A 265,634-nucleotide genomic window follows, 5' to 3' on the forward strand; every position below is an offset into this window, starting at 1 on the left:
TTGACCCTCTTATCTTCCTAGGCTCCTCCTTTTTTCTACTTTTACTGCTACTGGTCTCACGTTCTTGCCCACGTATCTGAACTTCGTTACACTTTTAGGACAGTGTGGAAAGAGTGAATTTCCCCCAAGTTCAGTTCCAATTTTTTCTTCCATTGATGTGTAACTTTCCAGAGATTTGTGCATCCCGCTGCAATTACTGCCTCTTGAAATGAACTGGCCGCATTGGAATTGTGACAGCAAAATACACATTGCTAATACATATAGACCCTTAAAAATCTCTCCATAAACCACTTGTAATTCTTGATCTTCTACTTGATCATAAGTAGACCAAGACCGAACATACCAAATTCATAATCACAGCTAATTCCTCCTAAAACCATAAGAATTTGTGCTCTTATCCAAAAATTAATGTAAGTTGAACAAGTTACTAAACTTTTGCCCTACAACTTAACCATCAATATGTACTGGCTCTCCTAATTCTTTCCTAATCCCTTTGGCTAATTCTTATGCCCTCAAGTTGCCACGGTATTTTATAATAGTACAATATATAAACTATTTTTTTCCTTTGCATGGAATATTCGATATCCTAAACCTACCTCACTTTGAGGCAAGGAATTTAACGAGGGCCTAGATTAATCTAAATTGATCCAAGATAGGACCCTTTTGGATGTGAACTTTATCATCTACATTGTAATATTTTGAGGACTCAAATTCAAAAACTCTAGTTAAGTTAATGTAACCCTTTTATTTGTTGAACCAAATGTCTAGTGGTATGCTGTGTAAATTATTAAATTGTAATTGTAAGGAAGTACAGCTTGATAGCCCATGATGTTAAGAACGTATTTTATCACTTGACACTACTATATATAGCAATCTACAGTAGGAGTACCAAGCAGACAGAGTTATAGCAGATGTGTAATCAAGAATAGATAGCAATCTGTAGCAGTGATATGCATGCAGAGTAAGTAGCATGATAGATCCAACAATGCACCTATTACAGAACTAATTATATACATAAGCTTCACTAGCCTAGTAATAGAAAACCGTAACAAAGCACCCTTAAAATTATTTACCATCAGTATGCAATGCAATTAAGGTTTAAACCAACGATTCTACCCCACATATAATTCGACCTCTGTAAATCTTGTAATATCCATCCTCTCCCCAATTGTGCCCCCATGAATTCTTTATTATCGAGTAAGGTTTTTCCTTAAACCGAATGGGATCATAGCCACCAGAGGCATATCATACTAGAAGACCCCCATGATCTAAATGTTTTATGCAGATGAATGGGCATGAAATGCCACCAATATTTGTTTGCATAAAAACTGCATTGATACCAACTGTGCCAAGCAAAGCAAAGTCACACTTTTTCCAAGTCTCCTTGGACCTTATTCTCATTGTCAGAATGAGTTGCTGTAAGAGGACCGTTCTTCACCAGATTTACAGCAATTTGATCTTCATCAGTGGAAACTACACTGACATTACAAACAGAAGCAGCAATTTTGCTTTTACCAAACTTGCAGGGTCCACGATCTGATCTAGTATGAGGATAGTTCTCCTCTCGTTCCAGTCCACCTACCTTAAGTGTGTACTCAAATGCAATAGTTATCAACTCGCCATTGCAGCCTGAGTCGCTTGCGCTATATTGTTTTAGATCACACTAAGATGATTGCAGATGTTAGTTCAATATTTCTGCCTTTTAACATGACAGTCGTCTTTTGTAATGCCTTCCTACAAAACTTAGAATTCAACTTATCAAAAATAAATAAATAAATAAATAAATACACCAATTCAATTAATCACATCTTCAATGCATCATACAGACTATGATCACGACCTAATCGTGCGACTTGCCTTAGTAGAAAAAATACAATATTTCTTCGATCACCATATGTATACAACTACAATCTTCAACAAGTATCTATCTGTCTTAGCGAAAAAACAAAGCATTATAAACATACTCAAAATATACAATTTGAATTTTGAACTTTTGAAGCTATTTAAAAAAAAATTCAAAGAATAGATATAGCAAAGCAAGTGGAAAAGGCAAGGCCAATATCCAGGAGAGGCGAAAGAATATATGAACCTCGTAGTTGTAATCTACGAGCTGTCATTCACCAAGGCTCGCTAGCTCTCCAGTGCTTACAAAATGAACCTCGTCTAGTGCTCTTGTGGTGCTAAATGATCCACACACGCCCTGATCACCAAACTATTTTGATGGTTTTATTTTAAGAAACTATCAATTTTGATGTTTAAATAGAAAAATATAATTTTTAGTTAGTTTTATTTCAAACTATTTTGATGGTTTTGATTTTAATGAGTTTTTCATCAATTTATTTAATGGAACAATGACATGATATTTTCTAAATATACAATTATTATTGTCATCGTGATTTTTGTCTACTTTCTCTTCTCTCATTTTTCTCTCTCCGTCCAAACTCAAAAGGTGATAATATCTTTAGTTTGGTTTCTTTCCCTCCCCCAATTCTCCATTTATCCAATGTATGCAGCGCTAAACTGCTCAAAGCTCTTGTTCAACTTACCTAGTAATAGAGAACGATGCGTTGGCCCCCTATTGATACGAGTTCGTGCCAGTGGCCACCTTCTTGGAGGTAACTTTATTCGCTCGCCGACTCGCCATTTAGCAGAGTTAAACCCAATAGCAGAGGGTAAATATCAAATTTCCATTACTTCTAATGGCCCGCCGTTCATTCTTGGGTCTTGTCCTCTTTTCCCTTGTATTTATATCAGTGGTGACGGCCAAGTTCATCAACGAAGGCAATAACTTTCTAATCTGTCAAGTCATTTTAGACTGCAAAGGTCACTTGCTCAATGCCTGGCGCCACTTTTCTAACTTTAAGGTGAAGTTCGGCAAGGCCTACACTGCCAGGGAGGAGCGCAACTATCGCTTTAATGTCTTCAAGGCCAACTTACGACGAGCCAAGATATACTAAAAATTTAAAATGCACAAACCAGCCCTAAAAAACAAAAGGAGAAGACAAAAGGGAACGAAAAGGGAAGCTTATGGCTCTGCGGTAATACTTGGGTGACATTTTGCAGAGATTTGGAGCTTCAAATCACGGCAATCATTTCCTCACATTCCTCTTCCCTACTACATGTTTTTGAAGTTATGTTTGGAAAAAGGGTTGATAATTTTTGGATCATTTCTAGGATTGAATCCATTGTTCTAAATAAAACTAATTGGACTTGTTTAATTCTTTTAACATCAGGCTGGATGATTCTATATGCCACGTGTACGGTCTTTGATTTTGGATGAGCCCTGTATTATAAAGTGCTAATTTTAAGATAGTGAGAGTAGTAAATGTTGCCATTTAACTAAATAAATTTTGGCCTAAAAAAATCAAAGAAAAGCTAAATAAAATTGTTGAAAAAATATAAAGGTTTGGGTTACGTATTTATGATAAGTTAGGACTCTAATGATGGGTTTAAAGTAAATTCTAAAGCTAAACAAGTGAATTAATGTTGGGATGAGAGTTTGATACTGCTTATTAGAATAATAAGAGTCTAACAAAACTAATAAAATTGAGAAATGAGTTTAACTGTAGCTAGTAACCACAATGAGTTTGGGATTGAGATTTTGAGTTGAAAAAATTGTTGATAAATAGTGATTGATAGTTATAATTATGTTGGTTGTAGATTGACCTCATATTGGCCATATTGAGTGTGTTGAAAGCTTAACTGGATTAATTTGGATAATCTTGGCTTGGTAAAACCAAGGATTGAGATATCTTAGGAACTATCCTTTCTCTAGGCTTGTATGGTATGTTTGTGAGATCAGTGAAACTAATAAATTGTATATTTTGTGTGAAAAAAGTGTTATGCTTTTGAAATTTTATGTAAAATAGGGCTTGATTGGAATGTGTATTTGTATAGAAATTGATGTATGACATTTCACCTAAATAGTTTGTGAAACTCAAGCATGTGTTTTGAAATCATCTTTTAATTGTTGAGCATAATTGTGATTTTGAGCATAATAATATGTTTGTAGTAATGGCAGAGGAGATTGTATGTAATAGCAATTTAGATGAATTTGCCACCACCTAGACAAAATTGTTGTTTGGCACATAATGTGAATCACCTTCGTCGAAAAAGGATTTGGTGTGGAGTCCGATATATATTTAGATAGCCATGCACCATTGTCTCTTGTGGAAGTAGTAGTGTGGAGTCTAATGAGAGCTATGCATTAGCATTTTTGATGAATAAGAGATGGCATAACATCCTAATTCTTTTCTCTTTGAGTTAATTAAGTTAATGATATTTTAAGAGAGTTTAAGAATATTTATATACATTGAAAAATGATTTTATAATCAATTAGGGCTTGTAACAAGATAAAAAGAAAAAAAGAAATGAACTGCCTTTGTAATCAAAAATTTTCAAAGAAAAAATGATAATATTTTCGAGTACTTTTTTTGCATTAAAAATAAACACATCAAGCTTTTTATGGATTCCTAATTCACAATTTTTAGAGATATGTAGAATTAAATATAAATTTTTGAAATTGAGTTAACAAAACTATGCTATTGGCCATAGTGGATGGCACATTCTCATATTTAAATTTTCTATCATAAAACAAAACTACAAGGTGATATTTTAAGAGGGTTGAGGCGATTTTGAATAGCTCAACTAGGGTTTCATGAAGGGTATATATTGAGCAAGTTTTTGGGCTTTTAATCACTAAGGTAACCTTGGGTCCAAATTATAAGGTTTGTTTGATATTAAATAAGCGTTATTTATTTTGTTTTAATGATATTTATCATAAAAGGTGCTTAAATATGAAACCCTGAAGTTGTTTTGGGTTAGATTAAGCTAACGAGGTTAGCTAGCAGTATTTATTAAGTTTAATTAATGTTAAATAAGTTATTGAAAGTGAGTTTTAGGGTTGTTTGTGCTTACCCATGCTTAATTAGGGTTCAATACCTTAAATGTTATTAAGGTTAATTGTCATTAATGATGTCTGTTAATTATTAATTGTAGATTGATAGCTTTAGAGCTCTTTAGGCTTGTTGGGAAGCTCCTTTTCAATCCAAATTATCCTTTCGAAGTGGTAACCCAAAGGTGAAGGTAACTAAGAATTAAATTTTTGTAGATAATTATTGTTTGTAATTATGAGTTGTATATTATTGGTTATGATGAAAATGATGATATGGATATACAAGTATGTGGTTAATGATTATTGAGCATTATGTGATATGCGGCTATAAGTTTGTTGGTGATAAAATAGGATGATTGATTTGGTTTGGGTTGTATGGTTATTAAGCATGATGTGATGATGACATTGTGATTATTGAATCTTAATAAGTATTGATTATGGCATGTGAATTAATGAGCATGCTTATAAGGATGTGTATATGTGATTAAGTGATTGAATGTTTATAGCACAATTTTAAGAATTGAGTATAAATACATGTCTTGATAAGCTGATATTATGCATGAATAAAGTTATTAAAGTATATATTATTAAAGTATATATTGATGATATGGCAATGAACATGGACATGATATTGGTATGAAATTTAAATATTGGTTATTTATTTTTGGCTTAATAGTATGTGCTTGATTATAAGATAGGTTAATTAAAATTGCAATTATGATATATCATTAAGTAACATGAGCATATTGCATGATCATGGATATGTGATAGTGTACTCAAGTGAGTAAGGGCATTATAGAAAATCCATGTGGTGTAATAATGATCAATTTGTGCATGGTGATTGGCATATTTGATTACAATACATTTATGTCTATTATTCCTTAAGGATGACATATGTGAGTGGAATCATCGATTTCCTATGAGGGATGGTGTAGGTTATGGCAATTATGATACCCCTCATATTTGAGAAGAGAAAATGCATAATTTGAGAATAGGGATGGTTACCTTAATTGAGCGATCCCCTGATAATTGGAGAGTGGGTATGATTTGATAACTCATAAATTTAGTCAAAAGATATAAAGATAAAGATAAAGATGGAATGCATATGACCATAGATAATTATCATCATTGCATTATACGCCTTATGATTAATGATTAATAGTTTTATGATATATACTAGATATTGAAAGATTGTTAATTGTGCTTTCTTGCCTTACATGCTTATATTTGACATGCTTTAATGTACTTGAATTTATGTGCCTTAGTTATTGAGATTGTATAATCTCACTCCCATCTGTTAACATATTTTCAGGGGATGTCAAGGCCAAAGGAAAAGGAGAAGCCTTTGAGGTCAAGAATTAGAGCTTGTTATTGTAAAGTATCTAGTCTTCTTGTAATGTAACTAAATGCATATTTTTCCAACTTAGAGATTTATTGTAATATATGTAATATCTACCTTGACATTACCATTTAATCACCACAAACAATCACACATAGATAATTAAGAGTAATTAAACCCCTAAGCTTACCATAAATAAAGAAGGATAAAATATAGAAAAATAAAACTTTAAAAACATTTGCAATCTCAAGTACCCTTCAAAAATATATTTAAACTCATAAAATTATAAGTATATAAGCAATATGGAAGCAAGAAAGATCATAAAATCATATCCAATAAAAAAAAATAAGGGCAAAAAATTTTTTTGTTCAAAATGGCACATATGACGCTACTTGTGCACTATATGCTATGGCATATGGTATAGAGAAGTAAGTTCTCACTCTGTGACATACGTCATGGCACACGTGATAGCAAATGATAACTTGTTAGGGATAAACTTCTGACATGTGTCATTTCCACAAATGATGTCTAATTGGAGTGATTCAAGTGTCAATACGTAGCTTATTCGATAATCTAACTAATGACATAGTTTCATTTTAATATAATATTTCATTTGAAAGTGAGACGCGTAAATGCCAAATGGTTACTTAATACTATTTTCTCGCATCCAAGTGCCCCAAATCATAACCATATGTCATTAACCACAATTAATGCCTCAACCATATCTAATTGACTATTACACACTTGATGAAACAATTATGTCATCAAACATGCATTTCAATTCACATTTAGTTGCTCAAATGCCCTGATTTCTCATAAATAGGGCCACATTGTATTTATACACAATCAATTACCTTGGCCTCATTCAATACATCTCATCTAATCAAAATATATAAACATGTATTTGTACTAATATCTCATCCCTCTAACCACATTTATCACAAATATCAATCTTAGGGCTAAAATATTACACAGATCCTCTTATACAAATGCACTCAAAATGCATGTTTTTCTATTAGATAGCATATAAGTGTAAACTTTATATATATTCATTACAAAATATAAAATAAAGCCATACGATAGTAGTCTCACTACTCTTGGCTTGAATCTTTTCCCTTACTCCTATTCGCTTTTGAACTTGTAAAATAGTAACCATGAGGTGAGATAGAGTCCCAGTAATCAAAATAATTCAAACTATCTATTAACAGATAAAAGCATAAACAAGTACATAAAACATGAATATAAACCACATGTTAATATATATATATATATATATATCCAATATCACGTGCATGATGATACTATCCATCTGAACCTCCATATCTACCTCAAACCGAATTCATAGGCTTCATTGGACTAACCCCAAATAAGTTGATTTGAGCTCACCTTAAGAGAACTACCTAACCAAAGATGTTCTATTCCATTTTTGGACTATGAACTCCCCCTATTATGTATATTAATCAAGTGATGTATATTCCAGTGCCATACCTTTTTGGGTATTAAGGAGTTCATAACCATGTCATGACTACCCAAATGTTCTATGGTAACAGTCCATCACATGTTGCTATATCGAATGTCTCATGATGTTAGTTCGACCATATAGATTTCAGATACTACTCCACTTAAAGTGAACTCCTACCTTCATTATCGTGATTATAGTTTTCGCACATGATATAGTTCACACAATTTATCATATTCATATTTCTTATCAATCAACACTTAGTTAACAACACAATTAATAAATGCATATTAGTTTCTCAAAATCATTTTCTTTCCCCACTTTACAAGTTCTAAATTATACAAATGTTTACTATATTTACTTTTACAATTTACTTATAAATAGTTAAATAAGTTAATAAGTAGTATAAATTATCTAGTTATTCCAACCCTCTAGATAGTTAAGGGTTACCCATCGTACTTTTCATCCTTTGCATTATCAACTGCTCAAAATACTCGTAAGCTATATCAATATACAAGATTAGCAATATATGTCAATTCCAAATTGAACATAAGTATTTATTAATATAATTAAACTACCTTAAGCTTTTAATCTCTTCCATTAGGTAATTTTAAATCCTATCCACCTTTCAAAAACTCCCTACCACTTTTACTAACCCCATTAACCTCAATACAAGATTTTTCACAATTTAAACATTTCCTTTTGAGGCTAAAATTGAACCAAAGCCTTAAAACTCTGTCATCAACTATTAAATTAGTCATAAATTCTCAATTCAACTTTACTGGTCCCTATAAAAACCCCTCCCTATCTTAGAACACAATTTCTAAAATATCTCAAACTAAAAGAAAGTATGGTAAATAGAAAAGGAATAAAGTGTAAAGCTTACTCGGTAAACAACAAGTTGAAATCAACTTTCAATTGCCCGAGATCTTATGCCTTAACAGAGCAAACTTCTTCCTCCCTTTTTTTTCATTCTTTTCCTTTTTCTCCTCTCAAAATCATAAGCTGACCCTTTAATTTAAAGTTAAATTTTTGATCCCTACGTTGTGGCACATTGTGACATGCCATGGTACATGGCACAGTGAGATATTTGTCACTCTAACTCTTTTACTTGATCTCGATTAGCTCTGCTTCTATTAAATTTTGATTATACAACTACTAAGGACCCAAAATGTCAATTTATGATTCAAAACCATGATTAAACTAGTTAATCTACTAATTTATCCTTAATTAGTAATTAGTTTTCAGATTAAAATTCAAGATGTTACTATATGTTAACTATTTATCATTTGTATATGGCTGTTATTGTTAGACTTGGACATTTTGAGGTGTGGCTATCATGTTTAATGAGGAAGGCCTACCAAGAAAAGATATTTTAATCATTGTCATGATATATGGTGTGATTTATACATGGATGATAATAGCATAAGAGGGGAGAAACTTGATCTTGGTGCTTGTAACATAAACACTTGTTTTGACACCAAATTTTCAAGATCTTCATTTGATGTTGATAAATCTAGAACCATTAAATAGATATTTTTATTACTTGTGCATAGACCCTTAGATTATCTTAATTGGAGGTCCAAGTAGTTAATTAGGTACTTTAGGAGTTTTAGAATTATGTGTTGTTTGGCAAAGCATCTTGTTGGCCACAGTGGAACTAGCTATTAGCTGCAGTGAGTGATTATGCCCAAGCCATAGTGGACGTGCATTTAGCCATGACGAATGTACCAGAATCCTCAGAATGTTTATTTTGTCCTTCTTTGACTTGTTTCCAAATGCTCTTTCCTTATACAATATTTTCACAATATTTTCTACTCTGATTTTAGGTATTTTCAAGTGTTTATATTTTATTGCTCAATTTTAAATAAATTTTAAAATCTTATTGTTTTTAATGTTTCCAAAGTCAATTGTTAAAATAACTTTAACTAAGGTTGATTCGTAGTTTTAATGTTTCGTTTAATTATTGTGCATTTAAGAATGATTAATGAAGGAGGTCATTTTAAATGGTATGGAGTCCCTTTTAAGACATCTTATTAGTTAAAGGACAGGGGAGCTATGGTCTAAGAATGAGTAAGGTTGCTCTTGGTTGAATTACCCTTCATGATTAAAGAGCTTAGGCTACGTCAATCACACGACCTAGCCCTATTTATATTGATAATGCATGGTCTTGGTTAATAGTACATATCAGTAGGTATAAGGCGATCACATCCATATTCATATTTGTGTTTGCATGTTTGAGTAAGTAGAACATGGTTATTTTATATATGCCCTCTTTTGCATGCTCATGAATATGGCTCCTTATATGTGATTGAATTGGTTATTTGGTTTATATTTTGGTTAAATATAAATCTCGTTTCACTCATTAGAGCTATTAAATAACAATAATTTCCTTGAGTCATCATTAATATCAAAATTCCTATAAAAATCACTAAAATTCACATTCAATCACAAACCTCAAAACCAATTCATTTAATCATCAATATAACCTCCATTCAACCAAAATAAACTATTAATTTTTTGTGTCGCATAATATGCCCCTATTGGAGGCCCACAAAATTTTTGCTATATTTTTTAGATATTCCTCACTAATTCAACCTCTTTTCCTCTGTCTCTTTACTAATGCCTTATTGGTTAGTTGATTCTCAAACCCCTTCCCTTGGTGAAGTCAAGTGACTTTCGATCCTTACCTGGGTGGGGATCGATCACATCCTTCTTTCCCTTGTCTTTGATTATGGAGATTTAATTTCACAGCCCTACTTTCAAGCTTTATCTTTATGGCATACCTAACTTTGTTTTCTTTAATACTTTCACTTACAATCATAAATTTAAATTTTCTCACTAAACTCTAACTTCAATTCCTTGTATAAACTATTTGGGCAAATCCAAATCATAGAAATTCTCATTTTTATATCATTAGTTCCATTAAGATCCAAATAGTCAATAAAAACACCAAAAAATTCAAAATCTATCAAACGCTAAATTTTTCCTATTAATAAATCAAAACCAGAAGATGATAGGTAATTAAGAAAAAAATTTAAAACACTTACATAATATTGAAAAGTTTAAAATCATATTCAAAATATTCTATTATAGAGTCAAGATTGCCAGATTCCTCTCACCGTCACTTGAGCAACCCTCGCTCTATTTCCTTCTAAATATTTTTTCAACAGAATTGGATAACTTCATTCATACGAATGCTAAAAAACAAAGAGATGACAAGCCTATAAATATAAGAAAAGACACCAAACATAGACCTAACTAGAAAACCACATAAGAGCAACTACTTATATGGTGGCAAGTCAAATAATAAGAAGTCAGAATTTAAACTATAAGCAAATTAGCAAGATAGCCAGCCATACTATTATGCTCCTTCTAAATAAAATTAAAATTAATAATTTATTGTCTATTCAATAAATGCCTCGCAGCTTTAATGATATCCAAGAAAAGGTGATAATTATGGTTGCTTCTTGTGATTGTTGAGATAGCACATGCACAACCACAAAAGACTTTCATGGTCCTAAACCCTTTTCTCTAACAAAGCTCTAGACCTTTGTAAATCTTATAAATCTCTGCAATGATAGCTAAAACACCATCTAATTTTCAACTGAAGCCCTGTAACCATATCACATTAGTGTTCAATAGAATACTGCCACAAGCACTTTTCCTTCTTTTTTAATATAAGGCCACAGAAGATCCCTACAAAAAGAAACAGAAATCAAGTCATGTCAGATTCCATGAGGAATCTATAGCTTGAAGGTGGATGATTAAAAATAACAATATCTAAATTTTCTTGAGAGGCCTGGTGAGCAAGCATGTTAGTGTATTTGTTTGCTTCCTTGAACATGTGATCGAAGGTAATGATCCAATCTTTCATAACAAAATCTCTGACTCTCTTGGTAGTTCTTGAAAAAGGGTGATTATCAGAGATATTACACTGAATAAGTGAAAAAGCTTCCATAGAATTGGAATGAATATTGATTGTAGTAAATTTTTAAATGCCTTTGGAAGGGACTCCAAAGTGAATTCAAATGGAAGAGAGGAGGGGTTTATTAAACCATTAATGAGACCTACCATGTGATTGACATGCCTCCTCTCATTTTTTTAACTCCTTTCTTTCTATTTTTCTATTCTTTTCTAATATTTCATTTAATTTTTTAAAAATTAATCGTTTAGTTCTTTAACTTTTAACTCATTTATAATTTAATCCCTGAATTATGACTTGTTGCAACTCAATTTCTTAACTATAACTCACTTATGACTCAATCCCTCAATTTTGATTCACATATGATCCAGTCCCTCAACTTTTGTTATTTCTCCTTTTTCATGTTAGTTTAGATCCCAAATCATAAAGCAAGAGGAGGGTAATTTAGAGCAATATATGAGCATTTCTTTTATCCCTTTAATTTGATAAGGATAGTTTTTTTAAACAAATGAAAAATCAGGACTAGTTATAAGTGAATCAAAAGTTGAAGAATTGAGTTACAATGAGTCATAATTGATGGATTAAGTTCTGACGAGTCATAATTGAGAGACTTAATTACATGTAAATTAAAAGTTGAAGGACTAAAGGATTAATTCCTTCCCTTTTTTTACTTTTTTCACTTTTATAATCTAGTATTTTTACCTTTCAAAATCCTCTTTGATTATTTTTATAATGACTTAAATTTTAAAAATTTAAAAATTTTTCAATAAATTATTTATACTTAAATAATTACATAATGAATGTTAACTATCACGAAATCATTCAATTAAATTCAAATTCAATGCTCGTAAAAATTTACTACTTGTAATTTTGTACTTCTTTGTAAAATAATAATTTAATACTTTAAGAATATATTTAAAGTTAATTTATCTTGATTAATATTTTCTCCGATTTCTTATTCCACTTCATTAAACCACAATCATGTGTGCCTTTATACCTCACACAGCATAAATTAAGTGACTTTAAACATTAATTTACTTAATAAATCATATCTTAATATTATTTAAATTTTAGGAGTAAAAAATGGGATGTTACAGTCACTTGGCAAATAAGGTCAAAAGTAACAGTCAACAAACAGTCATTCTAACAGCTAGTGCTAGTAATTTGAGTCAAACCCGAATAAGCCTGAATAAATTTAGGGCTGAGCTTGATAAAATTATTTTTTTAATGGTCGAGCCTATTTGGGCTCAAAAAAATTCAGGCCAAGCTCAATCAGGTTTGGACTTAACTCAAATACCTAAGTACAAAAAGTTCATTTTTAAACAAATATATTAAATATTAATGAATTTTTTAAGTTTTATATTACTTTATATTAAAATATCATTTATTTGAGTATAGTATTATATATTTTTTAAAAAAATTAAAAAATTTTAATTTATCATGTTTTTATTATTTTTAATCTTTAAAATATCTCAAAATAATATTTTTAATGTATTTAAACATTAATTTTTAAATTTTAAGACCCACAAATTTTTTTTTAAATTTTTTTAGTCTTCTACATCATTTAAGAATTCCAAAAATTATATTTTATATTTTTTATAAAATAAAAAAATTTTAAATTTAAAACTAAATTAAAATTGATTTACAAATAAAAAAATTGATAATTCAGGTATTTGGGTTAGCTCGAAGCCTGAAGAGGTTAAGCTAGAGCTTAATCAATTAGGCTATTTAAGAAGTTTGGGCTTATTTGATAAGCTTGCCTCATCCAAATTATCAGCTTTACTAATGATACGGTGAAATTGCACTCTTTTAAAAGTTTTAGGATAATATTGCTTCACAAAAAAATTCAAATACAATATGTTTCTCATAAAAAAATTTAAGGTATTTTTATCTTTTGACCCTTAGATCTATTCGGCTCATTTATTATGTGTCAGAATTTTTACCTCCTAAATATATTCCAAAGTGTTTCATGAATGTGTGCACACCTTGAACTCCTCCCATCTATGAGGACTTGACTTCTCTCCTTTGAGAAAAGCCTCCTTTGCCTCTCGAGGTAGAGGCTTAATTTTGATCTTTTAAATTTAATTTGGATGGTCCATATTTAATATTTAATATTTTTATTTTTAAAATAAAAAATATATAAAAATTATAATTTTTTAATAAATGTACTTATCAATATGACAGTTTAAATTTAATATAGGTAGTTTAAATTTAATATTAAATTTTTTTAATAAATTTACAGTTCTGTTCAGAATATATTTGCACTGTCTATAATATATCTAAAAAGTTAATTTAAATTTTTTATATTAAATTTAGATCATCTACATTAAATTTGGACTATTATATTGATAGGTATATTTATTAAGAATTTTTATATATTTTTTGTTTTAAAAATATAAATAAAAATAGAAAAATAAAACTATTAAATTTAAACCATTCAAATTTTAGATTTTTCTTTGCCTCAAAATGAGAGGCAAAGGAGGCTTCCCTCAAGGGAGAGAAGCCGACTCTCATCTATGAAGCCTCTATTTATACATGGGATCTTGGTCTTGGTATAAGGAGAGGCTTCATAAATGATTCTTTTATTTTTAAAATGATTTTAAATATAATTTTTATAATTAATCATATAGATGTTAAATACTTTTCATGTTCTCTTTATAAATTATTTATGCCAATATCATCAGTATCAATGCAAATGAAGTATAAGAAATTAGTGTGTAGAATTTTAAATATACTCTTATATAATAAATCTAAAAAGTGATGTTATGTTATTTTTTTTCTCATAAAGATTAATTTTAAAAATATCTTTTAAATATTATCTAAAAAATTATACCGGACTTATAAATAAAATTGAAGGAAATATTATATAAATATTAGCTAGATTACTATTATATATATTTTATTTGTTAAATAAATAATTCAAGTCATGTTAGTGCACAAAAGGTGCAAACAAGTGATGAGATTTAAAAAATTAAAATGCTCATATTATTGATAGAGACCTTGTAAGCCAATCAACCAGTACAATTATTTGCCTTTTTAAAGACATACTCAAAAGTGATCATTAATCTTTCATAATAAACCCTCTAATTTGCTATTAGTTCAATGAGTTCATGATTAACAAAGAATTAGTTATACATGAGAGCAAGTATTTCAATAGTAACAATACGATAGGTGCCTGTTCCTCCGGAAAAACTGATAGGTGTATGAATTTTGCAAATAACTCTCTCTCTCTCTCTCTCTCTCTGTCTCTCACTGTGTCTGCGCGCGTGTGTTTATTTACATATATATCTCTCGTTCACACGTATAGAAAATAGACATGCACATATAAAATGTTATTATTAAATATTGACACATTTATACTTATATTTCTAATATTTCAACTTTTCAAGTGAGCCAATAATGAAAATTTCACACCCAAAGCTGACACTTTCAGTCTGGTTTTAAATGTTCAAAATTTCCAGTAAAAGACTCGTTGGTGATGTAAACAATATAATTCTCTATTTAAAAATATAAAATATCTTTTAAAAAATTAAATATTTAAAAATATAAAGTATTTTAAAGTCTTTTGAGGTGTAATTATTGTCTTTTTTTTAAAGTATCTATATTGTTAATGACTTTATATTAATTGTAAGGTATTTAATAGTGATAAATATAAAAAAATAGAATTAGTTTGAAAGTAACTAACTATATTATTAATGAATGATATTTGGTTACCTGAAAGAAGGATATATTAATTTTCTTATTAAATTGGATCCATGTTATTTAACTTAAATTGCGTGACTATCACCAGTCGCCGCTCTTCTTAATATGATTGTCATGTACTTCTTCATATGATCCAGTTTATTATAAAATTAATTTAGCTATCGGAATATAATTTAACTAAAAAAGTATAGATTTAAATATATATGCTTGAAAATAAAAAACTACGCATACGCAATTTTAATAAAAATAAAAAATAAAAAATCTAAAAAATGTAGATTGTGACTTGTAAATGAAACTCAGCATCAATATAATTGACCGGTGACTGGGGTCTAGATGTGTAGCAGAGTTCGACTGGGTTACCGTTTCTCTTTCTAGTTTTTACTTCCAACAACAGGTCGGAGCGGGGGAGAAAAACCAGAGACGAGGGGGAATACAGAGAGCTCCGAGTCGTGGGAGCGACATGGAAGAAGATCACAATTACAGTGGCAGTGGCGGCAATCACTTGGAGACTTCCAAGGCTGAGAGATCCGTTTGGCTGATGAAGTGTCCTCTCGTTGTCGCCAAGTCATGGCAGAATCATCCTCCCTCTCATGCTCAACCTCTCGCCAAGGTCGTCCTCTCCCTTGATCCTCTTCATGCCGACGATCCCTCCGCTCTCCAGGTACTTCTCAATTCTTTTCAAATTTTATCTTTTATGCGCTATTTCAACCACTATTTTTGCCCTGCTCTGTTATGTTTTGCCTCGCTTTGCTTTCATATTCTTGTTGACAGGAGAGAGTGATGCGATTTGGTGACTTTATCGGAGAGATGCGTTGATGAGGATGTAAATCATCCTATAAAGTTGGGATTTTCCTGTGAAGTTGTTATCAATCCTCACTAACTTTTTTCAAAACCCTACTTTGTGCACTTGAGCACAATTTGTAATTTCAAATGGTGGTGTATTGTTTTAGCTGTAAACTATGCTTATTCTGAATTTCACACAAACCATAAGTACTTTCAAGATTATTAGTTGCTTAAATACAGTTAGATATACATTTTGAAGACATGGCGAACTCAAAGCTCGTAATAGCCGTTTTCTATTCTTATCTTATTGATATTTGTAAGTTGTCGTCGGGGAAAAAAAAACTGATGGGTAAGAGTGTTGATTTATTATTGATGTGAGATGTTCGTCCATTTTCTAACTTGTATCATGATTATGTCAGTTCACAATGGAGATGGCTGGCACCGATGCAGTGAATATGCCAAAAACTTATTCTTTAAATATGTTTAAGGATTTTGTTCCCATGTGTGTATTCTCTGAGTCAAACCAAGGTAAGAATTGTGATTTCAGCTTGCTGCAAAACATAGTTTCAACTTTTCATTCATTGGTGGCAATTTTATAATCCTGCTCCACTGGAGCTGCATCATTGTTCATGTATATCATAAATCTAACCTCTTGGATATGATATGATATCAACTCATGTCACAGCTTTGAATGATGATATTTATTATGTTTCATTTCATGCCTGATGATTCTTTAACAGAGCAGTGTATAACTTCCCTCAATTGATGTTAGGATTATTTAGTAAAGATACTACCCTGGTTGTAGATTGTTTTAAAAGACCAAAGCTCTGATTTCACCTTGATTCTTAGCCCTGCCATGTTGCAGATTATATATTTTTTTTTAATTACCATTTTTGAAAAGAATATTTTTTTTTTCCTCCTAAAATTGAGAGGGTGGCAATGATGAAATATTTATTACTTTTACGTGTGGAGTTTGATAAGGCTAGTGGGATAAGGCTTGTTATTGTTACGTGTGGAGTTTGATATCTGTGTTGAGAGGGGCTACATGGAATTTGGAAGATTTCAAATAATTCTGTGTTGGTACTTTGGGAGTTAGTTCATTTAGTTTAAGCAATACAGGACAAAGCCATCCATTACAGTTGAAGGGAGCAGTAGCTCCATTTGTCTGGTGTGGCTAAGATGTAAACAAGCATGGTAGGATACTGTCATAAAAGGTTTTCGTTTTGACTCTTCTAGATCATGTGCAATGTTAATAATAGCTGTAGTAAACTGAAGTTACATTTTGCAACTTTTGTGTGGTAGTTAGAAGTCTAATTTGAAGGTTTAACAGCTTTGTTGAGAGACTTCGAGAAAGCAAAGTGAACGTAACTTCAAACTTTATGGGCCATAAACACTTTTATTATGATGTGAAAAAAATATCATAATCAGGAACTGACTATTAGGACAATTATATAATTTAAAATAGATGAAAAGGACTTGCATACAAGTGTTTTTAGTTATATCAGTTGTCATAATTAGGCTTGGCACCTTGAATAAGGTAACAGCCAGTAGGTTCTTGTTAGGCAAGGTTGCGATGGAAGGGAAAGTGGAGCATAAATTTGACATGAAGCCCCATGGTGAAAATATTGAAGAGTATGGCAAATTGTGTCGTGAGAGGACAAACAAATCTATGATTAAAAATCGACAAATACAGGTAATATTTCTTAATTAATATTTGACTACCCCTTAGGTAGTTTTTGGCTTATTGCATATACGTGTGATGGAAAATATTGATTATCTTGTTTGCTTGATTTTGTTGTTAGGTTATTGATAATGATCGTGGAGTTCTAATGAGGCCCATGCCTGGAATGGTTGGTCTAGTTTCTTCTAATTCAAAGGTACCCTTTTCTATACGGCATTATAATTATACGTTGAATGAAATGCTGATAATTGGCTTTAGATCAGGTTCTTGCATTGCATAAAATTTGGGGTGCATGGTATGGAAAACTAACGCTAATTATTAGGAGTTCATATGAAGTGTTATCAATTTATTATAATTCAACTATCGCAGGATAAGAAGAAGACCCAACCAGTGAAACAGTCAGATACAAAGAGAACAAGAAGAGATCGTGGAGAGTTGGAGGACATAATGTTCAAGCTATTTGAAAGACAGCCCAATTGGGCCTTGAAGCAGCTTGTCCAAGAGACTGACCAACCAGCTGTATGTCTTTCTGCTCTTTTTTTGCTGGCCTTTTTTTGTGGCGAGGGGTGGGGTTAAAAACACTTGGTTTGCCTTGACGTTCTTTCTCTAGAATTTATTATTTACGGTGTTGTAAGTTGTTATATGGTAAATTTGAAGATTGAATTTATTATTTGATCAGCTGCATTGCATCTGTTTGTTGTATAAGATATTTGGGATGCACAAATATCCAACGATCAACCATTTGAATGTGCCCTCGGTCACAATTCAACATGGTTCTTAAATATTCATGTATTGGAGCTTCAAAGTCAAATTTACATAAATCTGCATGTATTTAGCATGATTTTAGGATCAATAGACGGATTATTTAATTTCTGAATTTATACTTGAACGGTTTGACTTGATTTCGTTTTTTAACATTTGGGGGCGTGGATTTTCCGCTCTGTTTTGCAGCAATTCTTGAAGGAGATCCTGAACGAATTGTGCATTTACAATAAAAGGGGTGCCAATCAAGGAACTTATGAGCTGAAGCCCGAATACAAGAAATCTGTTGTTGAAGAAGATACAGGTGCTGAATAAGTATACTTCGCTCCCAAGTGCCCCAACTACCCCTCCATCCAAAAATAAAATATAAAGTCAAGAGTAAGCACATTTATGTTTAGTATATTTGGGAATGGGGTCATCGGGTCATCCGAGTAACTGGTAAATTATGTATCTTTAGTATACTCAGCTTACGATGTATTTTTTTCCCCCTAAACTTCTTTCGAACTTGAAGAAGGTGCGCAACAGCGCAAGTGAGTTGTATACGTTCTAAAAAGGATTTTAAGGTAGCGAAATTTTTTTACGGGTAATTGTTGCTTGGTTGCACTTTCGTGCGAACTGGCTATTTCAAGGCAGAGACAATTTCTTAGTGTTATACAAGGTGTTGCTATCAAGAGAATGATACAGGTTAGGAGTGAATGAATGGCCTGGTTAGAAGCGAATCAAACAAACAGAAATCAAGATACAAAAGTTGTCTATGATAAAGGAGGCAATATAAAAGATTATTCTTTAATGCGCTATTATGCGTTTCTTCCCGAGGCTCCAACGTTCTTATGACTCTGCTTCTTTTTGTTAAATTGATGCTGGTTTGAATGATCTATGGCTTCGGTGAGAGTTTACGATTATCGTTTGCTGGTTGCTGGGTATCGATCCCTTCTTCGAAGGCAATGAAGAACAAGAAGGGGAGGAGGGTGAAGGATAACAACGGACAAACAAAAAGAGGAGAAGTTATATATAGATTTTGTGAAATAGATTTATTTATAAATGAGTTTTATAAAATTTAAAAATTATAGTCAAGTCTCTTGAAATGAAACTTGAGTATACTGAGATCAAATCACAATAATGCTCTTATTAAAAATATATTATATCAACTAAATAATTTATAATTTTTTATCAGTAATTTATAATTATTCCTTCAATTTTTTACAGTTATAATTTCATATATTTAATAATTAAATTGATTATGCATTATTAAAAAGCTTGACACTAATTGTTTATAATTATTTCATCATTAATTTATGATTATTACTTTAACTTTTTACAATTACTACAACCAAACTAGTATTTTAGCACAGATTTATTTGTTTAGTAGCCACGTTTTCAAAATGTGGCAAAGCTTCCCACCAATGGCTGTAAAAAAATATGGCTATATTAATCGTGGAAAGAATTTAGCCACAGTTTTAAGGAAAATGAAAACATGGCTCAAAACTACACTTTCTGTAGAAACTGTGTATATTTTTCACCTGACAACTTGTTAGACTTCATCTGTAATCACATTTTTCGTGGCTCAAAGCTATGTTTCTGTAAAAAACGTGACCACTGACTTATATTTAAAAAAAAAATTGGCAAATTTTTTCCAGTAATTTAAATATTACATATTATTATATTAAAGCCATGTTTTTCCAAGAAAACGTGACTACTGGCTTCTTTTAATAAATAAAATTTAGTAAATTTTTCTCAGAAAATTAAATATTTCCAAAACCTTTTGATTTATTTAAATATTACCAATTATTGTATTATATTATTATTTTTCTACAATATTTCACACAATTTAATTTTAAAAATATTTTTGATAATTAAGTTTTATTTATTTTATCATCAGATTATTAATACAAATTATTTAGATTATTTTTGTTATTGATTTATATAGATATTTTTATTTCTAATTATAAAATATTTTTAGTCAATATTTTAATATCCTATTAATATGAAACATTTCCTAACCTGTAAAACAAAAATAAAATTATAATTAGAAATTTTAAAACAAACGAACAAATAAGAAACACGAATAGACTAAAAAATAGGGATAGAATAAGAAATGAGAAAAGAAGAAAAGGAAAGAAATTGTAAAGAACTTATATGAAAAAATGATGCCGGAGGAGAGAGCTCGAGAAGAGATAGAAAGAAATGAAAAGAAAAGCAGCAAATGAAGGCAGAGGTGGGTCAATATATATAAAAACTAAGATTAAGTCACGTTTATTTAAAAACGTAGCTTAATCAATCACATTTTTATCCAAAAACATGGCTGATGGCATTATTCTAATAAAAACCAAGCCACGTTTCTAGTAAAAAAACGTGGCTTGGCTCCAGCAGTCAGCCACAAAAGCGTGGCTTGGAGCCACATTTTTGTACAAAAATTGTCTTAGATCCACTAGCATTATGCTATTATTTTAATAAAAAGGACATCCTTTTATTAATTTCTAAAAATAATTAAATTTAATTGCTTTATTTTTTACCAACAAAATGATATACTTTTATTAATGATTGAGAATAATTCAATTGTCCTAACAACAAAATTATTACATAATTAACTATTGTTATGCAATTTAATTGTAAATTTAAGTAAATAAAATTTATAGTATTAATTTTAACCCATTAATTAATTTTTTTAAAATTAAATTATTTGTCTTAATAATTTAATAAAAAATTTTATTTTATACTGTATAACAATAAAAATGACATATTTCTATTAATGATTGTGAATAAATTATTCTAATAACATAATTATTATATAATTAACTATATTTTATTATGAAAATTTATTATTAAATAAAATTTAAGTTAATAAAATTTATAGTATTAATTTTAACCAAAAACTATTTATATAATACTCTCTTCGTTCAAAAATATGAAGCATTTTTAATCAAATTTCATCCCTAATAAAGTAGTTACCTACTTTTTAACTAATCCTATCTTTTCATATTTACTCTTATTAAACACCCAATAATAAATATAAAGTCATTATCAATAGGAATACTTTAAAAAAAGGGACAATAATTATACCTCAAAAGACTAAAAATGACTTATATTTTTGAACATCCAACTCCTCAAAAAATGCCTTACATTTTTTAATAGAAGGAATAATAATAAATATATTATATTTCTAATGAATTTTTTTTAAATAAAACTTAAGTTTAAGTTAATGAAAGTTATGTTGTTAATGTTAATAGAAATAATTTATATATTATTGATAAGCTATCAACCCATAAGGAAAATATTATTAACTAAAAAACAACTTGATATGAAATTGTTCATCAAAATTTTAACAAAGTTATACATAAAGGAAACAAAAGAAATAAATATTCATTAGTCCATTACAAATAATAATTTGAAGCATAAAAATCATCCATGAAAAAAGCCTGAAGAATTATTCAAATTCATATTTGTTATACTGTCTGGACTAGCATTGGAAGTTAAATCCTGCAAATAAGAACAAATATATAGCATTAGAAAATATAGGATGAAAAAAGTATAAATAAAATAAGTTGAGCGTATTTATTAAATTAAAATGTTGTATTTTCCATTTTATTTCTTTCATCGACCGCATGAATCTTTCTTCCATTTCCTTTTGGATGGTTAGAAATTATTTCTCCCTTTCTCTTTTACTTTCTCTTTTCAGAGCCATCCTCTCTCTCTCTCTCTCTCTCTCTCCCCCCCCAGAGCCATCATTTCTTTTTCTAGAGCCAACTCTTCTTGCAATCTCTTCTTTTGCTCTTTCACTTATAACATCCTTCCTCTCATTTGATCAATTTCATTTTCTATAAAAAGGCCTGATCTACCTTAACTTAAACGAGAACGTCCGAATACTTGTGTCATTGTTTGACCTAATCCTAATCCCTTCGCACGTCCATAGTGATTTGGGCCTAAAGTTTGTACTAAAAAATCATTATCAACACTAGAATTTGATGAATGTTGACTTTCATATTCTTTGAGTTTTTCCTAATTAAAAAAATAGAAATTAGAAAAATTTTGAATTGTTAACTTAATTTTTAAACAAATAATTATTATCTTATAATAACTGCAGCTGTTTCTTTATTGGAATAATTTCCTCCTTTATTTAAATGAGTTTCTTCATAAAGCTCCACAAAGTTCACTTTTGGTCCATCTTCTTCTTTCTATAAAAAAATATCTTTGTTATTGAATAAAAAATATATAAAAATATTTAACATGATAAATTAAAAAAATGATATAACTCCTTCTGCTCGCGAAATTGAGAGTTTCACTCGTGAATCTTCAAATGACCTCTACTTACAGTATTTTTACGTGACATTATCTATAAAAGATAGTTATTATTAATAAATGAATTTTATTTTGAGAAAAAATTATTTCAAGATGAAATCTTACTTTTGTGTTAGGATTTGCATAGCAATCAACAATTATTGCCCAATCTTCTCTAGAGACACCATCAGACACAACATTCTTCAATTCTTCCACTGATTTAGTACTATCTTGATTGTTTTTGTACGAATCATATTTTGATTTTTTTTTCACTTTTCCCCCATTGCTTTTAAAATATTTTTTTCATGGCTAAAATCATCAATTAAAAAATGAGCATGCATAAGATATTATTATACAAAATATTAATTATATTTTTTGATTTACCTTATTGGTCAAATAACACCCTTCACCATTGTCTTGATGTGATACATATTGAAAAGAATGTTTGTAATAATATCCTTTTCACATTATTGAATGAGTCTAGTAAATTAAAAGATCGTTTACAAGCACAAAAATATTTGAAAGAAATGGGCATTAGGCCATATGGCTAGATGATAATGAAAAATTTCATCTAGCTAAGTTTACATTGAGCAAGTCTAATAAAAATGTCTTTCCTAAGACATTAAAAAATATCATTGTTCTATATGGATATTTGAGTAACATTTCTAGATATGTTGATTCGAGACAATAGAAGATTGGGAGGCTAAAAAGTCACGACTCGTATGTTTTGATGCAGTAATTGCTTCCATTAGCAATGAAAAATACTCTTTCAAAAGAAGTATCAACTGTGCTGATTGACTTTGTGTTTATTTTTGAGAAAATTGTATGAAAAGGTTGCGAATGTGAGTGATCTTGATGAGCTTCAAAGCTGAGTTGTCATCACTTTATGCCATCTAGAAATAATTTTTTTACCTTTTTTCTTCACTATCAGGGTCCATTTAATTGTGTACCCTATTAAAGAAGTCAAACTTGGAGGTCTTATGTAATATCGATGGATGTATCCTATAGAGAGGTAAGTGGAAAATATGTTTTTTTTATATCTAAAAAATATGTTTCTCTCCAGAATACAACTATACATTTATATTAAAGTTATAAATTGTTTGTAGGTTATTGAAAAAATTTAAATCATATGTTCAAAATAAAGCTTGGCCAGAAGGTTATATGGGTGAAGAAATATTATTATTTGTTCTAGATATTTAAATGGAGTTGAGACAGTTTTCCATCGCCCTCATCGAGTCGATGACAAACCCGTTGTCTGTATTTTTGCTCCTACTACATTCCCTCCGGTTGGAAAATATGTGAGTGGCTTTGAATATTATAGTCTCGAAGAGAGATTACGAGCACATCGGCACGTGCTTACAAATTGTTGAGAAGTACATCTGTTCATTGAGTAAGTATTTGATGATAATGTTATTTTTAGTGAGTTTATTGTTTTGGAAAACAATATTAAGTCATTTTTAATACATGGAATTTCGAAGAGTTGTAAAAGGACAACTACGAAATAGAACTCGATCATCTCTTGAAGTTGATAAGAAAGTTCATAGAGAATTTGTTGATTGATTTTCTTATAGAGTAAGTTTATATATGGGTTGTTTTATTTAAATTTTCTTTAACTTCATATATCAACTAAGTAGATGTTTATGTTATTAGATACAGAACAATTTGTTTGGTTCATACTCCATTGATTTAAAATTTCTTACTGCTGGGCCCCTTGATTCTACATGAAGATTTACGACTTATAATGTAAGTGGATTTAAATTTCGTACGCTTGAATGTGAATAAGGGCTTACAACACAAAATTGTGGCGTGTTTGGTACTTTGGCCCAATAAGTTATCCAAGTAACAGTGATGGTGGTATGTGCTTTGGTGGTATGGATTATTATGGAAAGTTAATTGATATAATTGAACTCAATTATTAAGGAAGATTCATAGTAACATTATTCAAATGCAAGTGGGCTAACACTTCCAATCATCATGAGATCATTTTGGGGATCACATTAATTATTTTTTCTTGATTATACACACGAGTGATCATGAGGATGATGAGCCATATATTTTAGCATTGGAGGCTCAACAAATTTATTATGTTGAAGATGAGCCAAATAAAAACTAGAATATAGTTGTACATTTGAAATCAAGAGATATATGACATGGGAGATGATGAAAATAATTGTTATGATTTTAAGCCTTTTTATCTCCAAAACTTAAAATAGTTATTTCCTTGTAATGAAGTTCATATGAATTTCTCTAGGTATATTTAAATAATTTACAGTTATCACTTCAACTTTTTACATCAAATATTCAAACATTTTAACTGTCAGATGTGTAAAGTTATATACTACAAAAAATATTGCAATAGCAACAGACAATTGCCACATTTTTTCTTAAACCGTGGTTAATTTTTACAAAAAAACTGTCGCTATTTTGTTCCCTTCAGAAATTAATTAAAGCCACAGATTTTTTGTTTAAAAAAAAGTGGCTTAGTGAGCCACGGTTTAAGAAATCATGGCTCACCATGTTTTGTCATAGATTGTGGCTCTGTTTCCTGTTATGTAAACCCCCTCCTTCATGTAATTTTCACTTTCGCACGATCTGCAAGATCAGGTACGCATGCTCCATATCTTTCCTTCTTTTTTTTCTGTTTATTTTATGTATGTTTTTTTATTTAATATGTTTTATTATATATTTTCAGAAGTTAAAAAATTCTCTAAGCCATTATAAATTTAGCATTTCACTGCACATTTGAGGTAATTTATTTTTTATTTCATGTTTTATTTCATTTTTTAATTATATAAAATATTATGTATGACATTTATTAGTTTTTTTTAATATGGATTTGATATGTATGAATAGGATAAGTTAATTAATTTTTTAGGGTGAAATATGACATGAATTTATGTAGTTGTATTTTATTGGGTTTAAATTTTTTACGAAAAGTTTTTATTTTCTACATAGAATAAGTTATATGTTACATTAATGTTTAAATTAAATTTATTTGTTGTGCTTAAATTCATGATATGCATGTTGAGATTTTTTTAGTTACATTGTTTATATTTATTTAAATAATAAAAAAATATGTTGAAATTTTATGCTTAGATATAATAAATTGTAAATATTGTTTTATTTTATACAAAAATGAATAAATCTTAAATATCTAAACTTCACAACACAAGAGAATATATGAATGGTTTGGAAGGACTTTTAAATTTTGCTTTTACAAATAGTGGCGTGGAAGGCAAAATAATTTGTCCCTACCCTGAGTGTAATTTTAGAAAATGAAATATTTGAGAGGAGGTTCGAAACCATTTAATTGCTAAACTATTTCCTCCTAGATATATATGTTGGGTTTTACATGGTGAAAAATGTGAATTCAAAGTAATTTCTTCCATTGGCCCAGTTAACGTAGGAAATAGAGCACAAGGCAATGAGGCTAGTGATCACATTCATAAATTAATTTGTAATGCTTTTGGGGTGCAAGAAGAAAATGAAACTTCAATTCAAATTGAGGATTCATTACAAAATCAAAACCAGAGGATAAATGAAGAGACCAATTTTTTTTAAATTGGTGTAAGATGGGCAAGAGTAATTATATGATGGGTATGATAAATATTCAAAATTATCATTCTTAATTAGATTGTAGCATATTAAATGTTTGTATGGTATAAGCAACAAAGCTTTATCTATGATTCTGAAATTATTAGTAAATGCCTTTCCATTGGCTAAAATTTTCTTTTCATTTTATGAAGCAAAAAATATTATTACTAAGTTAGGATTGAAATATAAAAAATTTGATGTTTTCCTAAATGATTATATGTTATATTGGGGGGAAGATGACAAAAGAAAAACTTGCAAAACATGCAATAAATCAAGGTGGTAATTGATATCCAAAAAAAAAAACTAATGAAAAAACCTACAAAATTTTTAAGATACTTTCCATTAAAGCTACGATTGCAATGACTATTGTCATCTAAAATTGCAAAGCATATGAGGTGGCATGCTGATGAAAAGAACGTGGATGATTTGATGAGGCATCTGAGGGATTTTGAAGTATGAAAAAATTTTGGCATAACTTATTCAAATTTTGCTTTAGAGCCTTGTAATGTGCGATTGACATTAGCCATTGATGGTTTCAATCCTTTTGGAACTTTAAATAGTACTTATAGTATCTGGCCAATGGTTCTTATGTCTTGTAATCTTCCCCCACGGATGTATATGAAATAGGATTCATTCATACTTTCAATGATAATTTTTGAATGAAAAGCTTTAAGAAATGACATTGATGTGTATTAACAGCCCTTAATTCAAGAAGTTTTAGATTTGTAGAATGTTGGAGTGGAAACATATGATTGTTATTCCAATGAAATATTTTGAATGCGTGCAACACTATTATGGATAATTAGTGATTTTTCTGATCTTGGGACATTTTCTGATGGAATGTTCATATAAGATTAGCATGTTCAACTTATAATTTTGATTGCTCATCGTTTTGACTATCTAATGTAACACACCAAAATTTTTTTTTAAATAATTTAACTCAACCATAGTTGGGTTACAGACACCCAACACATTTTTATATCAAAAATTTCGATATAAAATATTTTATAATTGGCTTCAACTCACACACTATAACATTTCAGATAAATTTTTACCTCCCACATGCCATTAGGCTAAATCACATTTGTCCATCCTTATACTCCCAACAAGTAAACTAAATCACATTTGTCCATCCTTATACTCCCAACAAGTAAAATAAGCAATTTAGTCAATTTTCAACACAAGCCAGTTATTTGACCTTATAATCATGCCCTTTTAACCAATCCAAAGTAAACCAAATATTAAAATTACAGTCATCCAAATTGTACTAAAAATAGAAATAGTTTGAAAGGCATGATTACATTTATATATTCATATAATTGACAATAAACAAAAAAGCCCTAATATTGGCAATATAACACATTATAAATCATAAATTAAATACCCAAAAGAGACAGTGGATCTATACCACTAAGCCTCTGGGACTCCTCCACGTGTCACTCGTGGCTCTTCTCCTGAAAATTGTTAACCACATAATGAGACTCAAAAGTCCCAGTAACCAAAGCCAATTTATGATAGTGTATACAAACAGTTAAGTGTGTGCTTACTAAGTGAGAATTAAAAATAATATAATTCCAACAAATATAAGAAATATTATAATAAACACAAACAACCATCCTTATATCCCTCCATTAACCTTGAGCCGTAGCCCTCACTCGGTGCTAAATTACCCGGCCAAAGGTAGATTAGCCCGAGCCCTTACAAGCCACCTATTGAGCTCCAATAGGGGCGTACCACGTGGCACATAAGTACAACAATAATAGTAAGTCTCCCAACACCTCCCACAATAATTAAACAAATTCATAATAATATTGCACAATTATACAATATTACAAAAATTCATAATTTTCTCAATAATCACCCAATTAACATGAAGTAACACTAATCACAAATTAAAAGCATGGTTACCTTGTGGCTTTTTCAATAAATTATTCCTTAAAATTTCTCTCTCACCACAATCTTCACCAGTAATACAATCTACAAATAACATATTATTTATAAATATTAGTTTCAATTTTTGAAACTAATAAAATAATTCTAATAATAGAATTAAAAATATAACATAATTTCTAATCTCAATCTTAATACAAATCTATAGTTAATACTATTAAGTAAAATTTTTAACTCCTCTTTTAATTATCAATAAACATTAATAATCTAAAAATCAACTTCTAAACTAATTTCTATTATCAAAATTTTCTTTTTATTTCATAAATCCGTACCTAAAATACCCAAAAATTAAAAATTGAGTCTCTAGCTTAGAATCATAATCCTATAACCATAATAATTCATTTCTCGTCCCAAATAATCATCTAAACCTCAATAAATCAACATATATTTTCAGATCTAGTTTAGAATTTGATCCATAAGCCACAAATTTAAAGATCACCAATAAATTTATACTCTAGAATATTTATTATACTACTAACAACCTCAAAAACCATATTTATTCAACATAAATTCATCCCTCTTCCAGATCTTAAATTTTCTACCACTACAAACTTAGAAACCAAAGAAGAAGGATAACTAAGAAAAAATTTTAGAACACTTACTTAGTCTTGAAAAGCTTAAAATCACACCCTAAATATTCTATTAAAAATTCTTACCTTAAAACCCAGCACCGGTGAACTTGGCTCACAGATGCTCTCTCTGCCTCAGCTCACGCACGAAAGAAAGAATGAAGAAATGAAGGAACAGGTGAGTTTTTATAAAAATTCAGTGGGTCCCACATTTTTTTTAATTATTTCCTCTCTCTTCTTCTTCTTTTTTTTATTATTATTATTTTATTTTACTATTGAGGCGGCGGACGAAGCAAACTTCTCTTTTTCTTCTTCTCTCTCTTTTTTTTTTGCATACCTTTTTTTTATAATAATAATTTAATAATATATTTTTTTAATTAATTAATAATAATTTTTTTAAAAAAAATTTAATTTAGAATTATATCCTAAGTTAGATTTAATGATCATTTTCTACTAATTTATTTACCTCTAAATATTTTTTTTTAAAATTTTATTAACCCAAATTAACTATTAAAATTTAAATTGGGATGTTACATCTAATAGTAAAAAAATGATGTTTTTTGAGTCATTGATGCTTTTTAAATAGTACACACAAGTTTAGGTTGGCTGGCACTCGATTTGATGAAAATCAGAGTTGGGAATGTAACTTGAGGTTTGGTTAAGGTGAGAAATTTTGAATCAAGTTGAAATTGTTAATGTGATTTTTGATAAGGACAATGATGAAAGATTTAAAATAGTTATAAATTATTTGATTGATGTAATGTATTTTTAACAAGGGTATTATTGTCTCTGTACCATAACTTCAAATTATATTCGGATTTCAAAGGACTTGGCTGTAGTTTCTAAATTTCATGAAATTTTTTTACAAATTAGTTTACTTCACAGGACATATACGTAAATTTTTCTAAAAAGAGTATTGTGCATGGGTATTATTTCTTTTCAATTTTTTTATTTAATTAAATATAAAAATATAATTTTCTCGCTATCTTTGATATCATATCAAATGGATTTATGATACTCAACATTCTCTCTCTCTCTCTCTACAATCATTATCCTTTATGGGAGCCAAATGTACCCTTGATCTAAATGAGGATGTTGCTGGGTGTCATGCGTTATTGAGGACAAACCAGACGCATGGTAGCAACATTGAAATGATCATGTTGAAAGAGGCGTCGGAGAATTTTAATCATGCTCTCCTTAACGCCCCCAAAACCCAATCTTCCACGCCTCTTTCCATTAGATAGATGTGTTTAATTTCCCATTAGAAACTATTAAAATCACATTTTGGTGGAAACAAGCTCAAAAACTGCTTCCACTAAAGCGTGGTTTTGGTTTAGGTGATTTATAACAGTTTTTTTTTTTTAAAAAAAAAGCCAACCATGCATTTAAATGATGTGTTGCCTTGTGTCATTTGTCCCCATTGGCCATTAGTGTGACACGTAGTAGCTACATCATCCACATCATCAAATCTATCAGCTGTTTTACACCATACAGGCACAGGACTGCTGGGAATGGGATTCAAACTTCTCAAAATCTGAACAGTGATTTTGCAACTTCAACAAAAAACAGTAAGGGGCACAACAACTTCTGAGCTACTATAGCTGGGGATTTTGAGAATCGAGGCAAACTATAGGATCTGTTTTCCCTACTTCAAGTCTAACAAAGCTATCTAAATGATTCTAGAATTTTACCTATCGCATCTCTCCTCATTAATTCAATTTACATGAACGAAGAGTTTTTTTTTTTTTTTTGGGTGTTGTTTCCTCTGATGTTTGACAACTACTAAGAAAGCAATCTAAGGGGGGTCCGGGCTAAGAAAAGCACGCATAGTGAAGTGTCTAATCGAAGGGGAAAAGGAAAGCGCCCTCCAATCTTCACATTCAATAATGTAATTATCTATGCATATTGACTAAGAAACTGGCGTAGAATATCAAGTACGTAAATGTAGCTAGCTAGCAGCAGCTAAAATATCAAAGCAATAGGGATGACATCTCTCTCTGATTAACAGAAAAGGTATGGCCCCATAGTCATAGACCATGAATGATTATATTTAATTTTTCTCTGCATGGGCTTATCCTGCCACCATATATATCAACAATGTGTGCTGTGTAATTATATACTGTGTTCCCTTGTCTTTCTCCAGTATGATCATTTTGCGCACTCGCGTCAGTCAAATTACTATATCATTACTATCATTCATCTAATTAAGAGGATTGCACGAATGTCGTTATTACGCACTACGAAGTTATTTATATCATAGAAAATATACATGACTAAATAATTATAGCATATATGCATGCGTGCAAACTTGCATGCATCACTGATTGGAGGCATTATAAGCATTTATACACAGTCGGCATGCATAATATGTTATGCCATTGTCTCCTTTCAATTTAAAAGTTTTTTCTTTTTTATAATCTTGTATAAATATCTTTTTTATTAAAAGCAATCATATTTAAGTGACAGTTAGAAACTAAATGTAAAAATTTCTTCTAATATAAATTCAAACATGATGAGAGATTAGTTACTCACGTTAGATTCAATTATCGTTAGTCAGAACTTAGTTATATATAATTCTACAAATGCACAATCTTTTTTTCATACATTACTTTCACTAATAATCTCAAACATGATTTGATTTTTGGACCCCCTGAAGATCCCAGCAGTAATATTTTATAAGATCCTTCTCTTTTAAATAGTATAACATTGTTTTATTATTCGATTCATGGCATGTAGATGGAAGATTCTGTTATGTAGCTAGGTTGTTACAGGGTTATTCCGCCATGACAAAGACTAGGCTAGAGCTAGTGGAAGGAATGGGATAGTCTGGCTCGTATATTGGGCGGTTACGTTTGATATGATCGCCAAATGCGTATTGCTAAAAAAGCAGACGACAAGATCCATCAAGTGCATATTTGAATGTGAACACTAATCTGGTAGTACTGGAGTTAGTCACAGGCCTTGGGAGCCCGAGTTGTCTCATGCGTCATATCCATAAGGAATCTTGTTTGTCAGCTTTGGAAAACTTTTGATCAATCACCACCATTTTTCTTTTTCATGCTTAAAGATCATTCCAATACCATCGATCCAGTTACTAATTCTCATCGAGTAGGGCTTAATTAACGTAGACCTTATGGTGGGTGTGGTGTGTCCCCAGTTTGGGTTTGTGACCCTTGGGCTTATTCCACCCAAAGTAGGAGCCGGTGATTCCGATGAACGTGGAGATCAGAAAACATTACTATTAACGAAAGGGAGAAGCCTAATCAACGAAGAGAGAGAGATATTGAATGAACGTTCCGATCTGAGAAGGTGGAATATGACAGGACTCCTGCCATGTTCCGCTGGGATATAACCTCCGCGTCAACCACACGAGCCATTGATCCATGATCATTGTACCACACGCCACTTTACACCACCTATTATGCGTCCTTTCTGTTCTCTCCAACAAATAATAATAGAGTCAATTTACAAGTTCAAATTCCTTGAATCCTTTCTGGTTAATTTACATACCCGGCCCTCTGTCTTTGCTTTACCTAATTACACATGTGGTCCGCGGGCCGCAGTATTTGGAATTACGCGTTTTCTTTTTGAACCAAATTAATTAAAATGATTCGATATCTAATTATTAGCGCATGGTGGATTTATGATTAGCTTTGCGGAATGCCGGTGTGAGGCGAGTCGTGAATATATAAGTCAATTCATATACGAGCATATACACAGAAGGCCGATAGACTTAGCGGAAGAGCATGAAGATAGTGCTACAGGTACGCATTAATTCAATTGATTCAATCGTGTCCCCAACTGTCCTTTGGGGCTGGGGCTCCATTGTCTACCCGCTTCAATTCGCATCCTCAAAGTCTTGTCTGCCTCTTACATCCCAGTGTTTACTAAGTTACAGTGCCAAGCTTCATCCATCAGGCCCTTGCAGTTTTACTCTACTCAATATGGAAAGATTCAAAAATTGTTGGCGGTGGGTAGGAAACTAAAGCTTGAGTCATACTTAAACACATTGTCTTTAAAAACTATTCCGGCACACCGATATGTTAGATCGGCAATTCTTGATGATTAAACAAGCTCATGCTGCAAGTAAGTAAGGCAACAAAACAAAAAACACTAACAAGAAAGGCCCGAAAACTTGAGAGCCAAGCGAAGAGTTTTGCCCTCATGCAAGCCTATATATAAGCCGTGACATGACTCATGCAAGCCTATATATAAGCCGTGACATGAACGTTGGGACTAAATGCCAGATTAAGCCACCATTAAGCACCAGTTACAAGTGTGTAGTTGTGTAGTTAGCTAAAATTATAAACAATTTTTAATAAATAATTATTCATTTTTTGCAAAAAATAATCCAATAAAAAAAATGTCCCAATGCCTCTTTAACTCTCGCACAGGGGAGGCAAATCAACTGTTTTCAACTGCAATTACTCTATGTAAACCTGTCTCATATGCACAAGCTCACTCTTTCTTTAAATTCATTTTACAAGCCCATTTCATTCCTTAGTACATATATACTAGGAGCTAGTTCTCTTCTCTTAGGCAATGTGAGACTTGTCATTTTTACACACCGCTTCAAATATCACAACAAAAACTGCATACAACTTTGTAAGAATACATAGTGAAATTAATGCATTCATGATGTATATTTATTGATCTGTGGGGGAAAAATCATAAATATATGAAAGTTTTCACTCACGGTTGTCATTTGCCTATTTAATTTGTGCATGGTTCTTTTGATATCTAGTGATCTACTTGTAACAATTGGGAGTCCTTCAGGCAAGTTCTTATATTGAACTGATTAAAGTCTTGGCTTTCTATTAATTTTGCATTTCATTAACAATCAGTGACACACATCAATTTCCGATGTATCTGATCACAAATTATTTTACATTTACTTTTTATACAAGGATAATATAAATAGGTTTCTAGGCTTTTAGCCATGCATGATACATATGAACGAGTGATACTGATATTAAGACTTGGTTTTTTGTTTTTTGTTTTTTGTTTCCAGATAAGATCGGCAAAATCACAGCAGATCTTTATATTTAAAAGCATTTCGGTATCATTACATAACAACTTCTCTCATGTGTTATGATCTATTCACTGCACACAAAACAACAGGTTTGTACCAGATTGCAGAGAAACACACGCATTGTATCATTGGTTACGTTCCAGTCCCACATAGACCGATCTTACGACATCCATGTCCGCTTATACTGTTGTTAAAACATTAGCATGAAAGTGAAAGTAACTTATTGAAGAATGAATAGGACTCACTAATTAGATGTTAAGAGATTTCCTTAAAACACATTTTAGCCTCATAAAATGAACTTCTGACGTTAAGATAATTTGAACTCATTAACTGAATATCTACTGGTGAAACTGAGAATCCTTTTAAAAGGTTAGACATCACTGTTCATAATCTCTGATATATCAGTAAACAAAATAGTTTGAAGTATACATGTGTGTACTATGATAGATATCAATCAATATACATACACGTAAATATGAATTAATTAATTAATTGTTACTTGGGCTATAATATAAAATGTCGCTCGATAGGTCACAAAGCTGTTTGGGTTAAGAAATCGAAGAGTCAAGCCGAATATAAGTAAAGGGGCCGGCCTCGAGCTCAATAGAAGTAGAATGAACATGCTGAAATCCCGCTAGTTGCAAATATTAGACTGTTGGCACATAAAGACATAATCCCAGGTGATTCCAGAATCTACGGACATCATGCTCACGTATTTCGATAAGACGGGCCGATTGCCAAAAATGGAAAATATTGAATAAAGACCGTGCCATGAGTCTCACAGGATCCCTGATTTTTTGACAGAATGTTATAAGTTTTAAGGAAAAGACTATCATCATTCTGACACTATAAATAGGATATAAAAATATAGAAGAAAGACAGTTAACACTCAACAAAGACTCGCATTCTGCACTCTTAGTTTTTAATTTTAGCAATTAGTTTGTAACTTCAATTTAGACTTGTAATTCTTCACATGTCAATAAACATAAAAAACACTTGTTTTATTAAGTTTTGCGTATTTTTTACATTCTAATGAATTGTAATAAGGAAGTTCAGGATCCTTTGATTATTAATTGAGACTCAACATCTCTAACTTATTTGGTTATTTATTGTTCACCGGCGAATAATTATATATGTGGCTGATGCTAACATTGATAGTATATAACAGCAGTAGAGAATTGTGAAAGCTAAGGAGAACAATAGTACGCCTACAGAGAGGGTGACTTGGAAAGAAGATTTGTCGCGAGATGGACGTCCGAGAAGATAACCCCAGAACCGAAATCATGACGAAATATCAAACGGTCAAAAAGGTGCAGTTGAAAACGAACAATCAAGGATCAACTTAATTTACACATCGGCCAAGGTTTTTCTTTTCAAACTCAGATCACGACAGACGCAACTTGGTTAGCGATATTTTCATGAACCCATCTAATCCAATGTTGAATCCTTAATAATGAAAGCATGAAAACTAATTTTACCAAAGAGATATATACGAGTTAATTAATTAAAGCAGTTTTGCATAGCGACGGGCAAGTCTTTTTGGGTTGGTGCGAGTGGTGCGCTCACCTTTACGTGCTTAAAGCGCCAAAATGAAAAAGCAATAAAGAATCAGAAAGGTACGTTATAGTGGATTTTATCTCGCAGCTGCTGGCTATGATCGTAAAAAATTAATGTGCCACGAACCATATCACGCAAAGGAAAAGGAATCTTTCCAAAGGATGGGAACTAAGTTTCGCACGGTCACATTATAAACACAAACGCCCTCTTATCTTCAAGAAAAGGACACGCCATTTAGATTTGATACTGTAGGAGTTTGGACTCAGCGATAATGAACAAAACTCACTCTAGCCTCACCGACAACGGTCATGGAGAGGACCATGTTAGGGCAATCTTACGAAAGTTTAACTCGTTGAGAGGTCGGCATTCTCGAGATATTAACAGTAAAATTTTAGCATTTATTTAAGAGAAAATTACACTATATACCTACACGCGTGTATATTTGTTGTGAAGAACCACCAAAGTTGATTATACATTGTAATGATATTAGGGGATCAAAAGGATAATAAATTGACCATCACACCCACACTTATGTATATCCCCATAAAAACAAGTAACCCTAATATTGAGTCCATGAATAATCGAATATATATATATATATATATATTCAGCAAAAATAATTGAAAAATCAATTAATCCAAACACCACGTGACCATTATTTGGGGCGGTCGTTATCATTTCAAGGGTGGGTGCGGGAGGAAGAAGCGGAAGAGGCTAGCATTTGGAGCATTTCATAATTTAATTCCAATTAAAAAAAAATATGGGTAGTGTCGATGACGGTAATTAAGGAAATGACCGATTTCGGGGTCCGTAATGGTCTTTCCTTGAAAAAAGAAAAAAGGAAATCGATAAAAATATGGTAATTAATTTTAATTTTTGTCTGTATCTGCCAAGGAAGGTTTCATGGTGGCTGGTGAATTCGGAAGACCTGAGCGAAGATCTCGATCTTATTGTGGGGGTTTTTTTTTGGGGGGGGGGGGGTTTGAAGCGTCTTTGACTTCAAGGGAGAAAATTAATTGTTAATTAAAAAATAACGTACCTTGGTAATTTGGCATTATGATGACGATGGGCGTCTATCAGAAAAACAAGAGGAAGATGGAAGAAGAATTATTTTGTACGAGGACATAATGATAACAATCAGTCATCTCTCGATTTTTTAATATAGCTATGATTTTCATGATCTTTTAAAATAATGAATAATAAATATATGAGAAGCTTGTATCTGCAAGTCCTTTAAAGTAACTTTCTCTTTATTGAAGTAATGGAGTGATGAGCCGAATTCAATCCGAAAGTAAAAAAGGTTCGCGAGGGAATATCTTGGGGAGCCTCCCTGCCACCCGTGCCAGAGATTCGTATTGGGAAAAAAGAATAAATAAACAAAGCATAGTGTTTTGTATCCGCAGAGTTGCGTTTGTTCATTAATTTCCAAATAGACGGTTTTGCGGTGGATGATGAGTTAAATGTGCAATTTATGAAAACAATCATAGTACATAGTAGTCGATGAACCCAAGCTAATAGCGTATATGACTGCTGACAAATGATAACTCTTGGCTTCATGGCTTGCACGCGTTCCCTTTCAAATCTCTTTCTCACTCTCACATGAAGATCGAAAAATAAGTTAAACTTATATGTTAATCCATTTAACCTGTCAAATTTAATGAGTTAAATTAAAAAATTGATTCATTTTTAAAATAAATTGGACTAGTCTAACCAACAAAATTAGCATACTAAACACACTGGCTCTCCTGATGCCATTTTTTAGAAAAAAATATATTTTTTTATTTTTTAATCACAATATATCTTTTTATAAATATATAATAATGATAATATTTTTAAACTATAATTTATAATTCACAAATTCGTTCTTTACATTTAACATATAATGTAAATCAATAATTTATTAGTTTTTATGGAAGTATTTTGAATATATATTATTTATTAATTTCATAAAATCTATTCATTGAAATCACAAATATAAATTTATTAAGAAAAATAACATGTGTTTATATTCAAGTTTTCTTTCTCAATGAGACAGATAACACACCTAAGTGAGAAAGTGATTAATAGTAAAAATTTAGCAAAATGAGCTTACCTTTTTTTTTATTCAATTTGAAAAATTTAATTTTTCTAACACCTATCTAAACCTAACTCATAGTTTAGCCCGCCAACTCATTTTTTATTTTTTTAAAAGAAATTTGGAGTGGTGGGTGGCCAAACTCATCTTTTCTCAAACATATATATAATAAACAGGTTTGCATTGTAGTGGGGGGAGATGATAAACTTTCTGTCTTTTTACACAATTGTATTATGAAATTATTGTTAGCTTCATTGTTGCTTAATTTGTTTTATATGGTTCACGTTTTGAGAGTTTCACAACTAATAGCATTAGTTAAATTGTTAACATGTTCTTTACCAAAAAAAATAAATTGTTAATATATTTGTCTGTGATTCATGATTTTTGAGTTTGACAACCAATAAGATTAGTTAAATTGTAAATATGAGGTTAATAAAGGGAAGGTGAAGATACCTTTGTATATACAAGTTTTATCTCTTACGCGTTGAAGAAAAAAAAGGCAGGGACTTAATAGCAGTATTTTGAGCATTGTATTCATTTAAAAGCTAAACTATTGTTAATTTAGAGTTTGAGTGGATTTTGAACTCAAATAGTGTACTGTTAAACAATTTAAATCATAGTGGTTGTATTTAGATGCTTGTTAATTGTTAATTTTCCATGAAATGTGGACTAAAATTTGCTTAATAGAATTCTATGTTTATTTTAGTTATTTACAAATTTTTAATTGTTAATTTGTTTTAAAATGTTAACTATATATATATATATATATATTTATATTATATAAATTTTAAATTATTAAAAAATCTGGTAAATTATTGAGGGCCAGCCTGTGGGCTAGTAAGCTCGTCAGAAAATGGGTTAGGTTGGGATTTTTAACCCATTAACTCTAGCTTACGCAGGCGGACCTGTAGTCCGTTCGCCTAGTGTCACTCCCACACACGTTCTTTTTTGTTTTTAGGGATCGGATGTCTTCCATGTACATGTATCATGTATCTGTCCGAACGTCTTTGATTATACGCTGACCTTGGTTAAGGAGCATTCCATTAATTTCGTTACTTTCTTTTTATAAAAGAGAACATCCCTATATCATAATTTTCATCCCTTGGTGTGGCAAATCTTTCAACTGCCTAAACAAGAGGTAAAGCGTACTAGTCTGTGAGAGTGTAGTATCCGAGAGTCATAGTCTCCAAGAGCCTCGACATTAGAATGGATTAATGGAATTTGCATGCGGCGGGCCCACGCGTTGGTAGATCATGCGTATCAATTACACCCAATTTATAGATCTTGTTCAACCTGATATGATCCCTACCAAAATTGATAATCCCCCCAATATTGAAAATGACTGAACATGAACCACCAATATGACCAACCTAAAATAAAGTCATCCCCTGTTGATTAGCGGGCGCGAGGCCATGGATGTGATCATGAAAATGTCAAAAGAGCATTACGTTCTCCTTGTTCCATAGTGCAACTTCAACATCATGCGGGCCTGGGAGGACCAGTTATAATTAGCGCCTCTAGATCATTCAAATGTCCGTCCATTTGTTTGATTTTCCATCCTTCAATTTCCATTTCTAACATGTTAAATTATGTTTGGTTTCACATTGAAAATTTGTCAAAATATTTTTCAACATGTTTGGTTTCGTGTTAATAAGTTTAGTGCTTGTAAAACTAAACATACATTTTATCATCGTGGCTTAAGAGCTGTGTATTGGACTGACCACCATATATGACATTATAATTACGTGACAATGACTTGCTTTAAAATGTACCCCATGCATGCGGTGCATCATGAACATACCAATTTTAATTTTTCAGTTATATAGAAGTACGTTAACAGAGACAAAATTTAATTATGTAAAATTTATATTTATCAAGTCCGTCGCAGCTATTTTTTAAATATTTTTTAATTTTTAATATATAAACGTATAACAAGCATACTACTACAATTTTTATTGCTTAACAGCGTGTTATTGTGAGCACGTCTTAAATACTCCACTTCTTTTCATTTAAAGGTTGAATCAGCTTTCCATAATTATGACTGGCATTCATTGACAAAATTGAAACTCAACAGGTATGGATGACGATTAATTCACGCCAAATTATACAGAGACATCCTTAGGGGTTAATTAAGCCCTGTACTCACCATCAACGACAAGGTGCTTTATAGACAGGCATCAAAATCAGTATTAAGCGCTCGATTAACCGTGGGAGGAAAAAAATCATGATTTTCTAGCCGGCGAAAAGATAGCTTAGCTTCTAATCATGCAAGGACCAACCCTGGTGTTGGCCTTGGCCTACAGGATACACAGAATCCCACCCTAGTGCGAATTCGGACCACAACCTCGCTGTTCATCTTCCACGTGTGCTCTGTGCCGTGCACATGGAATGTTGGTGCCTGTCTCACTCTATCGATGGATCCTTGCAACTACATCTAGATGCACTCTTTATTCCGGTAATTATTGTAATATTTACAGGGGAAAAAGAACTGGAAATTGAATCAAAAAGAAACAATACGTTAAACAAGGGTATATTCCGTAATATGCAAATAAATGTTGGATTCACTGTATCCGCGCTTGGCCAGAAAATATACAATACAAAAGCAAAGCAAACAAAAACTGATTATCTTTATTCATCTTGCCCTCTATGTTCGGGACGCCTTTGGGCCGGGTATCAGCATATTCAGCCGCAGCTAGCGGTTCAGAATGGTCAGTATGAGTGTCTTCAGATTTCAAAGAAGCTTTTAAATCGACCAAGTTTATTTTTTGGTCAAAAAAAAAAAAACCTCGACCAAGTATATGATGCTATCAATTTTTAAAAAGTGGAAAATGCAGATGAAGTGAAAAAATGAATTAAACAGGAATCCACTATTACGAGTCTCACATTAGGGAGTTTCACAAATAGTGTGAGGTTTATAAATTCAAGGGGCTCTCCTTTTTAATAGGTTAATTTTTTAAGATGAGCTCTCCTTTTGAATTTGTACTACTCATCACATTGATACTTTTATTGAGAGATTGATGTCACGAAAAAGGGTTATAAAAAGTCGAATAAAGTGCCATGGAGTAAAATCGTTAGGAATGTCGACTCTTGACGAGATAACATTGTCACAAGTCACATGTCTGGATGCCTCGTAAATGATATGAGGTTTATAAGTTCAAAAAACTCTCCCTAACTAATTTTTTGGTGGGTTCTTCCTTTAGATTTGTGTTCGTCACGTTCACATGGAGGAGCAAGCAGAGAGAGAGAGAGAGAGAGGGGAAGAAAGGAGTCAAAAGAAGAGAAAGGAGGGGTGGGGAAACAGATCAGATGGATGAGAGAGAGACACACATACAAAATCTAGAAATAGCTGTCAGGAGGGTACTCATGCGACCCAAAAGAGGGTGAGAGATGTGAAAACGCAATTAAGAGTGCAACTGGGTTGGTCAGTGAGGTGTGAGACCTCCGGTTCACGCAGGCCGGTCAGACCAAGAGGTAGTGTGGCTATGGCTTTTGTCTCGCAAGGCCATATGATAAAGCAAGGGGTGTCAGATAAGGAGGAGTTTCAAAAGTGCAGTTTATTCTATTCTTCTCTGCTTTGGAGTTTTTTATATTTTAGAATGATGGCGGTCTCCATGGATGGGGGGCAGCATGTCTGCTAAAGCCAGGGGCCCCGTATCAGCATCACTGTCAACCTCACTGGACTTGATTCGTTTCTTTTCTTTAATCACCTGCCCATACTCCACTACTTTGTCCCCCAATCTGCTCCTAACTACACTTCTGCGTCAATTAATTATCATCACCACTTTATATATATATATATATATATATATATTTATACAACATTGTATTCAACATGTAGCTGCATTTTTTATATAATTTTGTTTTATTTTTATATAGGGAACAGATTGAAATACTTCTCTGGCTAGTTTTTCATTTAATTTCCACGTGACGGAGGATCTTCGTGCTAATATTAAAGAGATTCTCGTTAACAAGATTTTATATATCCATCATACAGGATAGGGTTTACGAGGATTCGCCTGCCTGAGAACTAAGGTCGATGCTTTTAGCCAGAGCAGCGCTAGCCTAATTATTCGCGTGAAATTGTACGTGGATATTCAAAATCAAAATTGGCGAATGTGGTCTCGCGCTTTCTATTCTACATATATGTCTTTCTTTATGATGCATGTGCGTATAATGCATTTGTGTACGTATATAATTTAATATGCGCAGTACTACACGATAAATTTTTACACAGATCTATTGCGTTATCTCATTTGTACACTGACCAGCCAAAAGACAACACCTCGGAAAATTTTAATCTGCAATGGCACTTACAATTTGATTTATACTTCATTTATTTAATTTATATTACATGAATTATTTGAATCCTTTTTTCATTCATCGTCTTCTACCCAGGAACCCCAGCTGCCAACACCCTTTCCGCTGAAAAATAGTGTTTGGCTTCCTATTGCCCTGTTCACTTAGTGTGGGGATATATTTACTGCTCCCTTAGTCTCCCATTTCACGACTCGCTTAGGTTGTCTGCAGCTTCTCCTCTTGAACCGCAACTTTGCGACCTCCACCTGATTCAGAATCGCAAGTCCGCCTGACCGCCCAGATGCCCAAACCAAAAAATGGAGATGTGATGGAGCCATTCCGAACAGCAATAGTCGCCGGATGTTCACCACTCCTGGTTGTTGCTGTAGAGTACAATGAAAAGGCAAATATCAAAAACCAATTCCAAGAACCCGCCAACAGCAGATAAGGGGGTTATGGAAGTACTGGAACATGACAAGTTAAAAGAAGTAGAGGATGAGTTTGTCCAGCGGCGGACAACCACAGGCGAAGAAGGGTGCTAGCGGCTGGAGCTTTTGTGAAGAAGAAAGAACTATGAATAAAAAAGGGGATAAAATAATTTAACAATATAAATTAAATAAAATAAATATAAAGCCAAACAAGTGCCAGCTCAGATTAAAATTCTGCGAGTTGTCATATTTTAATTCGTCAGTGCACAAATGAGGCAGCGCATTGAGTTTACCTTAAAATTTCTCCATACTACATTCCTAACAGGAAGCCCCACAATCCATGTAAGGTCCTCCTTGGCGATTTCCCGCGCGGGTAATAAATCCATCAACAAATAAACGAGTGTCACTCCTTTCCACATCTAAAAACCTCACCCAAACTAAGGTTCCGTTTGGGTTAACAACGTAAAGTGAATGTACGTCTTCAAAGTACATCTCAAATATAATTGAACGTGGATTTTGAAAACGTCATTATTTGTAGCTTTTGGAACTTACATTTAACATGAGTTAATAGATAAGAGAGTTAAAATGTATACCCAGTTTTTTATTTTACCTTGCTACCCTTCTACCTCTGCTCCTTTTTTTTGGTCTGCCTCTCCTCTTCTATGTGTCATTATATCATGAGGCCATGATCAGGAGCTCCATCACAACATAGTATTATTGTTAATTTTTAAATTAAACATTTAATCATGTTAATTTTTCTTTTAAATTACAACCAATCATATTATTTTTTAATTAGTATTAATGTACATTAATATAAATTTTTTCCAATATATAAAATATCATATTTTTATAAACATATATGAAACATTTTGATAATTGTATATTCAAGAGAACATTTTATTAACTTTTTCAATGTATGATTAAATTTTAATATGAAACATGTTTGCAACAAAAATTACAAATCATAAAAATCAATATTCTTTTTAATAATTGTATATTCAAATTAATTTTTTAAAAAATATATTTAAATATAAATTTTGTTACAACAACTGATTTTTACTGAATTAACTTTTGTTAAATAAACTTTTAATAAACTAATTTTTGACCAATAGAAAACTAATTAAACACGCACTAAGTAAAGTTAGCTAAGTAATGGATATCTTTTGCAAATTGAGAATTTTTTAATTTTTTTTATTAAACATATTATTTTTAAAAATATTTTTCTCAAATATAATCTTCTACATTGTTCACCTAATAACTCGAAAAAATGAAATGGTAGATTTAAAAAAATAATATATATTTATACGTGACTTATGAAAAAGAACTAGTATCAATTTTTTCTACGATTGGGATGGAATATATCATGAAGTCAATTTTTTGAAAAAGAAATTGACCCAAAAAATAAAAAATAAAAAGGCTACTAAACAAAGGCACACTAGTTTGTAGTTGTACAGAGTACAGAATACAGAGTGGAGTCTAGATGCATGGCCATGTTGAGTGAGAGAGTATTTTAATAAATAAAAGGAAGGGGTTGGAGGGAGGGTGGGGTAGAGGTTTTGGTGGAGGGAAGACCCACCATCACCCCTCGTGCGCGCTATCTATGGATGGCGGCTCGGCCCTTTGCTTCTCAAATTTTCATCATAAAAGGCATGCTTCCAAGCCACAAGCTGTTCCGTTTGCCTCGTCCCCCACGCGCTCTCCAGTCTCCAGTTCTACCTTCAATAATCCTATGCCCACCAGCTACATGTCGTATATCTTACATGTGATATTTCCATTCACTTTCAGAATGTATGTAACCCAAGTGCGGTGGGGGGTTATTGTGCTGTCAATAACGCAGAATGTGGGAGACAACCAGAAACTTTTGAAGGCTACCAACAGTTGACATTACGTCTTTTTAGACTCCCTGTGGGATTCTTCTATATTTATATCCCTCCTCTTCGCTCCTTCTCCTTATCATCTCTTCAACTGCTTCTTCTTCGTTATCTTTCCTTTCGCCCTGTGTTACCATGGCTGAATCGGCCTCCGCCGCCCCCCGCAGAATGTGGTGCTCAGTCCCGGAGCGTCTCCAACTGCACGCCGCCATGTTGGCCTTGCAGTTCGGTTACGCCGGCTTCCATGTCGTCTCCAGAGCTGCCCTTAACATGGGCATTAGCAAGCTTGTTTTCCCTGTCTACCGCAACATCATTGCTCTGCTTCTCCTTCTTCCCTTCGCTTACTTCATGGAAAAGTCAGTACCTCGCTCTCTTTACCTCACTGCCCACCTATCTATAGTTTATACTTTATATCTCTTTGTGTGTGTTATATTTCCAACTATAGATACACTGGTCTGTTAGCAATATTAATGACTTCCTCTTTTGTTCAGGAAGGATAGGCCTGGGCTTACCCTTAACTTTCTCCTACAGTTTTTTCTTCTGGCTCTCGTCGGGTATAAATCCTCCCAGTACATTAAAAATAATAATAATCAAGCCAGTTAAATAAAGGTTGTTAAAGTATGGAAATATAATTTTGGTTACACAGGATTACAGCCAACCAAGGGTTCTACTTGCTTGGGTTGGACAACACGTCGCCAACCTTTGCATCGGCTATACAGAACTCTGTCCCGGCCATCACTTTTCTGATGGCAGCCGTACTGAGGCAAGCTCTGATTCCTTGACCTTGTTCATTGGAGTCTGAAAGGATCGCATAAATGTGAACCTTAACAATTAGACGTGTACGTTACTTTCTTCAGGATAGAGCAGGTGAGGCTTAACCGAAAAGATGGGGTGGCCAAGGTGATCGGAACCTTGTTCTGTGTTGTCGGTGCCACCGTGATTACCCTATACAAGGGTCCTACCATATACAGCCCGTCTCCCCCGCTGCACAGTACCTCCACGTCCGCATTCAAGCCCCTATTTCCCTCGCTCGGGGATGCAAAGGCAAAAAACTGGACCCTCGGCTGCATCTTCCTCATCGGACACTGCTTGTCCTGGTCTGGCTGGCTAGTCTTGCAAGCACCAGTTCTCAAGAAGTACCCCGCTCGCCTTTCCGTCACATCTTTCACTTGTTTCTTTGGACTCATCCAGTTTCTGGTTATTGCCCTCATCTTCGAGAGAGACTCGCAGGCTTGGGTTTTTCACTCTGGCGGAGAAGTTTTCACAATCGTATACGCGGTTAGTAATTAATTCAGTATATACATGCTAATCTTTCACAGCTCGTGCTCGTCGGGAACAAAGCCGGTCACTAGCTTTTTTAAAAAAATTTATGCATGATAGTAGGCTCTCGAATTGGTGTGTGTGAGTATTCAACATTTATACAATAATATTTATGATGTTTTGGATACACACACACACACACATATATATAGCGGTGTGTGTGGATTGTAAGGGTGAAATAAGAAATGAAGTGTGTGTATACATATAATCTAGGGAGTGGTGGCATCAGGAATAGCCTTCGCTGTACAGATATGGTGCATTGACAGGGGTGGCCCTGTGTTCGTAGCAGTGTATCAACCGGTTCAAACTCTCGTTGTCGCTATCATGGCTTCCGTCGCTTTAGGCGAAGAGTTCTACTTGGGCGGGTTTGTCTTCCTCCCTTTCATCTAATTTTCTACTTTATTCTTCAATCTCCACCATCCCCGCACTTTCCCTTTAATTTTCTCTGCACAGCTTTGACTTTCTATATTTTCATCTTTTTTTTTTTTTAATCCACTTATCGTTCAGCTACGAGGGGTAATTTTGGTTGTTGGAACTTTAAGAATTCTTGCAACAACGACAAATGAAATCTCTTGGACGACAAGTAGGCACAGCTAGGGAACTTTCGGCGAGAACTGAGAAGGGCTTCACGATGAAACAGCCTTCAATGATTTCGGAGTGTTAAAGGCTAATGCTAAACCTTTAAATGAAAAGGACAAGGCACATTAATAATTAAAGATTTTGGAGGGGATGCACAATCTACATCTGCATGTCGTGTTTCTTTTCTGCTCATTTTACTTAATTATTTTAATTTTAATCCTTTGCTGTTACAGGATCATAGGGGCCATAATGATCGTAGCGGGATTATACTTGGTGCTGTGGGGTAAAAGCGAAGAAAAGAAGTTCGCGAAGGAACTTCTCGCGAACGCGTCCTCGGCAGAGCACGGCGGCACCGCCAGGCCGGCAAGCCACTCCAAGACCTCCCTCACTCAGCCACTTCTTCCTTCGTCTACGGATAATGTCTGAGCCCCAGACTGCCCTGACTTTTAACTGCAGTCTCAATTTAATAGCTTTAATATGGGGAAAGAAAAAAGAAAAGAGGAAGAAAAAGAAGAAGAAGAAGAAGAAGAAGGGTGGATAGTAGTAAAACTACTTCCCTGTGTCGGGAAGCTAAGCTTGCTCGTGTATTAAGGGAACTTGCTTGCCTACGAATATGTTTCCTTTTGGTTATTAATGCAGATGATTTTGTTGTTGAACCTTTAGGTAACATGATTGAATATAATTGATGTCACTCGAGTGGGGCACACAATATGCATAAAATCACCTAATCAAATCCCCCTCAAGCTTTTTTAATCGTGTGTTAATTTGTGGCTTGATTTACGAAAACTGCTGGGTTAATTAAATGCGGTACTGTGTGAAGGCAGTGATAATTAATACTCCTTCCACCCCAAATTATTAGATGTTTTTAAAAAAAATTTATCATTTTAAAATATAAGGCAATTTTAAAAAATTAAAATTTTATTAAATAAACTTGTTTCAATATTATTATTTTTCTCTCTATTTAATGTTAATTTAAGTGTAAATTTAATATTAGTAAGTTAAATTAAATAAAAGATATTTTTAAAAGTTTATATTTTTTTAAAAAAATAGTTATTAAATATATTTAATGAAATTTATTAATATATAAACTTTTATTTAAAAATTCTTAAATTGTTGATAGAGTACAACGGAGACCATTGGGGGCAAATATATAAATTGTTGGGCGGGGCGGATCTTCACTGCTCATGTGGGAAGGGAATTTCTTGCGCCAATGTGTGGGGTTTATTCTGCACTCACCACTTTCCATTTCATCAGTGATAGGAGGGGAATCCTAGGAGTCAAACAAGTAGTCATTCCAGTGACCCACGAGCAAACTGGAAAACTATATTGGAGACTCGTTCTTGGAATTATCAATGAGCTTCAGAAGACTAAAATGCCATCGAAAAATCAAAACATCTTTCCAATTCGTGCCATATCCAACCTAAATTAAGAGCCAACCGAGGGTCTCAGTTTTGTAAAGATGGCCAAACACGATAGGCAGCTTGATTGGGAATCACTTCAGGTCAGTGATCAGCGCCTACTCTTTCTTTCTTATTTGATGTGCATTTTTTTTATTTTAATTTTATATAAAATTTTAATTTAATAAAATCTTCTTTCAATCCTCTAACTTCAAACAAGTTCATTTTTAAATGAGATTATTTTTATCTCAATAATTATTATTTTTAAAAAAAATTAATTTAATATGTTAACATTTGAGCATGTTTTATCAATAATATTTAAAAGTTCAATGAATGTTTTTTTTTGGCAGTGAAACTAATTATTAAAAGATTAAAAATATATTTTATAAAATTAAGGAATCAAAATGAAACATTAGGTAAAGTTAAACAATTAAAGATATAATTCAACCTTCTTTCTTTTCTTTTCTTTTCTTTTTTTTATATGAAAGACAAAAATAAATTACTAGTTGATATTAATTTCTGAAATAAGGCCTGTTATTTTATTTGTAATAGATCAAGAAGGACAATTGAATAAATTGGCTTTTAAAAAGAAGAACATCTAACGGCATGCTTAACTGCAATGTTATCTTAATTTAAAAAACTAATAAAGGAGCATTTGGCAATAAATGGAACATATAATGTCAGAGGAAAATAACACATTGAAAAAACATCAGAGGTAGTTATACACTGCCCCTGGAAGTTGGTTAATTGAACAGTGCTTACAAATGATCCCCTAACAAGATGTTTAACTATCAACAATTCAAAGACATGTTTTGATAAAGGATGAACCGTGCGTGATTTAGCACGAATTTCAAGCAAATTTAGTCACACGCTTGACGTTTTAAATTAATATTCCGGGCGATAATATATATGTGGAAGTGCAACTGCTAATTTGTTTTGGGTCAGTTTGATGTGAGATGGCAGAATCAGCCCTGCACTGTCCATGTGCGTCGTTGCTCCCTCGGCTCCATCAAACCCGCCATCCACGTCCCTTCCCTATTTCTGATAACGACGCCCGCAAGTTGCCAATTACATTTAATCAAGTGTTGCTGCTGCTGCTTTTATTATTATGATTCAATTAACACGTCCCGATATCATATCATCATTAAAGGCCATGCATTAATCCTCAATTAGCTTCATCCGTCCATCCATGCTTCTTTTTTACCTTTTATCCTTCTTCATCATTCTTCTCTAGCCATTGCAACTTGATGCCTCGAAATATCTGTCTTTAATTATTTGACGACATAACTCTCTGCATATCCCTTCGAGTCTTTTACAGCTCATCATCATCATCTCTCTCTCTCTCTCTCTCTCTCTCTCTCTCTCTCTATAAACTTCTTTCACTCCTCAAAAATAATAATAGAACTGGAGAATAGTCTATTCCATGAAAAATTCAAACGCTAAAGTGTCAAGGCAAATTAGAACAGAGCAATGTCGGGAGGATGGGACTTAAAAAACGCTCCATACAAATTCTCCCGGCGCACGAAACAAGCGAAATTTTATAAAAGCGTCACGTTGAAAATCAGCGCTATGCAAGTTCATCCTGCAGTCTAGCAGCATTTGTTACTAACCCCTCTTTTATATCTATCAACCCTACTTGTCGATGGATGGATGATTTTGTGCGTGTTAGTTCATTATTCGGAGAAAGCTTTTTTCATAAAAACAATATATATATATATATATATATATATATATAATATTATTTCTCGTCAATGGATGTAAATGTCCTTATTTGATTTTTCTCTTTACTTCGATCATATAAAAGATTATATTATTTTCACGTATATCGCGCATAAATTAATAGCTAAATTTCTAGTTATGATGAATTGATGATCGCTGAAAATTGTATTATTTCTCCAAATTATAAATACGCTTAAATTTCATAACAGTATTATTATATATTATAATTATAATATATAATAAAAAAGGGGCTCGGATCCAACAAGGAAAAAGCGAGTTGCGCTGGTTCACATTTGGTTTTGTTTTGCATGGGTCCATTTTCAAAAGTAATCTGTTTTTTCTGGGCTCTTGTCCTCCTTGTCTAGGCCTGGCCTTTCGAGTGAAGAAGAAGCTTTTCGACTTGTGCACCTTGCTCCATCTCTTGTATAAAGTATAAACTAAGGTGTTTTGTGAATATCTAAAATGCCTTAGATATTTTTAAAAAATAAAATTAAAAGATTTTATATGATCGATGGGGTAAATTAAAATGTCGAAAAATATACAAAGGTGAAAAAAGAACAGAGGGAATTCATTTATAAGAGACATGTTCGAAGACTTTTATGTTTTGCACCGATCATATTCATTTAATTCAATTTCTTTTATATGTTTAAGCGTTTTATCAATATCGAAAGTATTTTAGATAAAATTTTCAAGTGATTTAAAGAAACGAGGAATTTCTTCAATATAACTAATTGAGCAACTGGTGTGATAAGGCTTCACTAGATATTTGGTGTGAGAGAGATGTCTAATCGATCTAAGTTTTGAATTAATTGGGCCCATTTGACTAGTTCAACACACTAATTCACACTTTGTACAAGTTAATTATTTTAGTTACCTTGCATATACTAAAAAAAAAATAGTCAGAAAAATTAAACCAATTTAAAAGGTTACCCTTGTTGATGATGTGGGCACCTCTTCAACGCCCAAGAGACATGTATAACGGAAAAAAAAATAGTTAATGCTCGATATCCACTAATACATAAGGTGATAATTAAAATAAAAGCACATTTTAAAAGGAGTCTTGCATTTATAGGTACTGCTGTACTAGAGCAGTAAGTGAGAGAGATTCGCTTTTATATGTGCCTTGCCATGCGAGTTGGACTTCCTATATGTAACGAATTGTTTTCGACGATATATATAGCTACAAAAATTTTTTGATAATTTTATTTTAGGGAATCGAATATAATCAAATCAGATCTCACATGTTTTTGAGGCAACGTATCGAGGCGGGGATAAAAAGACATGGGGATTTTTTTAAAAAGAAAAATTGTTTATGACTCAGATTTTAGACTGATCATGTATAAAGTTGTTTGATTGCATGGAACAAGAATATACGAGTACTCATTCAAATGGTTGATTATTTATATTGTCAAATTGATTAAAACCCATTTGACTAGCACAACAATAAAACGCACAAAACATTTATTCCGCTCCACATAGAATTTATCACCTTGGAGTACAATCCTCACAAATGTTCGATTAAATGTTACTGGGATAATGGGACAATCACAAAAAACCTCGTTTAGCGTTGTTTCTTTTAACAAACATCAAATGAGAAAATCACCGGGCGGCTTACAGCCTTCGACTGCTTAATTTCTTACATCATTAAAATGTCTTGTTAAATGACTTCAGATACATTGGAGTTAAAAGAGTTTGTGTGACCAAAATTTGAGGTAAAGTGTCATAAAAGAAGCCTCCAATATAGTTATAACAATGTGTTAAGGTTCATTCAACTTAATTAATGGAGATTTAAACTATAATTTGTAGAGAATAGTTTATCTATTATAAATTGAATACCGGTAGGCACGTCACGTTGACTTACACACATATATTCTGTTAGCATGTCAAATGATTTGATAAAATTTTTCAAACTATCAATACTTCAACTTATATTTGATGGAATTAAAAGAGCTTACACGATGAAAAATTGATATGGACTGTCAATAAGAGATTATATAATGGATAAAATAAAACAAATGTGTGTAGCTTATTCAACTATATAGAATTTATTTTGGTAAAAAAAAAACTATATAGAATTTATCACAAAAACTCATAAATAAATTAAATATTAGATTCAATGCTTTAATTTAAAACCATCTATATTCATTAATTACATAAATAAATTAAATATTTGATTAAATACTTTTAAAATAATCAATTCATTTGCGACATTTAAGATAATCATATAATCTTTTGAGGTTACGTGTCGTGCTCAATTTTCAATATATGAAGTGCAGGTTTGGAGTAGCGTTTATATCACGTCAAACTTTATAGTTGATGTATTAAAACTGAATGAAGTCGGTGCATCTTAACTTTTTTTTATAATCAAAAATTTAAATGAGTTGGATCATAAAAAATGAGGACAAGAGCATGCCTCTAGACTTAAAATGTGATTACAAAGATACTTACAAAACGTTTACTAATAAAGTCTTTACATTAATAAGGGGATTTACATCTTAACTATTTTTGTCAACAAATTTGATTTGAATTAGAAGAATTTATATGGTGGGAACTTTGAGAATAGAATATTATTTAAAATGACAATATATAGGCGTCAAAATAAATATTGGGGAAATTTCGGACGGAAATGTGATTCCTCCAACACAGATTATTTAACAGTGTAACTGCAAGAGTGTGGAATGTGAACTATAAGCAAGAGAACTAGAGAAGCACTAAAGATAGAAAAAATCGAACAAGGTTCTAAGAGCGGGGACGAAGACAAACAGGCGGTTTTCTGAACAGTGTTTGTGTGCGTATTTTAAAAAATGGTGACGTACGTCCCAACCCAATGTACATTGAACATGCCTTCCATCATTACGAGCCTTCCGCTGTCCTTTTCTTCAAATTTTCACCAAAATAATAACCTACGTCCTTCTGCGGCTCTGCTGGAAATTCATTCATTACATTTGTATTTAATTAATTTCAGCGGCAGATTTCTCATTTATTACATTCATATTCATATTTATTTTCGAAAAAACATAACTTTTAATTTTTGTAATTTATGTCTTTACACTTTTTTTATATTTTAATTAAATTTTTATACTTTTATTTTTTTAATATTTTAGGTCCCTAAATAAATAAAATTTAAACATCTTAAAGAATTTAAAATATTAAAAAATAAAAATGTAAGAATTTAAAATATAAAAAAAATACAAAGATTTAGAACAAAACATAAAGTGTAAGGATCAAATTTTATATATTTATTTTTATTTTTAAAGCTCGCTCACCAATTCAATTCACATCAGAATTAACTGGACGCGCCTCTCCTGTGCATTAGCATTTCCGAAACCAAATTGTGATGCGAAAGATCGATAAACGTTTTCGTTTATTATTATCTTTTTCCCGAAACAAACAAAAGGCCCGACTCGATCGAGATCAAAAGCCGAAACAAAAAAAGAATCTTCTGACTTGAAATGGTGGCTTAGAATCTCACACATGTACGACGGAATCTTTAACATCGGAAAATAAAAATAAAACAAGCCATGGCTGCTCAAAATACATTAGAGCATCATCCGCACTCCGCAGCACAAGACGAACCTGATTTCATAAGTGCATGTACGCATTCTTGTTCACTTACGAAACACAGAACACATATAATATATATTATATATAGATAGAAAAGGGCCCACACGGCCAAGGCACGTGACTGATTTATATAACTGATACAACCACGAACCCGTCTTCTTCATCACCATCTCTCCATACACTAGACTAGCTCCCATATATATATATATATATATATAACCCCTTGAAGTAAAAGTAACTACATGACTCAATATTAAAGAAAGAAAAAGAAAGAGAACCTAAAAAACCTATTTACATATATATGATAAAAATATATAATAAGAAAAAAGGCCAACGGCGGCGTGCAGAAATAACCACGGCGTCGCGACCCCGAGAGGACTGAGATATAAGACATATACATATACTGATGCTTCTAGGCTGTAACTAGCCAGGAGTAGCTAGCTAGAGTGATCATGTGTATATGTATTTACAGAGCGTCCTATATGTGTGTATGAACCATGCTGGTATATATGGCGGTATGTGATGGTATAGACAGTGATGAAGTCTGTAAATGCGATCGAAGGGCGATCACATGCACCAGGGGGTCTGCAGAGAGTCCCACGGAGCCACATCTCCCAGATTGCCAGTCGCATATATGCCCGCATCAGACATCACGGGAAAATCCAGAGACATGGCAGCTTCGGCCCAGATGGAATCGTCGAACTCGGGGACAGGAAGGCCGTTGACGGTCCCCCAGAATTGACCGAAATCCTCCTCCTTCTCAATGGCCTTCACGCTCTCCCCGGCACTGAAGGGAACGGACATGGTGGAGCCGGAGCTGGAGCTAGAGTTAGGGCTGTACACCGGTGCAACTTGCTGAGAAGCCACTGAGATCATCGGAGCATCGTTGGGGACGGCGTTGAAAGACCAGGGAGGAATATGGCCGGCCGGGTGGTGGAGCAGCTGATGATCCGGCACAGGCCGGTGATTGGGCACCATTTGAGGAATCTGCAGGGAGGGAGCAGAGGAATGGGGCGGATCGGGCTGGTGAGAATTGAGGGAGAGGTCGGGGAGGTTAAGCTTGGCCTCGGATCCGTAGAGCTTGCGAGCAGCGGCGTCGTAGGCGAGAGCAGCTTCATGGGAGGTCTCGAAAGTGCCGAGCCAGAGACGAGCACCGCGATTGGGCTCGCGGATTTCGGCGACCCATTTGCCCCAAGTCCGCTGGCGAACGCCTTTGTAGGTGCAGCTGGCGTTCTCGGGGCCTCCCTTGCCACGCATACAGCCCTTTCTGGAGCTGGCCTGGGCAGGCCGTTTCACCTGCTTTCGTTCCTCGATTCCCATCCCTGATTTCAGCATTCTCGCGGAAGAGGAGTGGGGCTTGCGAGCAGCTGTAGAATTATAAGCGCTCGGCTTTAAAGGGAAGCACACGGGCGACGGCGAGTGCTTATATAGCGGGCAGAGGAAGAGAGATGATAATGTGAAAGCAGAGACTAGTGTACGCAAGTACCTGAAACGTGGCCTCAGCTGAGGTGGGCTTGGGTTGCTACTTGGCACGATGAAGCAGTCAGATCGTGTCCACTGACAGCCTCATTGTTGATTTCTCTATTACACACTTGGCCACCCCTTTTGTTTTCGTGTGAGCTCAGCTGGCCAAAAATCTTTTTTGCCAAATAATAATCGTGATGATGATGATGGTGTTAAAATAAAGGGGCGAGGGGGAGGAGGCGGTTGTTCGGATAATGGAAGTAATTTTTTTTTTTATTGATTTATTTCGGCCAAAACGAAAAGTGGATAATGAGCATTTAAGCGAGCGGAGGAGCGGTGTGATTTGGAAGAAACGGTTGAAGATAAGTACGTGCGGGGGTTCCAAAAGCTCGCACATGACAATTAGGGACGCAGTGGGTGGGACGTGGTTGAATCGCAGGGCTTGGGCTTCTGTGCGCGCAAGAGCGGATTCCAGATCCAATGGACTCAGGCGCACACTACCACATGCGACATAACTGTGAGTTTACCGAAAATGATCGGCGCATGTACTTCCCCACCCCTCTTATTATGCACGTTCACTGTATTTGTTCCTCCCTCTCATTTCCATTATCATTACTATTATTATGTAGTGTCCTCAATATTTTCTCTGACCTCCTTGCATATACTGATAAAAGAACCTCCAGGAACATGCTCCAAAGGCAAAATCCCCCTTGTCCTCGATGCAGAACAGCTCTAATTCTTAGCCAGAAACTTCGTGCATCGGTGGACGGCAAGGAGAGATTGGATAGACACCAACATAGATAGCACGCTATGACACACACACACACACAAGGCGAACATACGCATGGACGACCCCTTTTTTGTTATTTATATAGATAGATTGCATACCATATTTTTTGTGTCGCGTTTACACCGCTCCTAATAGTAGACAAAACATGTGAAACAGCTCCAACATCTCCCAAACAGGGATCAGAGGTAATCAACGAGTCATAGTTGCAACATATATTGTAGGCTCTAAGTGCACAAGTTCTTGTAGTTCCGCTTATAATGTCTCTCATTTTATTTATGGGTATATTTGTGCAGAGAAGATGTAAACTCCAACCTTGAACCATTTACATCCTCACCCGTCTTTTAACAGTTATTTAAGTTTCATCCAAATGCTCTAGGCTAGCCTAAATTGAGTGATAGAAGATGAAAGGACCACTCTCTTTAGTCCGTCCACAATCGGACATCATGTGGTTTCACTATCATCTTCTATGTCTCCAGATAATTGAAAAAAAATGATGTCAGTTGAAAAGCAATAGACATTAAAGCAGAAGACAGATTAATAACAGTAGCCTGTGAGATGGATGTAGATCCCAATAAATGGCATTGGTTGTCCTCACAATTGATCAAGAAGTTCAGAATTACATTAAAAGGGCGCACCCATGTACGCTTCCATCACGGCATCATGTTTTGCATATTTACAGCCACAACTCGGAAGTAACAAGCTGATCACTATATTAACTTGGATGTCACAGTAATTACAGAACACCGTTTATTATAAAGGTATCATCAATTCATTTTCATGGCTCCTAATAATTACTCTGCCATGTTGCTCCCAACCATCCGCGGATGAGGATCTGGGTCCACAAGCAATGCTTCCTCAGTCTTTGAGGTCTGTTCGCCAGAATCAATTTGCAATTTTTTCATCTTGCTCTGTGGTAGTCACTTCCAGATTTGCGACCAATGCGGTTTCGACAAAACATCACTTCCCAATTTCCAAGGGCAATTCAAAGCCGATGATACTTCAGTGGAATCCATGCACTCCCTTAAAGCTTTCCTTATCTCCTTTAACATGTCATCTATCATGATTCCCTTCCTGCAAGAAACAACATCAAACATATTTTGACCTAAGCTACCCTGCAAAGAATCCTCTAGCTTTTCAGCACAACCGCTACTCGTGTGTACGCGTTAAGGGCAAATATTACACAATGTGTTTGGCACAATCCCCGGAGAACTTCTATCATTTATAGATGAAGTAACCTCAATTTGTGCACGGATTAAAACGTGAGTAACAGAATACATTTTCTGAAATGACAGGGGTTCTGAGAAGATTGTGTTGTTTCTTTATCCCTAAGGAACTACGGAAGCTAAAATGTTCATCCCATATTGCATAATTTTGAATGAAACCATCAAGAACTTACAGAACACTAACGCCCACAACGGACAGGGGTGGTGAATAATCCTCTAGTTTCTTTTCCTTTACAACAAGTTCGTTGGATAATGATTGAACTGGAGCTTCAGAGGTTAGTTCTGGCCCCGGTGTACAAATGCTCCCAATTCTCAGTATTTCTTCAGCCAATGATGGAAGTCTGTCCTTTGCCTGAAACATTAGTCAACTTAAACGTTTAGGTTAAATTATGATTATAGATTTCAAATAGTCCATGCCAGGATATAAAATCAGCCCACACAAAATGGTAGGAAGCTACATACCTCTGGAAGGTCAATCTTATTCAGAACCACAATGTACGGGCGGTCAAGGTATTCAGGGTTATACATGCGCAACTCCTGCAGAAATAATTCCGATGGGGACCAAAGCATAAACAATTAAACTCAAGAATGGGACAGGAGAAAGCACTTTGCATTATATGAAAAAAGCAAAAACGCTGGCTAAGAAAAGCAAAATTATGCAGGGAAAGCACATATAGAAGTGATACATACTTCCCTCACAGTTCTATAATCACTGATGGGGTTCTCAGTGGCTGCATCAACAACATGGACCAGAAGCCGCGTCCTCCTGAGGTGCCTCAGGAAATTTCGACCAAGACCCTTGCAACAAAAATTTTTCAATTTCATGATCAGCATCCCCATGGTAAATAGTTGGTACAGAGGAGAAGATTATAAACACTCGTACATAATACCTTTCCCAAGTGAGCGCCTTCTATAAGACCGGGCAAATCTGCTAATGTAGCTTCAGATGAATACATCCCAGCTCCCAAGTTGGGGTCACCACCTAGGCGTCCAAGGTTTGGCATTAATGTTGTAAAAGGATAATCAGCAATATCCGGTTTTGCTAGTGTAATGGCTGCCAGTAGTGTTGATTTCCCAGCATTCGGAAGTCCCTATATCAAAATTTTCTTAATCTCCTGAAAAAATGAATGGAAACACTTGGACATTTATGAAGATGGAAAAGTCTTTGCGATAGTCCTCTTATTTTATTTATTCATTAATTTTATTCAGTGTCATCTAGTTTATAATATTAAGACATAAGTTTTATGTAAGACTCAATAGAATCACGTTGTTCAAAGGTCTTATCCTTAAATGCGTTGTTTTGACAACTTAGGTTAACAAACAGAAGTAGATGTGGACCTGGTCACTGAGGCAAACCTATTGAGAAACATAACAAGTTTGTTGCTGAAACAGCCAACAAATTGCAATGGGTGCATTAGGATGGAATAATTTATTGGATTATACAGATTACATTTCTCGAATTGAAAATGAAAGGAGCAAAAACAAGCATAAAAATTTGCAGGCCAAAAAAGCATCAATGTTTTAGTTCCCCAGAAATTGCACAATTAGTCAATCACCCTTATCAATGTACATCAGTACATGCAAGAAAGCCACTGATAAATATCCAAATAATAATTATTATAAAGATAAAAAGGGGACATTTCACATGGATGCAGTGCTTACAACTAGACCAACATCGGCAACAACTCGTAGGATCAACTCCAAGCTAACTTCCTCACCTGGCTGACCATGAACTAAAACCTGTAATAAATATTTCACTTAAAATGTTTTATCTGACAATAAATTTGAAGCACAAACTATAACAGATTTGCTAAAGTTTCATTCATATTTAAAAAGGCAAATTAATCAATTGGTCCTATACTTAACAGTTATTTTCAAGTAGGTCCCTATATTTTAAAAGTTTGTAAAGAACTCAGATAGAGTACCGAGTAGTATTGGATAATGGGTGACGTGGGTGAGTTAGAGAGATATTAGGAACAATTATTATTTTCAAGGTATTTTAGATACTATCTGTTTAATAATATTTTTTTAGATTATTTTCCTATTTTATTGAGTGGTCTTTAAGTTTAGCAGCAGCAGGTCATGGTACTTAGAGATTAAGTTAGAATTTATATTTATTTATTTATTTATTTTTCAGGTGGTTATTCCCGATTATCTTAGTTATGGATTAATGGGAGTATTTTTAGTAATTATTAGTTATTTTTCTGTTTATAAATATTGAGGCACATATCATGCAGAAAGCATCTGGAAATAAAATCATTATTTTGTTATGGAGATTCTCCTTGGGTTTTATTAGCTGTATGAGTTTAAGATTTTTGCTCATCTTCCATGAAACCTTTCATTTTATCTTTATTAATGTATGAAGTTAGATTCTAATTTCATCTGTTAATAAAGATTTCTCTTCCTTATTTAACTCTACCTATCTTAAGTCCTACCACTTGATATCAGAGCCGTTTGATCTAGAGATGGTACTCACACATTCTACTACCCTTCCTAGTTCCTAACAAATCTACATCTTCCTCCTTCCTTCCATACACTTCTTTTATATATCATTACAACTATTTTATATCATATCTCGTCTTGACATTTTTAATGCTAAACTTGGCTTGAAAACCCAAGTTAGTAATTCCCAACCTTAACAACACAGCAAGGTTTCCACTGCAAACCCAAAGCAAACCACATTGGTTTAGGAGTTAGAAGAGATGCCAGAATCCAGAAGTACAAAACCAAGATACCCAGGGCCTCTTCAGCCAAAGACGCACGTAAGCACAAGAGTTCATCAATGCAATCTGCGATTTCTTTCTCAAAATCCTCATCATCGGCTGTAGCACACATCCCAGAATGTAGAAAGGCCCAAACAATATTGATAGAGTACTGAGCAGTGTAGGATAGTGGATGATTTGGGGAGTTAGAGATATATTAGGCATAAATATTATTTTATTTTATATATTTTCTATTTAATATCATTATTTAGGTTATTTTATTTATTTATTTATTGCAGTTGGTTATGCATCTTAGTTATGGATTAGTGGGAGTATTTTTAGAAATTATTTGTTATTTTTCTATTTATAAATATTGAGGCACATATCATGAAGAAAGCATCTAGAAAAAAAATCATTATTTTGCTATAGAGATTCTCCTTTGACTTTATTAGTTGTATGAGTTTAAAATTCTTGCTCATCTTCCATTAAAGATTTCGTTTTATCTTTATTAATGTTTAGAGTTAGATTTTGATTTCATGTGTTAATAAAGATTTCTCTTGCTCATTTAACTCTACCAATCTTAGATCCTACCATTTGGCATTAGAGCCGTTGGATCCAAAGATGGTACTCACATTCTGCTACCATTCCTGACAAACCCACATCTTCCTCCTTCCCTCCATATACTTCTTCTACCAGTTATATATCATTACAACTATCTCATATCATATCTCATTTTGAAATGTTTAATGCTAAACCTGGCTTGAAAACCCAAGTTAGTAATTCCCAACCCCAACAGCCCAATAATGTTCCCACTGTCAAAGGCAAAGCTAGCCACAATGAGTTAGGAGGTAAAAATACATAAATTTGGAATCAAGAAACCTAGCTTAGTTTATAAAGCCATGAATTTGGTTTTAGAATTTGAAGGGAAGGTACAACACATTTGCAGGCCCAATTCATTGACCCAATCCAACTAGAATAGAGCTCCTTTGACTAGGTCATTAGTAGCCGCACGTGATAGCAGAGGCCGTCAAAGCTTTGAGCATCTATTACAAAACCCAGCTTCTGTTTTAGAGCTTGAACATCAGCGTTGTCATGATAAAGGTCTCTACTTTCCATCTAGAGGTACCTATAAACCTCGACAACATTGCAAGTCATCTTTTTCCCTCTCTGAAATTATTAAAGACAGCGTGCAACTCATCTCTGCTCTAGAAGAGAATGCCGAAGCTGGAATAGAGCTAGAAAGTGCTGAAAATTCCATCGTTGTAGTTTTGAGGAGGACTGCTACAGCAATGATGAAGCTTCAGGGGACCTTATTCCAGATTCTGCACTTGGTGAATATTGGGTCTATACAAGAAAGTTATTGCCTTTCATTGAGAACAAGGCGGATTCCCAAAGGGGTGAGTACTGATGGAGTACTGAGTAGTATGGAATAATTGGTGATGCGGGGGAGTTAGATATTAGGAACAATTATTATTTTTCAAGTTAGTTTAGATATTATCTATTTAATAATATTTTTCAGATTATTTTTCTGTTTTGTTAGGTGGTCCTTAAGTTTAGTAGAAGCAGGTTATGGTACTTAGAGATTAAGTTATAATTTTTATTTATTTATTTATTTATTTTTCAGGTAGTTATTTCCCACTATCTTAGTGATGGATTAATAGGAGCATTTTTAAGAATTATTAGTTATTTTTCTGTTTATGAATATGGAGGCACATATCATGTAAAAAGCATCTGGAAATAAAACCATTATTTTGTTATGGAGATTCTCCTATAGCTTTATTAGTTGTATGAGTTTAAGATTCTTGCTCATTTTATCTTTATTAATGTATGAAGTTAGATTCTAATTTCATGTGTTAATCAAGATTTCTCTTCCTTATTTAACTCTACCTATCTTAGATCCTACCAAAATCCCTATACATTTCATCATTAGCAAAGTTAGTCCCCAACATTAAATTCATTACAAAACTATCCCTATGCTGCACAAGCGGCATTAACACTGTTCGGTTAATCATGATTCAGGGAAAAAAAAAATGACATGTGGCAATTAGATTCTAGAGATGAGTCATTACATCCATCAAATGTGTTACTTGTGGCTACACCACCATGAACACAAGGAGCCCATGTCCACCAAAACCCACATCACCATTGGCACAGAAACCGAATGAACAACAAGCAATTCTTATTCTTTCAAGTCTCCCTCTTTCACAGCCACAAGGGTCCTATTTATAGTCCTAGAATTCGTGAAACTGAACCATACAAATTTAAAAAGGGGTTACAGAAATTAAGGGGCGGTTACAAAGAGTTTATGATGCTCCATTATGTGTGTCTCCCGTTTTCTGCTTCATTATGTGTGTGCCTTCCGTTTCAGCTCGTTTCTGCTCTTTCCGTTTCATTCTGCTCTTTCCGTTTCATCCTCCTCGGGTTGGGAAGAACTCGCCCTCGAGTCAAATTCATCATCTTCATCAACATATGGAGATAAATCAGCGACATTAAGGTGGCAGATACACCATAAGAACCAGGTAATTCCACCTTGTAAGCATTGTTGTTGATCCTTTGCACTATCTTGAACGGACCATCAGCTCTTGGAGACAACTTGGTGTTTGGCTGTTTAGGAAATCGTTCCTTTCGTAGATGTATCCAAACCAAATCTCCTACCTTAAAAGTCTGCTGTCTTCGATGCTTGTCACGTTGAGCTTTGTATCTCAAATTCTGCTTTTGGATTCGCTCGCGGACTTGCTCATGCAACTTCTTAATTTCCTTAGCCCTTTGGTCAGCATCAAAGCTGTATTGCTGCTTATCAAGTGAAGGGCTCAAGTCTAGTGGACTAAGGGGACGAGTGCCATAAACAACTTCAAACAGACACTTCCCAGTTGCTTGATTGACAGAGTTATTATAAGCAAACTCAACTTGAGCAAGAATAAGATCCCACTGCTTCAAATTCTTCCCCACGAAACTGCGAAGAAGATTACCAAGAATTCTATTTATAGCTTCAGTTTGACCATCTGTCTGGGGATGACTAGCGCTGCTAAATTGGAGCTTAGTTCCCATCTTCTTCCATAGCGTTCGCCAAAAGTGGCTAAGAAACTTCACATCACGGTCAGAAGTGATAGTTTTAGGAATGCCATGAAGACGCACAATCTCCTTAAAGTACAAGTCTGTTACTTGAACAGCATCATTGGTCTTTTGGCATGGGATGAAATGGGCCATTTTTGAGAAACGATCCACAACTACCATGATAGAATCTTTTTGCCTTTGAGTCCGTGGTAAACCTAGAACAAAATCCATAGTTACATCTTCCCACGGTGCTTCTGGAATTGGCAGAGGCATGTATAGTCCGGTATTCTGACCCTTGGATTTAGCCAAGTGACAAATTCTGCATCTTTGTATATGCCTGTTGACATCCCGTTCAAGTCGAGGCCAGTAAAAGTTCTCCTTCACCAGATCAGCTGTTTTATCCCGTTTAAAATGTCCAGCTAATCCACCGTCATGTGCTTCCTAAATTATGGCTTCTCTTAAGGAACCCTGTGGAATACAGAGGGTTTTACCTCGAAATAAAAAACCATCATGCCTGTAAAACTGGTGGAAAGGTTGATTTACGGTTGCTTCCCACACTCCTTGGAAATCAGGATCATCCTTATACAACTCTTTGATAAGGTCAAATCCAACAACCTTGGTTTGCAGTGTTGTAAGTAGCACATGGCGACGACTAAGGGCATCAGCTACGGAGTTCAGAGTTCCAGCCTTATGTTTGATAAGGAATGGATAAGACTGTAAGAGTTCACTCCAACGAGCTTGTCTGCAGCTGATCTTCTGCTGGGAATTCAAATGCTTGAGAGCCTCATGATCCGAAAAAAGTATGAACTCTTTATTTAGGAGATAATGACTCCAATATTGAAGAGCTCGGACAATGGCATAGAATTCCTTGTCATAAGTAGAATATCTAGGCTTGGCATCATTGAGCTTCTCACTAAAAAAGGCAATGGGATGGCCCTCCTGGCTTAAGACAGCACCAATGCCGGTGTTAGAAGCATCACAGCTAACTTCAAATACTTGGTCAAAATTAGGAAGAGCTAGGACTGGAGCTTCGGTCAACTTCTTCTTAAGCTCCTCAAAGCTTTTCTGAGCTTGCTCTGTCCACTGAAACTTCTCTCCTTTGGTGCAGTCTGTAAGTGGTGCGGCAATTGAGCTAAAATTACGGATGAACCTCCTGTAGAAAGAAGCTAATCCGTGGAAGCTTCGAACCTCCTGGATAGATTTTGGAATTGGCCAGCTGTCAATGGCTGCAACTTTGCTTGGATCAACGCGAACACCTTCCACGGTAATGATGTAACCCAAGAACACAACTTCGTTGGTGAGGAAGGTGCACTTCTTGAGATTTGCATAAAGCTTCTGCACACGCAAGGCTTGCAAAACTTGCCGCAAGTGATCTAAATGATACTCTTGATTCTTACTGTAAATAAGAATATCGTCAAAGTACACAACAACAAATTTACCAATGAAGGGTCTTAATACCTGATTCATCAGGCGCATAAATGTGCTAGGGGCATTTGTTAACCCAAAGGCATCACATTCCACTCGTACAAGCCATCTCTGGTCTTGAAAGCGGTCTTCCACTCATCTCCTGGCCGAATTCTAATTTGATGGTACCCACTACGAAGGTCAATTTTAGAGAAAGTAGTGGCACCATGCAATTGGTCCAGCATATCATCAAGCCGAGGTATCGGAAACCGATACTTAATAGTGATCTTGTTGACAGCTCGACAGTCAATGCACATTCTCCAACTTCCATCCTTCTTAGGTACTAGAAGAACAGGTACAGCACAAAGGCTGATACTTTCTCGAACTAACCCTTTCTTCAACAACTCTTCAACTTGCCGTTGGACTTCGGCATGTTCCTGGGGACTCATCCTATAAGCAGGCTTATTAGGAATGACTGCTCCTGGAACAAAGTCAATGGCATGCTGTATGTCTCGCATTGGAGGCAACCCTGGTGGTATCTCATCGGATATTACATCTAAAAATTCTGACAATAACGGAATGACTCCAGGTGGATTGGCCGTCTCGTCGTTCACCTCAAGCACTAGAATAATGCTCATCATTTGGGCTTCGGATTTTGACACCTTGAATTCCTCCTTAGTCAACAAAGACACTAACGGCTTAGAAACACTAGATTCCCTTGAAGATTGGCTAATCTCATTGGGTGGTAGAGGCGCTAGTGTGAACTTGACACCATCTTTCGTAAAAGAATAACTGTTCGCTCGCCCGTTGTGCATAGCATGTCGGTCATATTGCCATGGCCTCCCCAAGAGAAGGTGGCATGCATCCATGGGAACAACATCACATAAAACTTCATCACAATATCGATTCCCAATAGAAAAGGTCACAAGGCATTATTTAGAAACTTTTACCTCATTCCCTTTATTGAGCCAGTGAAGCTTGTAAGGTTGCGGATGATCTTGTGTTGGCAACTTCAATTTCTCCACCATGTAGTCAGATACTACATTTTCACAGCTTCCACTGTCAATGATAACATTACAAACTTTTCCTTGGGCCGTGCAACGAGTGTGAAAAATGTTACGTCGTAGCCAAGGTTCTTCTTTGACTATTGTTGTATGCAGGCTTCGTCTAAGCACCAATGCTTCTCCTTGATCAGCAGGTGTGACCTCCTCGTCATATACGGGATCAGTGCCGTAGAACTCATCGTCCTCCTCATCTTCTTCAAGTGCTTCATGCCCTGATCCTTCTCAAATGGTGACAACCCTTTGTGTAGGACAGTCCGCAGCAATGTGGCCAAATCCTTGGCATTTAAAGCATTTGATTGCTTTAGAACCAGATTCCTTGGCAGTATTGGATGGTGGTTTGCGCATAGCAGTAGGTGGTGGCTTGCTTGAGGAGTTGGTCTGCTGAAATTCTGCTTTACGGCCTTCTGGATAACTCCTAGAGGATGAAGGTTGGAAAGTGGATCTCTTGAGCATCTGCTTCTCAACACGCACGGCCAGACGGATGACATCATCCAAGGTCCAATATTGTTGAAGCTGGACTGGACGACTGATATCTGTGTTTAAGCCTGCAAGGTACCAGGCTATTGTTTGCTCCTCCTTCTCCTGAATATCACACTTCATCATGAGTTGTTCAAACTCTCTAGTATATTCTTCTACAGATAAAGATCTCTGTCGAAGATTTTGCAACTAGATAAAATTATCCTGGTGGTAATGATCTGGTAAAAATTTCCTAGTGAGCTGACGTTTCATTTTCTCCCAGGTTTCAATCTTGCGCTTTCCCTCACGTTCTCGCTTTCGTCTGAGGTTTTCCCACCAAATAGAAGCATGTTTCTTGAGTTTGAGGGCGACAATTTTGACTTTCTGTGCATCTGAAATCTCCTTGTATTCAAATACTCGTTCAATAGTTTGCAGCCAATCTACAAACTCGTCTGGCTGGAGCCTTCCCTCGAATTCAGGAATGTCAACCTTGATGTCATTAGGGCGGAATTGTTGTTGTCGTGGGCGGCGACGGTTGTCAATAGATGACGAACTACTGCTTCCCGAATCTCTCTCTAAGTTTTCTCTGTTGTTTAACAGAGTTTGCTGCAATTCCACAGTGGCTTCCAATTCTCGTATCCTACGTCTCAACTCTTCCATCTCAACCTCGTGCACATGTCTACGTCTTGGAGGCATTTTGGATAAGTGTCAAGGCTAGGGATAAAGATTGGGGTGCGATTGGAAACGTTGAAGGATATAGGGGTAAAGTGAGATTTTTTTCAAAAGGCTAAGGCAAAATGGGGATTTTGGATTGTCTAGGGGGTAAAATAGCGATTCTAGAAGAATGATGGGTCAAATTGAAATTTATGAAAAATATAAGGGTTAAAATGGAATTCAAGTAAAATCAAGGGGCCAAAGTGTAATTTTAGGAAAGTTTAGGGGTTAAAATGGAATTTCGAAAAAATTAGGGGTCAATATGAAATTTCATAAAAAAATAAGGGCAAATTTGGAATTACTGAAAGATTTGGGGCGAAAATGTAATTTCTGAAAAGTTGGCTGACTGGGTACAGTGACATGGCGACCGTGACACGTGGCAGAAAACTACTGAGCTGACCTGTCGTTGACCGGTCAAAATGCTGACGTGGCAGCTGACGTCAGCGTCTTCAACCTTCAAATGGCGCGTGAAGGTGCGTGGTCTTACGACGGTGGCGCATAGCGGCGCGTGCGGTGGTTTCCGGTGACAAGGAACCTCTTGTTCTACGTTTTCAGACCTCCTGAGCACGATGGTGATGTTAGTTTTCTGAGAAAATGCCTGGTTTGTAAAACGCGAAGACGTCAGGGACTCCTCCTCTGAATCTTTCTTCTTTCCGGCGTACTTTCTCAACTGTAACTCACTCTCTCGCTCTCTGGACCAGCTCTGATACCAAAATGGCACAGAAACCGAATGAACAACAAGCAATTCTTATTCTTTCAAGTCTCCCTCTTTCACAGCCACAAGGGTCCTATTTATAGTCCTAGAATTCGTGAAACTGAACCATACAAATTTAAAAGGGGGTTACAGAAATTAAGGGGCGGTTACAAAGAGTTTATGATGCTCCATTATGTGTGTCTCCCGTTTTCTGCTTCATTATGTGTGTGCCTTCCGTTTCAACTCGTTTCTGCTCTTTCCGTTTCAACCATCCTTCACCACCTCCACTGTGTCAAGCTTTGAATTGGAGCCCATGTCCACCAAAACCCACACCACCAGCCTCCACCACCTCCACTGTGTCAAGCTTTGAATTGGAGCCCATTACATTAACACAGTGTTAATGCCACTTGTGCACCATAGGGTTGTTTAGTAAACAACTCTAACTTTGGGGACTAGCTTTGCTCGATGAGAAAATTATAAGTTGTCCGCAAACTTTCAAAGTATACGGACCTATTTGAAAATGAGAGCGCAGGGACTGATTGATTAGCTGTCTTAATTAAAAAACTGACTCAGAAAAATATACTTAACCAACAGCAGGCATAACCATACATCTCTGACAAACTAATTGATTATCGATTGCTCAAAGTAATGCAAAATTCTAACCAAATCTGGTCCAAGCGTGACAGCAACAGAATCCTATTGCTTCAATTCCCTAATACAAGGTGTTCAATTTACAGTACAAGAGTTGGATTATGAGCGGTCACGATCTTCTCTGGGACATATCTCTCCATGGAAAAACAGTGCAAAATATTTTATACAATAGATTTTTAAATTATAAAAGAAGATATTTTACCTTATCAGTATCATCTCTCAACACATTTGTTGTCAATGCCATCATCTTTTTCCTTTTATGCCGTGGCAGATCTAACAAGCTAATCTGCAAAGGCAAAAATAAAATGAGAAGCAAGTTATAAATTCAACTATATTTAAGAACATGCGCCGGAGAAGTAGTATCATATGTTTCAGGCATATTTACTTCTCAGGGGGGAAAAGAACGGTCTGTACCATAATATACATTAATCCATAAACACCATACCCAAAAACATACACATGAGAGTGCGTGGGAGTGAGATAGAGCGAGGGAGGGAGAGTGAATGAATGAACACCATTAATCCAGATATTCAACTTATCACCAAGATGACACAATATCAATCACCTCAAAGCAATAAATTATGCAATAGCTTTACTTACAAATCAAAGGAGTCTGGCGCATCATTCAATCATAAAAAGCAGCAGATTCCAAAAGAATTTCAAAGGAGATAAAAAAAAAAAAAAGGAAAGAAAGACATATTACCCCTCCCTGTCCGCCCCTCGCAACAAGAACTTCATCACCTGGTTGTGCCAGATCGGCCAGCAATTTCCCTCTCTTGTGTTTTACAACGGTACCTGTCACATCAGAAAATTCAATGAGGGAAAGCAGATTTAGTTCTTCACCTTTGCTAAATTTGAAAGTATAGCAAATTATGCCAATTAACTCCTTGCCATTCTTTGAGGTTTAAACAGTCAATAATGAATATGGAGAAGATTGGGAAACCAGAACATTTCCCATCCAGTCCAGTCTTTGCATAAAACACAAAAAGATCTCTTCAATAAAAAAGACGTATGTTATACATACAAACCTACAGGCACAGGAATACGGAGAGTTGGAGCAGCAAGTCCATCATGCAATTGTGAGGTCAAAATACCCATTGCATCAACATTGCCACCACGCTTTGCATTATAGCGGCTTTTGCTGTGGAATTCCAATAATGAATCTTTTTCCTCATCCGCATAAATCACCACATCCCCTCCATGCCCACCCAAAGGTAGGATAAGCGATCCATCGAAATCTCTTCTATAAGAGTTTTTTTTCCTTGTCTTTTCTTTTTCATGTCTTCCTTGCGAACTATTGATTCTCTGGTATGGCATGTTAAGTATAGTTCCATGGCCTCCATCACCCGAACGAACTGTGATGATTGCTTGATCAAAATACTTGTGAGGTTCCTTGATCATTGTCGGAAGATTTGAGGAAGGAGGGACATTGACGCTGAGAAGTCTGCACTTAACTGAGCGCCATCCATAATTATCAGAACTGCATCTCTGTTGAAGATTTCTGTATATACAAGCAGGCCCCAGATTATCATTATAGAGCGAGCGAGCAATAGCAAAATGAAAAAGATGATGGCAAGGAGGTTATTTATCATTCCCTTATAAATCTTCAAGCATCATGTTCACGAAACAAGCTAGGAGCTTGAATTGCAAAGTTTACTGGCATGAGGGAATATTATTTAATGCCGAACAAGAAAACTGATCCCAAAGTTGGCAATCATAAGAGTGGAAACGAGGTTTGAATAGACAACACGCGGATTATTTTACCAACATGGACCACTCCATAAATTTGAACGGAAGAACTTAAAAAATGCAATTGAAACTTCTGACAGAAGTACCTTGCAGGAAGCAAGCGAGTGGAAAACACAGAAGTTTGACGGAAACGAACGATAGAAAATGAAGCTGACAACGGGGAAGAAATTAGAGACGCCATTGTCGGAGTACGGTCACCGGTTACAGATGGCTATGGATAGGTTGATTGGGGCATCTGTAGAACACTAGTGTCCTTGTGAGACCGCATGGGCTATGTCATACAATCCCGAGATCCAAGCCCATTATATTTTCCGACCGGAACCGGAACATGCAATCATCCCCAGCCCCGCCAACCAAAAAAAAAAAAAACACAAAAAGTCCAAACATTGTGATTGTTTTCGGCCGAAAGACAAACATGTCGATTTTCGAACCAGAAAATTTTAACACTTGGAAATCCTTGCTCATTCTGGAACACCATAAATACATTTGTTTAAAAATTGATAATTGGAAAATAATACATCATGTTCTGTACCAATTAAAATAAGAAAAATATTACAAAATGCAATAGAAAAATTCAACCGGACTAATTTTAATATTAAAGATTCAACATCGAATCAAGAAGACAAATTCTGCTTCGATGGAGCATCTCAACTCACCTAAGCCTAGAGCTGGTAATTCGGGCCAAATCCGACGAGTTAGCCTAAATTGGTCCGAAAAATTTTAAGACCGAACTTAAAAAAAGAATGTTTTTTATGTTCGGGCCAAGCCCGATCGGGTTCGGGCTTGGCCCGAATACCCAAATAAAACAATTATATTTTTAAAAAATACATAAAATATAATAATTATTAATTAATTCTTTAAGTTTTAGATCATTTTATACTAAAATACCATATATTTGAATCCTAGACATCATTTAAGTATTAAAAAAATATATTTTATATTTTTTATAAAATAAAATAATTAATTTCAAAGTAAAAAAATAATTAAAAATAATTTTAAAAATTAAATTCAAGTATTCAGGCCGTCCGAAGCCCGAAAGAATTCTAGCCGAACTTGACTATTCAGGCTTTTCAAAAAGTCAGGCCTGTTCGGGTTCGGGCCTATTCAGGCCGAGCCCGAATAAGCCCGACCCGTCCGAATTCCCGACTCTACCTAAACCCCCAAAACTCTGCAAAGCTAATACTTCGTCCTTGGTGCAAGTTAGGGTTTGGACATTAATTGTTTTTATTTAAAGAAAAAAGAAAAAAATCTAATAATGAGATTGACGAAAGAGAATTTGAAAGTTGGCGTGTGTGAGTGCCGTATCGAACTGAACTCATGAATTAACTAGTGATAGCTTCACACTCTCACCAGCAAGACACGAGACCAATTGGCTCTAATAAGGAGATGAGAATCGTGCCTTTCTAAATTTTATAATACTTCATATATTCTATTTACAAGGTAGAAAAAATATATATATTTTAATCATACTTGCAAAATAACTGCATCCATCTTTACTCTTTTATCTCTATATCTCTATTAAATGACAGGAAGGTTATTAAATATTAAAATATTTCATTTCTAAGGTAGGTATATTTATTAAAGATAAAGTTAAAAAATTGTTAAATTTTTTAAATAGTGTTAATGAATTTTAAAATTCTTTAATTTCAGTGAAAATGTTAAGAATAATATATAAATAAAACCAAATGGAATATTTATCAACAGCACAAAAAAAAGGTCAAAGCCATATTTATGCAATTTTATTAATCAAACCAACTTTCTTTAAGGTTCTCGTGAGACACTTGAAGCAGCTTTTATTAGTAACCGATATTTTTAGAGAAACTCCACGAGAGCTTGTCCCAGTGCCATCAAACAATATTACTAATATATATATATATATATATATATTGGGGTTCGGGGGAGGTTTGGGGGTGTTCTAATTTGACCACAAAAGAGACTAGAAACGTATGTACGACATGGTGGACAATAAAAGTGGAGCCGAAGAATGAGGTACCATACGTGCTAGTTTTCCGCGCGCTCTACCGCTAAAATATAAGCCAAAAGATGCATATGCATTTTACATATCAGAACCTCAGAACAAGAGGAAAAAGAAGGTTTGGTCGAGGTTGGGCGACACGTTAGATCAACTGCCCCATACCGAATCCTCAATCAGGAAATCATTGCAAATCTGTCCATGGCCGGCCATTCAAGGAACTTGACGAAGACCAAACAATCATCACAGCCTGCCTATTAGATTATATAGATGAACAGGCATTCAGACAACTTTCCACCCACGGTCAAACCACACGAATCCCCTATGCGGCAACAAGAGCTTAAGGTAACCGAGCGTCACTCCCCAACGGTGCCCTTTGTTCATGTTTCAACTTTTGAGAAAATCTTTCAATGTAAAAGGTGGATGCCCATCCTGAAATGTGTAAATCGGGGAAGGAAAAGGGAGGGGGGGTCAGATTATCCTCCAGAGATGCGGTACTAACACCACCCTTACATCTCTCCTGTTGAGTGATGTGCTCAAATAGATATAAAAGAGTTTCACAGTTTGATAGAAATATGGATCGAAGCTAACTGCCACGAGAAATTAGCCAGCATATACGGCCACTTAAAAAACTCAAACCAGAGAAACAGAAATTAAATTATACACTACCTTTCCAGCCTCTTGACTTAAGCACTGCCTAACTACAGTAGCTTGCTGTATAAGCCTCTCCATTGCTGTGTAGCTGGGAAGGTTTGAGTGTTCTGGCAAATACCATTATCCACAAAAAAGAAAAAAGCGAGAAATTTACATGACACATCATATATTTGGAAGGGCAGAAATGAAATATTGAATGTTGAAGTTAAATGTACTTGTACATGTTATACCCATGGAATAAAAGAACTACCAAGCAAATGAGAAATCAAGTAACCAACCAAGAATAGCTCGATTTAAACTATCTGCAACCTGCTGCCGGTACTCTAAGCTGAGCAGATGAAACATTGGGGACTTCTCTGGCTCTTTATAAGCAAGAAGGGCCATAAAGTCCTGCATAATAGGCAGCCAAATGGTTAGGTATTCAAATAAAATCTAAAGTCCGCAAACTATCAACTAGATTAGTTTGGATCAAAGATCTAGAATACCGGAGCAAAAGCCAAAAAAAAAATGTAAATTAGTGAGTAGTCTATAAAAGAATGAGCCTCCTTTCAATTTGATCCTCAGAATATAAAATCTCAATTTAGAAACCACCCCCACCCCCCGGCCTGAGAAAGAAAAGAAAATTTCAATCAAAATGATCCCTCCTTAAGGTAGAAGCAGGATTGCACACGACTATTGACTAATAAGCTTGATCATGTGTCCTCAATCCTCAAACCAACGTTGCCTGTGTATCAAAGACTTTAGTACATCAAAGACCCATAAATGCTTCTCAGTCCCACATATGTAGACTTAATCTCCAAGGGACCAAAAAAAAATTTTTTTTTTTTTTTTGAGGTGGGGGTGGGTGTGGTGCAGGGGGGAGATCAAAGGATCAAAGACTATTCATTCACATACCTCAAGCTTTTCCATGTATTTCTGCTCCTTCCCAAAAGGGCTCAACTGGCTCTGAGCAAATTCCAAAGCTTCTGTGCTGCCAATGAAATGAGATTGAATGAAAGCAGAAAGTATGTAATATGTTCTTCTTGGGGCAAAATTAGACTCAGCTCACCATTTCCTAGACCTGACAAGCTCAACAAAGTGAAGGCTTAAAAGATCAAACCGTAAGTCCTTATTCTTCTCAAGAATATCCTGTGCCAGCTGTTCAGTCAGCTCAATGGCCTTTAGTGCATTTCCCTCTAATGCAAAGTGAAAAATTCCTGAAGAAAATTATTAAAATCACCATAAAAGGTCCTCACAGTCTACATTAGACTGCAATTGTAAAAATAACTAAATTCATCAAATATTATGCATATTGCCTAGCAACATGTGACTGGAAGGTAGGAAAGTAAAATGGTCAAGATAAACCCATTTGATTAAAAAAAGAGAGAGAGAGCAAAAGAAGTATAATCACCACTCAAAAGCTTAAGACAAAAATCAGCCATGATTTTAGTGGTGTAGATGTTTCAAGATGAGTTAAAAGAGAAAACAATAGTCCAGCATCCTTCCTATTGAAGTCAAGCAATCCAATGGATATGTTGTAGATGGCAAAAAGGAAATAAGCCACCAAGCAATTCAGAAGTCATTAATCAACCTTCACCACAGAAAGACAACAATGGACCTACTTTTCCTTTTTTCCATGTCTTCTAAATAGTCTGCCGGTTGCTTCATTCCTGTGCAAGCAATAAATGACTCCACTGATTCTTTGTAGCAATTATGAATAAGATATGACAGAACTATGTTTTGGACGTCGTTATCATTTATAGCCTGTCAATCCATGTAACCACAACAATGAAATAAGAACTTGGCGAGATAAGTTATGACAAGGAAATCAATAATCCACAAAATCATACTAGTAGATAGTATCTGGTAGAAGGCACAAAAGCAAGCTTGTAAACAGCAAATCGTTGAGAGTATTTTTTGCTGAATGGGATCCTTTTCAGCCTAATTAATAATAACTATAAAAATATGATAACATAAAGTCAAACACCAATATAGAAAGACAATACTAGTAATAACAACGGCGTCCCCAGTAAAAACGAAGAATGAGACCTAATGAAAGACAACCACCTAGAACTATCCAAAAAATATTCAGAGAATAACATGCCACTCAAATAAAACATCTTCCAAACAAAACAATTCTGCAATACATGCAATGGTCTTTGAAGCAGACTCTAATCAGCAAAACTAAATCAACACACAAATCCTAAAGTTGACCTTATGTTTAGGAAAAAATCCAGAACACTCCCTCGCCCAATTTCGGTTGCAGTATTTTATGGCATTCTCATAGCAATATTTACAGCTCAATAGATGAGGTAAAACTTAAAGTTATCGTCTATTGCCCATGTAATCTTCAATGTTTTACTCTAAGTCTAATCTTCATGTCAAACACAGATGCCTTACCGCCAATAATGATAATACCTCAAAGTTAAAAGCGAGCAGCAACCATAAAAAGGAAATTGACATTGATTCCATACATATAAAACCGGCAAAACACATATTATTAAGTACAAATAAACAGTCCACAGTATGGAGGCGTTTCAAGATTCTGCATCTAAAAGTAGCGTCGGAAATAGGCTTTGATGGTAACAAAAAAGAGACTACGGAACAAACAATATTGGTTCGAATAACACATCAAAATGTAAAACCGGAAACTCAATGATAAAAAAACATATGGAGTAACAAGTTTAAAGATGAGACAGGAGTAATGGAAGCGCAATAAGTAAATAGAAGCGTACGAGGTTTTCGTATTGGCGGGGATCGAAGTCCATGATTAATAGTGAGCAGTTTCCGGGCGTCGATGACTCGATGGGGCTGGGCTCAGGATAATCCAGCGCAGCAGAGAAACAACGAATCCTTCGTACGTTTCGTGTCCAGTGAAGATGAAAAGCGTGTAAGCAGGAGGCGGTTGGGTTTAGAGTAACCCGACCTGCGAGGCGACCCGATCCGTCCAGCGAAGGGACTGGTCTCCGGCTGAAACTGCCAGTTGTTAATCCCCCTGTTACCCACGAGTTATACCGAAATCTGGATAGAGGCCGCGCGACGGGGTGTTTCCTGGGATCAGATCAGTTTAATATCTTATAATAATTAATTTACTTATGTGCTTCAACATAATTTTCCCTAATGTAATGATACAGAAAAAATAATTTTTTGCTCTCTTTTTGTAACAATGTTGAATTCCTGCGCCTACTCCCTCTCTACAAGAGGATCTTGATATTTTTTATTTCTGTTGATGACTTTTTTCATTTTGCTTGAATTTATATGATAAAATATCAATCTGAATTACCTAAACTTTATATCAAATTTGCTACTATAATTTACATTTAGTATTCTAAACTTATCAAAAAATTTTATTGTGATGATGCTTTGGAATATCATGTCTCTAGATTACTCACCTTTCATTTATTCTCAGAGTATTGTTTTTCAATATTCTTGTTCCTATATTTCTCAACAAAATGGTCGTGCAGAGCGTAAACACCGTCATATTCTTGGTTCAGTTAAGGCATTGCTCATTTTCTCTTTTTGTCTTAAATAGTTTTAGGGTGAAGTAGCCTTAACCTTTGTCTTTTGCATCAATCGACTACTGTCTCTTGTTATCGGTAACATTTCTCCTTTTAAACATCTTTATAGTTATTCTCTTAATTATAGTCTTTTGAAAATCTCTACTTATGTCTATTTTGTTCTTCTTCTATCTCATGAGATGAACAAACTTTAAACTCATTCTCGTGTTTCTTGGTTATGATTTTGAGCATAAGAGTTATTAGTTATTATTGTTAGGATCTTCTCTCTCATCGTACTCGTATTGCTCGACATGTTGTCTTTTGAAAAAATATCAAGTTTTTATCTCAAATCGATCTCTCATCATTCTCATCTTCTTTACCTCCCATTTTTATAAATATTTATACCGATCTTTTTTCTAATGGTTCAAGTACAAATTCTTCTACTGAGCTCATTTCCATAACCAAAACTACAGCTGCTCCAACCTCCAAATGTGCCTCCTATCACACTTATTGCTCTTCTAACACAAGTTGTAAAATCTCTATCACTATTACTTGATTAACCCAAATCTCAAGTAATTAAAAGATTGTCTAAAAGTAAGAATGGCAAATTTGTCAAATCATACAATAAGATCTCAAATTTTTCAATATTTAAAATACTCACACACACTTTCTATATTCCCTAATCAGAGTTTAAAATAGGTACAAAAGCCCAGGAATTGAATAAAGAATCAAAACATTTATATATAACTCAAAACAGTGAACTGTGTAGAAAACAGTACATGCTCGCGGCTACAAAGCCATGCACGTTGCGGCATATTGCACGAATTTGACAACACCTAAGACAAACTTTCGAAGCGTCCCATTTTTTCGTTCGATGTCCAATTAAGGTAATTTAAGTATTTACATAAACTTTTTTTCTAACTTTAGCCAATGGCACAAATTTTACAACTAAATTATTTTTATATCAAAAGACACTATTTTACAAAACTCACTCCTTTTCCACATAAGCTCACAACTAGGGTATCCAAATTCTCACCCATGTGTCAAAAGCTTACACCAATTCTTAGATCACACTCAATGAATCACTTAGAACTCGTACAACACATCACAACCATTTTAATTACACCATAAATTCAACCCTCAACCCTTCAATTCACAAAAACATAAGAGGGAGATAATTTTGCATAAAATAATCAATATACATTCAAAACAACCAACATACACTTTACTCTATTTGTACTAGTATTTCAGTCCTATATAAGTCTTACAACCACATGCTAGTAACTTAGGGCACGAAATACACAGTACTATCATTTATAATACAAGTAGCTCAAAATAATGGTATGAGTCCTAGTTGGCAAATTAACAATCAAAATATGCATAAATAAAGCCAAGAGGCCCATAAATAGGATTTACTCATAATCCTATGTCTCTAGTTATTTTTCCCGATCCTGATCCAATGAATTAAGCCTTAAAAATATTGAAGAATAAAGAGTAGGTACAACCACTCAATAACTAAGGACAACCTAGCACATATAGTTGCATGTTAATTAAAAATGGATGCAAATGACAATAAATTCAAATATTATACACATATAGAAAATATAATCTTAATCACAACAATAACAATCATGTGACTAGGCATGTAACACATATCATTTAATTTATCATAAATATATACATTTTGGGATCACAAAAATAACAACTATGCGTCCCTAAAACAAGTTGAACTATAATAATAACAATCATGTGGCCGGAACTAAATATGTGATTAATACCAGTCTTATACCATCCTATTAACTCCGACATGAAACCAATGGCTATTAGTGGCTACGTCTATAATTTAGACTAACTTAATCTTTCACTTGTGAGGAGCTACTAGACCAGGGTTAACTCACTCACTTATATAGCAAGATTTCCTTTAATGCTAACAACCATGGGGTGTTATACCCCTAATTTATCTTTCTCATGAACCGGTAAAAACTAGTTAGATTTGAGTCCCTCAAAGAACAAGTGAAATAGTCCTGAATCAATCATGAGATAATAGCTACCTCTTTACTCTAATGGTCGGTGTCAAGGCAAGCTTTTAATTTCAACGATAAGCTACTGCTATGACGTGAATTTATTAATCTACTCTTCTCTCTAGGTGAAACTCCCACCAATGATCATGCCATGCATAATGATCATTACGCCTTTTATGTGTATTAGAACTTACCTATATTTTTAATATTAGTTAAGTTTCTTAAAATTTTAGGTCATTTTCTATAATTTTTTTAATCAACTAGCGATCTTGCTCCAAAATATTACACGACCTAAATTTATTATTATCTGTATATTATAGTATTAGGAGTAAAATTAAAAACATGACAAATCAAGACCAACAATATGTCAATAAAAAATGTTTATTTGAAATATATCATTTATTCCATTAATGTACTACAAAAAAGTTACTTAATCAGAGAAACATGGAGAGATGAGAAAAAGAAATTTCTTTATTAATTTAGAGGTTCATTCCCTTATTTTTAATACAAAATTATAAAATATCAAAAATATTAAAAATACTTAATATTTTAAAAATATTTATTAAAGCTTATTTTAACAAGAGTTCAAAATGCCTAGCACTCATAGAAAAAAGAATTCAAGAAAAAATTAACACCAAAAGACATTGTTAAAGCCTTATATGTCATTATGCGTGAGCCCCACACACATGCCATGTAAAAGGGTGCCTTAAATTAAGATTTAAATCATCATACTAACCATGATTAATCAAGAACTAACATAAAAAGATTATCCTATAAGTGGTTAACCTAAACAAATCATTAACATGTATTTTCATAAACTATTCAAAACAAAAGGATCCCAAATCTTTAAAATATTTCAAGAACTCATATCATTTAATTAAACATATGCAAAAGCTTGATTAAGAAATATATTTCAAGATGGAAGAAAAACTTCCCCCTTTATTTTCTCCCTGTGCCCTACACCATATAATGTATATATTTACCAGTATAACACTTGATCACTCAAACCTTTCCATAACTGACAGTGTGAGGTTAAGGTCTCAATCACATTTATCACTATGACTATCACCTAATTATCGTACTCTATATATCATCTAGTCATCAATAGCCTATTATGTGTATGAATTTTCCTTTTTCATTCATATATGATTAATATCAACTACTCACCCCTGGACAACAAAACATAAAGGGAGATCATAACAATATTTTAGTTTTCAAATCATGCATAGAATAACTATTTTCACTTGCACAAATATTTTGATCACTCATATAAACACAAGCACTAAATCACATTCTCAAAGGCTCAAAATACATTTCCAGCTAACACAAAAACCATAATGTAAGTGAATTAATAATATATTATCCTAATTGATAATATTATAAACTAAATACACATATCAAAATAAAAAAAGAAAGACATATAGAAGTGATTATTATCACTTGACTTAATGCTCATTTCCTTTGTTCTTCCTAAATAAGTTAGCTCCTGTAATATGTTAAAAAAAGGGAATAAGTATAACTATTCAATAACTAAAGTATATCTAAGTTATACAAATGCATGATAATTAATTATAAATGTAAATGGCTAATAAATTCATCAAAATGACCATGTAAACAATCATATCAAGATCATGCTAATTACATTAACATCTAACTCATGTGAATAATCTCAAGAATAAAATCAAGTACAAAATTGATATGACTATACACAAATATTGAATATTCGTACAAAATTGGCATGAATGACCATATATGCATTATTCACATATTTACCACATGTTTTTATTTTCATAGTTACAATCATAATCTCAAACATAGCTATCAATCACTTAAATGGCATAATAATAATATATATGATCAATCTCTTCCTTATATCTCCTTTATTTTCTCTGATATGAAATCTGTGGGCTAATAACCGGAGACCGTCCATGTGGTGAGACTACTTAAGGACTTAATCATATCATGAGGGGCTACTAGGCCATAATTATTTTACTCACTTATGAACATAGTTTCTCCTAAATCACACACTATAGGACGTCACACCTAAGACTAGTTCTATCTAAAACTTTAGATGGGCTAGTAATGTTGAGTTTCGTAATAAGAACAATGCTATAGTATTTTACAAGGTAAGTAACAGCTATAACCTTTAGGATTATCGATTAATAATCAAGGACCATATGAATTTTTCACAATCGCTAGCTCCTTTGCTAAAGTAAACTACTGCCATATAATTATGCTCATGAGAAAATACATTTCAATAATTTATATGTGTAATTCACAATTACCCACATGTTCCTCAATTTTTATGCTCAACAAGTATTAAGAATCATCGTATCTTAATCATGTCTCATGCATCGAGTTTTCATGTTACCACATAAATCACATTGGGATCATATAAAAACTCAACATGCTTATACACAATTCATCACCATGTACAATTCATAATTTATAATTAAGAGTGCGTACATCATCATCAACCCTCAATTTCGTTACTCAAATCATGTCACAATTAATTTAGTCACAAATTATAGGATCTCAACAAAGCCACATATGTATTACAAATAACAATTTCAAGATTTAGATGTATATATGTATACAGATATTCATTTATTTCACAAATATAAATAATTAATTAACACACAAATATAAAATAGATTTTTTTGGGTTACCTTAACCTTTGAGAGATCAAAAGTTATCTTTCAAATTACAATATTTTTAAAGCTTTCAAAGCTTGATTGATGCTGACTTACAATTAATCTCTATTTAAATCACATTACAATGTATCAATAATATTATTAATACAATTTTTACTCATATTCCAACACTTAGGTATTTATTCTATTTTATTTTATTTTTTTAAGACCTTAGTCTTAGTCTATTGAGTCTTAAAATTTAATTTCATATATTTGAACCTATCTTGTTAGTTCAATAGCTTTATTCACAATAATCTCATTGAAGTTTAGCTAAAATCATCATTCAAATAATTTCTACTATCAAAATTTCTCTTTTTATTTCAAAAATTCACACCTAAAAATACTCAAAAATTATAAACTTATTCTCAAGCCTAAAATTATTATTCTATAGTCATAATAATTTATTTCTCACCTCAAATAATTATTTAAATATTAATAAATTAATTTATATTTTCATATTTAACCAACAATCTACCCATAGAGTTAGAGGGTTTAACCAAAAAGCCTCAAATTTAATTTTATTAATAAAATAATACTTTAAAATATTTATTATACTACTAACAACCTCATAACTAGATTTATTTATAACAAAATTTATTCCTATTTCAAACTTTAAATTTTTCATAATCTGAAAATCTAAAAACAAAAAGAAAATATAACTAAAAAAATATTCAAAACATTTATATAATTTTAAAATATTTAAAATCTTATCTGAAATATCTCACTATGAAATCCTATTTTTTACTTTAGCTTTGGTCATCGACATTGCGCTCGCTGTTTTTGTTCGCTCTGAGAAAGAGGAAATGAAATGAAAAGGCAGGAAAAAAAAAAGGAAAGAGAGGGATATTATTTTTAATTGGTTGCCAGTCTTACAATCCTATTCCTTCTTTTCCCACTTTTTTTTATGTCAAACACACAAACTCGGATATTAATTTGCCCCCTTCTTATTTTTATTTATTTATTCCTTTTTCTTTTCCTTTCTTTTCTTTCATATAATAATAAATGTTGTTGTTATTATTTTTATTTTTTAAAAAATCATAATTTAGGATTTAGATTTTATTCTAAATTAAATTTAATAATAATCCCCTAACTAAAATTATTTATCTCTAAATATTTCTTCAAAATTGCTCATTCACCCTTAATTGACTTAATTAATCTTAAGTTAATTTTTAAAATGTTACTTGCCACGTTAGCGAAAAATAAAAAAGAAACTAACAGTTGACTAATAAGGAATTTTTTGCTCATCAAAAAAATAATTTAAGGGTAAAATTATCCCACTTAAAAATATATGACGCCCAACGCTTCTAAAAAATAAGTATAGGGATAAAATTAAACTTTAACACAAATTTTAAATAACATAAAATTTGACAAGTTGAAGAATAAATTAAAGAAAAATATAGAGTTTGACATATTTGGACAAAAAATTATATACATAATCAAATAAACGTGAATTAAACCTGAAAATTTACGCAAAACGTGCAGCTTTAAACATTGATAGTGGTGAAGTGTTATTCACGCAGATTCCTGTTTTTATTTCGAGCTTTATTGCTAAGGATTTAGAATCCTTGGACACTGGTGGGTAGTTTCATCTGGAATATTTTGCCATTAAAAAAATGGAGAAAGTTAATATTAGGCCTGGTTTGTTTTCAGGCATTTAGGCCTTCTTGTTTTTGTTTTCTGATTCGGATATATAAATAGTTAGGAGAGTCATATTGTACAGAAAGTTAATATTGGGGCCTAGTTTCTAAAGGCCTTCTCGTTTTCCTTTCCCAATTTGGATTGTACGTACATTGGTTAGAAGAGTCATATTGTAAGGTATTATGCTGCCACATTTGTTCAGGCTCAAGTGCCAGATAATGAATTGTTCGTTTTAGTCACATTCTCCTTTATGATATTTGAACAAGGTTCAAGCTTCCGCAACCCGATCCATTCTGAGTTATCATCCCCAAAAGTGTCTCATTCGTCCGTTTGAAGAAAACCCTAAACACACACACACACACACAAAACAAGAAGGCCTAAAAACAAATTAGCCCAATATTAACTTTCCACAAAAAAACTTTAAATTTACTTGATTAGTTATTTAGTTTATAATACACAACATGATTTTAAATTAAGTTACGTGATTATTTATCTCTTTTTAGGAAACTAGAAGTGAAAGTGAGAATAGAGATACACACTAGCATTATTATCAATATAGGAAAATTATGTCATATTTTTTAAAAAAGTAAAATTATTTAACTAAAAAAAACTCTATATTATTTAATTAAAAATAAAATTATATGTCATATTTTTTTTAAAAAAATTACAATATAGGATTTAAAAAATTGCCATAAACAAATTTTTTCCCCAAAGACACATTTGAAAACCTTCAAATTTTTCTATTGGGTGAAAGCACATTCAAGCTTGTTTGAGAAGGACTTTCACAATGTACTCTGATCCTATATTTTTTACCCAAACAACTTTTCACTTTTAAAATAATACCAAAAAAATTTTAAAAAATTAAAAGTGAATTACCCATGCACGCCTTGAAGAAGCTGGAAGCTCACTACTTTGAATTGGAATTTGGCTCAACCAAACTAACGGCGACTTCTCCCACATGTAGTGATTAAAGTCGCTTCTTGTCTGTCATAAGTAGCTCCTTTTCCCTCCTCGTATTTTCCCTCTGTTCGTTGAAGTGAATGCTCGCTGCTGTTAACTCTGTTATCTTCTTCAGACTTTCTTGTAATATGCTCTATGCATTTCTACATCACCTCCTCGTTTTCATCGCCACCTCTATATAAGCAGGTAAATCTCGTTCCTGTTTTCTCCATTACATACTTGCTCACATTTTCCTATCGGGTCTTCGTTCTTGTTCTTTTTCTTGCTTTAACTCCCTTGCGGTACGATGTTGCCTTTAATATTGATTAATTTCGACTCAAGACGTGATCAAAGAGCGAGTATTCATTGTTTCATGTATTTATACACTATCTGTCCCTGTTCATCTTGATTTATCCTGTTCGTTTCATATGGATCTGCGGTTTCTTTTCCTCCTCTACATTGTTTGAGTAATTTCAAGTTATATGTAAATCGCGGGCCAGGTTTAAATATGCCAGCAACCATATACCGGATCGCATGATCTTTGATTCTTTGTTTTGGGCATTTGAATGGTTTTCCAAGAGCGCACGAGTTTGTTATGTTATTCCATCCGTGATTTGAACTTTTAAGGGTATATCTTGAGACTCTAGACAAATTAAATAAATCTAGGATGACACATGAATGCCCTTCGTCAGAATTCAAGCGCTAATTGGCATTGCCTTGTTTTTCCAATCTTCGGGGGATGGCTGCTAATGTCTATCACCAGGCTATTGGTACTTTTCAGTCTGAGTCGCTTCTCAACAATTCCAAAAATCGCAAAAATTTTCAGAAGAACTCTATAAGATTGTTAGCAAAGGATTTGAGCAGCTAAATAGTTTGTCAAGGAGAGCTGTCCGGAGGGATTGTTGCATTATTCGATCTTCTGGTTCAGCTTCTCAAACGTCAGTGGTTGATCCAGTGTTATCCCCTTCAAGAAGCACCACCAGCGACAGTTCCACGAAATCAATAAAAGAAAATCTACTGTGAATTGACATTTTTTGCTTAAAGAGTTTTTTGTATTTGTTTATATTGTTTTCATCCTTCTGTATGAAAACCATTCATGCTGGTTGGATCATGAAGTCGGATTCACTTGTAAGCTTCACGTGATTATGATGGTCAAGGAGTTGAAGTTATCCTTGTTGGATCTTTTTAACTGATGTTCAGTTTGCTTCATGTCAGATGAAGCAGCATTGATCCTCATTCGGCATGGTGAATCATTATGGAATAAAAAGAATTTATTCACAAGTTGTGTAGATGCCCCCCTAAGCGAAAACGGAACAGATTAGGCAATTGAAGCTGTAAAAAGAATCAGTCTGCTCTGATTCGTGCACAAATGACGGCCATGCTCGCCATGACTCAATCGGCACCGTCGAAGGAAGGTAAAAGGGATGCATAACCATCTTTAGCCCTTTTGTGAGAATGTGCCCCACTAATTTTAACATTGAAAGCTTAGGGTTCGTTAGGAAGCATGGCAGGCTCCCTAATGTTTGCCTGTGAATTAGTCTTGTTAATCATTACTGGAGTAACTTAGGACTGGACAATTTATACTGCCTCCACAGAAAACTGGGGAATAAGAAATTGCCAGGTTATTGCGGTATGCTATAATATAATATTATAATTGCTACTCGTGGCGTGAAAAGCAATATCTTGTTTACTCTATTTTAAGAATTATATCCTTTGCTGTATTATACTTTTCAATGTTTTTTTCCTGACCTTCAGCCATCAACTTTTATGCAGGTGCCTATCATGTAGACAATGAGAGTGAACAAGCAAGAGCACGGAGCCAAATTTTTTAGTGAGAGACAAAAAGCAATCCATTCCCGTCACAGCAGCATTGCAACTAAATGAAAGAATGTGTAATATTGCATTAATTTGTAATGAAATAATATTACATTGATTTGTAATGAAGTTATATATTTGATATGATGTGTTTGAAGAATTAATTAATAATATGTATGGTTGCTTTGTTAAACTTATTTAGGAGCAAAGTTAATTGATTATGCATATATGCAAATATGTTAACCAAAATTAGTTTGAATCACACGAATTAACCTTAAAGAGACTATTTATTTATGAAAATATATGTTTATCAAGATTGCTTTGTTACTTCCATGAAATGTATGACAAGTGAAAAATGTATTTATATTTGGAAGATATATATATATAGAGAAGACATGTCAAAATATCATATGAGGGTAATGATTCTTGTTTCGTTCAATCGTGATACAAAATTAACTCGCAAATGCAAAGGTGTTTGCAATAATAATATTCAAGAATTAACACATGCATGAGTTAATGGTACAAGAACTTAAGAAGATTTAAGAACAATTAATGATATCGTCATCAAGAGAAGTAAAAATTATATCGCACTCTCTCTCTCTCACACAACTAAAGTCTTGTCTCACTAGGTTTTCTTGATAAAATTTGTAATGAAGCAGCTTTTATAAATATAAAGATATTGTATATGTTTTGTCATTGAGTTTTTTGTCCTATTGAATTTCTTTTAGCAGGGTTTTTATGAGGCACAATATCTAGACATTTATAAGAGAGCATTATGAATATTAGGATATTATATAAATACCCATTATCTCATCATATCTTTCAATTACCATAATATCTATGAATTATTATTATCTTATATATTTTATTTAATCAATAAATTTGTATATATAAATAGAAGGCATATTAGTTGTATTTTATGATGAAAACTACTTCTTCTATCACTCTGAATATTCTCCTTCTAATATTTTCTCTTCCCTTCTTCTAAATCTTTACTTATTTCATAACAGATATTTTTTGTAAATTTTATATCGTGTATAAATATATAATAATATATACACTGACTGTTTGAACGTTCGTGGAACTAACTTCGCTACATCTTGCGGTCTTGCATTTTTTCCTCAGGAAAGGTGTCATCTGAGTCCAGACAAAAATCTGAGTCCAGACAATTTCTGCCGTGACCTGCCTAAATGTTAGAGGCCTGTATCAGTCCATTCTCACTAATAACTCGCAGCTTTATAACCCCCCTAATAGTTTCGCTTGGCGTGTTTCCAGTCCATAGTAGCCAATTCTGCCTGGCCTTTGTTCCGTTGCCTAACTAAATATTAGTTCATCCATATGTCAATCAACACATTGTCCTTAATTTGTCAGTTCAAATAACATCATGCTTCATTGATCATGCAGCTTTCGTCAGCAGAATCAGAGCATTATCCACATACACCATTTTCATTTCAAGAGCATGCTGTCAATGAACTGCACTCGATTTCATTACAGTCCAAAAAGTTCAGGCAATACCCAAACCAGTGAAACTAAAATATGTGTTTGAATTAAAAAATTTATAACTGATGTTAAGATTAATATTTTAAAAATCAGATTGGACATTGAATCAGAAAAGTCAGCAGTTCATGATTCGTATGGTTCAATCGGATTGGATCAATGGTCCAATCGGTGACGTAATAATTAAATTAAAAAAAAATTATATATATATATATATATAATAATCTAAATATAAGAAATACATATGAAATTGTTATTTAACTTTAAAAAATTAAATATTTTAAGTTTATCATGACTTAACAAGCCACATGATACAACATAATATCAAATGATTAAAAAAATTAATCATTTTTTTAAAAATTTGATAAAAAATAAAAAAAGTTTTTTTTGAACAATCTTATTTTTGAAAACTGAATCCAGTTCCCAACTTGATTTCGGTTCCCGATCCGATCACCGGTTCAAAACGGCTCAACCCCTAAAATGACTTTTTTCTATGAACTAGACTGATCGATGGTTGGACTGGTCTGACTGTTCGGTCTGATTTGATTTTAAAAACACTAGTTAAAACTTTATTGAGACTAACAAATTGAGGTTAGAAGAAAAGTAAAGTTGATAATTCAGGTAAGTCAGGCTTATTCAGATCAAACTTAAAATATTATATTCTTTCTAAAAAATTCATATAATCAAACCCGGCCCTAATACCTTCGGGCTTCAAGCTTATTCGGGTCGGCTTGAATACTAGAAATTTTTGAAAAATATTTCTTTTCTTTTCTTTTTGAAACAATTTTAATTTTTAAATAATTCTATTAAGTATAAAATATTATTTTAATTTTAAAAGAATAAAATATTAAATAATAACTTAACAACTTTATACTTAAGTAGTTCTATTATTTTGTTGTTGTAATATATGTAATTTATTTATGAATGTTTTCTTTACTTGTAAATTAATATTGTAGTTGTTTAAATATTATTCTTATCATGATTATATATAAATATTTTATATATTTTAATTAAATTATATTTTTTAATTATGATCAAGTTAATTGTAATTTAATCACGGTTAAACTACTAACTTAAAATCACCACCTTAATTAGTTCAAAATTTTTAATAACTTTTAGGTAAATTATAATTTTCATTTTTAAGAATATGAAAAAAATAGTCATCATTATGTTATATAAAATAAAATCATTTAATTATTAATAAAATATTATTTTTTTAGAATTATTTTATTTTTTACCTTTTTATATTGTTTAACCCCTACATGCAAGAGGCATTTGCTCTAGTTTTTTTTTTAATTTTTAACTAAATCTATTGTGGATAATAACTAAATAATTATTTAAAAATATTATTCTATTTATTATGTTTATTTAGTAGTAGAGCTAAAAATTTGTACATGTCTTAATTTTTTAAAAATTTATTTTTAATTTTATTTTCACTTTAGAATTAATCATCTTATTTTACAAAAAATATAAAATATACTCCATCCGTTTAATAATATAAGGCATTTTTAACTGAATCTCATTTTTAAATAAAGTAGTTACCTATTTTCAAAACTAACCATATCTTTTCACATTTATTCTTATTAAACACCCTACAATAAATATAAAGTTATTATTAATATGAGTACTTTTGAAAAAAAAGTAATAATTACCTCGAAAGATTAAAAATGTCTTATATTTTCGAACATCCAACCCTTTAAAAAATGCCTTACCTTTTTCAATGGAAGGAATAATTTTTTGGATACAAAAATCATGTATAGGACTCAACTTTTTTTAAAAAATAGGTCTTAAAATATAAAAAATTAATATTAAAATATATTTGAAACATTATTTTAAGATATTTTATTGATTAAAAATAATAAAAATATGAAAATGTAAATATTTTTAATTTTTTTTAAAAAATAAATAAAGTAATGCACTCAAATATATGATATTCTAATATAAAGTGATATAAAACTTAAATAATTAATTAACATTTATTATATTTTATATATTTTAAAAAAATTATTTTTTATTTGAGTATTTTCAAATTTTCTCAAGCCTATATAGCCCACGAATAAGCCTAAACATTAAAGAGTTATTTTTGAGTTTGGTTTTAGATTTTTTAAATGAGTTCAAATTGACCTATCAAGTTTGATACAAATTACCGACTATAAAAAAGTATGTAAATATATATTAATTTGCATTTGTATATTTTTTTTAACAAATCAATTAAACAAATTAAAATTCATTTAAATGATTTAATGCAAAAATTAATTGAAAAATATAATGGTAAAAATGCACGTGAATTTTCTTGTATATATTTTTGTGATAAATTTGATATTTTTTTTAAAAAAATATCTCACTTAAAATTATAATTTTTTAAAATAGCAGATTACAAATATAAAATACATTGATAAATAAAAAAAATTATTAGAATTTTTTTAATTTTAAAAAATAACTAGAAAATTATAATCAATCAAAGCAAACGTTTCGCTTTTGTTTCCCAATTGTTTAACTCAGGGAAAGCAATGAATAACGACATGTGACTAATTATAATTATAATATAATATAAAATTTTATCATTGAATATTTTGGTTTGGCCTTGTTTCAGCGACTAAGCTTCCCCAATCCTTCCGCCAATGGCTCACCTTCTCAATACTTCCTTTCTGCATTCTTTCTCAACCCCTCACCGGAAAATCATTTGTTGCCTTCATTCCATGCCGCTATTAGTAACCGAAGAAGAGCCTAGATTTAGGCCAACGTCCGGAAGATATTTATGCCGGCATTGTGCTCAACAACGATGCAAGAAGAAAGAAGGGACGAGGTGAGCAAACTAAGACACGCTAGGCACCGACGAGACACTGAGACACAGTTGACAAAAGATCGGATGGCAACAACGACGATGAGCATAACCTTCGATCAAATCTGGGTCGACAAGGAGGTGAAGAGCTCAGACTCGTGAACATCTAAAGGCAGAGCAACAGATCGGGCACTCGAGGAAGACAAATGAAGAGAGAGAAGTATGATAAAAAATTTAAGCCATATCTATACGCTCGATAAAAAGTTCCCTCAAGTGGCTTCACTGAAAATGCTCTTCTACCCCTGAACGCGAGTTCACTTCTCTTTTTTTAATATTCAAACAAGATCAAATAAGCTCTTAACATCCCAACCATGTTAACCAAACATACCCTAAACTGTTGAGAAGCAAACCACCCTCAACAGAACTTCGACCATACTCCTCTCGTTGGCCCAAAAAAAAAAGACCACACTCCTATTAACACGACTTCTAGTGCCTATCAAACTCAAGAAGCTGTGCACTTTGATACTCTAAGATCATGGGCACAACAAGAAACTAGTCCAGAATCTGGCCCAAAAAAAAAGAAACTAGTCCAGAACATGAAAACGGCCACTGAGCGATTATTATTATTTTTTTAAAAAAGGACAACCGCTGAGCAAGATTTTACCAATAGCGAAACTTCTAATTAACCTGTGAACTTAAGCAAAATACACTCTTTCTCGTACTCGATGGATTTACCACAGTAGCTCAAGCTGCACTACTAAATTCTTCATTTCATAAACGTGATTCATTACACATTCCTCGAAAATGAAAAGCAATTAATTTCACTTTGATTTTAGCAGCCTTGCAAAATGATAAGCCATCGACTAAACATTATCTCAATACTCCAAAACTAACAAGTTTTGTTAAATTCACAAGTTAACTGGGCATGATACATGCCTAAGTCAGGCAAACTGGTTACCTCGGTGACAAATTTGGAATCATATGGATTTGCAGCAAACTTGGGTAAACTAGCACGCTCTAAGCAAATTTGCTCCTGACTTCAGTTTGTTGGAAGTCTGAAAACGTCCTGATTCTCTGACCTTTTATTCTTATGAGATCTTTATCTTCACTTACCTAAGGATTTCACCCCTTGTCAATAGTTTGCTTGAACTCCAAATTTGACAACCTTGCTAACAAAGCAACAAAATATTTTGAAAAAATTGGTAAAAAAAAAAACCTAGTTGAAAAAAAAAAATTATGCTCAAGGACCAAGTTGAAAATTTTATTTATTAAACAATTTTAAACAAATGACTGAAACCAATGAAATTGAAAGGAAAAAAAAAAAAAAAGACTACCTATTCAACACGTGCACCCCAAGCCAAAGGCCTTGCATCCCAAACCAGAAGCTTTGCACCTTAGGTAGAAGTCATGCATCCCATGACAAAAGCTAAAAAAGTAAGTTGTAAATTTTATTATCATGAGTGTAAGGTTTCTAACTCGAGATGTAAAGCATCTGGTTTGAGGTGCATGTGTTGAACAAGCAACCCCTTTTTTTTTCAATTTTGTTGGCTTAAACAAAGGGGCATTTTGGTCATTTGTTTAAATTGTTTAATGAATAAAATATTTAGTTTGGCCCTTGAAATCATCGTGATCCTTAGACACAATTTCTTTTTCAACTAGGTCATTTTCACCAATTTTTTCAAATATTTTCCACCAAAAAATATAAGCTACAAAATATTTTAAAAAGGCCGTCCAGGCAACCATACTTCAAGGCGAATCATATTCATTAACAGCAACTAAAGGTAATGTTAGCATAAAAAAATACAAGTTGTTCAACAACAGCAAAGGAAATGGTCAGCTGAAGAAATCAGTCAAGGAAAGCGAGCCACAACATATCAAATAATGTGAAGGGCCTGTCTAGGCCACAACCACCAGTTGTTGATCCAACAGTCACGTAACAAATAACAATAAAATAGGAGAATGTGGATCCATACGACATGTGACCTCGAAGGCTAGTTAAATAAGAACACAATCTTCAGAGCTAAGATATGACATAAATGTCAACAACTCAACATGAAGGGATAAAGAAAGTAACTTGGTGGAGAAAGTGTACCGCTACTGGGAAAGCTATAAAATGGGACATGGTCGGCTTTGTTCACAATCTTAAAGATTTTACTCTGTTTCAATTCAGCATTTGTACATTTTATTGAATTTAACAAGCGCCTCCCATTACAAACCGTGTCCTCGTTATTTATACGCGCTCAAACTTCTAATTTATGTCTAACTTTGTCCAAGACATAATGCGATCATTCTTCAGGAAGAGTTGTTATTCATCTCTTTGTAAGCTTCTGAAGATCAACATGGCTAGGAACACTAGACTAGCCGAGAAATTTTTACAAAAACACACTAGCAAGTAGAAATATTAACTAGGTCTACGTCTTTGTCTTATCCTATTCAAATATATATATATTTTGGGGGGGGGGGGGGAGTAATTAATAACAAGGTGGTAAAGAAAGAGAATCTCAACTTTCACGTCTGATCGTCTTATAAAGAATATGCAGAAATCTGTGTGGTTCGGGAGCAACAAAAACATCCAGTCAATGCATTCAGCAAGTAGACTTCAAAAAGGCAGGAACAAAAATGACGGTAATACCCTGGGCAATCGATGAACAAATGCAACTGCATATAAGCGAAAAAGCCACTACATAGGTTAAAAAATTCAAATGTATTAACTTGAGTCCATTCTTAATCACTTTTTTTTTTTTTTTTTGTTTCGTTTTAAGGAAAGCTACCCTATTACACAATGCTTCCGGTTCCGGCTCTCACAAAGGAATCACAAGTCAGAAACAGACAGGAATATGTTACAGTGGTCATCCTACAAGTCTGATCAACAAGCTCAACTGGCATTTCAAATAATGCAATTATTCATTGATAACTTATGAGTTACTTCTTAATTCTTATTTATCATTCCTTGAGTTTAAAAACATGAAATGTGTACCAATAACCACCGACCATGCCAATTGAATAATGCAAAACCACCCTAGGTATCACTTCGTTTTCAAGCCAGAAGGATCAGTACAGTAGTCACAAAACCAAAATAAAGACCCCCCTGGCAACGTTCAATACTTCTTTTTCCCAAATCGAATCGTGTATACAGACTGCATTATCACAAAATCAAATAATAGGCAACTTCAGGCTACAATTAAGATTTAGCATGTCCAATCATACACCAAAATTTACAACTTCCCCAAACCCTGCCAGGGTAATTACAAAAGAGCAAGAGTATGGAAAAGTACCTCCTCGTTGCCCTTAAATATGCTTCATTTAGCAAATTTACTATCCACTTTCCTCTTCTATTTTGAAATTTCAACCTCTACTAAGAAGAAGGAAAGACATCTTTAACAGCTGAGGCAGCAGTCAAGTAGTTAAGCGTGTTTCTTAAAGTTTCCTTCTCCCTCTTCAATCTTGTGGCAGTGTCCTCTAATTCAAGCAAAGCTTGTTGCTCTCTAGGCGCGCCCTCGAATGTGCTGCCAACAAAGAATGAAAAGGGCGTGGGAAAGAGGTTCCTTCTCAAATCCCCCACGTCCTTCTCCGGTTTTCCTCCCAATCGATTGGATAACCGAATGACATCCTTCATATAGGCCTCCACCTCATTGGCCAAACCGCCAAGGTCCTCTTCGCCATTCGCTGAGGGCCTATCCTCGAGCCAAGTCACTTGAGCGACCAGGTAGGGCTTGGTGCGGACGAGGTTGGCGACGCGGAACCGCTCCTGGCCTTTACAAATCAAGAAGAAACGGTCATCGACGAGGCACTCGTGCTTGACAACTTCACCGACGCAGCCAACATCGGCTGCGCCGGAAAGAGCGTCAGAGTAGATAACCCCGAAACGGAGATCGGTCTGAAGGAGAGTGTGCATCATTATGCGGTAGCGAAACTCAAAGATTTGCAAAGGAAGGATAGCGCCGGGAAAGAGGACAAGGGGAAGAGGGAAAAGAGGGAGTTCGACTAGGTCGTCGGATTTGGGGGAGTTGGTGTGGTGCTTCTCGGAGAAAGACGAGGCAGAGCACCGAAGGGAATCATGCCTCCGGCGGCGACGGAAGAGGGGGAGGCGGCAGCAAAGAAGTGGCTGCGAAGGGAAATTAAGATTAGGATTGGAAGAGTAGGGAAATTTATTTGGGTTCAAGGACGAGGAAGAAGAAGCAGAGGGGATGAGTTGGGGGAATGCCATTTGCGTCATTCCAAGTAAAGTGAGAAGGCGCTTCCGGGTTTGTTTCTTTATCGGGGGAAAGAAGAAAAGATTATGAGGAAGACATGAACGAGCGAATGTGTTAGCTGTGTACGGAGTCGGAAACTGCGATTTCCCACTGACTCCAATTTCTGGTTTTCAATTATCCTTCAGATTTTCCACAATCTCGTGGCTTGGCGCCCTAGCCCATGCTCTGTGGACGATAAGGTAAGAAGGAGTGCAACGAGTGTGCTTACATGTGGTCTTGGGCTTTCCACGTGCCATCAAATTCTAAGTCACTGGCTAATCTTTTCCTTTAAATTTCCAAGGCAATTTGAAAATAAAATCAATAATAAACAATAATGTGGTGGCAGAGGGGCGACAATGACCCCTTTAATCATTGTCATGGACGGAAAAGATCTCAAGCAGATATTTTTCATACCATAGTTGTCGTGGAAAGACGAAAAAGAAAGGAGAGCTAGAGGGTGAACATTTTTCAGGCCACCTTTCAAGTTTCAAGAAGCGAGCTTCCTTGCTTTTGTAAATACCTAGGAATAGGAATTACTAGGAATCCGAATTAGGAATTAGCGGGAAGAAGGCCACGCATGATGTGCTCGTATAGCAAAAGTTGTAAGGTGGAATGGAATAAACCGAACGTGTATGTTGAGCTAGTAATGGATGGACCTAGTTTGAACATAAAGAAGCAAGCATTGGTCTCCCACGCCTCATCTTGTCGGAAATTGGGATGCCATAGAACCTAAAGCACACGGCCAGTAAATACTAAATAGCCCAACCTTTTTGCGTGAGGTTTGATTTTGAATCTCGAAATTCCTATAGTGTTCATGCCTTTCCATTTTATGCCACGCTCCCCACGTGACTTGAGCATCAATACTCTCTGACGAGCAGACAGCAGACCCGCCCGATCGTTATCATAGATATATATACTGCATAGATTCTTGTTTATCATCAACTAAAGTGAGTTCATTAGAACGTCCAGACTAATCTAAATCAAATCGCTGAACAACCAATCGCTATCAGTTTAGAGTTCGAGTAGTCCTGGTCAATTTACATGATTTCAATGTCGTTATGAACTCTTCTTAACGACATTAGTTGAAAGTAAAACATGGCATTCCCCCAGAGAAGGTAACTCTTCCAGACGGCGAATGCTCTTCATTCTTGGAAGAATAAAACTCATAAAGCGATTTTGTAGATTTAGCCATCTCATACAACATCGCAGATTTAGCCATTTAGGGACCATTTCAAATTTCACTGAATCTTGTTGGTAACAACTGCCAAGTCATGACTCAAATTTTGCTGCATGTATACTGAAAAGCAAAAACCATTCTTTTACCACGAATCAGTCACAATGAACCAAGAATTTTCACAAGGAGACAATGCAATTCTGCTTACCCATGCTTCATTTTTTTTTTTTTTCAATTCTTTGATTTGGGTTCAGAAACTGCAGGTGTATTCAAGGTTCTCTTTACAAGAGATATTTTCCAAGGATCCCCACCTAATTCTTCAAAAATAACAATCAAGTTGTTGGTTGGCTTTAACCAAGATCTGGGGACGTGATACCTGCAAAATTGCATCCCCTCACAGAATTAAACGGGAAATATCTCTACTCATCTGATATCAAGCATCCATAGAAAGAGGATAGATTCAAACAAGAGGAGATATGGGAGTAATGGAGAAAATTAACACTCAGAGAACAGAATAGTAAAAGTACCATCGCTGGGTGGGTAGTCCACAGCCAAGTTGGCAATTACTGGGCCGGAAGGTGCCAGAATGGGAGCAAGAGTTGCAATCACCTATTGCATAAGCCAGCCAATACCTTCCTATGCTCTCGCCGTTGATCCATACTTGACCCTTTCCCATGCTCCCCATGTCCAAGGCCAATGCTTCATCTCCTTCAGGTGCGTCAAAATAAGCCTGCAACGCTTCAACTTTGCTGTTAGTCACTGTTGGTGTTCTTGTTGTAGCCCAATAACTGTTCTTACCTTATGCCATTTAAGTTGCTGCTGGCTTTGGGCAGCTAGTGACTGTCGTACCCAGTCAACAGATGAGACCCCATTAGGAGACACCAAATTCATAGCCTCTCCTTTTAGCCCAATCTGTTCGACAAATTACCATGATTATGTTAAACAAAATAAAGAATAATTTGTTAATTGAAGGCTGGATGATCAATATTTATGTGCATATGGGACCTGGTAAGACCATTGCTGCCACGTTAAATCTTTGGTTCCCTGGTCAAGACCCTGAAGCAAAACTGGACCATTGATCCCTGTCTTCCATGTTTCGAAATGAAGGCCGACATTCTTTCAATGGAGACAGAAAAAGAAAAAGGGAAGCAATCAGTGACTGACATTGCGAATGTCGATTCCACCATGATTCTCACAAAAGCAGCGCATTGCGATGTACTGATTAACTAACCGGTAATCCAACAGCCACGCTGAGAAGGGCAATTTTATTAGTTCCAACACGTAAATTGACCGGACCATTAAATTTGCAACTAGTTTGTTCCCTCGTCCCAAAAGCAGACCCTGCAAAAGACATTGTCTAACATCTTTGTTTTTTTTTTTATTGATTTATTTGATGTACGAAGATCAGAACTGCTGAGTTCAACTTAAACTAATTACCTGAAAATTGCCATTAACGAAAACATGCACGGCATGGCCTGATGACTGTACGATGATACTGGGTTTCTGCCCTCCTTGTAGAAACGATTCCGATGAGCTGATTTCAATACTGTGGCAAGAAAACCAGAAAACAATTAAGTTTACGATGGCTCGTGAGGCATAGGAACGTTCTGTCTGACAACTAAATTCATTAAAAAAAATCCGATACGAAAATGTCAAGGCAGTCCCTCCTAGGATTAAGCAATGCATTTAACATCGAGCTAGCATTTATGTTATGAAGTGCAAATATATGTATCACAGAACGTGACAATTCCAAATTCCATATGATGCTTCATATTTTGTCACATCTATCATCATGTCTCGTGCCGGGTCCCGGGTCCATGCTTCCTAGCTTTCCTATCCTCAACAAAATTACTAATACTTGAGTAATTAACGTTTATGCAGATTATAGGGCTCCTCACCTTGTAATGTACCATAGATAGTCACTGGTATCTCTGGTGACGTTTATTTGTTCCAAGAGCCCAGCCGCAGTAATCCCCGAACTTTCAGCCAGAGAAGATAGATCTTCATCGTAGGTCTCCCATGAGAACAACTTTGACTTCGTAGGCACTATTTGCGTTTGTGATGTTTGAACTCTCACCTTCATGAAAAACATGACGGTCTACTCAACAACTTGACATAATAATAGGTATACTGATAAAAACTTGTTTTGCGAGATCAGGATTGCACAAGAAGACCCTTGAAATACACTTACATTAGCCGTATTAAATACGGCATTTACGCAATCAGGGAGTATACTTATGGACCAAGGAGGCAAATCATAGTGATTGTTATTGAATGTCACTCTAGCAGAAGACTTTGAATGATAGTTTGCAAGAAAAGCTGCACATGCTCCGGTCCCTGAAGAGAATACATGAGCCTGAAATTTCCAAGACCCGTACAGTTACAAGTAAGGTTGGTTTGCCACTTATTTTTGTAACTAGAAAAAGGTAATGTAGTGCTTCACGTCACAAACAACTGACCTGCTGATACGTTCCTAGTGATGATGTGGTAGGATCCGAAGACACCAAAGCAGATTCGCATTGCTTGATAGCTTTATGAAGCTCTTTCAGATGACTATATTTGGGTTCCCTGATTAAACCTGTCACACAGAAATTGCTCAACTCTTACTGGTTAAAGTAAACTGCTAGAGAAATAAAAATAATCAAAGAATCTTTCGGTGATGAAAAACAATATTCAAGAATAGCTATCTCACCATATTCATCAATTGGAGCATCATAGTCATAACTTGTAGTAATGAATGGGCCTCCAGCAGAGCGTCCAAAGTTAGTTCCTCCATGGTACTGTATTTCGTCATTAATTACATAGGTCAAACGCAAATTTTTCATCATAACCATTGAGTTTAGAATACTAATACATTAAGAGCACCCATTGAGTTTTCATTACCAAGGCACGTCGCACGTTATTTTGATAAATAGCATATCAGACTAACCATGTAATAATTGACATATGAGCCACCCTTTTGTATGAATCGAGCAACCGCAAAAGCTAGATCTTCAACTGGTCGCTGATGATTTGGGCCACCAAATTCTGAGAACCTAATGAACAAGGGGAAAGCGGGAAGGAGAAAAGAAGAATCGAAGTTGAGGATGCAAAGAGCCGAACTTACAGTTATTTAAGTAGCTTTCAGGTGTGACATTAAGCTTACCAGCCACTCCAAGATCAGTCCATAGGGTAGGCTTGTACGGTTTATTAGGAGAGAAATAATCACAGTAAAAGCCATTACATGCATTTATCTGTCATGAAGAATTAAACGGATAATATGAAGCACCCGGTGAAAATACATATTTGAAGGTGGGTGAGAGGTAAATGAGATGACTCACCACGGGATCCGGGGCGTCATCTTCCTTGCACATCACCCATGGAACTCCAGTACCCAATCCAACTGCCATATTTGCTGCCCATTTTATGTATGCACGCCCAGCAGCTCCCAGTTCCCTGCTTTCTGGTCCATACTCGTTCTCAATCTATGAAGCAATATAAAAAAATCCATAAGAAAAAAAAAAGATATTTCAATTAGGAATTGGTGTGTTGCAGACGATAGTTGAACAAAGACTTGAGTTGCGCAGTATATTACAGGAGCCGCCTATACCTGAGAAAGAATGATTGGACCCCCCTGAGTTTGATACAGCTTTTCATTTTTCATCATCTGGACAATTTTCTGGGTGAAGCCACGCATTGCCGACTAAAAGATGAAGACAGAGTGAGACAATTGAAGGGTCAGTTAAGTGAAGAGAAGTGAGAAACAGGATGTGAATGAGACTCGATTTCAACCTTGAAGGGCCCGTTGTCTGTTCTGAAGCTGATGCCGGGAACATACTTCAACCATACAGGAAATCCACTACACCATACGAACAATGAGGATCGCTAAAACCATTCATACCAAAGGACTAAACAAGAATTAAAAACTTGGAAGTGCGTGTACCCATAGTTCCACTCTGCGCAAACATAAGGCCCAATGCGAAGATGAACATAAAGCCCCATATTCTGCACTGTCTTAATGAACTGCACCAGATCGTATCTCCCTTCAAAGTTGTACTGCAAACCGACAGCAGAAAAATAAGAAACAACTCAAAAGTACATGGGAGAAATGTCTGGTTTGATTTAATTCGAGAAAATGAATTGAAAACGTATGCAGAGGAGTACTTTGCCAGGAGATGGTTCGTGGACATTCCAGAAGACATAAGTGTCAATGACATCTAGGCCTCCATCTTTAGCCTTCTGGATAAGACCCTCCCACATCTGCAGCACCGCGCATTACAGACGCAAAAAGCTCATCGACGCCAATTATCAGTAAATGATAACACAAATTAGAAGAAAGCAGGCAAAAAGAAGGCATACTTGTGGAGTGCTTCTGGGATAGTGGATGGAACCAGATATGAGAATTTTCCTCTGGCCATTGATGACGATGGCCTTTCTATCGTAAGTTACGCTACACTGGGTAAGCTCGAGACACAAAAGCAAGGTTGTGAAGAATAATGTCAGCAGCTTTGAAGTTAAGATGCTTTGAATGCCTTCCATGTCTCTGAGCTGAGTGGAGGGAACTTTGAAAAGATAACTCAGGGAGGCGACCTCTGCTCTAATCTTCTGCAGACATAACCTCTGTATTGTCTGTTGTGGGTGCGATTCTTCTTCGGCTAACCACTCTGCTTTTAGCATCTATATTTATTTAGTTTTTTTTTTATGTGGGTAATAATGTGTTTCGGTTTGTTGATAATTCTTTTAGTAAAATGGCAACATTGTCAGATAAGGGAGAGGCATTCTGTGGCAACGAACCCTTTCGTAAGTTTGAGAAGTACAAAGTAAAGATTGCTCGTCCAATGAAACTGTATTTATTGCTTGAATTAATTTTGAAAATATCTGAAGCAGCAGCCGCAAGTCTGGTCCCCCATCTTATAAGGCAAAAAAGAAGCAAAATATGCTGTCTGGTGACAAAAATTGATGACAAGAGCATCAATCTGAAGAAAATTATCAGCACTAACAGTTTGCTTTCCAATGAAAAATGGATAGTTTGAAATCTCAAACACTTGTTACTTTGTAATAGTTAAAGCGCCTGAAGGAAATGATAGAAAAGATTACAAAGAAACTTTAGTTCTTTTTTAATAATTGGGGGTAGGGACTAATTTTCACATATGTTGAGCAATGATACCAACTGGACCCGCTTTGCACCTTACTTTGTTGCGACGTGCCACAGGACCGTTGCTTCAGGATCACAATGCCATCATTAAAGCTTAAACTTATTATTCCCGACTATGGCAAATTTTTTTTTTTTTTTTTGCCGGGCTCTATGAGAGGCTGCTCATATATGGCATCGTCTTGTTACCCCTTTAAGGTTGCTCTACATGTATAATTAGATGAACCTATTGGTGGATATATGTTTCTGGAAAAAGAAAATGCTTGTAGTGACAGATAATCAGAAAGGATTGGGGAGCAGAAGCCGTGTATGGTAAAGGCTCGCTCATAAATAATATGCTTTGTAGGGACGACTCCAAGACAAATTAAAATTGAAGAAAGCCCTCCATTCCACTTGTCTTTTGTTACCAGCTGTGAAGGAATCCAACCTAATGTTTCCGTTTCTTCTCTTCTCTGTTGTTTTCTTCTTCCAATCACAATATGCTCCCTGCCTTTCTTTTTATTTATTTATAAATAAATCAATAAAGGAGGATCCTCCTCGCTGCCAAATTCTCCCCAGCATCTTTGCATCTTCATATTTTTTTCGAGGTTTTGGTGCTACCAATCAATTCAATGGATGTATAAAATCCATAAATAAACATGTCGTTCATATATAAATTTGAATATTTTATTCATTTGGTGTGTTTAAGTCTTACAAAAGTTAATCAAACTTGTAAAATAAAAAAGGTTAACAAGCAGTCATTATTTATAATTTTATACAGCATGCTGCATGAGCATGGAGGTGGAGCGGGAGAGCTGAGCGGATAAGCGTTGACTTACTTCGGGTCCGTTTGAATTTTAATTATGTATAATTGATTATAAAATAATTTATTAATATAATTAATTTTAATTATAATTTAATTATATTATAACGTAATATGTTTGAATACTGAAATCAATTTTAATTGTGCAAATTACCATAAAGATATTACTTTTTAAAATTAAATTATTAGTAAAATTATATTTAATATTATTAAATTTTATTTAAGAAGTAAAATATATTATTTAACAGTAAAATGAAATTTATAAACAATCTTTCAGAGTTTATTTCAAAATATAATTTTAGTTCAATAATTAATTATTAAATAAATTTGCTGTTTGAATAATTTTTGTTAAAATCAGTTATTTTGACTCAAATAATCGTGGGTGATTGGTATTTTATTAATGCACTGTCTAATTTATCTCCACTCGTACTTGATTACAATCAAATCTTTGATGGCTGGATTGTTCTCTCTTTATTAAGTACAGTGTGGTTACGGGTTAGTTTTTCTATGTACATGTACTTTAAAATATTTAATTTCGAGACTCCGTGACGTAACCGTTTGTCGGTGAGGAGTGCTCCAAGGCTGTTTGCTCGGCTCCGTTTGTGTCGGTGGGATTACGTTACGTGAGGGCCTCCGCATCTTCATCCCTGCTGTCGCGCCTTGCCATCCACCAATGTGTTTCTGACCTGACATCCATGGAAATGTCTTATTATCTGATCTAAATTACTCGCATCATTTAAATCCACGACAAAATATTCAAAACAAGACAATTATAAAATGATTAAAATGTATAAATTTTTTTTAAATTTTAAAACAGTTACATGCAATTCCCTTGTTTTTAAGAATTTAAAATTAACTTCCTAACTTTTAATTTTATTTTTCAAAATTTCATATTATTAATTATATTTTTTTTATAAAAATTTAAATGTATTTAACTAAAAAGTATTATTAAACAAAAATATTACATTATATAACTATTTATAATAAATTTTTATATTTTTTTGATAATAATAAAATTATTATTATTGTATAAAATTTAAATATTTATGTTTATATTAGTTTTATCTATGTTTTTTTTATCAATGATGCATGATTTTATTCTTTTAAAATATAAATTTTTATTTATATTTTCATGTTAGATTAATGTAATGTACATGACTAAAATATTTAAAATTTTAAATATTATCATGTTAGATTAATTTGTCTTTTAATGTTAGAAAACTATACACCGTTGATAACCAAAAAATATAAAAAACTAATATAAAAGTAATATTTAAAATTTTATATGATAATAATATTATTTTTTTGGCTATTATCAATACTTCAACCATCCAAAAGTATAAAAAATTTATTATAAATAGTTATACAGTATAATATTTTTGTTTAGTAATATTTTTTAGTTGAATGACATTTTAATCCTTATAAAAAAATAATATAATTAATAATAGGGTGTTTTAAAAAATAAAATTAAAGATTATAAGGGTTAATTTTAAATTTTTAAATATGAGAGAAATTATATATAACTGTTTTAAAATTTAAGGGAGTTTTGTATTTTAATTTATAAAATTGTGAATGTGCGTGTCTTTTGATGATAGAAACGAGTAACACTTCCGTACAGGGAATCGCATGTTTCCATGAACTAATTCTTTGAAGCTTCAAACAGGTAGAGCCATTATGGATTCATCAATGAATAATAAATAGAGTATCAAGCACAAGAGACGAATTAAATGACAGCGGCGAGACTTGAGTTTCCAGAGTATATAGGCTTCCACTTGACAAGCAGACTCGTTTGAATTCCGTCACTTCCTCCGAGCAAGACGTGGTTAAATTTGGTTGATAATTTTGATGTTACTAACAACTAAATGTAATTATAATATTTCGAAAGTACTTTTCAGTAAAATTGGTTGATAATTCCCTCACTCGTCAAATAGTATGCTTCTTGTAAACAACAAAATTAAACTATAACCATCCATCGACTTATTTTTTTTAGACAATTACATTGAAATTCACATAAAAAAATTAATTACTATAAAGTTTATTGATAATCGAATTAAACTATATTAATATACAAATAGTTATCAATGTAATTTAGTTTAGTTGTCAATGAATTTTGTAATAAATAATTTCTTATATGGGAGTTAACTGAAATTATCTTTTTTTAAACAAAAAAATTAATATACGTACAAGAGGCGGGGGCCAAGAGGAAGTACAAACGATCACCGCCCCTTTAGTATCTTATTAATGCAAGCCAAGCCAAGGCCAACCAGAAATCAATCCATTAAACGACATGATTAAAAAAACAGAGAACACAGCTAACATCCATTCTTTCCGGTGATGGTATGTAATTTGAGGCTGACAGGTTCGACTTTTACAAAAGGCAGGAAACAAGCTAATGAATTACATTTAATATTTTTTAAACCAAAATAAATGTGTTGGGGTCTTGGGGATGCAGCATGCGAGAGGTACGGGGATCGATAGCCCGCATCTCCACGGTTTTTGGTTATTTTAAGAAACAACAATAACAATTTGTTATACATCCCATAATTCCCATCCTTCTAGGCTGAAAGATAATGCCTAGTTTTGTAATGAAAGGCCCAAACTTATGGGTTTGTGTTTTTCCACTTCGGACCCTACAGAGATGCGGGTTGGACCAAAACAAAAACCCAGATCTGTCGGCTTACCCATTCCCTGATCCTAGCTTTGGATCCGAATGAGAGGTTGCATGGGAGAGGAGGGAGAGATTAAAGAAAGTGGGGCCTACAGAGTCTGGGACCATGTGGGTTCCACTTCCTTCATTCCCTCTTTTATATAAACATTTCGAGTAATTTCACTTTTCAGTTGTTTATTTTTAGTTTGTTACGCCGCGTTCAGTGTTGTTGACGCCAAGCCGATAGTGAGAAAGTTCGCAGTTAGCTGCATAGATGCAATAACCTCTTGCGGTAATTTTGATCAGCTTGATTGTTGAATGCTCAATGAGAAATTTTTGTTCTGCTGACTCTCAATTCAAATTCAATTAGAGTAAATGAATAAATTTTTCTTTAAACTTTAGGTTTAGTAACACTATAAATCTTAAACTCAATTATCATGTAAATTGTTCTTTCAACTTTTAAAAATGATACAATTTAATGTTTATCATTAACAAAAACTAATTTTAACTATTACTTGATCAAAAATGATGGAAAATAACTTTAAATTACTGAAAATGAATAAAAAAAATTACAGAAAAATGTCCAAAAAATTTTGAATCCTTTTCTGTATTGTCTAGGTCTTTTTTCGTTATTTTTCAATCAACTAATTGTCACAGTTACATTGATTAAATTTTGTTAATGGCAGTAATGAAATTGTATCATTTTTCACATGTTGAGAAAATTTGTACTATACACAAGTTTAAAATTTATGATACTATTGGACATAAAGTTTAATGGGTAATTTGCTCATTTACCCATTCAATTAATTACTAATGTTTCATTTGGCTTGGATGTTTTCCAATGCAATTACATACTCCCTCCAATCCCATATATAAATTATTTTCAAAAAAAATTGATAATCATTTTTATAAATTACTATGAATAAAAAGTGGACTATAAATTATTTCCTTCACATTTTATCATTTCACAATCTTTTATAACTAGAGTAGAATGTTACATATAAGAGAGAAAATATTTTAAAAGAAGATGTATTTAATAATAATAAACTGGAAAAATTATTTTTCAAATGACATTAATTATTTAATTACGTCTCTTTATATTGTAAAATTTGTCGGATTACTGTTGAACAATATTTACAATTTTACCCTCCAAAAAACTTTTAAATTTTCGCTCTACTTGCTTGGCCACCTTCATTTTCTAGAATTTTTTCCATTCCTCCCCTATTCTATACATTGGCTTTTCCTTTCTTCAATGTCTCCCTGATCTTCTTCATTACTCTTTCTTTTCTTTTCTTTTTTTAGTTCTTTGTCTTCTTATCTTTTTCTCCAATTTCATTCTAAAAACCCCTCTTGCTCTCTCTGTTTTTTTTTGTCCATTGATGTTGACATTTCTAAGTTTAATGAGGATGATTTTAGATTTTAGAAGGCAGACGTGGAAGAGGATAGTGCCATTGAAGCAAGGAATGATAAAAAGAAATGGACATGCCATCAGTGGTCATAATCGTTTTGTGATTTTAAACCTCAAGTTTCACTGCCACTCCCTTTTATTTTCTAAATGTTGTTCTATTACTACTGCTCTCTTTCTCCCCTTCTCATCACTATTGTTGTTCTTGATTTCACAAGTGTTGTTCTTTGCAAGCTCGGACTGTTCACGAGCAGGTAAGGTGGGGCATAAGTAGACTCTTAACTCAATTCCATGTGTAACATCTTAGAAATTTAAACTTGATTAACTAAACTTAACAAGGGTAATTAAGTTTACTGATGTGGTGTGTGATCAGAGAGGTTTAATTTCTATAATTGATTATGATTTTAGCCCTAAATGTGAGTCTAAAGTGAAGTCGAGTCCTCCGAGCATCAAAAAGTGAAAAAAGAATTGAAGAAAGGTCCTCTGTACCACATGCCTTGGCATAAGGAACATTCACTGCAGCGCACAGTGGTAACCAACAAAGGGTGGGCTTCTCTATGCCATGCGCTGCAGTGTTGTTGCATGTGTCGCCGCACATGGCCAATTTTTTACTTAAACTAGTCTATGCTTTATTTGAAAATTAGAAAAGAGGAGAAAGGGAAAATGGAGAGCACACCACCACCTTTGCTAGGGCATGAACTTAGAAACTGTTGGAGATATTTTGAAGCTTTCTAATGTAAAATCTCACTCTACTAAGCACAATTAACCACTATAGCTCATAGTAATTAAAGATTTAACTCAAAAGGGAGATTACCAAGTTTTAGTTAAAATTTAAGGGATCTCAAGTTTTCTAAATAAAAATGAGTTTAAATAAATTGAAATCTTTTATATCAGAGTAAAAATAAGTCACGGAAGTATGTGATACCTCAGAGGAGTGAAAGAATTTGAGGACAGTTGAAAAATAAAACATATACTGTGATAGAGGGCAATGCGTCGCGGCTCGTGCACACTATGCCACGCGCGTATTGCTCTTTGTGCCATGCACCATGACTTAAGCACTATGCGCTACAGCGTGTTGCATAAAAAAACTAGCAAATTCTGCTGTCATTTAATGTGACTCGGTTTCTTGTAATAATTGCATAACCCCTTAAAGGGTTTCTTCCTCGGTTTTTCATTCTTATCACTATCCTTCTTAAAAGTTAGATTATTAGGCTTTGGAGTCTCATGCTTCTTCCCCTTTTTCTTATACGACCCTCCAAATTTGCTGCTAAAGTTATGAGAAACATAGTTTATTGAGTGAGAGAAATTCTTCTTTATAGCTTCCTCTTCTTGAGTGACTATTGATATCATCTAGTCAACAAACCATTCAGCTTCTTGTGAGTTGCATGAAGTCCTCAAGAATGCATACTCCGATGGCAGTAATTGAAGAACATGGTAAACTAAGGTACTTTTATCTAAGTCAATTCCATATGATTTAAGCTTGTTATAGTAATGAACAAGCTTTAAAATGTGCTCCCTGACACCAAAACTCCGTCATATGGAGTATTGTTAAAAAGTGACAAATAGTAGTTCTTTTAAGTCTTGTTAAGCTTCTTGTATTTGTTACTAACAGCTTTCAAGTATTCCACTGTAGTATCCTTTTTAGGAATGCTATCTTTAATTCCCTTTTCAATTGTGTACTTGATAGTCGCTAGACAAATTCGGTTAAACTCACTCCATTATTTATGGAAGGCCATTTTAGAAGCATTGGACTCGAAAGAGAGATCCGCAGGCTTAGGTTCTCTCAGAGCTAAATCTTTTCCAGAAATAGTCAGATACATATTCAAGGACTCTTTCTAGTCATTATAGTTAGTCCCATTGAGAGCCTTCACAAAGGATAGTTACATAAAAGCAGAAACTGAAATCGCAAAACAGAAAATGAAAAATAATAATCATGCGTGTACAACATAATTATAAAACAGAATTTTCCAACAAGTGATTATCAATTATGCAACTATAATCATGCACCAAGAAGGCTCAAATACCATAAAGATTTAGCTTATACAAAAGTCCATACAAAATAATGCATTAAACATTTTCATACCTACAGGGTACAAAAAATATCTGACACATTAAAGGAGCGTTGTTAGCCTATCTTTAAAACTAACCATTAGAATCACATTAATATGTCAGACCTATTGGGTATGTCCATTATCAATGCTACAAGATCCTAAACATCATCAATAATTCACAAAGTCATAAATTTTTATAACCTTAGGACAAAATAAAATTATTTTAAAAGTCTTTGGGGTCTTTTAGGAATTAGAGAATAAATTTGAGACTTAAGTGAAATTTTGAAAAGGTATCCAATGGTAAATAGGTAATTATGGAAGAGATTTAGGTCAAAATTGTAATTTTGAAAGTTAAGGGACCAAAATATAATTTCAAAAATTTATTGGGGTCACGGCAAAAATTCTATAAATTATTGGCCGAAGGAGGTAATTGTATCCTGAGATCAAAAAATAATTAACAGAATTTTTTTAATCAGGCTGTACTGTTCTAGGCCCATACGATTTGGGCCCAGTACCAGTTTCATAAACTGTGCGGACTCAACCCACAAAAAATTACCTCCATTTTTATTATATTTTTTTAATCAAGCTCAGATTTCATCTGGGCCTGACATAATGAAACTGAATCCCTAAGACCTGGTTTTTGACCCATTTTGTGCCTCCAGCTTCTTCCCCCTCGTTTTTTAATGCCTAGAAGAAATCTAGATCCATGGGATCCAGTTTCTGATCCAAGCCTCCATTCTTTAATGCCATGAGCTGCAACGCAGATGAAAGATGTTGCCGGTTCCACGAACCAGAACCATAGGAGATGTCGTCACCTGGACAGCCATAACGCCAACGTGAACCTACAGCCCAATGGCCAAGCCGTCCGTTTAGGGAGGAGTGACGCCGTGAACCAGGGGCAGGATGCCGCCGGGAACTTGAAGCAAAACCACTGCCGTCACAACACCGATGATCGTATAATGACAGACCATGATGCCGGGACATTTTCCAGCAACTCCAACAAACAAAACCTCTGAAGTCGGTGACGACAAGAATAAAATGGAAGGAGAGGGGGAAAAAAGAAAGAAGGGAAGCGGCATACAGTAAACGATTTACATGGCTTAAATAATATGAGGGGTCAAATATAGTGATCGCTCTCGCAAATGTATGAGATCATAGTAATAAATTACCCGGAGTATTTCAAGTGTCGAACCCACAGGAAAATTACACTTTTACTAATTTAAGTAATTAATAGTTCAAGAAAAATAGACAAAATGGATAATTTTGATGAAAATATAAAGAATAAAAATAAATAAATAAAATAATGATGATGAAAATATAATCATTTGAAGCATTGGGATTTAGGATTCACCTTATAAGTTGCTAGTTTCTATCCTTTGAATTGATTTGAATTAATTATAATGACAACTATTCCTAAAGTGTCCTAATATCCTCCCAAATTATTAGTCCCTTTTTAATTAGTATTGAATTTGTTCCCACAATACCCAAACAACTAACTAAATCATGAAGCTATAGTTTAAATCACTACAAATTTCTAAAACTATCCCTAGCCTAGTTATTTATGTTTAGTTCTCTATATTTAGGTTCTCTTTTCACTTTCCAGTCCATCAAGATTACCCATAGATTTGATTAAATGGTGGCTAGTCATTAAATCAATATGAAGAATAAGAGAAATAAATATAATTGCAAAAAGTAAAAATATTCATAAATATAAATGCAAAGAGTCAAAACAAAAAAAATTAGAAAACTAGTTTCCCAATTAGGCAACATCTTTATCCCAACTGGGTAATTTAAAAACACATAATAAAATCAAATAACACTATTTTAAAATCTCCAATCATGAAAATTGATCACAGAGAAAATTAAGGAGTAGAAAAGAAATAATCATAATTTGTAAAACTCCTCAATGATCTCGCTTTCAATCTTCCGAATGTTTCTACGAGTTTCAAATATCTCAGAGAGAATTCTTAAGATACTCAAATAAGTAATTGAATGCCTTTCCTCTTGATGGAGGAGTATTTATAATTAAAGTAGAGGCTCCTTTTTTTATTCCTTGTTGATGTGGGACTCTAATATATATATATATATATATATATTCTCTTTTTCTTTCTTTTAGTTTATTCTTTTTCTCTACAAAATATAAAGATAAAAAGATATGAGTGGATTTTGTATTAAAATTTTTTTATCTTATAATTAAGTGATGAGAAAAAATATATAAATATCAATTAAATAGATATGAAATCTTAATAAATATAATCAAATTCAAACTAAAATCTATACCTATTTAATTATAAAATATGTACTTATCATATAGCTTTATTCAACCAGAATTTCAATCAAATCTCATTCACTTTCAATAATATCAATATGTGAAAATTATCATCTTCACGTTCATCAATACAAATATATGATAATGAATTGAGATATATAAATTAATGTTTGTGACGAGGCTCTAATGTCAAATGTTGTATTTGGATAATCTCAATTTATATGAATAAGTAAGGTGATGTATGTGTACCTGAAGAATTCAATGATCACTTAAGAAAGCTCGATTACCTCGAGTGTAGACAGACATACAACCCACTGGTCTCTAGAGTTTTCAGAGAGTGCAGAAATAATGGAGCAGAAGAAAATGAGTCGTATGTTTGCAGTTAACAACTAATCGACTTATAAAGATCAGATCAGTAACCGCTTTTATTAAATAATTAAATAATTAATTTTATTATTTTGACTCAATCAGTTAAGAGATAGGAAATAACTGACAACTACTGGATTGTAAATTGAGCCTTTATTCATTGGACTCACTTGTGTGGTCCACCTATTACGGTCCACACAAAATCATAAAAACCAATTTGTTTGGGTTTATTAATTAATGTTAATCTATAAATAAATAAATAAATATTTTAACAGAATCTAGTTCCATCATTTTTTGTGGAACTCAGTTCATAGATAAGTCTTTTGGTGCAAACCAAACGGGCCAAAATTTAAGTTTCACTTTCACTTTTGCTCCTCTCCCTTCAATTCCCTGCTACCAAATGAATCATTAATTTTTTATAACTAATTCAGCAAAGGAGATTCGGTCATTATATTGCATCCTACTAAAGAGTATGATTCTTTTACGAGTTCAGCGTCAATCATAGACTAAATGTTGGACAAGACGACGAGAGACGCACGTTAATTGTTATCTTTGTGGTTAAAAAATTTAAAGAAAGAAGCCAACAATTAATTAAGACAAGAAACCATGCTTTAATACCTGCTGTAAATTTCATAAAAAAGCATAAAAAGGATGATTTCTTATGCTCTCTATATATTCGGGTATCACTTTGTGTTTTTTCTGTAGCCCGGGTAGTCAGATCTCGAATCTCTTTCTACTGTAACCTGTCGTGTAGAGGGAAAAAGACGAGGTATGTGATATAGGCAAACCATAATAAACAATAGGAAAGGCTAGAAGTGGAAGAATCTAATCTCAGTACTTATGAGAGGAGAGATCAATATGATTCTGCCTCTTCGACTTTATTATCTTCAAAGTGACGCTGTACCGGCCTGGTCCTGCTTTGCACGAAGAGAAAACAAAGGTGGAGTTATTAGAAAAGATACAGGATTCAATCCAAAAGAGGGTCCCTCTGAATGCAAAGAATAGGTTCTAACCAGAAAGAAAGGCATTGAAAAGGAGCATGATGGTGATGGGAATGGAAAAGATGCGCCAGTCCATTAACCTAAATAATTAGTAGTACCACCTTTAAAGCATACACAAATATTGTACCGCTCAGAGAGAGAACAACAAAACCCATTCAAATCTCGTTCTCGTGCAACTCGCCCAATGTCCCTCCTACACCGCACCAAATAAACAAACAGCGAGCGCGCACATTCTCTCTCGCTTTTGAGCTAATGTGCTCGATTGATTAATATAGATGCGATATAAATAAAACAAGATTTTGATCTTGAAACTCCATCGATTTGAATTCTGCTAGCTGTTTAGGGTACACGTACCTGATGAAGAAGGAACCAGACTCTCCAATCGCACTTGCGCATAAAGAATATCACATTCCAACAAGCACATAGCTGATAGAATAGAACCTGTGCCACTTGGATAATCATTATGATGGTATTATATATTTACCCAGCAGGCCGATGCTTCTTTAATTTCTCCTGTCTAATTCATCACTATATATACATTTTATATCCCATTCAAGTATTTCTGACGCGCAGCTGAGATTTTTGTTTGGTACGTACATACAGAGTTTTATGTCGATCGGATGCTTCTATCTCTCTTTATATATAAACATGAAGGAATATTAATATGTATCTCACGTTAAAAAGTGTTTTCCGATCCATTTTCTCAATTAAAGGAGTGTAAGTCTCCAATATAAAAACATGTCGATGTACAATAAACATTAGCTTTGCTGTGTACTAACGGCCTGAAATGTGCTAATACAAAGATCAATATCGATAAATTACTGTTATAAACATGGATCTAAATCCTCTGCAATTAAAATAGGAAAATTTGTGTGAAGTTTTCTTTTTTAAGAAAGAAAGAGAAGATTTTATATTTTATAAAAATAATAAAATGAACAAAAATGCTAGAAAAAGGAAATATTCATCTAAACTAATCCTAACTTCAGAGGATTTAAATCTTATAAATAGTACATGCACCTCCATAAATCATTATATGAATATATTTATAAATATAAAAAATAGAGTCAGTCCTCACACAGCATGAACATTAACCGAGTCCGCCTCTTTTCTTGCACTGATTTATGTAATTACTGGTACCTTAAATAATTATTTACTACTAATCAATAACACACCAAGTAAATGTAATTTACCACGCTTTCAATAATATTACCCTATAATGCTTAGAATACTCCAGCAGGTTGTATACTAGTACTAGCTAGTATAAACACGGGCTGACAGCTGGCTATTTCAGCTGCATATCATTATCATCAGTGTAATCAGCTGTTATACATGGTATATAGTATTGTTATGCATTAATGATACATATATAAAATCTATCGTGGAATAAACGGGACAAAGAAGAAAGACGCGAGTACGGGAACAGAGGAATGAGAAGGGACTAGAACCGGAGGGATACGGGCAAAATAGTAATTAATCTGGTGTAGAAAATGGGCGACTGATCACTTGCGAAAAAACTAATAAGATCCTATTTTTATGGCCAGACTAATAAGATGCTATTCATCTTTCTCTTTGCTAAAAGATCACAAAATCTTCTACATGAGATTCCACGATAGATTTTTACCCTTCTTTATCTCTGACCGAAAGATAAGGTAAAAGAGAGCAAGTTGGCCTTTCTGCAAATTGAGAAAGTAGCCACTACTCTAGGAGAATCTGCAGTGAATAAAGTTGGTAATCAGATATAGGTGCAGGCGACCTAATGAAATGATCTTCTTCGTAATTAAGAATGATTCGATACTCACGGGTATCCTTTCCCTGACGACTTAGCTTTCTTAGAAACTGTTTAATCACCATGCATATGTGCATATATTGGTGTTGGTGAGAGACAAGGCTCGTGAATTCGTGTTGCCAGGGGAAGGGAAAAAGAAGGCTAATCTTTTATACATGCCCACTGTTTTCCAGACAAAGGCCGTAAGGGCAGTCCTATAATTTAAACTATAATAGTAATACGTTACATAATTGACCCTAAATGCTGCCTCGCAGATGATTGTCCGCTGTCCTTGATTGACACTGACTCTGCCGTCAACCTTCACTTGCTTAATTTACACGCGAATGACCACGTGAAGGAGAATGGAGATAGATGTTATGGTCTTGCCCGTTATTAATTACGTTAAATATGTGTTTTGATGGTATTTTGCCCCCCCTCCAAATGAGTTTGCGATGCAGATCAGTCAAAGATGGGCATTGGATAAAGTTTGATCTGTGTGAGAGAGAGAATTTGTGTGGGATAAACTGATTAATTTATGCCAAAGTTATCGTGGGGAGGAGTGCAAAACTAATTAATTTAGTTGTTTAATAATCAGCATCCAAACCCACACCCACTTGGCTCGGAGCTTTGCGTTTTCGCGGCCAAATTAAAGTGCAGCTTTGAGTATTAACTATTAAAGTAAGACGTGAGAGCTAAAGGGAATTGAAGCTTTTCATATACTTGATTAGAGGTGGGAATACGGAGGCCTGACCCTTTAAGGTCTAAGCTCTAAAGCCCGATTTCTCATTTTGATCCTTATTTTTCAAGTTTGACGCATATACTCAAGGCTCAGGGCCAGGCCCGTAAGCCTTTTTTTAAAAAAATAAAAAAATTAAAATAAAATTAAACATTATAAATAAATTAAAATATTTTAAAATTAAAAAAATTAAAATCATCATAATTTTTTAGAAATTAAATAACATACATTAGAAGTCTAGTAATAAAATTTGAATCTTCATTTAAAAAATAGTTCATTTTTTTTATAAATATACAAACATAATAATTATAAAAAATAAAAAATATCATAAATTTTATACTATACACTGATATTTATTAAATTATATTAAATTAATTTTAGAATAAATTAAAATTAATAATAATATAATGTATGTAGGATTAGGTGAGCAGGTCATTGATTTCAAACACGTGTTTTACTAAAAAAAATAATAATAAAAATAATATAACAGGGCTTGAAGGGCAGCCCAGGTCCGAGCCCTATTTTACAGGGCTTATCAGGGCCAAGTCCTCAAGCCCGATTACTTTAAAAAAATTATTTTTAAAGCCCGAACCCTTATTTAAATAGGGCTTTCAGGCCCGGCCCTCCAGGCTCGGCTCTATACTTGATATTGAAATTAGCAATTGAAGTCTATAACGGCCTCTTGCAATTCTAGACCCTTTGGGTATTAATCTAACTTCACGTTGGCGATCTCGGGCTTTCCAAATTGATAGTGGGAACATATAATTAAGCTGACTGGGACTCTGTCATTAAGTGGATGTGAAGATGGGTGTTAGGGCTATAATCACGAAAGAAAAAGAAACAGAAGTAGGAATCATGAAATCAATGAAACTGATCGAAGAAGAGAGAAAAAGAAAAGTTAAGCTTCTATACCGGTAGAACCACCTCCGCATCTACGCATGCATCTACTAATTATATAAATGAGTGAGAGATAAATGAATTTTAATTTTAATAAATATAAAATGAGGCTTATAAAAGAAAGGAAAACAAAAACAGAGGGAAAACAATTACGGGGAGGTGGGAGTCTAAGAGGGGAGGAGGCTAGATTGGTATTAGTTTGCATGGATGCAGTGGCTACACCAACCACGTGAACCTCCCCTGCCTGTGGCCCCCACACAGATCCTCCGTATCTGTACCCCACCTTACGAACCCAACCTCTTCTCAGGTTCTCATCACTCCCGGGGCGCAATGTTGCTCTCCTCATCTTGGATGCTGTCAAAGTGTCAATCCTCGAATCATCTGCCCTCTCCATGTAATTAATAAATGTCTTGCCCTTCAAAGTTCAAATATAATAAAATATTAAAATCAGAAACAGGGTGCCCGTCTCTTCTCACGTGCCTACGAGACCCTCCTTTACTCTGCGTGTCCTATAAATAGCGAACCTGCGTCATATATCCTGGACATGCCAGAGACACGCAGTGTAATGACTCAGACTCCCACTGATTCTCCTCAGTTTCACTCCCCTCTTTGCAAAAAAAGCCAGGGCCGAGCATGGAACCGCAGACAAAACCCTGTAAAGTGCCCTAGATTCCTTCCTGGTTTTGAATTGGGAACAGCCTCCTCATTTTTTTGAAGGCAGAAACCCTATCATGAAAAAGCTGAGGGTGAGAGCAGCAGGGGGAGGGAATCTTTGTGCATGTTTGCGCATAAAATCTTTAAAGAGCAATCCAGGCTTACGTTAGCCCACGCCAACCCAAGCCGCTGCTCCAAGATTTTGTTCTCTGCGCAATTCCCGACCCTCGATCGCATCCCCCCTTTCACCGTTTCTTATTCTTCACATCCATCGCCGCCTTACGTGCCCTAACTCTCAAAAATGGCCGCGACCAAGTTCGTGCTGGCATTCGCTATATGCCGGCTAATGGCTACGGTGGGATTCACGACGGTGGCTCCCGTAGATCTCCTTCGTCTTGGAATCGAAGGACGGGTGAGCATGGAGAGGTCCGACGTGAAAAAGGCATCCGCTGATTTTGGAAAGCTGACGAGAGAGGAGCCTGTGGCCGTCATGGAGCCGGGTTCGGCGGAGGACGTGGCGCGTCTGGTGGCGGCAGCTTACGAGTCGGCGCAGGGGTTCACGGTGTCGGCGCGGGGGCACGGGCACTCGATAAACGGGCAGGCTCAGGCGAGGAAGGGAGTGGTGATAGAGATGAGCAGTAGGAAGAGAGAGGTGAGAGTGTGGAAGAAGGGAAGGTACGTGGATGTGTGGGGAGGGGAGTTGTGGATAGAGGTGTTGACGGCGACGCTGGAGTATGGACTGGCACCCAAGTCGTGGACTGACTATTTGTATCTCTCTGTGGGCGGAACCCTATCCAACGCCGGCATTAGCGGCCAGACCTTCAATCAGGGGCCTCAGATTAGCAATGTCTACGAGCTCGACGTCGTTACCGGTTAGGCTTCCCGCTTAATTACCTTCTCAACTCTCATCTTTACTTCAAATTATCAGCTATAGACGGGTGTGTTACATTATTTGTGATTGTATAAATTAGAATAGAGCACCCAAGTTATCTAAATAAAATCTCATACTCCCTCTAATCTTATTTACAGGATAGAAAGAAGAATTTTTTTTTTTATCATATTTATAAGTCATTTTATTAAGCCATGTTTGACATCATTGAATTGGCAAGGTAAAAAATAAAATAAGAGAAAGAATCTTAATTTAAGCATGTTTGGTATGTAGAGTTGCATATCTTAATTCTATCAAAAATGTTAGAATCCAATTTCATTATAATGATCATGAAATTGTTTCAATTTCTTGAATTCATTTTGTGGATCACACTACCTTCATCTTTTTTATCTACTTATGATAAGGGAAGTCTTTTTAGTTTTGAAAAAAAAGGCAATTTGGTCTTTTTTTTATTTTAAGTACATATACTAATTAAAAGGATATTAGGGTTCCATCTTCATATTAAAAATACTTTCCATCACATCAAATGGGACCTCAATTTTCATAACAAATTTTCTCATTCGCCCTTCATTAAATGTTGGAACAAAAAAATGTTTGTTAAAGTATCTATTTAATAGAGGTATAGTTGAAAATTATTAAATTTTTAGATAGAGTTAATGAGTTTTAAAATTTTACTTGATTACGGCAAAATATATTGAAAGTGATTTATAAATAGAATTAGAGTAGTATGATATTATTTATATTAAAAGTTTTACTCAATTTATATTTAACGTCATCTAAATGTTATTTTTTTAATTGAACAAACTATAAATTATATGATACACTTGGTTTACTTAAGAATTTCTAAACTAATTCATCGTGGGTACTTAAATAAAGTGACTTTTAGTTTTTATGCCATCATGTTAGTCATTATTGTACATGCCAATATATAGGGACAAGGAGAACCATTACTTAACATCATCGCACGTTATTTTGTTTCTTCTTTATTAGCTACGCTTAATTTCAAATTAAATTCTCGTAACTATACCAATCATGGTTAATAAAATCCAATTATTTCAGTTCAGGATCATTGACGAATTTGCCTTGCTTTCCCTCTCCCAATGGAACAGGTAAAGGTGAGCTGTTGACATGTTCGGAAGAGCGTAATACGGAGTTGTTTCATGCCGTTCTCGGAGGTCTTGGACAATTTGGAATCATCATGAGAGCTAGAATTGCTCTTGAACCGGCTCCTCACAGGGTACTTACATGATCACAAAATCTCTTCTGCTTTCTGTTGTTTAATTGCTAAAATTGAATTTAAAGCCTGAATTTTAATTTGCAGCCTAATTTAGCCGTGTCTTCTATCCGGCTTCTCTATAGATCATTAGCACGTCAAGCCAAAAGGTTTTTTTTATTATTATATATTTAAAATGAGAATATGAGACGACCTTCTCCCTTTATATATATAGAGAGAGATGACTATTTACAAAATGATCTGCTTCACGGAAAAACAATCACATGTTCTACGTATCTATCTTTCGAGGAACTTGTTGAATTGAAGGTGTGTTTTCGTTGTTCCTAGGAGAGTAGGAGGGACACATGACACGTGGTTTCTCGCAATTTTTTCTTTGCCTCAGACAAAACCTTAAAAAAATCGTTTTCAAGGGTTGTAGAGTGGTCTATTTGAGTAGCCCCGGATCTCTTCTAGCTGGCAAATTCTGTCGATGTGTCGCTCTCTTAATTCTTTTGAACGTCTACGTTAAATGGATTATCTTAGTTAAATTACAATACTGCTTCGAACGTATGCACAGGTTCGTTGGATACGAGTACTGTACTCCAATTTCTCGGCCTTCACCGAGGACCAAGAGTTTCTGATCTCTCTGCATGGGAGACCCGCAAAAGAGAGATTCGATTACGTGGAGGGATTTGTGATCGTGGATGAAGGACTGATCAATAACTGGAGGTCCTCTTTCTTTTCACCAAGTAACCCAGTTAAAATAGAATCCCTCAAATCTGACGAGGGTGTCTTGTACTGCCTGGAGATTACCAAAAATTACCATCAAGACAACGCAGATACTATCGATCAGGTACGCTCATTTAATACATCTAGACTTTTCCACTTTTATATTGTTCCCACTTCCCATTGTGAGACATCACTTCAAAGTGCCTCCTAAGAGTGGACACGTAATATGGCAATTTGGCATAAGGAGAGTAGGTGCCTTTTATTTTGCTCTGCTGGACTCTATTAATTTGGTAATTTTCTGTCTACTACTATGTATGCTAGTCTTCTAAATTATCACACTTGCAAGCTGTTCCTGGACAACTTGTTCCAATCAATTCAATCTAATAAAACATTTAGTTAATGGGGCTTCTTTGTCCATTTTTGTCACTTTGAAGTTAATTTGAACATTTATAAATGTTTGATCCCGGATAGAGGCACCAATAAGAATAATAGGAAAAAAAAAGGAATTATTAACTCGCATGAATTATTTGTTTAACCCGTGGAAAGTTGTTTTAAAAGATTTGTGTGAGGTTGATTAAGTATTCGATAAATCTCTGCGTCTTATCCTCTGGTATTCTAGACAGCAGAATATATAGTTTTTCATGGTTGGTTCTGTCTAAGAACTTTGGCAGAAACCACTTCCAAAAGTACTTGCATGTGTATAATTGATTGGCAAGATGCAAAAGTGATATAACCTTTTTGCGAACTTGCCTAACTCGATCTAGAATTTGCGTAACATGGCGAGATAGCCTTCTGTTGCACTGCCGAAGGAATAATAAAGACATTTCGTATTGAATACTAGAATCATCGAGCTTCAAACATTAATTTTTAATCATTCACCCTCATATATAGATGATGTTCTTTCCAGACACGACCAATTTATACAGACAAAATGAGAATAATATAAAAGACACGAGACAACATACCAGATTTTCTGAAATCTATTATCCTCGATTGAATCACAAGGGTAAGGCAAGCATTAGATTTGTTTATTGACATTCATATATAATATATATCAGTTAATACTTAAACTATGCCGCCCACTGACCTGATTATTGGCATGTTACAATTCGTATTTGTATTTCGCATACTCCCAACTAGAAACTAGATCATAAATGATTGTTATGATGGAGATCATTCTGATAAAAGCATCTGCTCACCCTGTTTTGTTTGTACACGAACGGGTGGAATTTAAAATGTTGGTTCGTTTCGGTGCGACTCATGGTTGTGGATTGGACGTAAATGCAGGAAATAGAGGGGATGTTGGAAAAGTTAGATTTCATACCAAAAACAGTGTTCACAACAGATCTGACATACGTGGAATTTCTGGACCGAGTACACACGGCGGAGGTGAAGATGAGATCCAAGGGTTTATGGGAAGTCCCGCATCCGTGGCTGAACCTTTTTGTGCCGAGATCTAGGGTGGCGGATTTCGACAAGGGCGTGTTCAAGGGCATTCTGGGAAACAAGACAAGCGGGCCCATCCTCATCTACCCTATGAACAAGAACAAGTAAGTTGGTATCGTTCATTGAGGGACGACCAAAGGCGAGTCCATTATCCGTTAGTAAAATGAACTTTTGTTGTGATTGGATGAAGGTGGGACCAGAGGAGCTCGGCGGTGACACCAGAGGAGGAGGTGTTTTACGTGGTGGCATTTCTGAGATCAGCTGTGGACAGCCAGGCGCTGCACATCCTGAGGGATCAGAACCGCCAGATTCTGAGCTTCTGCCATGATGCAAGCATCAAGGTGAAGCAGTACCTGCCGCATTACACCACCCAGGAGGAGTGGAGGGACCACTTTGGAGATAAGTGGGACCGCTTTTCTCACTTGAAGATGCAGTACGACCCCCGGCGCATCTTAGCCTCGGGCCAGCGCATCTTTAAGCCTCTCACCACCACCAGCTCCGCCTCTGACATGTAGCAGCCTCCCCCTCAGCCCCTCACCTCATTCATTCATGTGAATGCAACAGACCTTGTTCATGAGTTACTAGTTTACCTTGCATCCCAATTCCTTGTACATACGATTCTTAGTCATATATGCTAGACTGTATAACAGCTTGTTACAGACCCACAAGAAAATTTCAGGTGGAGTCTTTTTCCTTGCTTTTTCATTTTTTATTTTTTGACCTGAAGTCTTTTTCCTGGCCTTGTTCCCCTTCAGACTTGCCCATTTTCTATAATTGATCGGTGATCAATTTACAATTCGAACTTAACCTTGTAGCATGCTCGCTCTTTTATCAATATGGAGCCATCACCTTCTACATCCGTCAAAACAAGGGTCATACGATATAAACTATAACAGATTCAGCTAAGGTGACTGGAGCCTTCCCATAACAGGACAAAAAAAGCTTCTTCCTGTTTTATCACGTTTGAATGAAAACTCCATACGATGATTCCAAAGGTGCTGCTGATGCCAAAGATTTTACACCAACACTTCGACCAGAAGATAAAGCAACAATTCACTCAAAAAAAAAAAAAAAACAGATTAAGCCCCAAAGCACAATTCATCCGTTACCAAACCTGAGACACAGAGAGCTGATATCTCTAAGATTTCTAATCTAATGGAAACTAGCGTTGGACATGAAGTGTGGCCAAGCTCGATGACTACTCAACTGGAGTCAATTAATCTGTCAAACGTTAGTATGAAATTTGTGGCATGTCGCACCAACGAATACAAACAATCTTTCATGACTCAATCACAAAACTTTGTTTCTTGAGAGTCCTTGTTATTTGTGAAGCAACAGGGTCCAAGAAACATCTAGGAACCATGAAAAGTTCAAAAACTGCACCTTTCTTCAATCTAGGCAACATCAAACACACAGTTCTAGGAACCAAGTTTTTTACGCCAAGCTACGTTAGTATATATGTAGACAATATAGCCTACACACAGCACATGCCACAGCAGACAGCTACAAGGAGGTGAGCTTCGAGTCGTAAATCTTCTTAATTATTGACAGAAACCAGTGACCTAGTGCAGGTATGGTAAAGAAATGTCGAGATTAGTACGAGCTTGATCAGCAGCCACCCAGATTTTAGGGTGATCTTGGCCTATCACTGATGCGCAAATAAATGGTTTTCCGTCAGCGCGATACCTTAATTGTATGGACTCGTTTTCAAGATAGGATTAGCAATAATCCATTGCAGGCCCTACGGATATTATTAATCAATCCGTTCTGAAGAAAAATGAAAGCATGATGATTCAATTAGGGCAAAACAATATTAAGCATAGTTGAATGCCAAGGAGTTCGTCGTTAATTAGTACAGCAAGTAATACTGGTACCGTTGCATCAGCATAAAGCATTCACGAATTTTTCATAGGAAAAACGCTTACTTCATACACGAAACGTAACGTAGTATCCTACGTTCCAACTGTTTCCAGAAGCCAGGTCCACAGTATAGTTATGTCAATTTCTATACACCAGGGGGTACAGTGCAGCAGAGGCGCCTAAACTAAAAGAAATAAAACTGTGGAACGAGAAGAAGAAATTAAGGAAGGAAGGAAAATAGATCTACAAATTGATCGTGACGAGCATTAATTGGTTGAGTTTAATTAGGATGCTGAGCTAGGTATGGAAAAGAGGACAAAGTTTTTCAATTCATACACCTTTTTTCTGTTTTAAAGAAAAAAGAGGCTAGGAGAAGCAATAAAAAGAAGCAAGCCAAAAGCATGCATCTAATAAACGTGACGCGAACACATGAACGGCAAGTTCCACTTGTGGTTGAGGGAGGTGGGTAGAAAATTTAGAAAAAGCTCATCTCAGCTACTATATGAATCCTGTCGGCAACCAGAGAAAAGGAGCACGGAAATATTTTATCCATAAAAAATGACCAAGCAATCGCCCTGTCTGGCCAGATGCTTAAGAAAATCAATTTCAGGTTGCTACGTCTTATCAGTGTACAGAAACCCTTAGCTCCGTTGACTTCAATTGTCCATCTCGACCAGAATAATGATAATATTAAAAGCCATATATATCAGCCATACAATTCATAAATTTGAAAAAGAGAAAAAACAAAAAAGAAGGGTAGGGGATAAGTGACCTGTGGGTGGGGCAATATGCCGCCCAACAGTGCAAGCTCTTTTTGAAGCCGATTGCCGGAGATATTTGCAGCATATATAAAACCTTCCGCGAAGAAGCAGAGGAGCGAGTCAGGGCTTCCAAAATTTAGCAGAAGGGAGGTAATTTCTATGTCTTCTTCGTACATGAAACATATACAGAAAATCCAAGCCGTCCCACAAATTCACAAAATTACAGTTTGGTAAAGGGGACAAGCAATCAACAACGAGAGTGGGGAAATTGGATGCATACAAGTTAAAAAGAAGACGCGGAAATGTTATATGATCTCTGTGTTTGAAAATGCCTGATCAGACAAAATTTCAACCTATATCATTCTTATTATTTAGATTTGTTATTGGAGAATTTTCACGTAATGAAATAATAATTAAATGATTTTGGAAGAGAACCACCCGAATGCAAAGTCATGGGTCAAGGAATCGTATGCCAACGGCAATTGGCACAAAAGAAGGCATTTAAGAGATGGGAAAATATTAATATTAATATTATTCCCATAAGACGATGACAAGGAAGATAACAGTTTCGCCAATGGAATTTTTATTTGTATGAGTAAAGAGCATGCCTGTTCAATCTTGACTATTCAGAATACAGGTCTTAAAATAAGGTGCTTGAATGTGTTTCCCAAAAGTCTTTCGCCTACATTCTCCACCTATTCTGCATTTAATTTGCCCCAGTCTCCCCTTTCTATGAATATAAAAATAAGAAATAAACAAAGAGCAACGCACGGTCCAAGCAAGCAAATCACCAACATAAGCGCGTGCCTGGTAATGGAAATGGCGGGTTGTACTGTAGTAATAAAAAGCCAAGAAGCATACACGTCGACGTGTGAACCTGTCACTTTCACCAACTGCGAATTTCGAATCAGCCAGCCCTGATTTTTTTTTTTCTTTTAATTCGTTGTAAAAAAAAAAAAAAAAAGGGAAACCAAACAGGCTCGGATATGCTGGTGAGAGGAAGAGAGAGAGAGAGATGGATTAGGATGCCTTTAAGAGGAGGTTTAAAGGGAGGGTTACAGGTTACAGGTCTACCAACTGGTGGTTAGGGTTTGAACCCTATCAAGCAAACAACCACCTCATCCTCTCTTCCTGACCTCCACCATCCAATCCCTACGACGGCTGCTTCTTCCGCTTCTTCTTCTCAAGCTTTCTAGCGACTTTTGCCTGGCGTTTGTCACACGTGAGAAACCTGATATTGATACTGATTGACGCATAAATTTAGCAATTATTTATTCCTTTTTGGCTAAAAAAGAAGGAAAAAAATAATGAATTGTGTGTCCAATAAAATAAAAGTAGTTGGTATGGGGGAAAGTGAGCAATTTCTTTTCTTTTTTGCCCAAAGAAAGTTATTGTGTTTTATATATCGGTATTTTTTAACTGGTTGGTGCCTTTGTTCCAATGATAAGGAGGTCCGTCCTTGTTTGAATCAAATATAATCTCTTGGGATTGCCATTTGTCTCCGGTTGGGCAGGAACATGAACCCCATGGATTGTCTCTCCGGGACTTGTCTAATGTTTCTGCTCTGATCCTCTTCCCTGATTTGCTTCCCACTACAACCCCATCGCTCCTTTTGATTGCCAGTCCTCCTTTCCTTCCTTTCAGGTATTTCACTTATCTTTTTTTTTTTAATCTCTGTTTGATCTTAACAATGATATCCCCGAACAGAAAAGCAAACTTCTTTTGTCGTCGTTGTTATCATGGTGCGCTTTTGTTAGTGGCCGTGGATGATGCTGCTATTAGAGTTTATGATTTTGATGAGTGATTGCAGAAATCAGAATGGACTCGTTACTGTGGAGTGGGGATGGGAGAGTAATTCGAATTACAGTATCATGAGTGTGGAACTTTCCTTTTTGGACTTGCTGCATAGTTGATTGATTGATTGACAATTTTTTTTAAAAAAAAACAGATCCTGTTTCATGTTTTGAATTCATGATGAGAGGGCACGAGAAGGAGCTCTGTATTCTGGTATAGGGTTCTTGCACGCTAAAGGTTGAAATTTGAAATCTTTGTTACACTTTTCGTTCAAGATATGCTTCATTTTTGGGATGGTTCATTTACTCCGTGTCGGTATTTACCAGACTTCCGGTCAATTCACTTCATCAAAATTCCTGCTACCTATATTTTGTCCACCTTGCGAGTGTTTGCTGAAGCAAAATACTTCCTGCCAATCTAAATCCATTTTTACAGAGCAAGCTATTATTCATCATATAATAATTATAAAAACTCCCCCTCATCCCTTTTTTGCTTGCCGTCTAGTTTCAAGCCACTCATTGATCAGCATACACCCTCAGGAGTCAGGAAGATGATACTCAAACAGGGTTTCGAACGAGGATTTACTGTTTTCTTCTTTTGTTTCTTTGCTTTGGCTGGTTATTGTTCCCTATAGCTTTTGCCTGTTTTCTTGTTCAATTATCTGGTTGAATGAAGTTTCCATTGAAAAAAAAAAAAAAAAAAAAAAAAGAAAACTGAAAATCGCCGTTGGTCAAAAACTGCAAATTTTGTAGCCTTGCAGAGTAACATACTGAGAAAAGTGAGAAGTAATCCCCGAGGAATGTAAACTGGGGTGTAGGCAATATTTTAATCAAGCGCTTGATTGAACATTTGAAGGGAGAAATAGACTGTTTCGGCACTTCTACTCCTGAGGCCACCTTTGTCGGGAGAAAAATCCGAGAACCATGCATAGCACACCCAATGGACCTAATAGGCATGGCAACAGATCTCCAGTTCCTCGTGCCGTGTAAACCAGTGTTGCTTAGCTCACTAGCTGATGATTCAACTTAAATCAAAATTCCGTTGTGTTGTGTAGTATTAATTGACGCTGGATTCAGCATAAAGACAAGGTCAATATCGCTGTGAAAAGTGAAAACTAAAGGCAGAGTATAATATGTTGATTTCCTGCATTAAATGCTATCAGAATTTGTGTTACGTCTATGTCTCTGACATATATGGTTGTGTTTTTGATTTAGACAACACACTTTACTTTTTACCCTGGGCTTTACGTGTTTCGTTGTTCTTTTGGTTCCATCGAAAACTTTTCTAAAAAAATTCTATCTAATTGATTCAGGAAAGTATAACGAACTGTCGATGATGAATCGGGAAATCTGTCTCTAATTTGTAATCGCAACCTCTTGCTGCCAATGTCATGATGTACTCGAACCAAGCTTTTTCTTCTGGGTCCTACGCGGAGATGTTGTCTGGCAATTCTTTTTTACCTCATAACTTCACTGAAACTGTAGGAGGCCAAAACGAGGTGAAGTTCATCACAGCCATAGGTGACACTGTGGCCATGCAATCCATTGACGGGCATCCCAACACTGCCACAGGCGATTCATCTGTCAACGCTTTCACAAGGACGTCATTGGGGCTCGTTGACAGTGAACAGAACATACAGAGCCAGGGCTTATCTCTTAGCCTTGGCACACTCATGCCCGTCCCTCCCTTCCAATACCACTATCCCTCCTCCGGCTTTTCGTCGCTGATGATTCCAAATCTCCCAAACGTTAAAGGCACTGTTTCTTTTAAAGACGATGAGGCAGGTGCTGAATGCATGGCACCTGTATCTTCTGGAGGCTTTGACAACTCCATCCAAAAGGAGGCTCTGTACAATCCACACTCCTCACTCTACCACAAGGAAGCCCCCCATGATCCGTCGTGTCTGCATGGTTCACAAGGTTTTCCAAACGCTGCCTTAAACTCCCAATACCTTAAAGCAGCTCAGGAATTGCTTGATGAAATAGTCAGTGTCAGGAAGGCTTTAAAGCAGCCTGGACTGGAGAAGCAAAAAGGTTCCCTTGACATCGCATTAGATGGCTCCAAAGAGTCCGAGGAAAAGTCTCCCAGTCAGTCTATGCTGATGCATCCGGACCCTAATGCTTCATCTGCCAATGCGTCATGCGAATTGTCACCCGCAGAACGGCAGAGTTTGCTGGATAAGAAGGCTAAGCTTTTGTCCATGTTAGATGAGGTATATCTCCAAACTCCATTACAATTGTGTCAAATGGTTTGTTTTGTTCTATACATACTTGTTTTGGATACGTTGTCTCTAAATTGAAGATTAAATCTCTGTATAGCTATGATGATACTCGGTTTATTGAGATTACAATTGCATTAATCAGTTATAGGAGCAGGTTTGGATTGATTAAAGCAGGCTAAGATGTGATATCAGATGGAGAAAGCACACTTATTTGTGAAACTGTCTCTCAACATCTGATGTTGAGCAATGCAATTTTGTCCCTTGGCGCCACTAGTGTTTTCTACAATATGCTAAAATATTAAAGAACAACTAACCCTTTTGTTGCGGTGACTACAGGTAGATAAAAGATACCGGCAGTACTGCCATCAGATGCAAATGGTGGTGTCATCTTTTGATATGGTTGCTGGTTGTGGGGCGGCTGAACCATATACTGCACTTGCTTTACGAACAATTTCTCGTCATTTTCGCTGTTTGCGTGATGCTATTAGCGGCCAAATTCAAGTGACTCAGAGGAGCCTTGGAGAACAAGAGGGGATACCTCGTCTCCGCTATGTTGATCAGCAGCTACGGCAGCAAAAAGCCCTTCAGCAGCTTGGCGTGATGAGACAAGCTTGGAGGCCGCAGAGGGGACTTCCTGAAAGCTCTGTTTCCATACTCCGCGCTTGGCTTTTTGAGCATTTCCTTCATCCGTATGTTCCACACTGCTTTATTTGCCCCGTTAGTGGTATTTTACCTCTTCATTAACTCATAATTCTTTTCCATCTTCTATCCGTCACCAGTTACCCAAAGGACTCCGAGAAAATTATGCTGGCAAGGCAAACAGGCTTGACCAGGAACCAGGTTCATACCTGAAGTTTTAAAATTCGAAATTTTAGTTTCTGACTGAGCTTCAATGGTAAGTAATTGATTGATTATTGTAGCTATAGTAGTTGCTGATATTTAAATTTAATTCATTTTAGGTGGCGAACTGGTTCATCAATGCAAGGGTGCGTCTTTGGAAACCAATGGTTGAAGAAATGTACAAAGAAGAGTTTGGTGATTCTGAGATGACAAGCTGCAATCTCTCATCTGAAAGTACTCCCCAGGCTCCAAGAGATAATAAAGGGGAAGAGTCGCAGGACAATGTAAAAGCTGCCAATAATGTGCAACGGGGGCAGCTTCATGAGTTTAAGTTAGACCATGGCTCCGCTACAGGATTTGACAATGCCCATGGAGGAGCTATCATGCATTCTGGAATTATGAAACTGCAGCAGGGTGATCAAAGGCCTAACATGAACAATACCCTTTACTCGACCGGACCTATGCCAGCCAACCACAATGGTGATGGTTGCCTAATGCCTTCTGCTCCGGCCTCATACGATTTTTCAGAGTTGGGTAGTTTTCCGGTGGGTGGCCATGTGTCTCTTGCTTTAGAGTTGCGCAACTGTGAAACTGAGGAATTCTCCGGTTCTGATAATCGTTTCAACAAACAACGTCATCAGACATTAGATTCTTCCCCAGAAGATAATTTGATTGATTATCATTTCACGGATTCGGGAAAGCAACAAAACAGGTTTAGTAATCCACATCTATTGCATGAGTTTGTCGTCTAAGACCCGCATGCCCATGAAGCTTCACGGAGGAAACGAAGTTGATGTTTTGAGGGAACTCTGAGAAGGTGTATAATTAGTAGACAGAGGAAGCTTATATTGTTTACTCTGGTGCTCATCCATGTTGCCCCTTGTTCATAAAGTGATGATTATCACAAAAAGTACCAATATACTGGTAGATATGTGTAGATATTATTCACTTGTAATATTACAGATGATTGGTTGTAAGCGCAGGCAATTTTGTAAGGATAAGAATCACATCTCGTGCATGCATGATGTGGAATAATGGATCTTGTGGGGGAAAATGTTACGAGTACGATGTGGAAGTATTGGCTTGTTTATATAGCTTTCCGCAGCCTCTCCCATGTGGTTAATGTGCAAACCTTGTTAAAGCAGTAATGCAGAAAAGAAGGAATGGTGCCAAGAAATGTTTGCAAAATGCAGTTTTAGAGGTAATATTTGCCCCATTATATTGAATACAGAGTATGACAAATCAATCTTAGAAGTTACCCTAAATATTTAGAGGCCTCCAAAGAACAGCTCTTGGAGCCTTCCAACAAAACAAGGTGAAGTTTTGAAGGATGATCACTTGCAATAAAATTCTGAAGTACAATGGGCAAGAAGCACTCATTGCCTTCAGCTTTAGTCTTTCATTTACCATCGCCCTCCATCCTCTGTTGCCGTTCACCTTTGGTCTTCGTGAGACACATCCACCTAACTTCTTACATCCAAAGGAACCAACCTTATGAATATTTCACTCTTGTGAGAGTGAAGAGAGGAAGGATAAGTACTAATTCAAAATTATATGTACATTTTCTTCCCATCTTAAACCTCTAGATTTAAATACATGTAAATGTTCATGATTTCTAGTTTTTTCTTATTTACATTTCAAGTTATAGCAAGTACTTGAGGGAGTGTTGAAGGGCATTTAATTCTCATCACTGTTATTGTTACTTCGAGCTTCTTTAGCTCAAGACAAATAGTCAAGCTAAGTCAGAATGCATTGTTATCATTGTGCATAGATCTCACAACTATTCTACATTGGTAGATAACGAAGAAAATGATAAGTCTCTAATAAAAGGACAATCTTGCTTCTTAAAAATTGTTTAGGGAGATATCATCTTGTCCTTGGATATAAAATATCCAACGCTCCTAAAAAAAATTAAGAGAAAAAAATAATATTTAGCCAAAAAAATAGTATATGTTGTGAAATCTATATTAAGCTAACATTTGAAGGAGGAAAAAAAAAGCACGCTAAGATGTGTGCTGGCATAGATTATAAAGAATATATTTTATTTGTCAAAATTTGTATTCCCTCCGTTAAAATTACAAGATTTCTTTTTTGAGTTTAGCTGTTAAAATATATAAAATATTTTTAGTTTTTTAATATATAATTAATAATTTTTTAAAAAAATATTATTAATAAATAAACTACTTAATCATTCATTTTTTAAGTGAGATGTCCTATTAAACAAAGGCAAATATAAAAAAAGTCTCAATTTAAAGATAATTAACTAATTTATCCATAGGTATAATTTGAGTATTATATTTTTAATAAGAGGGAATATATCTATATCTATAATCTATAGTAAATACAATCAATAGGTACTCTGGATTTATAGTACGCATCTAACTTTTTTAAAATTTTACTTTGTTAAGTCATTGGATGGGTGTCGTAGATCATTAGTACCCACATGACTTTTTTTTTTATTTGTTAATCTCTTTTTAATATGATATAGTAGAAAAGGTAAAGAATAATGTGGGCCTTATAATAAAGGTACATGTGGGACATACAAAAAATAAATCATTAATATAAAACTTATAATTAAAAATGAATAAAATATTCTGACCTTTTCTTCATTTTGTCTTAATTAGTGATACTTCTTTTATATTTTTTGAAATATATGTGAACATTTTTTTGTATAAATAATTATAAAATACAAGCATTTTTTTTATTTTTAAGATTTTATTTTCATCTACCTGATCATTAGTTGACCATTAAGTTAATATGTTGAATTAAAATAATTTTAATAATTTAAAATAGTTAAACCAGCTTATATAAACTCAAAAGTTAAAGGTATTAAGAGTCAAGCTTAACTATAAACTTTTTATATGTTTAAATATTTTAAACTCGATATGAATTGAGTCTTTAAGGGGAATGTAGACAATGTGAGTTTTATAATAAACTTGTTTTTTAAAAAATTGCAGTATTGTGGTTTAAAAAAGTGGTGTGTATAACCTACCTTTAAAAAATGTGAATGAGGGTCTATATTTATAAAATATAAAAATTTAAATAAGGTGTAAAAAATAATAAAATTGTTATATTTTGAGAGATCATATAGGATTTATAGTAAAAATTGATGATAAATATAAGATTCTTAGTGAAAATAATAGGTGTTAGATATGCAAAAAAATTACTAATGATAAAAAAAGTGGGTGTGAGACTGATTTTAATTAATAAAATTAAATTAGTAATTATTTAAAAAATATTTTTTAGAATTAGTTAATGGATAATTTTGTCAAAAAAATAAACATAGTTGTGGGTCTCGGTATAAAAGTGGATGTGTGATCTATCACGTATAAAACATGTTTTTGTTTATACTATTCAAATGCATAAGGTATAAAAATGTATTATTCTATTATTTATATGTAAAAATTGATTATGGTTTTAAAACTTATAAAAAACATTGATATAGTTATGTGCTTCAAGTTTGAGCCAAAAAAAAATTATAGGCTTTAAGTTAACTATATAATATTAATGAATTTATCTTGTATTGCACACCTAATCTTTTTCTTAATAACCATTGTATTATTTGTAATACTTGTACATAGAGTTGATAAATGATATTAGAATATGGATTATATTATTTGCTTGATTTACAAACATTATAATTACGATTTATAAATAATATTACGACATAAATTATAGTACCATTCATTATAGTATATGCTTTATTTTTTTTAAAAGTGATACATGGGGAACACATTTTGAAAAAGAATGAGCTAGATTATATTTTAAATTGTAGGAGGTGAGAAATTTGAAAAAATATTGACATTTTTAAATATATATAAGAGTAGCACATTGCAAAACAAAAGTCATTCTTTATAAATATTATCATATTAAAATTTTAGTCTCACAGATATGGCTATAAGGATAAAAACAAGAAGAAGAAGTTGTTCCTTAAATTTTAATTTTACTTGTAATACATTAATTATATTAAAGTATATGTTTTGAAAACCATAATATATATATATATATATAGTTGTAGGAATCAAGGTAAAAAAAAAAGTGGGTTTGGAATCTACTGTTAAAAAATATAAGTGTGGGATCTACATTTATAAATGTTAAAAATCTAGACAAGGTATAAAAATTATTAAATTTTTTATATTTTAAAAGATAATGTAGGATTTATAATAAAAATTGAGGTGAATATAACATTCTTAATAAAAATAATAGATGTTAGATGTGCAATGAAATTTATACGGAGATGACATAGTTTATATAAAAACAATTTATATGGGGATGACATGGATTAGATAAAAATAATTGATTGTATACATATAGGGGGATGATATAGTATTCTTCTATAATTTTACTCTCCGCTTGGATGAAAAGAAAAGTAAAAAAAAAAGAAAATATTGAGAAAAAAATATTATCTCTCATATTATTTTGATGAACAAGAAAAAATAGGAACGAAAGAAAATGAGAAAATAGTATAGTGATAATAATATCCTTATAGAAAAATATATCATGTCTCACATACTTATTTTTATAAGAATAAATTAAAGGAAAATATCATATTAAAATAAATTTATCAAAATAATTTAAAATCTATTTATTTATTAAAAATATATTTTTATGTTATTATATTTTAAAACCCAATAATTTATTTAAAATATATTTTTTATTTAAAATATTAAAAGAGGATAATTAACTAAAATTAAATATGATCAATCTCTACATAACTAAGATATAGGTGAGAACATGGCAAAGTAAAAAAAATGAAGAGGTAAAGCAAAGAGATGGTTCTGCGTCAAGCATTAAAGAAGAAGTTGGAGAGAAAGTATGATGAGTCTCAATTATCATTTTTTTCCTTATTCTTTTCTTTTTTTTAATCTTTCCTTCCTCATTTAAATAGGAAAAAATTCACTTTCTTTTCAGTTTTTCTCCCACATTTTCTTCCCAACTAAACAAAACATTAGTCTCACAATTGTCAGTTGTGAATATGACTTGAGAAACAAAAAAAAGTCATTCTCTAAAATTTAATTTACACAAAATAACACATTCTAAAATAAAATAAGTTATTATTTATATTCTTAATATGTATAACGTAATAAATTTCAAAATAAAATATTCTTTATATTTTAATTTGAACAAATTAATAAATTATAAAGAAAAATGTACTTTGGAAAACAAGTAAAATATATTGGCATCTTTTTTTTAGAATTATAAATACTTCTTTTTTATTTTTAAAACCTATACTTTAGTATTATTTTTAACACTGTTAAGAATATTATGTTAAATATTTTAAAATATTTAATTTATTATTTTTATTCATAATAAAAAAATTTACATTATTAATTTACCCTTATAATCTTTTTGTCTATTCTCTCACTTTTTAATTTTACTTTAGGGATACTAAAATAATTTTTTAATATTAATATTTGTTTTGTAAACATAGTTCTCAATAAAAAAGTGAATGTGAACGTATGATCTACAATGAAGATATATAAAGAATTTTATATTTATTTTTAAAAATTATTTAGGAAATTTAAAATTTTAAAATATTTAAAAAATCCATTTTATGTTGCATGCAAAACTGTCACGATACTGACACAATATTATAAAAAAATTAATGATTAATGATATATTTTTTTAAAATCATTTTTTATTATAATATATAACAAGATATTATATTTGAAATAAAATAAGTATACTCATGTTAATGATATAACTACATTAAATACCTTTACACAAATTAATAAAAAATAAAATTAAAAAAATTTAAATATTGCAAAATTTTTATATTTTGAATTAAAATTACTTGTAAAATGTATTCTACAAATAGAACAGAAGGACTTTAAGATAATAAATTTTGGAGTTTAAATATAATTTTAAATTTTAGTATATATATATAAAATAAATTTTAAAATAAAATATTCTACTTAAATTTTTAACATGGACAACAAATTATAAAAAATATAAATTATAATAAATTTTTTTTAATAAACTCATCTTTTATACAATATTTTTCTTTAACTTTTAAAAGCAGTATAATTTAATTTTTATTATTAATAAAAGTTAACTTTAATCATTGTTTAATAAAAAATAATTTAAAAAATTACAGTATAATATGTTGTTATTTATTTTTATTTTTTAATGTTATTAAAATCTTTCTCTTTCTTTTTTCCACCGTCTTCAAATCAAACAAAACATTAGATTCCCATGTATCACACAAGACTAAAATCTAGTTGCGTGAGTAAATGTGTTTACCTTGTTACTTTTGTAAGTAATTTATATCTATGCTATAATATGAAAACTATAACAAGTTGTACTGACTTATAAATAAATGTTTCAGTGGGTATGTAGAAATATGAGTTGGATTAAAAAAAAGAAAGTATAAATGTGAGCTGTATGTGAATTTTCTTCTATTCTCATTCTTTTATTGAGTCCGGCATATATGTGATGGTGAGACGTATTATCTCTAGTTTCATGGCAATTAGTTGTTCTAGCTTCTAATGATGATTTGTTTGGGTGAAATCCATACATTTTTTTTTCTTTTTTATTTAGTTTAGAAGTGGGTGAATTACAACGGGTTACTTTGTTTCGCAAAGTTCATATTTTTCTTTGAATATATAGGGCCAGTCCTGGCATCAGGTGTGTTGCTCCATTCAGCACTTCCAAGTCCAGCGTTCAAGTCCCAGCATACTTGCCATTCGATATTTGGGACGCGAAAACAATGACGGAGGCAGAAGATGCCACACGACGCCGTAACGCGGTGGCGGATTATCGAAAGAAACTTCTTCAGCACAAAGAACTGGAGTCCAGAGTACGATCTGGTTGGTCTCTCAGACTGTTGCCAATCTTATTGAGCGCATATATTTCTTGAATAAATTCCAGATCTTGTTTTCATTATAATACCGTTCGATGATTAGGTTATGTTTAATTTTTACTGTATCTGGAAAACCAAAGTTTTAGGGTTTGTGCCCCTTGGCGTTAGTAATCCTTACTCCTGTGAGATTAACACCTACCTTTTGATTTGTAAGAAAAATGATTTTGATAAGTTTACATATTATTGGATATTGACTTGGCCATCGATTCCTGACTTAACCTGATTTATTTGGGGAAATTAGGTAATGTTAACGACTCGATCTGTTCACTCGGATTATTTAGATAAAAATTTTATTTTAATCTGCGGCAACAATTCCTAGCCAGAGAGAGGATGGGAAGTAGGCGTGTTAGTGAGGTGCCGATATCTGGGTAGGGCTGCCGGTGGTTTATGCCTGCTTTGCAGTATCATTTTAGCTTGCCCTGTATCATTTTGATATGAAGATGGTTGAATTCGCTCCACTAACTTAAGCTTTTCTTATTTGAATGAATTGCCTAAATTTGCTCTTTCGTTTGGTACATTTTTATTCTACAATAATTATTTTGATCATGATGGATGAGATTGGTGACTTTGGACTTAGAATTCCAATTGCAGTCAGGGAGAATTTGCGAGGTGCGAAGAAAGAGTTCAATAAAACCGAAGATGATTTGAAGTCTCTTCAAAGTGTTGGGCAGATCATAGGCGAAGTTCTCAGGCCTCTTGACAATGAACGCTGTAATTATTCTGGCTATACTTTTAAAATTTGGAATGCTATCTTCCTATTCAACTTCTCTGACACCATCTCTATTCTAACTTTTTGGTTTTGTCTTTTAGTGCTTCTCTAACTGGCAAGTTATGTTATATTATGTTATAATTTTTATCTTCATTTAAGCTGGTTTCATTGCTAGAAAATTTTCTGTTCCCCTTTAAAACGCGGGAAATGTTTACTTCATTTACTTGGTGCTGGTGCATTATTCATGTGTTAGCTAGCCACTTGCTGAACCATCATTTGTGTTGTGATTGTTCTTCTATCAGTGATTGTTAAAGCAAGCAGTGGTCCCAGGTATGTGGTCGGCTGCCGCAATAAAGTGGATAAGGAGAAATTGACTGCAGGAACAAGAGTTGTTCTGGATATGACAACACTAACCATAATGCGGGCTCTTCCCCGTGAAGTAAGTTGTCAATAAATATTCAAACATCTACTGGATGAATGTGTTCATGTTTTTCTTTTTTTTGCTTATTCCCCACTTACTATCAGCTGCTATTTAATGCATGATTGTCACTGACTTGTGATATGGGATTCCAGGTGGATCCAGTTGTTTATAACATGCTTCATGAAGACCCAGGCAATGTCAGTTACTCAGCTGTGGGTGGTTTATCTGATCAGATAAGGGAACTGAGGGAATCAATTGAATTGCCTCTAATGAATCCTGAACTCTTTCTTCGAGTTGGAATAAAACCTCCAAAGGTGATTGTTGATTTATAACATTTTGCACACTGACCCTTTATCAGTATCACCGTGTTTTTGGCAGCCTTGTCACTTCAAGTGTTCCCACTTTTTGTGGTATTTTAAGGGGCCTAGTAGTTATTTTTTTAATTTGTTTTGTATCTTAATATTTCATCTTTAGGGTGTTCTTCTTTATGGACCTCCTGGAACTGGCAAGACATTGTTAGCTAGGGCCATTGCCAGCAATATTGATGCTAGCTTCTTAAAGGTCAGATGATTTTTCCTTTCTGAATTCATTGTATTTCAAAATTTTATTCTAAAGTTGAATATATAGTGTCTTATCCTGTATTGTTTAGGTTGTTTCAAGTGCCATTATTGATAAGTACATTGGAGAAAGTGCTAGGTTGATACGAGAGATGTTTGGATATGCCCGTGATCACCAGGTGAGATTGGTGTAAATTGAAGTTCTATTTGCATGTTCAAATGGAAGCTAACTATTGAACTCCTTCATGTTAAGCCTTGCATAATTTTTATGGATGAGATCGATGCCATTGGTGGTCGTCGTTTTAGTGAGGGAACGAGTGCAGATCGTGAGATCCAGAGAACACTAATGGAGTTGCTTAATCAACTTGATGGATTTGATTCACTTGGGAAGGTATATTTTGTTCTAACTCCCCAATTTTTAATTAATTATAGAACCGTCCTTATACCTGGTTTTGAAATACTTGCTTACTTCACAAATTTTAAGGATGCAAGACCCTTTTTTTTATTTTTCTTTGGGGGGGGGTGTTTCTTTTTTGGAGGGCAGGGGGCTTGGAAATAAGCTTACACAGATGATGCACCTCACAAATCTTCCACTTTTGAACAATGATTCTTGGGGGAATTTTTTTCTTTTTTGGAGGGCAGTGGGGTTGGAAATAAGCTTTACACAGATGATGCACCTCACAAATCTTCCACTTTTGAACAATGATTCTTTCCTATTTATTTCCAAAGATAAACTGTAGCTCGTAATTTTCACTTGTCTTGAAGTTTCATGGTGAGATTACCAAGGGAGCTTATCATGAATGGTAAGACTTACAAATGCATTCTCACTGATTATGGAACAAAACAAGTGAAGTTTTAATTGGCCTTTGCCATTAAGTAAAATGAAGTTTTAATGCACAAGTGATACATTTCACCTCCTCTACTTTGTACCATTGTTTTAAAAACCGAACCAAATTGGATTGTCGACTGGAGCCATTAACAGCTCGATTTAGACCAAAAAATCGTTTTCATAATTGAGTCGGGTTGGACTAGAGTTAAGCTGCTATTAAGTGGGAAACTGTGGTTGAACCAGGAACCAGAGCGGTTTAAAAAAAAAATAGACAGTTTCAAACATAATATTAAAAAAACCTTAAAAATTAAAAAATAGAAAAATTAAAAAATTAGATCCATACTCAAAACCAACTTTATTTTTGAACAATTTACATGTATAAAATATGATTTGAAATCTTTTTTTTTAATAAAAATGTTGCCAATTATAGTTGCAAATGCAAATACTTTTAAGTCTACTTAAATCTAATTAAACTAAGACTTCAAGTTATAAAATTGTAAGTTATAATATTATTAATTTACTTTCATATTATGTCATTTAATATTATTATATATACATGTTACAAAACTAGGTATCTCGTAGGTTTGTTTCTTATATTTATTTTATATATACATTTAATATTATTTTTATTTAATTATTATATCATCGGTCCAATGGCCGGTCTAATTAGTTAGACCGTAACCAAGAACAGTTGACTTTTCCGATTTAATGTCTGATCTGGCTTTTAAAACATTGCTTTGTACTTACATCTTAGGTGTAGCGTATTTTAGCAGATGTCTTGCTTTTTATATGGAAGCAAGACATATATAAGTAGTATGAAATATAGGAACCTCTGGTTTCATCCATGTGCCCCTTGGGATATATATTCTTACTATTTATGACTTCTGGTTCAAGTTCTTATGGTGCATGGCTGTTGCAGGTTAAAATGATAATGGCAACAAACAGACCTGATGTGCTTGATCCTGCCCTCCTGCGTCCTGGTAGGCTGGATAGAAAAATAGAAATTCCGCTGCCAAATGAGCAGTCAAGGATGGAAATTCTTAAGATACATGCTGCTGGAATTGCAAAGCATGGTGAAATAGACTATGAAGCTGTTGTTAAGCTTGCAGAGGTTAGCCTAATGAAATTGGTTTAGCTTCATGTACTTACTGATGCTTGTTTGATGTATTATCTGTTGCCTTTTTTGCAGGGCTTTAATGGGGCTGATCTCCGAAATGTCTGCACGGAAGCTGGAATGTCAGCCATTCGTGCAGAACGTGATTATGTGATCCATGAAGATTTCATGAAGGTGTGTTCCTTCTTTGATTATAGTTTGGGATAACGAAGCAATTGTTTGTAGCCCTTATGGCGTGTGCAGAAGAGACTGGATGCATCTCCCCGTTAGTTATGGAAACAGTAATTTTGTAACTTGGGGCTTTTGATTTCAGGCTGTTCGGAAGCTGAATGACGCGAAGAAACTTGAATCCAGTGCTCATTACAATGCTGATTTTGGGAAAGACTGAATCTAGAGCAATGTTTTGACAGAGCCATGGATATTTAGGCAGTGCATGTTTTTTATCTCATTATTTGGACTGGGTCGTTAATGTCAAGCACGAAATGGTTTCTTGGGATATCTTGTACAATAAGAATACTGAAGTTGGAAGAGAGATGTTATTAACCCAGCACAGGGAAGGGAGGACGTCAATTCAAAATTGCTTGCCTCGAATTGTTAGATTTTTTTATTGGAAACTGATTTCCGCGTCATCTATGATGTTGTTGAATGACTGAATGATTATTGAATTAGCTGATTCCAATTGCTTAGCAGCATATGCATATCCTGAATTCCTGATCCCATCATGGCGGATGTGGAAGGAAGGTTTGTCCTCTGAATTTAGGGTTGGTTTGGTTTGCTTGGGTTTTATATTTAAAAAGTAAAATTTTACTTTTAAAATGTTGAAAGTTGTTTGAGTAAAATATTTTATAAAAAAATATATTTAAATAGTAGTTGAAAGTAAATTTAAAAAATGTTAACTATTTGAAATTCTTGAAAAGTGAATTTAAAAAGTAAGATATTATTTGATTATATTATTTTAAGTATAATATTTCATTTTTTAATTTAAAAAAGTTAATTTATTAAAAATATCATTATTATTTTAATAATAATAATTAGGTATTAAGTTTTTAGCATTAGAAATTGAATAATTAATTTTATTAATTTTTAATATTAATGTATGATAAAAATTATAAATCTTAATTACATTTTTAAAATTACAAATTTAAAAAGTGTAAATAATTAGAGATTAAATTTTTAGTATTATAGATTAAATTTTATGTTATTTAAAATTTTTATCGTATTTTTTAAATATTTTAAATATATTATATTTATATAATAAAAATTATAAATTATCATAAATAATGTCTTTTTTAATTGTATATTTAAAAACACATTTCACTATCATAATTTAAATAATTTTTAATGTATCAAGCTGACTTTTAAAAAATATATTTAAATATAAATTTTATTATAATGATTAATTTTTGTCAAATGAATTTTTGACGAACTGAAAACCACACACACTTAATAGAAGACACAAAAGCTGCTTTCTAATTTAATTTTATTTTAATTCAGTTAAAAATCAACAGAATTTTTATATTAAATCAAGGTCAAATCAAATTGACAGCAACTTGGAAATTTGGAAGTTACACCTCCGTTTTAAAATATTTGTTCTACTTCTACCTCCCAGCAGAACAAGTGTTTGCCTTGAAAATAAATAAATAAATAAGAATATTTTAGTCCAGAAATATTATATTTGTGCGCACAGTCCAGAAATATTATACTTGGAGAAAAATCATCCATCACGTGCCACATTACAAAGGACAAGTTGAAATGGCCAATTGGGCCGTTTTATGGCATTTGAGTGGGTTTTATACTAGGCATTCTCTTTCTGAATGAAAATTAACAAATGGCCGCCCTCAAATCATGAATACAGAAATCCATAACTGGCCGTCTCACTCCAGTTTGCTGGCATGGTTAATGCCATGCTTTGTCATCGTCCTCTTCTTTAATTTGTATTTCATCATTCTTACAATCTTCAAGAACCAGAAGGCACTCACCAGCTGCAAACCCAATCCCATGGCCTGAAAAATGGTTTTTTGAAAAGGGTTCATAATCATATTTCGAAGAACGTGGAGTCCCAACAGCAAACAAATTTTACCAAATAACTGATAACGCTTAGGGCAGACCTTTATCATCGGCGGGTTGTTGGCAGATAGAGTCACGTAAGTGATATAAGGACCCGCCACCATCCTTGCAACTGTAAATATGGAAGCAAACAAAATCTGGCCACCAATTCATCTATTAGTTCCTTTTGATCCAAGTAATCTATTTCTAACATGCAATTTACAAAACAGACCCTGAAGGACTAAAGAGTGACGAAAATTAATCCGACAGGATATAAAATGAAATTTCGTTAGGACAGGAGGATACTCACGTCAGCAGCCAAATTAACAGCAGTATCCCTGTAACCCAGCTCCTTCAAAGCCTCCCTCAAATGCAGGAAAGGGCTTGACATTTCCGTCACCCAAAGAGCTCCCACCATCTCTGATCCACACTGCAGAATAGCATCGCCATGGTTGAAGAAAGAGAGAAAACCCCAAGTTTAAATAAATAGGCAATCTCACGGTCATGGACCGAAATGCTTTAAAAGGAAAAATGGGTTTTGACTTTTGAAGGGAATGGCCGGAGTTCTGATTTAATTAAGCAGCTGATATTCCATTTCTTCCACACAGAAAAACAGAGACGATTTGGCAATTTTTTTTTTTTTAAAAAAAGGACCTTTTGATAGTAGAGACCAGCAGTGATTCCAGCAATGCTGATCAAATGATGGACGGTGTTGTCCAGACCGACTCTTCCCCCGAACAAGCAGCATACTACATCATATATGAGATACGAAAGACTTACTGCTAGAGTTTGCATCTGTCCACAGTTTCCAAAATATTGTTAATTTCACTTTCAATGCCAAAGCTCCCAACTTGATGAGCTGTTGAGTTTATAATTTATAACCTACCTGCGCTGGGGTTGACGTTGAAGCCATAGGGCAGAGTGGACATTTCCAGTCCTGAACAGAGAGTGAAGCTAATGTTACAGCTAAAGTTGCATGCGCTGTAGAGACAAGGCGGTTGCTGAACTCGAACGAGTACTTGCAAAAGATCCTTCTTGCCATCACAAATGCTAACGTCCATGAAATCACTCCTACGCCCACCGTCTTTACCACGTCGTTCTCTTCCATTTCAATCTCAATGGATTGGATTCTAAAAACAAACAAGCAACAGAAGTACAGAACGTTAAGAAAACAATTCAACAGAGTCTCTCAAACTACCGGTCAGAGTGATCAAAACTCAAACTTGACTACACCATCTCCAGCGGTCACAATAAATGAATTTCATGAAGGGACTGCCACCACAACTCCACAAAACAGAGAAAGCATTCAAGTATGATCAAACCGTTGATCTTTAATTTATTTGTTCAACAACCATATTTATTACCGACTGCTAACATACAGACCTACGTTGGTCCTTACCTTTACCCAGCCCCTCCAACACTCCAAGCATATGGTAATGTCTGATGCAACGCCCCCCCCCCCAAAAAAGAAACCAATTTTTTTTTTCATTGTAGCAAAGCCACATTGCATCCTAGTTATTTATAGGAATATTCTCAAGAATATTATTATATGTATATAATACAATATGCATACGTTTTTATTTATTTGTACTTCTTTAGTTTTATCTATAGGACATAAAGAGAATACTTGTTATGATCCTATTTATAAGACTTTTCAATAATTATTATGTCTATTTTTATCATTTTTCTCATATTAAATGTTGGGAATTTTATTAAATGTTAGAGAATTTTATTTTTAAAGTAAATATATTTAATATGAATAAAATTAAAAACTTATTAAATTTTTAGATGGAGTTAATGAAATTTATTTTTCTTCATTCCAGTGAAAAGGATGAACAAGACTGGAAGAAATATATTTTAATAAAAACAGCATATATTATATTTAGTTATTTAGATATATGGTATTTTTTATTTCAATTTTCTTGAAATACTTATATAATTATACTTCTAATAATTATCATATGACAATATATTTAAACTACTAAAATTATTTTTAAAAATAAAAAACACATTTTTTAAAAAAAATCCCCCCCTCCCAAAAAGGTTGGTTCCGCCCTTGGCTAACAGTACATTACCCGCAACTTAGATATCCCATAACCGAAAGCTGGAAAACTTTCGTCTAGCCAAAATATATGGTGCTTTAATACAAGGTTAAGTAATTTAGGTGCACATACAACTAATTTAAAGATATGCCACCCTGTCACTTTTTGAGCCAAGTGTTGAGAATTTCCTTCTTTGAAGTGGCAGAAAGTGACTCATAACAACTGCAGTAATATCTGGCAAGCAAGTACAAGACATGTGGTTGCAGTTTGAGCTCTTTCCCATTTCAAGAAGAAACACTACTCTGGGGATGTTCCTCTTCTCAAAGTGCGCCTGCATGGGTGTTGCAGCTTAAAATGATTTTGGCAACAAACACAAATCGATCCCATCTGCTAAAATCATTTGGGGATGACGAAATTGGAATACACTGTAAACTTTTATTTTCATTCCTCACCAAACTTCAGACATCGATTTCAGGCTGTGTGTGTGTGTGAAAACATGAACAACAAAAACGAACAGTCAGCACATGACAGTGGCATACATGGCTAGGAAGGAAACTCATGAGCCAGCAAGCAACCTTGGCCATCCAATCACTTATATCACTGGCATAGCATGAGCTTGAGTTTCCGTGTAGACAGATATTCAATCGCTTTGTTATATATAATCAAACTAAAAAAACGGCTGCCATCCATCAATACTGAACGTAACCATTCTTAGTCGATCGTGGTCACACTCCGCCACTTTCCTCCCTTGCTTTTCTGCCATGCTTTGCTGCCCTCTCCTTTAATTTGTATTTCACAATTCTTACTATCTTCAAGAACCTGAACGCACTTACTCCCACCAAACCCCATCCCATGACCTAAACAGTGCATCCATATTTTAAAAAGAAATTAGAAATGCCTCAAACTTCAAATAACGCATACGCACGTTTTAAATTTACAAAATCACTAATAACGTTTAGCTAGGTAGCCGGACCTTAAAGATCGGCGGTTGGTCGGTTGATAGAGTCACGTATGCGACATAAGCAGCCACTGTCCTTGCAACTGTATATGTGGCAGCGAACAAAATCTGGCCACCAAATCAATCATGTACTTTTGTTAGTTCCTTTTCCTCCACGCAGCTTGTCTACTTTTAATATTGCCAACTATACTAACAGGCCCTAAAAAAGGTGAGAATCCAGTTAAAAATTTGCTACGACATGCAATATACTTACGTCGGCAGCCAGATTACCAGCAGTGTCCCTATAACCCAGCTCCTTCAGAAACGCCCTTAAATGCAGGAAAGGGCTTGACATTTCCCCCAACCAAAACGCCATCACCATCTCTGAGATACACTGCAGAATTGCATCGATCGCTACGGTTGAAGAAAGAGAGAAATTATGACGCCCAAGTTTCCATGGGCGATTATTCTGTAAGTGAGTTTTGAAGGGGGACTGGAATTCCCATTAATTTAAAGAAAGAGAGACAGGATTCAACAATGAAAGAAATGACCTCTTGATAGTAAAAACCGGCTACGATTCCAGCAACGCAGGCGAAATGGTGGAAGGTGCTGTCCAGACTGATTCTTTCCCCAAAGAAGCAGCATACCATGTCATATAGTAGATATGATAGGGTCACTGCCAGAGTTTGAATCTGTACGGTTTTTTAAGATTATTAATACCAATTCAATGGCGAAGCTCCCAACTCGATGAGCTTATAATTGATCACAGTTTAACCCTACCTGCGCATGGGAGGTTGATGGAACTGGACAGAGTGGACATGTCCAGTCTTGAACACAGAGTGAAGCTAATGTTACAGCTAAAATTGCGTGGACTGTAGAGACAACGCGCTTGGAGAACTCGAACGAGTAATTTGAAAAGATCCTTCTTGCTGTGAGAAATTTTATCGTCCATGAAATCACTCCTAAACCAATCGTCTTTATAACGCTCCCTTCCATTTCAATCACAATGGAATGGATTTGAAGAAGAAACAGACAAGAGAATGTGAAAAAAATGAGCACAAGAGTTTTGAGAGAGAGAATATTATGCCAGCCCTGCTCAATGGGCCAGTGAACGAGAAGGATTGAAATTTGATTACAAGAGGCGGGCCCTCATGGCCTGGGCCACTAGAAATTATAGAGCCATTAAGTGTGATGAGTGACACTTAAGCATGTTGATATATCTACTTGTTAGTTGGAGGAAATTAAGTTGCATGGCGCCATTGTACTTCAAGTTCTGAGCTCTTAGCAGAATGCGACTCCGCAGTCGTAACAAGACGACGAATCCCTGCAACATGTAAATGGAAAACACATGCGATTTGGCTGGCGGTTTGAGCTCTTCAAGTCCAGCTTCTCACAGTCCAATCGAATAATCAACTTCCCAGAGAGAGATCGCACTTTTGTGCTTGGTGCTCAGCACCAAACACTGCGTTTTGCAGTGTTATTTTTTTCTTTTTTTTAAGTCACAAAATTATTATTATTATAATAGATAATTATTATAAAATTATTATTTTAATATTTAATAAATAAATAAATTTAATTTATTAAAATTTGACCTAAATGGTTCATATATAAATTTTGATATGAACAGTTTTGTGAGAGGTATTATCATTCAAGACATGATCAGACATTAAATATAAGTACTTTTTTAAACAAAAATTTAAATATTATTTTGTTACATTGTAAAAAACTAACTCATTTTATTATACTCAACTTCTATTTTAAACTCTTCAAGTTATTTTTTTTTTGTAATTTTTTTAGTACAATTCTGAGCTGTTCAAATGAGCCCTGCAAGTCAAATTTTAACAAGTCAAATTTATTTATTTATTAAATATTTAAATAATAATTTTATAATATTTATTTATTGTTATAATAATAATTTTATGATTTGAAAAAGAAAAAAAAATAACACTGCAAGACGCAGTGTTCTGGTGCTGAGCACCGAAACCGAATCTCACTTTTGTAGGATTTGACAAGGACAAAGGTGTATCATCATTTTCTCTTTTCTATATATAATTAATTATTAATAATATATCAAAACAATTTCAATGAACGCATGAAAAAGATGTCGGTGTAAATCAAGTAGTTGTAATTTTGCTTTCTGCGGCTGCTTGTGTGCGTCAGTTTTGACAAGGGATATTTACGCCCCGCAAGATTATTTAGTATGAGAAATGTAACAGGCAAGAATTTCCCGTCAATTCACTATATAGAGAAAAAAATAACTAAGCGGAACATATAGGGAAAATAATTCTAAATCAAGTAACCGACAAGGGTAGCTCGACAGTCGAAGAAATATCACAAAGCTGGATTAAATCATGATTCCCCAGCCCCAACAAAAGATGAATTTCTCTCATAAGTCATGATCAACCGGTAGAGGATACCAGCTATCCAAATAAGCTAAAGCATTCCTTGTTAGGTAATGCGCACAACAATTTGCTTCCCGAAATATGAAATTAACAATGACATGGCACTCTCTGTTCAGGAGTGATCTAACTTGTTCAACATTGTCTTTGAAGCGGCGCTGATCCACGCTGCTTCGATAAAGTGGGTTGATGACTTCATCACACAATATGTGAAAATCATGATTTTTTGTTAGGAAAATATCATTCAAATACTGCTAAGGATTTTTAATATCAAACAATGATCAAAAAATTTTAAAATATCATTGCAGGGTTGGAAAACAATTTTAAAAATAATTTTTTTTATGAAAAAAGATTATAATATACTTGTTTTTTTTTTTAAATTGACAAGTAGTCTCGTTAGATAATTAATAAATATACATTCACATTTAGTAAGTACCCATTTACTAATTGACAAGTTTAAAAATATAAAAAAGTTTGGTTATAAGAAGAGACAAGTGTAGGTCATGTTTTAAACCATTAGTTAATTCACAAAAAATTATTTATTAATTGACAAATTCAAAAATATGAAAGAGCTTGATTGTAAGAAAAGATAAGTGTAAATCATGTTTCAACACTTACTTATTCATTAATTAAAGTACCTATTCATATTTAACAAGAAACCATTAACTAATTAACAAGTTCAAGAATTTGAAAAAGTTTTGTTGTAAGTATAGACAAGTATAAATCATGATTCAATAAGTAGCCATTTATTAAATAATGTGTATTTATTTACATTTAATAAAAAATTATTCACTAATTGGAAAAAAACAAAATTAAGGGTGTTATAATCTTTTTTCATTTAAAATTGATTTTAAATCAATCTTCTAATATTGCAGTGATAGTTCAAAAATTTTTAATCTTTTTTTTATATTAAATTACCTCAATAGTCCTTTAATGATAATTTTTTTCAAAAAAGTATTCAAAAATTTATTATTATATGTCTCAAAATAAATTATAAAACCAAAGTTATAATTTTTTTTAAAAAAATATCTAAACACTCTTATAAGCCAGAAGCCACGCTCAAATGAGATTATAACTTTTTGCTCTGATCTTATTCAATTAATAGCAGCTAAAATGAGAATAGAACTTTTTGCCCTGATCTTATTCAATTAATAGAAAGAACATATATAACTACTAAACAATTTACAAGATGTAAACAGATTCCAGCTAATTACTGGTAGCATGGACAAATCCAATATTATGTAGTATATAAAGTATATGCCAAAATCTGCCACCAACCCAAAATTTTGGTTATATCATAAACTATTACTACCTGTTTATTCAATTCAGATTTTAATCACAGTATATTTTTTAAAATTTATTCAAAAATCATATAAAATTTATTATATTTTATAAAAATAATTTTAGGTTTATAATTAATTTTGTACTGTATTATACTATTATCCTTCTTTTTGGGTTCATATAATGTCTTTTTAGATGTATACATATCTAATTAAACAAGTTAAATAGAAGCCTTGATTTGATAAGAAGCAAATAGTTAGGGTTGAAAATAGGAGTCGGGCTTAAAGAGCTGCTTGTTCGAACTCATTTTTTTATAAGTATTCAAGCTTGAAAATTTGGTATTTTTTAAAAAAATTACGCTTTAAAACTAGGCCTTAATAGACCATGAGAAAACAAGATAGGACTCGAGCGGCCTGCCAAACTTATTCTCTCTCTCTCTCTCTCTCTCTCTCTCTCTCTCTCTCTCTCTCTCTGCTCTTCTAAGACAAAAACATATTGCTTAGAACCTCTAAAGTAGAGAACCCTAATCTCACTCACTCTTTCTTGGCCATTAGGGTTGTGCAGAAGTTTGGTTGTCCTATCCAACCTTGTCTAACCAAACAAACCCTATCCTGTCTTGTCTGGTAAAAAATTAGTCTAAAGGACCAAAGAGACTAGACCAACTTCTTGGGTTGGACTGAAAAAGAAACCAAACTCTCATACCACTTAGTTTAGTTCGATCCTATAAAATTATTTTAATATTTTTTAATTATTTTAATTTATTTGAATAGATTGAAGTTTGAACACAGTGTTTCCTTCATTTACAACTTGACCAAATCGGACTACGAGTTGTTTAACTTAGTCCTTTCTATGAAAGAGACTTGTGCAACCTTACTCGCCACTACTCCTCTCTTATGTGTCGCCCTTTCAATATTGGAAAGTCAGTCTTAGCTCTCTATCGATCTCACATGTTGTCTCTATCTTTGGCCCTCTGTGGACGATTACTCACCTAATCTTTTAGTCTCACGATTCGTCTTCTTGATATTGCCTCTACTCTCGCTCTCAACTTCAAGCAAGTGCCTTTAATGTAGTCATATTGTTTCTAATTTCTAATCTGTGGTCTGCTGTGTGTCAGGATATTTGAGTAAGGATGTAAGAGTGAGACTAGGACTAGAAGTAAAGATGTGTTTGAGAAAATGAAAATAGGGAGGCATGAGAGTTAGCTAGAAATGTCAAAAATGGTGGGGTGAAGGGAAGATGAAGTTAGACAAAAAATTTCAAACATCGGAATGCACAGTAGCTCTTAACCAATAACCAAGTGAATAAAAGCTTTGACTAAAAAAAACTAGGTGAATAAGAGCAAGAAATTGGTTAGGTTTTCCTAGAAATTCTATGCATTTTTTTATGCAAAGACTCTATAGTCAAAGAATGAATCACCCAATTTCTTGACCTCATAATTTATTTTTGAAAACATGTAATTTTTTTACCATCTTTAAAGAAATGTGCTCTAAATTAGTAGTTTAGCTCATGGCTTATTTCATATTTTTATTCAAATCATGTGATTTTTTTACATCATCTTTAATGTATTTTAATTTTACTTTTTTCTTAAATGGGCTTATAAACTTAGCTCTAAATCCTTTAAATAAAACTCAAGTTTTGAAAAATAGGATATTTTCAGGAAACTAAACTTAAAGATCTAAGCCTATAAAAGTTGGACCCATAAGGACGAAGTCCACATAAGCCAAGAAATTCTTCATATTTCTCAACTCTTCAAATAGTACCCTTTTTTTTTACAGAGGCCCTTTGTCTGTATTGTTTCCATTACAAGTACTCATGCTTAGTCTTCATTTAGCCTTAAAAAAAGAAAAGAAGAGAAAAGAAAAAGGACTCAACTTGCCAAACATTGCAATGCGACCTCTTTTCCTACTTTTATGTTTTATTGTGCATGTTTATATCATTCTATAAGAAGAGAAATAAGAATTGTATTGGTGTGGAAAAGTGGTACACAAGCCTTTGAATTGTATATTGCTATTTATAGAGTGGGTATGAAACCTCAAGTACAAAATAATCACGTCAGATGACAAATAAATAATAAATAGCTATGTATAATAAAGAATACAAAATGCAACACCTAAGTAGGAGATTAGGCCTTTTGTGACTTATAGACTTTATTGGGTTTAGAGGACAATAGATGATCTGGTTTAGCATGCCCTCGCAAATAAGGGATAGGTGGCTTCAGGATCTCAAGTTTGGTTCGAAAAGTCTAATGATTTGAATAAGACAAAGCTTTAATAAATAGATCTGCAAGTTGCTCAGTGGATGGTGCATATGAAAGTGACAGCTAATGATTAAAGACGCGATCATGGACATAGTGAACATCAAGTTCAATATGTTTTGACCGAGCATGGAATACTAGATTTGAGGTAAGGGCAATGATACCTAGGTTGTTGCACCATGCAATAGGAGGTTCATAAAGGTGAAGTCCAAGTTCTCAAGTGAATGACTGAATCCATGAAAGCTCTTAGGCTAGATTTGCAAGGGCATGATACTCAGACTCAGCTGATTACCCAGTTACTTCTTAGTGGACTATGAGATTAGAGAATCACCAAGGAAAATGAAGTAGTTGCCTATAGATCTACGATTGTTTGGGCAGACAGCCTAATCGGCATCAGAGAAGCCCTGTAAGGTAGGATGATTACTTGGTTTAATACATAGGTTGAGATCTATGGTTCCTTTAAGATATTTGAGGACTCATTTCAAGGCTTGCCAATGAGTATCTCAAGGAAAGCATAGAAACTGACTTAATTCATTGATAGAAAATATTATGCCTGGTCTAATATGAACTAGATATTGTAAAGAGCTGAGTACTTGTCTGTAAAGATTCAGATTTTTGAGAGGAATGCCTTCTTCCTTTAAATAGTTCTTGTTCATAACCATTGGTGTAAGAACTGAAGAAGTGAAGCATTTGACATCCCACACTTTTTTAGAATGCTTAGGATATATCTTTCTTACTTAAGATATAGTCCTGTATCATCTTGATAGGCTTCAATACCTAAAAAATGATGAAGTTGGCCTACATCTTTAAGAGCAAAGTAAGTATTATGCTGTCTGATAAATAGATTTAAAGCTGTTAGATAGTTTCCTGTAACAATGATATCATCTACAAAGACTAGAACAAACATAACTACCTTGTTAGATTTGAAGAAAAATAGAGAAGGATCACCTTTGGAATATTAAAATTGTAACATCGTAAATTTTAATCCCATAATAAACTAAGCTTAGTTATAATAATTAAGTAAATTATAGTGGTATGTGGCCAAGAAGGTCTAATGACTAATTTTGGGTTGTGTTTTAACCTTAATTTTAAGTTTGGTGTAGAGTTAAGCCACCTAAATATTCAAAGGAGAAGAAAATAAAGGGTTAGTATTGCTGTATCACACGTCGTAGTATGGAGTGCATCTGCCACAGTGCATAGACACTACAGATGCGAGAAGGGGATTTCTCTATGCCATGCACCATGGTGCATTCAGCATCTGTTGTGGTGCACGGCCATTTTTCTACAAAAATAAGTTACGATTTGTGACAGAAACAAAATGAAGAGAAAGGGAGGAAATGAAGAAGATGAGTTAAGCACTACTAAGGTTCATTCTTGAACGACATTAGGAGTATTTTAGAAGCTACAAACACCTAAGTTAAGTATCACACTCATTAATCTCTCCATCTTTTCCACATTTATGAGTTTATGGTTAGGGTTTGATAGTGAAAAATAATTTTTAATCTATATAGGTTATGATTTTGAATTTATTGACTCAAATGAATTTAATGAGAATAGAGTTGGGTTCAAGAGAATGAAGCTTTGTGTATTAAAGTTGGGCATTGGAAGAGTTAGGTTTAAGAGAATGAAGTTTTGAAGACATTTGGAGTTTTTTTTCTTTAGTTTTTCTGTTCCTCTTTCCTTTCCTCTCTTATATTCTGATATGGGTTCAAATATTTTGTGTATTTATATCTTTTGGATATTATGAGTAGCTAAACATTTTGTTCAAGAGTTATTTGAAATCCTTGTATGTATTAACATGATGTTCTTCCTCTCTTTTTTGTGATTAATGATGTGCGTGTGTGTGTTTGTGTGTGTTTATTTTACTTTTTTCTTAATATTTTTAAGTGATTGGCCATCATTTAAATGTTAGATTCACTTGATTGATGCCTGAGAGTGCTAAGTTGAGTGTAGAATTTAGGTAAAATAATGCAAGAACTTTATATTTGCATATTGAATTGACGGTTTTGCTAGTAAGATAAAGATATATTTGCTCACCTTGCATAGCCACATTAAAGTTGGAGCTAAAAATTAAATTTTATTAATTGTAATAAGAGATTGGGTAATTAATTTAACTAAACATTTGTTTATGACTTGAAAAAGCTTGTCTAAGTATTTTTAGAACTTTAGATTAGCACTTATTTTTATTAAAAGTATTTAGGAGAAGAGGTGATTTTGGTGTTATGAGATATAAGGAGGATAAATAATTTTAGGTCTAAATTTGAGCTTGAAGTATGTGAATCAATTTGTTTTCTTTATTTTCTAGTGCTAATTTAGTTTGTAAAATCATGTTCACCTAATTGTATTTGACTCAACTTAATTGCACTCACTTAATCTTTTATTTAATTATTATTTTTAAACAAATCCTCAAGGAAATGATACTTTATATTTATTATATTACTTGCTATTACCCGTGCACTTGTGGTGAGTAACAACGTGTCACATGATTGTAATTTGGCAAGTTACGTGAATAACGGGTTATGGTCACATGTTAAATGTATTATGGCAATGTACTAGTGTATGTGAGATAAAAATAATTTCAAATAAGTAATGATAAGTTATGATGTGTGTGTAAGTATGTTTTAAGAATTTAATTTCATATATAATTAATTATAATTAATATATAACTGCATAAGGTGGGTTTGACCTTATTTACTGAGTGACTAAACACACCCCTTTCATTTAACAATTTAATGGCTTTAACTCTGGTACAAAGAGGGAGAAGACGCAAGAGGATAGGAATTAGTTCATTATTACTATATGCTCTAGTTTATATTTATTTTGTATAATAGAATATGGTTGCCAAAAGTAAGGATAGATAATCAAGAGATTTAGAACAAGTAAGGTGTATAAATGATGAAGAGGAGAATGTCTTAGTCACAGATAATAATATTAAAGACAAGTGGTAGACATACTTTTTTAAGCTTTTCAATGACGATGGGAGGTCATCAATTAACTAGGAAGATTTAATAACTTTTGAAAGAGTAAAATTTGTCATTTTATTGAAGAACATGAGCTTGGAAAGTGAAAGAAACTCTTAAAAAAATGATAAATGATAGAGTCAATAAACTTGATTGTTTTCCTGTTGAAATGTGAAAATGTTTGGGTTAAAAAAAAATACAGTGGTTAATTAAATTGTTTAATGAAATCTTATAATTTAAGAGAATACCGACTCAATTACAATTGGACATTGGGCCTAGAGGACAATAGGTGATCTGATTTAAAACTATATTAGGACAAGAAGGTATCGTCTGACATGTATGTCTACGAAGTATTTACCAACTATTCTATACGTGTACTACGTGGAATACGCAAGTAATTATCATTTTTACATCTCACACTAAAAAATAAAAATTTGTACTACCAGATGTTAGTTTTAGTGAAAGTGTTATAATCAAATTAAATATAAGATCTGAAATTTAAATTTATATAAATGCATAAAATATTTTTGAAAGAATTACACTCATTGAGCCTAACAACAATTGACATGATTCAATCAAACAATAACGTTGAAACTTTAATAGATTCATTTTTAAAAAAAAGAGGGTGGATAAATTTTCCTGATTCTTCTTCTATATTTTTTAATTAAATTTGTTATTTTTCAAAACCAAACCCACTAAAATCTTAATTCTGAACCCGTTTCTCCATTCCTAATCCAAGGGCTAAGGGGAGAGTTCGAAAAAGGTATGTATATATATATATATATATAATTGACAAATACCATTTTTACATGGAAATGCCCATCAATCCATACAGAGACACACACACACACAAACACGAGCATATACTGCACTTCAGCCAATATTACTTATATCCCGACCCACCATTACCAGAATCAAACCACTAGCTTCTGCTCAACTCCATTACAACAATTAATTAGACATATTACATTAAAAGTCTGAGAGGTCGAAGAAGATAAAGAACCTAGAAAGTTCAAATTTTCTCCACTCGCTGACTCCGACATAAAGAAAACAAGAATTGGACTCCTTTTCGAGAATTTCCAGGTTCTGAGGCACAAGGCCTTGGAGAAGATAATAGCCTCACTACTGAAAAACGTCTGCAGAAGCCATAATAGGCTGATTGAGAAAGGGCATGCCCATGGGATTCATGAAGTTGTCTGCTCTCGCTGGATAGCAATCGGTTTCATAAAACCCAGTGCTCGTGTTGATGAAGCTCAGAATATCGTTGAGTGATTGCAGCCTGTGGCTAAGCTCCGCCGTTCGAGCCCTCAATACGGAGTTTTCGGCCTCAATTTTCAGATAGTGTTGTGTGGTGATGTTTATGCTTGTCAGGATTTCGCTATTTTCCTTTCTCAGCTGACTCACCTCGCCCATCAGATCATCCAAGTGCTTTTGCTTTCGCATCCGGGATCGCTTTGCCGATTCCCGGTTCGATTGCATTCTCTTCCTTTTTCTCTGATCCATCAAAGCCTGCAGATCCTCTTCAGAACCAGAGCTCTGAAATCTGGTGGACATGGACGAATTTCCACCGGACAAGTCCATGAGATATGATCTGTGCACCAAAGACTGGTTTTTCCAGAATTTACCCAACTATCGAAAAAAAGACCACAAACTAGCTTTGAAATCTAAAAGACGCAGCAGGAGCAGGACCCCAATGACACGGAGCTAATTTTAATTTTGACGATAATATTTAAACAATTATATAATACAGAACTGCGATGATGTTAAGAGATTTATGAAAACACATAGAACCAGTAGAGGAACACAACAGAGAAGGACTGAACTAAGTGGGTCCTGCGCCTCAAGGAAGAATTTATCATAAACCCGGAACGGAGGATTTCACTGACGACTGGAGACATGAATCTCAAACGTTAAAAACCGAAAAATCAGCGTAAAGAAACATGGGAAGAACTTCCTCCGGCAGAATAACCGCCTGTAACCAGCCTCAGATGCCTGCAAAACGATGGTCCCAAGAGATTTAAAATATAACGGGTTTCAGGTGATTAACCTAACCCAAAATAAATTTCACGGAAAGCAGAAATACGGCAAGCCAGAAAGCCTGGGCTTGAGGGAGAGAGAGATAAAGATTTAAGAGCTAAGGAAGGAAGAGGAAAACGAAGAAGGGGAAGTTGCAGAGAGACTCGAAGGAGCAATTTATAGAGGAAAAGCAGGAAAAGAAAGGCAGAGAAAATCAGAATGGGGCAAAGGAAAATGAGAATCAATTGAAGGGAGCATGGGAATCTTCTCCAAAGGCTTGGTGAGAAGACGATTAGGCATGTGGGGTGGAGACGAAAGCTTCACAACCTTCCAATTCCAACCGGTCACCCCTGTACGGACTTTTTTTGGGGGGTGGGGGGAGGGAACGACTGCTATTTTTTAATTGATTGCCAGCCTCTTTTTGTCGGAGATATTACAATTCAATACAGTAATTTTAATATTATATAAATATTGATTTTGCTATAATTAAGTGAATATTTATAGTTGTATTATTAAATTTCCTTCAAAAAAACTGAAGTTCTTTTTTTCCACAAATTTTTTAAAAAATAATTTATATTCGAGGAAACAATTATTTTTAATATGATTATTTAATTAGATCAGATTCAGATATTATCAGGTTTGATGGTAGTATTTCTTTTTTATTTACACAAACTTAAAACTAAAATCTCGTATTTAAATAATTATAACCTATTTCACTAGCACCCAAACACAAAAAAGCAAATTTGATATGAATTCAGCCGAGTAACATGACAGGATGTAAAAGGACATCTTTTCATCCTACCAACAAAACCAAGGGTAAGTGGGAGGTGATCTTCTTTAAAAAGTACATGATATCCTGCGTTTTATGAAGTATATTTGCAATCTAATAATATGACCTCAAAATTTTGTATTATAGTTTGAGGCGGGATTATGGGCTACTGTAGACCATACAAGTTGGCCTGTATAGATTTGAGAAAAATACAAGTTGTACTGGGCTCAACTTATTTTTGTGCGTGTCGAAATTTGTAGAGATGCCAGTTTGAAGCCTGCAATGAAATGCAGAGCATTGGTAGAAGAGAGAGGACAAAAAACAAGCTTTAAGTCAACGGCCAAGATTGTTTTTAAAAGATAAACGGTAATGATTGCTTTGTCTTTTATTGACATGTAAGGGTGCCGCGTGCCGGCAGCCCATCACCTCCCAACACGCACTCTTGCCAATACAAACATCGCATATTGCATTTTACATGTAGTACTTTTGTGATTAAAATTAAAATTGCATTTGTAATATCATTATAGGTAACGATTGCTTTGTCTTTTATTCATGCTTTTATTTTATAAATTTATTTTTAATGTTCATCTTTTGACTATTTAAATTAGGCATGAATAAAATTATGTTAATTTGGAATATGTGAAACTGATATAAACAAATATCACGAGACATATTTGAACACGCATGACAATACACGAACAAATATTGATTAAATTATTTTGTATTCATATGTATTATTTAAACAATATTATTTTAAATTAAAAAGGTCCAATCACAATCTAACCTAACCATGGTTTAATAGATCGGTATCTTGATCAATTTAATCTACTCTGTGTCATCTTGGAAAGAGGTGAGGTATGACAGTTTATAGAAGTTTTTATGAAAAATATACTTTAATCTCTATAATTTACTCACATTTTATTTTTTAATTTTTTACTTTTTTTTGATATCCTAGATTCCAACAATTTATTTATGAAGGGGTCTAAAATAATAAAAAGTAAAAATATAGGAATTTAAGATATCAAAAAAAGTATAAAGACTGATAACAAAGCACAAGTAAAATGCAAGGACACATATTTTTTCATGATTTTATGATTTTAAAAAACGTAAATGGCTACAAATTAATGGATATCAATATTATTTATTTGACTACTTTTTTTATATATGAAAAATCTTCATCTACATAATCTCTTATCTCATAAAGTCTCAATCTACATTTAATTTAAATATTACTTAGCTTCTAACTATTTTCTATCTTATCTCATAAAATTTCATCTCGATTGTTTTCAGACAGGAATGGAAACAGGCTAATCGAGACGGGTATAAATTGAACAACCCTAGTGCAATGTATTTGATTGTGATATACAAGTAAATGTTGGAAGTATGAATTTTTTTTTAAAAAAAAAAACATGCAATCTAGTCCAATTCCTAGCTACACTGAGGCCAGGAAAAAAAAACTAATTTTACTAAAATTATTATGTTAAATATTCAAAAAAAAATCATGTTAAATGAACCTTATATGAAACGAATTAAATAAACATTTTATTTTGTTAAGTGAATTAAATTCATATTACACTGGAAATCCCTACGTCCTAATACATCCATGATACACAGTCAGAGGGTTTAGTTAAGCATATTGATCATGATCGGTGGACCATGAAACATGCGAAGTGAGAGTTTTTGAGATATTTTATGAGCACAAAGTGAAGACTAAATTAAATGTTAATTTCATTTCTTTTTTTTTAAATGGGTACTTAAGCCAAACCTTTCAAATTTGAATTTGGTTTGAAATTCTTCAAGTTTGGTCAAATGGAAGTTAAAAAAAAAATTCTAACCTTCAAATTTAGTCCTAATATTTTCAAACTTATTCAATTTAACCCATTAAACTTAGTCTGAATTAATCGGAATCCCGCTCATTCCCACCTTTTATTGGAGATCTACTAGTTTAATTAGATGTTCACATTACATTATTACTTCACCCACTTCCCCATCCACCGTGAGAAAAGCGAGAAGCTTAGGTTCCTCACCGCTCCAATGTAATCACTAATCAACTCCCATCCTAGCTAGCTCCTCTATAGGTTTGGCGGGTGTGCGTCTTAAATATTCTGGACAGTTTGTATTTGATTTTTTATAAAATATTTATCTTTTATTATTTAACATTTAACAATAATTTTATAAAAAATTAAATCTAAACTATCCAAACCTAGATGTTAAAGCTAGAAAGAAAAAAGAAAGAGGGGAGGAGAAAATTCTTATATCCGGAGACAGGACGAAGAGGCAACCCCCCTGATCTCACAGCCGCGTTTGGCTTGGTGATGACCATTGCAAGTTATATTTTTCGAAGTTAATGGACCCTTTACAACTCGGCTTTCGTGTCATTTTGTGCTTTTCTTTTTTTTTAATTAAAAAATACATTCATAATTAAAATGAAATTACACCAATGATAAATGACCTGATAAATTACTCTCCTCATCTGCAGCCTTTTTGATTCTGTGCTTTTCACGTTCGTGTATCATGACTTTGCACATTTTTTAAAAAACAAATTTCACAAATGATTTTTAACCTTTGGAGCCATTCATTTTGGTGTATCCTCCCTAGTTTTTACATCTCATATAAAAAAAACATTTTACAATAATTTTTGAAAAGAAAGGGGGAAAGGTACCAAAAGTAGGAGCCACTGATGATGACTTTATTGTGAAAGAAGGGAGATTGAAAATGGGGCCCTTGACAGAGAGGCGTATTGGATTATTTTCTTGAAAAAATTACAGATCGCATAAAAAATTAATTATTATAAAATTTATTAATAATTAAATTAAAATTTATGATAATTAATTTTTTTATGAGTTTCAATAAAATTCTTCTTTTATTTTAACCTATTGATATCATGAGAAATGCTTAAATAGATTATATCATTTGTGATTTATTTAATTAAAATGTTTCAATTAATTTAAATAAAATCTTGACATTTTTTAAATTAATTTTACTTTATAAAAAATATATATTTATTTTTTATATTTTTTTACTATTATTAATATCAAGATAAATTTATATTTAATATTATTTAAATATTATATTTTTATTAAATAGATTATAAATGATATGATATATGTGATTTATATATAATAAGTGGGGGTGGGCCCTACAACGAGAGTAAAAGCGTAAGGTAAGGGCATCTCACGCAGGTGTCAACAGAATATTCCGGATCTCTTCCGAGTAGTATGGCCTTGAAGTTTATTGTTTCCTCGTTCATTAAATTAATAAATTTGCAAGGTCTTGTCAAGCCCCTGGCCGTTCCTCCATTGCTTGCATCCCATTCTCTCTCCTGGGATATTTTCAGACACACACGCAGGCAGTCCGGTGAGCGCAAATTTGTTCACATTGTAGAAACTTACACGTATTTTATCAAGGCGCGCGTGTTTCAATCTTGTCCCTGCCGTCAGAGTCATTTTGATGGCGTAGGTAGTCTTGAGTCTCGTGGCTCTCTAAAACTCCATCGCCCATCAAATCCCTCGACGCTCGGCCAATTTCTACAGCACAACCAACCGTGGGAGAGCCAGCCTCGAATGTTTGGGGAGGCCAATGTTTTTAACATTAATCAGTCTCTCTCCTCTCTATTATAACGCACGTTTATCTCACCGAAATCAAGGAGATAAAATTTAATAATTAAAAATAAAATAAATGTTTAGTTTTATTCATATTTAAATACAAAATTTTAAATATATATTGCATTCTTTCCAATAATTAATGAGTTTAAATACAGATAATATTAAAAATATATATATATATATATATGTATGTATTAATATCTCATCAAGTGTATTGTATTGAAGATAAAAGTCTTTTTAAAATGAGTTCTATAATAAGAATATAAGGAAGTATTACACTAACTTCATCCCAATTTATAAAATATTTTAAAAAAAATCACATGTATTAATAAAATTTATTAAATATAATTTATAACTTTATTTTTTCAAAATAAAAATATAAATTTTTAAAAATATTTTTTATTTAATACTTCATTTGTGAAATAATACTAAAGACAGAGAATATAATAAAAATAATATTAAAAAGAAATAATTAATAAGATTTTATTTTTATTAAAGTATTTTATATTTTAAAATTAAATATCTCTCAAAAATGTCTTGTAAATTAAGATGGGAGTGAAAAAAAAAAAATGATATCGAATCTCGATCCCTCACGCTTACTAGCTCTCTCTCTTTCTTTCTTCTCACTATTTTGAGACCCTCCTTCTTTGCCTCACCATATCACAATTCCTTCCCTTCCTCTTTTTCTTCTTCACGCAGCTACCATTAAAGGGTGCGGGCAGTGACAGACCCAAAAAAAGTTATTAACGGGGGCAGCATTACACCAAACACAAATATTAATAATTTTTGAAAGAATAAAATTATAATTATTAACTAAATAGATATATAAATAAATTATATCAGAATTTAAAAATATATTAATTTCGTTTCCATCATGAATTACTTTACTAAATATAAATAAAAGATAAATGATATTTTTTTAATAAGCTAAAGTGTGCCTTTGGTCCTTTACTACATGCAATGATTTATTTTAGTCTCTTAATTCTATAAAGTATTTTTTAGTCTTTAATCATAATACCAAAAGTTTTAATGATTATTTTTTGCACAATCATTATTATTTTAAAAATTTTTGAGAATGTTTGTTAATATTTAAAAATTTAATGTAAAAAAAATTCTATTGATGAAAGTAATGGTGTTTAAATTAAGTGATTGAATAATTTTATAAAATTAAGGGATTAAAATAAAATTTTATATAAATTAAAGGATTATAAGTATGAATAAAAATGGATTAAAAGTAAACTCTAGCATTTTAAATATGAATGTTTGATTAATTTTAAAGAGGATGTGAAACAATTAATTTTTTCTAAGTGGGAAATCGCTATTTTAAAGGGAACACGTGCAATTGTAACATGAAAATAAGTGAAATTTTTTTACTTATTTAAATAGGGGCAAATGCCCCTTCTCCTGTGGACATTGGTATTTGGTGCACGTGTTTTCGCGAATACACACACGCACTATCTCAAACCAAATCCCCTTTCCATCCTCAGTACTGTTCCAGCATTAATACTAGAGATCTTAATTGTCATCTCTTTTCTTTAAAAAAAAAAAAAAAGCAGCAGAGAGAAGAATACAGAGACAGCGAAAATTTAAATGGCATTCCATGATTAATTAATTTGTACAAGCACATATACAGATAGATGGTACTTTGAAGAGAAAGAGAAAAGGCATGCATGTAGATGCAGCGTGGAATAATTGTGAAATCTTGATGTCAGTGGCTTGTACGTGCAGATGTGAAGGGATTGTGGAAAAGGGATTCCACGGTCGGTTACTCGGGTTGGGTCGCATGAAGTCTCTTTCTTACTTTTGCAAAAGCCATCTGAAAGTCCAGCTCCACTCCTCTCTCTCTCTCTCCTCTCACCTCATCTTTTTCATCATCCCTGGTTTCCTCACTTTATTTCTCATTTGGTCTATGACCCAGTCAGATACGCACCAACATCAGTTTCATGATCAATCAATATACAGCACACAACATGTTTCACTCTGCATTTGTTTTTTTTGGGCAAACGAAAAAAGAAAGGGTGATCTGCACTGAAACTTGAAAAGGAATTGATCGAAGCAACGAAACTGCCACGGTGAGGGTCAGTGAAGCCACTGTTATCAATTACAGTCGCTTTAACGGAGATCATCCGTTTCATAGGAAACTTTCCAGTCATCCATGGGAAGCTGCAGGAGTGCCGCCCTTGCAAGTTGCTCTTCTTTGTTGGAGACGCGCGCATTATTGCGTCCTTGCAGCTTTCTTTTCTTTTCTTTTCTTTTTATTTTTTTTTAACCAACTGCGTCCTTGCAGCTTTTCAAAGGGATTTTATTTAAAATCATAAATAAAGATTGAGTTTAGGGGGCTCTTTATATAAAATTATTTTATAAAAATTTAAATTTAAAAAATAATATTTTTAAAAAAGTCAAGCTTTCAAACCCAGCCCAGATGCTGATAACCCTTAAAAATTAGGCCCGGCTCAAGTCATCTTTTTAAGTTCGTTTTTATTTTTAAATTAAATTTAAAGTTTAAAATTTATATTTATACTTTAAAATTAAAATTTCTGTGATTTATTTTTAATTTTTAAACATTATAATTTATATTTTTTAAAAATATATGAAATATTATGATTAAAAATTTTAATTTAAAAAAGTTTAAAAAATAAAAAATAATAATAAAGGCTTACAAGCTTGATTTTAAATTTTTTATATAAAATCAGATATTAAAAAATAATATTTTAAAAAAATTAAATTGAACGGTTCAAGTTCCTAAAGGTCCAGTTCACAAAGGAGGGTCGAACTTATATGAGCTTAGGCCGTCCATTTTTTAATTCTAATTATTTGAATCTCAAAGAATTAAAATGCACGTGCTAGGCTGTGCCTAGTTAGTTCTGTCATGTCATGTTCCGTATACCTAGTTTACCTCTTCATCTCAATGATTAAACAGTTCCCTTTGTTTCCTTCGCGACGAAGAAGCCGAATTAACCCCACCAATCGCCACGAGATCTTCGCCGTATCTCTGTGGGCTTCCCTTCTTGTCTACACTGGCGCAGTTTGTGAACTACAAATCAGATTTCATGATTTCATCACTTTATCTTTTCAATTTTACCTTTCTCTTCTTTTTCTCTTTGCCTTTGAATCGCCTTCGTAGTTTGAAGAGGATACTAGCTAGAGATTATAAGATATTTAAAATTTAAATGACGTTCCTCGTTGCATGGAACACGTCAATCAAATAAAATGGTTCACGAAGAAACTAAATTAAAGGGAAAATGAGAGATAGGTTTAAATTAGTTTTCAAGTTTCAAACTCTAAAGATGTGCATATCCGTTATTTAATTTTATAATTTTATTGTGATAGCTTTATAATTTATTTTTTAAATTTTAATATAGTTAAAAAATAAATAAATTTATTTTTTTATTAAAATTTAAAATATAAGTTAAAAATTTGTCATAATAAAATTGTAAAATTAAAAAACTAAATTTATAAATTTTTGAAATTTATTAAAATTTGATACTTAAGTTAAATTAATGAAGATCTCTGTATTATTCCCCTTAAATTAAAAGAATAGGATCCGTCAAATTTGACTGTCACGACCCTTGGAATATGTGGCTTTATTATAAAGCAGTATTAGAGAGAGGATGTTGGCAAAAAAATATTAAAAAATAGAGAGAGAGAGAGAGAGAGAGAGAGAGTTGTACTCAAAAAGAGAAGGAAAAGCCTCCACTCTACCTGAAGACAAAAGAGAGACGGTCACGTTCACTTCTGTTGCTTCTTGGACTTTTTTACAAAAATACTACACACAGTAAAACAAATTACCAAATGTTTCTTAAAATACTACACCAGAGATCATTCGAAAGAAGAACGAGTTTGAGGTTATGAAAAAATTATTCTCGCTTAGAATAATTTTGTAATCAAAAATTATTTTTTTATTTTATTAAAAATGAAGTGTATTATTGCTGATTTAATGTTTTATTTTCAGTCTTTCCTTCTTTACCCACGATCGTTTTATCAAGTCTTCAAAACCACCTAGACCCAAGTTTTGCTTTTCACGCGGATTAAGAAGATTCATGTGCACTGACTATATAAGGGGTTAAAAACATGAAGATGCCGTAGTAAAGTTAAAGCCAAAGAGTGTGAAGCTGGTTTTTTTTTACTAACATGTTATACAATGTAAAAGAAAACACCAAAATGTTACACAAAATGTTGCACTTAAAATTCATCACACCAAGAATGATTTCTTCAATATATCAATTCAATTCCTCCAAAACTCATTCTTGACAAAAACAATTTATGAACTTTAGCTGCACCATATAATTACAGTAATAATTTAATAATCATTTGAATGAAAATGATAAATAATAATTGTTACTAATATGATTAAGGAATTATTATGAGGTGTATTAAATTAAAAATTATTGATAATAAATAAATAATTATTAGTTTTTATGAAAAATAATAATGAATGGATAAGTTATATGAGTGAAAAGTAAAAATTAATTTACCTCACAAATAGTGACTTTCAGTGCCACATCTTGTTCTTTTTCTCATACGTTGTGGCTGCTGTTATTGTTTTATGTTTCTCTATTCTTGAAATTTAAGTGTTTTATTTATCTGCATAGTCAGTATATTTAAATCAAATTAAGGTAATTCAACTAAAAAATCGATTATCAAGGAGTGACATGTGATTTATTTGATGGTCTATTATATTCAAAAGTAAAAAGATGTAAGGATTGGGAATAAAATATTAAATCAATATTAATAAACTAAAATCATTCAGGCAGTGAACAATTTCACTTTTAATAAAATTAAAAAAAATTGACTCTAAAATTATTCTAGGCGAGAACGATTTTTTCAAAACCTCAAACATGTTCATCTTATAAATGATTTTTAGTGTAGTATTTTGGAAAATACTTCCCACGTTGCAGCATTTTGGTCATTTCTTTTACTGTGTGTAGTATTTGGTAAAAAAGCCTGCTTCTTGACTAAGAGCAACTTCCATCGTTGTTTTTAGACTGCGGTGTAGTTGTATCACATGTGTCTACATTGTAAAAAAATCTTCCAATCTCATTCAACATAATTTGACTTAACAAAATTTGGTCTTGTTAAAAATTAATCTTTTAAGATTGAAAAGACTAAAAACATCATACTGTTTTTTTGAATTGGCTAGACAGAAGACTAGACATCTGATCACTTGATCCAGTCTGATTCTATTAAATTTATTTAATATGATTATAATTAATTTACTAATTATTTATAATAATAAATTAAGACTATTAATTATTTAATAAGTCTGATCTCGCATGGTCACACGATCAAATTAATAATTTAATAATTTGAACCACTTGGGCTGTAACTCAAACTTTTTTTCTTGTTGTTAGGAATTATTATGAATTTATTATGATTATAAGTATTTTTATTATCTTAATTGAATTTATGAAATGAATTATTGCCTTTCATAGAGAAAAAAGGAAAAAAAAGACTAAATGAGTACTGGATTAACATGACTAGTCTCTCAATCCTTTGGATTAAGTCTGATCTTATTAATTTTTGGGTTATTATTAGATCAGACCTAACTATAGGTTGTTTAATCTAATTTTGTTTATGAAAGAGATCAGATTTCAAAATAGATTTAAGTCCAATCCCTTTTTTTTGGATTAAAATCATGATTCATTTATAACCATATATTACAAACTCAAAACACCTCTATATGGCCATTTCTCTCCCCTTCCTGTTCTTCTTGAATAAAAGAGGAAGGATGGTTAAAGAAATGTTCCTCTGAAATTATATTCTGAGCAAACTTAGCAAAAGTATCAGTTTTTTTTACAAATATCCTAAGCTTAAACTAAGTCCAATCCTTTGTGCAGCTGTATATGTAGCATGTCTGCGGCACAGTGCAGATTCATGGACATGCATGCATGACGAGCAGACGAGACAGACGAAGATATATAATATAGACTACAGAGTCAAAGTTGGCGCCCAGAGAAATAGCTAACTTGAATAAAATGTCTATTATATTACTCGTAGTTGTCATCTTAAAATTAAATGCAGGTTCGTAATACAAATATAAAATGGAGTGAACTTTTCTTTGTGAGTCTAAAAGTTTACAGAAGCAGAGAACGACGGAGCCTCCGAGAACATTGGCTGATGTCAAAAGAGAAACGCCGAGGCACTCAACAAAAGTAGGTGGCCGGCACTCGTGTTTGGCCACTGCTGGGAGTGGGTGGTTGAATCTTCAAAGTTGAAACCCAACAAATTTTGATTTGCCAAATCCCCCTCGCCATCTATATCCATATGACCATATCCATGTGCACTGTGTTCTCAACTTTTTCATCTGTCCGTTCACCCTAAACAACCCCTTTACCAACAACCCTGAATGCCTGCATGCATCTCTTTCCGTGTACGGGTGGAAATAAGTCCGGTTTTAATGGGGATTTATAGCTTCGCTTACTTCTGATCTGATCTAATCTAACCACCTTACTAAATAAGCTCAAATCAGAATCAGGCTTTTAATTAAATTTACTTAGCTAAATAGATTAGGCTTTTTTTTAGAGTCTAGCCTATGAGCCTAATAGGCTGATCTATATATATATATATATATATTATGTAATATATCACAAAATACATCAATTTCTAATTATATTTTCAATCATATTAGACTTATATATTAATATTAATTTTATTATTTTATTGTTATATTGTATTTTAGTTAGTGAGTCTTTTCAATTATTATATATTGTAATTGATAGATCAAGTTATATATTATATATTATGATAGTCTTTAAATATATTTGAGATGTTTAAAATTAAAATGTGAGCATATTTAAATGCTTTCAGGCCAAGCTAGACTTTATGTAGACTAAGGCCTAAGTTGTAAAAAAAGCTTTATACAAGTTTTATGTTAGACTCAAGTTTCTAATTTATCACACAAACTCAAACTTATTTGGTCAAAGCTTAACTTAATAAAGCCTATTTTCACCCTTACGCATGTTCATTTTCCCCCTAATTTCAAAACAACCTCGTTGAATTTTCAATTTCACGTGTACCTTAATTTAACCTTTAAATGTCACTTGATAATAAAAGACATTAGCCCGTTTGAACCATTTCACAATTACGTTGTTTTGATATGGATACCTTCGCTATTTTCGTATTTTTCTATAATTAAAAAATAAAAATATTAATAAGTTTTCATATGTACGTATCAAGATCATAATAAAATAATTAAATTAATTAAATGTATTTTCCCGATCAAGAATCCACAAGCAAAATAAGATTTCCAACGTCTCAATTAATGACCACCATTATTTCCAGGGGGGAAAAAAAGCAGCACAACGTTTCAAAAGGATGGGTTATAATGAAAGTATGTGGGCCTGCTTTCCTCACCCATTAAGTCCACTTCGTGGTGCTATGGGCAAGGCCCATTTGCGTCATACAGTTTGGCCACAGTGCAAACCCAGATCCCTTTCTTTTCACCCCTTTTCCTACAAACACATCCACGCATATTATTACTTGGCTTCAAATTTATACATGAATCCATGTGCGCGCGTGCTTTCACACCTCTCCCAATCCACTAAAGATAACGTCTCTCATCTTCATGGTACGACAAATAAAACGAATTTGGAGTCGCCAATTCACAGAGGATAATCAACGGGCTCAAATCATTGCCCATGCAAATATCATCCAGTCAAACAAGTCAAAACTGTTCGAGGCACAACTTTAAACTAATTAACGACTTTATAATCATATTTTAATTTAATGTCGCGTATTGGAGGACGAGTAATACTAATATGAATTAGTTATTTAATTGCAACTCTAAGATCTAACTAATTTCCTAACCCAATTAGCAGGTTTGTACTTTTGCACTAGGTCTCAACAGCCCTGCAGCATTCTCTTGTTATTCATCTTACACGGAACTCCCATCCATCTCTCCCCAACCCTTACTCGTAATCAGGTACAGTGCCATGCCCAGTTCCATGCCCAGCCAAGCAAACAAAAACGTGTTTTCTTTCTCTAATCATACATCATATTGATAAACGTTAGACCAAATTTACATGGTTTCAAAAGCATTTACAGCTCGAACCAGGTTACCAGCTCAGACTCAGATACAAAACAGCTCTGAACATGTAAACAACTAAAAGCCCCACGTTGGTATCTCATAAATTGAGTAATTTTCAATTTAATCTCACAGATTAGTTTTAAAATTTGATCCCTCATCATTGTCTTTTCATTTTTTTCCTTTACAGGAAATATTTCCTAATTTAATTTAATCCCTTGTAGATGAAACTATTATCAATAATGTCCCGCGCAGATGCATAAACATCAGATTAATAACAGGACATAAATGATGATAGTTATATATTTGGATAATCACAAGCTGAGAAAATAATTCTGTGAGGGACTAAATTGAGAAACACCCGATCTGTGAGGAACCAAAAATGGGGCTTTACTCTCATGCAAACTAATAGTTAACATCTACTATTAGCAAAACGCAGTAATGCTTCACCTCCCAGCATGACCCTCTTTTGCTGTTGTTCTGTAGGTCCTCCATAAGGAGGAAACAGAACATATATTAAGCTCATCATATCAAAGCCTTCCTACTTATTTGGAGCAAACTTAGTTATTAGACTCCTCTTGCCATCACAAAAAGGTAACAAAATGGGAAAACAAAAGAAAATAAGATCATGAGCACACGAGCGTATCTGCCATCGCAGCTTCAGGATGGTAATGAAGCATTTCCTTCCACATCATCTCCCTTATCATCTCTTCTCCCAAATCTTCCTCCATGTCAAGATCAATAGGAACGATGGCTGGAGGGTCGCTGTTAGGATCATATAGAGGGGACATATAAGGATGTTGGAGTGCTTCAGTAACACTAATCCTCTTTGATGGGTCGAAAACAAGCATTTTCTGCAGTAGATCAATTGCCAATGGATGGGCGTTCGGGTAAAGCCGGGAAAAGGGTGTTCCTGGAGAAGATGGAAGTGATTTGATGTACCTCTTTGCCTTAGGATTATCAATGAATTCAAGATCCTCCTCCCTTTGGCTGCCAAGAATATTGATAATTAGTTTTAGCTGATTCAGGCACTCTGAACCAGGGAAAATAGGTTTTCGTCCAAGAAGCTCTGCAAAGATGCATCCCACAGACCAGACATCAATAGATGTCCCATAATTGTCACAGCAAAGCAGAAGTTCTGGTGCTCGATACCACCGAGTGACAACATACTCAGTCATGAACTGGTTCTTGCTGCTGTTGGTGCGTGCTAACCCAAAATCACATATTTTTAGGTCACAGTTTGCATTGATTAGAAGATTCCCAGGCTTCAAGTCACGATGAAGGATGTTGGCTGAATGAAGATACTTCAAGCCCCGAAGCAACTGCACCCAGGCACTTCTGTATTAGTAAGTGTAATGACCAACTAAGAAACAAAGATATCATATCTTCCATAAAGCCATATGGATGGGCCACGTGAAGATTAGTTATTCTTCAGGAGAGAATAAATCATAACTTGAAGAAATCTTGAGGTATAAAATAGCATTGGAGTGAACAGGCAAAAATGCTGCAGATAAATTCATGTAAAAAGAGGGCTGCACGAATTTGTAAAAAATGAAGATCTTAACATGTTGGGCTGGGTCATGAATAAGTCCACAGGATGCTAAACTAGAGTACTCAAAAAACATATGACCACTTGTTAGCTTCTATAGGAATACTTAGTTCAGTTGGTCCAAAATCTAGTTTCATACCTTTGGTCCAAAATCTAGTTTCATACCTGAAAGAGGAAATATTGGCAGTGATCATTAGACAGTGCTTGTGAAGACCTAATAATCTGATGCAAATCTGTGTCCATAAGTTCATAAACCAGGTAGACATCCTTGAAACTTCTTCTATGATTCGGCATCATGATATCTTTCAAAGCAATCACATTTTCATGTTGGAGATGCCGAAGAAGTTTCAATTCACGCAAAGTCCTTAGTGCATCAACCCGGTTTTCAAAAGCATTTTGTATCTTTTTAATGGCAACTTTTTCATTGGTTTCTCGGTTGACTGAAGAGCATACAATTCCATACGCTCCTCGACCAACAGGCTTGATGGGCACATATTTTGTATCAATCTCAAACAGGGCTTGCCACATGGTGTAATAATGCTTTCCTTCACTCCTGATCCCATTTGGAGGCTCAACAGGAGTCGCCATTCCCTGAAAATTAACAGGACGGCATTAATAATATAGTACTTGAGGAGATTTCGATCAAGAGTGCTGAGAAAGGGGGAAAAGGATATGTCAATATATGCATACTCAAAGTCCTGACGAAGGATCTCTCACATAGGGACTTTCACTAAAGAATAAAAAAGAGTAAACAAAATTATAGAGAATGGGTTGTTTTTCACCACACCATCACTAATCTAAAATTGGCGGTCTTGATTGAGACTAAGATGCTAGGAAAGATGACACCGAGCAAAATTTACATACAATTCTCCACCCAAAGAATGGAAAAACTCTTTGGGCGTTCAGGATGGAGATACAGATCGTTTATTTCTTTATCACGTAGAGATCTGTCCAAGGTAGAATGTGTATTTACGGGAAAAAAAAATGGGAAGAAAACCGATGGTGAGTTAATATTTTAGCAAACCGTAACTTCTAAATGGGGAAAGAATATAACAAATAACCAAGATGATGATGATAATAAAAGAGTTACCTTTACACGAAAAAGCAGAACTTTATACTTCTAGTACAGCAAATTCCCTTCAATTTCAAAATATATATGCTAGACCGTTGCCTTCGTTTTCCCACAATATCCTTCCGCCGTCGAAATTGAACCCCAAATTTCTGATTTCTTACACAACCAAATCAACACCCTATAGCGAGAAGAATTGACATCGATTCACTCCAAGTTCCACTTCAAATCAATGGATTCTTCACCAAAAGCTCAGCTCTTTACTCAACTTGAGTACAGACCCAGATTTAAAGGAGCTCTACCGAGCGTTAGAAGAATGCTCTGACCCGAAGTTCGCCTTCGATCTCTTTGTAAGGGATAGAATGCATAGGTATTGTCAGCGATGAAGATTCGTTATGTCATCGAGATCGGACCAGCAAGCGACGAATAGTTTTGGACTTTCTGAAAGGAATGCATCTCACACACTCACACCCGCGTTTTCCTCCTTGAACGACACATTTTTTTTGGGGTTTCAATCATCCAGTGACCATGGCGGGACCCGTTGTTGGCGATGTCGTCTTTCTTTCGTAGATACTGTTGCCCAGACGGGCAAACTCAAATACGACGTCGCTGAATCCTTGCCCATCACCCTCAAAATTCAATAACAACGATTGATTGTATCTTCCAATGTGTAGGCAACGCTCTGAGCCGCATGAACCACAACACGTAGCTGCATCTCTCCATTCTTCATTGAAAAATCACAACTACTGCGAATTTAAAAAATATAAAGCATTTTATTTAAATATTACATCTAATAAATTAATAAACTGTTCTCAAATTAATGTCTCTTTTTATATCTTTTTTATTTAATAAAATATTTTACTTAAAAATTAATATAAAATAATTTATTTATTGAGTGTATTTTCTGAAAACAAAGACATATTAAAACATAAAAAATTACTAACATTTTTTAACAACTAACCATTCAAAAAATCTTACATTTTTAATGGGATGAGTAATACATTTTTTGGGTAAACTTATTAATTATATGCATCGATTAAAATGTGAAATGTCATTAATATGTGTGTGCACATGTATATATGTATTTTATAAAATATCAAATTTTATTAAGACCATAAAAAAAGCGTCTAACTAAATTTTAGCACAAGACCGAAAATGGATGCTCAAACTGTCAAACGGACACAAGCATGTAGGGGGGGGGGGAATCAAGACCCAAGCCCCAAGTTGCAATTGTCAACTTTGGTCCATGAGAAGATAGAAAGAAATTGATGGCAAAATGAAAAACTATTGTACAACCTCACTGAGACTTAAAGGTTGAAATGTCCATGCTTATTTTAAATTCAATTGACCTGGTTTTGTTTTGATCATGTCATGATGGATCTTTGTCGATCTAAAATCAAACAAGGCAAATTTTTATAGAATAGGATAAAAAATAGTTCAAGATAAAAACAGGATTTGAGATTACCCTTGAAACATTCTATTCTTTTTTTTAATTATTTTTTTGCTTTTAACTTAACCATCTCAAGTTCAAAAGTAACTTTCACAAACTCACAGTCATGTTCCATTATCTTTCTTCCTTCTCCCTTTCATCGTATATTAATGGGAACGAGGCTTGTGGTGCTATTCTGGCATTCGAGGAGAGAAGAAAAGGAAGTCAAATTGGTCCTTTGTACATTTGGGAATGATTCACTATAAAAAGATCATTGTAGCGTGAAGTTGTGTGGAGAAATAGTCCATGTGTGTGTATGGCCACGTATTTTTTGTCTACATAATTTGTTATATCTTTCACAATACTACTTTTTTGAATTTATCTTCAGCCTAATTTTTCCAAACGTTTCGAATTTATAATTTGGATTTATGACTAAATTTAAGTTTATCAAGATGTTTCAATTTTGAACGAAATATGATGATTTTTAATACGGGACGGAATATAAAATTAAAATTCAATTCCATTCATCTTTTGAGTCAAAACACGAGATTGATCTATCTTGAACTTATCCCATTTTGTGAACACTCCTGCTTGAAAGAAGGTGCAATCATATGAATAGTACACACACATGATTTGTTAAATTTTATATCATATAGATATAAAGATTTTTTTTCTTACATGAGATAGAGATTAGTTGAATCTTATTCTTATATATTGCAACTTGCAATGCAAAACCAAAAAAAAATTGTGGATGACCATGACTTAATAACAATATACTTTATTATAAATTTTATATTTAATCCCTCCCGTTTTTAATGGAAACCAAATTTTAAACGTTTTTCTCTTAAGATAAATAAAATTAAAGTAATCAATTTTTTTAGTCTTGATCTTATATATTTATTATAGTTTAAATTTCTAAACAATAATTTATTATAGTAATTTAATTATAAAGAAGGATAAAATTAAAAATTTATATACTTATTAAATAATTTCAAAGATATAGCTATTTTTATTTTTAATAAGCATAAAATTAATTAAGTTTGCTTTATAATTAGAGACTAGAGAGTGGAAACCATATCTAAACCAGGGAAATTTATGGAGTAAAATTAGGATTGGGCTGATTGGGCTGGACTGGTCTAGGAGTAGTTGTTGGGGACACCATCCATGAAAAACAATTGGACGCCAATGTGGCAGTGTTTCGACCCCGGAACCGACCTGTTAAGAAGGAGACGACGTCCATGGACGACGGGAAAACGGTGAAAATGTGAAATCGATCAGCTAATGAGGCAAAACTGGTAATGGCCTAATGAGCAGTCAGAACCAATTTATTTTCTGGGCAACTCAGAGGCACAGCAAAGAGAGGCGTCCATCATAATCTCTCACTTCTCCGTGCTCTCGCAGAGAGGCGACCACATCGCCCTCCATGATTCTGTGTCTGTCTCTTCTTTTCTTTCTTATTGTTGCCGAACCATTTGAGACAGAGGCTTATTGGTAGTAACATGGTTGAGCCGTGTTTTTGTTATTAAATTATATATCTCAAATTCAGGATTAAATTTCCTGCAACAGCTATTACTTTGCCTGTTGTTGCTAATGAGCCTGGCAGCGCGAAGACGGACGAGATTTAGATGATGCAATTGACAACATAAATGCTTCATTCAATTCTGGTGTGAGAATTTTGTTCTTATATATAGATTTCCCTTTTAATCTGCTGGATCTTTTTTCCTCTCACTTTTTCAATGCCTCAAGCAATTCAAAATTTCAAAGAAGTTCGTTATTTTTATTTTATTTCTTTTTATGGATATAGGGACTTGCACTTTCTAGCGAGATAGATGGGACGATCCAAATGATGAGTTAAGTAATCCGGAGGTTTGACTTGCTATTAACGTGGACCTGAGTATGAGAAGTGGTACGTTAAGTAATCCTGAGTGCTCCTTGGTCGCCATTCAACTAACCCTTGCTTCACAGATGTCACCAGATGGCAAATTTCCTGTTATGAATTATTGTATGACTCAACCATTTAAGAAACTGCTGTTTTGTATGGAGGCAGTGGTTGAAGAAACAGGATCATTTAAGGCGATTTGAACCTTCCTCTGTTTCTAAATTTTGTTATTTTGATAAACACATTCTAATAGCTAGCATGCTATATGAGTTAGGCTGAACCGCTGAAGTGATCGTTTAAAGCGCGATCACACTTCTCCTCAAGCATTGATGCCAACACAGTTCTCGTACGGATGCATCTGCCAACTTCATTATAAATTAAAAAAATATATATACAGTTTCCATAGAAAAAAATTAATTATCACAGACAATGGCTTTTATTTAATTATTAATAAAATTTATAATAATTAATTTTCTTATAAGAGACTTTAACAAAATTCTCCTTTATAAATTTTAGGCTTTTAGATACTATTCAAAGGCATGATCCTTTGACTCCATACCACCGAATACATAAAAGACTTTATGTAGAATTGAAATAAAAATTTATTTAGTGTTTCAATATTTTTATAACGTGTCAATTTAAAAGGGATAAAAATATATAATTTTTATATTTTACCAAAAAAAAAGTTTAAAGGGGGCTGTGGCCTCCCCAGTCTCCACCCCTGCCTCCATCCCTTTAGGTCTCTTGTGAGCTATCATCAGGCTGACCGAATATTTGAATCCCTCCTTTCTGGATATTAAGTATATTTATATATATAGTTCCCTTGCACTATAGTACGTTTAATTAGTGTACCTTCGGTGCTAGACTGCTCCTCCATTTTAGCCTGCATGAATTGTTTGAATTCCTAATAATAGCAATATCATCCTACGATTTGATTAGTAAGATGTAGGTATACAAAACTCACTTTTGTGATAACAATTTTTGTTTTTAACCCAAGATATATCCTTATAGCTAACAGCTATAAAATTAATCTTTTAAAAAATTTGAACATCATTTAAAAGATTATTTTTTCTTAAGTGATATCTCTAGAAATCAAATCCTAGAATTTGTGCATGCGGAAGTATTGTTTCTAAACCCACAAGGGAAGCCGCCAAATCCTATACAATCCTTTTATTAATTACTTCTACCTTTATTAATTAAATAAAAATATCTGAGGCCTTTCGTTTGACTTGTCAACTATAGCATATGCCAGGTCAAAAAAGTCAAGGCCTAAAAATTGCCTGAACGGACCTCTTTCTGTTTCATTACTCATTCAAATCAAATCTAGTTCGTTCACTTTTCTTCTGATAATTAACTAATTGTGCTTCTAAATCCACTTTTGTACTTTATTTCGCCAGCATATAATAATTGAGCCGTGTATTATACTTCTGATTATCCAACATTTTTATTCTTACATATAATAAGGGTGTGAATTATCAGCCAAGCTGTCTGGGAGACTGATATCCAGTGTATAAAAAATTTAAATTGGATTAGGTTCATTCAAAAGATAAATTGAAAAAATTTGGTCAGCTTATTGAACAATGAAGCAGTTTTAAAGATTTTAAATTCTTTGTTAAGTACTCCTATATCTGTAGAGATGCGCGCGCGCGCTATACACATGTATATTGATATATAATTTCATATAAGATTATAGGTAAACACAAAAAATACGTACACTTTGTAAAAAAAGCACTAACATATATAATAAAATTTTATCATTCACATGCACATATCACTTATATGATATGAAGGTATGTTTTTTTGTTTTTTTAATTTTATAGTAATTATAAATCAAATTATCCAATGTTTTGTGGGTTATTGAAGTTCAACTTAATTGATTATTAAACATACAGGTCTAATTATGCCGGGGACATTGGTGCCCTTGTTGTTAGGATTCTTCTTTATTAATTTCCTTTAATATTGTCTTGTCTCTGTTTTTTATTTTCTTTTTTAGATAAAACAAAGGGATTTTAAGACCATCGATATGAGGGATCGATACAAATACAATGGGAAGGAAATGAAGGTGTATAGGAGTAAACAGGTCATTAGGTGTCAGTGCATGGATGTGTGTGTGTGTCAGTGCATGGATGTGTGTGTGTGTGTGTGTGTGTGTGTGTGTGTGTGTGTGTGTGTGTATCTAGAGAGAGAGAGAGTATGCTAACTATATAAGCAGTTTCTTTTTGTTTGTCTTTTTTTTATGAAAAAAGGTTTAGATGGGGTAGACATTGGTAACCCACCAGAATCAGGGCAGACTTCTCAATTTCTTTTGAAAATTTTTAGGAGAGATTACAGGTTATCCATCAACAAGTACCTCACATCAGTTAGTGGGATGTTAGGATTCAAACCTTCACCCTTGCGGGATAAAGGCCGAGTCCTTGACCCACTGTGCCACGCTCTCATATAAGCAGTTTATGTAGAGGTAAATTTAATACATTATGTTAGTTGGCCTCAAACCACATTATTATATAAAAGTCACACACAGAGATAGAGGTGTCGACTACGGACTTCCTTTCTTTCCAAGGCTACTGTTGGTTAGTCCAAAGAGTAAAGATAGACCTCCTCACGAGAGAAGTGGAGAAACTTGTGACTTCCACCCCTAGATTCCTTTCTCTCAAACCCATCTTCTCAATTTAATCACTAACTAGTATTTAACTGCTCATCTTGGGATTTTCAAGCCCTTCCTTCCCTCTTTCTGAAATCCATATATATCATCTACTAATATATAATTAATTATCCTCATGGAGTCTACTGACCTCCATCATGTCCACCACCAACCTCAGCCTGCTGACACTTCTTGTTTAGCCGCATCCCACCTTGCTACGTGACTCCAAACACCCATCCTTGGTCTTCCTAATCTCTTCGTAAGTTCCTTCCTTTTCTTTATTCATTTTCTTCTCATCAGTTAGCTAGGTTCTAGTCAATCATAGCTTGCAGCGGCACTTAATTAAGGAAACCAGTTGATTTTGTGGCTCACCATCCGAAATGTGCTTCCTCTTCTTTTTCTTGTTTTCTTCCCCATAAATTAGTGAAGAACTGCATGTGATCATATATATATATATATATCTCATAAAACTGTGCACGGGGAAGAAAGCAATAATTGTCAGTTACTGTGGAAATGCACATGGAGTATGTCTTTCTCTCAGTATATAGCAGCACATATAGACAGGTATTTGATAGGCTCTGCGATGAAGCAATAACATACATCGTATGTTTCTTTGCATGTGCAAGAATGCTGGTAACTTGGGCCAAATCTTCCGAGATTCAACTCTCAACAACTGTATGATCCAAAATTCAGGATACCGGCCGACATCACCGCGGGAGTGATGCAGAAAGCTGGTTAATAAAGGAAGAGATGTGCGACGGTACTTTTCCCAAATTCACAGAAATGCCAAAACGACACTGCAGCAAGTAGCTAGGGGATATCTCTACCGGGGGTTTCGGCAGCCAAAAGATCATTGGAATGGTGTTAGAGAGAAGCTTTTCCTCAACACCCTCGTTTCCTCAGATTTCTACTCCACCAGTACTGGTGGATTAGGAGCGCCAAGTAGGAGCAATTTTAGCCGGATTCACCCCACTATCAACATGTCTAACTCCAACCACTCGTACCCAGGAATTTCAAGGACCTCATCCAACGAGAGTTTGAACGCCTTAGGACCATTAAGCTCACCAACATTGGGTGGGGACTACTCCAGCCTTTCTTTGCACATGCAGAACCCCGCTGGCAGGTCGTCCCTGTGTAGCTCTAGTACTGTGAGTATTTCTTTTCTTCAAAAACAGATAGCCAACTAGTTATATATTGCGGTATATATATGTCACAGGATCAATACTGCCGGATTCCTTCCTCTTCCTCCCTTTATTTCTTTTCCTTTCTAACCTTTTTATTCAAATAACACTATATGTATCACTGTCATTAATGTGCCTTGGACTAATTAATTAAGTGGCGTCAGGCGTCAGCAATAGATTTCGCACCCGTCGTCTTCTATTATGTGAATGTTAATGGAGACTTCAATTCATAAAGTGACCCTGCTTGTAGACATAATTACGTCTTCTCCAAATGACCTCGTCTTGTTGAGGAATTCCGGACGCCCAAGACGTCTAGGGCTTCTCATTAATTAGTTCGTAAGAGTTTTTCTTATAATAATAAAAACGAACAGCAGATACCATAATCAATATATATATATATATATATAGTGTGCCTTTTATATGGAGTTGACGAGACAACTTGTTTCTAACAGCAAGTAATGGTTTAGAATATCATCGATCGACTTTTAAAACGTAGCAAACGTCTTGTGTCAAAATTACCCTCCTTTCTTTCTTTTCATGATAAAGACACGCTTTAATTATACTGTTCAACTCATGATCTTTACTCTTTTCATTACACAGTCATCGCAGTTCACCAATGCCATGGTAGAAACAAAGAGACCCAGCACTTCAATGGAGCCAAAGCCTTCTCGATCTCAAACGACATAAAAGAAGTTAAGGCCAGAATCACGCTCATCACGCCCACCCCTGAGGGTGCCAGTTGAACATTATTTGATGTGTCTTTTCTAGAATGAATATTCAACAACGTTCTACACTATCCGTCATTTTAATTAATCACGATCCTGAACCAATAAATCACAATCCTAAATGTTCTACAGGCCTGCAAAATCATTTATAAATGTTTGCTTACGAGTTAGAGTTTCTTAGTTTATTCAGATATGATTAATATAATATTGAATGATATATATCCCATGTGATGTATACACCATTAAGGGTATGCTTGGTTTACTTCTTAATTTGAGGCTGGGTAACCCAATCCTTGGAGAGCAAAAAGCTCATTACAACATTTGATATCTTGTTTGGATGAAAAAAATGTAAAACGAGCTTCTGGGTGCTTTTCATGTTTAGCAAAAATTAAAGTATTACAATCTTTTCTCAAACCTTCAGGCTAGGAATTAGAGAAACTAGGAGACAGCATAGGGGCACTTCAGCAGAGCTACCGGCTCGTTTTGGCAAGGTAAGTCGGTTGTAATCTACATTCTCACACGGCCGTCGTTTTCAAATTATGGCACTAACTAAGGATATCTGCGAGATATTTACTTCTAACATGCATGGGCATTAATATCAACTTGACTATATATAGCTCCCACTCCAAGTACGCTCAGGATATTTTAAAAAAAAATTAAAAAAAAAAAACTATGATAACAAGTATCCTGTGTGGTTGTGTATGCTGCAGACCGACATAGCAACGGTGCTGATGGAGGCTATTGGATACATTAAATTCCTTCAAAATCAAGTTGAGGTATACGCCCACTTCATTCCTTTGTCTAATTTGACATATATTTATATTTGTTCTCACTTGTACATACTTATATTAAGCCCTCATGAACGAAAACACCGGCGCTAGCTACTCCGATATATACATGAATTTGCATATATCGTATTTATCAAGTTTTAAGCGAGGACTAACGGCTAGCGCTTCAATTGGACTTGTTTGAATTGAGTTATAGTTCTTTGTTATTTGCTGTGACTGCATCTCAAAACGGCAGCGATATTATCTCTTGCTTCAACATTGCCAGTGGTTATGTTCCCAGTGGTTATCAAGAGGTTCAATGACAACTGAACTAATGAGACTGACAACACAATCAATTGTCAATCTCTTTAGTTCAGTTGTCATTGGACCTTGTGGTAATTAATTTTTATGTGTGAGATTTTAATATAATTCTCCCTTCTTTTAATATTCGAACAATATTGTTGAACATTAAAAAAAAAACGAAGAACTCTATCCATTCTATCTATTCAGTTTTCTCCCCAGACGAGGGGTTTGCACGGTGCAAACGATGAGATCATGAGAGATACATGCATGGGGGGGCATGAAGAAAATGCTTTTGTTGTAATGTTTTTACATTAAAGAGATATTTTTGTGAAAAAAATCATATCCTTATAAATTAAAGAATTATGTCCTTATAAATTAAGTAATTTTTATAAAAAGCTATATAGAGAATTATAGTTATGCCTCTCTAACTTCTAAATGCACTTTTGAAGGATTATAAAATTAAAAAATGTCACTTGGTGAAAGGAAATATATTCTAAAAAAACTCTGTTAAAAGGATTTTTTTCATAAAAAGTTATTATAAATAACTCTTAATTAATATTAATATCAATATGAGGATATTTATAAATTAATATAAGATTGTTCATGAATAATATAAGGGTTATGAATTAAATAACTTTTAAGGAGAGTTTTATTTATTTAAAAGGTACCGCTTTAGTATCTATAACTACCACTCATCACCATTACTTATTTGGAACATAAAAAAGAAATCCATCTATTGAAACTTATTGTCATTTTTTTTAGTGCACCAAAGAAAAGTTAAATTATTACTTTATAAAAATTATTATTGTCTTGACTTAGTTTTAGTGGTGCAAACCATACTCAAAGATTTTTATTGTATCCTGAAAAAAATTCACTATCACAAAAAAAAATTTATATAACGCTATTCATTAAACGGTTATATAAAAAATTGTTATATAAATGCAAGCACAAATTTAAAAAAAACCATTATAAAATGATTAAATTCAAAATTTTTTAATAGTTTAAGCAATTACTCAGCGGTTATTAAAATTAACTGCTGAATAGTCTTTTAATTTTTTAAATTTTTAAAAGTTAAAAACTATTAAATGGTTATCCTTATAAAACTGTTGAATAATTCAAACAATTACTTGGCAGTTATTAAAAAATAATTGCTAAATAATCTTTTACTTTTTTAAATTTTAAAAGTTAGATAATATAAAATGGCTATCTCTACAAATTGTTTAATAATTTAAATTTACTAAGCAGTCATACAGAGGACCGTTGAGTGTTTCCCTCCAACTTATTTTTATTTTTTAGTGAAACACAAGGATTGACACCATCATTCTTTTAGAGCCCTTGATTGTTTAAATGCAATGGTTGAATATTCTTGTACAAATACCCCTTTTCTTTTTCTACTTTTTCCACTCTCTCTCCTTCCCATCGTAACCTCCCCCTTTCTCTTCCCCTCCTGACCGACTTCCTTCTCCACCCTCAGTCACTTGCTATCTTCTCCTCTCTCTGTCTCCCCTTCTCCATTTTCTCTATCTCTTTCTCTTTTTCTTTAGCAGTGTCCCCCTCGACCCTCCTCCTTTCACCTCACCCTCACAATCACTTCCTCTCTTTTCTCTTCTTTCCTCCCTTCTCTACTTTCTCTATCTCTTTCTCTCCAGCAGTGTGAAGTTTGAAGGTCAACCCTTTACAACAACCTCTAGATCGCATCATTACTTATTGATTCCACCTTCCGTGTTTCTCGACCAGCTGTTGATGCCACTACAACTTAGATATGCATCAAGAAATCTCTTGCTATGCTAGCCATTCACGTTGTTGATCCCCTAAAGTTGTTCCGTGCTTGAAATCAAAGAACCCAGTCATGCTACCCTCCATCGCAAAGTTGTCGAAGCCTCCTCGACTTTATCGAAGAACCCCGCCTGACACCTATCTCACACTGTCATTCTTAGTGATTCGCAAACCTTAGTTAAAACCCAGCACAAAATGCTCATTCAATGAATATGAGAAAGAGGCTATATTTTTTTTCTTTTCTGCAATTTCTTGTCTAGCACAAGATCTACAATTTTCATTACTCAATGATAGCCATTTGTTAGGAACTGATGGGGCTGCTAGCAACTCGTTTTGGTTTTTTTTTTTAATTTCAAATATAAACGGTTATTTTTAAATAACGGATAATAAGCCTCAATTATTCAACAATTATTTGATAAAAATCATTAATATATCTCTCTTATTCAACGGTTGTTTGCAAAAAAACTGTTTTATATATTCTTTTACTAGTAGTTAAAACTGCTAAGAAAGATCTTGAAAATATACAGTGTCACTTTTATTCAATGATTAAAATTGTTTTAATATAAGTAAAAATAACCCATTTAATAAATCCTTTTTTGTAGCAGTGATTCACCATCAATTGAACTTGCACCCAAGATTAAAATAGTAAGGGCAAACTTTAAAGAGTGCACAACTTTCTTTTCCATCTCTACTTTTTGTTGATCTTCAGAGAGCCATCCGCTTGCCAACAGCTTCTCCCTCACTTCAATATTTTTTTGTTGAAATTAACATAAACAATTTTATCAGTAAAGAAATTGAAATATTTTGCTGCCCTCAACCCTTCAACTGATTATTAGTTCTAAATCCATCCTACATATAGAATATAAGATACAATATTCGATGGCATGCATAGAGAGTAAAGAACACAAATAATTATTAGCTGCAGCATTCTGCTTAATTATTATGGTTTGTTTAAGCACAAATTTAAAAAACCATTATAAAACGAATTAAATTCAAAATTGTTTAATAGTTTAAGCAATTACTCAGCGGTTATTAAAATAACTGCTGAATAGTCTTTTAATTTTTAAATTTTTAAAAGTTAAAAACTATTAAATGGTTATCCTTATAAAACTGTTGAATAATTCAAACAATTACTTGGCAGTTATTAAAAATAATTGCTAAATAATCTTTTACTTTTTAAATTTTTAAAATTTAGATAATATTAAATGGCTATCTCTACAAAATTGTTTAATAATTTAAAATTTACTAAACAGTCATACAGAGGACCGTTGAGTGTTTCCCTCCGATTTATTTTTATTTTTTTAGTGAAACATAATGTAATCACAAGGATTGACACCATCATTCTTTTAGAGCCCTTGAATGTTTTAAATGCAATGGTTGATATTTCTTGTACAAATACCACTTTTCTTTTTCTACTTTTTCACTCTCTCTCCTTCCCATCGTAACCTCCCCTTTCTCTTCCCCTCCTGACCTACTTCCTTCTCCACCCTCACGTCACTTGCTATCTTCTCTCTCTCTCTGTCTCCCTTCTCCATTTTCTCTATCTCTTTCTCTTTTTCTTTAGCAGTGTCCCCCTCGACCCTCCTCCTTCACCTCTACCCTCACATCACTTCCTCTTCTTTCTCTTTCTCTCCTTCTCTACTTTCTCTATCTCTTTCTCTCCAGCAGTGTGAAGTTTGAAGGTCAACCCTTTACAACAACCTCTAGATCGCATCATTACTTATTGATTCCACCTTCCGTGTTCTTCGACCAGCTGTGTGATGCCACTACAACTTAGATATGCATCAAGAAAGTCTCTTGCTATGCTGCCATTCACGTTGTTGATCCCCTAAAGTTGTTCCGTGCTTGAAATCAAAGAACCCAGTCATGCTACCCTCCATCGCCAAAGTTGTCGAAGCCTCCTCGAACGTTATCGAAGAACCCCGCCTGACACTATCTCACACTGTCATTCTTAGTGATTCGCAAACCTTAGTTAAACCCACAGCACAAAAAGCTCATTCAATGAATATGAGAAAGAGGCTATATTTTTTTCTGCAATTTCTTTGTCTACCACAAAGATCTACATTTTTCATTACTCATTGATAGCCATTTGTTAGGAACTGATGGGGCTGCTAGCAACTCGTTTTGGTTTTTTTTTTTAATTTCAAATATAAAACGGTTATTTTTTAAATAACTGGTAAGTAAGCCTCAATTATTCAACAATTATTTGATAAAATCATTAAATAGATCTCTCTTATTCAACGGTTGTTTGCAAAAAGCTGTTTTATATTCTTTTACTAAGTAGTTAAAAACTGCTAAGTAAAGATCTTGAAAATATACAGTGTCACTTTATTCAATGATTAAAAATGTTTTTTAATATAAGTAAAAATAACCATTTAATAAATCCTTTTTTGTAGCAGTGATTCACCATCAATTGAACTTGCACCCAAAGATTAAATAAGTAAGGGCAAACTTTAAAGAGTGCACAACTTTCTTTTCCATCTCTACTTTTGTTGATCTTCAGAGAGCCATCCTTGCCAAACAGCTTCTCCCTCACTTAAATATTTTTTTTCTTTGAAATTAACATAAAACAATTTTATCAGTAAAGAAATTGAAATATTTGCTGCTCTCAACCCTTCAACTGATTAATTAGTTCTAAATCCATCCTACATATAGAATATAATATACAATATTTGATGGCATGCCTAGAGAGTAAAGAACACAAATAATTATTAGCGCAGCATTCTGCTTAATTATTATGGTTTGTTTGGTTATTGAAATGAAATATAGAAAGGAAAAAAAATGTGTTGATAGTGAAAAAAAATAGACTAAAATAAAGTTGTATATCGATATAAGATAAAAAATTAAGAAATGTGAAAGTCTTAGATTAACGGAAAGGAAGAGTGGGGATTGATATATAATTTTATTCATGAAATCCTCCTCTCCACCCATCTATCACTAGAGTTGGGATAAAAGTTAGGGTATGAAGTCTTATTTAAATAAGGTTCGGGCTTAAAAAATGGAAGTTTTTAAGGTAATCGGGCTTTTAGGTCCGTCTCTGATAAGTTCTGAGAAAAACGGATCCGGCTAGGCAGGCTTTCAAGTCTTGTTATCTTTGTTTTTTTTTTGCAATTTATGTAAAAATAGTGCATAAAAAAAACTTAAGGCTTATTAACTTCTTTATTTTTTATCTCCTTGAATCCTACTCTCTTAGCCTTCTTTTTTAGATTGAAAATCTCACTCTCAACTTAAAAATTGAAGATTTCATAGTCACTCGTCTGCTCTTTATTTTATTATATTCTAATAAGTATTTTTTAAGATTTTATTTTATTATATTGGTTAAGGGAGTAAATTTGGTCTGGTTAATGGATACCACAAGTGGAGGATTTCCGGGCTCGACCCATCAATCCATCAAGGTGCCTTGTTTTACTGATCTAAATATGTCCTTTTTTTGTTTTTTAATCCCCGCAATAAAGTCTCATTACTTTGTCGTTTGGTTTTGTTGGTTACATGATGATATTTATAGATACCCATATTCATAAACTTTAACGTTGGGGGGTGAGTCCAAATCTGCGCCCATTGTGAGACCTGTCAACACAGATTCTCTCTATGAATAATTACCTTCGCCCAATTGCTTGTCAGTTCGCAAATGGTGCAGATTTCTCATTTCAGCCCAAAAAATGGTAATCCCCCCCCCCCGCCGGATATGTTCATTCTTCATTGCGATTTTCTTCTTATGGGGTGAAGAATTTTCTTGTTTCTTTATCCCCGTTTTTTGCAGTTATATAATTTTTTTTTTTTGATACATCGGAAGAAGAAAAGCATAAACAAACGCAAAAGCAAGTAACGCCAAAGATAATAAGAGAACGGCTTCACTCCGAAGCATTTCATCAGTAGCTAGGCGCCGTGAAACAAATGCAGGCCAGGTGCTGTTTTTGGAGTTGTATCATATTGACGTGGCGTTAAAGGGAATGGAAGGAAGATTATCATCTCCGTCTCCTCACGTTGGTTTTTTTGGCATTGGAGTTTTGCCTTTTTCCCCGGACATTGGTGTGTTGCCTCAAAAAAGGTTTGCAAACAGAAAAAATATCAAGAAAAGTTGACAACTTAATTGTTAATTAAATAGATTTTCGACAAACAAACTTTTATGCAGATAAGAGAACAAACGGTCACTTAAATATTTATCCATCATGAGTTTCATTACTTGCCACTGATATGTGTAAACGTGGCGCTCATTTGGAAACCTAGGGACTTATTTAAAGTGTTTGTATACTTAACCTTATATTTTTACCATCTAAAAATGTAATATATTTTTAATTAAACCTTATCTTAAAAAAAAATCAATTATTTTTAAATTAATATTGTCTTTTTATATTTACCATTATTTGATAGAATGTTTACTTTAAAATAAATATAAAATAATTTATTTATTATAGGTATGTTTGCAAATAATACATTAATTACATCTCAAGACATTCAAAATATTTTATATTTTTTTAACATTCAACTCCTTAAAATATTTGCATTTTCAGGGAGTATATTTAAAATGCTTGTATTCAGTTAAGTTAGAACATTTATGTTCTTTGTGTATTATTTATTCTATAATACATTATAGTTATTATTATATTAATATTTTAATTTGATTAGATAAAATTATATTATTAAGTATGTAAAGTTTAGCATTTAAAGTAGTTGTTTTTTTTTTTTACATGAGAGTTTTGGTCTTTTGGAGCCTAGAAGGACCCATTTCATCCATTTTGCTATTTGCTCCTCCAATCGCAATTGACAGCCTAATTATCGACGTATCATCGCCTGTAAGTCACGCTTGGTTCCACAAGGCATTGGTTTGCTTATGGGAGATTACGTGAATTTCAATTCTAATGACTTGCACAACACAAACTCTTAAATTCAACAGCAAAGTGCAGCCACCTATCCTTTTCTTTGCCACACGCTTCCTTCGTTGTTCTAATCTCAGCCTATCCTAATTCGATTTTGGTTGGATTGGCTATTTGACCCAGTTAATAGAGCTCGTGCTTAGTCCTTGTTTGTGATGCTGGATTGTAATTAAGTACCCTAAATACTACTCTCTCCACCTTTATATATGTACATATGCATGGTGTTTTTTTTTAGAAGTTTATGTTTTTTCTAAATATAAAGTGTCTTATGATATTTTTGAGAATTAAATATTTTTGCCCCTGTCTCAAAATATAAATGAGATATTAATTGCATATTTTATCTCCCACCACTATGATAATAGTTGTGATATTATTAAATGTAAAACTGAAAAATTATTGTGATTTTATGTGTATGTTTTACATCAAATAGCTACCATCTTTTTTTCTTAACAAACAGCACTGGTAATCCCTAAAGTGACATGTTGGGTCTAATAAAACCTTTTTCGAGTAACTCATCAATCTGCTTATTCAATTTAGCTAACTTGATTGGTGACATCTAATATGGAGCCTTTGAGATTGGTTCAATTCCTGACACCAGGTTTATCGTGAATTTCACTTCCCTTTTTAGAGGAAAACCCAACATATCATTCGCAAATATCTCAAGAAATTCATTCACTACCCCGATCTTGTCAATACCTCCATCATAGACTCCATACACTGAAAAGAAAACCATATAAGCTAGACACCTTTATTACATCAGTTTCTCTACTTGCACCACTGATAAGAACTTATACTCATTAGAAATATTAACCGGTGTAATATGTACTAGTAATAAAATTGTCTTCTTAGCACAATCCAAGGTGGCATTATTTGCCATCAACCAATTTATACTGATAATCACGTCCAAACCCTTCATAGGATTCAAATCAAATTGAGAGTGGTAGAATGATTTTCAAATTTCACTTCTACATTCAGATATGCTTTACTAGTCATATCAGATGACCTACATGGAGTAGACACTTTAATCACTTATGGCAGTTTATACAAAGGAAGTCCCAATCGTTATATATATTAACGTGAAATAAATGAATGTGTAACACCGAAATCAAATAATGCTTTAATCTTCTGCTTACAGGAAATGATACCTTTTATCAAATTCAGCGTTGTCCTAGCCTCCTTCTGGGATAGTATGTAGACTCATCTCGAAATGGTAGATCTCTGCTTTGCCATCTCTATTTTGGCCTCAAGGTACTGCCTCGTCAGATGGCCAGGTTTCCTGCACTCAAAACTTACTCAACACCTCTCAATATGTGACCGCTTACACTTAGCACATGGTGGTGATCAAGCTATACTCAAGGTCGGGGCAAGCATATTGAAAGCCTGTCGAGATGGTTGTGGACTACTAAAAATTCTAAATTCACCCCTTTAAATCGTTCTTCAAGTCTGTGATCCTCTAATAAAACTCTTTCGACCTAATGCTGCAGAACTACTCTAGCCATAACCAGTCTTAAAAACTCCTCCAGAAGGGCCTAGGGAGGATGAAAACCTCTCATGACCATCTCATGTCCTCTCTACTTCTACTTGTCGCTTCTTGTTGTAATAAAAAGCCGATTATACATGTCACCATAAGTGGTCACCCCTAACAGAGCAATCTATTGTTTATATTCTGGCCTTATCTAGCCTCTTCGCCTTCCACTCACTATCATCCATCTCATTCAGATAAGTAAAAAACTTTGATAGTTGATTAAACTTTTGAATAAATGTTTCTTAATCCAAGTCTCCTTGTCATAATGTATGAAATTCAGCTTCTTTCTCATATCTAAATGCTGGAGGAAAATGATAGTCAAAGAACATTTCTTTGAATTGTTCCCAAGTCAACTGACGTTCATTCGAAGGCCTTGCAAAATTTCACTAATGTTTAGCATCCTCAACCAAATACACAGTAGCTAGAATTATCTCCTGTTCTGCAAAGCATGGTATCACCTCAAAGATGATTTCAACTCTTTCTATCCATTTCTCTACTTCTCCTTCCTTCATAGTGCTATTAAAGGTTGGAGGGTTAAATCGAGAGAAAGTCCTCCATGCTAGTCAATAGAAATCCCTTAAGCGTCTCCATTTACTCTAGTCCCTGATGATCCGGGTCTACCAGCAAAATCATGAGATGGTTCTAATCTGCTCTCACGAGCCTCCTCTAGCCTACTTTGTTCCTCCTCACGACCTCTATTATAAAGTAGAGCATCGTGGTCTTGAATAGTTATTTGAATACTTTTTATCATATCCTGCAATTCTACTAAAATTGCATTATTATCCTGAGGCCTTTTTTGCTATTCTGATTATATCTCCAGTTGTACTTCTAGTATAGGCCCTTCATTCTCTGATAAATTTTTAGGTAGATTACCTGCATTTTGACTTCTTCTAACCATTTTTCTCCCCTCTTAAGAAGGAACCAAACAGAGAAGGGAAATTAGTTAGAAAATAAAGGAAATAAGATAAAGGGAAAGAGTTATGTACATAAAGTGATAGGGACGCGGAAGCAGAATCGTGCTAGTTTAGGGACAGAACCCTGAAACAACAAAAACACAAGAACAAGAAGAAAGGGATGAAATTTATGACGGAAATAAAGAAAGGTATGAAGTAAACAATAGGATAATGATCAAGACGAAGATCCTCTAGAACACCTGCCTCTAGGAACCTCAACCTTCGAAGACACCACAAGAGTTGATCACGCTCTTGATCACGTCTGTTTCTCACACGGGATACCACCACAAAGCACTAAGGCTCACAAGAGTTATAAACTCTAAAATGAATAATTTCATTCAACTTCTGTGTTGTTTATAATAGGGAGCATGCCTAATTTATATAGGCTCATAGAAAAAAATATTTCCTAAAATTAAAACCCTAATTTCCTAATACTAAAAGGAGAAATAATATAAAATAATGATAAAATATTCAGCCACATAATTTAGGAGATGTGATCCTAAAATTATGGGATTACAAAATTTAGAAATTAATACTATAATTAATTCTAACCTTTGACTAGACTCAAAATAGAAAATCAAATCAAAGGACCATTAAAATAGGAAATAATTTAGGAGACAATCAAGGGATCATAAAGGATTTAAAATCACGCCACCCTTGACTTCTTTACTAGGGTTTCATGCCTCCTTGCTTGCAAGAGGCTCAACTTGTAGTCTTTATTGCATTGGGCTAAGGTCTGCATCTCTTGGGCTTGACTCTTCATAAGTTTGGATCCTAAATACATTATACACGTATAGATGCTCTCCTTTGGGCTTGAGAGGAGCGCCCCAATGCTCTCCAAGCTCTTGAACTTCTTGCACAAGACTAAACAAGGCTTGCTTCATGGCTTTAGTTCGGGCTCTTGTCATTGGACCTCCAATATGTTGTAATGGGTCTTTAGGTACGTTGGATTGAAAGTATTGGGTTCCTTCTATATCACCATGCTCATGATTACCATCCTCAAGCTTTGTTGCCATTAATGCTATGTCACCCGTGCCATGGGGTCTATCATTCCCTCCCAGTTGGAAAGGATTCGTCCTCGAATCTGCAGAATCATATAAAGATAAATCAGAAACATTAAATGTGGCACTAACATTGCCATAAGAGCTAGGCAAATCAATCTTATAAGCATTATCATTAATTCTTTCCAAAACTTGGAAAGGTCCATCTCCTCGAGCTTGAAGTTTGGACTTCTTTTGATTAGGAAATCTCTCTTTCCTTAAATGTAACCAAACCCAATCTCCAGGCTCAAAGATCACACGTCTTCTGCCTTTATTAGCTTGCTTGGCATATTGCTCATTCTTTCGCTCTATGTTTGCTTTAACCTTAGCATGTAAGTCTTGCACAAACTTAGCTTTTTTCTTACCATCAGTGTTAGCATGCTCAGAGAAAGGCAAAGGTAAAATATCAATAGGAAATAATGGATTGAAACCATAAACAATTTCAAATGGAGAATAAGAAGTAGAAGAATGAACAGCCCTGTTGTAAGCAAATTCAATATAAGGTAAACAATTCACCCAATTCTTCAAATTCTTCTGAATTATTGCTCTTAATAATGTAGTCATAGTTCTGTTAACTACCTCAGTTTGACCATCAGTTTGTGGATGGGCAATAGTGGAAAAAAGTAACTTAGTCCTTAATTTATGCCATAGGGTACGCCAGAAATGACTAAGAAACTTCACATCTCTGTTACTCACAATAGTCTTAGGTAAACCATGTAAACGAACAATCTCTTTAAAGAATAAGTCAGCAATGTTAACAACATCATTAGTCTTAGCACAAGCAATAAAGTGTGCCATCTTAGAGAACCTATCAATAACAACAAATATGGAATCTTTGCTTGCAGAAGATTTAGGCAATCCAATTACAAAATCCATAGAGATATGTTCCCAAGAGTGAGAGGGGACAGGTAAAGGAGAGTAAAGTCCATGAGGTTGGATCTTAGATTTTGCCTGTCTACATTTAATGTATTTATCACAAACAGATATGACATCTTTCCGCATGTGAGGCTAAAAGAAATGATCAGACAAAATAGCCAAAGTTTTATCTACACCAAAGTGTCCCATCAAACCACCACTATGTGCTTCCTTAGTAAGCAACTCACGCATAGAACAAATAGGAATGCATAATTTATTTTTCTTAAAAAGAAATCCATCAAATTTAAAGAAATCACCAGATCCATGATTTTCACAAGATTTCCAAATATTTTTAAAATCAGGATCAGTTTTATAAAGATCTTTTAGAATCTCAAAACCAAGTAATTGAGCATGCAAATAGGAAAGTAATGTATACCTTCGAGATAAGGCATCAGCAACGATATTTTCTTTACCTTGCTTATGCTTAATCACATAAGGAAAGGTTTCAATAAATTCCATCCAGCGAGCATGTCTCTTGTTTAACTTACCTTGAGACTTGAGAAACTTTAAACTTTCATGATCAGAATGAATGATAAATTCCTTGGGCCACCAATAATGTTGCCATGTTTCTAAGGCCCTCTTTAGAGCATAAAGCTCTTTGTCATAGGTGGAATAATTCAAAGCTACGCCGTGAAGCTTTTCACTGAAGTAAGCTATGGGCTTAGAATCCTGCATTAAAACAGCACCTATACCAATACCAGAAGCATCACATTGAATTTCAAATGCTTTAGAGAAATTGGGCAAAACAAGTAAAGGGGCATTAGTCAATTTATCCTTTAAGGTTTGGAAGGCCCTTTCTTGTGTTTTACCCCATTTAAAGGTCGTATCCTTCTTAACAAGTTCATTAAGAGGGGCAGCAATGCTAGAGAAATCCCTAACAAATCTCCTATAGAAGCTTGCTAAGCCATGGAAGCTTCTCACTTCACTTGCATTCTTAGGGGTTGGCCATTCACAAATAGCCTTAACTTTCTCCTCATCTACACGAATTCCCTGTGATCCAACAACAAATCCCAAAAAGATAACAGAGTCCATGCAAAAGAAACACTTTTGAAAATTAGCATATAACTTATATTCCCTCAAGATGTCAAACACATTTTTAAGATGATTCATATGATCAGTCAAAGATTTATTATAAATCAGAATATCATCAAAGTAAACCACAACAAACTTGCCTATAAACTTCCTAAAAACATGATTCATTAATGCCATAAAAGTGCTAGGAGCATTAGTCAAACCAAAAGGCATAACTAACCATTCATATAATCCAAATTTAGTTTTAAAGGCAGTTTTCCATTCATCACCTTCTTTCATACGAATTTGATGATAACCACTTCTAAGATCAATTTTAGAAAAGATAGAAGCACCATGCAATTCATCAAGCATATCATCAAGTCTAGGGATAGGGTAACGATACTTTACAGTGATTTTGTTGATTGCTCTACAATCAACACACATCCTCCAAGATCCGTCTTTTTTTGGCACCAAGATAACAGGGACAGCACAAGGGCTAAGGCTCTCACGCACAAAGCCTTTCATCATCAATTCCTCTACTTGGCGCTGGATCTCCTTAGTCTCTTCAGGGTTAGCCCTATAAGCAGGCTTGTTTGGAATAGCAGCTCCAGGCAAGAAATCTATCCTATGCTCAATTCCTCTTAAGGGAGGAAGTCCATCAGGAATTTCATCAGGAAATAGATCTCTATAATCCTGCAACAAAGAGACAACACTAGAAGGCAAAGTGGGGTCAAAAGTGTTAGTAGAAAAATAAATATTCTTGGGAATTACAATAAGGGCTTGCTCACTCATCAAAGCCTCTTGAATCTTACTTTTCTCACACAATAATATTTTTTTTTCACTATTTTCCTTCACTCCCACCATTCTATTTTTTTTTTCTTTTCTCACCTTCTCACCACTCTTTTTCCTCTCTTTGATTGATTTTCAAGTAAAGTAATACTCTCTTTCTTTTCTCTCTCACTCATGCCACAATCAAGGAGATCTCTCCTTTGCTTGTAATCTTGAGTAATCTTTAGTTGATCTTCATAGGCTTGGATGGGCCTAAGAGGATTTAATACAACAGTCTTGCCTTTAAAAGGCACCTTGTAACAATTTCTAAAACTATCATGAGTAGCCTTACTATCAAACTGCCAAGGCCTACCTAATAACAAGTGTCCAGCAAGCATAGGGGCTACATCACATAATACATCACAAGTATAAACTCCAACAGAGAAAGTAATCAACACTTGCTTAGAAACCCTAATTTCAGCAGAATCATTCAACCATTGCAATTTGTAGGGCTTAGGGTGTGGAATTAAAGGTAAAGATAATTTATCTACAAGTACAGTGCTAGCGACGTTAGTACAACTACCACCATCAATTACCATGCTACACACTTTCTCTTTGATGAAGCATCTAGTGTGAAAAATATGCTCGCGTTGCTCATGTTCATCATCCTCCTTTGGTTGAATATTGAGAGCTCTTCTTGCCACCAAGATAGAGTCAACTACACCATTGCATTCAAGCTCATCATTTGATTCATGGGAGGTAGAATCATTATCAACATTATCAGCATCATCTTTATCACTTTCATGCACACTATCATAGCCACCATCATCTCTCAAGATCATAACCCTTTTATTACTACAATCTCTCGCCATGTGGCCCACACCATGACATTTGAAACACTTAATAGGAGAAGTGTTAGATGAATAAGAAGAAGGTTTAGGGTTAAAAGTTTTACCCTCATACTTGATCTTTATTTCTTCCTTGGCTTGGGATGTATCTTTGGCTTTGGAATCCTTCCATTTGGAAGTTGTCTTGGAGTCTTTCCAAGAGGACTTGGAACGTTTGTTCTTATTTCTCTGCTCCAACTTTATAGCCTTGTGTATGAGCTCTTCCTTGTCCACAAAAGTGTACAAGTCAAGCTTATCTCTCAACTCTGGCCTCAAGCCATCCATAATTCTTGACATTGCTTCACGTTCATTTTCTTGAATGTTTGCACGAAACTTCAAGATATTCAACTCGTGCACATACTCCTCCACTGTCATAGATCCTTGAGAAAACATTCTCAATTTTCTATTCAGCTCTGTATAGTAGTAGCTGGGGACATAAGCCTTTCTCAAGTACCTTTTAAGCTTCTCCCACGTTTTAATGGGCTTTTTCCCAAGTTGACTTCTTTTGTACTGTAAATCTTGCCATCAATAAACAGCATAGTCAGTGAAATTCAAAGAAGCAGTTTTTACCTTCCTTGACTCAGACAAATCAAGAGTCATGAAGATTTGGTCCATCTTCATTTCCCAATCAAGGTATTTTTCTGGATTGTTGCTACCCTTGAATGAAGGACACTTTACTTTTTGGTCCGGTAAGTCAACACTACGCTTTGAGGATTTTTTTCCCTTAGAAGAAGGGGGTTCTTCATTCTCCTCATCATCGTTGGGGATCTTATGCTTCTTTCCTTTAGAAGAGGAAGTTTTCGGCTCATCTTTATCCTCTTTATGGAACCTATGATCAAGTTCCAAGCGAAACTGCTGCAACTGTGTTTTGATAAGTTCTAAAACAGAGTTCATATCAATACTAGGGGATTCATCCTTGTTACTCATGTTCACAGAAGCACTAGAAATCATATAAGATAAAAATAGATCCTCACACACACAAACTCACGTGTTTACTCTCAAGATAAAGTCACTCGTGTTTCACAAAAAAAAAGAAATGGCTTTTTTTTAATGATGAAAAACACACTTGCCTTTTACCACTCACTAAACTTGTGGATAGAATCCAATGGTGAAACCAACACAAATCAAGAAACTAAGGAACAATTAAGTGAATATCTTCTAAATTAAGGAAACTAGAAAACAAGCACAAGGGGAAAAGAGGATTTTTTTTTTTACAATTTTGAAACAAATAGGAAAGCAAAATTTTCAAATAAAATTAAGCTTGTTAAAGGAAAAACCACACGTGACAATAAAAAAATAAGAAAGAAAGAAATAAAAGTCAAAGAGTCAAATACTCAAAGACAAAAATAAAAAACTAAATAAAATAAGAGAGTAGCACAAATAGCAAATAAGAGAGTAGAGAATTTGAAAAGTGCTACCAAAAATTAAAAATAAGAAAGTGATCAACGTATAAGACTTTCTTATCACCCAAGTTAACTTTTCTTTTTAGGCAACCTCTTGGTGACTTGGAGTTCAAGAATAGCCTTTTTCTACAGTCATAACTCACAGCAATATATTTTTTTTTGTAAATTTTTTTTTTGAATTTTCGGATTTTTTTTCTCCTTTTTTTTCTCAACACACTAACACTTTTTTTTGCCCTTTTTTTTGCACGAATTTCTAGGTATTTTTTCTCCTTTTTTTTGAGAAGGCTAATAAAATGAAAACTCACATAAGATAAAAAGTCACAAAGATGAAGAAGAGAAAAACCAAAAGATAGAAGTAGATAGGGTAGATAAGAGATGATCACAAAAAGAAATAACTCAAGATGAAAAAGAAGAAGGAAGGACAAGAATTTAAACCAAAACTAGCAACCAAAGCTCTGATGCCAATCTGATAGGAACGCGGAAGCAGAATCGTGCTAGTTTAGGGACAGAACCCTAAAACAACAAAAACACAAGAACAAAAAGAAATGGATGAAATTTATGACGGAAATAAAGAAAGGTATGAAGTAAACAATAGGATAATGATCAAGAAGAAGATCCTCTAGAACACCTGCCTCTAGGAACCTCAACCTTCGAAGACACCACAAGAGTTGATCACGCTCTTGATCACGTCTGTTTCTCACACGGGATACCACCACAAAGCACTAAGGCTCACAAGAGTTATAAACTCTAAAATGAATAATTTCATTCAACTTCTGTGTTGTTTATAATAGGGAGCATGCCTAATTTATATAGGCTCATAGAAAAAAATATTTCCTAAAATTAAAACCCTAATTTCCTAATACTAAAAGGAGAAATAATATAAAATAATGATAAAATATTCAGCCACATAATTTAGGAGATGTGATCCTAAAATTATGGGATTACAAAATTTAGAAATTAATACTATAATTAATTCTAACCTTTGACTAGACTCAAAATAGAAAATCAAATCAAAGGACCATTAAAATAGGAAATAATTTAGGAGACAATCAAGGGATCATAAAGGATTTAAAATCACGCCACCCTTGACTTCTTTACTAGGGTTTCATGCCTCCTTGCTTGCAAGAGGCTCAACTTGTAGTCTTCATTGCATTGGGCTAAGGTCTGCATCTCTTGGGCTTGACTCTTCATAAGTTTGGATCCTAAATACATTATACACGTATAGATGCTCTCCTTTGGGCTTGAGAGGAGCACCCCAATGCTCTCCAAGCTCTTGAACTTCTTGCACAAGACTAAACAAGGCTTGCTTCATGGCTTTAGTTTGGGCTCTTGTCATTGAACCTCCAATATATTGTAATGGGTCTTTAGGTACGTTGGATTGGAAGTATTGGGTTCCTTCTATGTCACCATGCTCATGATTACCATCCTTAAGCTTCGTTGCCATTAATGCTATGTCACCCGTGCCATGGGGTCCATCATAAAGTTACTAACTAATTGGAATAAATGCAATGGATATATCACAACAAACCAAATGTTGAAACTCAAAAAACTAATACCAAAATGTAATGTCTGCCTTGACATTACTAATATTCCCCACAAAATCACAATAAATAATGATAATTAGGAGTTATAAATTACTCCTAAGCTTGTAGTAAATACAAAAGAGTTAAAGCTAATAAATAATAAAAAATAATTTAAAATACTTGGAATTCCATAAAAACCCTCTAATATTTATAGTTTGAGCTCAAACTTAATAATTTTTAAAGATATAGAAAGCATGAAAAAGTTTGGGAAGCAAAACACTTGAAAATAGGGCTAAAAATGTCATTTTATTGCAATATGGTCATTATGCCATGTCATATGGCACAGAAAGATCAATTTCACTGCTGTACTATATGTTGTGGCATAAATGTCACAGCATAAATATCAGACATAATTTTTGTTGTCATGACAACTTTTTAGGTGAACTTTCAATGTATGCCATTTTTGTATCTGACATTCAATTAGAATGATTCAAACATCCACACAAAGCTTATTTAATAAGCCAACTAATTGTACAAGTTTCATTATGATCTGATGTTGTATGTAAAATTTAGACACCCGGGTGTAAAAAGTGAGATTTCAAAATGGTTTTCAAGTATCTAATGATTCAAAACTCAAAATTTATACCACTAACCCATTTTGAGACTTGAGCTAAATCCAATGGACCAATATACAACTAATTGAGTTTCTAACCACACAATAACACACTAAACACAAAAATTTATCACTTAAAGCTAGTTTCACCCATTAAGGCTAAAAGCACGAAATCACAATCACATATTATTTGGCCTCTAATGTCACATAATATATCACATATACATTATCGCCACATATATACAACTATTCTAGCACTTGTATTAGCATTTTAGTCCTTCACCATAAAAATCACCACATATTCACATTATATATAACATTAGGCTAAAATACAATATATTATAGTATAATACAAGTACTAATCACAAAATATTATGCATTCCTAGTTGGTAACTCATATTGTCTTATATTTAAGTTAATGTACACACAACCCAAAGCAAAATTGGGCATTACAATTGCAAAGTAGCAAATATGCTAGCCTTTGCCTGACTCCTTCCTTTACTTAGACTCAATAGCAGAACTTGTAAAATAATAATCACGGGGTGAGATAAAAATATTAGTAACTAAGATAATCTATATTATTAATTAACTTGCCAAGTTATAAACAAGATTTAAAATATACATAATGAACACACTATATACAAATTACCACAATTACAATGCATAATTACTAATCATCTGATCCTCCAATACTTCTAACCGAACTGGTAGGCTATTTCACACACCAAACCACATGTATGGTCTTAAGCTCACCATCCATAGTAGAACTATCTGGCCAAGGCATCCTAAATTACTTTTAAACTATAGGTTCCTTCATTACGAGTAATTGGGGTGTCGTTACTATAACACTGCATCCTACAGATGCTAAGAAATATAGTTTCCAACTCCGCACCCTTTTGGGTACTAAGGAGAGCAGTCTCCAACAGCGCGCCCTTTTTCAAGTGCTAAGGAGAAATATAAGCTGCACTTGGCGTCTCGAGGTACCAACAGTATCATATAGACTTAATCTCCACTAACTTCACTAAGGTAACCTTCCACCCTATAACATGCCACATTTCACTACATCTCTCTACTTGACCATGCATAATCACTTTCTAAATAAATATAATGAATCTTACTACTTACTTTAAAAATAGGAAATTTCATAAATCAATACTCCACATATCTTCTAAATTACTTTTACAAAATTTATATATGTAAATATAACCAATCATACAAAAACAACTTATAAATAACTTATATAAGATAATAAATAATATAAATTATCTAGTTATCTCAACCCTTTTATTACAAAAAGGATTACTCATGGTACTAAATCTCCTCTTGGGTCACAAAAAGTTTTTTCCCACACCTAAATCTATAACAACAAGTATTATATATTAATTTTTAATTAACACAAGTACTATTAGACATCAATATCACCCTAGATCTCTCACTTTTTACTCCTATTCTCAACACAAAGAAGCTAGTCAAGGTTACAACTAGCTCACACTATCCCCTCAAGCTTCTCTCTAACTCTATCACGACAGACAGCTTGATATCTCAAATTGTTATAGTTGAAAACCTTATAAAACAACTAGGGCTTGAATCGATTTACGCTAAACAATCCTTAAGCTTCATAATAACAATTATTCAAGTCAAAGAAACTAATTAAGCTCCAATCATTCCATAAAATCTTTAGGGTTTGAATATAATCTTCCCCGACTCAAACCCAAAATCTGCAAATCTCCCATCCCTTTTAAAAATGACCTAGAGAAGGAGGAGATGGAGTTACCAAGCTTACTCAGATGATTGAGAACCCAAATCAACTTTCGATCCTGACTATATGAAAGCCCTAGCACAGCTATTCAAGATCCTTCTTTATGCTCCCTACTCTCATAAAAACTCCATATGAAATTTTATGTTAATTCACGCACATTTTATTTTTAGATTTGGGAATTATGCTGCGCATAATTTGTTTGTGCCACGACATAATACATAATAAGACCAATCCCACTTGTATCATATTGTCTTGTCCTAATTCGATTCAATTTTAACCCTAGCTCAACTTTAGAGTTATTCAATGATCCAAAACATCAATTAAAAACCCAAAACATAATCAAATTAATTATACATTATTTTTAACTAATTTTTTTTATTTAATTAGCAATAAATTCTACATTAAAACTTTGGATGTTACATCCTTTGATGTTAATTTATTCTTAAACTATTTTTTTAGGAGTATTAAGCACCCTAAAATCTTTTTCTCAGAGCGTTGGGCACCTAAAGTCTTGTTGAATAAAATTAAATAAATATTATTAAAATATTAAGTATTTTAATATTTAATAATTTAAATATTAGTATTTAAAACATTGCACTACCCAATTTAATATTTTTATATTTAAATATTATTTTTGCGCATTTTATAAATTTATAGATGACTTGTTATTTTTTATATATCTATTTTCGATCTTCTCTCCAATACAATATCCAAATCATTATGTTTTTTGTACGTGTTGGAATTTACTTATATTTTTAATATTAATTAAGTTCCTTAATTTTTTTGGTCAACTAATGATCTTCCTCTAAAATATTACATCATCTAAGTCTAATACTCTCTGTACGTTATATTGTTAATAGTAAAATCATAAACATGATAAATTAGGACTAACAATACGACAATAAAAATATTTATTTCAAAGATATTATTTATTCCATTAATGCATTATAGAAAAAAATTACTTAACAAGAAAAAAATGGAGAGATGAGAAGAAAAAATCTCTTCATTAACTTGGAGGTTCATTCGCTTCATTTTTAATACAAAATTATAAAATTTAAAAAATATTAAAATATTAAATTTGGGTAGTGTATTGTTTTAAATATTAATATTTAAATTATTAAATATTAAAATACTTAGTATTTTAATAATATTCAGTTAATTTTATTTTAACAAGACTTCAAGGTGCCCAACACTTCAAGAAAAAGACTTTAGGGTGTTTAGTACTCTTAAAAAAACTTTAGAGGCAAGTTAGCACCAAAATACACACTATATCTTACACGCCATTGTGCATGGGCTCCACGCACATGCCACGTTATTAGAAAATAAAAAAAATTAACGGTTAATTAATGGAAGTAGGTTTTTACTCTTCTAAAAAATAGTTCAGGGATAAAATTACCTTAAAAATATAGAATATCCAACGCTCTTAAAAAATTAATATAGGGGCAAAATTAAACTTTAACTCTAAGTTGTACGTGTGTGTGTGTTTTCAATCACACACTTGCTTCATTATATTTCACTCAAGTAATTAATGAGAATATTTTAAATAACATAAATATTATATTTTTTTTTACTCAAATGTATGATTAGAAGATGTGAAAACTTTTTTAAATATAATATTTTAATCAATTTTTTTTAGAAATGTATCCCATATTTGGATGGAGAAAAAAATAGGGAGATGAAATAAATTTAGAAGAAAAAGCTTTTAAAAATAGTAAAGAAAGCCAGAAATTTATTATTTTAAAACATTTCTCTTTATAATTTTATCTTCTTCCTATTTTCTTTTCACAATTTTTTCAATTCAAATTCAAATAAAGTCATAAATTAGTTAATAATAACATATATTATAATCCGAGTGGAGGGCAGTGATTTAAGTCAAAATTAAATTCAAAATTTATAATAAAGTGAAATTAAATATACATGTATAATAATTATCATTATTATTATTGTTTTACATAATACTCGCCCTATCTCACACTACTGCATAAAACGTTTTTGCCTAATGCACATATAAAGAAAAACAGTCATTAATTAAGTAAGTATTAATTAATTAGATAAAAGCACATGTTTTTTTATAATGCTGATGCCGATTTAAAACACATTATTTTTTATGCGCATGTTGTCGTAACTCGTTAGAATAATTATCATACGAATTGGCAAAAAGAAGAGAAAATTAAATCAATTGATACTTATAAATTTGATCTTGCTGTTAGTCCGTCCAGGAATTTTAATTTGGTATAAATTTGTTTTATAATTTTAATTCAATGAAACGTAATTTCTAAATTTTAATTCAATATAAGTTAATCTTTATAATTTTAACTATTTAAAATATTAGTTCATAAATTTTCAAAAATATTTTTAGTTATTATAATTTTATTTTATAAAATATAAGAATTAATATTTTAAATAATTAAAAATATTAAAATTGAGTTGTACCAAATTAAAATTTAAAGATTAAATTATATCAAGTCAGATTTTAAAAATTAAATTTCGACAGGATGAAAATTATAAATATTAAGCTGAACAAAAGTAAATTTTAACTCAGTTAAAAGTACATTATCAAATAAATAAATAATTAATTAATTCATTAATTTTATAAGTATCATGAACAATGTAAAGTCAAAATTAACCAAGGCGTAAAAAAATTACCTTTTTTTGACCGAATTGAACAAGAAAATTACGACATTACCAAAATCAACTGGGGCATAAGAGGGATTCGATTTTATCATCTGACGCTTGCTCTGCCTCTCTCCATGGCAGCTTAAAGATCCTTCTCAGAAAACATTTGAAGAATCTCTAGTTTGACCTCGTGCCCTTCATCCGATCTCTGTTGGTCGTTCCATGTTAATCTCAACTGCATCCACTTTCCACGCTTCCATCTATGTTTGATTTTAACTTTCCCTGACTTCCTTTCTCTTTCTTTTATGTATATGAAGATCTTTCATTTCGATCTGTACATGTTGATTTTCGGTGCTTATTAAATACTCCGACATATATCACAAAAATAAAAACAATCTCAGACATATTCATCCTCCTCATCACTTTCTCCGATTTCGATTCTGGAGTTCTCAAAGTGACCGGATTTTTTATGCTGTTTCTTGCGGTGATCTGTGACTGAAGTGTCTTTTGATTGCAGACCTTTGCAAAAATTTTGGACCTTCGATCTCTTCCAGGTTCGGTTTAGTTTTTAAATCATTCACATCACCAAACATCCAGATATTTCATATTCACTAACATTGTTCCAGCATCTCTCTGGTTTTCCTCCCCACAAAAATTATATTCTCTATGGTTGAGCGGTCGATGAGAAGATGAAAAGGACACGAGTTTTCCGGTCTGCGGGTTTTTATTCTTTTCCTCTTCTTATCAGGAATAATTCTCTCTAAGTTGGATATTATGTTTTGTTGGGGTACATTTGTGTAGAGCTTTTATTCCTCACTCTGCTACGAATCTAGGACCATTATATAATGAATATGGATCCTTTCATTTGTTCCAGATAATTTTTATATTCCAATTGTATATTGGAAGTCGCATGTATATGGTTTTCTCAGTTGTCACTGAAACATCTGCAATGCCTCCACGCTTTTCTATACAAACACATGTGGGAATTCAAAAACAAATATCTACTCTTGAATGACTTATATCGACCTATATTCCACTCTAACGTTCCACGTCAGTGACACGTTCTTGATTGTCATTTTTTTGGGTAGGTTCTGAGAATTTAATATGGGCTATCTGCAAGGATCGGTTATGTGCCCCTCTGTCCGTACTAAACTGGCAGGATTCTGCAGTCTGCCTATGATTGGACCAATGAACGCAAGTTGTATGCGAAGTGAATTTTGGGGACTCAAGGAATTCAGCCGCAGCAAAGCTAAGGCCAATATTCTCTTCTGCCAAATAAAAGCACGAAAGTACAAGGCAGTACAATGTAATTTCAACTCATCCTCAAATGGCAGCGGAAGTTCGGCAGGGGATTTCAATGAAAAAGATGAGGACTATGTCAACTCCAGTGTAATTGAGGCTGGTACGTTTAGCTACTGCAAATCTGACGAGCAATTGATCACTGAATCTTCACCTTACACCTTTTGAAATCTCATGGGAGATATTTTCCTTGATTGTGCCATATAGTTGAAGTGAAGAGTGGAGCAGATGGTTTTATGATCAAAATGAGGGATGGTAGACACTTAAGGTGCGTCCATAACAACCCTCAGGGAGGACATTTGCCAGATTATGCACCACATCCTGCAATTGTACTGAAGATGGAAGAAGGAACTGGTCTACTTCTCCCCATAATTGTTTGTATGTTCTTACTCTTATATCTAACAAAAAATGGAAACTTAGATCTCTATCTGATGTTGATGATTATACATCTTTCCCATTGTAATTTTGTTGCACATCATTAATCGCAGCGGAGATGCCCAGCGTTTTGCTAATGGCAGCAGTACGCCACGTTCAAATGGTATTTTTTTTCTTGGTCAAATTCACTATTTCACCCTCAAGTGCATGCCAATAATTGTTTTACATTTTTGTTCTTGATTTGAGTCAACTGTCTGATTTTTAAAGTTTGTAGTTTTACAATATTAGCTGTGTTGATGGATACTCACTATTTGGTTGCTGAATCAGGCTAGACCTACTCTGTATCAAGTAGTAAAGGAGATGGTTGACAAGATGGGCTATCAAGTATGATTCTATGAGTCTTTATAATCTTACACCTGATCTTGGTTGTATCAATGTCTCTGTTGGATTTTTTGAACGATAGTGGTAGTCAAATGATGTTTTTTCTGCTTCTGCAGGTCAGACTTGTTAGAGTTACTAAGAGAGTGCACGAGGCATACTTTGCTCAGCTATATCTTACGAAGGCATTTACTTTCCACTCTTCCCTTCTCTTCAGTGTGCCCCCTCCCCCTCCCCCTTGACACACACAAATTGGAAAAAAGAACAAAGGCACTTAGTGTGACTTGTCTGATTTGGTTTAGGTTGGGAATGAGAATGAATGTATTAGCTTTGATCTTCGACCTTCAGATGCTATCAACATTGCAGCAAGATGCAAGGTAACCTTTGGTGGAATTAAAAACTGGAATACATAAGCATCTGCAAGCTTATTGCGTTCACCTATTGCTTGCTTGATCATTATTTATTTGTGCCCTGGTTGCTGGTGAAAATCAGGTTCTGGAAGAGGAAAAAATTTGACCAATTTCGCCTAGTGTAATGAATATTTAGGCAAGCTTTACTAATCCTCAATGTTTTGGCATGCTTGGAGAATGTTGGTGATTTTTTTACCCGTACAAAACTAGGACGAGATCTATTATTACTTCATTTGAGACTCATTTGTGATGAGAGACTTGCTGTTTTACTAACGTAGCAGGTGCCAATACAAGTTAACAAGTACTTGGCTTACAGTGACGGGATGAGAGTAATTGAATCTGGCAAGTTTTCGGCACAGTACCATGTTTCAGATGGTCTATTATCTGTTGAACTGGACCGGTAGGTTTGTGAAAAAGATACCTTATCAGATTATATGACTTGTCTGTATTAAGTGTTCCATTATTCTTATATTTAAAAGGAAATCTTGAAATCTCTCACAAAATATTGCATTGTCCATGGTAAAAGACAAGTGTTGACTGAAGTTGTTGTGATTGCAGGCCAAGTGGTCAGCCTTGTGCTGAAACCCAGGAGTTCAATCTCTTGCACAACATGTTGAAAGCTGTTGTCGAGGAGCGCTATAAAGATGCTGGTAACTTATTTTTACAATAATTTAATACTTCAACTGCATTTTCCTGTTTTGGAACCATGTTTGATGAAGATACATGCTTCTGGATATTATGTATGACCATGGACCACTTTCATGTTTTGAGCAAGCTTGAACCCTGTCTGAAGCACTAGTTTGCCTTGCCATCTTTACAACTTTGCCTGTTGCTGTGGAATCTGCTTGCTAATTTCTAATTTTCATTAAGGTAATAAAATATACAACTGTTTGGTATCTCGACTTGAATGATTGGATAAAAAAGAAATGGTATGCTACATGCTTGTCGGCCCTCGCTGGCATTATTTATCTGGAAAACAACCTGTAACAGAAAAGGTCATTAGGATCATGATAAACATGTTTTTGCTACGTATAAAGACGGGTTTCATTGTTATTCATCTTTCCCTGTCTCTGACTGATTCTTGGCTGTCCAGGTAATCCGACAATCTAGTTAATTGATTTCTCTGTCTAGTACATTCTTTGAATTTGGATGAAAGTCCTGCAACGCTACGTTTCTATATTTATATACAAGAGAAACTGTACTTCCTCTGAAGTTGCGACTTATACATCCCATGTTTTCAATGCTTACTACAGCTTTGTGGAGGGACAAACTTAATCAACACAGGGCTGGCAAAAACGCGAATAACAGGTATGAGACTTGTTTATTCACGGCAAATTGACTACGTATGAAGCGTTGTCTTGAGAAATCTCTCCGTCATTCGTTTTGTTACCAGCACTTAACCTCCTCCTTCTGTCTTTGTTCCCCGAACAACGTGAAGATTAACCTTTTCTTTTCCTCGTTGCAGATCCTGGACGCTTTAAGCTGTAGATAAAATCCAAAATTTTAAAGAATGGGATTCAAAGCAGATAGCAGTCATGGCTCTCCCTGTTATGCACGTGATGTCTTGTGAATATTTTGTATATAAATATTAATACTATATGCATTATTTATGCTTTTCCGTTGCTCGACTCGATCCTCATGAACTGTTGATAATATGCAATGTGTTTCATCCACGTGGCGCAGCACGATGCTGCTGTCTTTTCCTCTGTGCCATGGTCTGGAAAATTATTTCTGCTCAAACAGATTATTTTGGTCCCAATTTATATTTTCCTTTTCTTCATTCTGCTAAATCTTATCTTGTTGTCTTGCGTTCTGCATCCTGAGAACAATTCAAGCGGTTCGGGTTTGACTTTGGCTTGTTACTTCTTCTTCTTCTTTTGTTTTGTGGTTCTACTTTTCAACGGTTGCATCCAATTTTATATTACTTTCCATTCAAATGGGAAGAGTTAATTAATGAAAAAATATAATTTTAAGTCTCTGTATTTTTCTCGTGTTTTTTTATTAGTTTTTAATTTTTTTTTGGTGTTTTGATCTCTGTATTTTTCTCTTTTATTGTTTTAGGTCCCTTCATGAACGAAGTATAGGAACCGTGGAGGAACTTGAAATAATGAAAAGAAAGTACGTGAACAAAAAACACCTAAAAAAGTACAGAGACTAATAGAAAAATGTGAGCAAAATATAAAGGCCTAGAGTTATGTTTTTTCATAATTAATTGATAGAGATGAATAATTAATTAAATATATAAAACTAAGTATTTAAATATTGTCCTTTATTTTTTTTTTCAGGTTATAAAATCTCAATCCGCTTTGTCTCTTACTCCCTTTATTTACAAATATAAAGTATTTTTTAAGAAGTTGGATGTTAAAAAATATAAAGCATTTTTAGTCTTTTGAGATATAATTATTATCTTTTTTTCAAAAATACCCTTATTGATGAATGACTTTATATTTATTATAGGGTGTTTAATAAGGATAAATATAAAAAAAGGATTAGTTTGAAAATAGATAATTACTTTATTAGAGGGTAAGATTCGATTAAAAATGCCTTATATTTTTAAGTGGGGAGAGTAATTTTTTTTTATCCAAAACTATTTATTTTAATTGCACATATTAAAAAATATTAGTTTTTCTAGAACATTTCTAGTTAATCATTGCATTGGAAATTACCTTATTAAGAGAAATAATTTTTAACATGTGCAATCAATATGAATAGTTTTGGGTAAAAATAAAAATTTAAGAGACAGTGGATTGAGATTTTATAATCTAGAATAAATCAATGGACAATATTTAGATATTTAATTTTATATATTTAATTTAATATACTTAAAGAGTGATTTTTTATTTTGGTGGCTAAACACAAGGAGATTTCAATGTATTAATAATTTTGGTAACAAAAATTTATTATAAAATAAATAATATATAAAGAATTTATATGTCTTGATTTAATTTAAAATAAGTATTTTAAATATATAAAATTAAATATGTAAATTTGTTTAGATTGAATTCTTCAACTAGCTTTTATACTTTAGATTGGAGGGAGTATTATATCAAGACAATTATAAGGACCACAGATAATACCTACACTGACAATGATTGTTTTAGGAAAGTTATTAAATAGTCTGAATTGTAGTATTTAATACGCAGTGTTTAATGAAATCATTTTTACATTAAAATAATGTAAATTGAGCTAAATTCGTTTTTATTATTTTTTGATACAATCGGTTTTTATTATTTTAATGAATGATAAAGTGTTAGAAAAATAATTAATGTTTTATTGAAATTTTTATACTAAATCAAAATTATAAAATAACAATTATTTTAAAATAGAGAAAATACTTCTGTGTGATTATCTATTTTTAAAACAGTATTTTATTCTGAAAAACAAAAAATTGAAAAAAATGTGATTTAAAATGTATCTTCCGTTCTCTATCCTGAAAAATAAAAAAAATAAAAGTTATTTTGAAAAATTTTAAAAACCAAAACATTTTTTTAAATGTTTTGTTATTTTTTTGTTTCATTAATAATAAAGTTAAAGTAAACATGTAGTCATTTAGCTTTACATGTTTCATTTTAACTCTTTAATTTTATAAATGTATCTTTTTATTATTTTAACCTTAATACTGTTAGTTTTATCGTAATAAATTTTTACATTAAACTTTTAAATATTGACAAAATATTATTAAATGTTGACATATTAAGTTTAATTTTTTTTAAATAATAATGATTGACACAAAAAATAATCATTTAAACCTAACGATATTAGGATTAAAAAATTAAAAAGATACTTTATAAAATTAAAGAATTAAATTAAAATTTTATATAAAGTTAAAAAATTAAAAGTATACTTTAACGTCAATAACAATTATGTCAATAAATTAATTTATTCTTTAACATTTTATTTCATCGATTTAGACATATGCTTCAAAATAATAATTCAAATATATATTTTTTATTTTTTATTTTTAAAATTTATTTTAAAAAATTACTTTACAGAATTATTTTAACAACATAAAAAAAGCATAATTAAACAAGACCTTAATTACAAGAAGAAACGAACATGCATGACAAACAAGGGAAGTTGAGGGGTTTCTTCATTTTTTTCTCCACATTTTCCTCTACTTCTCCAATCCTTGTTATTCAAATTATTTTATTAAATATTTTTTAATAATAAAATTAATGAATGATGGGAATTTAAAAAGTTGAAAGAAATGCGGGAAAAAAAATGAAGAGATCTCCTACAAGCGATTGCAGCGGTCATATGATCATAACTCATAATGATGTGGAAAGTCAAAGTCCTAATTATGGAGATGTAACATGGTCTTAAAGATTACGGAGGCAGAATAGATGAGTAATAAATTGCTCATTTCTATCTCACTGTTTACAACAAAATTAGTCAATCAGATGTTTGATATATTTTAATATTTTTTATTTTGTCATGTGTAAAATATAAAATGGCATCTCAAGATCTCTCAAAAAAATTATTTATAAATAAAAATTAACAATAAGTCACTATTTAAAAAAAATCATTATTACTATATTGACAACAAACAATTTTATATTGATTCTTATTCACAAATAATTATATTGGGAGGTCCTTCAATATAATTCTTCCATTGTAAAATTCCCACAAAAAACTGTAAAATATAAAAAAAAATATAATTTTGAGTTCTTACACTTTTTTTTATATTTTAGGTCCCTGTATTTTTATTTTTTTATTTTTTTAAGTTTTTTTTATGAACAAAGTGTAGGGATCTTACAGAGATTTGAAATAATAAAAAATAAAAGCATCAAAATTTAAAATACTAAAAATAAATGTAGTGACTAATAACAAAATAAGAGAAAGTGTGGATTTAAAGTTATGCTTTTTCAATATAAAAAGACAATTTTAATTGCTATTTCAAAAACAATGAAGTTTTAAATCGTAAGTAAAATTTAACATGGTTTGCTAGATCTAGAAAGCAGGAAACTTAGGGTGGTTTGGTTTTTGTTTTTAAAAATAAAAAAAAAAAAATTGTTTGAATAAGTGTTGGAAGAATGATATTTAAGTCCCAAAATATTAAATTAAGAACAATCAAATCCTAGATAAATTTTTTAAAAAAATAAGTTGAAAATATTAATTTAAATCATTACAAATTTAGGAGTTTTAATAAAAATATGTATTTAAATATTAAATATAATTCTTAAATTATAATAGAAAATTTTATTTATAACGATTTGAATTGATATTTATAATTTATTTTATAGAAAATTTTGTTGGAAACCTAATTATCATCAATTCATTTTTTTGGGACCTAACTATTATTTTTCATGAGTGTTTTGAATTTAATTATTTTTAAAACTACTCTTATATTTTATTTTTACTAAAAAAATAAAAAAACTGTTTGATTTAAATATTTTTCCTAAATGTATTACATTTTTATTATTAAAATTTACAGTTATTTTAGGTCTTTGGTTAGTGATTATTGCAAGCCACCATCGTTAATGGCTAATAACCATGATTATTTTCTGTTGTTAATTCTAAAATTTTTAAAATTAATAAAATTAAACAGATTTTTTATTTTATTTTGACAAAAAATTTAAAATTGTATTGCAAAATAATTTTCGAAAACGAAAAATAGAACACAAACTGACAAGCCCTTATTAATAGAGTCGTAAGTACTGGTATTTTGTTGCGACTTTTGGACTATACAGGGAGAAGCGTAAAGCGACAATTTAAAATTGGGCAATATCACAGTGAAAGCAATTATTTCACTATTTTTGGGCAATTTTCCCTTATCTTTGTACAATATCTGATTTGAAAAAAAAAACTTGGTATAAATATTGAGATTTTGAAGTCATTATTTTATATAATTAACATTTCAAGTCATTATTTTTAGCAAGAACTAAAAAAAAAATTCATCTTTAAATTAAAATAAAATTAAAATATTGTGTAAAGCATGAATCTAAATTATTCTAAATTCTAACCTTTATGTTTTAATCAGGATTCAAAAGTCAAAGAAGAGAATCTCCTCCTGTAATCAAAAATGAATTTCAATGTAGAATAATAACACTTACAATTGAGTTCAAAATAGAAAATCAAAATAGAAAATACCGACAAAAGAATAATAATAATAATAAAGGCAGGCAGCTAGAAAGAAGGAGAGTAGAGGAGCGGGAGGGAGGCGAGGGGTTGGCGGCTCCGCCTGGAACTGCCACTGACGGCGTATTCCCGGCAGATAAAGGGGGACCCAGCTGAAGACGACGCGGAAACTTGTTCCAGTAGGCCCAGATGACGTGGACAAATGAGAGAGTGGCTCACATATTTGCCATGCTCCCTCTTCCGAATCTCTCTCTCTCTCTCTCTTCGGAATCTTATGCCTCGGCTGCTTCTGGTTTCCATTTCTCAGAATTTGTTCACCCTTCATCTTTTCCTCTCACCGCCTCCCGTCGCCAATCTTCTGTCCCTCCCTCTCTACTTGCACACTTTATCTCATCTGCCAAACTCACGAAACACATCGTGATCATCCATTTTTGTGATTCGAATTTCCGTCCTCCCAAACTGCAGTTTTTCATGCTTCTTTTAGCCAACCACTACGATAGTCGTTAACAATACTGAGATGTCCGGACCGCTTGACCGGCTCGCCCGGCCTTGTGAGTAAACTCTTTTGCCAAATATTTCTGTTCCTCTGTTTAATGCGTCACACATTTAATTATGCCTTTTGAATTGATTATCTTCGGGTTTGTAACTTGTAAGGTATGTGGATCATGTATTTTTTTCCTACCTTAGTTTATGTATTAGTAAAAGGTATGCATCAACCATAATTCCTTTTTGGTGGATGCTTTTAGGCGGGAAATCTTGATCGTTAAGCTCCTGTAAGTGATACGGATCAAGTGGCATTAAGGCTTGAATGAGCTGAATTTTACTACACGGATATTCAAATTATCAATGAACTTCACGGTTATTGTATAATTTATCATCAAATCCTTGGTAGTATGTTGATATGTTCTATATGATCTTGAGATGGGATGGCCTATCTTTTATTAACGCCTCCTCGTGGAAATTAATTTGTTGCATTTCCACGTCAGTTCTACTCACACACTATCAATGAAATATTTAAGAAGAATCCTTGATGCTTCGACTTTAAAGATTCAAATTCTGCTGTGAGGCTCTGCGAAGTACTTCAAAAGAATTAGCATTGATTGCGCGCCTAATGTGGCTGCATGAAAACTTGATCTAGGCTTTGAAGGATTCTCGGGGCATGATGAACGAAAAGAGAGGAAATCAGATGTCGAGAATTCAGAGGATGATAGGCGGACAAGACTCGGAAGTCTGAAAAAGAAAGCAGCAATAAATGCATCCAGCAAATTTAGGCATTCGCTTACGAAGAAAGGAAGGAAAAAAGGTGCCACTCCGAGCAATGCCATCTCCATTGAGGATGTCCGGGACGTTGAGGAGCTTCAAGCAGTGGATGCATTTCGACGGGCACTTTTGTCAGATAACTTGTTGCCTTCCCAACATGATGACGATCATATGTTGTTGAGGTTACCATTCTTTTTCTTGATGATATTCATTTTGTATTCCCAGAATATGGACACTTGAACTATGTATTATGCCTTTCCCTTTTGAGCTTTCAGCAGAATAAGGAGGGATTATCTAATTTTGGTTCCTGCGTTGGTCCAGTCAATTCTCTGTTGTAATCATAGTTGTAGCTCTAGTGTAATTCAATTATTTTGTATAGTTCTTAATCATGAGCTTAAGTGTTTCAAACAGCAAATTGGATCATTAGCTTTTATTTCTTATATTCCGGTTTTACTTTCATGGCCTCTTTGCATATTTGGTACCAGCATACTTGCTAAAGGGAAATTAACAGGTAGCTATTTCACTGAATCAATCATAAAATTAAAAACTTAAAGATAGCTCATATGATTGCAGATTCTTGAGAGCAAGAAAGTTGGATATTGAGAAAGCAAAGCAAATGTGGGCCAACATGATTCAATGGAGGAAAGAATTTGGTACTGACACAATCATGGAGGTGAGTCATCATATTTGAAAACGAGACCCAAACTTTCTATATGGTTTTCTTCTTTAATTAGCCATGTACATTTTGCACTACTATTCAGCGTTTATGATATGATATCCTTTGTTTCCCCTTTTCTTATCTTCTCCTTCTCATTTGTGTTGCTCTCCCTGGCAGGATTTTGAATTCCATGAGTCAACAGAAGTTCTGAAATATTATCCACAAGGTTATCATGGTGTGGATAAGGAAGGAAGACCTCTTTATATTAAGAGGCTAGGCAAAGTCGACCCCAATAAGCTCATGCAAGTAACAACCATGGAAAGGTATCTGAGGTACCATGTGCAGTGTTTTGAGAAAACATTTGCTGTTAAGTTTCCGGCTTGTTCTATTGCTGCAAAGAGATACATAGATTCAAGTACAACAATTTTGGATATTCAGGGTGTGGTAAGTCATATGTCTAAGGGATCATTGAAAGGGTGCTTCCTAAGTGGCACTTTAACTTGGATCTGGTTAAACATCATTTCATATTGCTATTCTGCCTTTTGCTTTCTAGGGTTTCAAAAACCTAACAAAGTCTGCATGAGAACTCATCACGCGGCTGCAGAAGATTGACAGTGATTATTATCCAGAAGTATGTATTTTGAATTATCAGCTTTTTGGTGGTTTTTGACTTTTCATGGCTTCTGCAGTTACTTTTCATTCATGTAACTCTTCTAATATGTAAAAAATATTGTGCAGACATTGTGCCGGATGTTTATCATCAATGCTGGTCCTGGTTTTAAGCTCCTCTGGAACACAGTCAAATCATTTCTTGATCCTAAAACTACTTTGAAGATTCATGTATGCGACAATTGTTTGAGTAATTCTTTATGGTAGATTTGTTTTTTAAGGTTCCATTAAAGTTCTCGTTTTTTATAGTTTACCAAAGTTGTCCATGGGTATTGGATTGATTGATACTTGAAATTTTCGTTAGGTTCTTGGCAGCAAGTTCCAGAGTAAATTGCTTGAAGTTATTGATGCAAGGTAACTACATTTAACTGTGTTAATTGATTTTTTTTCCCCCGCTCCACCAATTGTTTTGTCACCTGAAAATTATGATGGTTTTGAATCTCTCCAGTGAGCTGCCAGAATTTCTAGGCGGTCGTTGTACATGTGCAGATCAGGGTGGCTGCATGAGGTCTGATAAAGGTCCATGGCAAGACCCCAACATTTTAAAGGTTTTCTGCTTAACTTGTAATTATTCGACTGATTTTAGGAAAACTTTGACTGATACTATGGTTTTTATCTCTTGGTATCATCTCGCGTCCTCTTAGGTGACTCATCTGGATTCGTTGTTTGAAAACAGATGGTTCTTGGTGGTGAAGTACAATGTTCTAGCCAGATAGTTATAGTTTCTAATGATGAAGGGAGGGTGATTGAATGTGATAAGACATCTTATCCAATGGTTTGTTTTTTAATACCATCTTAAACATTATGCGGGTTAAAATTAGACATAATTTGAGATGTAATGATTATATATATTCACACATTTTGGTTGTTGGGTTTCTACCAGATGAGAAGTAGTGATGCATCAGCAGAATCAGGATCTGAAGTTGACGATATTGCTTCTCCCAAAGCAAGTGGGAATCATGTAAACCCTGGGTTGACTCCTGTCCATGAAGATGTGCGTATTCATGATTATTTGTTTACAGTATCATGTTAGTTTAGATAGAACAGAGTGTGGGATTTGAACAAACTTGGTTTTATTCTCGAGTTTTCACTGTCCGCCTGCTATAAACCTGCGGGTTGCGTTCCATAATAAATTGTCTTTAAGAATAGGTTGACAAACATGTTGATCAACTAGATTGAGGTAATTCTTGATTTGTGTATGCATTACTTTTGAATGACAACTTTTTGGAATTTTTTTGTATCTTATTGTAGAACTGTAGCAACATAAAACCTCCTCATATCATATGGTATAGAGAACCTCTCTATTATACTTCTGTCAATTATTGGTGCTTCTTATGGATGAATGATTTCTTGCTTTCAACTTTTTAATCTTACATTTATGGGCAGTCTAGCTGAATATTGCTTTGTGCTAGATCTAAACCTCTGGTTCTCTTTTATTATGATGTTTCGTTAATGCACCGTGACAAACCTGAAAGTTCTTTACGATCTACTTCATTCCCAATTACTATGTCTTGCCTTGTGATCACTGAATCGAAGTTTTTATAGGGCCAAGTCAGAATGATTTTGAGGGTTTAAAATTTTGGTGCAATAAATAAATGTCAACCACGTTGATTTTTGTTCAGGCTAGAATGATTGGTAAGCCTAGTTATTCTGGTGGTTTCTGTGAGTGTGATGAGCATGTTCCCTTGGCTGATAAGGCTGTTGATGTTGGGTGGAAGGAGAAGCAAGTAGCACCTGAAGGCGCAGAGGGGTCCACAGGTTAGATGTTTGAGGCACCTTCTCGGCTGTTACTATTCAAAATCAATTGTGAGATTTGCTGTGAAATTATGATTAACTGAAAATGATACTCTTTCTATTCCTATCAATGAGTCATATTTAACTAATTCACACAAACCAAGATAGTTTGCTGAAATTAGTTGATGTTCTCAAAATTATTTCATCTTTCCAAAAGTACCTTGATAAATGCAGTGAGTTCAAACGGGGAAAATGATTGATAACCTGTTTAAGAAAGGAAATTTCTCCAGACAGAAAGAAGATAAAGAATTTAATTTTCTTGTAGAGAAAATTGAATAAATCCAGCCTTCTAGATTTGGACTGGGAGGTTTGATATTAGAATGTCCCAGAAATGTTGATTGTAACGTGTTCTTAATTTATTGCGGATACACCTTCGCTTCATACAGAAAAATCTGCTTGCGGAATTGGTGCTTATATCTGGGCTGATATAATGGGCTCGTTTGTTGCCCTATTAAACGTTATATGTTCCCTAGCATTTCGTGGAACCAAGGAAAGCAAAAGTCGGAGATCCATATCTGTTTCTGCCCAAAATTTCCCTATCGTAACGGTTGAATCTAGGTCCAAGGAGGAACCTTGTCCTTCTCCACCTGCCGGAGGGTTCACAAAGGCAGACCTCTCATCATCCTTAGAGAGGCTGCGCGAACTTGAATTGAAAGTTGACATGCTACAGTCAAAACCTAACCAGATGCCATACGAGAAAGAGGAGCTGCTGAATGCCGCAGTTTATCGAGTGGATGCACTGGAAGCTGAGCTGATTGCTACGAAGAAGGTAACCATACTTCATCTGAAACCATGTTGATTATTTCTTTATACATTAAACATCTATCTAATCTATCTTTTATCTAATCTAATCTATCTAATAGCATCGTAAAGTATAATCATTGTTTATTGTACATGTACAGTAAAAAAAAGTGTTACTGTAGATATAGAGTAAACAATGATTGTACTTTTTAAAAAAAATCAATTTTGTTAAAAAATATTAACATTTTAAAATTCTTTTTAAATCATATTTTAAAATCTTAATTTTATTTTAAATTTTTTTTTACGCATGGTTAAAATTAAATATGCATGAAGTTAACAAATCAAAGAGGATGGTTATCTTTTTTTTTTTGTTTGGCATCATTTTACTATACTGTTTATATTTTGATGAGTTTGTTTTTAAAAAATGGAAAAACATGGTTGAAAGTTGTTAATTGATTTTTCTTATTTTTTCCTCCTACATTTTTCTCTATTAAAATGTTATAATCCTATTTGTATAGATTTTTAAAATCAAACATAAAATCTCTCTTTCTTCCCTTCTCTTTCTTGTAAACGAAGTAGAGGATTAATGTCCTCATAGCATTACATGCCGTCTGACATCTTTTGTTAGCTAATTGTCATCATTTGGGTAACTCTGTTTTTCTAAACGTTTTTTCATTTTATAAAATTTTATATAATAATGATTTGGAGCATGTAAGATAAGAGGCAATCAATTAAATGTCATAGTGTCACACAAACAGAATTCACATCAATAAGATATAAATTTTATTTTCTTAAACATCTAAAACTTTTTTAATATACCAAACTAGTTGTTGAAATTTATATTGTTCCATTTTATTTTTTTGTTAAATTTACAATTTTTAGCTGGGACCTTTTCCATTATTAAAAGAGAGAGCTATTTCTTTCACATGTGTATTCTCTTATATATTAGAATATACAAAGTTATTATATAATTGTATTTGCATACTGTAAATGTTATAATCATCCTAAATAATAACATAATATGTAATAAGTAACTAATACTAAATAAATAGAAAAAAAGTATAGGCTAAAGATTCTACTTAACAAATTGAAAAAGTCATTATATTAATATACAATATGTTAATGTTTTCACGGGGCAAATTGTAGTTGAGCTTGCGTACTTGACCCACAACTACTTTTGCTGTAGATAGTATCAAGGCAAAATGACATTTAAATATCTTTTAATTGCAGTTAAGGATTTTAAAAATATGAAATTAAAAAAACCATGGTCCTTAATTTGAAATAATTTTTTTATTGACTTTTTCAGCACTTATACTCATTTTTATTCTTTATGAAAAAGATTGAACTCTATTAAAAAAAATTAACATTTTTAGTACTTGTTTTTCACATTTTGAGTATTGAAAATATAAAAAAAAAATTAAATTAGTCAAGGGCTAAAATCCTTTTTTAAAATTTTAAAATTACAGGGTTCTTAACTGTAAATAATATTGAGAGGACTCTTGAATATAATTCTCCTTATCAATTCAATGGCCAACGCATCGTGGGTGGGCTCCTGCCCAAGGAGCGAGATCCTTGCCCTCTGTTTGCTCTTTGGTATTTACTCTTGTAGTCTTTGCTTTATATCCAGTGTTTAAAGAGGTCAGGAAATAATATGAACTATTGTTTGACTATAGCCATAGGGGAACTTCAGAGTTTAGAGCTGTTTTTTTTTGTGGTCAGTAATTGATTGGAGAAATTGGGAAAAAGCACATTGAGCTAAAATTTGAGAAAATGACCCAAATCCTTCAAGCGAATAAAAGATAAAGTAAAGACCTTGATTCTTTTATACGAATAATTTAAACTTATTAGGAATGAAACGTTAGAAAGTAATTTGGTTTTGATATCACTTATAAAAAATGAGAATCTATTTCTTTGGCAACGGGAGGAGGGAATAAATATACAAAGAGTCACATAAATATATTGCTTCTAAACTCAGAACATTAAAGTTTAAATTTATAGATCTTTTTATTTTATTATATATTAATTATTATATTTAATTTTATTTAATATAAGATTTTTCACATTGATTTGAATTTATTTATGCTTGGACAACCCAACACAAATTGTCAACGCAATTTTCCTTTTATTTTCGAGACAATTGTATTCCACTCCCCTCACTGTTCATAAACTTAATTTGAATAGTGTAGACTATTTATTTATTTTTGGGGTGTGTGCGCATTTTATGGCACAGGCACGCGCACGCACACATTTATTTCTTTCAGGTCAAATTTTTGCTGCGCATATTTAAACAAGTGTATTCCTATTCTCAAGCAGGCTTTGTATGAAGCTTTAACAAGACAAGAAGAACTTCTGGCATATATACACAGTCGGGAAAATTCCAAATTCAATGTAAGTCGAAGATATTTTCATCTGAGTCATACTTTATTTCTTGAAGAGAAAACATAATTTTTTATCTTTATAGTTTTATTAAATTTTATTTTTAATCTTTATAATTTTTTTCAATGTTTTCGGCCTTTATAAAAACTAAAAATACTGAAAAAAAATTAAAACTATAGAGATTTTAAAAATAAACATTACTTAATCTTTCTGAAATTATAAGGACTGAAAATATTAAAAAAAAACTATATAGATTGAAAGTAAAATTTAATGAAAGTATGGGAATTAATGGTTATATTTAAAAAAAAAAAAACTTAAATGTTCATACTTTATCGTCATTGCGGGAGTGAACTCTGAAGGGTGCCCAATCTGTTTGTAAAGCTGGGAAAGAAGGGTTGCTGGTGAGGAGATTACTGAAAAGGCAGGACCTCAGTGAGATGTCTGCTTTTGCTTTGCTCGTTTTCTTTTCAAAGTTGGTTCTCGAATGTCTGACTTTTAAGATGGATGTCGTTCATGAGCATAAAACGGCGTTTGTGCCTTCGAATGTCAGACAGATCAATCTTAATATCCATTGTCGGCCGCGCATACAATTAGCGTGGGCTGCAGCTTCTTCCCCTCCGTCTTCTATTTACCAATTATATGGCTTCTGCCACTTCAGGTGAAGGAGTGGGTAAAAACTTGAAAAGGATGGATTGAAACGTCTGTAATAATTGTGGCTCGGAACAGTTTCCGGGTACCGAAAAAATTTACTGTGAAAATTGATGTACATGTATTTAGGGCAAAATTTTAACTAGACTGTTTTATGGAATTTGAAATAAGCTATGTATCTTATTATTTCGGGGGCAACACGCTGCCTTTATGAATAGTACGAACTATTGTACTTCTGTTTCTATTTGTTGAAAAAAAAAATGTATCGTATTGTTTTAAAAAATTAATTAAGTATATTAATTATATTTACAAATAGAAGAATTAAATTATAATCTTTTATTAATTATGCTAATCAAGTTTTTATTGATTATTTTTTATGATTATAAATGATTAAATTATGATGGGTAATTTAAAAAATTTATGATAAATGTCTATTAAAAAATATGATTTTGCTTATATAAAAAAATTAAAAATAATTATTTCTTCTATAAATAAAAATAGAGGGAGTATATTGTAAGATAAAAAAAATTAAAATATTTAAACATTTAATTAATTTGACGTTTCATTATAAAAAGAAAAATACAACTTTTTGTAGTATTTTGTTATTAGTTCTTACAGTTTTATTCACTGCCTGTAATCCCTTGATTTTAATTTATTTGCGATGTCAGTCCTTATATGTTTTAAAAATACTTACAAGGACCATGAGCTAGCACTACTGGAATCAACTTAGCTAACATGTACATGATTCTATTAATTCTTATGCACATGATGAAAATAGGATGAGCTGAAAACACTGCGTTAGTTAGTTAGTCCCCTTCGAGGAAATTTGTCTTGGGTGAATGGAAAGCCGTTAGCAGGGCGTGACTCATGTTAGGCCAATAAGGTGGCAGCCTCAGGCCTCAAAAGTCGTCCACTTATACCCTATATAATTTGTTGTTATTTTTCTTGTTAAGCATTAATGTTAATTACATATCTTATATAATTAGTCATTATTTTTTATTATTATAAAATATTATTGACAATGTTAGTAACAGTTATTACTGTTGAAAAAAGTTTTCTAAAATTAAAATTACTTAAATCTTATTTAAAAACAACCATGTGACAAAATAGATTAAAATATTCATTGAAAACGAAATATTAAAATTATTTAATTATAAAAATTTAATATTTGATTTTTCAGTTCAAAAAATTAGAAAAATGATATGAAGATATATAAATAATAATACACTAAGCCTTTTAGATACTTTCATCTTAAGTTCCAAAACCCCTTCACACGGCCAGTTTGCTTGTAGCTTTCGACGTAGACTATTCCAGCAATGTCCTTGTCTATCTGTTTGAAAGTGTAATTCAACATCCAAGTTAGCTGGGGTCACTTGTAACCTAATGTCCTAATCCTTAGAGACATCTTTTGCTTGCTTAATCTCTTTCACCCCTGTTCAAAGAGTTCTTATTTTATCGCGTTTCTTCTTTTTTTCCCCTCCTCCTCATCATTATAAGTCTCATTCTATTTTATTCGTAAGGATTAATGTCGAAGACAGATAAAATTTGAGAAACCAAGAACAACAAAAGAAAATATGATCAAGCTATATCAACCTACGCTTATATTTTCATTGATAATATACACCCATCCAGATTCCTTTTGTTTCTAGAATCTGGTTTGCTTATTATCCCAGGGAATATTCTTCCAATTTGGATTCTCACAACACACCTGACAAATTAAACAAGTTATGTGCTGCGTAGTAAACAAAAAAATTCAGAGGTCAAGTTCTAAATCACAATCTATAATTTTAATAATTTTCAACATGAAATCAAAACCATTTATTGTATACACCTTTTATGTTAAGAGAGGATAATACACAAAACTAATAAAGCTAGCCATAGAAATAGTACCTTTAATCCTCGAGGTTGAATCTTTTTGGTAACCTCCTTTCATTCACCGTAGATGTTCTGGATCCCCCCTCCCCCTTTTCTTCGTGGGGGAAAAAGGGATTAGAGGTTCTTTAAAAAGTTAAAATTTAAGCTTCTGAGAAAAGCATTTGAAAAATTGTGATTTTGTTCTGAAAGCTGTACCTTTTTTAATCTTAAATTTCTGCCTTGAAAAAAATAATCTAAAGACTCCCAATAATTTGAAATATGCCATCCAAAAGAATGCACGTGTTCCAGTTTTCTATAAAGCGAATCCAGAATGGAGGTAGGGCTGTAACTTGATCTAACACAAGTAGAATACTGTCATGTTGTCGTACTCGCACGCTCACCTCAACATTACTGTGGGGTCTAGGGAAGCTTGCCACGAAGGAAATTGATAAGCCCTTTGAGGGCATTGTCTGCATCAGCACTTTTCATCAACTCTCCTGCAACTTGAGCAGGTGTTACCTCAACCTTCTGCAATAGCTCCTCTATGTCGTCAAATAGTGCGTGTTTCTCAATTTGCAGGTAGTTGGCTGCTAATATCTTGAAACCACTGAAAGAGCAATAGCACATGTGAATGTGCACATCCATCCGACCAGGTCTCAACAATGCTGGATCAAGGCGATCCTTATGATTCGTCGTACATATCACTATTCGTTCATCTCCACAGCTCGACCACAATCCATCTATGAAGTTTAACAGCCCCGACAGTGTAACCTTCGCACAAAGATTGCAATTAAACATTGTTTGGATATAAGCAGTCGTTAATTGATGTTCAAACAGAGCAATGGGAATCAAGCTACCTTCTCATCTTCTGCATTTGTGCTTTTATCATCTGTTTCCCGATTCTGCAGTTCTATAGAGCAATCAATGTCTTCGATCACTAGTATTGAACGACTTCCGGTGCCGATTAGTAACCTTCTGAGATCGGAGTTGCACTGCACCTCCCTCAAATCCAAGTCATAAATATCAAATTTGAGATGATTGGCCATGGCGGCAATCAAGCTCGACTTTCCTGTACCTGGGGGCCCATACAGTAAGTACCCGCGCTTCCAAGCCTTCCCTACTCTTCTGTAATACTCTTTCCTCCCAATGAATAAATGAAGATCTTCTAACAGTTCCTTTTTCATCTCAGGTTCCATGGCGATGGAATCAAATGTGGCTGGGTGATTGAGACTGATGGAATTCCAGTAGTCGGTGCCATTGTAATCAATGGTATGGAGCTTCAACGTCTTCTTCTCTTCCCTAATCGCTTTTGCCTTTCGCAGAATGTATGGTAAGTAAGAGCTCAGAACCATGTCCCTGTGCTTCTTATGAAAAGAGAGTTCAAATTGACGAATTTCAGATCGATCAATTGCAGAGTGATCGCGCCCACGCTTGATGTTTGAGACAGGATTGTCGTTGCGCGTAGAGATCAGAATCCATTTGAATGTCACGCCGTCGTATGAATCGTAGAATTCCTGGTTCCTGTCCATGGACACGGTTAAATGGTCTTCCTTCACAGGCTTGTGAACCTTGATTTTTTGGGAGGAGGGTGTTAGCTTGGTGCCTAAGTATGTGTTGGCAGACTCAAACATTTGGTTGGCAGCGAGACCGTCGAATTCTTCAACGACGACGGTTAACTGAAACGAGAGTCGGTCCAATAGCTTCCGAAAGCTGTGATAGATCCCATCCGGAATGAGATCGTTCGCGGTGGAACGGAGGAGAACCGCGGAAGCGGCAAGGGAGGCGGCAACAGAGAGAACGGATGTTGTGGAAGTGATTATCTCCGGCGATGGCGAACACATGTTTCCCAGCCAGCAATTAGCAAAAGTGGTTTAAGGGGTTTAGTGGGGTCTTAGTTTTTCTACGCCTGGCGAGAATGGGAAAGCGGAATAATTCTAGAATCCTCGTGGGCTATGAAGAAGATCAGCCTGTATTTTTTCTAATTACAAGGTATTTAATTATTGACTTCTCATATTTTTATTTTCATTTTTTTTGGCCAAAACTCTCAGATTTATAAATTAACTCTAGATTGTAGGGATGACTGAATAAAATATTCCATTAATTTCTAAATCATTATGTTCTATTTTATTTTTTGTCACCTCAATATTTGGATCAGATATTAATTTTAATTATTTTTTATAATTTCGTTATTTTTTAACTCAGATTTCGAGACACACTATATTAAAAACCTTTATAATATATTCTAATAATTTAAATCATGACCATTTGATTTCTTTGTACATCATCGACTTGTGCCAAAAAAATTTACTGTTATTACCTGCAAACAATGCGGATTCAGCAAGTTAAAAAACGGGGGGAGGAGAGGAAAGCCTTCCACTGCTTAAGATCCATCTCCATTAGGCATGAGAGTACTTTAATTTGAATCAATTAGTCCATAATATTAAATTGACACAAAAACAAAAACAAAAAATTCAACGAATTCGATCTTGTTTAGAAAATTTAATAATCGCACCACCAGCACCTCAGTAAGAGCAATCACATGATGGAACAGTAACTATAATTATCTTCAGGAATCACATACCATACACTGCATCTGTGGCACGGTTTCGGAGCCTCGGTGGTGCCCTTTTTCTCCTCTTTCTTTTCTTCCTTCTTCTCTTCTTTGGAAGGACCAATGCTCACGATTGCGGCTGATTTCCTGAATTTTCTCACATTCTTGATGATCCTCACGGGATCAGCTTCCCCAATCACTGTCACTGTGTTTTTGGCCGGATCCAGCACTATCGAAGTAACTCCTTCAATGGCTGCAATTAATTTCATCACCTTCTGCCTGCATCTTGAACAGATAAGTTCTACTGACACCACCGTCTTCTGCAATAAACAAGTGCGTCAGAATGTCAGCATTTCCCAACAAAAGTGCTGAGAAATTCTGTACCAAAAGGTACAATCTACATAAAAATAGCTGCGTCATGTCAGAGTAGAGAATAGATCCGGAAAAAGTAAGTCATGATACTTATTTCACGACAAAACCAGGCTATCATGTGGAAGTAGCGTGCGGAGCTAATAAAACATGCAACCTTAGACATGATTTTGAGAGTCCGTAATTACTAGGCAAGAACAAAGCAAGAAACTGGGAAGACACAAGTCTTGCTGTCTCAAAAATTATCATCTCGATTTTCCCTAAATATCATCTTCAAAATTCTACGGCATCCCTTCTTCAATTTTTTGGTTGAATACTAAATGATGCGACAGTGTGGTAGGTACCTGGTCATTAATGCACGTTAGTATTTATGACCGGATTTCCCATGCAATCTCGATTATTGTTGGAGCAAGAATGGTAATTGTGATTGTAATTTAATAAATTCTCAAATCTCGCCCCTGAAGAAAAATATTTATTTAACAAAAACTGTCACCAAAAACTGCTCGTCATCCTACAGTGAGAGACAAAAGATAAGTAAAGGCTAGCAAACAACACTAAATTCAGTCACAGCTACCAAGAGCATTATGAAAGAGATATTCAACAATTGCCTAAAAAAATAACATAATTGAACCCCAAGAAACTAAAATTTCATTTTAACATCACCCTGATACGAGACACCAATTGATAACTCATGATAACTCGAAATTCATGATATTTTATTTTGCAAAAAACAACACTGATTTAAATAGCCTAACAAATGAAAAAAAAAAAATCAATCCACCTAAATGACACAATCTTAGTTAATTTAGGATTCCAAATGGCTAGATTATATCATAAAAGATATATTATATCTTTATTTAAATTTAAAACAAGATAAACTGATCTCCTAAATTTTTAGAAAATAATATTAACTAAATTAATTGAACTTATAAGTTTAGATATCTTGAGTTAGGCTCAATATATTAAAAATCTTTCTTAAATTTTTTATAACCCCATTTGTCTTTAAGACTTCTTAATCATATAAAACATCTTTAATTAATAAATTTATAACTTCTTTCATCCTCTTAATTTTAGATTGATCATTGGTCCTTCCGTGCCCTGTAATAAATCAAAGGTATTAAATTTTGAATTTCAACTCATCCCTGCCTCCCATCAACCACTGAGAAAATTAATTCCAGATTTATCAATAAACAAGCCATGTATGTATGGGACAAAATAGTACTAAAGATAAGATACTGGTGTTTGCTGCAATCCAAGCTGTGGTTCACAGGCGGCTTCATTGCTGGAATAAAAGGCTTCAAGAATATTGTAGTTGACTTACATGGTGCTTATATTTTCAATTTTCTAACCAGGGATTTTTCATCCAATAGTCATGCGGACACACTTCTTCGTCAAGCGAGGAACTTACTCTTACGTGACTGGATTGTCTTCTTGAATTTCTCAAGCTCTGTTAATAGTAGTTTTGTCATGAACTTGATTAGATTAGGCAGCTTTGTTCTGATTCTTTTGGAGCCTTTCATAATCAACCCCCACTTTTCCAGGAGAGCGTAGATTGTGAAAGGTTTTAGTCGTTTTCCTGTTTCTCTTTTGGCTTGTCTCGTAGATTGTTCCTTTCCCTAATATATTAATCCATTTTCCATTCAGGGGGGGAAAAAAAGATGAGTCATCACTCTCACCAAAAGCTGGAATTCCTTATCTTTCCATTAGGCATGCATAGACAACGAAGTCATGATCAGAGGCATTTATCAACTCACATGCATCTAACATGTTTCACCTCTACAATTACCTCATTAAGAAATGGCCTTTAATTATGGAGGTAAGTTTTAGCGCATGTACAACAAAACGTATACTTACACAAGCCAAAGCTAGAAACTAATAAAAGCCGTAATACAGATAGAAACAATTACATAGGCAAGGGGAATCAGATGGCCCAACATAAGGAAATTATGAGAGGGAGGGAGGGAGGGAGGAAAGCAAAATGCAAACAGTTAGCATTATCACGCCTGTATGTATTAGTTTTTTGCTAAAGAATCAAGCTACTATACTTACCAATACAATCTTCATCAGGTGTCATCTATAACAGCCTAAAGAATCTCAATTTGGAGTTTCACGTGTCTGCAAAGTTTGCTTTTCCTTGATTCATTTCAACCATTTGTCTGTAGAAGCTCACAATCTTCTTGTCTAATTTGTAATAATATTCCATTTTATCCAAAGGCTTCAAATCCAGGTCAATAAAAGATACCTACAACAGATCAAATGGCAACTAAAGTAAGATAATCAATGTTTCAGCAAATACAGTGTAAATCTGTGCGAAAGAAGGTAATGACATTCTACTGACTCAGAGTTAAAAGAGAAGATAATTCAGAAAAAATCACTGAAAAAAGGATATCTATGGATCGCATGCCATGATATATATAGATCTCTTCAACAAAGGACATCATTGCAATTACTATCATGAGAGGAATGGAAAACTCGTTCAGATCTATGGGGGCTTGAGCATTTTTTTCCCTAGCAGTAATGCCTATCCTGGCTATTCATAAATTAAATCTGTGAACACATACTAGGTTCAAAAATTAATGCAAGAACAACAAATGCGCAGTGTTTCCACACCTTGAAATCAAAAGTTTGCTTAGTTGACTCAACATGTACTTGATTGTATACAGATCCTGAATACCTCTCTTTCCTTGGTCTAAAACAAATAATTAAACTGCAGTCCTTTGCAGTTGTAGCAATCAGGTAGTTCTTTACAGTTCTCAAGCTTTCCTCCAGGGAAGCAGAATGCAAAGAGGCATATCTGTTTAACTGTTGTTCACTCAATTCCCTACATACCATGCATTGTTGAGAAGTGACATTATAATATGCATGGATCGCCCCCTCTATGTCAAGATTATCAAGTTTCTGAATCTTCAGGAGCTGATCAAGGACACCTGATTTGTGCACGCTCTCAGCAACTAGATATAAAAACTTCTCAGTGTATAGACCATCTTCTGCTTCAATCACAGTTTTTAGTGCATCTTCAAATGTTTTTGCAACTAGAAAGTTTGTTGTCGGTGCACCACCTCCTAGGCCTCCAAATATGAGAGAGCCATTCAAAAATACACGAAAATTATTTTGAGGGGTAGTAAAGAGATCCTTGATAGCTTTTTCAATCCTTTCCTTGGACCCAGAGAACAAATCAAGAGGATTATATTGACTTAGCTCTGATATCTACAAAATACATTGGTAAAATCTCCTAGTCAGAATTAATGCCCAAGCAAATTGATACAAAGAGTTAAAACAGAAAGAGGCGTGCACCAAGCAGCTACTGGAGTTAGTTAGTTGAGGGGTTTACCGCTCCTTGATGTAATTTAAGGGATTGGTGCATTTTGAATCGAGTTACACTCTTTTTGATAGCTGTTTCATCTGATATGAATCTCGAAAGAGGAAGGAATCCACATTTGGGCTGCTTTCTCACGACAGTAGTTAAAATTTTACAGCCATGCAAGAGAGGGAGAAGGGGGGAGCAGGTGAGATCATCAATATAGAGCTTACGTTACAGATGGAAAAAAGATACACATTACCAAAAAACAATATATTGCGTGATATAAAGGAGGAAATACCTTTATTTCAACAGATATGCAAGGGCTAGCTTCTAGGCTACCTGAAATGAAAGAAAGCACTTACCATAGAACATTCTAAAGTTTAGCAATTCTATGCAGTGTTTGAACTTTAAAGAATTAAAATACCCGTTTGTTACAAAATTCACACTACCATGGATTGTGTCTAAAATGAAAGGCCCACCCACCGGGGAGAAAATTGTGGATTCCTTGGAGTTATAATTAACCTCCCTAGAATTCTTGTCTATAATAATGTTTGTCCCAGGTTCTCCCACTTGCCAGCTCCCTAGATAGGTAATTCCTCAGCATAGGTCACAGGTTACAAACGCAAGGAAAAACAGCAATTATTTCTCAAATGGAAGCACAAATTTAAAGTTGTAGGTATTTTTATCAAGGTCCAATCCCCTCTACAATGAATTTGAGACGTTTAGGGATCACTATTGAAAGCCCATTTTGGGTGAAGCTCAAAAACCAGATTTCAACAAGATTTGAACATGCTAATACCTAACATGCTTAATTTGCAAGAAAGATTAAAAAAAAAAAAATTGAAACCAGCGTAAACAACGCATCTCAGTACCATGAGGGAAGAGTGAATGATCAGACATGAGAAGCACAGAATCAGAATGCATATCTATTTGGGCAGTGTCAACTCGAAAAGCTGGACGCTGACATGTGAAATTCTTCTCAACAGTTCCAAGGAATTCTCTGGACACTAGGACATTCATCTAAAAAAGTATCAAAGAAGTAGAGGTCAGAGATCACAAATACTTTCACAAAGGTCCAACAGTCCAAGTAATGGCACTGTCCCTAAAACTAGAGCAGGATTTTTTTTTGGTTCCTGAGAAGTTAATTTTTACTAAATCCATTTTTTTTTATTAATAGAAAAACTAGTGAAACAAGAGGCAACGCCATAATATGGATTGGTCCATAAAGTTATATAGAGGCTAAGTTTCTCACATATCACGATTCAGCTTACTCAAAATGTAAAAACGCATGCGCAGGTTATTTACTGGAATCAGAGTTTATAGCCTCAAAGTAAGCAGATAATTATTATCATAGAACTAATCAGTTTTAGAAGCATGTGAATTCAAAATTAACGTCAAGTCAAGAAGTAATTAACGTAAAAGCACCATACCCCAGCATCAACGTATTGGGGCCCTAATAATGGCTTCATAACGTGCTGGACAAATAGCTTCCCTACAGCTTCTTTGCTTGAAGATACAAGTTCGTCTATATCTTTCCACAGGAGACGTTCATGTTCAGTCAAAGCCGCAGGACTGTTTACCACCTGTGAGCCACTCTTTGGGGCCTTACTTATACGCATCACTTTCCCAATCTACGTAGACAACCCAGAAAAGCCGATGAGAGGGGGAAAAGTTACTAAAAATAAGTGCATGGCACAAGCATATTAAGAACGTTCAATGTTTCGTAGTATTAACAATTGAAAAAAAAAATTACAAAGGACTTATCTCCACAACATTGTTGATTCACATTCAGTGTGACATTAAAGGGGGAGAGGGTGGAGGGGGGAGAAAGAGAGAGGGTTGAAACGCACAAAAGCAGGAGAAAATCCAGTGTAAGCTAGAACAAGATTTTCAGCTCCTTCGCCTCTGTAAACCCAGAAAGCTGCGTCATCTACCCCGAGAGTTAACTCCATCAACTGATAAATATCGTTTTGCCTGAACATCCAAGCCATTTCATCAAACACATTTCAAGGGCACTTAAAATAAAAAGAACAATCCAAAAGGAAATTGCAACACCTATCAACATAAATCATCTGCAGTAGCTGATCTGAAAATCACAACGAGATCACGGAAACGAGAGGGGGGGAATGGGTGCAGCCAGATCAAGGAGGAAAACAGAACAGAAACCCTAGAAGAAGCTCAACGGTGAACAACCTTAATTATATTTGCCGAACCAGTGACGGAGGTGAGAAGCGCGACAAATATAAAGCTTCGTCCTCCTCGGTGGGTGGTGGTCGTAGAGATCTAGAAGAAGGAGGTGGGCTGTCACCAGCGATGGTGACTTGTGAAGTCGATGCTGGACTGGTCGGTGGAGTGGAGGATGAGGTAAAATAGAAGGTGCAAAATGGAGAGGGAAGCACAAAATGGGATTCCTTCGGTGTGATGGAATCCGATTCTGCCACGATGGAATTGGAATCCGATTCTTCCAATTTTCCATGCATCAGATTTTCTAGGATTTTACTGGTGACCATCCCTCCGTCTTAATCATATTCCAAGTTAACTTTGGAGACTCCGTTTGAATATCCCACATCTTACTTTTACAGAGTGCTTTCTCCCTTTTGAATAAAAAATAATTCATTCATAATATTGAGAAAATAAGATCAAAATATATCTAATAAGTCATTTCTCTCCCCTTCCTCCTCTTCTCAAATAAAAAGAGAATGATGGTTAAAAAAATGATCATTCGTGATAAATGTTAGGGCAAACTTTAGTAATGTATCAACATGTTTTACAAAGTCCTTAAATATGTAAATAATATTTACAAACCAATTTCTTCCTAAAATCAATCTAGCTTCCTATATAATATCCCAATAGAGGTGGTTTTGTAGAGAGTCCTCCAGAGTCATGCTTATCACATTTGCACAATTTTAGATTACATTAACTTTCGTAATTAAAAGCTTCCGACTATAATGTAAACCCATAGTAATGGCTTTCACCTCTATAATGGTTGGTGGTAAAGATTCAACCTTTGAACAAAAACCCAAGAGTCATCTTCCATTTTGCTGTTTGATAACTCCACCAATTGCACTTCCTTTCTCTTGTACCCAAGATACATCCATTCCCACAGTGAAAGACTCCTCATCTTGGTGGCGGCGATGGCTTTGTGAACAATTGCTTTTCCTTTACAGTGTCATGCTTTGCTTCAATCTAAGATCAAGTAGCGCCTTGAAACAAACATCATATGTGCTTTCCCCCCATCAATTTCTTCCTCTCCAAATATTCTTTTGCATTTATTAACTTACATATCCCGACAAACATAAGAAGAAATAGAACTCTAGCGAATGGGCCTAAAATTGAGTCTACCCCATTCTCTGTTGAGACTTCACTTCACCCACTCCTAACCCTCTAAATGACAAAACTTGTCTCAAAACTCAGGTTAAACAAAATTAAGCTGTTTTCTTTTGACATAGGTACAATCACAGAGTAGGTGCATCAAACTTTCATCTGTCATTTGAATATCACATTTCACTTCAAATTAACTTTTCAAAAGTACTTTCTCAATGTTGTTGAGTATGAATTTGGTGAAAGTTATAGGAGAAGCTTATGCAATGTATTTTTAAAATGTAATCCCTTTAATTTTTGATATGACCATGTTACCTCAAAATTTTTAATGACTATTCTACTTTTAATCTTTCTTTATATTTTTGTCACAAAAAAAAATCTTTATATTTTTTACTCCTAGGATCATTTTTGTATGATTATTTTCATTTTACAATTGATATTTCAATAGTGGCTTTTGATGGAAAGATGAATAGAGTTTGCGATTCAATTAGAAACCAAGTTATACATTATGAATTAAATAATTAATCATGTTAATTTTTGATATTAATGTATGTTAAACTATTTAGTATGTAATTTTTTTCAATATATCAAACTTTATATTTTTTGCTGTCATTATTTAACATATCAAATTTTTTGTTATCCAACAAATTTATCACATTTTTTAAAAATTTCTAATATATTATATTTGTATAACAAAAATTATAAATCATCATAAATTAATAGTATCATTTTTTATAATTGTACATTCAAAAACACATTTCACTATATATAATCTAAACAACTTTCAATTTATTAAACTAACTTTTGAAAAATATATATATAAACACAAATTTTATTATAAAAACTAGCTTTTACTAAACTAACTTTTATCAAATAAACTTTCAATAAATAGATTTTTAAAAAACTAGAAACTAAACACACAAAGAGTGCGAGACAAATCCACACTGCACACAAAAGGCACAAGGGCTTTGAAAACAAGAACACATGTGGACCAAAGGAAAAAGATAACCATTAGTCTTTATAATTTTATTGAATTTTATTTTTAATTCTTTTTATAGTCCCTGTAGTTTAATATTGTTAAGACTCAATCTTGCCAAGGGACCAAAAATAATAATAATTGTAATTATAAAGACTAAAAATAAAACACAATGAAATAATTATAGGGACTAATGATTATATTTTTCCTAAATTGAATTAGAGCACTCCTTACATTTAAAAATGTCTCATCTTCGGTAAATTAATTAATTTTTTTAAATTAACAATATCTTTCTATATTTTACTCTTATTTGATAAAGTGTTTAACTTAATGACAAATATAAAGTAATTCATCTATTGAGAAATTTTTTTGAAAAAGGCACATTAATTTTACCTTAAAACTCACATTTTTTAACATCCAACCATTACATTTTTTGATAGAGGAGTATTTACAATGTACAATGATTCAAATAAGTTAGGTTGAATCTAGATTAGGCTTAAGATATCCAAACACATAAAAAAATTTATATAGCAAGCTCAATATATTAGATCGGCACAAATACTCAAATTATTATATTTTTATGTTTTTTTATTTTCTAATCAATTTCAATTTTTACATCATAAAAACAATATTCGTCGAGCAATAACACATCATTTTTTTTTTGGGACTAACTAATGTGAAGAATGAAAATAAAAGTATATAAAAAGCACCATCTCATGTTTATTCTTTAAAAAAAAATTGAAAAGAATTTCAAACAAATTGCCATTGAAACGTTGACATTTCATTTAAAAGTGCGAGGTGTGTGAACAAAGAGTTTGCAAATACAAAGTGAAGATTGAAATAAATATTAATTTTATTAAATTAATAAAAAAAATTTGAGTATTTGAGTCAATCTTTTCCAAGTTTGAGCTTGTTTTGATTACTCAAATAATTTAAAGTAAAAAAAAATTTTCAAACTCGTGGCCTGGATTCTAAATTTTTTTTTTGAGTTTATTCAAATTGACCAATTGAACTTGATTCAAATTATCTCTTAATCACCTCACTCATTATTATTAAAACCAACCACATGCCATATATTGACTAACACGTGTTGTGAAAATTAGCAAATAAAGTGAACCATAAAATAAAAATAGAGGTAGGTTTAAAATTTAAATTAATTTAGTTTAATAGGCATTTGAGAATTGCTGGGAAAAAAGTTACCTAAAAATAATTATATATTATATAATATGCTATAAATAGAAGTATGTTGAGGAATTGTAGAGCTAAAAAAATAGGTCGAACTTATAGGGCCAATCCTTTTAAGCTCGATAATTACTAGAGACGAGCTTGAGTTTTAAAGTTTCAAAAATAGAACGCGAGCTTATAAAGGCTAATTTTAATGGATTGAGAGCCTAAACGAGCTAGCCCTGTAAGGTCGAGGGCCAACCCATTTAAGCCCATTTATTTATTTATATTTTAAAATATTATTTATTATGATAATATTATTGATATTTTTGATAATGCTTTAAATATTTAATTATTATAATAGTTTTTTTAGAATTAAAATTTACGTAACATTTGGTTTGGTTATTTTTTTTTGGATAAAGTTTGGTTTGTTTAATTCTAAATAATGATATATTTGGACAAAAAATTAATTGGTTGATCTAATTTAGATTCTAGACAATGATTTGATTTATGTTACGTATGTGTGTTAATATTTTTAAATTATTTTTTAATAATAGATTATTTTTATATTTATATAATTTTGTATTGTATGACTTAAGTTGAGAATTTATAAATTTCAATATTTTATTATTTGAAATAAGGAAACTTTTGCATAATCAAGATATTGTTGATATTAAAAATTAACATGTTATCTATGTGATTTAATATTAAAATAAGATTTTATATTGTAATGGAATGAATAAATTATTTTTAATTTAAAAAAATGATAAAAAGTAAAAGGGCTTGAAGCTCACAAAGCTGGCCCTAAATCTGTTATACTTAAAGCCAGGCTTAAGATATAAGCCATCTAAAGGAAACTTAGCTTAAATGAATTGGCTTTTTTAGGCTTAAGTCAATCAAGAACTGATTTTGTAAGATCGGATTAAGGGTCTATTTGGATTTCAGTTGGGTATAATAGATTATGAAAATAATTGATTAAGTGATAGATTTTAATCATAATTAATTATGTTATAACGCAATCTGCTTGGATACTGTTTTTCTAAAATTAATTTTAACGGAATTGAAAATGTTTAGATAATTTAATCAAAATCAATTTTAGCTATATAAATTACTTTATAATTTAATTCTTAAATATTAAATATTAATTTTTTGAGGATACAAAGTTTGAATTTTATTAAAAAAAAAGAAAAGAGAAGAGAATTTATTTTTATTTTTATTAAATTATGTGCGTTGTTTGTAATTTTTTCTTGAACCTTTCTTTATAATTTTCTGCAACATTTTTGGTTGGCTTCTCCACATATGCTCGGCTTCTCAGCTTCGGAAGAAAAGCGATTTTTTGCCCAAAATCGATTAACCCATTTTATGGGTGTTTGAATCATTTTGGCAAAAATTAATTTTTTACCTCAAATAATCGGTTAAAATGTTATCTAAACAGGCACTAACCCATTTTCTTAACTCTATGAAATTGATTCGATGGTCACATGTGGGAGGTGATTGACTCTAACCCAATTATTGGGAAATGGGCGCTTTAACCAAAACTGCAAAAAACAAGCGTCCTATTGGCTTGACATCAATCAATTAAGGACACTAGCAATACTGTTGGAGCGAATCTCATGTGTTTACTCACTTGCTTGCATGTAACGAGGTACTGAAAATAAAAGTTAGGTATCATTAAATTGATTAAAATATTTATTTAATGATTAATAATTAAAATTATCGTCAAACCATGACTAGTCTTATTATAAACAAATAATTTTATCATTAAACATGTTAAGATGGTAATTCAAATATTTATCGATGATTAATTAGCTGGGTTAATCCAACTTTCATTGCTATCATCCGAGAAGAAAAATAATTTAAATTATGAAGAACCCACATGTAATTCCCTATCTCCCTGTCTTGTGATATTGCAATTATTTATTCAGTAATAATAAATGCTAGCCACCCTTATTTTTCCGTGCATGGAAACAAATTGATCTGTAAAATGGGAAAGGAAAAGGGAAGAAAGGGAAGGAGAGAGAATACCAAAATTTTGAAAAACTCTTGTCTAATAATACTTAAAAGCTTAACACAAATAAAAATTCTAACTCTATTCATAGAGCTTTAACATGATAAAATAATAATAATTTAAATTCAAATCTCAAATTTTAAAATTAATTTAAAAAGCTAATGATAAAATTAAGTAATTAATATAATACCAATGGATAAATCCTTATTCAAATGTTACTAATGAACAATCTTAATATCTTAAATAAACCTTAATTATTCTAAATAATCATTATTTCATATTCCATCACATATCTTGTACTTTTTACATTTTTTGTCCCTTCTTGTTTTTTAGTGGTACCCCTTATAGTTCATCTTTGAGTGAGTGTTTAACTTCTGCTTTTTTCAAGCAAATGCATTCACCTTCTATTTACTCTCTCTCTCTCTATCCCAATATATATTGTGTCATAATTTTCAAAAAAACTATTTTTTTAGAAAAAATACATGCATCATGTTATAAAGTTTGCATAAATCATTTAACAACCATGTATGCAGAGATGTAGCTAGATTGACGTGTTTTTTACATTGTTTATAAAATTGGACCAGACCGGCCAGTTGGACCGGCGACCCAGCCATGTGTCCAATTTGGTTTTCTTGTTTAAGGCGGACACACTTGACCCGGGTTAACTCGAATGACCTGAGATTAACCCGTCTAAACTCATAGGTTAAGCAGTTTTGGATAGGTTGGATTTTTTAACCCCCAAAAATTTAAAAAATTAAGAAGAAGATAGAAGCTTGTGAAACTCTCCACTCGCTCTCGAATATCAGCCGAGCTCTCCCCATCCCTTAGCGTTCCTCAGCGTCCATAGTGTCCATTGTGGGTCTCACCTTCTTCACTACTCCCTCAGTGTTGCACTGCTACTCAAGTGCTCGATGCTGCGTTGTGTGTGTTGTCTTCAAAGATTAAGCAAAGATGCAGAAAGAGAAGCAGATGAAGAAAGAAAGAAATGAAGACCCAAATTTGTGACCCAATGTGTGAAGATGAAGTTAAGAGATGTAAGGCGAGTTTGCCACACATTAATAAGAGAGCAATAATGATGATATTTGTTAGGCTAGACTTAGGAGATAGGTGGTAGTAGTATTGGCAAAGTAAGAGACAGGGAGAGAGAAGGAGTAGGGAACAGTGGTGTTTGAGGAGCCGAATAAAGGAGAAGGAGATGGAGAAGGACGCGGGCCATAGCACATATAAGACACCTGTGAGCATCTGGACGCCACGTGATGACTCAAACTAGAGGCAAATAAATTGAAAAAAAGTATATATATTATAATTATAAATTTTATATAGTTGTATTTTTTAATAAAATATTTATCATTTATTATATAATGAAAAAATGTATTATTTTATTACAGCCAGATTGATCCAGTTAAACCTTTAACCCCTGACCTTTGATCTTAACTGACTCAATTACTCGTCCAATTTTAAATACCTTGATTTTTTATGTTGCAAATATTTGTCAAAGGTCACCTAATTTCTTGGACCAGCTGCCTTTGGATGTGCTAAAATCATTGAGGGAAGCTCCTTTATCAATTACTTACCATCTACATCACCCACCCGCACCACCGCAACGTCATTTTCAGCGTTAAAACAGTTATAATATAGTAATTAACAGCTACCCAGCTATGGCTAATCATGGAACTTGTTTCAAATAATCCTACGGACATTATTATATTGACTTTATCCAGAACATATGAGCAGCATGGATGCTTGAAAAGCGCAAAGCTTCCAGAGTCGGTATTTTCCTGTCTCAACTGTCTCAACTTTTGTGAACAAGTGGTTGCAATTTCGTTATAATATTTCTCTCTGTAAGTTACTCTATGGGTCTGAGACATTGACCAATGAGATTCCTTCGCACTCGTTTATAGCCTCTGACTCCGAGTGTCACCTGCACAGAGTATAAGGGATGTGAAATGAAAGATTATAGTACAAGAAATCGTTAGAAGGTTGACCCGGAGAGAGGCGTCAGTAGTATAAAGCAGGACATGATCAAATTTTGAGGGAGCAGTTACCTATGGTTTGTGTACAGATAAAATATTAGCATACTGGAACGTGTCTCAACTTGCAACCATTTTCTTCTCAAAACCAAATTAAGGATAGAAGACAAATGACAGCTAGCAATAGAAGAGGAAGACGAGAAGACAAAACTGATGGACCAAGGTTTGATTGCTCAATCCAATAATACTACGCCGGACTCTAATTGAAGGACTAAAAACAAACCAAAAAGTAGTTTCAGACTTTCAGTCCCGATTTGTTTAATTTCACTTCTCAGTACATGTTGCACAATTGAATAATTGTTATCGCATTATTAATACAAACAATTGGGACATGCCGCTCGAATACAAACACAACAGAACTTGGTTGAAGAAAGCGCATCAACTATGTCATGTACTTTTAAGCTAAGGTCATCCAAGTTCTAAAGTTTAAAATAAAACCTTCATTCGGGTCGTTATACATTTTATTTTCTGGATAGAAAGGGGGACCATCCCCATTGATTGATCATATGTATGATCGAAGCATGTAACACTAGGCTTGCTTGTTCAAAGATTGAGAGAGAGTAAATTTCACACTCGCACCGTTACGGGCTGGCTAGGTTTTATAGCGCAGAGGGGCTCACCAATCCAAATGATTGGTTTTATGTTTATCCTAAAGAATCAATGACAAACTTCGATCGTAGAAGCAGAGAGGAATTTTACGGTAGGAACAGACGTGAAGAGGGAAAAGTTCCGTACGAAACCAAAAAAAGGGACCATTTTAAGCATCTAATTTGAACATAGAAGATAGAACCTCCCAATCCCAAATAGTTTTCCCCCAACCGCCGGGATACATGTTTATACCAGTTTTCTGATCTTTCAAAGGGGACCCCATGGGCCCCACATGCAGAAATGTAGGAAATAAAGAAAAAGGTGGACAAAAAATGTAAGACAAACATCATCGACTATTAAGGATTGCTTTTCATGATATTAGCATACAACTACTCTGCTCTCCGCAATGCCAACTTTTCCTCACGTATAAGTGCCCTTTTTTCTTTGCCCCATGAATATCATGCTTCATCCTCATCCCTATCGACTCTTCATCATCTTAGCTCAGGGCAAACACGAGACATATATCCTGCCGACTTTAGTCCGTGCAAACCAATCATACATCGATAGCTATCCCACCCGATCATTTATAGTATGTAATTAAGTATGATGGTTGGATAAAGCATGTAATGAATTATATGGAGTTAATATTTCTGTTTTCCCAGTCTCACTTGGGCAATTGGAAGTCAAGATCACTTAAGATGGTTGGTTGGACTTGAGCAGTTAGAAAGCGTGAATATTTTTACGAGTAACTTAATTGACCTACTTCCCCTCCCACAAAAGGTAGCCATCGCCGCCCAGGCTACAACTTCTTTACGATCAATCAGTCATCATCAGCCGCAAAATCTCGTCTATTAGTCTATATATGTGTCAATTAAAGAGAATTCCAGTACCAAGTGAATTATCATAATCTACCTTTGATTCCCATTTCATTTTTAGGCCAAGATCATTCACGTCGCACCTCCAAGATTGTTCTGTGCAAAAGCATTATCGTACATCAACAAGCCAAGTTTATCTGTCCACCAAACAAATCGTAATACCAGAGAAAGCCTCCGCACAGAGCGTGTTCTTCAATATAAATTATTTAATTTGGTTGCCAGAAGATAAATTAAGCGCAGAGCTAACTATGAATCATCAAAGGTTACGAGATTTGGCATTGCATGTATTAACGGCGAATTGTTGTGCCAGAGTGATGATCTGGAATCAGCTTCCAAGGTTGCTTTCAGTTACCCGGTGTCGAATCGATCACAAAATAAAAAATTATTAGTCGATGGAGAACACCAGAGAAAATGGTCGGGAAATCAAGATGCACTATCCTTTCATGATTCCCTAATCTCTACTCATGTATATACATAAACACGTACTGATATACTCATACCGGGTTTACTATTTAAGGAAAATTAAAAGAAGAATAGTTGGGAGGTTAGATTTCGGGGGAGAGCCAAGGAGTCTGTTATTCCCAGCGCTCTTCCCACAGCATCCTCCTGCGCTCAGCGATGTATTCGTCTACGGTGCGATTAAATTCCTCCTTACTCAACTTATCCACGGAGCACAAGCGCCGCCCCAGTTCTCCGCCATATCTGGCAACCGCGTTGAGTCCGTTCAACTCTGGGCTCCCACCCACCACAATCCTACTTGAAAAATTCTCCGACCGTGTTCTCTGATAACAGTCGACATTAATAGAGATCTTGTTGCCAGTCATCGTTGTCTTAGACCTTAATAACTTGGGAGTATCAGCGAGAGCAGGAACCGGAGACTGGACAAGTTTGGAGCACAATGTTTGTGTGGGAGGTGGAGAAGGGACGGGGAACTCAGAAGCGGCGGTTGCGTGAAGGCGAGGGTTGGTGTCGTGGGGGAAGTGGTGGTTCCTGTGAGAGAGAGCGAAGATGAAGAAGATGATGAGATTTTGGAGGAGAAAGACATAGAAGGGGTGGTTGAAGAAGGAGGCAAAGAGAGCCAAGGAGTGGAAGAGGATAGTGCGGAAGCATGAGGAGCGGGCCAGAAGAAAGAGAGCGAGACAGAGGTTAAAGAAGCGCAAGGCTTGTGCGAATTTTCGCTTCCAGTGGTGGCTTCTGAGAGCACAGGCTTTCGGCAATGTGACGTTGCAAAATTCCATTGAAGGGACCAAGGGCGTGAGATCAAAGCGACAAAAGCGGCTATGGGATGATGAATTGATTTGAAGCGGGGGAGAGAGAGGGAGACCGGGGAGTTTATATGGTGTGGGAGTGGGACACGCCGGGATTTTGCTTTTGGATGGAGAAATTAAAGAGGGGACGGTGGAGGGTTTCCGAAAATTTATGATTTTGATGATTACAAATGGGCAACAGGGCAAGTCCAAAATTCATGCCCCCTGAATAAATGAAAGAAAAAAATTCATCGCAAGAAATTCCTTTTTTCTCTTTGGCTTTACCGCCTTTTATATCACTCAAATATCGTAAATGGATTCTCTTCGCCTATCATCTTAATTTTTGGATGAAATTTAGACATTTCAAATTTAGTGTTTTGTAAAACTACTATTAACTTTTTATACAATAAAAAAAAGTTAAAGAGTATTTTCATCTATCAACTATTGGTTTAAAAGCATCTAATATATTCTCTTTTGTTAAAAATGTAAGACATTTTTAATCAAATCTCATCTTTCAATAAAGTAGTTACCCACTTTTAAATTAACCCTATCTTTTCATATTCACTCTTATTAAACACTCTACAATAAATATAAAGTCATTATCAATACGGACACTTTTGAAAAAAATAATAATTACACCACTAAAAATACCTTACATTTTTAACATCTAACTTTTTAAAAAATGCTTCATATTTTTTAACAGAGCAAATAATAAACTTTCATTTGGTGTAATTTCTCCCTTCAAATTTTAAAATGATATATTTAGTACCTTACGATTAAAAAAATTCTAGAAAAGTACTGCAAAAATTATAAAAAAACTCATAAAATTATAAATAAATATCCTATAAAAAATTAATATTAATTAAATCTTTTTTAGGTCTTTTTTTATAATTTTTAGGATTTATTTGAAATTTTTTAAATCAGGTAATAGTTAAAATTAACTTTTTTAACATCAAAGTACCCACTGTGCTATTTTCAAAAGTTTAAGAAGAAAATTATACCATATAAAAGTTTGTGATGCCAAATGCACCTGAGTAAATAGTTGAGAAATAAAAATACTTTTTAATCTTAATAAAAAATAAATAATATTAAACATGAACAGTCAAATTTTATGAGAGGTCCAATTTCTCCAATCTCCCCACAATTTCAATTTTCAAATAGGAATAGGATTTACTAATCAAGATATATTTGATTAGAAGGATTAAAGAATAAATATATCTCTAAAGTTTTTTTAAAAGAGCATGCAATATTATTTTTTTTAGAAGAAACAATGTTACCTTTAAAATATGAAAAAGGAACAATGTTGCTTAGAAGTATGAAAAGGGGAGTAATTTTGCCTTATGGTTAATCTATACTAACCTTTGTCCGTTAAATATTACTTTTTGACCAAAAAATTTGACGTGTAACTTTCATCTTTCCCTCTTTCCTCCACGTGCCCCACCTCCTCTCTCACTCGACTTCTTCATCCCTTTTCGACAACTATTTGGTCTGAAGGAGCACTCACATCCGTCCTCCTCCTCCACCCACTCTTCCTATGCCATTCTGATTTCAAGGTTTTGCGATAGTGATCTCAAGGTCTCCTTCATATGTGAGAGTGTGATGCCGCTTTCAAAAGACTTGAGCCAGATCTAGAGGCCCGGCTTCTTGCCTGCTCTTCTTTCTCTTTCTACCATTTTTGTAGGGGCCTCTGCTCGATAGACGTACAGACAGATGTGAGGTTTCTTGTTCCATCGTAATGCTTGAAATGTTCCAAATCTGGGTCCACTTGCTTGACGGTGTTCCAAATATGGTCTACTAGCTTGATGCCTTTATGCTGCGTTCAACTTCATTCATTGCCAGAGCTTTGTCCATTGATGGTTAAGAGTCTCGCGATAACAGCACCTGTCCCCCTTCTCTTCTGCTGTCCTCCATCTTTTTTCTCCTTTTATTCCCAGAAATTTATGTTTGGTTCTTCAAAAAGCCAACACAAAAGCAATCCTTTTTGGGTTTGAGCTATTTTTCCCCTTTGTTTCTTTGTTAAATGAAAATAAGTCTTGGTCAATGCTGTTGGTCCTGTGGGTTGAATTTCCATAGGTTTTTGATCAATTTAATTTTTTTATGTAATTCCTGGGCAACCAAACGTGGGAGTGAATGTTGTGAAGACGGTTAGAAATTTTGGGGACGCAACGAATGAAGGTGTTGGAGAAAAGAAGAAAAGAGAGAAGGCCTGAAAGATTCGTGAGTGAGTAGTGTAAAAGGTCAAGATAGGGGCTTCATTCATTTTGGACTCATTCTTCAAACATAGAAAGCAAAAGAACTTGAACATTGACAATAGAAAACACCATTACAGAAACCCTTGATTTGTTTTTTTTTTTTTTTTCAAATGCCATTTGTCAACCACCTAGCAAAAGAAGTGAAAGTAACCGTCAAACAAACAGCCTCATTAACGGCAGGATGAAATTGTTCCATTTTTCATACTTCCAGAGCTACATTGCTTCCTTTTCATATTTTTAAAATAACATTGCTTTTTTTAAAAGGTAAAAGTATTAAGCGCTTTTTAAAAACTTCTTGTAGGATATTTTTGTCCCTTAACCCTAACTAACTAGAATTTAGATTCAATAAGCTGATATAAACAAATATGGGTTAATAGAAAATTAAACAGCCATGAGAATGATCAATGAAAGGAAAGAAAAGGATTAACAGATGCGTTGAGGAAAACGATTAATAGCGCGACCCATGATAAAAAATATCAGGGGGCGCATAGAGAAAATTCAAAATAAGAGTGTGTGCGTGTTTTGGCAGGGGGAGAATGTTTGTGGCGTTGAGGGCACCATGGGCAAATAATAGCCAGGTTTGTAAAGAATTTTAATTTGATTCTTATTTTGGCATCATAAAATTTTGTGATCATAATATAAAATGAATTCAATATTTTCATCCTCAGATGTGATGGGATGGTCCGATGGTGGGTTTAAGCCGTTTGCTTGGAGAGAGAAGAATTAAAGAATTCATGCATGGAGCACTCACCTTTTGGGACGAACACTCGCATTGCTGGTGGACATATAATATGGGCGGGTCCTTTTTTTTTAATAATACTTCCTCCATTTTATAATTTTAAATGAAATTATACATATCAATATAATTTATTAAATAAATACTCTATTTATAAAAAAATATTAAAGAGAAATATAATGTGAAGGGTAATATTAGAAAAATATTATTAATAAAATTTTATTTTTATTAAAGTGTTTTATGTTTTAAAATGTTGAATTTTTTTAAAAAAATATTTCATAATTGGAGATAAAAGGAGTAAATGAAAAAACCGAAGCACAACATATGATAGGCGTACGTTGATGACATGCAGATGTGCATGCTGATATCTACTTGATTGATTAATCACAAAGAACTTAATGTCGCCCCGCACCAACTACTTATAGCAGAAGAGAGCTGGTAATATCTGGCAATAGACTAATAGACCCCAGAAGAACAAAGTAGACAGGATTATTTCAAAAAGGGCAACAAGCAATATTTAATGAAGCGGAGGGGAAAGCAAAAGAAGATGGCCATCAGATTAAGTAGGAGGAACGTGAATTCCTTGATGATCCTCCACTTTTCACATACATGGTAGGGACATTGGGCACGCACAAGCCGTGAATCAAAAACCAGCCACAAGCCACATGCTTGTTGGTTGAATTTTTATCATTAGCCTCTGTCTGGGTTTCGACTAAGAGGCCGGGACACGGTGTGTGAGCTCTATTAGAAGCGCTGGGCCCGTTTAAGAAGGAAGTAGGCCACCACATCGGCATTTTCGCGGGCGTTAATTATTTTTACCTTTAATAATTTCTTGCCTCCATCATGGATTGATTTAGGAGTGTTCAGCTTAAACCCATTTCAATCAATTTAATATCATCCCGATCATATCAAGATGAGTTTTGTCCCGACCTAAAAATAATCAAGACAAGACTTTATGAAATAAGAGAAAAAAAAGTTCGGAACGGGACAAGACACGGGATGACCATCAGGACGTCCCGTCCGGTCCCGTCTTGAATATTATGTATATATTATTTTTTATTTTAAGGATATTAATTATATTAATATAATCTATACTTATATTAATTATATCAATTATAATTTCAATAATTGCAATTCTTATTTAAAACTAAATTTTTTTTATATTGATAATTTTAATGACCTTGAGTAAACATGACAATATCTTTCTTTATAATATATTAATTATATTAATATAATTTATTCTTATATCTATTTATTTAATAACTTTTATTTATAATGTATTTCTTGCTTTATTTTTAGAAGAGTAATTAGCTTAGTATATTTTTACTAAAGTAGAACAACAATGATTTGATATTATGCTTAACTTGCCTATTATTGCTACTCTTATAACTTAAAGATCACTTATATTTGCTATTATAATGTGTAGTTGTGATTAATATAATTCAATAATTGACTTTAAATTATTGTAATTTATGTACTTGTGTTGTTTTGATTTTAAATTTAATAAATTATATGATTTAAAAGCTTAATAACATTATTATTCAGATCTTTCTTTGATATTATTCAATTTATTAGGACAGCAAGACGTCCCGATTTCGTCTCGACTTCTAACGAGACAGATGACTTTCAGGACGAAATGAGACACGGGATCAAAATTCAGTCCTAATCATTTTTTTAGGATGGGACACGAGATGGGAGTGTTTCAGTCCCGTCCCGTTCCATGAACACTCCTGAATTAATTCCGGCCATCCAAACTAATTCTATCTTTACCGTTGCACTACACCGTCGACCCTCTTTGTCTCCTTCATCCGCTATTCTTCTTCCGTAGTTTTAATTACTAATTAGTTTGTTTTGAACACAGGCACAAGAATAAACACGCAATCAAGTAACCGATAAACTCGAAAATTGCTTTCTTCCTCAAATTTCTCTCTTCTGACCAGTCTTTTTGCTGAGAAAATGATAGAGGAATAATAAATATCGAATTGACATAACCAACTAATTTGGCCGAAGGAAACGTGGCCTGAGGTAAGGTTTTATGGGCATAGAAATGAACAGTTAGGATTAATGATACTGGACGGTCATGATAGAGTCTAGACTTACTTGCATATGACGTGGCGCAATCTGAGATTGTTGTGTGGCATGTGCAGCGATCTTGTTATAAATCTCAACTTGCCTCCCGTGGTTGAATAATTCCTCAGGGATTTCACTGGCTTCCTCCACAATTGTAGCTGCACCAGTGCAGTCTTTTTTTTTTTTTTTTTTGACATGGTTATGGCTCGCATTCTTGCATCCCAGAAAACCATTGCGGGTGCAGCTATAGGTCGCAAGAAAGATACAAAAAATCGATACAGCGACGAGTCCTGGGGCGAGAGAACAAGACAAAGTTTCCATCCAAAATTTTTTGACACCCTTGGTTCGACTCCGTCCTGTAAAGCTCATATTAGAGTAAGGAATTTCAAGCCAGCCGTTGCATGCTCTGTTTACACGCCACACATCAACAGTAATGACTCTACGGTGGGTATATACAATATAATCGACTTATGTATTTTCATGTCTCCTTCTGCTACGCACGTTAATCAGTTTATAGCCACTAATGGATTTCGTTTCAGACATTAGATTCGGCTCCTTTTAGCAAGACTCGGAGAGCTGACCCAAATAAGGTAGCCTCCATCATTCTGGGAGGGGGTGCTGGTACTCGTCTCTTTCCTCTCACTAGCACGAGAGCCAAGCCTGCGGTGTGATCTTCTGCTTTCCAATCTTTCCGAGTTCTATATCTATTGTTAAAAATTTTGATTACAGTGTAAATTTTTAATTTGAGGCCATGACACGCCATTCTTTCTTAAAGGATATCAACTAATTAATTTGATGAACATTCATGTAAACTCACAAAACTACGCTTAATTTTTTTTTTTAAATATGTATTAGGTCTCAAAATAAATGAAATGCTCTATATATCGTTCAAATAGTTGCATTCTTTTAATGCAAAAATTTGAAATGAGAATAAGTTTTGCAGTTTTTTTTTAATAATATTATCTGGCATCGTTTGTAGGTTCCAATTGGAGGGTGCTACAGGCTCATAGATATCCCCATGAGCAATTGCATCAACAGTGGCATCGGAAAGATATTCGTTTTGACGCAGTTCAATTCTTTCTCTCTCAATCGCCACATATCTAATACATATAATTTGAGAAATGGAGTGAATGTTGGACATGGATTTGTCGACGTAGGATAATGCAGGCTCTAGCTTCTTAATAAACAATTGATGACGACGACGACGACGACGTAGATTTAAAGCATGATCTATATCTGTGAACAGGTCTTGGCTGCTACTCAAACACCGGGAGAATCAGGCAAGAGATGGTTCCAAGGAACAGCCGACGCTGTGAGGCAATTTATTTGGATCTTTGAAGTAAGTTCTTTCAAGCTATAATTCTCCATATGTGCTGAACACTGAACATGGGACTAAATGGGTAGTTTCTGTGTCTAAATTATATCCTGCAGGAAGCCAAGCACAACAATATTGACAATATAGTGATACTTTCTGGTGATCATCTTTATCAGATGGACTATATGAACTTTGTGCAGGTGTTAGTGAAGAAATTTTACTTCTTACAAGTGCTAAAACCTCTAGTGATCTTTCTTGTTTACAGAAATTCATAGTTTTTTGTGAGTGCAGAAACATTTAGATGCAAATGCTGATATCACAATTTCATGCGTCCCCATGGACAAGAGGTACATGTCTACTTTGTATTATTTTTAGTAGCATGAAGTTTTGGTTTGACTTGGTTTTATCTTCTCGAGAGAGAGGATAAAGATTGTTAGATAGTCGTATTCTTATTTTGCCTTGCAGTCGCGCATCAGATTATGGGCTGATGAAAATTGATAAGAAAGGAAGGATTATACAATTTAAAGAAAAACCCAAGGGATCAGATCTGAATTCAATGGTAAAAAAACAAATATCCTGAACCATCTTCTTACCATTGAAATTATAATGGAAGGGAGTTAAATCTAAATGTGGATTGGCTGATGTATTTATTAATAATTACAGGAAGTTGACACTACTCTTATGGGGTTATCTCCCGAGGAAGCACAAAAATATCCTTTCATTGCATCAATGGGTGTTTATGTGTTCAGAACCGAGACCTTGCTGAAACTATTGAGATGGAGTTATCCTGCATGCAATGACTTTGCATCTGAAATTATTCCATCTGCTCTCGAGGAACACAATGTCCAAGTGAGAGTGACCTGCACACGCGCGTCACTTTGTGTTGCTATCCGTTAATCTTTTACAAACGGATTCTTTTTGGCCAAGCGTAAATGATAAGTTATAACTTTCGCTTTCATTCGACATTCCTAGGTATATCTATTCAATGACTACTGGGAAGATATTGGAACTATAAAGTCATTCTTTGATGCTAATCTAGCCTTAACAGAACAGGTTGGTATAATTATCCTTTAGTTTATTTTTAAAAAGGTTAATTCTAATTTAGTGACGGTGGTACGTAGTGATGATATATTCATGCAAAACTCGAGCATTTCATAGTGGTTACCGTAGAAGTCTAGTGTACTTACTTGTTATACAATATGACTTGCAGCCTTCGAAATTTAAATTATATGATCCGAAGACTCCTTTTTTCACTTCTCCAAGATTTTTGCCACCAAGTAAAGTCGAAAATTGCAAGGTATGACACCAAGTTTAGAATTGAGGACATGCTTGTCAGTGTTATAATGGTTGGAGACGATTGGTTTATTGGTAATGATGTCAAACTTTTTATAAGCATGCATGATAATTATCCACAATTTACGAAAATAGTTTAAGCCACTTAATTAAAACAATTTAAATTTTCAATAAACTTTATTTTTACATGAACTTGTACTTTTTTTGGAACTGGAAACCTCGTATCTATAATCTACATTTTTTATCTATCTTTTCTCTCTTCCTTTTTTTTTACCCCTTTTTTTTAATTCTTGTCCTCGTTTTTCTTTCATTTTTTATGTCCCAATTTGAATTGCTCTAATACCATATGAAGTTTATATACACTTGAGAATTGTCTGTTTCATCAAAATATAAAGCTCATACAATTGGTTACATTCCAAACTCTATATATTTCTAATATATTTTTTTTACCTGTTGGATGTGGGACTTCCTTATATAATATTCCCTCTATTATGTGACAGGTCACGGAGGCAATTATTTCTCATGGTTGCTTCTTGAGGGAGTGCTGCATTCACCACTCTGTTGTTGGATTGCGCTCGCGTTTAGATTCTGGCGCAGAGCTTGAGGTAATTAAGAAAATTACTTTATGTGATAATATTGAGACAAGTTTAGTCACTTACGTACAATGTCATCAGAACTCGGTGATGAATTTGTTCATGGGCTATATGTACTATTCAGGATACTGTAATGATCGGTGCAGACTACTATCAAACTGATTTTGAAATCGCATCTCTTCTATCAGAAGGAAAAGTCCCAATTGGAGTTGGACAGAATACAAAAATCAGGTGCATTCTTGTCTTTCAGTTGACTATAATATATGAATTTTAGATGAACATTACTTATGGGTTTATTGCAAATTTTAAGGAATTGTATAATCGACAAGAATGTCAGCATAGGAAGAAATGTGATTATTGCCAATCGTGAGGTAAGTGCAGCTTAAAATGCTTGCAAAATAAATAATCAGAGTCTTGCTTCCTCCAATTATCTCGTCAATGTTTGAACTTTGTTAAGCAGGGCATTGAAGAAGCAGACAGGGCCCAGGAAGGATTCTACATTAGGTCAGGCATCACGATCATACCCAAGAATGCCATAATTAAAGATGGAACGGTTATCTAAAACACTCTGGTCGTTTGTTGCACGGGTCTTTATGGGACGATCATCGAACTTATTTTTTTATATAAATGACAAGCATTTTTTCAATAGAACAACTTTCTAATTTTTGGGAAATTAATAGCTAGCTCTTTGAGTTCATGTATTTTGGAAATTACAGTTTCTCAATAAGCATATATTTTCCGTGAGAAAAGCGACGTTTCAAAGATCCCAACATCTTTTTTAAAATAAAAAAAAACACGAAACTAACTTGAAAGATATTCAATTTTTTTATCACCCAAAGCCATAACTTTATGGTAAAAATGACTTGAGATGGGCCTTTCCTGAACCCCTGGCCCTCTCTTCAGCCGTACGTGAGCCCCTTCTCCGCTTCTGCCAGAGGGTTTAACATTCTTGCCATTTTTGTTACGTGACACTTGTTTTTACTTTTAAAAAAGCTATCATGATATCATACCACGTATAAAGTACTAATATTTTAAATTATCTTGTATCAATATCATATCTGATATTAATATTTATTGATATTTTTTTGATACATATTCATAAAATATAAAAATATTATTTTTTTAGTTTTAAAAATTTTAATTTTTAATATGTATCCGATATTTATAGATTGCAATTTGATACTTTAAAACCGATATGTCAAGGTCATTTTTAAAAATTAAATTTTATTAAATATCGTAATAATAATCTTTTTTGTTCCTAATATATTTCTGTGAATTGATTTTAATGTCAAAGATTAAATTTTTCTTGAAAAAATAAGTTTTAGATATAATAAAAGGATAAAAATTATATTTTTTTCAATTATAAAAAGGTAGGAATATAAATCCTAAGTAGGGAATTATTAATAGAGACTAGATGGTAGGCAATAAGATAGAGATGGAATAAAAGTGCAATTAATAATTATGTTTTGTTGAGTATTATTATAAAAGGTTAAAGTGCATTTTTATCCCAAACTTTTTATCCCTGTACTCATAAGTGGGTTAATTTTTACCCCTGACTTATTTTTTTAAAGAGCAAAAAAAAAAACCTTTTACAAGGTGCCTAGCACTCTTCGGAGAAATAATTCATAGTAAAATTGCTTCACTTATTTATAAGTATAGGGATAAAATTGCTTTTTAAAAAAAAGTTTAGGGATAAAATTGTAACTTAATCCTATCATAAAGGATTATATACATATGCTAGTTTGAATAATTTTTTATAAATATATTTATATATATCAAAAACATATCATATCATATATTTTTAAAAATAAATGTATCAGCATATCAAATACATATTGATATATCATATCCGACACACGTATTAGTATATGCGCATCATAGGATAAAGATGAGACAAACAAGTGCACCGTACGACCATGCTTTGCAACCATGAATTCAATATTTTGAATGTCAAGGGTACCTGATCTCACAATCACACTTCTAATTTGTTTAAAACAGACTTAGTGAGGTTAATAGGGGCACTCGAGCCCAATTCTTTCCTAATCAGTCTATCAATATTTTGTTTTAGAATTCTAGAGGCACATGCTCACGAAGCTTTCGTAGGCATATTTATGAGCTTACTAAGAAGCACAAATTGGAAGTTGTGGCTTTACTAGAAACGCAGGTGAGTGGCATAAAAGCTCACATTTTAGTTAAATCTATGGGGCTAGCTTGCATTTGGTATCTCGCAAATTGTTGTGGTAAGAGCTAAAAGCCTTGAGATCATCCATTGATGGGCCTTGGTATATTGAGGTGACTTCAATGCTACTCTATTACACCATGAAAGGCACTCTTTACTATACTCACACAGTTCGATTGATAGAGAATTTAGTAACTAGATAGATGGGGTCTTTCAGATATTGGTTATCATGGTCCATTTTACATATGGAGGAGGGGCAATTGTGAGAGTCGTACTGATCATGTCCTTTTTAATAACCAATATATGTTGATAAGTTCCAAGATGTCATGGTTCTACATCTTCCCTTTTTCAAATCTGATCACTGGCCTATCTTGTTGAAGATGTGGTAGGAAGAGGAAGCCCGAAGATATACAGAGAAACCTTTTCAGTTTGTTGCTTCCTGGACTTTGCATTATGATTTTGAACATTTTATGAATGAGACTTGTAAAGCAAACAATGACTGGCATAAGAACATTATTCACTTTGCTGAAGGAGTGAATATTTAGAAAGAGAAGGTTTTTGGGCATCTTGGGAAAAAGAAACGACACTTGCTGAATAGACTTAGGATATGTTTGGTTCAAGGGAAGGGGAAGGGAGGAAAGAGAAGGTGAGGGGAGAGGAGGCAAGGGAGGGGGAGGGGGAGGAGGGGAAGGAAAGCTCCCTTCCAATTTTGAGGGGAGGTTTTGGAGGGAAGGGGAGGGAAGGAAAAATTTTAAAAATTTCCCCTCCCCTCCTCCTAACCAGGGGAGGGGAGGGAAGGGGAGGGCTCCCTTCCCTCCTCTCTCCTCCAACCAAACATATCCTTAAAGGCCTTTCCAAGGTGTTACGTGAGTGTCGTAACCAAAAATCTTTAGAGGACCTTCAAGCTACTTTATGGGTTGGATTAGAGGAAGTTTAATTTTTTTATTATATAAAAAGGTAAGTTACACCTGAAAAAGGAATAGCACAGAGGTGTGAGCTAAACTGAAAACTAATAATCCAAAAACTGAGAACAAAAGGAAACAATAAAAATTAAACACACCTATCCAATATTATTTAAAAGATAGGCCCAGCAGTAATTTGGGGATGATTGCAGAATACTCATCTCGTCATCCAATTGGTTAGCTCTCCTTGCTAATAAATCAGCACAAACTAAAACTTCACGATAAGCATGGGATATACCGAGGTCCCAATCTAAATATATCAAGGTCTTGATGTCATTAATTTCCACCTGAAGAGGATGATTAGTCCCATTGTCAGTAAGAAACAAGTATGATGCCTCTAGTGAATCTGTGTACAGCTTGATATTTTTGAGACCCCTCATCTTGCAAATTTCTAGTCCTGTTTTGATAGCCAAAAGTTCCGCAACTGTGGATTGATGGAACTCAATTTCCTTTGAAAGCCTACTAACCACTCTCCGTCATTCCTGATGAGTCTTCCACAGGTCGCATGTCAAGAAAGTGTGATGTGGGCTGAAAAAGCTAAGCGTGACTGGTATTTGCTTGGTGATCATAACTTTAAATACTTTGTGTGATGATGATGGGAGATGGCTTTATGAGTTGGAAGAAAAGAGCCGGTAGTTTGAGCTAATCCTAACAGGTCAGCCCGAACTGGCCTAAAAATTTTTTTAATGTTTGAGCCACCTGAATATGCTCAAGATAATTTGGGCCAAGCTTGGCTTGAATATCCGAATAAAAAAATAAAATTTTAAAAAATATATATAATATAATAAATATTAATTAATTCTTTAAATTTTATGTTATTTTATACTAAAATACTATATATTTGAGTGTATTACCATAGTAATTTTAAAAAAAAATTAAAAATATTGATATTTCATTATTTTTAATCGATAAAATATCTTAAAATAATATTTAAAATATATTTTAATATTATTTTTTATATTTTAAGACCCACTTTTTTTTAAAAAATCATTGAGTCCTATACATAATTTTCTTATCTAAAAAAATATATTTATATTTTTTAAAAATAAGTAATTAATTATAAAGTATTACTGAAATTAAAAATAATTTTAAAAATAAAATTTGGGCATGTACGATTTCCTGACTTTACAACTAGATAAATATAATAAATAGAATAATATTCTTAAATAATTATTTGGTTATCATTCACACTAAATTTAGTTAAAAATTAAGAATAAATTAGAATAAAAATTTCTTATATGTAAAGGCTAAACAATATAAAAAGTTAAAAGAAAAAATAATTCTAAAAAAAGAGTATTTTACTCATAATTAAATAATTTTATTTTATATTATATAATGATGGCTATCTTTCTCGTATTCTTAAAAATAAAAAATACAATTTACCTTAAAGTTATTAAAAATTTTGAAATAATCGAGTAATAATTTTAAGTTAATGGTCTGATTATGATTGATTCGAGATTAAATTGATCATAATTAAAATATATAAAATATTTATATATGACTGTGATAAGAGTAATATTTAAACAACTAATACATTAATTTATAAGTAAATGAAATATTCATGAATAAATTATACACAATACGATAAAATAATAGCATAGCTACTTAAAGTTGATAAGTTTTTATTTTTTTATTTTATTATTTCAAAAATAAAATAATATTTTATACGTAATAAACTTATTTAAAAATTAAAATTGATTAAAAAAAGAAAAAATATTTTTAAAAATTTTTTGGTATTCAAGCAGACCCAAATAAGCCTGAAACTCAAAAATGTTAGGGTTGGGCTTGGTTATATAGATTTCTTAGAAGAGATAAGATATTCTAAACTTGATCAAAATAAATTCGACTCAAATTGAGCCCGACTTAAATAAGACTAGTCTGTCTGAATTATCAGCCCTTGAAGAAATATAAGGCAATGCTTTATCTTTGTTCACAAGGCTCTTTTTGGAGGGAAGCAATAGTAGTTCTAATCTCATTGCAGCCTCTAAATATCCAAATATTGACATATCTATATTAGCTTCTCTTTGAAAATATATTTTATCTTGAAGAAATTAAAAGGGCAATTTTTTGACATGGGAGCCCTTAAATCTCCAATTTCGGACGGGCGAGATGCACTATGTTTTCGAAGTCAATGGGATTTTATTGGTGAATCTGTAGTGAAGGTTGTGTGACAGGCCTTTATTTTTCACTTTAGTATTCAATGCATTAATGGAACCTTTTTTGTTGTCATTCCTAAGAAGGACCAACGCATGACAGCAATGTTAATTTTATATTTCAATTTATGTAAACAAATAAAATTAAATAAAGTAATATGTGTGCGTACTTAAAAAATTTATGATTGTTTAAAAAACTCAATTATTTTAAATATAGACAGACATATAACCTACTGGATCCTATAGTTTTACAGAAAGTTCAAAGATAATAAAAAAAAATAAAAATTGTTGTATGTTTGTGGTTATCAATTGATCGGTTTATATGAATCAAATCAATAACCACTATAATTAATAAATAAATAAATTATATTTTATTATCTTTGACTCAGTCAGTTAAGATATAAGAATTAACTGGTAACTATAGGGTTGTGAGTTGAGCCTTTATTTATTAAATTTACTTATATGATTCACCTATTACAATCTATATAAAATCATAAAGATTAATTTATTTGAATTTATTAATCAATGTAAATTTAATAAATAAATATTCTAACAAATAAGAGATTTCCTTTTGGAATTACGAAGCAGAGAGCAGCAAAGAGAATGAGTAAAAGGCGGAGGACAAGTGTGGCTCATGAATCATTGTAGCAGCTAGCGAGATTAAAGGGGAAAGCTAAGGGGGGTCCCAAGTCCTTGCGATTGGAGGAATAGGGTAGGGCTGTGCAAAAATTTGTTAGTCTTGTTTAATCCACTTCAATTTGAGATGATAGTCTGTATAAATATTAAACCTTCAAGATCAAGAAAATTAAAAAGATCAAATTATTTTTTTAAGTTGTATTGGATAAGAGACTAGATATTCGGGCCATTTGATTCAATCCAATCCTATTAATTTATTTATTATAATTATAATTAATTTATTTTTGACAAATATTTTAAGTGTAATTGATACTAAGGAGATGATTGTATGAAAATTTATTAAATTTATTTTTAAATTGTTGTTATAATGTAGTATTATTGATGTTTGTTGAGTGCTATTTTTGTTAAAGTTATAAATTTTTATCATTTAAATTACAACAGAAATATTTTTTTATTATTGGAAGTGATTATGGATTTATTATTATTATTATTATTATTATAAATATTTTTATTATCTTAATTAAGTTTATTAGGTTAAAATGTATTATTGCTTCTTATAGAGAAAAAAGGAAGAAAAAAAGCTAAGTGAGTATTGAATTAATAGGATCAGTCTCTCAATCCTACAAACCAAGTCCGATTCTATTAATTTTTGAGTTGTCACTGAATAAAATCAGACTACAAATTGTTTAATCCAATTTTTTTTATGAAAAGACCGGACTTTAAATTAGGATGAAATTCAGTGCCATCTTATCTTTTGTATAGCTCTAGCCAGGGTATGAGAAAAGGACAAGTGTCGTGTCGTGTCATGAACAGTGAATTGGACTACCAAAAAAGGAACGTGCGCAACTAACGCTCACCCTTCATTGCATCCGTACGGTGACCATCCGACCTTCCTTCTCCCCTACGCAACCCCCGTTCCCATCATTCATTTAAAAAAAAAAATGCCATTCTAAATTCATCACACCATTCCTTCTTAAATTCATATACTATCACTCTGAAATTTTTGTGTAGCATATCATCCCTGTCCTGTTAATAAAAACATGCTATCTCAATATAAATTGATTTTATGATTGATAATATTATAAAAAATAAGAAATAAAATCATTAACAATAATAATAAATAAGATTTTATTTTTTCGATTTCTATTTATAAATTTTTTCAGTATGTTTTAATAAAAAGAAACCTTAAACTCATTAATTTTCTCTTAAAATTTAACTTTTGTTCACCTCTATTTCTTAATAAATAAAAAAAAATTATTTTTAATATTTTTTAGTATTTAATAAGGATATAAAGGTAAATATAAATATAAAAACTACTAAAATATTTTATAAATAAAATTAAAATAAATTTTATTTTTAACTTATAAACAAGGTCAAAGAATATGTGATTTAATTGGCACAGTGTATATTAATTTTTTATTAAACAAAACATAAATGACATCATACACCTGATTTATAAATAAATTTTTCTACCATCACGGCACTTCACCCTCCCCCTCCCACTCTATTTGACTGTGACTTTTGGGATGAAGCTGGACAAAAAAAGAAAGAAAATAGAAAACTCAGACATTACCGCAAAGACTTGTTTGGTATTTATGTTTTTAGGATGTGCTTGGTTTGAGAGGAGAGAGAAGATTTTAACAAATGAGAGAGATTTGATATTATCTTATTTGATTTAAGAGAAGAGAAGAAAAAAAATAATTATATATAAATAATTTTACATTCATTTTATTAGTATTGATATATTAAAAAAGTATGTCTGTATTTTTTAAATTTATCATAAAAAGCATATTAATCAGAGTTTAATAAATTTTATTCCTCTCCTGTCAATTTCCCCAAATTCGGAGGGATAAGTTTGGAGGGGTCCTCCCAATTTTTTAAACCAAATAAGGGAAGGGGGCTAAAATTCCTCCCCTTTTCCTCCATCCCTTCCAATCAAACATCCTCTTAAAATTTGAATGGCTCAACCGTAATACGCCAAGTCGCTGATTCGGTACGTTCCAAATTTTATTTAACAAAAAAAAGAAAAACAAATAATCAGCTACTCCATAATAATTTCGTGTTTCCTTGTCAGTGGTCTCTTGATTCAAACTATTCGATTCAAAGCACGGGGGATACACCATTTGAGCTCACACTCCAATAGCAACGCCTTCTCTGCCCCCAACTCCAAATCAACGAAAATTTAATTAATGTTTTCCAGAAGCGACGCTCAATTTCGCCCCAAGCACTGAATACACCCGTAAAGTCTTTCCGTCTGCCATCCAATAACTGATTGGAAATTTGGGACCTGTTTGTTTTTTATTTTTAAAAATTATTTTTTTGTTTTTAAAATAAAAAATTAAATATTTATTTAAATAAATGTTTTTCATTTAGTTATTTTTTAAAAAAATAGAAATAATTATAAGTTGTTTTGGTTTTACTTTTCTTGTTTTTAAATTACACTAAATTTAATTATTGAAATTATAATTATTTTGATCAATTTTTATTATTAATCACCATCATTAACTGTCTATAATCATAACTATTAGTCTATTTTTTAATTATAAAATTATTTTTAATTGACAAAACCAAACAGATTTTTATTTTTTATTTTTAAAATAATTTTAAAAATTATAGTATAAAATAGTTTTTAAAAATAGAAAATGAGAACAGAAACCAAACATGCCCTTGATATCTCTGCTTTAAATTTGAATGACCAACCCACGTCGTTCGGTTGGACCAATTTGGGATGCTCAAAATTTTATTTAATTAATAACAAGGAAATTAAATATTAAAAATAGATAATAACAATAGCGTTTCCTTATTAATTAGTACTCTTTTAATCCAAACATTAATTACCCGCACCGTTTCGCGATAATAGGTTTTCTATCTTTATAAGTATAAAGTTAAGAGCACACATTAAATGAAGATTAAAGTATACGTTTAATCTTTTAATTTTACATAATATTTTATTTCAATCTTTTAATTTTATGAAGTGTTTTTTTAATCTTTTAATCCCAACACTCTTAATTTTATCCCAATAAATTTTTATATTGGACTTTCAAATATCAACAAACATTCTCAAATATTAATATATTAAGTTTAATTTTTTTAAATAATAATGATTGACACAAAAAATAATCATTTAAAATTAATAATGTTAGGGTTAAATAAATAAAAAAAATACGTTACAAAATTAAAAAGACTAAATTAAAATCTTATACAAAATTAAAAGACTAAAAGTATACTTTAAATTAGAATAAAAAAATGAAACCTAGCTATCATGAATTGTTTTGTAAGAATATATAAAATAAAATTCACATGAAGCTACATTTTTAGAAGAATTTTTCTATCTTAAATACAATGCATATGGAAAATTATTTATTATAATTTTTAAATTTTAGTCCTATTACAAATTTAATTTTATAACCCATTATATTATTTTCATAAAGTAATTGAGAGTTTTATAACATGAGAGAAGGGAGTACAGGAGTAAGCATTCAAGTTTCATGAAAGAGATGGAAGAAAATGCGTGGGTAATAATGAAGAGGTCCCAAAGGCGGAATAGGAAGAATGGAATGGAAAGTAGAGGAATGAGGGAGGCAGCTAAAAAAGAGAGAAAGCAGCTGCCAGTCAAACGCCACCTAACCAGATTACGGGCCGTTGGGTGAGCACGAGACAACACTCCAGGTCCCTGCCTTCTGTCACACTATCACTGAATATATATATATAAATACAAGCATATAGCACTGCCCAACGACAGAGGCCCCGCACTCTGAACAATTTTGATTCCTTTAACCCTGTCACTGTCATCATCCACTCTTCAGTTATCGTCCTCAGTCCTTCAATCCATTTGATTATTCTCTCCCCTTTTATCTCTTTCCCCTTTATTATTCCTCTCCTCCATTCCCACTGACACAAACTCACTCATGGGTTCAGTGTCGGGGATCGTTTGTGTCACCGGGGCATCCGGCTTCATTGGTTCATGGCTTGTCATGCGACTCCTCGAGCGCGGCTACGCTGTTCGAGCCACCGTGCGAGACCCTGGTTCCGTTCCTAGCTCCCCACTTTCACCATCGTTGTCATTCAATGATCATTCATATATTGATTCATTTGATTCGCAGCTAACATGAAGAAGGTGAAGCATTTGTTGCAGCTGCCAAAAGCCGACACGCACCTGACTCTGTGGAAGGCCGATCTCGCCCTCGAGGGAAGTTTCGACGACGCCATCAATGGCTGCGCTGCAGTTTTCCATGTCGCCACCCCTATGGATTTCGAATCCAAGGATCCTGAGGTATGTTTATGCTCCTCTCTCTCTCTCTCTCTATATATATATGTATGTATGTATGTATTACACAAAGACACGATGCTATACTCTATAGGCCTGTTTCGCATGTGTTGCATGATGTGTGAAAAATAAGAAAAAATGATAATAAAATTTTTTTAAAATATATAAATGATAATTTAATTTTTTAAAATGTTATATTCTAAAATTTTTAAAATTTTTTTTATCATTACTAAATTTATATAAATTATTCGATTACTCTTATTAAAAATAAATGATTCATAAGTTTTATTTAAATATTCACAACTTTTTTTTTATTTCATAACAATGTAACAGTAAATAAAAAATTTAACATGTGAAGTTGTGATTTGCTGTTGCATTATTACGAGTATAAGAAAAAAAATTGTAAATATTTAAACAAAATTTATAAATTACTTATCTTTAACAAAGATAATTTAATAATTTAAATAAATTTATTAATGATTGAAAAGTCGATAAAGATTTTAAAAAAATTATAATATTTTGAGAGATTAAATTATCATTTATATATTTTAAAGAGGTTTTATTATCATTCTTTCAAAAATAAATCGTATTGTTCATAATTTATGAGACACATTTTCTATAAATTTTATTTCATAGATACACACACTAGTATTTTGATATTTTGATTGGACAAAGGGGCCTAAAAAAAAAAGCCCACCCAGTTATCTGTTTGCTGTAACATACCATCGATAATGTGTGACTTTATTTATCATTTCTATGTGATTATTGATTTTGTTACATAATTAATTTTTTGGATTAAATTCATATTGTTTTTTGACATTAAAACTCTAAATCCGTCTTGGTATGGAATTTAATTTGTTTAACTAGCTAATTAAGGCTAGATTTAAACTTAATAATTAGAGTTGATATCAGTTTTGAAATTAAAAGTCAGCAAAAATGAGTATCGTAACGTATCATATCATATCATTTCTTTAAATGCGATTGAAATAGCACGTTCAAAATGTGAGATAGCTTGAGAATTTCTCAATTTATAAAGTGCTCGTTTGATTTCATGACGAAGTTCTGTCCTTTTCAATATAAAAAAGCAAACATAGTCGAATGACGTTCTCATTTAATTGAGGTTGATCTTTAGAAATTTAAATTTACTCCCAACAAGAGTGGAATAGAAGATATAAAGAAAAGTTTGGATATGGACAAATTAAAGAGAAGACATAGTGTTGAATGTACAATATTATTCCAAACCTTCAAACACTTCGACGTTGCCGAAAAAAGTTTTTTTAAAAAAAAAAACGAAGGAAAAAAAATAAGACAAAACTCGAGATAAATTAAACAAAGAATAAGAATTATATATTATGAGTAGAATTTTGCGATGTACTGTGTTATGTTTTTTGTAATTAGTCCGAGCAGGGGCAGGGACGTGGCTCAGCCAATCCACTTCCCAAAAAAATAATAATAATAATAATAGAGAAAAAATAGCTTGAACTTGAAGTTCGGTGCTAATCCACCATTTCTCCACGATGGCGGTATGTAAATAAAAGCCCCCCCGCAAAAATTCACGTGGGTCCTACTATAGTAATAATAGCATTCAAGAGTTGGCCGTACTTAACTGACCTGCTGGTCAAACATCTTCATATTACATGGTAAAACAACTTGAATTTGATTGGGAACATTGTAGAACGAAGTGATAAAACCAACTATCAATGGTTTACTGGATATCATGAAAGCATGCCTGAAGTCCAAAACTGTGAGAAGATTGATATTCACATCCTCTGCCGGGACTGTCAATGTCATAGAGCACCAAAAACCTGTGTTCGACGAGACATGCTGGAGTGATGTCGAGTACTGTCGCAGAGTAAAGATGACTGGTTGGGTTAGTTCTTTCTCCCCCCCCCCCCCAACTCTCTCTCTCTACACCTTGCACTTGTTCTTGTCTTACCTGTCGGACACATGCATCTGAGAGACATATCAGTAATCTCGTACATCTCCAAAACTAAATATTTTGCAGATGTATTTTGTTTCAAAGACGTTGGCAGAGCAAGAGGCATGGAAATTTGCCGAACAGCATAACATGGATTTCATCACTGTAATTCCTCCCCTTGTGGTTGGTCCCTTTCTTATGGATTCAATGCCTCCCAGTCTTATTACTGCTCTTTCCCCCATCACTGGTGCGTTACGCTGTTATTTTGTCTCTGTTAACTTCAACTTTGCTCTCACTTAATTTATCATATGCACTGTGATTTAAAGTATTCTAATTGCAGGGAATGAAGCGCATTATTCAATCATAAAGCAAGGCCAATTTGTTCACTTGGATGATCTCTGCATGGGTCACATATTCTTGTTAGAGCATCCTGAAGCAGAAGGAAGATACATCTGCTCTTCCCATGATGCCACCATTCATGACATTGCAAGAATGCTTGATCAAAAATACCCGGAGTGCAATGTCCCCATCAAGTACATCCACTCTTCCCCCTCTCTCCCTTTATGTTTACTTCATATATAGCGCAGGACTAATTGTTGTAAACATACATGATTCGTGATGTTGTTTATATAGGTTTGAGAATATTCCAGATGACTTGGAGATTGTGCACTTTTCTTCCAAGAAGATTAAAGACTTGGGATTCCAATTTAAATACAGCTTAGAGGACATGTTCACCGGAGCTGTTGATGCCTGCAGAGAGAAAGGGCTTCTTCCCAAGTCAACAGAAACTCGTGTTAATGGCACCACTGATCAGAAATGAAAGTAACAAATGTGCTCGTTTTCGCCATTGTCTTGGCTCTTGTGTTTAGTTTTTGGTATTTTAAATTTTGGATTGGGATATATGAGTGCTGGAAATAAGAATTGGTTGGGAAATGATGAAGTTGCCTTTCGGGAGGACATTTAATACTCTCGTCTAAAGCTTGGATTTATTTTCCATTATTCAATTCAAGTTTGTATGTTTCGCTCACTCAGTTTTAATCTAAGGAGGTTTTCTTAGCTCTGTTGATATCTCTATGCATGAAATGATAAATTCGATTTTGAATTCGAATGTCGACTCTGTGTGTGTGTGTGAATCTGATCATGCCTGCAGAGGGGAATGAAGCACAAGTGTACGACACACATGGAAATTATAGGCTCAAGCAAGCAGAGCGATTTGAATTAAAACTTACATTTATAAGGAAGAATAAGCAATTTGGCAAAGTCTCGAGATAAAGGTCAATGGCACCTGAGCAAGAGTAACGAAAGGTCGTCACTGAACAGTGCCAACAAGAACGTGTTGGAAAAAAAAGATGGCGGTGAGGCATCACAGAGAACACACATAAAGCTTTGTTTTAAGCTAACCAGTGACCGCCATTGTCGATCTCCGCTCTTCGTCTTCAGCAAGGACCCCATCCTCCGTACACCAAAACAATAGCATTTGGATTTAGGACTTACATCCTAACCAACTTCAAGCCTAACCTAGTTGATTTATCAAATAAATTTAGGTCATATTCAAGTATATTTTGTTAAATAAATTAGATTTATCCTTTTAAAGCCTAACTTAGGAGCCAAACAGACCAGCTTATTCTCTCTCTCTTACACACACACATATTGTGTAATATATTACATTAGTTTCACCATTTAATTTTTAATTAATATATTTTTTTATTTCTAATTATGTTTTCAATTGAATTGGACTTATGTATTTATTTTAATGCTATTGCTTTACTATTGTATTATAGTTGATAAGTCTTTTTAATTATTATATATTGTAATTGATAAATTAAATTATATATTATATACTAATAGTTTTAAAGTATACTTGAGATGTTTAAAATTAAAATGCGACTTTTAAATTGGTTGTCAGGCCACATCAGGCTCAAACAGTGAAAAAAACATTATATGGACTTAAAGTCAAGCTAAAACCTCTAACTTATCATATAAGTTCGGGCCTATTTAATCAAAATCTAACTCAACTTAACATATTTTTACTTTTATTGCATTTATCAACTTTGTAATTTTGCAGGCTGAGCGCCGGCTTTGATAGCAAGATAGAATCCATTATTTGAACAAAACCATGGTTTTGCTAAAAAAACCTGAACACCCTCCATTTCTCTAGAATCAATTATTAGAAGTAAAACTCTGTTTTTATAAGCTGTATGAAGTAACTTATCAGTTTCAATTTTACTGTAACCTTCATTTATTATTCGTCAAAAATATCAGCTGCCTAAATATACCCCTGCGCGTTCTTGTGTCTTTCATTTCTTTGTTCAATTTGTTCAATCTTATATTCTTCCTCAGCTCGCCTGTTTACTGTCAATCTTTGGATCCATAAGTTTATGAATTAGCTAGGCTTGTGAATAGTTTTTATGTTTCTATAATTAATTTCTTATTTCAAAAGAAACTCCGATTACTCTTCAATTAAAATAAATTAGAATAACACGTTTGTTAATTGACTGCGGCAGAAGAAAATTTGTATACGCATGCTTTACATAAATTAAGCATCATGAGTCCATATATGTAGAGTAATACGGATCACAAAACTCACACAAAGATTATTTCCATAATATAAATTTATTTAAACTTAGATATATTGATTTAGTCTTTACATTGATTAAATTATTAATTTCACTTTTCCTATGACAAAAACATTTAATAATATTATATACAATTTCATTATTATTTATACTTCAAAAAACAATATAATGTCTTTTATGGCAATTTACTAATTTACACATTTAAAATTGTTTTTGACTAGAGTTATCCAAACATATTTAATTTTATCAATTTCATCTAAACACAATCATATTATAACATAATTAATTGTAATCAGAATAAATTATATTAATCAATTTTTTTATAATCAACTATATTTAATTAAAATCCAAATACAACCTTTGCTGGTAACAATTGCTGATGTGATACATGTGACCCCACTATAGACGATAGCCTCCAGGATGTGTCTGCCATCGATTTATTCTTTTGTTGGCCAAAATATGACATGTCAAATTAAATAAATCCCTTGACATATATAAATAAGTCATTATAAACTAATAATTAATCAATAGTAAAAAATTGCATGCAGTTTGAAATAAAAACATTACCGTGAAAATAATATTTATAAGTAAATTATTTATATTTAAATTTTATTTCCCACATAGTTTTAAGCATTATTAAAAAATTATACAAAGAACGAAACAATGCAAAAAAAAGCCATTCATATAATAAAAAAATAATAAAGCACAAAAACTTACTATTTAGATGTAATTTGAAATTTTGAATTATTTATCCATGATCTGAAATTTAATGAATTATTTATGTATCTCAATAATTTCATTACTCCTTCTAGTCCTATACATTAGTTACCTCCTAGGCTACTAGAATAGTTTAACGATCTTATGCACCAGTCACCTCGTTTAGAAAGATAGAGAATTATTAGTTTTTTTTTTTGAAAATCATCATCATTTTTTAGTTACGTAATGCATTCCTACAATTAATAGTCATGAGATTAATCACTCAAAAAATTTAAATTTCATTTAAAGAGTTATTCTTTTTCAAAAAAATTTTTATATACACCTTCAAAAATTAAACCCTAAAATAATATTTAAAAGGCTCATATCATTACCATATTTGCCATGCCCATTTAGTCATTTCATGCTTTTAAAATTCTATAGAATTTATTTTTAAAAATACTTTTAAACAGGGATTAAATTAGGAAGTCATTTCATTTTAATTGCTGTTTGCCAAACTGTCAATTAAACCCCACCAAGAAAAAAGAAGAAGGGGGGGCCACCCGGCCACGTGGCCGAATGCTGGTAGCCAGAAAGGAATCAGGGATCTCTTTTTTTTGTTGTCCTCTCTTTCCCTCCACTTCTCCCACCTCTATCATTCAAATTTTTTTATTAAACAATTTTTTTAAATAAAAAAATTAATGAATGATGGGGATGAAGGAAGTAGAGAAAAATAGAAAAAAAAAAAGTGAAGAGACCCCACTTTCACCGGAAAGAATCAGAAAATAATAGAAAAATGACAACACATGCACTGATGCACATCCCGGATGCTAATGCTTGTGAGTAGTGAGGCATGTTGTAAAGGCGCCAAGTTCTTTGACTTTTTGGCCATCAAGCGCCAAGTGGCCAACAAAAAAACAAACAAAACAGAGAGAGAGAGAGAGAGCCAAGTTGATCCTTGGTAGGTTGGGCTTCATTATTTCTGGTGCTTACGACTTTAAGTTGGGGCATATGGGTTTTTCTGACTTCTGCGGGCCAACTTTTATTCCTTTTCAGTCAGCCCCACTTTTATTCCCTTTCTTTTCTTTTCTTTTCGGGCCTTTATTTCTTTCCGTAGTCTGCCTATGAATGGGCTCATTATTTTTTCAGTTTCCAGATTTTTCAAAACAAAAGTTTTGGGACTCCAAAACGGGTTCAAAAGCCCATATACTTTATGGGTTTGAGCCATTTTTATTACTTGCGGGATGTCCTAAAGCAGTTATTCTAAGTCTGTTCCGCCCCAATAAGATTTTTTAGTCATTATTGGGCCAGTTTTTGGGCCTAATCAATTCTAGTACGTTGAAGTCATATCGGTCCTCTCTCTTTCAGTCTTTTGTAATTTTGGTATCAATTTCCTACAATTTTATTTATAAAGTTGAGTTTAGTAGAAGAAATTAATTTTTCACAATGTAATAAATCAATATTTAAATCTTTACTAAAAGAGGTATTTATATTTAATTTTCAATCATTCCTTAAATATAATTGCCTCTAATAAAAAAATATCTACACTCAATAAAAAAAAGAGTCCCACAATTTTGAGGCATCTCGTTTTCAATTTTAATGTGAAATTCGGCCCAGTATTCCTTGTACGTAATTCCTACTTTTCCCGTCTTCCGCCATATATCACCATAGCTTCTCGATTTAACATTGAAAACTAAATTGACTGTAATTTGGTCCAATTTAATTTGTTGGAGTCTTTTAACTTTGGGTTTCCCAGATGAGTGACAGACCCACAAATTTAACTAGCATATATAAAAATATACTCTTCTAATACAAAAAGTGTATCATGAGAAACTAAAATGAGAGGAGAAGAGACGGTCCAAATAGAAGAAAAAAAAAGAGTAATCATAATAGCAAACATAAAATGCGTCATATTTTTTATCAGACCATGAAAATTATAAATGTACAAAAATAAACGACGCAAAAAAGTACGGTTATCAATCACTCAGTGGGGCCGATTAATTAAAAAACAAAAGTTTTAGAGAATCACATTTAGCTCCTTTTAAAATAATTTATTACAGATAAAGATCCATAACAAATCTCATTTTTAAAAAAATTATGAGTCTATTTTAATAATAATTTATTTTGTGTTAATTTTTATCTGTGATTAGATCTGACTGTAATTTTTTCCTTTTTTATGGGGCAAAATTAAAAAAAAAAAGTTGTGGGGTCAGAGGGCAGCTGCCACCATTTTAATCGGCGTCGGTTCGTCCTTGACGTGGATTGACTGACATTTTTTTAGGTTAACTTCAACCGATTGCTTCCCAATTTCCACAAGTTGTGTTTGGTGGGTGTGTATGCAAGGGAAAGTTTAAGAAAGACCCATTAATTATAGTTAATAACAAACGACCTTAACAATTTTAAAATTTTAAGTGTAACACCTTAATTTTACTAACTAAAAAATTAATAAAAAATTATGATAATAAAAATATTTAAATTAATAAAAATAACTATCAAGGTGTAAAGATTTAAAGTCAATTCTTAAATTTATTTTAAAAATAAATTCATGGAGGATTGGGAAACTATAATGGTCATAAAAATTTATCTAATAAATAGATATTTAAAAAATAAAAAATATTTAAAAATGTAGACATGATAAAATTATTTAAAAAAGTTATCAAGGCTGTAAAAATTAACCATTACTATTTAAACCCATAAACAATATTCTTTCACAGTAGAAGAGAGCTTATCATTGTAGAGAGAAAAAAACTTAAAAATAAATATTTCATTTCATAAAAATCTAAACTTAATAAAGCCTATAAACATGTGTGTTACATCCCACCATAAATTCTTAAATATTTATTTCAATAAATGTATGGACACTTAAAATTTATATTAAAATATTTACTCTAAATAGATCAGTTATGCAATTTATGACTTTAGGACTTAATTAGTAGCACCCTTGTCAATCATCAATAAATAATAAATAATTTTCAAACTCAATCTAATTTAACATTAAGTCTTATATTGACAAGTGATTATTCTACAAACTAAAAAGGAACTTAAAACTTACTCAAACTAAGCCCTAAGCTTCTAAGTGCTTTATTTTTTGCTTCAATAAGCTCACCTAAAATGTTAAAGAAAGGGGTAAACACTTACATCTCAATAACTCAAAATTTCACCATATATGTACAACTAACAACTACACACAATTAACAATGTATGCATAATATAATTTCACCATCATTATTAAATTATGAGCACAACAATTTATTGGCCATCATTCATAATAATTATATGTAACACAAGATGATATGTAAAAAAATCCCTTATTGCTCTATCATGTTTTACATCGTTGACTAGAATTATAAGCTTATCCACAATCTGGCCCACTTATTGGATTGATCAAAGTATATCTGAAGCTTGAGATATACCCAACTGAAGGTACAAAGCCCATGCCCAAGTCTATGATTCCTCTTAAAAAACCCAACCAAGAGGTATTTCTGTCCTATGATTCCTTTTTACAAACTTAGTCAAGCAAATATTGAGGAATGAAGCTCTAAAAAGAAAAGTACAACTACTGTGCGAGAAATGGAGGCAAACCACGTGGTCATAGTTATGTACAAATTAAAATCCACATCATCATCATCATCTTCTCAGCCTATTATCAATACATGACATGCATATGCAATAACTAGAATACATACCAATAAACTTGAAAAAAATGTAGTACCTCACATAATTATGGTAATAAGTCACGAATATGGTTGGCCAAATTAAAGTAATTCATTAGATTTCACAGTCACATCCTTTACAATTTCTCAACAATTTGTTGTATACTCTATATATATGCATCCTACTCAATTAGACAAAACAAACAAGAGCATATTTATATAAGCTACCACGAAAAATATAGTTGGCATACATATGAAAAAAAAATCTCAAGTTACCTGTTCTTTTTAAATTTACATGCAGCCACGTGACAAATATAAATAGTAAGAGCTCTCAATGAGAACTTACAGAAGGCACCCATATGTAAAAATGTTAATATATAATTTAAAACTATAAAAAATTATCCTAAAGGTATTACAAGGTTATCCTAACACCTTAAAACTACACCAAAGAATCCAAAGTATTCTTTTAAGTTTATACCTTTTATTTTATATAGACCAACTTTGTTATATTGATATCTCTAATAACTTTTGTATGCTTCATAATAATTGATTTGAAGTTTCTATTCAAGTCAAACATTTATTTTAAGTCCTAAACCTAACTCTCGAAATCCTCAAACCTTACAGAAAATTTATATTTAAAAATTAAACTTTCTAAAAACTTAAAATAAATCTACAATTATTTATAGAGCAATTTTTTATCAATAAAAAGATCTAAAAAATTCTGCATATATCGCATTCTAGATTTTTCATCTTCTAAAAGCTAAAAACTAAGAAAATAGATTGATATAACCAATACTTTGTAACATTTACATCATTTTATAAATCTTCAAAGCACCTTTGAAATATTTGATCATACCAATCCTAACCTTTCTCACTGTCTCGTGCACTGTCTCTCTCTCACTTTCTCTCTTGTTTGGCCACTAGGGTGTGGAGTGCATACGTGCTTGATAACTGGGGTAATTATTAAACGTGAAAAGAAGAGTTTGTTGTGGGCCCACACCCAAGGTCTACTTTTTGGGAAAATCATTTTAAAGTCTCATGGAAGCATTCAAAATACACTGAAGTTCCATAAATTCATTAAATAGCTGCCAGATCCCAAAGGACTTAAGGGTGAATAAGTTTGAAAATGAAATTACTAATTTGTCCTCTGCCATTAAAAAGGAAATTTTGCTTAAACATAGATCTCATGAAGCCCATGATCAGCGATACTGAAGATTGATGCATATTCATGATTGTTGATCACGGTAGGGTAATTTTCACTTCCTCATATCTATGATTACCACCCTTGTCTTCATCTAAGTGAGGTTAGAGTGTTCATCCATGACCGCAGCATTTCATTGACAAAAAATAATATAGTGATTGTTGAGCGAGTAAACGATAGCTCATGCGTTAATGATTTCATTATTGTTTAAGGGTAGGATAATGCTTTCTGGGTATACCTACTATCAATTGATTTGCATAGCTAATGGGTATGGATTATCTAGTGTGACATTGATACGTTGAAAAATATCTGATATGAACAACTCTACATGTCAATAGTGTATTCTTGTGTTGTCAATATGTTATCGATAGTTGCTGATACACTGTATTGTGCAGGATGACTTGTAAGAATGCTTATACCACCGAAAAATATGTATTATGTTATTTTTTTTATATAGGGGATATTTTATATATTATTCTCAAGTATGTGATGCAAGTTTCTTTTATTGCAAAATCTCTATTATGAAACAACGCTGCATTTTGTCAATAGTGGATGAATGTGTTGACATTATGTTGTGTGTAGTTGTTAATATATTGTGTGTGGTGTAGATTGACCTATAAGATGATAAGTTCTTTTGAATAACATATATTATATTTTTTTCATATAGGGGACATTTTCAAAATTATGACCAAGGAAGTATGCAATAGGTTAGGGGAGTGTTAGAATAAGAACAATAAAGGAACGGACAACGTATAAAGAGTTGATAAGAATGATATCATCAAATGAGTAGCACATACTTGCTCTTGTTTAGCATGGCAAATGAGTGGAATACCTTGTGTAAATGCATGTGCAGCAATCAAGCTAGTTTATGGCAATGTGTATAATTTTATGGATAAATGTTACAAGTTTACCGCTCAACAGAAGATATATGCCAACAATGTGAAGCTAGTAGCCACATATGACTATCCATGTCCATAAGCATTGACAGTGACAAATTTATTAACCCAAACATGCTTGAAGCTACCAATGACTATAAAGCCTTCGGGTAGGCCAAAGCATAAAATAAGGGAATCTCAAATCCAAAACAAAAGGGTTTATCATTGTGCAAGATGCCATGAGACTGGTCATACCTCCAAGACTTGCAAAAATTCTAATCCATGCTAGAAAATATCAAAGACAAGTGTACTTTTTATTTATGTATTTGGAATTTATTTTTTTGTTTATTGCACCTATTTTATCAGCACTTGTCAATGAAGAATGCATAGCTTATCAATGAAGTGATAACTTGTAGTCAATGGCCAATGGCAAGTAGTCAGTCGGTTCTTGTAACTGGTTAATTTTTAAAGAGAATTATTGCACCTAATGTATCAGCACTTGTCAATGAAAAATACATAGCTTGTCAATATAATAATAACTTATAATCAATGGCCAACGGCAAGTAGTCAACAGGTTCTTATAATTGATTGATTTTTAAAGCGAATAACAGCACTTAATGTATTAACACTTATCAATGGCGAATGCATAGCTTGTCAATATAGTGATAACTTGCAGTCAATGGCCAATAGTAAGTGGTCAACAAGTTCTTATAACTAGTTGATTTTTAAAGAGAATAATGGTACTTAATGTATCATCACTTGTCAATAGTAAATGCATAATTTGTTAATATAGTGATAACCACTTCTTAATTACCAATAGCAAATAATCAATAAGTTCTTGCAACTTGTTGATTTTTAAAGAGAACAACAGCACCTAATGTATCAGCATTTGTCAATATAGTGATAACCACTTGTCAATTGCCAACGGCAAGTAATCAATAGGTTCTTGTAGTTTGTTGATTTTTAAAGGGAATAACAGCACCTAATATCAACACTAGTCAATAGCGAATGCATAGCTTATCAATAGAGTGAAAACCAATTGTCAATCACAGTTGGCCACTTGTTAATATTTAATTAATAAAACAAACTATTTGCCACATTTACAAACTTATAATCACCATTCATAATAACATTGTCTAAGTTAATTACACGAAATAGGTTAACTATATAAAAGGACATGATTATTAATAAAGTTATATCCTAAAGTTCTATCAATAATCTTTTATTTCCTCTTCTTCCTTTCTTGGGATCTTTCTAACAAGGGCATGGCTTCATGCTCCTTCATGCTGTTACAATGACTCAATAGCCACCACAAAAATTCTATCTTCCTTCTATAGAGGTCATCCTACACCACAAGTCAATCTTATGAGGTACAACAGAGATTTTGCAATAAAAGAAGCTTGCATCACATGCTTGAGAATAATATATAAAATGTCCCCTATATGAAAAAAAAACATAACATAATACATGTTTTTCAGTGGTATAAGCATTCTTACAAGTCATCCTACACAATATAGTGTATCAACAACTATCGATAACATATTGACAATACAAGAATACACTATTGACAATATGTAGAGTTATTCGTATTATATATTTTTCAACGTATCAATGTCGCACCAGATAATCCATACCCATTAGCTATGCAAATCAAATGATCGTAGGTATACTCAGAAAGCATTATCCTACCCTTAAACAATAATGAAATCATTAACGCATGAGAAATCGTTTACTCACTCAACAATCATTATATTATTTTCTGTTAATGAAATACTGCAGTCACGGATGAACACTCTGGCCTCGCTTAGATGAAGACAAGGGCGGTAATCATAGATATGAGGAAGTAAAAATTACCCTACTATGATCAACAATCATGGATATGTATCAATCTTCAGTATCGCTGATCATGGGCTTTATGAGATCTGCGTTCAAGCAAAATTTTCTTTTTTATGGTAGAGGACAAATCAGTAATTTTATTTTCAGACTTATTCACCCTTAAGTCCCTTGGGATCTAATAGCTATTTGATAAATTCATAGGATTTCAGCGTATTTTAAATGCTTCCATGAGACCTTAGAATGATTTTCCCTACTTTTTTTCTTTTCTTTTTCATTTTATAATTACACACACTATATTATAAAACACCCATACATAACATT

The 265,634-nt window shown here is 33.4% G+C and overlaps 19 protein-coding genes, 1 long non-coding RNA gene and 3 pseudogenes across 45 annotated transcripts; 10 read left to right on the plus strand and 13 right to left on the minus strand.

Annotated features, from left to right (window-relative positions):
* Positions 1 to 1,098: 1,098 nt before the first annotated feature.
* Positions 1,099 to 2,644, minus strand: LOC129301762 (cysteine protease RD19A-like; annotated as a pseudogene).
* A 13,010-nt stretch (positions 2,645 to 15,654) lies between these two features.
* Positions 15,655 to 19,125, plus strand: LOC129299537 (transcription initiation factor IIF subunit beta). The gene is made up of 6 exons (XM_054938017.1): positions 15,655 to 15,980; positions 16,522 to 16,630; positions 17,665 to 17,795; positions 17,905 to 17,979; positions 18,153 to 18,302; positions 18,735 to 19,125. Exons 1-6 carry the CDS (start codon positions 15,780 to 15,782, stop codon positions 18,858 to 18,860), a joined length of 792 nt encoding a protein of 263 aa, XP_054793992.1. The 5' UTR covers positions 15,655 to 15,779; the 3' UTR covers positions 18,861 to 19,125.
* A 25,020-nt stretch (positions 19,126 to 44,145) lies between these two features.
* Positions 44,146 to 46,746, plus strand: LOC129303249 (protein WALLS ARE THIN 1-like). Its single transcript, XM_054942439.1, has 6 exons — positions 44,146 to 44,547; positions 44,683 to 44,745; positions 44,838 to 44,954; positions 45,049 to 45,469; positions 45,725 to 45,876; positions 46,324 to 46,746. Exons 1-6 carry the CDS (start codon positions 44,327 to 44,329, stop codon positions 46,514 to 46,516), a joined length of 1,167 nt encoding a protein of 388 aa, XP_054798414.1. The 5' UTR covers positions 44,146 to 44,326; the 3' UTR covers positions 46,517 to 46,746.
* A 5,976-nt stretch (positions 46,747 to 52,722) lies between these two features.
* Positions 52,723 to 54,329, minus strand: LOC129299071 (dehydration-responsive element-binding protein 2D-like). Its single transcript, XM_054937515.1, has one exon. It carries the CDS (start codon positions 54,103 to 54,105, stop codon positions 53,338 to 53,340), a length of 768 nt encoding a protein of 255 aa, XP_054793490.1. The 5' UTR covers positions 54,106 to 54,329; the 3' UTR covers positions 52,723 to 53,337.
* A 1,257-nt stretch (positions 54,330 to 55,586) lies between these two features.
* LOC129302418 (probable GTP-binding protein OBGC2) lies at positions 55,587 to 68,998 on the minus strand. Of its 2 annotated transcripts, XM_054941293.1 has the most exons (10): positions 68,822 to 68,996; positions 68,015 to 68,487; positions 67,690 to 67,781; positions 67,189 to 67,272; positions 57,910 to 57,987; positions 57,138 to 57,338; positions 56,938 to 57,045; positions 56,710 to 56,784; positions 56,421 to 56,599; positions 55,587 to 56,095 (listed from the first exon to the last, which is right to left on the minus strand). In XM_054941293.1, exons 1-10 carry the CDS (start codon positions 68,914 to 68,916, stop codon positions 55,942 to 55,944), a joined length of 1,539 nt encoding a protein of 512 aa, XP_054797268.1. In that variant the 5' UTR covers positions 68,917 to 68,996; the 3' UTR covers positions 55,587 to 55,941. The 2 variants fall into 2 exon arrangements, with proteins under 2 accessions (XP_054797268.1, XP_054797269.1); XM_054941294.1 differs by lacking the exon at positions 57,910 to 57,987 and having other exon boundaries at positions 68,822 to 68,998.
* Positions 68,999 to 70,669: 1,671 nt separating this feature from the next.
* Positions 70,670 to 74,396, minus strand: LOC129300259 (uncharacterized). 2 transcript variants are annotated; one of them, XM_054938812.1, is made up of 7 exons: positions 74,076 to 74,396; positions 72,963 to 73,010; positions 72,410 to 72,557; positions 72,256 to 72,331; positions 71,640 to 71,751; positions 71,377 to 71,468; positions 70,670 to 71,139 (listed from the first exon to the last, which is right to left on the minus strand). In XM_054938812.1, exons 2-7 carry the CDS (start codon positions 73,006 to 73,008, stop codon positions 71,095 to 71,097), a joined length of 519 nt encoding a protein of 172 aa, XP_054794787.1. In that variant the 5' UTR covers positions 73,009 to 73,010; positions 74,076 to 74,396; the 3' UTR covers positions 70,670 to 71,094. The 2 variants fall into 2 exon arrangements, with proteins under 2 accessions (XP_054794787.1, XP_054794783.1); XM_054938808.1 differs by having other exon boundaries at positions 72,963 to 73,104; positions 74,076 to 74,395.
* Positions 74,397 to 82,201: 7,805 nt separating this feature from the next.
* Positions 82,202 to 83,988, plus strand: LOC129302260 (uncharacterized). The gene is made up of 3 exons (XR_008591231.1): positions 82,202 to 82,335; positions 83,344 to 83,543; positions 83,902 to 83,988. It is a non-coding gene; the product is annotated as an uncharacterized LOC129302260 (long non-coding RNA).
* Positions 83,989 to 89,037: 5,049 nt separating this feature from the next.
* On the minus strand, positions 89,038 to 93,298 carry LOC129297763 (uncharacterized). 4 transcript variants are annotated; one of them, XM_054936121.1, is made up of 2 exons: positions 91,498 to 93,298; positions 89,038 to 89,335 (listed from the first exon to the last, which is right to left on the minus strand). In XM_054936121.1, the coding sequence occupies exon 1, from the start codon at positions 92,436 to 92,438 to the stop codon at positions 91,578 to 91,580; it is 861 nt and encodes a 286-aa protein (XP_054792096.1). In that variant the 5' UTR covers positions 92,439 to 93,298; the 3' UTR covers positions 89,038 to 89,335; positions 91,498 to 91,577. The 4 variants fall into 4 exon arrangements, with proteins under 4 accessions (XP_054792096.1, XP_054792091.1, XP_054792083.1 ...); XM_054936116.1 differs by lacking the exon at positions 89,038 to 89,335 and adding an exon at positions 90,073 to 90,855; XM_054936108.1 differs by lacking the exon at positions 89,038 to 89,335 and adding an exon at positions 90,073 to 90,880.
* Positions 93,299 to 93,749: 451 nt separating this feature from the next.
* On the minus strand, positions 93,750 to 98,380 carry LOC129297793 (beta-galactosidase 5-like; annotated as a pseudogene).
* Positions 98,381 to 113,269: 14,889 nt separating this feature from the next.
* Positions 113,270 to 118,484, plus strand: LOC129302220 (cytokinin dehydrogenase 5). The gene is made up of 5 exons (XM_054940926.1): positions 113,270 to 114,224; positions 115,351 to 115,478; positions 116,032 to 116,307; positions 117,471 to 117,733; positions 117,820 to 118,484. The coding sequence occupies exons 1-5, from the start codon at positions 113,654 to 113,656 to the stop codon at positions 118,142 to 118,144; spliced, it is 1,563 nt and encodes a 520-aa protein (XP_054796901.1). The 5' UTR covers positions 113,270 to 113,653; the 3' UTR covers positions 118,145 to 118,484.
* Positions 118,485 to 121,249: 2,765 nt separating this feature from the next.
* On the plus strand, positions 121,250 to 126,209 carry LOC129303025 (BEL1-like homeodomain protein 7). 4 transcript variants are annotated; one of them, XM_054942017.1, is made up of 6 exons: positions 121,251 to 121,472; positions 121,699 to 121,894; positions 123,357 to 124,256; positions 124,602 to 124,954; positions 125,045 to 125,105; positions 125,225 to 126,209. In XM_054942017.1, exons 3-6 carry the CDS (start codon positions 123,435 to 123,437, stop codon positions 125,855 to 125,857), a joined length of 1,869 nt encoding a protein of 622 aa, XP_054797992.1. In that variant the 5' UTR covers positions 121,251 to 121,472; positions 121,699 to 121,894; positions 123,357 to 123,434; the 3' UTR covers positions 125,858 to 126,209. The 4 variants fall into 4 exon arrangements, with proteins under 4 accessions (XP_054797994.1, XP_054797992.1, XP_054797993.1 ...); XM_054942019.1 differs by lacking the exon at positions 121,699 to 121,894 and having other exon boundaries at positions 121,250 to 121,472; XM_054942018.1 differs by lacking the exon at positions 121,251 to 121,472 and having other exon boundaries at positions 121,523 to 121,894; positions 123,362 to 124,256.
* Positions 126,210 to 131,650: 5,441 nt separating this feature from the next.
* On the plus strand, positions 131,651 to 136,283 carry LOC129303245 (26S proteasome regulatory subunit 10B homolog A). The gene is made up of 10 exons (XM_054942432.1): positions 131,651 to 131,914; positions 132,559 to 132,678; positions 132,979 to 133,115; positions 133,250 to 133,411; positions 133,572 to 133,658; positions 133,747 to 133,833; positions 133,908 to 134,045; positions 135,403 to 135,594; positions 135,673 to 135,771; positions 135,911 to 136,283. Exons 1-10 carry the CDS (start codon positions 131,815 to 131,817, stop codon positions 135,983 to 135,985), a joined length of 1,197 nt encoding a protein of 398 aa, XP_054798407.1. The 5' UTR covers positions 131,651 to 131,814; the 3' UTR covers positions 135,986 to 136,283.
* A 981-nt stretch (positions 136,284 to 137,264) lies between these two features.
* LOC129303247 (uncharacterized) lies at positions 137,265 to 140,401 on the minus strand. Of its 4 annotated transcripts, none has more exons than XM_054942433.1 (6): positions 140,225 to 140,401; positions 138,530 to 138,773; positions 138,298 to 138,438; positions 137,954 to 138,073; positions 137,706 to 137,801; positions 137,265 to 137,600 (listed from the first exon to the last, which is right to left on the minus strand). In XM_054942433.1, exons 2-6 carry the CDS (start codon positions 138,749 to 138,751, stop codon positions 137,472 to 137,474), a joined length of 708 nt encoding a protein of 235 aa, XP_054798408.1. In that variant the 5' UTR covers positions 138,752 to 138,773; positions 140,225 to 140,401; the 3' UTR covers positions 137,265 to 137,471. The 4 variants fall into 4 exon arrangements, with proteins under 4 accessions (XP_054798408.1, XP_054798410.1, XP_054798409.1 ...); XM_054942435.1 differs by lacking the exon at positions 140,225 to 140,401 and adding an exon at positions 139,043 to 139,084; XM_054942434.1 differs by lacking the exon at positions 140,225 to 140,401 and adding an exon at positions 138,877 to 138,957.
* Positions 140,101 to 141,704, minus strand: LOC129303248 (uncharacterized). The gene is made up of 5 exons (XM_054942438.1): positions 141,403 to 141,704; positions 141,174 to 141,314; positions 140,897 to 141,016; positions 140,659 to 140,751; positions 140,101 to 140,542 (listed from the first exon to the last, which is right to left on the minus strand). The coding sequence occupies exons 1-5, from the start codon at positions 141,616 to 141,618 to the stop codon at positions 140,411 to 140,413; spliced, it is 702 nt and encodes a 233-aa protein (XP_054798413.1). The 5' UTR covers positions 141,619 to 141,704; the 3' UTR covers positions 140,101 to 140,410.
* An 8,676-nt stretch (positions 141,705 to 150,380) lies between these two features.
* LOC129303421 (bZIP transcription factor 44-like) lies at positions 150,381 to 151,871 on the minus strand. The gene has a single exon (XM_054942711.1). The coding sequence runs from the start codon at positions 151,095 to 151,097 to the stop codon at positions 150,639 to 150,641; it is 459 nt and encodes a 152-aa protein (XP_054798686.1). The 5' UTR covers positions 151,098 to 151,871; the 3' UTR covers positions 150,381 to 150,638.
* An 11,974-nt stretch (positions 151,872 to 163,845) lies between these two features.
* LOC129304048 (mitogen-activated protein kinase homolog NTF3) lies at positions 163,846 to 167,096 on the minus strand. Its single transcript, XM_054943673.1, has 3 exons — positions 166,569 to 167,096; positions 165,644 to 166,069; positions 163,846 to 165,251 (listed from the first exon to the last, which is right to left on the minus strand). The coding sequence occupies exons 2-3, from the start codon at positions 166,064 to 166,066 to the stop codon at positions 164,556 to 164,558; spliced, it is 1,119 nt and encodes a 372-aa protein (XP_054799648.1). The 5' UTR covers positions 166,067 to 166,069; positions 166,569 to 167,096; the 3' UTR covers positions 163,846 to 164,555.
* Positions 167,097 to 197,243: 30,147 nt separating this feature from the next.
* On the plus strand, positions 197,244 to 201,387 carry LOC129303342 (bifunctional nuclease 1-like). Of its 7 annotated transcripts, XM_054942609.1 has the most exons (13): positions 197,262 to 197,399; positions 197,653 to 197,689; positions 197,762 to 197,847; positions 198,224 to 198,537; positions 198,642 to 198,812; positions 198,923 to 198,972; positions 199,137 to 199,193; positions 199,307 to 199,372; positions 199,490 to 199,564; positions 199,879 to 199,997; positions 200,156 to 200,247; positions 200,851 to 200,905; positions 201,063 to 201,387. In XM_054942609.1, exons 4-13 carry the CDS (start codon positions 198,240 to 198,242, stop codon positions 201,076 to 201,078), a joined length of 999 nt encoding a protein of 332 aa, XP_054798584.1. In that variant the 5' UTR covers positions 197,262 to 197,399; positions 197,653 to 197,689; positions 197,762 to 197,847; positions 198,224 to 198,239; the 3' UTR covers positions 201,079 to 201,387. The 7 variants fall into 7 exon arrangements, with proteins under 7 accessions (XP_054798582.1, XP_054798580.1, XP_054798581.1 ...); XM_054942607.1 differs by having other exon boundaries at positions 197,244 to 197,689; positions 197,762 to 197,855; XM_054942610.1 differs by lacking the exon at positions 197,762 to 197,847.
* Positions 201,388 to 205,717: 4,330 nt separating this feature from the next.
* LOC129303192 (phosphatidylinositol/phosphatidylcholine transfer protein SFH6-like) lies at positions 205,718 to 213,991 on the plus strand (annotated as a pseudogene).
* Positions 213,992 to 215,385: 1,394 nt separating this feature from the next.
* LOC129303194 (AAA-ATPase At3g50940-like) lies at positions 215,386 to 217,883 on the minus strand. Of its 2 annotated transcripts, XR_008591435.1 has the most exons (3): positions 216,533 to 217,883; positions 215,712 to 216,446; positions 215,386 to 215,529 (listed from the first exon to the last, which is right to left on the minus strand). XR_008591435.1 is itself a non-coding variant. In XM_054942325.1 (2 exons), exons 1-2 carry the CDS (start codon positions 217,514 to 217,516, stop codon positions 216,096 to 216,098), a joined length of 1,335 nt encoding a protein of 444 aa, XP_054798300.1. In that variant the 5' UTR covers positions 217,517 to 217,883; the 3' UTR covers positions 215,386 to 216,095. The 2 variants fall into 2 exon arrangements, 1 of the variants encoding a protein (XP_054798300.1); XM_054942325.1 differs by having other exon boundaries at positions 215,386 to 216,446.
* A 204-nt stretch (positions 217,884 to 218,087) lies between these two features.
* LOC129303193 (inositol-pentakisphosphate 2-kinase) lies at positions 218,088 to 224,381 on the minus strand. Of its 7 annotated transcripts, none has more exons than XR_008591433.1 (10): positions 223,747 to 224,371; positions 223,327 to 223,527; positions 222,769 to 222,916; positions 222,346 to 222,477; positions 222,195 to 222,235; positions 221,927 to 222,037; positions 221,206 to 221,802; positions 220,645 to 220,837; positions 218,940 to 219,053; positions 218,088 to 218,546 (listed from the first exon to the last, which is right to left on the minus strand). XR_008591433.1 is itself a non-coding variant. In XM_054942322.1 (9 exons), the coding sequence occupies exons 2-9, from the start codon at positions 223,846 to 223,848 to the stop codon at positions 220,703 to 220,705; spliced, it is 1,467 nt and encodes a 488-aa protein (XP_054798297.1). In that variant the 5' UTR covers positions 223,849 to 223,870; positions 224,090 to 224,370; the 3' UTR covers positions 220,337 to 220,702. The 7 variants fall into 7 exon arrangements, 4 of the variants coding, with proteins under 4 accessions (XP_054798297.1, XP_054798295.1, XP_054798299.1 ...); XR_008591434.1 differs by having other exon boundaries at positions 218,940 to 219,106; XR_008591432.1 differs by lacking the exon at positions 218,940 to 219,053 and having other exon boundaries at positions 223,747 to 224,370.
* Positions 218,211 to 218,646, minus strand: LOC129301766 (heavy metal-associated isoprenylated plant protein 39-like). Its single transcript, XM_054940360.1, has 2 exons — positions 218,611 to 218,646; positions 218,211 to 218,546 (listed from the first exon to the last, which is right to left on the minus strand). Exons 1-2 carry the CDS (start codon positions 218,644 to 218,646, stop codon positions 218,211 to 218,213), a joined length of 372 nt encoding a protein of 123 aa, XP_054796335.1.
* A 14,977-nt stretch (positions 224,382 to 239,358) lies between the features above and the next one.
* LOC129301770 (glucose-1-phosphate adenylyltransferase large subunit 1-like) lies at positions 239,359 to 242,993 on the plus strand. The gene is made up of 14 exons (XM_054940362.1): positions 239,359 to 239,607; positions 239,703 to 239,828; positions 240,143 to 240,316; positions 240,410 to 240,502; positions 240,595 to 240,678; positions 240,770 to 240,825; positions 240,944 to 241,037; positions 241,142 to 241,327; positions 241,451 to 241,531; positions 241,689 to 241,775; positions 242,272 to 242,376; positions 242,489 to 242,595; positions 242,675 to 242,735; positions 242,825 to 242,993. Exons 1-14 carry the CDS (start codon positions 239,359 to 239,361, stop codon positions 242,924 to 242,926), a joined length of 1,605 nt encoding a protein of 534 aa, XP_054796337.1. The 3' UTR covers positions 242,927 to 242,993.
* A 9,032-nt stretch (positions 242,994 to 252,025) lies between these two features.
* On the plus strand, positions 252,026 to 255,535 carry LOC129303088 (dihydroflavonol 4-reductase-like). Of its 2 annotated transcripts, XM_054942110.1 has the most exons (6): positions 252,026 to 252,320; positions 252,398 to 252,567; positions 254,237 to 254,431; positions 254,567 to 254,726; positions 254,820 to 255,012; positions 255,113 to 255,535. In XM_054942110.1, the coding sequence occupies exons 1-6, from the start codon at positions 252,203 to 252,205 to the stop codon at positions 255,297 to 255,299; spliced, it is 1,023 nt and encodes a 340-aa protein (XP_054798085.1). In that variant the 5' UTR covers positions 252,026 to 252,202; the 3' UTR covers positions 255,300 to 255,535. The 2 variants fall into 2 exon arrangements, with proteins under 2 accessions (XP_054798085.1, XP_054798086.1); XM_054942111.1 differs by lacking the exon at positions 254,237 to 254,431.
* Positions 255,536 to 265,634: the final 10,099 nt, after the last annotated feature.

This window comes from Prosopis cineraria, unplaced genomic scaffold (genome assembly GCF_029017545.1).
Source record: "Prosopis cineraria cultivar Desert tree isolate PC_DT_omini unplaced genomic scaffold, ASM2901754v1 PC2, whole genome shotgun sequence".
In the NCBI taxonomy this organism is placed as follows: domain Eukaryota; kingdom Viridiplantae; phylum Streptophyta; class Magnoliopsida; order Fabales; family Fabaceae; genus Prosopis; species Prosopis cineraria.

What these genes read in the sequence shown, in the direction of transcription:
- LOC129299537 (XM_054938017.1), top strand. Translation starts at nt 15,780, where the DNA reads ATGGAAGAAGATCACAATTACAGTGGCAGTGGCGGCAATCACTTGGAG. An exon ending in TTAAAAATCGACAAATACAG is followed by an intron (nt 17,796 to 17,904) that starts GTAATATTTCTT and finishes TTTTGTTGTTAG; the next exon opens with GTTATTGATAATGATCGTGG. An exon ending in AAGAGACTGACCAACCAGCT is followed by an intron (nt 18,303 to 18,734) that starts GTATGTCTTTCT and finishes TCTGTTTTGCAG; the next exon opens with CAATTCTTGAAGGAGATCCT.
- LOC129303249 (XM_054942439.1), top strand. Translation starts at nt 44,327, where the DNA reads ATGGCTGAATCGGCCTCCGCCGCCCCCCGCAGAATGTGGTGCTCAGTC. An exon ending in TTCGCTTACTTCATGGAAAA is followed by an intron (nt 44,548 to 44,682) that starts GTCAGTACCTCG and finishes TCTTTTGTTCAG; the next exon opens with GAAGGATAGGCCTGGGCTTA. An exon ending in CTGATGGCAGCCGTACTGAG is followed by an intron (nt 44,955 to 45,048) that starts GCAAGCTCTGAT and finishes TACTTTCTTCAG; the next exon opens with GATAGAGCAGGTGAGGCTTA.
- LOC129299071 (XM_054937515.1), bottom strand. Translation starts at nt 54,105, where the DNA reads ATGCTGAAATCAGGGATGGGAATCGAGGAACGAAAGCAGGTGAAACGG.
- LOC129302418 (XM_054941293.1), bottom strand. Translation starts at nt 68,916, where the DNA reads ATGGCGTCTCTAATTTCTTCCCCGTTGTCAGCTTCATTTTCTATCGTT. An exon ending in AAGGCGCTCACTTGGGAAAG is followed by an intron (nt 57,046 to 57,137) that starts GTATTATGTACG and finishes TTTTGTTGCAAG; the next exon opens with GGTCTTGGTCGAAATTTCCT. An exon ending in ATAAGATTGACCTTCCAGAG is followed by an intron (nt 56,600 to 56,709) that starts GTATGTAGCTTC and finishes CTAATGTTTCAG; the next exon opens with GCAAAGGACAGACTTCCATC.
- LOC129300259 (XM_054938808.1), bottom strand. Translation starts at nt 74,108, where the DNA reads ATGGACTTCGATCCCCGCCAATACGAAAACCTC. An exon ending in CTTGTCAGGTCTAGGAAATG is followed by an intron (nt 72,332 to 72,409) that starts GTGAGCTGAGTC and finishes TTTCATTGGCAG; the next exon opens with CACAGAAGCTTTGGAATTTG. An exon ending in TTTAAATCGAGCTATTCTTG is followed by an intron (nt 71,469 to 71,639) that starts GTTGGTTACTTG and finishes GGTATTTGCCAG; the next exon opens with AACACTCAAACCTTCCCAGC.
- LOC129297763 (XM_054936121.1), bottom strand. Translation starts at nt 92,438, where the DNA reads ATGACGCAAATGGCATTCCCCCAACTCATCCCCTCTGCTTCTTCTTCC.
- LOC129302220 (XM_054940926.1), top strand. Translation starts at nt 113,654, where the DNA reads ATGGCCGCGACCAAGTTCGTGCTGGCATTCGCTATATGCCGGCTAATG. An exon ending in CGAGCTCGACGTCGTTACCG is followed by an intron (nt 114,225 to 115,350) that starts GTTAGGCTTCCC and finishes CCAATGGAACAG; the next exon opens with GTAAAGGTGAGCTGTTGACA. An exon ending in ACGCAGATACTATCGATCAG is followed by an intron (nt 116,308 to 117,470) that starts GTACGCTCATTT and finishes ACGTAAATGCAG; the next exon opens with GAAATAGAGGGGATGTTGGA.
- LOC129303025 (XM_054942019.1), top strand. Translation starts at nt 123,435, where the DNA reads ATGATGTACTCGAACCAAGCTTTTTCTTCTGGGTCCTACGCGGAGATG. An exon ending in TTTGAGCATTTCCTTCATCC is followed by an intron (nt 124,955 to 125,044) that starts GTATGTTCCACA and finishes ATCCGTCACCAG; the next exon opens with TTACCCAAAGGACTCCGAGA. An exon ending in CAGGCTTGACCAGGAACCAG is followed by an intron (nt 125,106 to 125,224) that starts GTTCATACCTGA and finishes AATTCATTTTAG; the next exon opens with GTGGCGAACTGGTTCATCAA.
- LOC129303245 (XM_054942432.1), top strand. Translation starts at nt 131,815, where the DNA reads ATGACGGAGGCAGAAGATGCCACACGACGCCGTAACGCGGTGGCGGAT. An exon ending in TTGATGCTAGCTTCTTAAAG is followed by an intron (nt 133,659 to 133,746) that starts GTCAGATGATTT and finishes TGTATTGTTTAG; the next exon opens with GTTGTTTCAAGTGCCATTAT. An exon ending in TCCATGAAGATTTCATGAAG is followed by an intron (nt 135,772 to 135,910) that starts GTGTGTTCCTTC and finishes TTTTGATTTCAG; the next exon opens with GCTGTTCGGAAGCTGAATGA.
- LOC129303247 (XM_054942433.1), bottom strand. Translation starts at nt 138,751, where the DNA reads ATGGAAGAGAACGACGTGGTAAAGACGGTGGGCGTAGGAGTGATTTCA. An exon ending in CTGGTCTCTACTATCAAAAG is followed by an intron (nt 138,074 to 138,297) that starts GTCCTTTTTTTA and finishes GCTATTCTGCAG; the next exon opens with TGTGGATCAGAGATGGTGGG. An exon ending in ACAACCCGCCGATGATAAAG is followed by an intron (nt 137,601 to 137,705) that starts GTCTGCCCTAAG and finishes ACCATTTTTCAG; the next exon opens with GCCATGGGATTGGGTTTGCA.
- LOC129303248 (XM_054942438.1), bottom strand. Translation starts at nt 141,618, where the DNA reads ATGGAAGGGAGCGTTATAAAGACGATTGGTTTAGGAGTGATTTCATGG. An exon ending in CATCAACCTCCCATGCGCAG is followed by an intron (nt 141,315 to 141,402) that starts GTAGGGTTAAAC and finishes AAAACCGTACAG; the next exon opens with ATTCAAACTCTGGCAGTGAC. An exon ending in CCGGTTTTTACTATCAAGAG is followed by an intron (nt 141,017 to 141,173) that starts GTCATTTCTTTC and finishes GCAATTCTGCAG; the next exon opens with TGTATCTCAGAGATGGTGAT.
- LOC129303421 (XM_054942711.1), bottom strand. Translation starts at nt 151,097, where the DNA reads ATGGACTTGTCCGGTGGAAATTCGTCCATGTCCACCAGATTTCAGAGC.
- LOC129304048 (XM_054943673.1), bottom strand. Translation starts at nt 166,066, where the DNA reads ATGGCGACTCCTGTTGAGCCTCCAAATGGGATCAGGAGTGAAGGAAAG. An exon ending in GCCAATATTTCCTCTTTCAG is followed by an intron (nt 165,252 to 165,643) that starts GTATGAAACTAG and finishes GCCTGGGTGCAG; the next exon opens with TTGCTTCGGGGCTTGAAGTA.
- LOC129303342 (XM_054942605.1), top strand. Translation starts at nt 198,240, where the DNA reads ATGGGCTATCTGCAAGGATCGGTTATGTGCCCCTCTGTCCGTACTAAA. An exon ending in CTCCAGTGTAATTGAGGCTG is followed by an intron (nt 198,538 to 198,641) that starts GTACGTTTAGCT and finishes TGTGCCATATAG; the next exon opens with TTGAAGTGAAGAGTGGAGCA. An exon ending in ACTTCTCCCCATAATTGTTT is followed by an intron (nt 198,813 to 198,922) that starts GTATGTTCTTAC and finishes CATTAATCGCAG; the next exon opens with CGGAGATGCCCAGCGTTTTG.
- LOC129303194 (XM_054942325.1), bottom strand. Translation starts at nt 217,516, where the DNA reads ATGTGTTCGCCATCGCCGGAGATAATCACTTCCACAACATCCGTTCTC. An exon ending in CAAATGCAGAAGATGAGAAG is followed by an intron (nt 216,447 to 216,532) that starts GTAGCTTGATTC and finishes CTTTGTGCGAAG; the next exon opens with GTTACACTGTCGGGGCTGTT.
- LOC129301766 (XM_054940360.1), bottom strand. Translation starts at nt 218,646, where the DNA reads ATGACGCAGCTATTTTTATGTAGATTGTACCTTTTG. An exon ending in TATGTAGATTGTACCTTTTG is followed by an intron (nt 218,547 to 218,610) that starts GTACAGAATTTC and finishes TGTTTATTGCAG; the next exon opens with AAGACGGTGGTGTCAGTAGA.
- LOC129303193 (XM_054942320.1), bottom strand. An exon ending in CCCAATACGTTGATGCTGGG is followed by an intron (nt 222,917 to 223,326) that starts GTATGGTGCTTT and finishes ATACTTTTTTAG; the next exon opens with ATGAATGTCCTAGTGTCCAG. An exon ending in TTAAATTACATCAAGGAGCG is followed by an intron (nt 221,803 to 221,926) that starts GTAAACCCCTCA and finishes TGTATTTTGTAG; the next exon opens with ATATCAGAGCTAAGTCAATA.
- LOC129301770 (XM_054940362.1), top strand. Translation starts at nt 239,359, where the DNA reads ATGGTTATGGCTCGCATTCTTGCATCCCAGAAAACCATTGCGGGTGCA. An exon ending in GCACGAGAGCCAAGCCTGCG is followed by an intron (nt 239,829 to 240,142) that starts GTGTGATCTTCT and finishes CATCGTTTGTAG; the next exon opens with GTTCCAATTGGAGGGTGCTA. An exon ending in GATCAGATCTGAATTCAATG is followed by an intron (nt 241,038 to 241,141) that starts GTAAAAAAACAA and finishes TAATAATTACAG; the next exon opens with GAAGTTGACACTACTCTTAT.
- LOC129303088 (XM_054942110.1), top strand. Translation starts at nt 252,203, where the DNA reads ATGGGTTCAGTGTCGGGGATCGTTTGTGTCACCGGGGCATCCGGCTTC. An exon ending in AGCCACCGTGCGAGACCCTG is followed by an intron (nt 252,321 to 252,397) that starts GTTCCGTTCCTA and finishes TTTGATTCGCAG; the next exon opens with CTAACATGAAGAAGGTGAAG. An exon ending in GAGTAAAGATGACTGGTTGG is followed by an intron (nt 254,432 to 254,566) that starts GTTAGTTCTTTC and finishes AATATTTTGCAG; the next exon opens with ATGTATTTTGTTTCAAAGAC.